Genomic DNA, 281011 nt, shown 5'->3' on the forward strand with positions numbered 1-281011 from the left:
GGTACTTCGGTTTAATAACTAACAAGAACTTTGAGGGCAAGAGCCCTGTCTTGAACTTCCCTTATGCTTCACACCATACCCAGCAGGGTATTAGACATGCAGTAGGTGCTCAGGGAATACTTGCTTAAAAAATATATATACATTATACATATACATATATATACATATATATATATATATATATATACACACATATATATATATATATAAGGAACAATGGCTGTGCTTTAATCCTGAGATCAGGCCTGTCTTTATTGTCACATCTGAAGAAAATGGAGAGTGATACTCTGTAGACAGAAAATGGAAGTGGGGATATTGCAACTTCTCTGATAATGATGACAGCAGCTGACTTCCCTGTATGCCAGAAACTGTATACTTTATACACATTAACTCATTTAGACCTCACCACAATCTCACAGGCTAAGTTTACCATGATTACTACTCTTATTTGACATATGACAAGATATTACCCAAGTCACACAACTAATAAATAACCACATCAGGACTTGAATCCAGAGATTAGTCTCCAAGGTGCATGCTTTTAGGTACATCCCTGCTCCAGAATAGCTAATAATGACATTCATGGTTCCATTTACTAACTGCCCTTCTTTGAGGGATCGCCTCACAACATAATGTTGTGAAGTGGGAGGGAAAGAGGGAAGATGCTAAGAAAACACAGTTCATAACGTACACATTTCAGTTTGCATGGTTTTGATGTTTTTTCCTATATGTTATCTCATTTAATCCTCACAGCATGCTGTCAAGTATGTTACTGTTATCTCTTATATATAAGGAATAGATTTCTGGAGAATGGGTGGGTCTTTTAAAAAAGTAAATGCTAAAATTCAGAAGCTGAGAGGCAACAAATCTTCTAACACTGTGCCTACCCTAGGCCTCTTAGCTCAGTGTTGGTACGCACTTCCTATGTTTCCTTCCTTTCTTACTTATTAACACTCCAGTGAGTCATAAAGCTTATGCTTGTCTCTACATACAAATATGATTAAATGTTGACTTGCCATGCCACTAAGCCATTTCAAAAGCAGAGGTGGGCTTCCCTGGTGGTGCAGTGGTTGGGAGTCCACCTGCTGATGCAGGGGACGCGGGTTCGTGCCCCGGTCCGGGAGGATCCCGCGTGCCACGGAGCGGCTGGGCCCGTGAGCCATGGCTGCTGGGCCTGCGCGTCCGGAGCCTGTGCTCCGCAACGGGAAAGGCCACAACAGTGAGAGGCCCGCGTACCGCAAAAAAAAAAAACCAAAAGCAGAGGCAAGGTAGAGAGGAAACAGTAAAAGTGAGAGTGCATGGAATGCTAAGTGATGTAACAATTAAAAAGAATGAATTAGATTTCAATGTACTGCCATGAAAAGATCTCCACAAGGCACAGTAAGTTAAAAAAAGAAAGAAAGAAAAGCAAGTTGCAGAGTAAAAAGGACAACAATGGTACCATTTATGTTTTGGAAAGATACAAACCAGTATAATACAAACACACACATCTATGCAAACATACATATAAACAGTTGGTTACACCCCAAATTGATAACCGATTTCTCTGGGGAGAGGATTGGGTCCGGGGTGAGGTACATAGCATTGGCAGACTTTATCTTTCTACGAGATAATTTATTCAAATAACGTGTATGTAAGAAAAAAAAAAAAAGAAAGGACAGGAAAGAAACAAGTGATGGTGTTAGAACATAAAAGGTTAGCAATATGCAGTAAAACAAGTGGTACAAATACACAAACTAAAATCCACTGCCACATTCATGTTCATAAGAGACCGAGAGATTAGAAGAGAGTCCTCGTGTTGGCATTATTATTATCAATTGGATGATTTTTAACATGTAATGTCTGACTCTACCAGAAATACAGAGCTGTGAAGTTCATTAGGCTTCGAGCCAGATAACCTGGGTTCAGGGCATGACTCTGCATTTCTCTGTAACCTTGGGCTAATCTCTCAGGGTTCCTTAACTATCAAGATAATAGTTACATACTTCAGAGGGTGCTTTGAGCATTAAACGAAATAATGCTCAGGAAAGAACAGCAAAATCATGCAGACTGAGACTTATGAATTGTGTTTGTGTTTCCTCTCTTCCCATTCTCTCTCCTCCACTTCAGAGAATTATTTATTTACACACCTTTAAGATGTCTGAATGTCCCACAATGAGGCAGAGTTAAATTAACAAGCCGTTAGTCTTCAGTACAATATTTGCTGATAATAGATGGGCCTCCATTATTTGAAGCTTTAGATTATGCACATGCATAGTTTTTAGGCTTCAATAACCTGTATTCATGTATTTATTTTAAGGAATATATCTATTTGATTCTATTTATAAAATATACTCTTTTCTTGTAAAACCTACTTTTGATGCAAGAACTGAAATATACAAATCAGAGGGGCCATTTAAAGTATAAGCCAAAAATGCATTAAATACTTTTGCACCTTAAAATGTGTTTATTTGTGGTCCTACTAAAATTTCAGGCTGTTCTGAAATTTGAGAATCTAATTATAAACCTTACAATAAAAAGGGTTGCAAAAATAATAAGAGAAATACTATCACCAATATAATTAAACACAAAAGAGAAATAGGAACAAATTAAAAAAATATATCAGTTGCCTACACACAGCACCGTGTCCACACTGCATGACGTAACTATTTCCAATTACAGCCTCACCTTTGAAACAGAGCTGGGTTCTCATCTGCTTTTGCTGGATGTGCCTGTGTTAAAAGGCGCAGGGACCTGAAGATTTCTGGTCAACTAAATAAGAATCCAGTTTAAGTTGTTTTGCAGTTTGAGTTCAGAAAGGATTCATTTAAAGGAACCAATTCCAAGCACACAAAGCACACATCCCTCCCAGGCTCCTCCACACCATTAAACTGGGCTGTCATTTTAGAGCTGGGGGCCCATTGTTCACTTTCTTCTATGCTAATTAGACCTGACAGATTGCTCTTTCTAGCTAGACGGGCCCTTGCCAAGAACAGAGAGAAGAGATGAGGCTGATCTTGTCTTTATGCCTTTGGGATTAGTGCCCCATCCCCCATCCTAGTCCACAAACACAGAAAGGTATCCCCAGCAGCTCCAATCTGTTCCCCTTCTCCTCCAGCCTCCTTCTTACTGAACCCCTGGCAGTCTCAGCACCACTGACTTTTCTTACTTTCAATACCGTGAGATTCAAACCCTAGTAGGCTGTGGGAGTGGAATAAGCGTATGGTAAAATTTTTCATAGTAATATTCTGACCTTTTTTTTTTTTCTCTGCAGGCCCCGGGGGGAAAAACAGATCACCTTTTCTAAAGGGAAAGATACTGCAGTTCCACCCAGCAGCAGGAAATATCGATTGCTTCATAAAACAGAGCTCAGGAAGGATTCCGGCCCTGGCACTGCCTGCACGTTTCTGAAGCAGATCCCTCGCCCCGCTGCCCTCAGTTTCCGTCTGTGAAATTCCATCAATAATTCTTGAACCTTTATCATATCAAAAACATGTTATACTGGTATTATGTAAGAACTAGATAATAAAATTATAGAGCTGGAAAAGATCTTAGAGATCACCTAGTCCAGTATCTTTGTTTGGAAGACTGAAAAACACAGGCCAAAAGAAGGAAGTGACATGCAGTGTTATGAAATTAGTTCATAGACTTTAAACACACGATGCTGAACAACAGCTTGCTAATCAGCTTTGTCACTAACGTGCCTTTTCCTAGTTTATCCTATGCTTGATAATAAGCCTTATTGGCCAGGAAAGCAACTTTCTTTCTCCAAGGAAGGAATTCCCCTCACCAAGGACTATGTTTTCAGAAATGTTTCCCTTTACTAAGAATCCAATGGTCTTGTAATAGAACCTGAGTCACCCAATGCCACGTGCTTCTCGTAGGGACACAGGATGAAATTCAACAGGCTGAAGGTCTGGGGTCTGCTCTCAAATGTGAGTGGGCCTGTCTTTGACTTAAGCCTGGCTGTGCGCGCACAGCCTCAAGAGCTGTGAGCAGTAGAGATTGTTAGGAATTTCTTCTTTGAACAGATCTAGTGTTTCCCAGGTTGGAATGTAAACCCATTCATTTGTCATTCATTCACTTACGCACAAGCACTTAATAAAAGCCCATTTTTTGCTAAGCCCCTGAGAGCTGATAAGACTGCTACAAGGAGTAGGACCCAGCATCAAGGAGCCTCAGAAGGAACCAGCAGTGTAAACACTTATGTGCAGTAGAGCACTGTGGGGACTAGGATGGAAGGAGGAGATGGTCAATTTGCCTGGGTTGGGATTTAAGGAATCAGGAAAATGTCATAGAGGAGGTGATACTTGAGCTGAGCTTTGGGAAATGAAGGTTATTTTCCAGGTGGAAGTGAGGCAAGTACATGGCATTCAGACAGAGAGTGAGCCTGGCGTTTGGGGGGAAAAAAAAGAAAATTTTGGTCTGCATCGTATGAGGAAGCATCGTACTAAATTGGAAAGTTAGTATGATGTGAAACATTATATGACAAAGGAAGAAGTTTAGATTTTGTTGTGGCAGCTCATGGGAACCTTTGAAGAGTTTCAAGCAGGGAAGTAACGTGATCCAAACTGCAGTTTTGAAAGACGGCTCCAATGGCAGTGTAGAAGATAGAATGGGGAAGAGGTAGGAAGAAGCAAGACCCAAGGCAAGTAGGCAATACAAAAATTTAGGTGAGACAAGACAGCTGACTCAGTCTCTTCAAAAAATCAGTGGAGGGAATTCCCTGGTGGTCCAGTGGTTAAGACTGCACTTCCACTACAGGGGGTCTGGGTTCAATCCCTGGTCGAGGAACTAAGATCCTGCAAGCTGCACAGTGTGGCCAAATAATTAATTAAATTTTAAAAATTTCAATGGGAAGGATCAAAGAGAGGGAATGGTTTTACTTTCTAAGAGGATTCAACTACATGAAATGTGTGGACCTTGTTTGGATCCTGATTCAAACAGGCCAGCTGTAAAGAGAAAATTTGGAAGAAAAACAGAGTATTAGATAATATTAAGGCATTCTTGCTAATATTGTTAGGTGTGAAAATGCTACTGTGGTAACATAATAAAACAGCATACTGAAGTGTTTATGGGTGAGTTGTCATGATGTTTGGATTTGCTCTAAAACATTGTAGAAATAATAGATGAGGTAGCTATGGCAAAAAGTTAATAGTTATTCAATCCAGATGATGGATATGTAGGAGTTTGTTATACTCTATGTATATTTGAAAATCTTCAAAATAAAAAGCTAACATTTTAGGCAAAGGATAATGAGATCCTAAATTAATGAAGTTATACTGAAAACGGGGACTTCCTGGTGGTCCAGTGGTAAAGAATCCTCCTTCCAATGCAGGGGACTCGGGTTCAATCCCTGTTCAGGGAACTAAGATCCCACATGCAGGTGGGGTAACTATGCCTGCAGAACACAACTGCTGAGCTTGCACGCCTCAACTAGAGAAGCCCGTGTGCTGCAACTAGAGTGAGGCCCGTATGCCACAATGAAGAACCCGCATGCCTTAACGAAGATCCCGCGTGCCGCAACTAAGCCCTGATGCAGCCAATAAACAAACAAATAAGAAGTTATACTGAAAACGGAGAGAAGAGAGCTATGAGAGACAGTAAAAAGGCAGAATTAACAATACTCAGTGACTGATTATAAGTGATTAGTGAAATTGGAGAGTTGAAGTGACTTCTAGGTTTTGCTTGGGTGCCTGGGGAGACGGGAAAGAGTTTACTCTTTCAGGCATGTGGAATTGGACTTTCAGTGAAACATTGACTTAGTGCTGCTTAGTAGGCAGTTGGACACATAAATTTTTAAAGCTCAGGAGAGAGCCTGGGGCTGGTGGTGTGGATTTGTGAGCTGTCAGCTCACCAACACTTGGGTGGAGATTCAAACCGTTAGAGGAGCATGGCAGGTGAGAAGGGAAGATGGCTGAGGAAGAAGCCCAAGGCGCACTTACACTTAAGAAGTGGGGATAGAGGGGGCTTCCCTGGTGGTGCAGTGGTTGAGAATCTGCCTGCCAATGCAGGGTACATGGGTTCGAGCCCTGGTCTGGGAAGATCCCACATGCCGCGGAGCAACTAGGCCCGTGAGCCACAATTACTGAGCCTGCGCCTCTGGATCCTGTGCTCCGCAACAAGAGAGGCCACGATAGTGAGAGGCCTGCGCACCGCGATGAAGAGTGGCCCCCACTTGCCATAACTAGAGAAAGCCCTCGCACAGAAACGAAGACCCAACACAGCCATAAATAAATAAATAAAATTTAAGAAGTGGGGATAGGAAGAACTTGCAAAAGAGATTAAGAAGAATGGCCAGTCGGGTATGAGGAGAAACAGGAAAAAATAATTTCTAGAGAATCTGTCAAGAAACAATAGTCAATAGAATCAAATACCCCAAGTTAAAATATGAAACCCATTGGATTTAGCATCTAAATGACAATTGCCAAAGAACTTTCAGTAGAGTATAACGTAAGAGGGGAGAGTAAGTGAAGCCTGGAAGATGAGGGAGGGCTGGATGGTCCTCACAGAAGGAGCGAGGTGGCTAGAAATGGTTTGCAAATGGGCAAGCTCTGGTCCAATGGGATGATCAATTACCTCTGCTCAAGGGGGCTCAGTAGAAGTGAATTCCTGAGAGAAAAAAAAAAAAGTTTCAGTTAGGGCAAGGAGGAGAAGGGTATACTCTATAGAGATTAAGAATATAAGGGTGGTCTAATGAAGCAAAGATTCCAGAGGGCATTGTGGAGAGAGTTTACAAGAAGGTCAGCAGTGTCTGAGAGTCAGGAGGGTAGAAAGGGACTCTTGTCCTCTGGCTGGAATATTTTAGCAACCTCTTCAATAGTCTTCCAAATACAATTTTCTCCATTCTCTCCCATCTTGCAGGTATCAAATTTGGAAAATATTTATAAAGTACAGCCTTGATCATGTCAAACCCTTGCCCTAAAACTTTCATTAGCTCCTACTACCTACTGAGTTAGGTATAATGTAGATATTGAAAGCCCTTCCATAATCTGATTCCAACCTGCTTTTATCAGCCTGATCTTTCTGGGTTTATGTGTTTGTTTTTGTTTTGTTTTATTTTGTTTTCCTTTTCATGAACCTTCCTTCCAGGATGCCAGGTATTCACTCTTCTCTGAACATATTAATTATATGAAACATCAATATTATAGGAAAAGGGCATATAGTAGTGTCTAGCATATAGTAGCATTCAACAGATGTTAGTTTTTGGATACTGAACTATTTTTAATTCCCCTCCAACCATTTCATGAAGTTCTCTTTACCTTGAAGTCTCTTTCTACCTTTCTTCATGTCACACGGTAAGATTCAGCTCAGGTGTCATCTGTTCCAGGAAGCCTTTCCTGTGTTCTCAGGCTGGACTGTGGGTGCCCTTGTCTGGGCTTCTGCGGCACCCCCATCTCTCCTGACACTCAGCCTATTAGATCTGTTTATATGTCTGTTTCCTCATTAGAGTATAAATTTCCTGAAGGCCATGGCTGAATTTTTTTAACATATTTATAGCATCAGTACCTAGTACAGTACATGGCACTATATATGCCTAAAAAAAAAAAGATATATTGAACAAAACTTCACTTCCTCTCTTCGTTAACTGCATTTTTATAGATGTGTGATATGGTTTCTTATATGATACCCTCACTCTACTCCTGAATGGAAGTGGACATTGTTTTTGTCACCAGTGTCCCTTCCTGTTCTTCTGGCAACATGCCTGATTTTCTCTGTGAATTCTCTGCTCTTGGTCTTTGTGATCTGGATGCGGCTTCCCCCAACACCTTGCCCCAGGGTGGAGGACAAGACACAGGCCTAAATCAGCCAGTTATTGTTCCATTTCCTGTGGCCTCACTGGTTTAGGTGAGCCACGTGCTCTAAGCCTTTCCAGTCATAGTAAATCTCAGGACTGTCTTCAGTTACTGGAAGAGGGATTCTTCTCTCTCTCTCTTTCTTCCGCACATGGTCATTAGGCGCAGGGCTATTTTCATACCACAAGAGACAAATATATTTGAAAATGAAGGCAATAGTTGGAGAGAACACAACCAGGAGAGAGAGAGAGAGAAACAGAGTCCTGGTGATGGAAAAAGAACTGAATTCAGCCATACTTGGAAAGAAAATTATTGCTTGTCAGTTTGTGTTGGATTTTCTGTCATTTGCAACAAAACCATCTTAACTAATATAATATTTATGGGTATCTAGTACATTGCTCGACACATGAGACTATTCAACAAATGTAGTTAATAGATAAATAAGTTGTTGTGAGGAACAGCAGTTATTTACTTCTACAGGGCAATTTGGCAATATATAGCCTTAAAGAAGATCATCCTTCTGGAGATGGGTGATGGTGATATTTGCACAACAATGTGAATATAATTAATGTCACTGAACTGTATACTTAAAGATAGTTAAAATGGTAAACTTTATGTTATATGTTTTACTACACTAAAAAAATGAATAAGAGAAAGGAAATGATCATCATTAGACCAGAAATAAAGGTTTATAGCCCAGTTAACACATGAAAACATAGTGTCAGGAAAGCTTGCTGCACTCGTATTACTATTAATACTAGTAGTAATTCTCTACTTTTAGAAATGCATCTTAGGGAAATAATTAGGTAAGTATACAAATATGTTTATCTGAACATTATTTATAATATCAGTAGGGACTGGCTAATAAAATTATGATATATTCAAATAATGGAATATCATATAGTCATTAAAATAAGGTAGACTTATGTGCCACTTCTTATGAATATATACATCAGAGTGCTATTGGAATTATATTAATATCAAATCATTTCACAAAAATAAGGCAAGACTTTTACACAATTTATGAATTAGAACCAAATGGTTGTAAGGAAGAACATCATTCAGTGGCTGGTAGGAGGTAGAAAAGCTCACTCAGAAAGAACTTACGATATTTCACTGAATTTCAGATACCATTGGTTGTGAGATGCTTCCTGATTTCAGAGATATCAAAATGTGAAAAACGGGCTTCCCTGGTGGCGCAGTGGTTGAGAGGCCGCCTGCCGATGCAGGGGACGCGGGTTCGTGCCTCGGTCCGGGAGGATCCCACATGCCGCGGAGCGGCTGGGCCCATGAGCCATGGCCGCTGGGCCTGCGCGTCCGGAGCCTGTGCTCCGCAACGGGAGAGGCCACGGCAGTGAGAGGCCCGCGTACCGCAAAAAAAAAAAAAATGTGAAAAACTATACAGCAGAAAATTGTGCATAGAGATAAATGGGATGAAGGGAAATAGGACATGAAAATCATCAGACATAGTAAACTCAAAAGGAAAAGTGTTATAAGGTTTATAGAATAAAACTATTTTATACCTAGTGAAAGGAAGCTTTGAGGAGGGATGTAAGATGGCCACAAAAACATGCACTGAAGGTTGATTTTGTAGCTAATCTAAATTAGGAAGCAAGTAACTCCCTGCTAATTTGAACACTGCATATTAGGTAATAGTGAGTGTTAATTCATTTACATTTGTGAGGTTTCTTTCTCTATTTTTTAAGTGGAGGCCAAGCTTGTAATTTTAGCTTCCCCTTCTGCTTTAGAAGGTGTTTGGCAGCTGAAGACAGATAAAAAAGAACGGGAGCAACAAATTGCTAATACTCAAGGAGAAGGTCAAATGTCTACATTTTTCATGTAAACAGAATATAGGGAACTCAAGACTTCCCCTTAAGAGTGTTCAGGGGCTTCCCTGGTGGCGCAGTGGTTGAGAGTCCGCCTGCCTATGCAGGGGGCACGGATTCGTGCCCCGGTCCGGGAAGATCCCACATGCCGCGGAGCGACTGGGCCCGTGAGCCATGGCCGCTGACCCTGCGCGTCCGGAGCCTGCGCTCCACAACGGGAGAGGCCACAACAGTGAGAGGCCCGCGTAAAACAAACGAAAAAAAAGAGTGTTCAGTATCTCTTCCCAGCCTCACCGGTTAGGAATTTGACCAGCTGTCTATCGGGAAATGGGCTTTTAAAATGTCAAGCATTCTCTCTCTCTCTTTCCCCTCCCCCCGCCTCTGCCTCTCTCTCTCTCTCTCTCTCTCTCTCTCTCTCTCTCTCTCTCTCTCTCTCACACACACACACACACACACACACACACACATTCACATTCACAGATTTCAGTGCTTAGCAATACACTATACGTATGCTATTTACTCACATAGCTTGTTCCTTATTTTCAGTTATTTCTGTCCGTGGTAAAGTGGGAAGCATTCGGAAAGGCAAACTGCTCTTAGTTTTACTATGACTCACAATGAGCTCAAGTCAGGTGCCCAGGACCACTGCCACCAGCAACTGCTGCATCCAGAGCATCATCATAAGCACCTTCCATTTGATGTAATTACTGACCACAGACTGAGGGACTTGACCAAAAGCCACAGGTATGGGTCTAGGCAAAATGCTTTGGTAAATAAATTTAACCTCACAGGTAAACAAATTTTCAGATCTAGAAGGAAACCTAAAGAACATGTAAGCCCTGAAATTCTTAACTTTTGTCAAGCAACAAACTTACCTCAGGACTCTTGAAACATCTTGGGATGAGGTCCCAGGGTTGTATATTTTTCAAAAAGCTTCACATGTAATTCTGCTGTACATTAAAGGCTAAGAATCACTGTTCTAATCCCATTCCTCTTATTTTACAGATGGTGACCTGGGGCCCAGAGAGGTGCTGCCTTGCCCAAGATCACACACCTGGTTAAAAGCAGAAACAAGTCTAGAACTCAAAGCTCCTGATTCCTGGCCCAGGGTCTTTATTCTTACACTACCATCCTGCCCCACTGACTGTTTTCCGAATATTTACTATTATTCCTTCCTAATACAATTGAAAATGTATAACCATTGGTTATTTAATGACAAATCATAGAATTGCAAAATCTAGCATTTATGAAAGGAGCCAGTCACAAAAGACCACATATCATATGATTCCGTTTATATGAAATGTCCCGAATAGGCAACTCCATAGAGATAGAAGTAGATTAGTAAATTACCAGGAGCTGGGGCAAAGGGTGGAAATGGGTATGGGTTTCTTTTGGGGGGTGATGAAATGTTCTAAAATTAATTGTGGTAATGGTTGCACAACTCTGTGAATATTTAAAAACCACTGAGGGGACTTCCCTGGTGGTGCAGTGGTTAAGAAGCCACCTGCCAGTGAAGGGGACATGGGTTCGAGCCCTGGTCTGGGAAGATCCCACATTCCGAGGAGCAACTAAGCCCATGTGCCACAATTACTGAGCCTCCATGCCTAGAGCTGGTGCTCTGCAACAAGAAAAGCTGCCGCAATGAGAAGACCGCGCACCACAACGAAGAGTAGCCCCCGTTCGCTGCAACTAAAGAAAGCCCGTGCACACCAATGAGGACCCAACGCAGCCAAAATAAATAAATGAATGTATAAAAAAATAAAAATATATAAAAATAAAAACCATTGAATTGTACACTTTCAAAAGATGAATTGTATGGTATATGAATTATATCCCAATAAGATTGTTTAAAAAAGTCTAGGACTAACTTCTCACTGGACTCTGAAAGATAATTTAAAAGTTTTACTTACTTCATTCTTCAACATATCTCTAAAATAATAGTTTCCAAATGGGTCTTATCCTTAAATGTAGTTTATCCCTACTTAGGCGCATTTCCCAGTGCCCTATACCCCCCAAACAGATTGACCTTCCCAGAGCTTAGTCTGACATTTAGGAGTTTTGTCCTTCATGCCACCAGACTTTGTGCCTTTGCCAAGACTGTTCCCTCCACTGAGGAGGCCAAATTGTGTTTTCAAGGCCTGGCTCATATGTCATCTCTTCAAAGGCCTTTTGTCTCCACCACACTGGAGGTGGTCTGCCTTCCAGGGTATAAGAGGTGACATTTTTTTTTTTTAGAAACAGACTTTATTAAAAATTTTAATTTATTTTTGGCTGTGTTGGGTCTTCGTTGCTGCGCGTGGGCTTTCTCTAGTTGTGGCGAGCGGGGGCTACTCTTTGCTGCAGTGTGTGGGCTTCTCATTGTGGTGGCTTCTCCTGTTGCGGAGCACATGCTCTAGGCATGCGGGCTTCAGCAGTTGCAGCACGCGGGCTCAGTAGTTGCGGCTCGCGGGCTCTAGAGTGCGGACTCAGTAGTTGTGGTGCACGGGCTTAGCTGCTCCACGGCATGTGGAATCTTCCTGGACCAGGGCTCGAACCCGTGTCCCCTGCATTGGCAGGCGGATTCCTAACCACTGCACCACCAGGAAAGTTTCTGTTTTTAATGTATTTATTTTTGACTAATACATAAAAAATAAACAAATAAAATAAATAAATCTATTAAAAGAAAAGAAAAAAAAGTCTGTTTCTAAAAAAAAAATGTCACCTCTTATACCCTGGAAGGCAGACCACCTCCAGCGTGGTGGAGACAAAAGGCCCTTAGATGATATATGAGCCAGGCCTTGAACACACAATTTGGCCTCCTCAGTGGAGGGAACAGTCTTGGCAAAGGCACAATACACATGTGGTATACATTTTTGGTGTATTAGTCATGTTTCTCCCAACTAGACTATAAATTTACTTAGGGTAGGAACCATGATTTATAGTTCCTTAAGATCATAAGTTCTGGAATCAAAATATGCTCAAATCCTGGCTCTCCTACTTGCCAGCTGTATGACATTGGGCAAATGGCTAACTCCTCTGTGCCTTAGTTCCTAATATTTAAGACGGACATAGTAAAAGTACCCATCTCATAGGAGTGGCTATAAGGCTAAATAAGGCAGCTCATGTACAATGTTCAGCAGATGGCTGGCACGTTGTAAGAACTCAATAAACATTAGCTATTCCTATTACCCTCCACATTGCTCAGCATATCAGTGAACACTGAGTAGATGCCTAAAAATTAATTGTTGCTGATCTATTAGGTTACATATAAATTTCTTTTAGATGCCTAAAAGAATCAGAAACTCTTGTATTAAGACAAAAAGGGTGTATTTGTACAGACACTAATTATTTTTAAACATTTATCTGGAAAATTTTACTTCCCCATTTTTGAGGAGCATCTCACCATTGCCCCCATATATGCTCTCACCTGGGTCCTGGAGACCAGGTGAGGAAAGCAAGAGGATTATCTCCCTCACTTCATTAGGGAATGAGCATTAGATGACTGTCCCTTTCCCCCTCTGACTTTCACTTCAGAATCTGAAAAATATTCCCAAACCTAAAATTATTGGTTACAACAATGTTTTCCCCTGGATGTGTCTACGAGGCATTTGCTGAAAGCTTGAATTTAAATTTGTAGTTTCAAAGGAGCAGGAAGGATGATGATACTGAATGCTTGGCCATGTAGAGCTGTCTCAAGGCAGTTTCCCTACACAAGCCGAACAGTAGTTCCACATAAAGCCTATGATTATATTCCTTCTCTATTTCCCTTCAAATGGTTCCTTAGAATTAGGATTGCTCTAAAGTCTCCATAATTATTTTAAATGACTGGGTCTTCCAATACTGTTCTCTAATATAATTTCTGGGTAGGCAGTCAGCATAAAAAAGGACTAGGTCAGCTCTCTCTGTGTCAGTGCTTGGCAGCACAGCTCCTCTGGGATGTGTCTCCTGGCATCCACCCAGCCTAGCTATCAACAATAAAAGCTTCTGTTTGTGCTTCCAGTAAGTCATAAATAAATCTCCTCAATCCCACCTGTTTTCTGAGAAGAGCTTCAACAGTGTCCTTTACCTTGGGTTAAAAAAAAAGAGACATGATTGTTGCTTTAGGAAAATAGGTTTTAAATGTCCACTAAGCAATTGTTGCTTTTCATTGTTCCCTACTCCCAACATTTAGATGTGTAATTTGAGTTGCAGTCCCTCTGGTTGCCAAGTTTCTGAGACTGGACTGCTTTCCCACTTTATGTTAATTGCCTTTTTGAAGCTGCTCAGCCCTAAGCAATCCTCCTGGGTATGAAAAGTGTTAGTTGTGGAAGAAGGGCTCTTCACCTGAGCAGCAGGGAAGGCATACCCTCCAGTAATGCAACCACACAAGGGGCAGAGGCAGTGACCTACCTGGCTACGGCTTCAGGAACCCTAATTATCATCCTCAAAAGGTGAGAGGTCCAGGACTGTTGGCCTCTGGGGGAATACCAGGCACCCAGGCTGGTACTAAAGGAAGAACAAAATAGGGTTCCTGTTTAGCTAAACAAGAAAACAGGCAAACGCAGTTGCAGCCCAAACAGGTTGGATATCTTAAACACTACTCGTCACAAACCTCCTCTGAAACATTAAGCCTCATATTACTGTTCTGAGGTAAACATTAATCTTATTTTCCGGTAAGATGTAGAATGAGGTCAAGCACATTGTTTCCTACTGCAGTCAACATTAGAATTAAAGAAATCTGAATCTCTTCTCAAAACTACATAAATGAGTCATTTCAGGTGATTCACCATTGAGTTCATATGAGCAACATGTTTCCTGAAGCATTAAAAATGGAAGCAGGGATTTTTTTCCCCTCTGTCACATTCCATTGGCCATGAAACAAACCCAGAAGGACCAGAAGTGAATGTTACCGAAGAAAGTCTCCTATCTGTACTTTGGTCCTTATGAAGGGACATAGATTTCTGTGCTTGTGCATACTTCCTTCTTTTGTTATTATCCTTTTTTTTTTTTTTCTTTCCCCCGCGCTGTGTGACATGCGGGATTTTAGTTCCCCAGTTCCCGAACCAGGGATTGAACCTGCGCCCTCAGCAGTGAAAGCACAGAGTCTTAATCGCTGGACTGCCAGGGAAGTCCTCCATACTTCCCTCACTTGTAATGCCAAACTCTGCAAGAGAACTTTGCACATGTTCCCACAATTCAGATATGTCCAAGTTTCCCTTTTTATAAAAACACCAGGGGATTAGGCCCCACCCTAATGACCTCACCTTAACTGATTACCTCCTTAGAGACTCTATCTCTAAATAAGATCACCTTCTGAGGTACTGGAGGTTAGAACTTCAACATATGAATTTTAGGGGGGGATACAGTTCAACCCATTAGACTGTCACAAGTAGGATTCCCAGGGAAGCAGACTCTGAGACGGAATTTAGCACGCACAGTGTTTTTTCTGTTTTTTAATTTTAAATTTATTTTATTGAAGTATAGTTGATTTACAATGTTGTGTTAGTTTCTGCTGTACAGCAAAGTGATTCAGTTATACACACACACACACACACACACACACACACACACACACATTCTTTTTCATATTCTTTTCCATTACGCTTTATTACAGGATATTGAATATAGTTCCCCGTACTATATACAGTAGGACCTTGTTTATCCATTCTATATATAATAGTTTGCAACTGCTAACCCCAAACTCCCAGTCCATCCCTCCTCCACTCTTCCTCCCCTTTGACAACCACAATTCTGTTTTCTATGTCTGTGAGTCTGTTTCTGTTTCATGGATAAGTTCATTTGGGTCGTATTTTAGATTCCACATATAAATGATATCATATCGTATTTGTCTTTCTCTGTCTTACTTCACTTAGTATGATAATCTCTAAGTCCATCCATGTTGCTGCAAACGGCATTATTTCATTCTTTTTTTACGGCTGAGTAGTATTCCATTGTATATACATATACCACATCTTTTTTATCCATTCATCTGTCAACGGACATTTAGGTTGCTTCCATGTCTTGACTATTGTAAATAGTGCATGCACAGTGTTTATTGAGGCTTGTCCTTGGGATCAACATCTGGGGAAGTGGGGGAAAGGAAGCAGGCAGGATTAGACAGAGGGATGTCAAGTTGTCATGCAGGCCCCACAGCTGCCTTAGCCAACCCCACAGAGCTCTCTGGAGCAAGAATGGCCCTTCAGAGTTGTACTAAGTTGGGCTGAGATGGTCAGGGCTTTATACTGCCATATCAGTCAGTCATTGGACCTAGCCACCTCAGGAAGTGGCATGACTTTGGGCGAGGCAGTTCTCTATAGCTGAGGCAGTCTCTGAAGCGGCTGACAGCTGAGGGCATCTGCCAACAGCACACCCAGCAGCTGGGGCAACAAGCCCTCAGTAAAGGGAGATCTGGGCAGTGTATCATAGAGCCCACCACACTGGCTACAAAAATGGAATATGGTGTAGGTCTTCTGCAACTTGCTTTTCAAAAATGTTAATGATTATTTTCAAACAATTCCAAAGTAGAGAGAATAGTATAATTAACTGCTCTATACCCATCATCTAGATACTTCAATTATCAAGATTTTGCAACACTTGCTTCATCTATCCCTTTCTCATTTTTGATTTATTACTTTAAAGTTGACTTCATGTCATTTCACCCCTGCATACTTCAATATCCATCCCTAACAAATATGAACATTTTCTTACATAACCTCAATGCCATTTTCATACCTAATAAATTTATAACAATTCCTTGGTCCATTTTTAGATTTCCCTAATTATCTAAAAAAATTCATTTTTATAATCAGCATGTTTCAACTAGAATCCAAATAAGGGGAACACATTATTTTGGTTATGTCTCATTTCTTTTCATCTAAAGCCATTTCTTTTCCCCTTTATCTCCATGCCATTGTCCTGTTGAATAATTAAAAGAATGTGGGCCATTCTTGTTTATTTGCTTCTTAATGGTTCTTTTAACTTGTCCCTCTATCCTCCATGTTTCCTGTAAATCTTAAGCCAGTGCTAATGCTTGCTTAGATCACAGGTAGTGCTGTGTGCTTCATACCGCACCACATCAGAAAGCACACAATTTCTGGTTACTCAACTGTTAGTGACACTAAGACTCATCAGTAGGTTCAGGCTGTGACTATCTGAGCCCTCCATTGTAAAATTCCCCATCAGTCTTTCTTGTAATTGTATCATCCTTTGGTGATCTTTGCCTGAAGCAATGATGTGACAGTGAGTTGCAAGAGTGATTTTCTAATCCTGGACTTTCCCCTACATTTATCAGCTAAAATTATTTTGTAAAGAAGTGCTATTTGGTTGCCTGAAACATAGTTTATATGGAAAAGATAGGATAAAGCTTAATTCTTTACCTTTATATTGCCAATTTTCAGAATATAGCGATGAATGTTTCTCACTTTCTCTCTGTAAAATCTCTTCATGAAATCGTGATTTTAAAAATATGACCAGTGTGTTTCCATCAATTGCAGTAATTGTTCTTTTGAATGCTTATGGTGTCCGATTTTTTACCAAGAAGAGTCTCTTCGTGTTAGCTCCTGTGTCCTTTTGACACAATCCAACTAATTTTTTGAGGACTTACTTGCTTTCTGGAATAACAAGGTATCTCAGGCTCATACTGTACATTTTATTCCCCAGATAAGGAATTAGCCATTTCTCCAAAAAGCTCTGCTTCTTTTTAGTAGGAAATTGTATTTTTTTAAAATAAACTTTTTTGTTATGGAATAGTTTTAGATTACAGAAAAAATTGTAGAGATAGTATAAAGAAAAATCTCATATACACCATACAGTTTCCCCTATTATTAGCATCTTACATTAGTATGATATATTTGTTACAATTAATGAACCAATATTGCTGCATTATTATTAACTGAAGTCCATACATTACTCAGACTTTCTTAGCTTTTACGTAATGTCTCTTTCTGTTCCAGGATCCCATCCATGATACCACATTACATTTAGTCAACATGTCTCCTCAGACTTTTCTTGGCTATGACAGTTTCTCAGACTTTCTTTGTGATGACCTTGACAGTTTTGAGGAGTTATGGTCGGATATTTATAGACTGTGCAACAATTGGGATTTGTCTGATGTTTTTCTCATGATTACCCTGGGACTGTGGGGCTTGAAGAGGAGACCACAGTGGTAAAATGCAGTTCTCATCACATTGTAACAGAGGTTCATGCTATCAACATGACTTATCACCGATGATGTTAACGTTGATCACTAGGCTGAGGTAATGTTTGTCAGGTTTTTCCACTGTAAAGGTACTCCTCTCCTCCCTCTTCATACTGTACTCTTTGGAAGGAAGTTATTATGCACAACCCACACTTAAGGAGTGGTAAGGTATATTCCATCTCCTTAAGGGAGGAGTATCTACATAAATTCTTTGGAATTCTTCTGCATAGGAATTTTGTCTATTCTCCTTCATTCAATTATCAGATATTGATTTTATATCCTGGGTTTTAATCCAATATTACTTTACTTATTTGTGCTCAGATTGCTCCAGCTTTGGCCATTGGGCTCTTTCGGTCCACTCCTGTGTCCCTTTGACATAACCCCATCATTGTGGGGTTTCTTGAGCACTTTATTACTTTCTGGCGCTACAAGATGCTCCAGGATCATCTTGTATATTTCTTGCCCTAGTCTTTTTTTTTGGCTGTGTTGGGTCTTCGTTGCTGTGCATGGGCTTTCTCTGGTTGCGGCGAGCGGGGGCTACTCTTCCTTGCGGTGCGCAGGCTTCTCATTGCAGAGGCTTCTCTTGTTGCAGCGGAGCATGGGCTCTAGGTGCGTGGGCTTCAGTAGCTGTGGCACACGGCCTTAGCTGCTCTGCGGCATGTGGGATCTTCCTGGACCAGGGCTTGAACCCGTGTCCCCTGCATTGGCAGGCGGATTCTTAACCACTGTACCACCAGGGAAGCCCTACCATCCTAGTCTTAGAATCAGCCATTTCTCCATGGAGCTCTGGTTCCTTTTACAAGAGAATGTTATTAGAAATACAAGATAGGTGTGCTTGTTCATATTGGGGTGTGTCATTGCTTCTAGGCACTCTCAGCTGACAGAGAAAGGAAATATATGTATGTATACTAATCTGTATATATACACACATATTTATTAATATTTCTATATGTAACAATTGTATCTATATCAAGCTAAAAATGGGTTCACACTGATGTTTTGAATTCTAATCCATTATCACATGGATCATTTTACTTTTCTCCTCTTGCTTGTCTGTAACCTCCAACTCCAGCACTAAGGAAGAAATCTGGCTCTCACCATTCCCCATCCATTTACCTGATTGTTCAGTTCCAGTATGGATGTATACTGGTTTCGGAATTGTTAACCTGTACCTTTGTGGGAAACAACTTTATTGACTAGAGTATAGTACTTATGTATGACTCCGTTCACTTTTAGTCATACAGGCTCCACTCATTTCCAAAGTTACTTAGATCAGCACCTTTTCTCCCCATGCTTTTCAGAGAGGTTGGCTCATACATTTGTCATACAGCTAGATCCCTTTATCACATTCTATTCTAGGATTCTCTGACCTCCTAAATGTTCTGAAATAGTTTTTCCAACTTACAATCTTGGTGCTAAGGGAGCTCTTTGCTACTAGCATGTAATTATTTCTAGACCTATTCAGTGAGAACCAGGAAATAATTTTTTTCATGGCTATCATCTTTCTTTTTAAAAAAGCTTTATTTAGATATAATCAACCCATTCAATTATATCTAACCCATAAAATTCACCCACTTAAAGTGCACAATTTAATGGTTTTAAGTATATTCACAGAGTTGTGCAACCACTGTCACATCAATTTTAGATTATTTTCATCACCCTGCAAAGAAATTCTGTATTCATTAGAAGTCACTCTCCATTTCCCCTAACCACTTCCCATACCCCCTCTCCCTACCAGTCCCAGGCAACCATCAATCTGCTTTATGTATGTATGGATTTGTCCATTCTGGACATTTTATACAAATGAAATCACACAATATGTGGCTCTTTATGTCTGGTTTCTTTCACTTAGCATAATGTTTTCAAAGTGCATCTATGTTGTAGCATGTATAAGTACTTCATTCCTTTTTATTGTTGAATAATACTCCATGGTAAGGATATACTGCAATTTATTTGTTCATTCATCAGTTGATTAACATTTGGGTTGTTTCCACTTTTTCACTATTTCAAATAATGCTGCTATGAACATTTGTGAACTAGCTTTTGCGTGGCCATTTGTTTTCTTTTCTCTTGGGTATATAGCTAGGAGTGGAACTGCTGGGTTATATGGTAACTCTGTGTTTAACATTTTGAGGAACTGCAAAACTGTTTTCCAAAGTGGCTGCACCATTTTACAATCCCACCAGCAATGTATGAGGTTCCAATTTCTCCACATCCTCAATAGCACTTGTTATTATCTGCATTTTTTATTATAGCCATCCTAATATGTGTGATATGGTATCAGACATTTGTTTTTAATCATAGAATCTTCTAGCAACTATGCTCTTTTCCCAACACATATTCTATGGTAGGAAAGTTTATCAGGTAAATTTCATTTAACGGTTACAGTTTATTGTTGATAAATAGCTCTGAATTAGTAGAAAGAGAATGAAATCTAAATTTAGATATACTTAAGCTCAAGACCTAAGTTTCTGCCTTCTTATGTATATAAAATGAAGATAATGAGAATATCTATCTCACAAGGTTGTTGAATGGATTAAATAAGATAAATTGTGAAAGCTCTCTGTAAACTATAAGGCACTACACAAATTCATTATTCCTAGCATTGTGGGATGGTAAAAAAGTAAAAGTTTTTCCTTAATGATGCTCCTTTATAAGATGCTGCACTAGATTTTGAGCTCCTAAAGGAGTAAAACCATGTATTAATCTTTGAGTCCCGGACAGTGTCCAGCACATCTTGAGCCTACCACCTTCTCCTTCACTTAAACTCTCAGGGAACACTCAGACCCATAGATAGGAATCATCTGCTTGCTTTTTCCTCAGTATTCACTTTTCTGTTGTCTTCTCAGATCATTAGAATTTCTGCAGGCAGGGGTTCTTCTGGGTTTCCATCTTGTTTGTTTCAGGTCTTGCCTCCCCTCTTGTTTCACCCATTTGGATTTAGCAATTCAGCTTTAGAATGTAGTAACCTAAGCTCTACTTGCCTGGAAACTTGATGGGTCACTGCATCTGGCTATTGCCCCATGACTCCACACCCTATATCTCACCTCCCTGCCCCACCTCGACACTTAGGACATTATGAGTTGGACCATCTGGGGAGGGACACTAGACACTCAAGTCCTATCAGTTACCAAATCCTGAAAAATCTGCTTCTAAATCTCTTACGTTGGATTCTTCCTCTCCATTTTCACTGCCATCAGCCTCATTTAGGTTTCATTACCTCTTAGATCTTTCAGATCATATGTCCATCTTCAAGGGACTTTGCTACTAGACCATAGGGTAACTGGAAAGGAAATAAGAGTACTGGAAATTCTGTTTTAAAATAAGATACCAGGTATTCCCTGGTGGCGCAGTGGTTGAGAGTCCACCTGCCAATGCAGGGGACATGGGTTCGTGCCCTGGTCCGGGAAGATCCCACATGCCGTGGAGCGGCTGGGCACGTGAGCCATGGCCGCTGAGCCTGCGCGTCCGGAGCCTGTGCTCTGCAACAGGAGAGGCCACAACAGTGAGAGGCCCACGTACCACAAAAAATAAAAAAATAAAAAAATAAATAAAATAAGATACCAGTAGTAAACTGAGACATGGCATGAAGCCACATATACAAAAATCTGGTACAGTGAATTTCAAACAGTAGGTTTACTACTCATTAGTAGGTCAAGAAATCAATTTAGTGAATTGTGGCCAGCATTTAAAAGGTGAAATAGAATAGAATTTTAGGTAGAAAATACCAGATGACATTATGCATAGTAAGAGTATTATTCTGTTTCGGATATATAATATGAATGCAAAATGTATTTTTTACAAGGGGTCGATGGTCAAAGGTTGAAAACACTGAACTAGTGGTATTCTATATATTATGTTAAACCTAAATGTTAATCTTGATCTACATTTAACATAAAAAAAATATACCAGAAGGCCTATAAAGGATTAGAACTTGGACTTCTTGGGTTTGAACTCTGGCTCTAATATATACTTGGTATCTTTCAGAAACTTACTTATAAACATTTTGTGCCTCAATTTTGTCATCTGTAAAATGTGCATATTTGGCACATAGTAATAAATTAAGAAATAAATATTCTCACATCATTTAGCAATAGAAAATTCCATTTTTCTAACAGTTACCATTCTAAGTTGGGTCATAGGCTTCTCACACATAGGCCCATCATCTATAGATTAGGCCTATTATCTATAGATTTCAATAAAGACTCTTTGGGCTATCATCTCAGAATCCAAAAGCTACCTACAGATGCTGTTATGAGAAATTATGCTGTCCCTGCAACCTGCTTTTACTTTCACTCTTAGACATTCCCAGATATACCCAACATTCTGACAAGATGTGTATCGTACCATAGCCTGCCCTATGTCAAATATCGAACATAATTTCTACCAAGTCTTATGCTTGAAGGGTATAAGCTGTATGCCCTCATTTAATACTTGTACTAGTACACATCACTGAGCTGAGGACTTCATTTACACAATACAGGAGAAGTTCAGCAACATTATGCCAGTAACACAAGGATTGACTACGTTTCACTGAAGTTAAACAGCTGATGCATTGCTTTTTGAGAACTCCTCTCTTAGCGGTTCTCTAGTAAATGTTTAACAGCTAGCTCTCAGAGAGGGAAAAAAGCCCCGATTTGTAGCACTGGCCAATTTCCATGGTGTAAATTCTTCCCTCATGACCAATTTCAAGCTACCAATGTGATTCTGATCACTAAATACAGAACCGGGAAGAGGTACATACAATCAATTCTCACGAGCCCTTACAAGCAGACCACCGCACACCACCTGCATGTAACTATTTCAAGCTTTTTGTCCAGTGCGTATGGAAGAATGAAAGCTTTTTTAAATAAAATATTTTTTAATCATCAAATATTTCTTTGCTTTGAAATATCAATTCAATGGAGTTGGTTATGCAAAGAGAAAGGCAAGATTTATTCTGGAATGAAGATTTTAAAAAATATTTTCCTTTTATTTTTATTTAAAAAAATTTTGGCCACACCTTGCGGCATGTGGGATCTTAGTTCCCTGACCAGGGATTGAACCCATGCCCCCTGCATTGGGAGCACAGAGTCTTACCCACTAGACTGCCAGGGAGGTCCCTGGAATGAAGAGTTTGAGACAATGTGGCTCCAAGGCACTAAACCACTCTGGATAATGTAAAATGTTACAGCTATCCAGATTGTTCTTTTAAAAGGCTTTCTTTTCTAAGTTAGAATTCAGACTAAACAGCCCCTAAAAATGATCTCCTGTTCTTATTAGATAAGGAAATGAGAAGAAGAGATCAGGTGAGTACAGGAAGGCTCTAGAGGCAAGCCTTCCTCACACTGAAAAAGAACTGCCAGGTTGACTGGACTGGGACTGCAGAGCCCAATCTGAACCATCCATCTAAAGACTCCACTAGGTGTTATTACATATGGAATAACCTAGATTTGGGGAAATGCAAGGATGGGGAATTGCAGGGTTCTGGAGGACTGTCCTGGTAGAGCCACTGTGGCAAAGCCAACCACAGAGAGAGCAGACGTTCTGAGTTTCAACTACCCTACAAGGGGACAGAGGAACATCAGAGCCTATACTCTTCACCTTGACACAATGATGTACTACACAATTTATTCCCACATGAAAAGCATTCTCTATTAAATGGAATACATAGAATAGTAGTTCAGAGTCAAAAGCTGGTGCAGGATAGGTCCAGGTTTAAATTATCATTTTGCCACTTATTAGCTGTGAGAGACCTTGGGAATATTATTTAACTTCTCTGAACCTCAGTTTCCTCAACTGAGGAAAAATGTGAATATAACTGTACCTACCTCCTAGAATTATTTTAAGGATTAAGTTAGATAATACATACAAACTCCTTAGCCTTGATTAGGTGCTCAAAAATTAGTAATAATGACAATAATAAGTAACTCTCAGTCCTACTTTTGGAGGCTAGATACCTGGTTTTAAGTAGATATTATGTCTTAGTTTTATAATAAATCTCACCCCAGATTTATAATTGTTTCCAGGTAAATTCAGGGCTAAAACTGTCTATGACTGGGCAGGTGTTACACAGGAAACAAAATCTAAAGCCTGCATCTGTACAGGATGGCTTAAGTAAGTGGGCTGTATTGATTGTGAGGTTCATCTAAGAGCTGATGTTTAATCTCAAGAGACAATGTCCGTTATTCTGGGGATGATGCTGACATGGATCTTTTTTTTAATTGAAGTATAGTTGACTTACAATGTTTCAGCTGTACAGCAAAGTGATTCAGATCGATATATATATATATTCTTACAAGATACTGAATATGGCTGGCATGGATCTTTATCAGAATCTTCTGGATTCCTATTTGAAATGGTGCTATCATTTGCACCATGGCTTCTGTGGTCACTACAGTGTCATGCTGTCAGCAAACATTAAGGGGGCCACCCTACCTCAGAATAGGAAGTCATCTAAATCTAACGAAATCTTTCTTGTCTGTGCTCCCTGTCTCAGACTCTTTACTGTGTATTTAGTCAAAGCTGGTGACACCAGAATATAAACCTTATTTTATTAAAGCATCCCCCCAGGGTCCTCTTAGTGCTCTGCACTGAGAGCACTGGCGTTCGTGAAGAGGAAGCTGAGGATGAACTCTTTGTGTGAAGTCTCCATTTTACACTGATTTTCACTGAACACAAGATGGACTGTTTGCAGCAGGACCATTGGGGACAACAGGCTCTGGATTTTGCGCAACGATTTCTATCTCTGGTCTTTCTGGCATTGATTAAGGTTTCAGGCAAACAGAGGCCCTGAGGACCTAGCAACAATCGCTAGGGAGCTTCCTGGTTGCCAGCAACAGTAAATACCACAGAGACACAAAGACTCAACCTTTCACATGCACACAATGAAACCTAGAGCCTGGTTTCTTATTTCAGATACAAGAGTCCTCTAGGTAGAGCACAATAGCTTCTTCTTTCCCTTCTTTATTTAGATTTGTTAAATTTTGTACAGAAATACATACCGCCCAGGAGCCTATATAACCACCTTTTTTCTAAATCTGTCCAAGAACATTTATATTATAACCTCCCTCTTAGAACTATCTTTTTTTACTATTTTCAGGGAGAAATGGAAGGAAATAGTGTTGTATATCTGACTTTGGAATTTTAAATAATGTATGACTTGTTTAATGTGTTTGTAATTGGCAGTCTTCTGTAAGAGTTACAATTGATTTCCACCCTTCTGAAAATATTCAGGAATATTATCTGAAAGCTCTTCTCCAAGTTTACTGTCTAATATGCTTTTAGAAAAGATAGAAGCATACAGAATATGAAATAGAGCACTGGCAACTTAAGGTTTTTTCATGACTCATTTAAGGAAATTGCATAATAGCCTTCCTCATCCAACCTCACACACTCTTCTCAAATACCTTGCTGTTTTCCTTATTCTATTCCCTCATCCTGGTCTCTTTTTCCATCCTTTCTATGGGCCATTAACTTTTCTCTCTTTTCTCTAAGGCTGTAAAACTCTCTAGGGTACACTCATGTGGTATGCAAAGTGATGAGGGAAAACTGAACTACCCCCAAGCTTGCTAGTCTGTCTCCTGGCAACTGTATGATACGTTGCTTAGTAACACGAAGGGTGAGAGTGAAGTCTCTCTTACATACCTAAAAATACTGAAATCATTTAAAAATATTAATACTGAGCTTATTTAGTAAAGTACGCTAAATCCAGAGACAATCTTACCATGAGGAGGGACTTATTTCAGGGCATGCTACCTTGAGTAAACCTCTGCATCTCTTATAATCTGTATACTAAATAACACGTTGCTGTTCTTATAAGCAGATGAAGAAAAAAAACCGCAGCCTTTTCTAATCCTTTCTCTTCAATACATGCACAATCAATGTTTAAGGGGAATAGAGAAATGATCTTTAGGCTGAGCAGCCTTTCCTTTCTTCTGCACATGCATAATTGATTTTTAAATCTAAAGGAAAATGGAGAAATGTTTCCCAAAACCTTTTGCAGCTGGACATCACTGGGAGTTGCGTCTTTCAGAATTATGACTGTCTGGAGAGTAATTCTCTGTCAATTTATCTGGGGGTTATCAGAATTTAGAAGTAACTGAATCACACTACTCCAAAGCATTGAAACTCTTTAGTTCCAAGCAGTAAATTATTAATTCTAAGAGAATACTATTTACTGAATTAGACCTACTGCATCAGACTCTTCAATGCCGGAACTGGAATCAGTATTTTTAACTAGCACCCTAGTTACTTCAGCACATTTAGGAAACACTGGTGTAGTGGATGATTCCAATATGTTACAAAGGGTTATCTTCTACTATTTTGGCTCATGGATTTATACATGTAATGCTTAAAGAGGAAACTCAAAGAGCAATTCCTAAATATTCTGCCACATCCTCCCCTTGAGCTAAGTAAGCCCTTTGGCTAATAAAATTGGTCAAGCTTTAGATGATTAGTCATTTGTTCATCCTGCAAATATTTATTACGACAATTTTGAAATATAATTGACAGAATTTAGTGATTAATTGGGATTAACTTAAATCAGTTAATAATATATATAAAGTGCTAAGAATAGCGCCTGACACATAGTAAATATTATATGAAGTTATTATTATTTTACTCTAGCTTGATAGGCTAGAAAGATGGTGACAATGAACTGATATTGAGAATAGAATAATTGAGAGTATAGAATACTCAGGAGGGTAATGGAGAAAAATAACTAATTTCACTTAGATATATTGAATTTGAGATGCCGGCAGGTCATCCAGGGGAATAAAAACCAGTAAGAAATATAAGTCTCAAAGATGGGGGGCATGTTGTATAAGACTTTTAAAAAATAAATTCTTACTTTTTGTGTGGCTAGCTCTACATAAAAATGGACCAGTTATAATTCATCAGTATTTTACTTCTAACAATATCAATGCATCTATAAACAATTTTGGAGGCAGTAAAAATTTTTTCTCACTAGTAAATCAATCTCACCCTGATTTCTCTATAACATGGAATTAATTAAGACAAGGACTTGAGAGAAAAAAAGAGAAACACACATTTGGATGGTTGGGGGAAGGGACTCTGGAGCCTTTTTTTGATTGCTACTAAATCCCTGTAGCCAGTACACCATGGCAACCTTCCCAGTCTGCCACCTAATTTCCATCTGCTTTGAGGTAAAGGAGGGGCAGGACTGAAGCAGTTCAATGTGCATTCTTGTGAGTGTATGTAATTTGGGTTAATGAAATGCAACTAAATTATAAATTGTGTTTCATGGAAAACTGAGATTACCTACTGTCTTTTACACTTCCTTCTCTTTCTTCTCTTCTCAGGATGCCTTTGAGCCTCTTCAAGTTTTGTCCCCTTTTTCCAAATGTCAGATTCCATCAGTAGACTTGGGTAAAGCACCTCCTCAATGTACCAGAGCAAAATTACAAATTAAAATGTGTATCTCAGTACATAAATATTTTGTTAAAAACAGTGTTTCAGTAAATGACTGAACATCAATGAGTGACCTCAAAACATTGCACTACAATACCAGAGACGTATTTTTCATATTACAGAGTACACGTGTTTAATGTGTTATTTTATAAGTCTTACTTCTGGAACAGAAATTCATTAATATTTGTCTCTGCTATACTACATATAAACGTCCTTCCCAAAATAGATGAAACTCAGGTACCAGAATCACCACAGATAATTCTTAACCACCATTATCCAGAAAAAAACTATTATTTAGTAATAGTGCATTTGTTGACCAGAGGTTGAAAAAGTGAATGTTAAGCTTTAAATAAAACTCTGAATTCAGGTGTGGGGTCATATTCTTACCTAGACCTTACCATTGAAATTTTGCCAAGGGGAATGCGGTAGATAGTCTTTAAAGGCCATACTTAGTGAGAGCCAGCCAGTTCACTCAATACCTTGATCAGTGCTGAACCCTAAAATAAAGATAAATGTAGAAAAAAAAAAGAGAAATGTAAATTCAGCATGTCAGCATAATCATATTCATCTCCTTGCTTAAATTTAGAATTTGAGGTGTGTTTTTGTTGTGGAATTCAAGGGAAACTTAGTTGTTTGAATTTATCCATTTACAATCAAACCTACATGAGGAGGGCAGCATGAGGTGGACAGGTATGGTCATTTCAAAAGGATGCAGAGGCAGTGTACACCATAGTGGGATGAAGTGGGGAAATGTGACACAGTTCTTTGTGTCTGAAAGCTCCTGCGCTGACCTCTCTCTCACAGCACTCAACACAGTTTCCATTCTCGGTACCTTGAACTCCTCTGGGCCAGAAAACATGTTTTATGTCTTTTGGCCAAGCCCTTGCTGTATACTTATTTCCTTGTAGCTAAATCCAACGAACACTCTACTGTCCTTATTAACAACCCCTCTACAGTATTTGATGTTACTCAGCACTCTATCCTGACACTGTCCTTCCTTTGTTTCTACAACATCAATGTCTTCTGCTTTTTCTCCTCCTTGGCCAGTGCATCTGTGTGCCCTTTTCTGACACTGCTTTCTCTTGAAGTCCTTTACTGTTATTTATTTATTTATTTATTTATTTAAATTTTTTGGCTGCGTTGGGTCTTCGTTGCTGCGTGCAGGCTGTCTCTAGTTGCGGCGAGCGGGGGCTACTCTTCGTTGCGGTGCGGGGGCTTCTCATTGTGGTGGCTTCTCACGTTGCGGAGCACGGGCTCTAGGCGCTCGGGCTCAGTAGTTGTGGCTTGCGGGCTCAGTAGTTGTGGCGCACAGACTTAGTTACTTAGCTGCTCCACAGCATGTAGGATCTTCCCGGACCAGGGCTCAAACCCGTGTCCCCTGCACTGGCAGGCGGATTCCTAACTACTGCATCACCAGGAAAGTTTCTGTTTTTAATTTACTAAATCTATTCCCAAATCAGGTAAGTCAAACTCCCAAATATCCCCCAAATCCATCACTTTCCTTCCAACCACTCTCTTTCCCTCTATCCCCATGACTTTCATCATAAAGCCTGGATGATTGCAATAGCCTCCTAATTAGTCTCCTTGTCTTCCATCTCAAACGCTTCCAATCCATTCTTTAAATCCATAATGGTCTTTCTAATCTGGTCTAAATTATGACAAAAAGGAGAATTAAGCCCAAGGCTGCCTGCTCTGGAGGCAGCAGCCCCATCCTTCATTCCTTGCTGCTCCTCATTCCTACATATCAGCAGCTCCTCTAGATTCAACCTTCCATATATTTCCCAAATATAGCCACTGTTTTCCATTGCCACTACCACTTCCTTAAATCAGTGTTATCATCAACTAACCAGCCATCTTCTAACCAGTCTCCCTGCTTCGTGTTCCTCCATCCCCAACTTTGTTCTATCTATTCTCTCTCCACAGAGCAGTCAGGATCTTGCTGAAATGCAAAGTTCATTATTCCTCTTTCCTTTAATGGCTCTCACTGAGTTTGGAATAAGGTCCTTTCATAATCAGTTCTTTGCATAATTCTCCAGACTAGTACTCCCCAATCCCTTTCTACTTTATGTAACAAACCATAACAAACCACTTCCAGTTTCTGAAACTCACCCAGTTGTCTGTGTATTTGCATGTGGACTCTCCTCCGCATTTGTACCTACTACTCCTATTCATTTTTCAAGACAGCCCCAAGTATCACCTCTTCCAGGAAGCCTTCCTGCATCCTCTACACCACACCACCCCCCAAAGATCTGGAGATTATAAGTAATACATATCTCTTTGCACAGGATCATGCCAAGCCTCTTCCTTGGGACTTATCAGAATGCATTATGTCCAGTTAAATCTTAGCCAAACAAGCACCTATTAATACCCTAGAGTATGCTTGGCCCAATATGAGCACCTTAGAAGGCAATCAGTATGTTGTCAGGAAGAAAACAAATGAACATATGAAGCCTATACGGTTGTTCATCCATATGAGTTAATCACTTGGGTTAAAAAAAGATTTTAATAATTTAGAAAATGATTAAGTTGGAATATGTATAAGCTAGAAAGAAAGGAGGCTTTCCATATATATATGGTACCTTGATTTATGACAAAGGTGTCACTGCAGTCCAGTGGGAAAAGGATGGTCTCCTACATAAATAGTGCTGGATCAACCGTATAACCATATGGAGAAAAAAATAATCTTAATCCCTACATTGCACCATACACACAAAAATATCAATTTCCCTGTGTATTGTGGAACTATACAAAAGGTTGAACAATAAATCCTTCAGGAGAGTATGTTAATGACCTTGTGGGTAGGCAAAGATTTCTTAATTATAACTCAAAAATTGCTAACAATAAAGAAAAAATGGTAAATTGAACTACATTAAAATTAAGAACGTCTGCTCATCACATGACATCATTAAGAGAGTGAAAAGACAAGGTACAGAGTGGAAAAGATTTTCTTTTTCCATCTGTAAATCCAACAAAGGACTCTTATTCATAATATATGATGTATTCCTACCAATGCTTAAGATTGGTAAAAACAGGCAACCCATGAGAAAACATGAGAAAGACTTGAACAGGCATTTCAGCAAAGAGGATATCCAGATAAACAAATAAATAAACAAATGAAAAGGTGTCAACCTCATTAGTTAAAAATTAAAGTCATGGGACTTCCCTGGTGGTCCAGTGGTTGAGAATACATCTTGCAATGCAGGGGATGCCAGTTCGATCCCTGGTTGGGGAACTAAGATACCACATGCCGTGGAGCAACTAAGCCCACGTGCCACAACTCGAGAGAAGCCCATGCACCGTGACGAAGAGCCCGTGTGCCGCAACTAAGACCCAAAACAGCCAAAAAAATAATAAATAAGTACTAAAAAAAAATTTAAGTCACAATGTGATAGATATACCATAAACTCTCCTAATGGCTACAGTGAAGGAGGATGAGGAATGACCAGAACTCTCGCATACTACTAGTGGGAGTGTACATAACCACAACCACTCTGGAAAAATTAACATTTTTTTCTACTAAACTGAACATATACATGCCTTATTACCCTACAGTTCCACTCCCAGGAATTGAAATTCCTAGCAGCAGAAATGCAAACAGCAGAAATTTGTAAATATATTCACCCAAACACATGTACAAGAATGCTAATAGCAATGCCATTTGTAATAGCAAAAAACAATGCAGATATCCATTAACATTGGGAAATAGATAAATAAATTATAGTATATTCATACCATAGGGTAAATAAAAAATTAAAGTCATGGGACTTCCCTGGTGGTCCAGTGGTTCTAAATAAAGAGAAATAAGAACAATTTACAATTGCATTCAGTGGTATGAGTAAATTTCACAAACATAACATTGAATAAAAGAACTCACATATAAAAGAGTATATTCCACTTATATAAACTTCAAAAACAGGCAAAACAAACCCATTGTGCTAAAAGTCAGTGGGGATTACTGAGAGTAGATAGTGACAGGGTAGGGGAACCAGAGGGAGGCCTCTCAGACAGTTCTGTTACTTGATCTGTATACTGGTTACACTAGTAATCATAAGTTTGCAAAACTGTACATTTATGATTGGTGAAAATTTATGTACGTACGTTATCCTTCAATAAAAAGTTTTCAAAATAAAGAATAAAAAAGAAAGAAAGGCTTTTCACTTGGTGAACATAGCTGTACCTGTGTTGCCCATTCAACAGCATAACTTGAAATTCTGGGTTACACTTGGAGAACTCTATTCTTATACCACACCACTGGCACATAATGTTGTTGTCATTAGGTTCCAAATATACATTGTCACACCTCTGATGCTGACCTCTCTCTGAGCAGTGCCAATCTCAGATTCCCAGTGGCCGCTACGACTTCTCCACCCAATCCACCTATCACCTCAAACAGTATAACATTCAACTTGCAAGATCACATTGACTGATGGGTCCTGCCCTTAACACCCTCCCCAAAACACACACACAAACGCATGTATCCTGCTTAGACGTTATCCCTTCTCAACTTCCCTATTTCTGTAAAAAGCAGCACTACCATTTCATTCTCTTAGTTCTCCAGGCTCAAAACTTTAAGGGTTAATTTTGACTCTTTCCTTTTTACCTCATGTCCAGCCAATCACCAGTGGGATTCTTCCTTTGGATGGTCTCTTCTATTATTACCTTCTACCCATTCCTACTGTAATTACAATGGTTTGACACCTTCTGCTTAGATTATTACCATAACCTCCTTATTGATCCACTTATCCCCAGTCTCTTTCCCTACTCCACTTACCTGTCAGATTAATTTTACAAAAATGCTATTCCTTTCCCTCCACTCTTTTCTATAAGAATATAAAGGCTTCACACTGTCTGTGTGTGTGAACTCAGCCCAAACTCCTTCTTCAGACTGGGGTTCAAAATGCTCCACTCTCCTCATATAACACATCACCCACAATTCTCTTGCATGCGCTAATCAAGTTAATTTCTTTGCCCTCCCTTACAGAGGCACCATATCATCATCATACTATGTCTTTGCTAATATTATTTTCCCTATTTAAAGTACTCACTCTGGGCTTCCCTAGTGGAGCAGTGGTTAAGAATCCACCTGCCAATGCAGGGGACACGGGTTTGAGCCCTGGTCCGGGAAGATCCCACATGCCATGGAGCAACTAAGCCCGTGTGCCACAACTACTGAGCCTGTGCTCTAGAGCCCACGAGCCACAACTGCTGAGCCTGCGTGCCACAACTACTGAAGCCCGCATACCTAGAGCCCGTGCTCCGCAGCAAGAGAAGCCACCGCAATGAGAAGCCCACACACCACAACGAAGAGTAGCTCCCATTCACCGCAACTAGAGAAAGCCCGTGCGCAGCAACGAAGACCCAACGCAGCCAAAAATAAATAAAGTTTTAAAATAAAATAATAAAGTACTCACTCTACTCCCAACCCATTCAGTTAAAAGCCACCATTCCCAATAAAGGTTTTCACGATAAACCATAGATTATAATATAAAGACTTTTTCCTCCCTCTTAAATTTCTATAACTTTTCACTAAGGCAGTACAGAATAAATTGTGAAGTAGATAAAATTTGTCTTCAGCATTCACAATTTCTTTTTTTATATCCTTTAAAATTTTATTAAGAAATTTTCAAACATACTCAGAAATAGAGAAAAAAGTATAATGAACTCCATATACTCATTATTAAAACTCAACAACTATCAAGATTTTTGCCACAATCTGTTATCTACCATCGTTTCCCTTTTTCTTTGCTGAAATATTTTTATTTATTTATTTTTTTGCGGTACGTGGGCCTCTCACTGCTGTGGCCTCTCCCGTTGCGGAGCACAGGCTCCGGACGCGCAGGCTCAGCGGCCATGGCTCACGGGCCCAGCCGCTCCGCGGCATGTGGGATCTTCCCGGACCGGGGCACGAACCCGTGTCCCCTGCATCGGCAGGCGGACTCTCAACCACTGCGCCACCAGGGAAGCCCCAGGATTCACATTTTAATGAAGAGGAGATGTAGACACCCAAATAAATAATTTAAATTCCACAAATATTATGAAAGAAAAAATGTTTTATCCTAATTTTACTGTGGACAAGAAAGAATACATTAGTAGAATATTTATACACGTATACTGATGTAAGTTAAAGAATTTGGCAGTAAATATAAAAAAATGATCTAGTAGGACTTCCCTGGTGGTGCAGTGGTTAAGAATCCGCCTGCCAATACAGGGGACACAGGTTCAATCCCTGGTCCGGGAAGATCCCACAGGCCACAGAGCAACTAAGCCCGTGTGCCACAACTACTGAGCCTGCACTCTAGAGCCCACGAGCCACAACTACTGAAGCTCACCCGCCTATAGCCCATGCTCTGCAACAAGAGAAGCCACTGCAATGAGAATCCTTTGCACCTCAACGAAAAGTAACCCCTCCTTGCTGCAACTAGAGAAAGCCTGCACACAGCAACGAAGACCCAACGCAGCCAAAATTAAATAAAATTTTTAAAAAAATGATCTATTAAAAAAATTTTTTTTTGCTTCCCATAGCTTGTATGCTATTAAGTCAGATAATCAGGAACAAAAAGAATAGATTATTATTTCCCCTCCTCTCCCATTTATATATTTAAGATTAACAGTGCTCACATAGTCTATTTCTGACCTAGATCTTATTGTTACTTATGTCCGAGGGGAGGGAAAAAAATCCCTATTTTCATGAATGCTTCTGAGATAGAATTACAAAGTATCAATTGCATGAGCCCTCCTCTCTTTTATTTAATCCTCTGTAAATTGCAGTAAAGAACTGAGACTATTGGGGAAATGACATATTGCTTTCATATTGTAAAGAAAATAAAATTCAAGACTGTGCCTCTTATTCCAAAAAAGGAGATGTGTACACTTTACCATGGTCCAGTTGTGTGCAATTTATTTCTTTATTAAACTTTTGAAAAAAGTATTTTCAATGAGCTACTTATTAATCCTTATACTTCCCTATGCCATTTAATTCTTACTTTTGTTAAGTGTATTTTCTGGTTCAGTAAAAAGTATTCAAGTCATCCTTAACCCTTCTGTCTCTTTACTGAAATATACTTTTATTTGCTAAAGGTATAGAGACAAGATAATGAAAATTATTTTTCCTGTAAAATATGAAAGAAGTAGATAAAATTATTTGTATGTCGGGTCTCATTTTTTTCTAGGGATGACTACCGCAGCAAATTTGAACAAGTAAAGCAAGAGCTGTGGCTCTCAGGCTAGAAAAATCCATGGTCGCCACTGTCACACCACAACCTGCAGCAGCTGTCTCAAGTCCCTCCCTCCCACGCCCAAGCACTGACTGCCAGCCCAGCAGGAATGAATGGGCTCTGCAGAGCACTATAAATGGTGCTGCAGACGCTGAAAATCTGTTGCTAAAAACCAAAAGGAAAAATTATCCGCCAAAATACAAATTTTCAACTTCGGTGGCAATAACAACCTTCTTTACCTATGAAATTTCATTAGCAACGTCAAATGGTACCCAGTCAGAGTCATATTCCGCATACCACATCCTTGTTGGTAATGGAACCTTTCTAAATAGCAAAAGAATGTTACTGCAATCCATTTCCTAGGGCTGAAAGCAAAGCCTTTTGTCCCAAGAGGCAATTGAGCAACCACCAGAGTCTCTAGTTGAATAGCAACAGTATGAGGCTGGCTACAATTCCCACAGTTAAAAGCCTAATCTTAGAGAAGGAGAATTTACTGAATTCGCATAAGAGCTACATAAAAAAGAAATGCAGTTATTGAGCTGACATCTACACGGTCGTCTGTGGAAGGAGACAATATTACAAAATGGTTTTCCTTTTTACACTATACAGCGCTCCTCCTTTTTAATTTTCTCTTTCCGGAAGAGAGAACAATGAAGAATATAACTGCATGCACAGGTAGTACTAGCTTCTGAACTCAGTTCTTTCTCTTTGTATTTTCTCAATTCTATATTAGGCAATATGATTCATTTTAAGGAACAATACACTACATAAAATATATTACATAGACTTCTGGTAAAGGAATATTTCTAGCAGACTAAGTATGGTATGTTCATTAGATCTTAATTATCTTCATGTTAGAACTACTTGTGTGCTTCCATATTTAGTATGATTATGCTTTCCATCTTCTGTTTTTGTTTAACTATTAGGGAGAGGGTTGCAAAAGAAGATCTGAAAATAAATTACTTGAACCTGAGAAACCATTTTGGATGGTCCTATTATTGAATTTTTGTAAATTAAAAAAAATTACATTTACCCAAGCCATTTTAAGCAACATTCCCATCTTCTCTTCTACTTTATTTTTAAAGCAATTAGAGATGTTGAATCCTCACCGAATGCAGTTTAGTATACTTTGAGGGAGGGGCTGGGAATAATTTTCCATTAAATATCTCATCTCAAATTCTGCGATTACATGTTGGGGAAAAAACCTCTTACATTGGTAATTTTAACTGTAGTTTGAGGTTTAAACAACATAAAACCATCCAACTCTAGTTCTCTTTCTTCCCTCCCCTCACCCCTTCCCAACCCCACCCCATAATGGATGTTCGGCTGACTGTTTTTGCACGGTCTCTTTGTCTGAAGGATGCAAACAGTCTATGGATGCTAGGGAAAAAGGGGTGGGTGAGAGATTACCTCATCCCATGTCGCTTGCACCAATCACCACTCTTCTGTCGTGGCTTCTCTGGGCAGATTGAGGGGTCTGGACCAACAGGAAAAGGCCCCAGCCCATCCCCATGGTGACCGAATTGTATATAGGGAGCCGCATCCGCCCATGTGCCGCAGGTTCTCTTACATCGACCGCCTAAGAGTCGCGCTGTAAGAAGCAACAACCTCTCCTCCTCCTCTCCGCCATCTGCTCGGCAGCCACAAAACAGCAACTATGGTAAGAATGTTTTCTCCGGCTCTTTGTGACCGTTGGGTGGGGTCAGCCTCTCAGGGTCTACTTGGAAAATCTTCTTCCTTTACAACTCGTTTGGATCAGTGTAGCTTTACGCTTTATTTGCGAGGTTGAGATTTGCCCCAAATCCTTGAGCCCGGCCGCCGCCGCAGTGCGGGGTGCAGGAGCCCAGCCAGAACCGCGTCCAGGGCGCAGCGGAACAGTGAGGGAGAACAAAGGCGGCGCGGAGGGAGTTTTTGTTATCCGAGCCCTTCGTTGCAGCAAGCAGCTCACGGGGCAGGGAAGGCGGTATTGGCGTCGCCTGCTCGGCCCCTATGTGTGCGCACGGTATTCGTGCGACTCGAAGAGCCCTTCCTCGCGTTGTTCCCCAGGGACAGGGAGAGGAGGAGTCGACCAAAAAGTCGGGGGTCGGTGGGTGTTGCTGGGAAGAAGAGGGGGAGAGAAGGAAAGGGACAAAGCGGAGCTTCGGCTTAATATAAAAAGATCCCTCGCCAGTTCGTTGACGTTTTAGAAAGATACCCATGTATTAACGGGGAAAATGGTTAGTTTCTGTTGGAACCCGTGGCGGCCGGCGTCAAGGCGGCGCAGGGGCGGAGTTGTTTGTTTCTTGCTTCTCTGGCCTTGGAACCACAGGGCGGGGTTCGCCCTCACTAAGCCTCCTCTGTCAAGAGAAGACTTTTAATAAGCCTTTCATCTTTGCAGAACCGTAGGCGTTAAAAGGTTTTTCATTCACTGTTAAAACTTAGATGAATTTTTTTTTTCTTGAGGAGCAAAATCACAATTCACTTGACAAGCCCTTTAATGTCTGGTGTGGGGCCGCCCAGCCCTGACTGACTCGTGTGTGTCCGTCTTGGCCGCACGTTCAGCGAGAGAGAAAGCCGATTTTGTGAGCCAGGGTGCTGTATTGCGGAGGACCCAGGGAAACGCCCTTCCCTCCGCCCCCCCGCCCCCATTTGTCAGTGAATAGACAACGGATAGACAAAAGAAGCTGTAGCCATAGAAGCCATTGAGAAGACACTCTCTGTTGAATGTAATGAGTATGAATGTTCTGTATTCTGTGACGGTTACAGAATCTCAGAATGAAAATACTATTTTGTTGTTTTAAATAATATTTCATTATCCTTTCACTGGGCTTTTTTTCCTTGTTTGGTAGCTTCTCATGTCCTATTTATTTGTAATTTAGGAACCGTTGTTTTAAAGATACTAATAATTTTTTCAGTTTTTTTGCAGTGGAGAAGATTCTGGGAAAACTTTTTTTTTTTTTTTTAAGAAATGAAAATGCTGCAGACAAAGAAGACATACTCTTGTGCAGCTGTCTTTTGTTCTAGTGCATCTTAATTAATTCATTTCAATGTAGGCATATGGTCCCAGGCTGGGTCAGAGGAGGAAAACTGGCAGAATAGCACAATGAGATCATGTAGGCACAGTTGCTGGAAATAGAGCTTGCTCTGTTAAATAATGTAGCAGACAGTACAGGCTGGCACCAGGCACAGCAAATGCAGCAATGCAGCAATGCAGAAGGCATTCCTTGTTTAGCTTCTAATCCGCTAGTACTGATGGATTCTGCAGAAAGACTGCAAAAGGGTGTGGCTTCCAGCCTCAGCTGCAGTACAGATGTCCATGTTGGAATACCAAGTCCTATTTAGCAGAAATGCTCATCTTTATTTAAAGGGAAAGGAGGCAGTAATATTGATGACAGTTAATTACTGATTGAATTTACTTCATTTTACAAATTCTGTGCTTTGAATATTTTTTAAATATGAGAAATCTTCTATTCAAGCATGGCTTTTGGAACAATGGGCTTGCACCATGTGCTAAACAGTGCAACATTATTATTCAGATCACACGCATCTGCAGCATTTACAGCAGGTGGTTTTCCTTAACTGTTTCTATTGTGTTATGAATATGACCTCAAATAAATTTGAAGAATACTTCTATATTTCTTAGTTTTAGAAATTTACTGAAAACTGAAAATGCTAATATAACTAATTTTACAGTTTTTCTCTGTTCCTTCCCACAGCGTGAGTGCATCTCCATCCACGTTGGCCAGGCTGGTGTCCAGATCGGCAATGCCTGCTGGGAGCTCTACTGCCTGGAACACGGCATCCAGCCTGATGGCCAAATGCCAAGTGACAAGACTATTGGGGGAGGAGATGACTCCTTCAACACCTTCTTCAGTGAGACAGGCGCTGGCAAACATGTGCCCAGGGCAGTGTTTGTAGACCTGGAACCCACGGTCATTGGTGAGTTGACCTCAGTAACCCCAATGAGATCCTGGGGGTCTGGGACAGAAGGTGTGTCCTGGGGGCTCCACTGATGCCCTGGGGTCGAGCAGACTTGTGCAGGTTGTTAATGATGGGTGGCTGCTTCGTTTTCCTTTTCCAGATGAAGTTCGCACTGGCACCTACCGCCAGCTCTTCCACCCTGAGCAGCTCATCACAGGCAAGGAAGATGCTGCCAATAACTATGCCCGAGGTCACTACACCATTGGCAAGGAGATCATTGACCTCGTCTTGGACCGAATTCGGAAACTGGTATGTTTATTCTCAAGAATAAAGTAAATTAATGAACCTAAGGGAGATATTTGGAATATGCTCTTTTTTTCCACACAGAATTGAAATGTAATAGTAAGGTTAATTATTCCTTTAAAGATTTTTTAAAGTTCAATTAAAATATGAACTATTGATGTCATTTTATAAATATTAATGGAGATGTTTTTAATAAAGTAATGCTGAGTAATTTAAGGAAGGTCTACATTTTTTAAAAAGTGTTTCTTGTCAGAATACAACCTAAGTCTTTGGAGTTAATATGAAAAGTGAAAATACTTATTATGTTTACTGTGAGGGTATCACAAAGAGCAATAACTATGTTTTTTCTATTCTTCTTTTGTAACAGGCTGACCAGTGCACAGGTCTTCAGGGCTTCTTGGTTTTCCACAGCTTTGGCGGGGGAACTGGTTCCGGGTTCACCTCCCTGCTGATGGAACGTCTCTCTGTCGATTATGGCAAGAAGTCCAAGCTGGAGTTCTCCATTTACCCAGCCCCTCAGGTTTCCACAGCTGTAGTTGAGCCGTACAACTCCATTCTCACCACCCACACCACCCTGGAGCACTCTGATTGTGCCTTCATGGTAGACAATGAGGCCATCTATGACATCTGTCGTAGAAACCTCGATATTGAGCGCCCAACATATACTAACCTGAATAGGTTGATAGGTCAAATTGTGTCCTCCATCACCGCTTCCCTGCGATTTGATGGAGCCCTGAATGTTGATCTGACAGAATTCCAGACCAACCTGGTGCCCTATCCTCGCATCCACTTCCCTCTGGCCACATATGCCCCTGTCATCTCTGCTGAGAAAGCCTACCATGAACAGCTTTCTGTAGCAGAGATCACCAATGCTTGCTTTGAGCCAGCCAACCAGATGGTGAAATGCGACCCTCGCCATGGTAAATACATGGCTTGCTGCCTGTTGTACCGTGGCGATGTGGTTCCCAAAGATGTCAATGCTGCCATTGCCACCATCAAGACCAAGCGTACCATCCAGTTTGTGGACTGGTGCCCCACTGGCTTCAAAGTTGGCATTAATTACCAGCCTCCCACTGTGGTACCTGGTGGAGACCTGGCCAAAGTACAGCGAGCTGTGTGCATGCTGAGCAACACCACAGCCATCGCTGAGGCCTGGGCTCGCCTGGACCACAAGTTTGACCTGATGTATGCCAAGCGTGCCTTTGTTCACTGGTACGTGGGTGAGGGCATGGAGGAAGGAGAGTTTTCTGAGGCCCGTGAGGACATGGCTGCCCTTGAGAAGGATTATGAGGAGGTTGGTGTGGATTCTGTTGAAGGAGAGGGAGAGGAAGAAGGAGAGGAGTACTAAAGTTAAAATGTCACAAAGGTGCTGCTTTTACAGGGAAGCTTATTCTGTTTTAAACATTGAAAAGTTGTGGTCTGATCAGTTAATTTGTATGTAGCAGTGTATACTCTCATGTACAATTACTGACCTATGCTTTAAAACACGACGCTTTGTTATAGATCCAAGCTATCCATTTCTCTGATGGGTTTGAATAAAGTATTCCCTGTCTTAAATGAGCTCAGTCTTGTGCTTTCTATTTGGGTGTCTGAAAATTTTCATCTCTTCAGTAGATTGAGAAGAAAGAATAACTATTGACTGTGGTTTATACATATTCTATGCAATGATTTATTTTTTAATTTTAGATTGTCTTAGTATATTATAAAACTTATTTATAAAATATAACATGCATATCTAAAGATTACTATTAGATGTAAATCAACCGTACTTCAATTTTAAAAATCGATTAAAAAAAAGGCGGTAGGGCTTCCCTGGTGGCGCAGTGGTTGAGAGTCTGCCTGCCGATGCAGGGGACGCGGGTTCGTGCCCCGGTCCGGGAGGATACCACGTGCCGCAGAGCGGCTGGGCCCGTGGGCCATGGCTGCTGAGCCTGTGCGTCCGAAGCCTGTGCTCCGCAACAGGAGAGGCCACAGCAGTGAGAGGTCCACGTACCACGAAAAAAAAAAAAAAGGCGGTAAAGATTACCATTACATAACATCCATGCTACTCTTAAGTTTTGACTCCATTATAATAGTTACTTAAATTGCTAGTACTTTGAGAATTGATATTTGCTAATGCACAACCAAAATCTGGTTGACTGCTGAGTCTCATACAACTAACATAAAATGGTGAATATTCCAAATGCATCATCAGGTCTTATAAGCTTATTTTCATGCCCCTCATCTCCTTGGCAAGTGTCTAGTGCCATCATGCTTCCTCTGCCTTGGGTTCTCAAAAGTAGTCTGTTCTCTCCAAGCAATTTCCTACTATGCTAGACCTAGTTTTTTACTTTCTTCTCTCCAAAGTTATTTTCAGCTGAATATCACACTGGAAAAGCCTGATACACTTATTCACTCTAATGTGTTAGTTATATGTCTGAACTTTAACTCTCCAAGGATATTCTTATTTTAATATGGGCCAATAACTTCAAAGAACAAAACTCTAACAGTGTAATAGTAGGCATCAACAACCAACACAGTGAATGAAACAGTTTTGGACCAAGGGGTTGTGTCAACAATAGAGTTCAGCTGCCAGTCCAAATGACCAAAAGGCTAAGAACCCAAGGACTGCAAGTTGTTTTGTGCCATCACATTACCTTGTTCTGGGATAATATCCAGTGATGATGAAAAGATTTTTTTGGTATTAACTGCCTATTTAATTTTTTTTTCCTTGGCACTGCCAACTAAGGGGTGTAATAGAATTGTAGTACTGGAATCTGAGTTTAATGTAAATTAATGGAGATAATGAAGAAGAAGAAATAAGCCAAGATCAGCTAATTTGAGGAACTTGCCTGGTGGTGCAGTGGATAAGACTCCATGCTCCTAATGCAGGAACCTGGGTTTGATCCCTGGTCAGGGAACTAAATTCCCACATGCATGCTGCAACTAAGAGTTCACATGCCACAACTAAGGAGCTGGCGAACCGCAACTAAGGAGCCCACCTGCCGCAACTAAGACCAGGTGCAACCAAATAAATAAATATTTTTTAAAGAAAAAGATCAACTAATTTGAAAGCCAATTCAGAATTGCTCAGTAGTTTTAACTAAAGCTAATGCAAACAGATCTGATGCACAAAAGTAAAAGGTCTTGCTCATTCAGATAAAAAACAATGTGGAGGGACTTCCCTGGTGGTCCAGTGGGTAAGACTCCATGCTTGCACTGCAGAGGGCACGGGTTCAATCCCTGGTTGGGGAACTAAGATTCCACATGCTGCACAGTACGGTCCCCCCCAAAATTTGGCAACTAGATAAAATGTCAGTTTTTTAATGTACATTCCCAGCACACAGCAAAATATAAGGGATACGGTAGATGTACAATGGTTATTGGTTGAATGAGTAAAACGTAGGATAAAAGAAATACAAATATAAAAACCAGAAGTTAAATAAAAGTCCTATGATCCTAATCTCAATTGTAAATATCAGTGTGAATTTGTTATATATTCTCTATTATGAAAGAAAAAAAAAACATTTTATAGTTTTGTCCACTGAAAATGCCTAGAACCAATGTAACAGTAGTATCCCCAGCACTCAGATGGTGGTCACTAAATATCATTTCTCACTGAAAGGAAGCAGGACATTTTAGAGAAATGACTAATTCCAAGCCTGGAGCAGGAAATATACAAGTTCAGCCCAAGTATTTTCTCATTCCAGAAAGCAAGGAGGATATAAAAGACTAAAGTCAAATCAAAGGGACACAGGAGTCAGGTTGAAGGGGCTCTCATTGATGGTACAATATAAGTATTGAAAACAATACTGGCTGCAATATATTGAACCATACAAAATTTGTTAAAATCCATGAGATCATAATGGCTTTGTTTAGTTTAAAAAAGAATGTAGGGCTTCCCTGGTGGTGCAGTGGTTGACAGTCCGCCTGCCGATGCAGAGGACACGGGTTCGTGCCCTGGTCTGGGAAGATCCCACATGCCGCGGAGCGGCTGGGCCCGTGAGCCATGGCCGCTGAGCCTGCACATCCGGAGCCTGTGCTCCGCAACGGGAGAGACCACAACAGTGAGAGGCCCGCGTACCGCAAAAAAAAAAGAATGTAAAAATTACTAAAAACATTAAATAGAATGACCATATGATCCAGAAATTCCATTTCTGGGTAAATACCCAAAAGAACTGAAAGTAGGGACTCAGATATTTGTACACCTATGCTCATAGCAGCATTATTCACAATAGCCAAAAGGTGGAAGCAACCCTAATGTCCATCAATTGATGAATGAATAAACAAAATGTAATACATACAATGGAATATTATTCAGCCTTAAAGAAGGAAATTTTGACACATGCTATAACATGGATGAACTTTGAGGACATCATTCATAAGCCAGACACAAAAGGACAAATAGTGTCTCATTCCGCTTATGAGGTAACTAGAATAGTCAAATTCATAGAGACAGAAAATAGAATAGGAGTTCCCAGGGGCTGGGGGGAAGCATGTAATGGGAAGTTATTGTTTACTGGATACAGTGTTTCATCTGTTTGGAATGATGAATAGTGGTGATGGTTGCACAGTGATGTGAATGTACTTAATGCTACTGAATTGAACCTGGGGGCAAGACAGGAATAAAGACGCAGAATGTAGAGAATGGACCTGAGGACACGGGGAGGGCGAAGGATTAGTTGGGATGAAGTGAGAGAGTGGCACTGACATATATACACTACCAAATGTAAAATAGATAGCTAGTGGGAAGCAGCCGCATAGCACAGGGAGATCAGCTCGGTGCTTTGTGACCACCTAGAGGGGTGGGATAGGGAGTGTGGGAGGGAGACACAAGAGGGAGGGGATATGGGGATATATGTATATGTATAGCTGATTCAATTTGTTATACAGCAGAAACTAACACAACAATGTAAAGCAATTATACTCCAATAAAGATGTTAAATAAATAAATAAAATGATGGTAATAAAAAATGGGTTAAAATGGAAGCAACAGGGATATATTTTACAGCACAGGGAAATATAGCCATTATTTTGTAATAACTTTTTTTTAAATTATTTATTTATTTTTATTTTTGGCTGCGTTGGGTCTTCACTGCGGTGCGCAGGCTCATTGTGGTGGCTTCTCCTGTTGCCGAGCACGAGCTCTAGGCACACGGGCTTCAGTAGTTGTGGCTCGCGGGCTCTAGAGCACAGGCTCAGTAGCTGTGGCGCACAGGCCTAGCTGCTCCGCGGCATGTTGCATCTTCCCAGACCAGGGCTCGAACCCGTGTTTCCTGCATTGGCAGGTGGATTCTTAACCACTGTGCCACCGGGGAAGCCCTGTAATAACTTTTTAATTTTTATTTTTTAAGTATAATTAATTTACAATATAGTAATAACTTTAAATGAATTATAATCTATAAAAATATTGAATCACTATGTTGTACACCTGAAACTTGTATAATATTGTAAATTCAACTATACTTCAGTTTTTTAAAAAGGTTAAAATGGTAAATTTTATGTTTGCATATCTTACTACAATTAAACAAATAAACAATGGAAGCATAAATCAAAAAAAACTGTTTTTAATTACCTGTAGGTAGGGACTTCCCTGGTGGCACAGTGGTTGAGAGTCCGCCTGCCGATGCAGGGGACACGGGTTCGTGCCCCGGTCCGTGAAAGATCCCATATGCCGGGGAGCGGTTGGGCCCGTGAGCCATGGCCGCTGAGCCTGCGCGTCCGGAGCCTGTGCTCCGCAACGGGAGAGGTCACAACAGTGAGAGGCCCGCATACAGCAAAAAAAAAAAAAAATTACCTGTAGGGGAAGGGAATATGGTCTAACCAGACTTCTTTGGTATTTGTTGTATCATTTGACTGTAGAAACATGTGACTGTATTATGTATCATACAAAAGAATTAAATCACGGTGGAAAAAATATCTAATAATTAAAAGCAAAATGAAACCAGTGAATCTAACCAAATATGAAGTTGGTGGCTTAATTACAAACTGGAAAATTATTTCAAGTGACTTAAAAACATAGTAATTTGGGAATTCCCTGGAGGTTCAGTGGTTGGGACTCTGTGCTTTCACTGCTGAGGGCCCAGGTTCGATCCCCAGTCGGTGACCCGAAATCCCACAAGCTGTGGGAGGTGGGGGGGGGGCAGCCAAAAAAAAAGAAAGTAATTTGGTTATATATCCATAGTAAGTATATAGCCTAAGGAAGAAAAGAAACTCCAAAAATCCAAGCTGTTTTCAGTAATCATATAGTTATTAATAATACTGATATTGTTATCTTGAAACTATTACATATTAGAATAAATGAAATAATTCATTAATGTTATTAGTAAACAAAAACCTTAAAAGTTATTATAATTATATGATATATGTTCAAGAAAGATAGAGATATGAGGAACAATCCAAATCAAAATTCTAGAGATGAAAAATATATCTGAGGTTTAAAAAAAAAATACTCAATGGGATGAACAGGGGACTTCCTTGGCGGTCCAATGGTTAAGACTCCATGCTTCCACTGCAGGGGGCACAGGTTTGATCCCTGGTCAGGGAGTCGGGGAACTAAGATCCCGCATGCCACACAGTGAGGCAAGAAAAAAAAAAGGGATGAACAGTAGATTAGACCACAGAAGAAAAGATTAATGAATTGAAGACATAACAAAAAAAGTATCCAAAATGAAAAAAATGAAACACAGAACAACAAAAACTGAGGAAAAAATGAACAAATATATGGATACTAAATAGAACGTAAGCAGGAGCACATTGATGATGACACAGCATGTTTTTTTTTTTTTTTTTTTTTTTTTGCGTAGGCGGGCCTCTCACTGCTGTGGCCCCTCCCGTTGCGGAGCACAGGCTCCGGACGCGCAGGCTCAGCGTCCATGGCTCATGGGCCTAGCCGCTCCGCGGCATGTGGGATCCTCCCAGACTGGGGCACGAACCCATGTCCCCTGCATCGGCAGGCGGCCTCTCAACCACTGTGCCACCAGGGAAGCCCGACACAGCATTTTTAAACAGTTTATAAACTTTCAAGAATGAGATTTTAAACTTTTTTTTTTTTTTTTTGCGGTACGCGGGCCTCTCACTGTTGTGGCCTCTCCCGTTGCGGAGCACAGGCTCCGGACGCGCAGGCTCAGCGGCCATGACTCACGGGCCCAGCCGCTCTGCGGCATGTGGGATCCTCCCGGACCGGGGCACAAACCCGCGTCCCCTGCATCGGCAGGTGGACTCTCAATCACTGCGCCACCAGGGAAGCCCAGATTTTAAACTTTTGGCTTTTATATTTTCTCAATTACAAACTACTTTCAACATAAAATACACTGCTACAAATAAATTTAAAATAAATTTTATAAATTTATAAGGAAATATTTTTAGGATTAGAATTTAAATAACTGTAAAACACTTTTTTAATATATCATTTATTTTACTTTATTTTTAAAATTTTAATTTAATTTTATTTTTTGCCACACAGCTTGTAGAATCTTACTTCCCCAACCAGGATTGAACCACCAGGGAATTCCCTGTTTTACTTTATTTTTAATTGTGGTAAAATACGCATAGAATAAAATTTACTATCTTAACCATTATTTAAGTTTACAGTTCAGTAGTGTTAAGTGCATTCACATTGTTGTGCGACCAATCTCCTGAATTCTTTTCACCTTGAAAAACTAAAACTCTATACCCATTGAACAATAATTCCCCACTCCACCCTCCCCTACCCTCTGGCAACCACTGTAATAGAGAACAAACCTGACTCCATATTGGATCTGTTTCTTTTACTTTATCCTTTGTATTATATTATTTTTTCTATAAGTTAAGAATGTTGGGCTTCCCTGGTGGCGCAGTGGTTAAGAATCCGCCTGCTAATGCAGGGGACATGGGTTCGATCCCTGGTCTGGGAAGATCCCACATGCCGTGGAGCAACTAAGCCTGTGTGCCACAACTACTGAGCCTGCACTGTAGAGCCCGCAAGCCACAACTACTGAAGCCCGCGCGCCTAGAGCCTGTGCTCTGCAAAAGAGAAGCCACCCAGTGAGAAGCCTGCGCACCACAATGAAGAGTAGACCCCACTCGCCGCAACTAGAGAAAAGCCCATGTGCAGCAACAAAGACCCAACGCAGCCAAAAAAAAAAAAAATGTTGCGGGACTTCCCTGGCTGTCCAGTGGTTAGGACTCTGCACTTTCACTGCCAAGGGCATGGGTTCGATCCCTAGTCAGAGAACTAAGATCCCACAAACAAACAAACAAAAAAAAAGAATGTTGCCTATAGCCTGAAATATACAGGATAGCCCATTCTCAATGCTCTTACTTTCAAAGGTATAAATCTTTTCTATTCCTATAGAGATAAAAAGTTTCAGAACAAAATATACAAATAGTTCATACAACTCAATAACAAAAATCAAAAACAATCGAATCAAAAAATGGGCAGAAGACCTAAATAGACATTTCTCCAAAGAAGACATACAGACGGTCAATAGGCACATGAAAAGATGCTCAACATCACTAATTATTAGAGAAATGTAAGTCAAAACTACAATGAGGTACCACCTCACACCAGTCAGAATGGCCACCATTAAAAAGTTTACAAATAAAAAAAAAAAAAGTTTACAAATAACAAATGCTGGAGAGGGCGTGAAGAAAAGGGAACCCTCCTATGCTGTTGGTGGGAATGTAAATTGGTACAGTCACTATGGAAAACAGTACGGAGGGTCCTTAAAAAACTAAAAATAGAGGTGCCATACAATCCAGCAATCCCACTCCTGAGCATATATCTGGAGAAAACTCTAATTCAAAAAGACACACACACTGCAATGTTCATAGCCACACTATTTACAATAGCCAAGGCATGGAAGCAAGCTAAATGTCCATTGACAGACGAATGGATAAAGAAGATATGGTGTATATACACACAGTGGAATACTACTCAGCCATAAAAAAAGAATGAAATAGTGTCATTTGCAGCAACATGGATGGACCTAGATATTATCATACTAAGAGATGTTAAGTCAGAAAGAGAAAGACAGGGGAATTCCCTGGCCGTCCATTGGTTAGGACTCTGTGCTTCCACGGCCGAGGGTCCAGGTTTGATCCCTGGTCAGGGAACTAAGATCCCACATGCCACGTGGCATGGCCAAAAATAAAAACAGTTTTAAAAAAAAGCGAAAAAAAAATAAAAAAGAGAAACACAAAAACCATGTGATGTCACTTATATGTGGAATCTAAAATATGATACAAATGAAGTTATGAAACAGAAACAGATTCACAGACATAGAAAGCAAACTGATGGTTACCAAAGGGGAAAGGAGGTGGGGGAGTGATAAATTAGGAGTTTGGGGTTGGCAGATACAAACTATTACATATAAAATAGATAAACAACGAGGTCCTACTCTATATAGCACAGGGAACTATATTCAGTATCCCATAATAAACCATTATGAAAAAGAATATATACATATAACTGAATCACTTGCTGTACACCAGAAACTAACACAACATTGTAAATCACCTATACTTCAATTAAAAAGTTGCATAACAGAGGAATAATATTTGTCTTGTCAGAGGTTTATAGGAAAATTGTGACCAGACCTATGTGGACAGTTGCAACAACAAAGGATTCTGGCACCGAGAAGTTTGCAGCAACCAACCACACCCCCTCCCCTTTTAGTAAAAAAGAAGCTTGAATTCTAACTGGGGGAAAGTGGTTCTTTGGGACACTCGTCCACCATCTTCTCAGTCTGCTGGCTTTCTGAATAAAGTCGCTATTCCTTGCACCAAAGTGTCTCTTGATTTATTGGCCTGTGGTATGGCAAGTAGTATAAGCTTAGACTCAGTAACACCATTTATTCCACTTTCTGTCTCTTAATTTTTCTATTCTAAGTACCTCAAATAATAGAATAAGACAGTATTTGTCTTTTTGTGAATAGCTTATTTCACTTAGCATAACAACCTCAGGGTTCGTCCATGTTATAATATACTCAACATTTCCTTCCTTTTCAAAATTTCCTTCCTTTTTAAGGCTGAATAATATTCCATTATATGTATAAACTACATTTTGTTTATCCATTCATTCATTGATGGACATTAGGGTTGCTTCCACATTTTGGCTATTGTGAATAATGCTGTCATGAAATGGGTATATAATATCTCTTCCAGACCCTGATTTCAATTTTTTGAGTTTTATACCCAGAAGTGGATTTGCTGGATCATAATATATGGTAATTCTATGTTTAATTTTTTTTGAGGAATTGCCACACTATTTTCCATAGAGACTAAACCATTTTACATTCCCACCAACAGTGTATAAAATTTCCATTTTCTATATGTATCCTTGCTAACACTTGTTATTTTCTATTTTGTTTTTGTTTTCTTTTCTTTTTTTTTTTTTTTTGGTTGCACTGCACGGCTTGCAGAATCTCAGTTCCCTGACCAGGGATTGAACCTGGGCCACAGCAGTGAAAGTATGGAATCCTAACCACTAGACCACCAGAGAACTCCCCTTGTTTTTCTTTTTTTTTTTTTACAGTAGCCATTCTAGTGGGTGTTAGGTGGTATCTCACTGTGGTTTTGATTTGCATTTCCCAAATGATTACTGATGTTTAGCATCTCTTAATGTACTTATTGGCCATTTTGGTATCTTCTTTGGAGAAATGTCTATTCAAGTCCTTTGCTCACTCTTAAATTGTGTTGTTAGTATTAAAACACATTTATTGGGACTTCCCTGGTGGCAGAGTGGTTAAGAATCCACCTGCCAATGCAAGGGACACAGGTTCAAGCCCTAGTCTGGGAAGATACCCACATGTCGTGGAGCAACTAAGCCCGTGTGCCACAACTACTGAGCCTGCACTCTAGAGCCCATGAGCCACAACTACTGAGCCCGCATGCCACAGCTACTGAAGCCCACATGCCTAGACCCTGTGCTCCACAGCAAGAGAAGCCACTGCAATGAGAAGCCCGCGCACCACAGCAAAGAGTAGCCCCCACTCACTGCAACTGCAGAAAGCCTTGGTGCGGCAGCAAAGACCCAACACAGTCAAAAATTAATTAATTAATTAATTAATTAATTAAAAAAAAAACCACACATTTATCTTGGGACTTCCCTGATGGTGCAGTGGTTAAGACTCTGAGCTCCCAATGCAAGGGGCTCAGGTTCGATCCCTGGTCAGGGAACTAGATCCCACATGCACGTCTCAACTAAGAGTTCGCATGCCACAACTAAGGAGCCCACAAGCCGCAACTAAGGAGCCCCCATGATGCAGTGCAACCAAATAGATAAATAAATATTTTTTAAAAACCACATTTATCTTGCTATTTAATCTATGAGGTTATAATAAACTTGAGAAAATCAAAATGTAAAAAATTGACAGCAAAAGAATATTTTGAGACCATTATATAAATTTTATAATTATATTGTATGTAACAATTTCTTCATATTAAAAAGTATGGTGCTCATCCTATCCTTTTCTCTATCTTTAATTGGAATGTAACTCTTGGCCTTGAGACAACATATGTTTTGTACTTTTTTTAATCAAATGTATGGAAAGGATATATCTCAATGTAAGAATTTCTGTCTTATTTATATAATGTTAAGAATTTTTATCAGAATGGATATTGAATTTTATTAAATGTGTTTCCAGTAATATTTGGAGGCTGACATGATTTTTCTCCTTCAGCACATTATAATGAATTATTCTAAAAGCTTTTCTAATGCTGAGTCATCACTGCATTTCCAATACAAAAATCTTGGTCATGGTGATTATTCATTCTTCTAATGTGCTACCAGATTCTATCTGATGATGTGAATTTTCACTCCCACCAGCAATGTTTTGGAGTTTTATATTATTTTTAATATAAGTTCACTAGATTCCTGAGAATGGGCTGAAGGTGAAATATTTTCTCCCTGGATTTTTACCAGTCTCACGTGTTTCCAACTATCACCTTGTGCCACCAAACCTTGATTGGTGTTTCTAATTGTCCTCCTTCCAGGGAGGGATTTTGCAGCTTTTTAGCTAAAAGGAAGGTCTGTGTGTGAGTATCTCTCACACTCATACATTGTCCTCTACTATCTTTCTATTTAGGTTGGGAGTGTGGGAGGTTGTGGGCAGGGGGAAGGAGGAATGGGAAGGCTTCACTGTCTTTGAAATGAGAGTTTCCTTTTACTTTCTTCTATTGCCTCTGAGAGCTTTGGGTCTGGAGGCCTGACCACCAGGCCATAAGCTGCCTGAGTCTAAAGCCTGGAGATGGTGGATAATCCCCAAGCCACAGAATTTTTATCTCTGGAGAATTGCCTTCTTCAAAGAGGAGGTAGGGGGAAGTGAATTGGTTATTAGTTTCCGAGTTTTGCCAAATAAAGTAGAATCTAAGAAGAAAAAAAAACCATATGAGTCATATTATGTATTTTTCAATATAGACTGTACATCACACTAGAGTACATTCCAGGAAAAAAAATGTAATTCCACCAGAAGCCTATATCGTGCAGTCCAGGTAAGTAGGCCTTTGATAACCTAGCTTAATTCAGAGTTAGAACTTAGAGTATCTAAAACAGGAGGTCATTCTCAATGACTACAGGTAGTGAGAGCAGATATCCTTGTCTTGTTTCCAATCTTAGAGAATGTTTACTATTAGGCATGAAGTTAGCTGTCAGTTTTTCATATATGCTCTTTATCAGGTTAAAATTTCTTTCTATTCCTAATTTGCTGAGAAGTTTTATTTTTATAAGTAGATATTGGATTTTGTCAAAAATTTTTTCTGAAATGATCACATGGGTTTTTTCCCTTTATCCTACTAATATGGTGAACTGGGTTCATTGCCTTTTGAATATGAAACCAATCTTGCATTTCTGGGATACACTATACTTGGTTTATATATATATATATATATATATATATATATATATATTTTTTTTTTTTTTTTTTTTTTTCCTGTACCTGGGCCTCTCACCGTTATGGCCTCTCCCACTGTGGAGCAGAAGCTCCGGACGCACAGGCTCAGCGGCCATGGCTTACGGGCCCAGCCGCTCCGCGGCATGTGGGATCCTCCCGGACCGGGGCATGAACCCGTGTCCCCTGCATCGGCAGGCGGACTCTCAACCACTGCACCACCAGGGAAGCCCTTGGTTTATATTTTAAAGCTGAGATTCTTAACCTAGGACTCTGGAAAACATAGATATTTTAGGGACTTGCCTGACGGTCCTGTGGCTAAGACTCCGTGCTCCCAATGCAGGGGGCCTGGGTTCAATCCCTGGTCAAGGAACTAGATCCCACATGCCTCAACTAAGAGTTCGCATGCCGCAACTAAAGATTCTGCACGCGGCAATGAAGATCCCGTGTGTCACAACTAAGACCCATTGCAGCCAAATAAATAAATAAATATTTTAGAAACAAAAAAACAAACGAACAGGGGCTTCCCTGGTGGTGCAGTGGTTGAGAGTCTGCCTGCCGATGCGGGGGACGCGGGTTCGTGCCCCGGTCCTGGAGGATCCCACATGCTGCCGAGCGGCTGGGCCTGTGAGCCATCGTCGCTGAGCCTGCGCGTCCGGAGCCTGTGCTCCTCAATGGGAGAGGCCACAACAGTGAGAGGCCCACGTACCACAAAAAAAAAAAAAAAAAAAAAATGAACAAAGAAAACATAGGTACTTCATAAAGGATTCTCATGGGTTGGTGAACTCCCTGATGTTGTATGCAAAATTCTGTGTGAATACACTCATGGTAGACCATCGCCAAAGATAGCCACTAACTGTTTCTCTCATCCCTGTAGGTACATGCTATGTCTCCCATCAAGAGGTGGAGTCTATTCCTCTCTCCTTAAAACTCAGTTGGCCTTATGACTGCTTTGACTAATAGGATGTGACAGAAGAGAAGCTACACCAGATCTAGGTCAAGCCCTTAAGAAGTCTGGCAGCTTGTTTTCATTCAGAGAGGTCATGTGGAAAAAAACCAGGACACCCCATCCAACAGCGAGCACAAAGACCCCAAACATGGGAATGTGACTGTCCTAGGCATTGCAGCACCAGCTGAAATCCCAGCTGAATGCAATTACATGAGTTAACCAGATGACATCATATGGTACAGAACTGTATATAACCCACGTAACCATAAAAAAAAAAATTGTTGTTTTAAGTCAATAAGTTTTGGGGTAGTTTGTTACACAGCAATAGATATCTGATACAGGGCTTACCCACACATCTGGAGAGAAAATATACAGTTTTTTTGTTTGTTTTTATTTTTTTTGGCTGTGTTGGGTCTTCGTTGCTGCACACGGGCTTTCTTTAGTTGCAGCAAGCGGGGCCTACTCTTCGTTGCGGTGCACGGGCTTCTCATTGTCGTGGCTTCTCTTGTTGTGGAGCACGGGCTCTAGGCTCACGGGCTTCAGTAGTTGTGGCATGTGGGCTCAGTAGTTGTGGCTTGTGGGCTCTAGAGCACAGGCTCAGTAGTTGTGGTGCATAGGCTTAGCTGCTCCATGGCATGTGGGATCTTCCCAGACCAGGGCTCAAACCCATGTCCCCTGCAATGGCAGGTGGATTCTTAACCACTGCACCACCAGGGAAGTCCCTACAGTTTTCATTAGATCCTCCAAAACAATTAAAACCACTAGAGGAATGAAATACTGAATATTCCTTAGGAAACAGCTGATAATTATTCTGTTTTTTCAGTGTTTTTGATAGATATTAGCGGCAATGTGCTTAAGATTATAATATTTTGCCCTAAGTAAGTAGACTATAGCTACTGAATTTGGCAATTGAATGAAAGGTCATATGCTTTAGCAATCTAATGCAACTGACAACCTAAGGTGAAAAATGAGAAAACTTACTGGACCATCCCTCCTCTACTCTGAAGCAAGTTTACGTAGTATTTGAAGGTTCTTCAAAACTCTTCACAAAAAAAATATACATATGAACATGTGAAAGTATACACACAAAAATTATATGCAGAGGAATGAACAAAAAAAACCCCCAAAGTTCTACACCATAAAATGTCGTAAAAATATAGTTGCATACATAAACCAGCTGAATGTATTCAACTGTAATCATAAATAGTGCACCCATGGTGGGAAGTGAGTGTGATTTGAACCTGAGCTACAATCTACCTGGGTAAAGTCTGGAAAAAAAATGACTGAGACATAGGGCATGGCTTCCATCTGATAAATGGGGTGGGGTAGAGAAGAGGGTTGGAAGGATAATAATACTGTAGACAACTAGTTCCTATCGAGTAACAGGCATAATGAATCAGAAGGGTCCAAGGTAGTATGGCAAAGAGAAGCTAACCCTGGAAAAAGGAGCTTGAAGAGATCAGGTGAGGTACCCAGATAGTTCAAAGAGAATACATCAGGGACCCAGGCAAGGCCTGCTAGGCAGGTTGGCTCCCATGTTAGGCATTATTTAGGGAAACAACAGCTAAATGTTCCTTTAAGTGTCCAGGATGTTGAAGGCCAAGATATCCAAGGTCTGACCTAGAGAGGAAGGATAAACCCAGGACTCTGGGTGGCATTCATAGAAATCCTTGCTGCAGCGTATCACAGAAGGAATGACCCAGCCCAGTGACAATATACAAGAAAGCAAACTAAATGAGTTACATACTGGAACTCATGGGGAAACCCTTGATGAAGGAAACACAAGAAAACAAGGTGAGAACCAAGGAAGCTGATCAGTTGTAATGCCGTAATGGAAAGATTAGAGCAACAAGCAGTTGAAGAGATGAAGTGAGGGTCAGGAATATGGGTGCAGCCAAGATAGGTTCTACCAGAAGAGATCTCTCATGAGGTTTCAGTCATGTTGTTGGCCAGGGCTGCAGTCTAATCTGAAGACTCAACTGAGGGAGAATTCTATTCCAAGCTCACTCCCATGGTTGTTGGCAGAATTTAGTATCTGGACAGCTGTTCAATCGAGGGCCTCAGTTCCTTGCTGCCTGTTAGCTGGAGACCTCCTGCATGCAGTTCCTTGACACATGGGCCTCTTCAAAGGGCAGCACAACCTGGCAATTGGCTTCCCTCAGAGCAAGGGAGCAAGGGAGAAAAAGAGAGCCCTTAAAACAGAACCCACAGTCTTTCTCCAAACTAACCTCAGAAACAACATCTTATTACTTTTGCTGTAGTCTGTTAGAAGTGACTCACTAGGCCCAACCTACTGTCAAGGGGAGAACACAGGACATGAATACTAGAAGAAGGGGTACAATGGAGGCCCCATCTTAGAGGCTGTGTATCATATTACTCAGATCTAAAAACTCTATCCCTATATTTAATTGTCACAAATATCAAATTTCTGGCAGTGATGATCTGACTGGCCCAGTTGGGGTTAGAATTTCTCCTTTGGGTCTGTTAGCCTTGGCCAGATGGGGCAAGATCATGTAATACATTTTATTATTTTTAGACACTTCTAGAGAATAGGAAATTGTTGTAGGCTTGTTAGTCACATGAAAATTTGTAACAAAGATACACTATCAAGCTATTATTACAACTATATATAAACCTAAAAAGATTACTTGAGATTTAGTATTGGGAAATCAAGCTAAGGAATGTTTTCACTCAGTCTCATTGATGATTGCCTTATTCTCTAGAGCTAAAGGGAGAGAGTGAGCCATCATTTTATCACCTGCAGAGACAATTTAATGGGACAATTTAGACACATCTTGTCTAAGTCAAATTAGAAGACTCTCAGAATTATGAAGGAAGTAGTGGGGGAGAGAATAAAGAAAACAGATATAGCAGAAATAAGACCAATAAAAGGAGAGATTTTTCAAGAAAAATTCACTTGATGTCCTTGAAAGTCAAGGCGTCTCAAAGGTAAATAGAAAATCATCTTTGCTGACACTGACACAATATTTACATAAAGGCAGATAACATAAGGTAGGCTGAGTATCACTGCTTTGCTTCGATTGTCTTATTTTTAAAGTTATTCTGTAGGGAGTTCTGCTCTCAGTAATGGTGGAGTTTCTTGCAGACCAAGACTACAGCAAAAAACAACTGGAAAATATGAACAAAATTTAAAATAAAAAAAATCTATTTGTAGATATCAGAGAGGTACCAAGGCAGCAAGGACTTGAGGGGCTAAAATCTCAGACAGAAAAGGAGTTCTAAGAGATAAGCCTGACATTCAGTGCTTCTTTTCCCCTTAAGGCATCACTGATTCAAAAGTAGTAACGAAAGTTTGAGAAGCTGAGCAAAAAGCAGTAGCTAAATGGCTGAAAAACAAAACTGGTCTTCCTGTAGTCTTACAGAACTTGTGGGGGGGAAAAAACCTGGAGGTTCAGGACCTAAGAAGATAGAGGAAACCTGGCAATCACCCCTTACTTTTAGTTGAAACCCTCAAAGGCCTACACCTAAGGAGAGACCAGCTCCTATAAATACTAAAGCTCACCTTCTCATTACAAAATCCCTGGCTTGATTAAGAGAGTCTAAGCTTACCCTAACTGACTGTCAGAAGCAAAAACAAACCCTTGCAAGAAGAAGACTACACCATTCAGGGCTTCAAATTATCTCTTTAATTTTTCATAAACCATTTTCAGTATTAAACAAAAAATTACTAGTATTCCAGACAAGATCAAATGACAAAAACTGAAGAGATATCAGAGAAGAGAAACAGATCCACAGAAGAACCAGATACTGGAATTATCAGACTTGAACTTTAAAATAACCATAATGAATAGGTTTGAGAAATTAAATGACAAGAGGGAGAAATTCCATAGAGGAAACTGTATGAAATATGAAATGGAAATTCTAGAACTGAAAAAAAAATCACATTTAAGAACTCAACAGTGCTTAACAGCACACTGCACACTGCACACAAATAAAAAGATAATTAGTGAACTAGAAGACAGGTCAGAAAAATCATCTAGACTGAAGCTCACAGAGATAAAAAAGAAAAAGAACGGGAATTCCCTGGTGGCCCAGCAGTTAGGACTCCTTGCTTCCACTGCAGGGCGCCTGGCTTCAATACCTGGTTGGGGAACTAAGATCCTGCAAGCTGCGCAAAGGAACAACAGTAAGGCTAATAGTTGGCTTCTCAACAAAGTGAGGAAAGCCAAAGATAATGGAATGACACATTCAAAGTGTTGCAAGATAATAACTGCCAAGCTAGAATTCTATACTCAATAAAAAATGTCCTTCAAAAATAAAGACAAGAAAAAGAGAAGAAGACAAAAACATTTTCAGACAAACAAAAACTGAGAGAACTTGCCACTGGCAGACCTGAATTAAAGGAATACTAAAGGGAATTCTTCAAATAAAAGGAAACTAATCCTAAGTGGAAGCACAGATAAGCAAGAAGAAATTTAGCAATAAAAAGGGTAAATAAGAAGGTAAATCCTGAAGAATATTGAGCTGACATTTAAGGATATGTGAGAACAGGTAAAAATAAAGAATTTATGGAATGAAAAGCTATGATCTTCCAGGAGAACAATTTGCAGATGAATTAAAGGAGAGAATGTTTACTGTCCAGATCTGAATTGTGGCTGGAAAATTAAGCAGAAGGACTATCTCAAAGCAAAGACCTTAAATACAAACAGAAATCATGATGGAAAATACAAGACTTAGAGGATAGATCCAGGAGACCTAATACGCAAATACTGGCAGTTCCAGAAGAGAAAAGAGAACAACAGATGGCAAAACTTTAAAAAATACTATAGATTGAAAATATTTTGTATACAAAAATATACAAAGGCTCAAAAGAGCGCGCGTCCGTCGGGTGCTCGCGTGGGGCTGGTACGGCACTGCTCAGGGCTGCGAGAACCTGGTAGCGCGGCTGCAGCCTTGGCGAGGCCGGGAGGAACCGAGCGGCGGGACGGGCCGAGGACTGAGCTAACTGGACAATGGCAGTTAAGTAGGTTTTGAAAAATGTCTGAAGTTTAGTGAACTGCATCTACATTCTGCCTTTTCCCCATCCTTTACAAAAGATTAACGGGATGTTTGAGAAGAGAGCTGTATTAAAAGAAGAGTGTTACAAATGGCTTCAGAACCTATGAATGCAAAACAAGCTAGGAATCGCTTCACAAAGGGGAAAAGGCAACAGCACCAGCAAATAAAGAACAGATCTTCACTTGGTGATGGTGATGGAGAAGACTCCTTTATCTCTGATGCCAATGAAACTTGGAAAGATTTTCATGGTTCTCTTCTTCAGTTTTATGAAAATGGAGAACTCTGTGATATCACATTGAAGGTTGAACTGGTGGCTAGAGCTTGCTGTGAATACATGAAGTTACATTTTCATCCCTCCAGTTGTCTGGCAGTAAGAGCCTTTGCAGAAAGTCACAATCGTATAGACTTAATGGACATGGCAGATCAGTATGCCTGTGAGCATTTTCCTGAAGTGGTGGAGTGTGAAGACTTTGTTCGTTTGCCGCTGTTGCCAGTTGATTTTCTTATGGGTGCTGTGACAAAAGAACAGATTGTCAAACAGAACCTAAAATGTAGAGATTTATTGGATGAAGCAAGAAATTACCACCTTCACTTGAGTAGCATGGCAGTACCTGACTTTGAATACTCCTTTCGGACTACCCCAAGGAAACATACTGCTGGTGTGCTATTTTGTGTAGGTGGTCTAGGTGGATCAGGTGACCCCTTTTGCTGTATCGAATGCTATTCTATCAACAAAAACAGCTGGTTCTTTGGACAAGAAACGAACAGTCGAAGGCGACGTGTGGGTGTAATCTCAGTGGAAGGTAAAGTGTATGCAGTGGGTGGACATGATGGAAATGAACATTTAGGTAGTATGGAGATGTTTGATTGTCTCACTATTAAATGGATGATGAAGGCATCAGTGAACACAAAGAGGCGAGGAATTGCCTTGGCCTCCTTGGGAGGCCCAATTTATGCAATTGGAAGGTTAGATGACAACACTTGCGTCAACGATGTTGAGAGATATGACATAGAATCTGATCAGTGGAGTACAGTGGCACCAGTGAATACTTCCCGTGGAGGAGTTGGCTCTGTGGCTCTTGTGAACCGTGTTTATGCAGTAGGTGGCAAGGATGGAGTCGCTTCTCTATCTAGTGTGGAGAGGTGTGATCCACATCTCGATAAATGGATAGAAGTTAAAGAAATGGGTCAGTGAAGAGCAGGCAATGGAGTTAGTGAGCTCCATGGTTGTTTACATGTTGTTGGTGGTTTTGATGATAATTCTCCTGTGAGTTCAGCTGAGCGGTATGATCCTCGAAGCAACAAGTGGGATTATGTAGCAGCCCTTACCACTCCCGGGGGTGGAGTGGGGATCGCAACAGTGATGGGCAAAATCTTTGCAGTTGGTGGTCATAATGGCAATGCATACTTAAATACAGTAGATGCATTTGATCCAGTGCTGAATAGGTGGGAGCTTGTTGGATCTGTGTCTCACCGCAGAGCTGGAGCAGGTGTAGCTGTGTGTGCCTAACTAGGCAAATTCGAGATGTAGGTCGTGGATCCAATAATGTGGTTGACTGTATGTGACTTGAGTTCTAGCCACCAACAATTTAGTCATATCTGATAGGCAAGAAAGACTACCAGGATTTTGTAATGGCCACCTTTGAACAGTTTTAACTACTACTAGAGTCTCATTTAAACGTAAACTGTTGTATTGTGACTACGTGCAACTTTTGAAATTGTAGCTGAAACTACTAGTAATAAAGTTGATACTTCCCACTTTAACAAATAATGAAGTAGGGAAGGAAGACACTCTAACCGCCAAAACCTTGAATTTCCTTTTTTTAAAAAACTATGGATGAATCAAAATGTAAAATGAAGTCATTTGCTGAGCTTTACCTTTTGCCTAAAGGTGTTAACCTTAGGCAGTAGACTTTTCCTAGGGGGATATTGTGAACCTATTCATCAACACAAGGATATCAGGACACATAACAGACCTGCTCCATTTGAAGATCTTTTCTACTTGGTGCTGATGAATTTTTGCCTTGTTTTTTTCTAGGTGTTGATTTTTCAATCCCTTGAATATTTACAGAAATAGGAAAAATGTTTCATCTTTCTGAGTGCCCTTTGGCTGTGTTTTCAGAAGCTTATAGGAATGCTGTAGGAAGCCCTTAATTTCAGTTTGAATTGTTAGGACACAAAAAGATCTAACTGAACTAATTCCACCTGAACGAATCTGCACTTTTATTTTTTCATCTCATGCCGAAAGGATTTGTTTCATAATCAAAAATTGAACCAGAGGGGATATTAGAGGAGAAGGCTTTAAAGTCAACATTATTCTAGTGCCCACTCGAGAGCCTTGAGAGGGAACGGTGTCTGTTACATGACTCCCCAAAGAGGGGACTCCAAAAATATGTTTAACTCTCTTCTTTGATTTAATCATTTCATTTTGAACCCAAGATTTATAATCTTTCTATTTTTCTATTTGCCACCATCATAGTTTTTCTAAACTGTACAGAATCTGGATTTATTTATTATCAGAAAATGAATGCATTTTTAAAAAAACCCTTTATAGACTGTAGTTGAACTGTTGATTACCTCAAGTCCATCATTACCAATAAAAGATATTGTAAAAACAAACCAAAAAAAATACAAAAATCAACTACATTTTTATATACCAAAAATGATTAGAAATTTTAACTTTACAAAGGATATTGTTCATAACAGTATCAAAAGACATATAAAGTGCCTAGGGATAAAATTACCCAAAATATGCAAGACATATTTTAATAAAACTTTATTGAAAAACACTAAAACACACTTAAATACATGGAATTATATACTTAGTCTGTGAGTTGGAAGAGTCACCTAATAAAATGTGAGTTCTTCTCAAATCAATCTATAGATTCAATGCAATTCCAATCAAAATCACAAAAGGTTCCATGTGTGCGTTTGCACATGTCATCTAAGCATGCACTTGACAAAGAGCATATATCATAGATGGCACCATACCAGATTTTTTTTAATACAGAATGAATAAAAGTTCCTGTGGACCATTTCATACAACACAGGGAATAGTGGCATCATGAGACAAAGTGCTTTCAGGGGGTCTGCTCTTCTAGAGCAGACTTCCTCATCCTTCTAAGGCTTGGGTAAATATCAGTTATGCAGGCACTATGTTTATTTAGACACTATGCTATAAATTGCCTTCTCTGTAAGAAAATTGAAGGATAAGACTATTTACTACTCAGAAAGCTAAATACAGATCCTTCTTATGTGGCTATTCAGGCTAAGGTGAAGGACTTAGGTAAGATTAAATTTGACTATGTTCTGTTGTCTGTGTTCAGACTTTCTCTGTTATAACAATTTTCTTGACAGATCATGTAAAGAGACAAGGATTTTGTGTGTGTGTGTATGTCAAACCGTTATGCTACAGAGTCTATCTTTACCATTCTGGAATGTAGCCCCTTCACTCCAAGACTTGGGCTAACAGCAAAATTTTACAATATGATTTAGAGAGTTAAAGAGAGTCACAAATATGTCTATAACAGATTTTTGTTAGTTTATAAATTGTACCAGCATTAATCAAATAAGCTATTAAGATGATCTTACTAGCTTTATATTAATTAACCAATAACCATATATGCTGTATAGATTCCCTAGTTAGAAAAATCACAGATCTTGGATCTAGTTTTCTCTTGGCAAGCTTGCAAATTATAAATAAAGAAAAGAAATGCCTCTAACAGATTCATAACCAAATACAATTCCAAGTCTTCTTTTTCCACAATATATAGTATGTATAAATCCATTTATATAAAATTATGTACATATATGTACATACATAGAGAGATACCTAAAGGATCTTTATCAAATCTTACAGTATTTTTACGAATGACAAGATTTCACGTAAATTTTACTTTCATCATAACTTTCTAAGTTGTCTGAATTTTCTAGAATGAGTATACAGAACAAAGGAAAAAGGAAATGTTTAAAAAGAAAGGAATTTTTCTGATATGAACTTAAAAAAATGTTTATATTGGCTATATAGGCTGGGTGTCAAAAAAAAATCCAGGGTATTCTCAATGATGCACTCTCTTAGTTTTACAAGTCTATTTATAGCTGATGGCTAGCATGCTCTAGATGCCACTCCCAGTTAAAAACCTCTCCAAATCATTATCTTATAAATCACTTTGTGGCAATGAATTAGGAAGTAATTTTCTTAAAAGAACACATTAGAGGTGCTAATCATGGGACTTCCCTGGTGGTCCAGTGGTTAAGAATCTGCCTTCCAATGCAGGGGACGCTGGTTCAAACCCTGGTCAGGGAACTGCCACAGGGCAGCTAAGCCCGCATGCCACAACTACAGAGCCCATATGCTCTGGAGCCCACACGCCACAACTAAGACCCAATGCAGCCAAAAAAGCAATAAATAAATGAAATAAATAAATATCTTAAAAATATATTTTTTAAAAAGATGTTAAGCAAATGTCTCACCTGCAACCTTGAGCCTGAGCAATTCTCATTCTTTCAGTTTTTTTGGTAAAGAGCAAAAAATCTTAATTTTATCAAAAGAGTATAGGGTTTAAGCAATGTAGTCATAAATAATAGCACCAACTTTAGGAATACTCTGATGTAAATGAAGTTTTCTTCTGAAGAGTCTCACATCCTTATTCAGCACCTCACTTTCTGGTACTGGCCACACTCAACCCTTACCCATACTCTAATACCCCATTCTGTTTCTCTTACCCAAAGCTTTAATTTCTATCAACAGCCTACTAGTATCTATAAAAATAGTAACTGATTAATTAAAATACCATCTTTTACTAAAGTACTGGCATTTAAACAGGGAATTTTTAGGAACTAAAGGTTTGACTTTTAAAAAATCACCAGGAGAAGAATTTTAAGCACTGTCTTAGGCAAAGCAGATGACATTTTGGGTAGCTATTTCAAGTATCCTGAGACATTAAAATCAGAGTACACAGTGGTAGACTAGCATCCATTCTCCCTACCCCAAGGTTAATGCCTGCCCCTCACACTTTATCCCTTGTAGGTTTTTTTCCCTAATATAACAATTTTATTTAAATATAATTCACGTCATACAATTTAAAGTGTACAATTCAATGATTTTCAGTATATTCAGTGTTGTGCGACCATCACCACAATCAATATTAGAGCATTTTCATCATCCCACCCCCCCACGCAAAGAAACTCTGTAACCTAGGCAACCCCCACCCCTAAAGAACCACTAATCCACTTCCTGTCTCTTTACAGCTTCCTATTCTGGAAATTTCATATAATGGAGTCCTGAAAGCCCACAGGCACACCTTCCCATCACGGGCTCCCCATGCCCTTCTGGCCAGCTTTCGATTTTCACCTGCCCCAGTCTTCCATTTTCCTGCTGCACATTTCTGTAAACATTAGTAAACTCATAAAGAAGACCCAAGCTCCAAACACAGCCCCCAGTGCTGTGCCTGACCTGACAGGACAGCCAACGGTTCCTTATGGACATGAACCCTCCTCCTCTCTCCACCCTTCTGGGCGTCTGGGGCTGCAGAGAACAACCCACAGGTCCTCTCCCCTGCCATGTTCCTCTCCAAGGCAACAATCTTTGCTACCACCCACCAGTGTAGCACGGGTGGGCGTCTCCCTTGCCCCATTCTCCCTTCCCTCACCTCCCTTTCCCCACCACGTGCACAGAATAAAGTCCTGGGGGAAAATAAATAAAGAAATAAGTAAATAAGTGAAATAAATAGAGTACACAATATGTAGGTGTAACTGGCTTCTTCCTTTTTAAAAAAAAAAGTCAAGTAGACATTTTTCTTTTAAATATTTATTTATTTATTTATTTTGGCTGTGCTGGGCCTTAATTGCAGCATGTGGGATCTTCGTTGCTGCACTCAGGATCTTTAGTTGTGGTACGCAGGCTCTAAGTTGCGGCACGCATGTGGGATCTAGTTCCCTGACCAGGGATCGAACCTGAGCCCTCTGCATTGGGAGCATGCAGTCTTACCCACCAGACCACCAGGGAAGTCCCAAGTAGACATATTTTTGAAATATTTCTTTTAAAGTACTCCAGACTGTTATAGGGTTAGGAAACACCAGTAGGGCAAGAAAATTTTAAAATATAGCAATTTCTCTGTCTTGTTAATCAATATATACTTCACATACCATAAAATTCACTAATTAGTGTACAATTTTAGTGTACAATTTGTTTTTAGTATATTCACCAGGTTGTGTAAACATTACCACCGTTTAATTCCAGAACAATTTCATATTCTACAAATAAACCCCTAAACTCTGTACCTCTTAGCAGTCACTCCCCATTCAAACCTCCCCCTAGCCTATGGCAAACACTAATCTATTTCCTGTACCTATGGATTTGCTTATTCTGGACATTTCCTGTAAACAGAATCATATAATATGTGGCTTCTTTTACTTAGCATGATGTTTTCAAGGCTCATCTATGTTGTAGTGTGTACTTCATTTCTTTTTATTGTCAAATAATATTCCATTATATAAAGATACAACATTTCCTTTATCCTTTCATCAGTTGATGGGTGTTTGGAGTGTTTCCAATTTTTGGCTATTACGATAATTCTGTGAAAGATAGCAGAATTTGCCAACCCAAAACATGCCACTTTGTCATAAAGATTATTTTGAACTGAAGGCAACTAAGAAGAAGCAGATACAAAAAAGCTCTCTGCTTTCCCCCATTTGCCTAAAAGCAGGCAAGACATAAATTTGCACAGAAGTTAATCACTGATAACTCCAGACCTTTATCAGCCCAGAGACAGCACCAGAGGTTCTCTACAGCAAACTTTACTGAGAGCCCTTATCTTCCATTAGTTCTTCACATATTTACCTTCCCAAAATTTGCCACCCCTAGAGACTCAAGATCCTTTCTTTGTCACTTTTCTAAAAATTTGCTCCTTTGCTAAGATGCTATATAAGTCCAAGTTTTAAACAAACCTTTAAATTACTATTCCTGAGTTTCTCCCATGTATATATGAGATATACGTGTTAATAAACTTCTATTTGTTTTTCTCTTACTAATCTTTTGTTACAGAACTCCAGCCAAGAACTTAGAAGAGTAAAAGGAAAATATTTTTTTCCTCCCCTACAGCTGCTGTGAACATTTGTGTATGAGTTTCTGTGTGGCCATATGTTTTCATTTCTCTTTGATATAATCCTATAAGTGGAATTTCTGGTTTATAGGTAACTCTATGCTTAATATTTTGTGGAACTGCCCAACTATTTTCCAAAGTGGTTGCACCATTTACATTCCTACCAGTAGTGTAGGAGAGTTCCAATTTTTCTATACCCTCACTAAGACTCATTATCTTTCTTTTTGATTGTAGCCATCCTAGTGGGTGTGAAGTGGTATCTCACTGGGATTTTGATTTACACTTCCCTGATGGTTAATGATGTTGAGCACCTTTTCATGTACTCATTGGCCATTTGTATATCTTCTTTGGAGAAATGTATATTCAGATTCTTTACCCATTTTTTAATTGGATTATTTGTCTTTTATATTGAGTTGTAAGAATTCTTTACATGTTCTAGTTATGAATATCTTATAATTTGCAAATATTTTCTCCCATTATGTGAGAATGAATAAAATGGATAATATTATATACATAATTTTTTTTTTTTTTGGCCACACAGCATGTAGGATCTTAGTTCCCCAACCAGGGATAGAACCTGCGACCCCTGCAGTGGGAGCACAGAGTCTTCATCACTGGCCCACCGGGGAAGTCCCCATACTATTTCCTGATACAGTCCTTTGAAACACAGAAGTTTTTAATTGCCTATGTTTGCGGTGTCATATCAAAGAAGGCTTTGATCCAGGGTCATTAAGATTTACATCTATATTTTCTTCTAAGAGCTTTATTGTTTGATCTATTACATACACTAGGTATATGAGCCATTTGAGTTAATGCGTGTATACATGTTTGTGTATGTGTGAGGAAGGGATCTAACTTTATTCCCTTACATATAGGTATCTAGTTAGCCCAGCAATATATGTTGAAAAGACTATTTTTTCCTCATTGAATTATCTTGAAACCTTTTCAAAAATTAATTGACTGTAAGTGTGCAAGTTTATTCCTGGACTCTTAATTCTATTCCATATATCTATACTTATGCCAGCACCACACAGTCTTTTATTATTAATTTACTTATTTTTGGCTGCATTGGGTCTTCGTTGCTGCATGCGGGCTTTCTCTAGTTGCTGCAAGTGGGACTACTCTTCATTGTGGTGCATGGGCTTCTCATTGAGGTGGCTTCTTTTGTTGCAGAGCATGGGCTCTAGGCACTTGGGCTTCAGTAGTTGTGGTACTCGGGCTTCAGTATTTGCGGCTCGTGGGTTCTAAAGCACAGGCTCAGTAGCTGTGGCACACGGGCTTAGTTGCTGCGAGGCATGCGGGATCTTCCCGGACCAGGGCTTGAACCTTTGTCCCCTGCATTGGCAGGCAGATTCTTAACCACTGTGCTACCAGAGAAGTCCCACACAGTCTTGATTATTGTAGCTTTGTAGAAAGTTTTGAAATCAGGGAATATGAGTCCACTAACTTTGTTTTCCTTCAAGTTTTTTTTTGCTATTCTTGGTCCCTTGAATTTTCATATACATTTTAGGATCAGTTTGTTAATTTCTGCAAAGAAGCCAGCTGGGAGTTTTGATAGGGATTGTATTGTATCTGTATATCAATTTGGGGAATGTTGCCATCTTAACAATAGTAAGTCTTCCGATACTTAAACATTTTTCCATTTATTCAGATCATCTTTAATTTCTTTCAACAATGTTTTATAGTTATTTGATGATGTTAAATGCAATATTATCCAATGTTAGACAGAAGTATTAGCTACAATTAATGTTCCCTGAAGGAACACTATTGTGCTGCACAACATAGTCTCTATACTCATCAGGGATCCAATATGATCATTCCACTGGGATGGCTTTTTACATCTGTGATAAGATGCAGGGATTTTTCCCTACTTGGGTTTATTAAGTAGAATATTTTATTCTACAGCTACAGTAGAGAACAGCATTAAGACACCTTTTGGAAAAAAAAAAAAAAGACACCTTCTGTAGGGACTTCCCTAGTGGCGCAGTGGTTAAGAATCCGCCTGCCAATGCAGGGGACACAGATTTGAGCCCTGGTCCGGGAAGATCCCACCTGCTGCGGGGCAACTAAGCCTGTGTGCCACAACCACTGAGCCTGTGCTCTAGAGCCCGCGAGCGGCACTGCTGAAACCCGTGCCTTCTAGGGCCTATGTGCGGCAACTACTGAGACCACGTGCTGCAACTCCTGAAGACCACGTGCCTAGAGCCCATGCTCTGCAACATGAGAAGCCACCACAATGAGAAGCCCGCGCACCACAAGGAAGAGTAGCACCCACTCGCTGCAACTGGAGAAAGCCTGCGCACAGCAACGAAGACCCAGTGCAGCCAAAAAAAAAAATTAAAAAAAAAGAAAAAGAAAAGGAGCTGTCACCACAGAAGTCATACACATTAAAAAGATAAACTAGGGGCTTCCCTGGTGGTGCAGTGGTTGAGAGTCCGCCTGCCGATGCAGGGGAAACGGGTTCGTGCCCCGGTCCAGGAAGATCCCACATGCCGCGGAGCGGCTGGGCCCGTGAGCCATGGCCGCTGAGCCTGCGCGTCCGGAGCCTGTGCTCCGCAACGGGAGAGGCCACAACAGTGAGAGGCCCGCAAACCGCAAAAAAAAAAAAAAAAAAAAAAAGATAAACTAGGATATTATGAAGATTTAATCCAATAGATTTGTATTTAAAGATGAACTGAGAAAAAAACTTCAAGAAGAAATTAAAAATCTGAATAATCACATAACCACTAAAGAAACTGATTAGAAGTTTAAAAAAAATCTTCCCATAACAATACCACCAGCACCATCCAGGTTCAGACTGCTCCACTAGAAAGCTGCACCAAGTTTTAAGGGAAAAATATTCCAATATTATACCAACTCTTCCAAAGAATAGAGACGGCACATTCCTTTATGAATCTATCAAACTCTTACACCAAAATTTGAAAGATAAAAATATATAAGGAAAATTACACCCAATTTCACACATAAACATTGATGTAAATATCCATGCAAATATTAGCAAACTGAATCTAGTAATATGTTCTGAAATATGACACATTGTGACCTAGTCTGACTCATCACAGCAATTCTAGGTCATTTTAACTTTAGGAAACAAATAGGTATAACTTGCCACAGTAACAGAGTAAAAGAGAAAAATCAGAGGATCTCAATAGATGCAGAAAAAGCATTCGCTAAACTTCAACATTCATTCATGATAAAACTTTCACCAAATTAAGGAAACCTTAATCTGATAAAAGACATCTATAAGAAAAACTACAGCAAACATCATCCTTAAAGATGAAACATTAAAACCATTCCCTCTGAGTGCAGGAACATGGGAAGAATGCTCATTATCACCACTTCTTTGATCATTCTAATGAAGGTCCCAGTGAGTAAATCAAGAAAAGCAAATAAGAGGAATAAGGAATGCAAAAGAATAAATGTAAATGCAAATTAAATGGTTGTGGTATAATAAAAAATAATATTTGGTTTTTGTCTCTCATTTCCTGGCACAGAGCTCCTAAAGTCCTTGGAATATCCTGAGTAAGAAGAATGTCTTTTGTATGCTAATAAGATAATGGGCAGGGGGGTGGTAATAGATAGCTTTAGGATGGGGGTTGGTCCATTGAAAGACCAAACCAAGTTTAGAGGCCGAAACTTTCAGTCACACCTCACCTCCAGGGAGAGGAGAAGGACTGGCTATTGAGGTCAGTCACCAATGGACAATGATTTAATCAATCATGCCTCTGTAATAAAATCTCCATAAAAACTAAATGATAGGGTTTGGAGAACTTCTGGGCTGGTGAATACATCAAAGTACTGGGAGAGTGGTGTACCAGGAAAGGGCATGCCTCCCCCCACACCCTGCCCTAGGTATCTCTTCCTCTGGCTCTTCCCAAGTTATCCTTTATAATAAACTGGCAAATATAAGTAAAGTGTTTTCCTGAATTCCATGAATCCTTCTATCAAATTATTGAACCTGAGAGAAAGGGTCATGGAAACCCCTGAATTCATAGCCTGTGGGTCAGAAGTACAGATGGCAAACTGGGACTTGTGACCGACACCTGAAGTAATGACAGTCTGTGTGATTGAGTCCTTAACCAATGGAGTCTGCAAGAACTCCATATAGCTGGTGTCAGAATTGAAATGACTTGTTGAACTTCCAGTTGGTGTCAAAGAATTAGAGAACTGATGTGGATATATACACTACTATATATAAAATAGATAACTAATAAGGACCTACTGTATCGCACAGGGAACTCTGCTCAATACTCTGTAATAGACTGTATGGGAAAAGAATCTAAAAAAGAGTGAAAGAAAGAAAAAAAGAGAGAATTGATGTGGAAAACACCATGTATTTAGTGTCAGAAAAAACCTTACAGAATGCTTATGTAATGTAAAAATTCCCCCCAAAATGTTCACGTTGTAAGGCCAACTGGCCCGAGGCAGGGGAACACAATCAGATTCACAGGTTGCATCAGACCGAAATTCTCCGGACCACCCAGTTCCAGAAACTGCCCTGGAGACATTCCGGACCACCCAGTTCCAGGAACTGACCTGGGGACTTTGAACCCAGCCCAGCCTTCCCGCCTTTCGAGGGGCGGACTAACAGTCCCCCAGGATACCCGAAAAGACCACCAAATAAGGGATACCCTGCGCCCTCCCAGATTCACCACACCCCTTTCCCTTCTTCCCCTATAAAATCTTGCCCAACCCTCGCCCGGGTACGACTTCTCTGGCCCCCTTGCTCTCGGACCAGTGAACCTCGCCCGGGAGTGCTCCCTAATAAAGCTCACTTGAAGCTTTCCTCTGTTTTGTGGTGCCGTTTGTTAAGATCCGACCTTACACACGTAAGCTATTAGAATTTAAGAATTTAGCAAGGTTGTTGCTAGGTACAAAATCAATAAATAAAAATCAATTGTACTGGGCTTCCCTGGTGGTTCAGTGGTTAAGAATCCACGTGCTAATGCAGGGGACGTGGGTTCGAGCCCTGGTCTGGGAAGATCCCACATGCCACAGAGCAACTAAGCCCGTTAGCCACAACTACTGAGCCCACGTGCTACAACTACTGAAGCTCACACACCTAGGCCCGTGCTCCGCAACAAGAGAAGCCACCACAATGAGAAGCCTGCACACCGCAACAAAGAGTAGCCCCCGCTCACCGGAACTAGAGAAAGCCCGTGCGCAGCAACAAAGACCCAACGCAGCCAAAAATAAATAAACTTATAAAAAAAATTTTAAAAAGTAATGCATTTGGATTAAAGAAATTTTGCTAAATATAGACAAGCAGAAGGAAGTTTTTTTCAATCACCACAAATCTTACCAGTCAATATTGAGATTTCGTTTTCTTTTCACAGTGTAAACATCAGCCTATTAGGTATTTCCTTTGTGGTAATTCCCTGGCAGTCCAGTGGTTAGGGCTCCGTGCTTCCACTGCAGGGAGTATGGATTCGATCCCTGGTTAGGAACTAAGATCCCACATGCCATACTGCACAGCCAAAAAAAAAAAAAAAAAAAAGTATTTCCTTTGTAAATACTGTAGTAATTTGCTTTCTCAATTTTTAAATTATTTTCTGAATCTGTACTCCTTTCTTATAGACTATAGTTCATATACATAAATTCAGATCATGGTTAATCTCTACTTATTCTCCTTAATCCTCTTTAATTGTTATTGGTATTTTATTTTCATTACTTTCAAAATGCCTTGTCACCAGTTCTCATTTAATCTGAGGAAGTTGAGCTTTCCTTTCTTCTCTGTATAGAAACTTTAAATACTCAAGTCTCTAGATGTTCACTGTGTAATATGGTAGCCACTACACGTGACTATTTAAATTTAAATTAATTAGAATATACAATGGAGAAAGACAGTCTCTTCAATAAGTGGTTCTGGGAAAACTGGACAGCTACATGTAAAAGAATGAAATTAGAACATTCTCTAACACCACACACAAAAGTAAACTCAAAATGGATTAAAGACCTAAATGTAAGAGTGGATACTATAAAACTCTTAGAGGAAAACATAGGCAGAACACTCTTTGACACTAATCGCAGCAATATCTTTTTAGATCTACCTCCTAGAGTAATGAAAATAAAAAAAAATAAACAAGTAGGACCTAATTAAACTTAAAAGCTTTTGCACAGCAAAGGAAACCATAAACAAAACAAAAAGACAACCCACAGAATGGGAGAAAATATTTGCAAACAATGTGACCAACAAGGGATTAATCTCCAAAATATACAACAGCTCGTGCAGCTCAATATCAAAAAAAAAGGGGGACTTCCCTGGTGGGTGAGTGGGTAAGAATCCACGCTCCCAATGCAGGGGGCCTGGGTTCAATCCCTGGTCAGGGAACTAGATCCCATATGCATGCAGCAACTAGGAGTCTGCATGCCGCAGCTAAGAAGTCTGCATGCTGTGACTAAGAAGTCTGCATGCCGCAACTAAGAAAAAGCCCATATGCCACAACTAAACACGCTGCAACAAAGATCCCGCATGCTGCAACTAAGACCCAGCATAGTCTAAATAAATAAATAAATATTTTTAAAAAAACAACAAAAAATGGGCAGAAGATCTAAATAGACATTTCTCCAAAGAAGACATACAGATAGCCAAAAAGCACATGAAAAGATGCTCAACATTGCTAATTATTAGAGAAATTCAAATCAAAACTACAATGAGGGGCTTCCCTGGTGGCGCAGTGGTTGAGAGTCCACCTGCCAATGCAGGGGACAGGGGTTCGTGCCCCGGTCCAGGAAGATCCCACATGCCACAGAGCAGCTAGGCCCATGAGCCATGGCCACTGAGCCTGCGCGTCTGGAGCCTGTGCTCCGCAACGGGAGAGGCCACCACAGTGAGAGGCCCGCGTACCCCAAAAAAAAAACCAATAAAAACAAAACTACAATGAGGTATCACCTCACGCCTGTCAGAACGGCCATCATCAAAAAGTCTACAAACAATAATAAATGCTGGAAAGGGTGTGGAGAAAAGGGAAACTTCCTACACTGTTGGTGGGAATGTAAATTGGTACAGCCACTATGGAGAACAGTACGGAGGTTCCTTAAAAAACTAAAAATAGAGCTGTCATATGATCTAGCAATCCCACCCCTGGGCATATATCCAGGGAAAACCATAATTCGGAAAGATACATGCACGCCAATGTTCATTGCAGCACTATTTACAATAGCCAAGACGTGGAAGCAACTTAAATGTCCATCAACAGATGGATGGATAAAGAAGATATGGTACATATATACAATGGAATATTACTCAGCCATAAGAAAGAATGAAATAATGCCATTTGCAGCAACATGGATGGACCTAGAGATTATCATACTAAGTGAAGTAAGTCAGACAGAGAAAGACAAATATCATGATATCACTTACACGTGGAATCTAAAAAAATGACACAAATGAACTTACTTACAAAACAGAAACAGACTCACAGATGTAGAAAACAAACTTATGGTTACCAAAGGGGAAAGGTAGGAGGGAGGGATAAATTAAGAGGCTGGGATTAATGTATACACACTACTATATATAAAATAGATAATCAACAAGGACCCACTGTATAGCACAGGGAACTCTACTCAATACTCTGTAATAACCTATATGGGAAGAGAATCTGAAAAAGAATACATATGTATATGTATAACTGAATCACTTTGCTGTACACCTGAAACTAACACAACACTGTAGATCAACTACATTCCAATATAAAACAAAAATTGAAAGAACACTGAAAAAAATTAAATAAATTAAAATTTACAAAAATAAAATATTCAGTTCCTCAGTCAGACTAGTCACATTTCAGGTGTTCAATAGCCACATGTAGTCAGAGGTTACCACATTGAACAGCACTGCTCCAGATTTTAGTAGTATTTTCAAAAGCTGTATTATCAAAAGCATCTTTATCTCTCCTGATAGCTTAACTCTTTAGTATTATTAATTTTAAATATCTGTCAAAGAATATATGTACATGGTTTAAAAATGAAACATTCTTGATCTGGTCGCTAATTTACACAGGTTTGTTCACTTTAGGTTAATTTATCAAGCTGTACTTTTATGAGTTGTACCCTTTTCTGTATGTAGGTTGTTACATATATATTTCAATAAAAAATTTATGAAAACCATAAATCTAGTACTGTTATTTTAAAACAATGGTCTTCCTGTATCATTCCTCCTCTACTCTAGACCTGTTCACCAGAGGCAATTACCCGCAATTCATCTAACCATTTCCCTTGGAATTAACCTACTTATTTCTAAATAATGTGTCTATGCAGCTATGTCTTGATTTATCAATTTTAGACATTACCTATTTACTTTTCACCATATTATTTGAGAATTTAGTTCTTTTATACTCCTCATATTTCGCCTCCTGGCTATCTCACCAAAAAGTTTCGATTTAAATAAGCCAGTGCAGGCTTCCCTGGTGGCGCAGTGGTTGAGAGTCCGCCTGCCAATGCAGGGGACATGGGTTCGATCCCTGGTCCAGGAAGATCCCACATGCCACAGAACAACAAAGCCCGTGTGCCACAACGAAGAATAGCCCCTGCTCACTGCAACTAGAGAAAGCCCGCGTGCAGCAGCGAAGATCCAACTCAGCCAAAAATAAATAAATTAAATAAATAAATTTTTAAAAAAAGAAATAATACTAAGTCTTCTTTACATTATATCTGTATAGGTATACGTTTCATATGACATTCCTGAGAATCTGATATGTCCTGGTATAACATTATCATTTGTAATTTCAGCTATTATCTTTAAATGTTGTATGTCACAGAAATAACCAAATTCTCTTGTCAACTGCATTATAATGAACTCTTAGATCTTTAACTTTTGCTATTTTTAAGTCTTTTGTCATTTATAGATAGTAATTGTTTTACTCTGATGCTTTGCAAAAATGTTCCCACAACCTGAAGGAATTTCATCTTCAAGGAGATTCATGGGAAAGAACTTGACAAGTACTCTAGAATGCAGGGTTTCTTGTTTTGTTGTTTTGTTTTTGGCCGTGCATAGCTCCCCCATCTAGGGATCAAACCCGTGCCCCCTGAAGTGGAAGTGCTGAGTCTTAACCACTGGACCGCCAGGGAAGTCCCTGGAATGCAGGTTTCTGATAACTTTAAGATCATAACACTGAACTGGATAAAAATTTCTAAGACTTTAATGGCAAACTGATTGATTCATAAAGTTGCTAACCCAAGATCAAGATCAACAAGAATTAATTACAGGAGACTAAATGAACCTATGAGGATGATTATAAATTTTGACTTCTTATGCTGTTTCTCTAATGTTTTATTTTTCCAGATTTAAGGAAACTTTTTCTCTTAAGCATCTATGACTTACAGCAATTTGGTAAAAGATATCTTTGTAAGCAAAGATCAAATATATATCTTTTTTTCCCTTCCTGATCCCTCCAGAATTCAGAGACTCATATTATTCTTATTGTTAATCACAATATATGTATTTGCATAAGTTCAGTAAGAATCTACTCTCCTTGTAACAGAAAACAATTGGAAATATTGGCTATTTTACCAAGGCTTTGACTAGCTTATCATACTCAAGAGAGATACACATAGATGCAGAAATAATCAGACAGTTTTAAGGAACTACTTGTAAAAATTGGCCTAGTACCTTGCTTTCAAGCTTCCAACAAGATAAGCTTAAAAAGAGCTTATATGATCAATCACTATTCTCGCTGTGTTTATGTAAATAATCAGGCCAAATTTAATAGAACCAAATTAGTTTTACTATGCTTACCTTGACAAAAAGGAGGATGATTATGAAGAGAGAAATTGTTTGCACCTTTGTAGGTACTAGATTCTTGTCCTCCTAATTATCTTTAAGGTTATACACCTGAGCTGGACCGGATCCTAAACTCTTCTAGTTTCATCACATATCTGACTACAAATCTCCAAATGAACGTTTCCAATTTCTCTCACCCTTCTGATTTCAAATCAATAAAAACAACAATTGCCCTTAAATCTCCTTGGAAGGGACTATAATAGGTCCTCTTCACTACACAGATGAACGGCCGAACTTGAGACCCAAGCTTTGGGTACACATTTCACAGCTAAAGAAGGCTCCAACTGACATCCAGTCCTGTACAAGCACTGGAGACCTCTGAATCAAACCGACCAGGAACTGAAGCAAATGACAGCTGAAGGGGACAGCTTTCCCAAGATGACCAGACCAGGCCTGTATACCATTACCCACTGTTACTTCCTACCTTATCCTTTCCCTCTTTTTCTTGGGAAGAAATGGTCTTATCTGTATTTCTCAGTCTATTACAAAAGGGGAAAACTTATCTAATTGTTGGGTTTGCCACCAGAAACCTTGATCTGTTCACAATAGTGAACCTTTAGTCCATACTGTAATGAATTTTTTTTCACTTTTCCCAAGTGCTACTGCTAATTTCACCTGGTGTTCCTTGATGACAGCTATAAAGATTTTTGAAGCTTCCCATTGTTCCACCCCATTAAGCCTCCATGGTCACCTTAAACAAGAACTTCAAGGAAGCATACATGACTTCAAGTATGCCTCCATAGGGAGAACCTTTCTCCTTTGGGTCAGAATAAGTGCCAATGAAATGCATGATCAGAGATCTCTCCCGAACATCAGGAGTGCTAGCTGATTCCGCAGCCAAAGAAATAGCAACCCAACAATGACCACTTGACTCGTTGACTAAAGTAACTCTGGATAACTGCATGGCCTTTGATTATCAACTTGCTGAGCAAGGAGGCACTTGTACTACAGCAAATAGTACCTGTTGCGCATAGATAAGTGCCTCTGGAAAAACAGAAACTCAGTTACACAAAATCAGGGAACAAGCCCATTGGTTACAACTTCCACCTGACAGCCCTTGCCTGGTCTTTTGACCTATTTAGCTGATTACCTTCAGGTGTGGGCTCCTGGCTTCGCACCATCATACAAACTGAACTTATATTAATTTAAATTATGCTTCACATAATCATTTTTAAGCCTTGTGCCTGTTACCTGTTAAATCTTTATAGAAATAACTTACCCAACTTAGCTCAACACTTCAAGATGATCTCCAATGCTTAAGACCTTGGTAAGATATAGAGTTTTTTTGTTTTGTTTTGTTTTTTTGCGGTACGCGGGCCTCTCACTGTTGTGGCCTCTCCCGTTGCGGAGCACAGGCTCCGGACGCGCAGGCTCAGCGGCCATGGCTCACGGACCCAGCCGTTCCGCGGCATGTGGGATCTTCCCGGACCGGGGCACGAACCCGTGTCCCCTGCATCGGCAGGTGGGCTCTCAACCACTGCGCCACCAGGGAAGCCCTAGAGTTGGTTTTCTTTTAATTTATTTATTTTTAATTTTTATTTTATTTATTTTTGGCTGCGTTGGGTCTTCCTTGCTGTGCGCGGGTTTTCTCTAGTTGCGGCGAGCAGGGGCTGCTCTTCATTGTGGTGCACGGGTTTTTCTTTGCGGTGGCTTTTCTTGTTGCGGAGCACGGGCTCTAGGCGCGCAGGCTTCAGTAGTTGTGGATCGCAGTCTCCAGAGCGCAGGCTCAGTAGTTGTGGCACACGGGCTTAGTCGCTCCGCGGCATGTGGGATCTTCCTGGACCAGGGCTTGAACCTATGTCCCCTGCATTGGCAGGCGGATTCTTAACCACTGCGCCACCAGGGAAGCCCCGTTTAAGGAAAGGTCTTGATCAAAAGGGGTAAATGTGAACATAAATAAAGGAAACTTCATTTTAAATGGAGTCAGGAAGCCCTAAAGGGGGGACTCTCAATACAGGTAGCACCAGTTGCAGTCTGCATAATCAGCAGGAAGATAAGAATGTTACTTTTCTTCTGGTACAAGGGAGGACATTTTCACATAGGAATTTCACTTCCTGCTTTTAAAAGAAGGAAGATCCCTCCCAACTCCAGCAACAACACTCTAACCACCACTTGCAGCCAGAGAGAAACTGCCACAATCTTGAACTCTCATTCTTCTCCAGAGAACTGTTCTTCAAATGGTCCCCCCGCAATTTCCTCCTAAAATCTAATAAAAGCAAGTCACTCTCCTTTGTTCTCTGGATTTGCCTATGATTCCCCGTTGCTTGCTTGTCCCGAATTGTGATTCTCTGCTATTCCTGAATAAACCCACCTTGCTGGTAAAATTACTGGTTGCTTTATTTTTGAGGGTAATAATGTATATAAATATAAAATCACTATGTTGTACACTTGAAAGTAATGTAACATTGTCAATTATGCTTCAATTTAAAAACGTTTTACAAAACTCTAAATAGCACAAGGAATCCCTACTTCCTAAATATCCTTCAGGATCAAACAGTTTCCTCCCTCCCCAAGTTTCTGTCCTTACTCCTTCAATTCAGCTACCAAATTTGAAATGCGTCTTTAAATCTCTCTTTCTAAAAGACCCTAGAGCTGTTTCATAAAGTTGGTTGGTTTAGGTCTAAAAATGGGGCCTACCCTACCCTTTTAACAGCTTAGATGTTCAGTGCTTAGGTGCTTACCCTTTGAATGACTGAAATACTGTTTGGTAGCTTTAGTTTAAATAACAAGTAAACCAAATAGAACTATTTTTTCTAAACCTTGCTCCTCCACATTATCAGGTAAATGCTTTCTGTACTGCCTTTAAAGGAACTGGGAAGAGAAAAAATTCTTTGACAAATGGTGACAACGTGAAAATAACCAGCTGAGCTATCTGGACCAGAAGTTTCTCCATTTCATGGTGCTTCATCTTTAAAACTGTGTGGACTTCTTCAATCTTAGGATTCGTCCAAATTAAAGCAATCGAGCCCCCATTCCCATCTTGGTTTCTTCCGAACCTGCGCCCCATCCCCCATCCCCACCCCCACCCCCGCCCCCGCCCCGGCCCTGGCGGTCATGCGCCAAAGACTGCAGCACCGGAGCTCACGGCCCGCAGGCGCGGCGGACCCCGCCCCGCACGCCCGGCGCGGGGAAGGGCTCGGGGCCAGGAGCCCGCCTCTGCGGCGGCCGAGCCGGGAGCCGAGTGGGTATGCCGGACCAGGGGAGGGGCCTGCGGCCATGGCACCGCCTGTGCCCGCCAGCCCCTCCCCGGACCGTTACTTAAGTGGCTCCCGCACCGCCCCCACTTCAGTGCGTTACTTACCTCGACTCTTAGCTTGTCGAGGACGGTAACCGGGACCCGGTGTCTACTCCTGTTGCCTGCGCCTGCTGACCCGTAGCCACCATGGTGAGTGGACCGCCGGCCTCGCTCGGGAAAACGGGGAAAAGCGAGCCCGGGGGAGCGCGGAGGGCCTCTAGCTAGAGAGGGCTGGCGCCACCGCTGTTCATTTGGAGGGCGAAGAGCAAGGCGAGGGCCGAGGATTAGAGTAGATAGATCCCGTTTGTGGAGAACGGGTGGGGCCCGGGAAGAGGGAACGGAGGGAGCTCACCGCCTTTTTTTATGGGACTCTGGAAGGGGATGGTGGGACACTAGCTCTCCTTCACCGTGGTTGGGGCTCTCATTTACCCCTTAACTCCTGGGCGTGGTGCCCTGAAGACTGCATTCTTTTCCCGCGCGTTCCCATCCCCCTCTTCCCCCCAGCCTTTGGCGAGCGCGCGCGCGGCTCTCCCCGCCCTCACTTCCTCCTCAGCACGAAAAGCGGAGGCGGGAAGGAGCTGGACACAAAAGCGCACGCGCGACCGTTACCTTCCCGCCAGGGAGTGGACGGGAGCCCGCCACTGCAGTGCGCACGCGCGCTGCAGGTCTATGGCTGGAGGGCGTGTCTCCTGTTACCCAGAGTTCTTTCTTTTAAAAAATAAAATCAGTAAGATGAATGTGGAGAAGGACTCCTTATCGGTGTACTGCGCTACGCCAGTGTATTAGGGCAGCTAGCTCCCAACAGCCTGTAGAGGCCATCTGTCCCTCCCTGCCCTCTGCTGTGTTAGGAATGCGTGTGGGAGCAGGTGGTAGCGGTGAGGGGTTTTGAGGGAACGGAAATCGGATCTTGGTCCAGATCTGGGCCGCCGATAATCCCCTGCTGCGTCCTGACACATGTGGAGGTGCTGGACGGAACTCAATGCCTACGGGAAGCGGAGGATGGTTGGGCATGGCCGCGCCTCTGCAGACGTGGCTGTTGAAAGGCTCTGCAGCTGCGCGGCTCCAGGAACCGCGGCGGGGAGGGGGGGAGGGCGCGGGCGCGCGCACCCGGAATTGCTCATTCATCCTTTGCCGCAGAGCCCCACCCCTCGTCTCTGCAGCCAGACATTTCCTCTGCACTCTTCTGGCCACGTGCTTCCCGTTTTGGGAGCTGCCCAGAAATCTGGCCACCTACTCTAAAATGGGATTCTGGGGCCTGAGCGCTAGATGGATGACCTCCTCCGTATCTTGATCCTCCAAAGGAGGAAGCAATGACTAAGGTCTGTTCTTGGTCTGGAAAGAGGCCTTCCCCATTTAGAGGGGAAGAGGAAATTAATTAAAACTAATGGAGATAAAAAGTATAGTCCTTCTCCCCTAGATTAAGAAAAAAAGCATTACACTGTAATTCGTTTTGAAAGGAAATTTGTAAGATTGTTTCCATAAACATTTTGTTCTGCTTCACAGTCACCACTAATTGGGTTTTGTTTTGTTTTGTGCGGTACGCTGATCTCACTGTTGTGGCCTCTCCCGTTGCGGAGCACAGGCTCCGGACACGCAGGGTCAGTGGCCATGGCTCACGGGCCCAGCCGCTCCGCGGCATGTGGGATCTTCCCGGACCAGGATACGAACCCGTGTACCCTGCATCGCAGGCGGACTCTCAACCACTGCGCCACCAGGGAAGCCCCACAAATTGGTTTTTAATGTTTCTTTTTTCTCCCTCTCACAGCGTGAGTGCATCTCCATCCACGTTGGCCAGGCTGGTGTCCAGATCGGCAATGCCTGCTGGGAGCTCTACTGCCTGGAACACGGCATCCAGCCTGATGGCCAAATGCCAAGTGACAAGACTATTGGGGGAGGAGATGACTCCTTCAACACCTTCTTCAGTGAGACAGGCGCTGGCAAACATGTGCCCAGGGCAGTGTTTGTAGACCTGGAACCCACGGTCATTGGTGAGTTGACCTCAGTAACCCCAATGAGATCTTGGGGGTCTGGGACAGAAGGTGTGTCCTGGGGGCTCCTTTGATGCCCTGGGGTCGAGCAGACTTGTGCAGGTTGTTAGTGATGGGTGGCTGCTTCATTTTCCTTTTCCAGATGAAGTTCGCACTGGCACCTACCGCCAGCTCTTCCACCCTGAGCAGCTCATCACAGGCAAGGAAGATGCTGCCAATAACTATGCCCGAGGTCACTACACCATTGGCAAGGAGATCATTGACCTCGTCTTGGACCGAATTCGGAAATTGGTATGTTTATTCTCAAGAATAAAGTAAATTAATGAATCTAAGGGAGATATTTGAAGTGTGCTCTTTTTTTCAAATACAGCATTGAAATGTAAGAAAGAGTGAGGTTAATCCTTTAAAGTTTTTTTTTAAGTTCAATTAAAATATGAACTTTTTTTTTTTTTTTTTTTTTGTGGTACGCGGGCCTCTCACTGCTGTGTGGCCTCTCCCATTGCGGAGCACAGGCTCCGGACGCGCAGGCTCAGCGGCCATGGCTCACGGGCCCAGCCGCTCCGCGGCATGTGGGATCTTCCCGGACCGGGGCACGAACCCATGTCCCCTGCCTCGGCAGGCGGACTCTCAACCACTGCGCCACCAGGGAAGCCCAAAATATGAACTATTGATGTCATTTTATAAACATTAATGGAGATATTTTAATAAAGAAATGCTGAGTAATTTAAGGAAGGTCTACATTTTTAAAAAAGTGTTTCTTGTCAGAATACAACCTGTCTTTGGAGTTAATATGAAAAGTCAAAATACTTACTATGATTACTGTGAGGGTATCACAAAGAGCAATAACTGTTTTTTCTATTCTTCTTTTGTAACAGGCTGACCAGTGCACAGGTCTTCAGGGCTTCTTGGTTTTCCACAGCTTTGGCGGGGGAACTGGTTCCGGGTTCACCTCCCTGCTGATGGAACGTCTCTCTGTCGATTATGGCAAGAAGTCCAAGCTGGAGTTCTCCATTTACCCAGCCCCTCAGGTTTCCACAGCTGTAGTTGAGCCCTACAACTCCATCCTCACCACCCACACCACCCTGGAGCACTCTGATTGTGCCTTCATGGTAGACAATGAGGCCATCTATGACATCTGTCGTAGAAACCTCGATATTGAGCGCCCAACCTACACAAATCTTAACCGCCTTATTAGCCAGATTGTGTCCTCCATCACCGCTTCCCTGCGATTTGATGGAGCCCTGAATGTTGATCTGACAGAATTCCAGACCAACTTGGTGCCCTATCCCCGCATCCACTTCCCTCTGGCCACATATGCCCCTGTCATCTCTGCTGAGAAAGCCTACCATGAACAGCTTTCTGTAGCAGAGATCACCAATGCTTGCTTTGAGCCAGCCAACCAGATGGTGAAATGCGACCCTCGCCATGGTAAATACATGGCTTGCTGCCTGTTGTACCGTGGCGATGTGGTTCCCAAAGATGTCAATGCTGCCATTGCCACCATCAAGACCAAGCGCAGCATCCAGTTTGTGGACTGGTGCCCCACTGGCTTCAAGGTTGGCATTAATTACCAGCCTCCCACTGTGGTACCTGGTGGAGACCTGGCCAAAGTACAGCGAGCTGTGTGCATGCTGAGCAACACCACAGCCATCGCTGAGGCCTGGGCTCGCCTGGACCATAAGTTTGACCTGATGTATGCCAAACGTGCCTTTGTTCACTGGTACGTGGGTGAGGGCATGGAGGAAGGAGAGTTTTCTGAGGCCCGTGAGGACATGGCTGCCCTTGAGAAGGATTATGAGGAGGTTGGTGTGGATTCTGTTGAAGGAGAGGGAGAGGAAGAAGGAGAGGAATACTAATTACCGTTGCTTTCAGCCCTGCAGCATGTCATATGCAGAACTTCAGCTTCAGCATTAGCTGACGGGAGTAAAAGCTTTCTGACTAGATTGTCTTAACTTTCAGCTGTGATCATGTATTGCTTTTCCATGTGTACCTGTAAGATTTTTCTGTCATGTGTGAAAAGTAAAGGCTTTAAGAAAGAAAGTTCTGTTCTTCTAAATTGGTTTCTCCAATTCAAGATGTGCTACCACTGCTACACCTGAAAGTCTCTGCAACAGGGTGGTTAATATCAAGGATTTCACTCTAGAAATCTCTATGGGGGGAAGGAGCACATTGGTCTGGAAAAACAGAAGAGCTGGATTCTGAAACTGGTCTGTTAACTTCATCTTAACCACCTTAACCAAGATTCTTTGTTTTCAGATGTACACCTAATTTTTAAAAAAATTTTTATTGGAGTATAGTTTATTTACAATGTTGTGTTTCAGGTGTATAGCACAGTGAATCACTTACACATACATCCACTCTTGGATCAACCAGTGTTGAAATCCAGGTCAGGGGACTTGGGAAGATGTAAATTCAGATGAGAGTGGTTTTGCTAATCTAGATCTTGAAGTTACTGGGTAATTACAAGTTAGGTATGGGAAGTAATTTTTAATATGCTGCAAATACTGCTGTTTAAAGAGGCCTGCTAACCTATCAGTGGAACAAAAAAATCTTAGTGACCCTTGAACAGGTAAACATCAGGCTGGAGAATATTTGAGCAGGAAGATGTAAAAGCTGTTTCCCGCCTGTAGGGAGGATGGGAGAAGAAAAGTTGCAGGATCAGAATGCTGGTGATCAAAAATCCTAGTGTAGAAAAAAGGGAGTAAGCTATGTGCACATGTGGGAAAGCGGCTGAGTGGGGGCTTTACAAGGGATGAAATGGCAACATTTGCAAAGGTTAGGATAAAAGTTTACAAATTATAGCACTTGGCATAGTTTACATTCTTTCCAGTATATAGTTTGGCTACATCTAACGTTGACTATAGAGATAGGTTAAATCCTCTGCATCTCATTTGCCTCCAAGAAGATGTACATTTCAAATTCAGGAAGCACAGGGATTATTAAGGTCTGAAGACATTGATGTTTTGGTTTAAGAGTAGAGAAGACCAAAATTTTATCAGTTTTTTCCCTAGTCCATAAATCCTATAGACTTAAAAATAGCTGTCCTCAACTGAAAAAATCAGTCTATGGACATTTCAGAGAGAAAGCTCAGTTGGGTGGCACAGCAACACCCATATAGCCAGATACGGCAGATCCCAGGGCTTTAAAGCACTGAGGGAAATCCTAACGGAATTAGTGACCAAATGCGGTTAGGATTTTGAGTTGTTAAACTCTCAGACCATCTTGAGAGATGACTAGAGAACCTTTGGGAAGTCGTTCTGTTCTTTTCTGCAATACAAGAAGGAAAGATAACTAGGCTGGAGCCTGGGAAATGAAATTACAGAGAAGAGCTTTTCAGGAAAAGCACACACTAGGTATCCAGTGTGCCATGGTGCTTTTTTTTTTTTAGGAGTTCTGAGGCGCAAGGCAGGGGCAGGATAGAGAAGAAGCCAGGGTTTCAACTATATCTAATGTTTTATTTTTATTTCTTTGTTTTTGTTTGGGGGGAGGGGTGTTTGTATTTTTAAGAAAAGATCTGTAGTAAATAAAGCGTTATGACTGCTTGGGTGGTAGGTACATAGGTGTTTTCAATGCCGTTATCTATTGCCCCAAAACCTTGTGGCTTAATGTATGTTTAAAAAAGAAAAAACTATATATAAAACCTCATGCAGTTGCTGAGGGTCAGGAATTCAGGAGCAGCTTAGCTGGATGGTCGTGACTCAGGATTTCTCGTAAGGTTTCAGTAAAGATGTTGACTGAGGGTACAGTTATCTGAATGCTTGATTGGAGCTGGAGGTTTGGTTCACATGCCGGGCAAGTTGGTGCTGGTTGTTGGCAGGTCACCTTAGTTCACCACATGGACCTCTCCATAGGACTGCTTGAGTGTCCTCATGACATGGGAGCAGTGTTCCCCCAGAGTGAGCTAAGAGAAGGTAAGTTGAATACCACAAAGTCTTATGACCTGACCTCGAAAGTCACACTCATTTCTACGATATCCTATTTGTAACACATGTCAGTCCTGTTCAGTGTGGGAGGAAACTACACAATGATAGGAGGCAAGGATCAATGGGAGTTATATACAAAACCCTAAGGGTTAATGTTTCTATCAAATAGAATACCAATTATATTATCCTTTTTTCCTGTATGCTTGAAATATTTCATTTTTTTAAAAGAGAGGAAACCTATAGAGGGAAGGGATTTTCCATTTTCTACAATTCAAACTCCAATTTCAGTGTCTTTGCTTGTTTTTTAGAACAGACACCTACCTACACTCTGAAACTATCCAGTCCCCTTTATACCCTAGTTATTTGGTTGTTGATTTGACTTGCTCAAATTCAGTATTTCCCTCTGTCCCCTCTGTTGCCAATCTTATAGGTCAAGATGATAACTAGCAGGTACTAGTAGTCAAAGCCTTTGGTAATATGAGATACCAAGTGTGGGACATGGGGGTGGGAAATGGTTATATTGAAATGCTGAGGCAACCAGGAAATGCCATCAAGCATTCCTTTGGTGGGGGGATTGGGAGTCGCCCCAGCAGCAATCGCAGTGCCTGGTAAGGTTTAGGGCTCACAGAGTAATGGAAGTAAAAATAAATAATGATTATTTATTTCACTCAAGCCAGATTCTTTATTGCTCTCTTTAATATCAACAGCAAACTGGGGTTTTGTAAAACACATTCACTTTCTTTCCAGGCCCAAGTCTTTTAGCACCCTCTGAGAAATTGAGCCTCAGGGTAGAGAGGCCTTGGAAACAGATTGACTGAGACACTTGATTCCTTGTTCTGTCACTAGTCAGGCTCTCTGAACCTTCTGGGCCTATTTCCCCTTTTGCACTATAGAGTTCCATCCTGTCTTTCTCCAGGTGTGTGGGGAGTTGAGGGGTGGCAAATAGGGCAATCAAGTCTGGAAGGACTTGTAAGCTTAGAGTTGTGTGTCCAAGCTTGGGAAGTGAGGGGCAGGGGTACCTCGGGACCTGACAGCTCTGCTCAGCAGGACACCAGAGCTACTGCCAAGGAAGAATGAACCATTTATTTAGAAAAGAAATAGAAATAAAGCCCAAGAAGGATTTACTTAGAGGTGGTGAGGGTGATGATACTGATAATAAAGATTATTAACCTTAACAACATCAACACCTTCAATTTACACCCACCCACATTTAAAAAGTTTTTTTAATTAACTTATAATTATTTATTTTTGGTTGCATTGGGTCTTCATAGCTACGTGTGGGCTTTCCCTAGTTGTGTCGAGCAGGGGCTGCTCTTCGTTGTGGTACGCGGGCTTCTTATTGCGGTGGCTTCTCGTTGCGGAGCACAGGCTCTAGGCGCGTGGGCTTCAGTAGTTGTGGCATGCAGGCTCAGTAGTTGTGGCTCGCAGGCTCTAGAGCACAGGCTCAGTAGGTGTGGTGCACAGGCTTAGTTGCTCTACGGCATGTGGGATCTTCCCAGACCAAGGCTCGAACCCATGTCGCCTGCACTGGCAGGCAGATTCTTAACCACCGTGCCACCAGGGAAGTCCACATTTTACAAAATTTTAACACCATAATATAATGCTTAAGTGCCTTCACAACCCACCATTCTCAACCTCACTGAGGTGACCTTAAAATGGGAGGAGCCCACTTCGTTTTTTACAGAGGACAGATTCAGTTGGCGGGGAAGAAGGGAAGTGATACCACAGCCCTGGTCCTACCTTGTAGGACCAGGTTCCTTAAATATTGCCTGCCAAAAAGTCACAAGAAATAGGGGTCTTTTAGCCCTGTGGAGGACCAGGGCTATGATTTAGGGACATGCTCAGATTAAGAGTTTGAGGGAGGGAGGAGAGAGATGCCATTTTCCCCTCCCAGTCCCATCAAATTCCTGGCAAATTCCTTAATGCCCTGCAGATGGCACCACCGACAAGGAGTTCTCTGCCCAGAAAAGTCAAGCTCAGATTTGTGAACTCTGCTCTCCCTGTCACTTTGGAGCTGAGCCTAAAAGATACACCACAAACAGGAAGTGACTGACCTGGCATTCCTGGCATTCAAGGCCTTGTCACTTTTTTGTTCTGTCCATTCCTGGAGGCAGCTGAGCCTCCTGCTAGGTCACTGTGAATCAGTCAGCCACAGGAATCCCCACACTGCTGGAGCTCTTGACTTCAGCTCCTGCCTCTAGGGTGCTTCCCAGGGTGGAATGAGTTTAAAAATATGGCCTTGGGGTCAACATGTAATAATGGAGGAGCATGTTGCCAGATCAAACTGAACTCAATACTGATACAAAATTAATAACCACCTGATGATGTGGACATCATCATGTAGATACTGATATCACTGTGTTTCAGGGGCCAGCTTCTTCCTCTCTGCCAAAATAAATACCCTACCCCACCCATCCATCCCTCAACTGACCAACCCATCTCCCAACTGACAGCCTGCTGTATGTTACTGTGTCCAGCAGTGATGGAATTAAGCCCATCACCTCATTCCTGGGGCCTTCGAACACTCTTCTCTTCTCTCTGCCTATAATACCTTTTACAACCGTAACTGATCCCACCACTTTTGCCCAGTTAACTCATACTCTCTTCCTTTGATGATGAAAACCCAAGTGTCTCCTATTCAAGGCCTTGAAGGCTAGGTAAGACTAGGTCAGATTCTCGATTATATATTTTCATAGTCTAAGAATTAATTTTGAGCAAAAGCAGATTCATACTTTTAACTCTGAAAGCTAGAGGTGACTGTCCCTATGCTACCTTCCTTTTTTCCCCAGACCCAAAGATTTAAGATGCCTCAGGAAGACACTATAGGGTGGACAGTGATATCAAATGGAGGTAGAAGGGAAAGCTGCTGTTCTGTTCTAAAGATTCTTCATAAATAATATCCTTCAGGGACTTCCCTGGTGGTCCAGTGGCTAAGACAGCATGCTCCCAATGCAGGGGGCCCGGGTTTGATCCCTGGTCAGAGAAGTAGATCCCACATGCCACAAATAAGAGTTTGTGTGCCGCAACTAAAAGACCCCACATGCTTCAACAAAGATCCCACAAGACGCAACCTAGACCCAGGGCAGCCAAATAAATATTTTTTAAAAAAAGTTCTTCAGCCTGTCTCTGGCCCAACTTTAAGGTCTCAGCTCTAATGTCTCATGGTACTAGCATGCAGGAACTGCTACTGGCTCACATTGATCAAATGCATGTATACCATGAGTGAAGGTGTGACCCAGCTGCCAGAACAGGCTGATGTCACCTTAGACATTCCTTCTATACAACACTGTGTAAAGCTAGGCAAGTGAGCGTTCCCACTATCCTCTTCACTGGTCACCCTACTATGCAAATTGTTACCCGGTTCTGGGCACCTCAAGAAGGATATGGACAGACAAGCGAGTTTCCTCCAAGGGGTAAGTAGAATGGCAAGGGGTACTGGGTAAAGCAACTCAGAGAAATGAGGATGTTTAGATTACAAGAGAAACCCATGAAGAGCTGTTGTCCAGAAATGGCAGCAGACTCATTCCTTAAAACCCAGAAAGCACAGTAAAGGATGAGGAAGAACGTTGCAGCTCACTTTGTAACAATTAGCTAGGCCCAACAATGGACCACAGCGCCATCCACGTCATGAAGGACAAACAGGCAGAACTGAAGACTTCTAGTATCCTTCTAAGATTCCCAGAGTCTTAAGATTTCACAAATTTTCCTGGTGTCTCAAGCCAATCTTTAATTATGACTATTTTCTCAAGTATTTTTGGAGAAGTCAGAGATAGGTAGGAACAAAGGAACAGAATCTCTCAAAACATGTTTCTTAAACCCTTTCCCTCACCCCTGCCAACAACAAAAACAACAAAAGTTCTCAGACCCAGAGAGGCCTTGCCTAATGGGAACCTCTGGTTTTCTGGCTTCCCTGGCAACCTAGACAAGAGGGCAATTCCAAAGTTGCTGGTCTATTTCTAGGAATTAGTCCAATTTCCATCAGAGATAAGGAAGAAGGTTTATAGCCTGTCTTAGTTTGGACTGCTATAACAAAACACCATAGATCAGATAGTGTAAACAACAAACATTTATTTCTCAAAGATTTGGAGACTGGTAAATCCAAGATCAAGGTGCTAGCAGATTCAGTGTCAAGTGAGAGCCCTCTTCCTGGCTTGCAGATGGCTGGCGGTCTTCTTGCTGCGTCCTCATGTGGAGAAGAGAAAAAAACTTTACTCCCTTCCTCTTCTTATAAAGATGATAATCCCAGGACTTCCCTCATGATCCAGTGGTTAAGACTCCACACTCCCAATGCAGCGGGCATGGGTTCAAGCCCTGGTGGGAGATCTTGCAGCAGTGGCTGCCCCCCCCCCCCAAAAAAGATAATCCCATCATGAGGGCTGTACCTCTTGACCTCATCTAAACCTGATTACCTCCCAAAGGCCTCACCTCCTAATACATCACATTGAGGGTTACAGTTTTAACATATAAATTTGGGGGGGACATATTCAGTCCATGGTATTCTTAGAGTGAGCAGGAATTTTTCTGTATTTATTGTGTTTTCTGTGGGAAAATTAGGACATGTAGGTAAGCAAAGAGAAAATGAAAATAACCTATAATCTGAATGAAAAGTTTTTGAAGTTTTCATTTAAAGAAAAGAGCAACTTTTCCTAATGCCCCTTTCTGTCCCTCTCCCATCCCAGTCACCTGTGCGATGGGTGGCCCTGGACCTTCTGTCTGCTCCTCTCAAAGTGCTGTTCAGCAATAAGTCTTCATCATTTGGAAGCTCAAAGGTAGCCCCACAGGAAGAAGCAGAACAGTGAGCCCTCTAGATACAAATGGAAGGTACCAGGGTTATTGAGGATACTGAAGTTCAAGTTTTAGCCTTCTATTACACTAAGTATCTAAGCAGTAGAGTAATGAAGGGAATACAGAACTAGGGGGGTATATCTACTAAGAGGCAACTGCAGAATACTGGGAAAAAAGGAGGCTTTAGAGTCAGAGAGACCAAGTTCAAATCCCAGTTACACCACTTACTATTGTAGGTCCTTGTACAAGATACTTAATCTCTTTGAACTGTTTCCTCATCTATTAAAAAAAAAATAAAGTCTATTTTGTAGGATCCTTGTGACACCAAATAAACTAATCTTTGTAAAGTATCTGTTAATGCTTAGCACTTAGAGGAGGCTCAGTCTGGATTAGTTCCCTTCCCTGGGTTGCTTGAGGACATTGAAATTTACTCTCTACAGTCAAGATGGCCCCTTTCCTACTAAGAATAGGTAATTTATCTCCTGGACAGATCAAATCCACAAACATTCTTTCAAGTGTTCACTGGGAGAACTGCACTGGGTTAAGAACTGGTGTTGGAATGAAAGGGGTGAATTAGATGCCAAATACAGGTTTCCAACTCTCTAAGGGGAGAGGAAAGGAGAAAACACATAAATGGAGGTAAAGTTAAACAACACAAAAGATTTAAATAACACCTCAAGGTAATGAATGGTCCGAGACAGTGCATATATGTCTAACTGGTCACTGAACTATACAACTGGATGTTGCTTTGGGAGTTTAGATAAGGAGGAAATCCCTTCAAGAAAAGTTGGAAGAAAAGGTATTTGGGTTGAGGCTTGGAAGTAGATAGGATTTGGACAAAGGGAGATTTGGTAAGTTTATTATTATTATTATTTACTTATTCAGATTGATTTCAATCTATTTTGTTAACCAGATTGTCTTTTTTTGAAATTTAATTTTATTTATTTTTTATACAGCAGGTTATTAGTTACCTATTTTATACATATTAGTGTATACATGTCAATCCCAATCTCCCAATTCATCCCACTACCACCACCACCACCACCATCCCCCTTAGCGTCCATACGTTTGTTCTCTACATCTGTATCTCTATTTCTGCCTTGCAAACCGGTTCATCTGTACTGTTTTTCTAGATTCCACATATATGCGTTAATATGCAATATTTGTTTTTCTATTTCTGACTTACTGCACTCTGTATGACAGTCTCTAGGTCCATCCACATCTCTACAAATGACCCAATTTTGTTCCTTTTTATGGCTGAGTAATATTTCATTGTATATATATGTACTACATCTTCTTTATCCATTCATCTGTTGATGGGCATTTAGGTTGCTTCCATAACCTGGCTATTGAAAATAGTGCTGCAGTGAACATTGGGGTGCATGTGTCTTTTTGAATTATGGTTTTCTCTGGATATATGCCCAGTAGTGGGATTGCTGGATTATATGGTAATTCTATTTTTAGTTTTTTAAGGAACCTCCATACTCTTCTCCATAGTGGCTGTATCAATTTACATTCCCACCAACAGTGCAAGAGGGTTCCCTTTTCTCCACACCCTCTCCAGCATTTTGTTTGTAGATTTTCTGAAGATGCCCATTCTAACTGGTGTGAGGTGATACCTCATTGTAGTTTTGATTTGCATTTCTCTAATAATTAGTGATGTTGAGCAGCTTTTCATGTGCCTCTTGGCCATCTGTATGTCTTCTTTGGAGAAATGTCTATTTAGGTCTTCTGCCCATTTTTGGATTGGGTTGTTTGTTTTTTTAATATTGAGCTGCATGAGCTGTTTATATATTTTGGAGATTAATCCTTTGTCCGTTGATTCATTTGCAAATATTTTCTCCCATTCTTCGGGTTGTCTTTTCATCTTGTTTATACTTTCCTTTGCTGTGCAAAAGCTTTGAAGTTTCATTAGGTCCCATTTGTTTATTTTTGTTTTTATTTCCATTACTCTAGGAGGTGGGTCAAAAAAGATCTTGCTGTGATTTATGTCAAAGAGTGTTCTTCCTATGTTTTCGTCTAAGAGTTTTATAGTGTCCAGTCTTACACTTAGGTCTTTAATCCATTTTGAGTTTATTTTTGTGTATGGTGTTAGGGAGTGTTCTAATTTCATTCTTTCGCATGTAGCTGTCCAGTTTTCCCAGCACCACTTATTGAAGAGACTGTCTTTTCTCCATCATATATCCTTGCCTCCTTTGTCATAGATTAGTTGACCATAGGTGTGTGGGTTTATCTCTGGGCTTTCTATCCTGTTCCATTGATCTATATTTCTGTTTTTGTGCCAGTACCATATTGTCTTGATTACTGTAGCTTTGTAGTATAGTCTGAAGTCAGGGAGTCTGATTCCTCCAGCTCCATTTTTTTCCCTCAAGATTGCTTTTGCTATTTGGGGTCTTTTGTGTCTCCATACAAATTTTAAGATTTTTTTGTTCTAGTTCTGTAAAAAATGCCATTTGATAGGGATTGCATTGAATTTGTAGATTGCTTTGGGTAGTATAGTCATTTTCACAATATCTATTCTTCCAATGCAAGAACATGGTATATCTCTCCATCTGTTTGTGTCATCTTTGATTTCTTTCATCAGGGTCTTATAGTTTTCTGAGTACAGGTCTTTTACCTCCTTAGGTAGGTTTTTTCCTAGGTATTTTATTCTTTTTGTTGCAGTGGTGAATGGGATTGTTTCCTTAATTTCTCTTTCTGATCTTTCATTGTTAGTGTATAGGAATGCAAGAGATTTCTGTGCATTAATTTTGTATCCTGCAACTTTACGAGATTTGGTAAGTTTAAAAAGAGAATGTGTAGTGTCTTTTTGCATAGTGTTCTGAGTGGTAATTTAGTAAACAAAAGCTTTCACCAATTCTAAACATAGGCAATAGAAAAAAGTTATTGTGCTTCCCATGGATTTGTAAACAAGGACTCAAGGACCTGTGGGCAAATAAATCAGATTGCTGCTGGGCTCAAAACTACTTTCTCAAGGGAAGTCTTCTAGATTCTTTCTCTCAGTTCTGAGCTCAAGTTTGTCTTATACTATGAGGTCTCCAGTTTATTTGTTTATTGATATTTTGCCTCTTAAAGTTCACTTCAGTTGTACATTCTGGATGATGATAAGTCTCTAAGCAGAGTTTATGTTAGCCAGCTGTTGAAAGAATCAGCTGTAATAGTCTGTGACTTGGGTGATGTCACAGCACCTTGTAAACTGTAAAGGACTGTGAGCATTAGATTCATAGATTTGGAAGTAATCTTAAGGGTCTTCCAGTTTTGCAAATGAGATCAAGCATAGCCCAGGATGACAGTGCTAGAACCAGAACCCAGCTCTTCTGATAATTAGCAATGCCTGCCATCTTTCTCACTACATTTACCAATATTTGAGCACCTACATGAATTAGGCATGGTGCTAAGAGCTAAGGAAATAACCACATTCAAAACAAATATGATTATTTCCCTTTAGGAGTCTATACGGGGGAAACAAACAAATGCAAACAAATTAAATTATGGCAACTTGTGATAAATGAAATTACAAAAATAGGTTGCTTTAGATAAGGCAGTGGGGTAACATTTAAGCTCAAACCTGAAGGAGACCAGAGCCAACCAAAAGTGTATTGGGAAGAAGCAGGGGGAAGGGGAGCGCTCTTCCAGGCAGAGGAAACAGCAAGTGCAGAGCCCTGGGGAAGAAAAGAGCTTCACAGGGTCCACCAGGAACTGACCAAAGGTCAGGGTGAAGATGATGCCAAGTTGAAGCAGTAGAGAGGTGCTAGCTCACAGGTCACAAACTCAAATGCACAGCTGGGCTGACAAGGGCATGTTTGTTCAAATTTATTAAAGATTCTGTGAGCCAAACAAAACACAGCATGTCTAATGCAGCCCAGAGGCCACCATTTGGTAACCCCTGAGGGCCTTTTTTTTTTTTTTTTTTGGCAGCGCCTCGAGGCTTGTGGAATCTTAGTTTCCAGACCAGGGATTGAATCTGGGCCCTCGGCAGTGAAAGTTCTAACCACTTGGACCGCCAGGGAATTCCCAGGGCTTGGTATTCTTACTATAAGGCAGGTGAATTTCTAAGTGCAAATGGATTGCTTTTGAGGGATTTTGAGCAGGGGCAGATCTTATTTGTGTTTTAACAAGATCGTTAAAGTACTTTGGCTTGAGATAAAGATAAGAGTTAAGCACCAAGGTCACGCAATAGGCCCAAGCCACCTCCCTGTGCTCTCCTTTCCTTCCCTGCAACAGAGCCAAGGACCCAGCCAGCTATCTTCTCTTTCTATCTCTGCCCACTCTCCTCATTGCATTCTCTTCACTCCAAGCTTGGTTGCTAAAAGGGAAATCAGCTATTCACGTCCTCTCATTATCTTGCTACTACCAAAGACATATATATATACATACATACATACATACATACATACACATATGGAGTATATTATATATAACATACACACAAATATGTATGTATATACAAGTATATGCTTTTTATTTCTCAAGGTTCTACTTCAAATCACTGGGGAAACAGAATAGAGATGAAGGTACATGCCCTGTTTCAAGAGTACAGAATTCATTTGTTCATTCTGGCCCCTGACTCTTGCTCAGATAGTAACGGGACACAGTCTAGTCCTTTAGAATTGCGCTCTTATTCTTCAGTGGGGGGTTTTGCAAAACTCATCCCTTCTTTTAAGTTTCCCTGTACTACTCCCTCCATTTTAGAGGAAGGGTTTAACTCCATGAAGGTGGGACTTCCCAAACAGTACATGTATCAAGGTCATAGGAAGGTAACTTGCATCCCTTGTGACAATATCTCACCATTTTCTAATCTCTAAAATGCTAATCATACCTTCCCCTGGGTAAAATGAGATAAAATCTATAAAGTGAGTGGCACATAGTAGGTGGTCAGCTAATGTTTGACTCAGCCCATGATCCCCTGTGGGCATTTCCTCACAAAGTTTCAGATGGATATTTCTGTAGTTTCTTATCCACTTTTCTTTGGTATTTGTTCTAGCACACACTAGGGCTCCCACAAAAGTGACTGAGTGAAAACTTGGCGGCAGTGGGTTCCTCACCCCACAATAAACACTTTCAGAAAATGCTACTACGCAATGGAATATTACTCAGCCATAAAAAGGAACGAAATTGGGTCATTTGTAGAGACGTGGATGGATCTAGAGACTGTCATACAGAGTGAAGTAAGTCAGAAAGAGAAAAACAAATATCCTGTATTAACGCATATATGTGGAACCTAGAAAAATGGTACAGATGAACCTGTTTTCAGGGCAAAAATAAAGACACAGATGTAGAGAACAAACGTATGGACACCAAGGGGGGAAAGCGGGAGGGGATGGTGGTGGTGCTGGTGGTATGAATTGGGAGATTGGGATTGACATATATACACTAATATGTATAAAATAGATAACTAATAAGAACCTGCTGTATAAAAAAATAAATTAAAAAAAAAAGAAAATGCTACTGCGGGCCTTTTGTTACTGAGCAGCCGTACCTTTCAGAACCCTATGGTGCTCTCACATTCCACCTGGATGGCCTGATCCAAATGGCTTATTTAAGCAAGGTCACACTCGTTGCTCATCAACTACGGGAGGTGAAAAAGACAGTTGCTTGGTTTTAGAACGAGCACCGGTAAGCCCCAAAGATCCCGCCTTCCACGGGGCGAGCCTATCAGCGTTCCTCTAGCGAAGAGCGGCAGCTCAGTAGGAACCAATGAGTTCCGCTCCCTGGAATGATCCCGCCCATCCGTTTTGTGTTCGCTCTGCCTCTTGTAAAATAGAACCGGGACTTGCGCTTCCTCTTAGCGTGCCTATCGGCTGGTGTCTGCGTTGAAACTCTACGGAAGACTGACCTTAAAGGGGAGGGAGCAGCGGGGGGCTGGGGCCCTTTAAAACGAGGCCCGCGGGTGCCTGCCCCTTTAAGGGAAGGGCGTCCAGACGACAGAACCTGAGCCCCAGATTACCCCGAGTCTTCGTCACAGGCTGCAAGAAACGGCTCCTTCGCTGGGTCCGGGTGCTTGGCGGCGGCGGTTTCATCCCCGCTGGTCCTCCCCGGGCCCGGAGACACCCCCGCCCCAGTCATGCTGAGCAGAGTATGGAAGCAGCTGACTACGAAGTGCTATCCGTGCGAGAGCAGCTATTCCACGAGAAGGTCCGCGAGTGCATTGTGAGTGCGGGACCCGGGCAGGAAGGGTAGGACCAAGTGGGGAACGGGAGTCGCGGGAGAGGGAGAGTCCGGGTCGGAGTGAGACCACCTGGGCTCAGAGTGCCGGCAGACAATGCTTGGTCCAGGGGCTAACGACGAAGGGCCCTGGTCCGACCAGTGCTCGGGCTGGCGAATCCCTAGGTCGGGTCAGCTGGGTAGCTGCGCGATAAACAAAGCCGATCGGTTTCCGTTCCTCCCACTCGACACGCCCCTCCCCCCTCCTGTCCCCCAACCCCGCCCATGTTCGGAGTGCAGGTCTTCGTGTGTCTGGGAGCCTGGTGAGCCTGCCGGTTTTAGTCAGATGGTTGGAGAGGGATGGGTTTGGCTGGGGGGAGGCTTATTTGCACTTACCCCTCAAACCCAAATAATGTTTGACGAAGGGGAGACGAACAGTGGACTTTGGTGGGTTTCCCTCTTTAGAAGAAAGTACTCTTGCTGAGGTGGATTCTACTGTCTAGAGATGGGGAACAACTAAAGTTTCCCCTTCTTTTCCTCCCCCTTATTGGTGTTTGTTAGAAATCCTGCAAGCCGAGTTTCCTAGCTTCCCAGCCATTCAGGGATTTCCTGTGAGTGGTTTCCCCCGGTGCTACAGAGGGCACCTGGCTGCTTTCCTTACTGCCTCACTGCCACCTAGAGTAACAGCTGAAACTGCCACACAGCAAGGGACTCCTCACTTCTGGGCCAGGGACACCCAGTGGAGTTTAGGGGATCGCATCTTTCTCAGGCCGGCTCTGAACTCTCATCTCTCTCCTTTCTTCTCTGTCTCCTCCCTTGGAGCTCCCCTGGGTAGCCCTCACCCACAAATACTAAAGGGAAAGGGAAGGGTTTAGAAGAATAGAAGTTAGTGAGTGGAGAACCCACTGATGGGGTCATCCTTCATTTTTCTCAGACTTGGCCCTAGTCTGCCCTGGGCAGCCTCAGATTGGAGGAGGGCTAAAGTGAGCCATGGCATAACTAGGTCTGCCCTTATCTGTGAGGACTGAGAAGTAGGGAGTAGATCTGTCCATGTGTAGAGCTCCAGATCTGCTTTCAGGAAGCTTTCCTTGTGTGTTTCTTAGTGGATAGTTCCACATGACAGGGTTGGGCATATCGTGGAGGCACACCCAGGCCTTGAGACAGTGTAGAGCCAGAGACCCACATTCCTAGAGAACAGGGAGGGATGAGACCTTGGACAGAGAAGCAGCCTCCTGGATGTCTCCCCCATCCTTTAGTCCCATTAGCTGAGGACATCAGTGCTGGCCAAGGGCAGCCTGAAGGCTTCTAGTACCTCCCCCACCTGGCTCCAATCCCCTGCTCTAGAAAATGACCTAGCCTCTGCTGGAACTGCATGGAACTGCGTGGAACTCCAGTCTGACCTTTTGAGCCCTCCCACCTTCCTGCTTATTAAGCAAGCCCAGGGCAGAGCACTAGGCAGTAAAAATCTTGCAGTTACAATCTGAGTGGCTCATTCTACCCTACTTCCCTGATATTAAAAGCTACAGTTTTGTCCTGGACCCTTGGTTCTCCTGGGGTCTATGACTTCTCTCTTTGCATAGAGAGCTGTATGCAGATTCCCTGTAGGGTCAGCTCCTCTTGGGGACTGGAGCACCTATGAGACTGATTCTGCCTTCTTTTTTTAAATTTATTTATTTTTGGCTCCGTTGGGTCTTCGTTGCTGCGTGCGGGCTTTCTCTAGTTGCGGCGAGTGGGGGGCTACTCTTTGTTGCAGTGCATGGGCTTCTCATTGCAGCAGCTTCTCTTGTTTCGGAGCATGGGCTCTAGATGTGCGGGCTTCAGTAGCTATGGCAGGTGGGCTCAGTAGTTGTGGCTCTCAGACTCTAGAGCGCAGGCTCAGTAGTTGTGGTGCACGGGCTTAGGTGCTCCGTGGCACGTGGGCTCTTCCTGGAGCAGGGCTCAAACTCGTGTCTCCTGCATTGGCAGGCGGATTCTTAACCACTGCGCCACCAGGGAAGTCCCTGATCCTGCCTACTTCAAACGCAATAACATCTCAAGATTCTCTGGCCCTGGTTGTGGAGCCAAGCTGTCTAGTGGCTCCTTCCCTGGGCAATAGCAGCTTACTTGCGGTAGAGTAGGGATGCATGCATGTGTAGAATAACCTGGCCAAGTCCTGCCATAACTGTCCATTGGAGGAGTAGTCCCCCAGGGGCATGGGACAGACCCTTTGAGGCCTACCCTGCAGTTGCAAATCACCTTAGGTAGGGACCAGGGATTGATAGCTTTTAAAGGGACTGATGCCAGCTCTAGAAACTTTATAGATGTGGGGCCCCAATTAAAGCCTACTATTAAGGACAGGGCCTCAAAGAGGCTCTAGTTTGGCCCAGAGCAGACCTGATCTTTCAGGGCCCCTGAATAAACAGAGTGGAAGCTCTGAGTTGGTCTAGGAACATGATTCCTACTTATTTTCTCCTAGAGCTTGGATCAAGGTGGGAGTGGAGGAAGAGGGGGGTGCAGCACCAGGACAATGCAGACATCCCCTTCTTCCCCTCAAACCTGCTTCCTTTTCCAATAATGTGCTAGGAGTAAATTCCCTCTGGTTCTGTGGCCTGTTTCAGGTGTGCGGGTATGTGCATCTCTAGGCGTCTTCTCTGACAATTTACCAACCAGGGTTCAGTTGGAACTATTTTTTTCCTGGGAAAAAACCCTTGTAGAGCTGGGCATGGTACTGTTTTCCCAAGTGCATGGGACAGCCCCTGTCTGATGCTTCTTGTAGGCCCCTGAGGCCTTGACTAGAAGGAAGTACTGGGGAGAAAGATGGAACCCCTGGAAGTATGGAGCCTAGTTTTGGGAAAGTGTCCCTGTGGAATTAAGAGAGGCCATTGGGGCTGTGAAATGTGTGGGGCTTAGAGCTTCTCATCTCGCTCACTCTCTGCCACAGATCTCAACACTTCTGTTTGCGACACTCTACATCCTCTGCCACATCGCCCTGACCCGCTTCAAGAAGCCTGCTGAGTTCACCACAGGTACCTGTGACTTCCCTCCCTTCTGCCTGCCCTCTGCCAGTGTTCCCGTTGCCATGGCACCAGCCTCAGGGGAAGCAGCCTATGGTGCCTGCTGGGAAAGGAGGGGTGGCCGTTCTGGAGCCTCTGCCTCTTCTGCCTCCCTCCCTCCACAGGCAGAGACAAGGTGGTAGAGTGGAAAGTCTAGATGGAAGTCCCTCAACTAACAGAGCCACAGGGCAAGTAATGCAACTCTTGTGACCCTCAGTTGCATCCTCTACAAAATGAGCCTAACAGTCTCTACCCAGTCCACTGTCATTGTGTAGAGCAGATATGATGGCTAATGTGAAAGCTCTCTGTGAACCTAAAGCAGGCAGCTGCAGGGTGAATGTTATCATGGGCACAAGCTCTGTCATCTCCTCTCCTAGTGCTCCTAGTGCTCAGAGACCTCCCTGACCACTGGGACCCCAGGACCCGGTGATGGTGACCTTTCTCTTGGTAGAGAGTTCAGATTAAAGCTTTCTGTAGGCATTGTGTGGTTAAGGGGAGGGACACACTTACCACAGTTCCTAGCTCCAGCCTGTCCAGATCTTCCTGTCCTGGCCTGAAGCTTTCCTCCCCTCCAGACGGCTTTATGCACCCTCAGACAAGAAGGCAGCTAGTCCTCAGTGTGATTTCCCTGGGGACTTTCTCCATGATTCTCCCTCCCCGCCCTGCGCCCCCGCCATTTCCCTTTGCTATACCTAGCCACTGATGTAACCAACCTCACAGACCAGTCATTCATTGTATTTGCAGCTTACAAAGAGGAACCTATGATGGAGGAGAGCTGGGGAAGGAGGGAAGTGGGGGAATTTCTGGTCCATACTCTCTCCACCTGGGACCACTGATTTTTTTTTTTTTTTTTTTTGCGGTACGCGGGCCTCTCACTGTTGTGGCCTCTCCCGTTGCGGAGCACAGGCTCCAGATGTGCAGGCTCAGTGGCCATGGCTCACGGGCCCAGCTGCTCCACGGCATGTGGGATCTTCCCGGACCAGGGCATGAACCTGTGTCCCCTGCATCGGCAGGCAGACTCTCAACCACTGCGCCACCAGGGAAGCCCCTGGGACCACTGATTTTTTAGCTGCCACCCTGGCCAGAGAATAGGTTGTGGGGTTCATAGTGTGAGCTCTCCCAGGGCCTCCTGCCCAGCTCTGCCTCAGTGGGCCCAGGCCCTTCTTTCAGGAGACAGGAGGGAGCAGGAGAGCACACTGCAACACAGATGGCTCCCAGAGCTGCACACTGATGGCCTGCCTCTTCCCCATGCCTCTATCTTTTGTAGCGGATGATGAAGATGCTACAGTCAACAAGATTGCGTAAGTGTCATTGCCTCAGTACCTGGCACTAGTAGCCTTTAGAAGCTGGGATCTGAGGCCCCTGGAGCTGGGGGAGAGTAAGGTGTCAGAAGAGAGAGTTTCTGCTTCTGCCCCATTTCTGGCTTCTTCTGGCTTTACGCTATCCTAGGGATGCTTGGAAAAGCTGCTGTTCCTGTCTCCCAGGTTGGGCCGGGAGCTTCAAGCAGCCTCTTGGCCAGGAACTCTGAAGCCTCTTCTGCGGGCCTAAGTCACCAGAAGTGGCTCCAGCTTGGCGTCACCTCCCAGCAGCCACTGGAGAGGGTGTGGGGTGGGGATACAGACTGATGGAAACGGCAGGGGATGGGGAAGGTGGAACCCCCAAAGGCGGGGCATGCTTATTTCTGAGAGGATGGCCCTTACTCTAGGCAGTTATTATTCACTAGCACCTAAAGAGAAAAATATAGAGATGACCCCTCTGATTCAACAGGCAACAGATTAAAAGGCAACCCCCCTCTCTCACCTCCCATGGACCAACTAGATAATTGTCCCTTCTTTTCAGCTGATGCAGCCCAGGGCACAGGCCTTGGCTATGAAGCTGGGTTTCAACTCCCCTTGTCCCTGCTTTGCCTTAGTACCTTCCCATAGGGCATAGCCATATGGAGTGACCCTGCTCTGTCCAGGCTGAAGAAGGCAAGCTCAGAAATCCACTTCCCTGAGCTGAGCAGAGAAGTCAGGCACTTTAGCTTGGCATCATGCCCGGCACACCCTATAGGCAAGTGCGGGAGGACCTCATTCCTGGGGACAGTCTGGGCAAGTGATATGGCAGGCAACCAGTTTCCCATAAATGCCTGAGCTGTTCCCATCCCACATGCCAAGGCTTTCCTGGAGGTAAGGGCTACGGTGGGGAGGCAATGGGTAGAGCCCCAGCTAGACAGCTCTTCCCCTAGGTCTGTCACTGCTACAGCTGGTTCTAGAAGTCACAAGTGCCTGTGGGGACGAATGGGGCTTCTTGGGCCCAGGGAAGTGAGTGTCTGAGCTAATCAGAGGCACTTCCCCTTCTCTGCCCAGGCTCGAGCTGTGCACCTTCACCCTGGCAGTCGCCCTGGGTGCTGTCCTGCTCCTGCCCTTCTCCATCATCAGCAACGAGGTGCTGCTCTCACTGCCTCGGAACTACTACATCCAGTGGCTCAACGGCTCCCTCATCCATGGTACATCGATCCTGGTTGCAGCTGAGGGTGGGGATGGAGAGCAGATAGGGTAGGGCAGACACAGACAGCCTGGGCTAATCAGTCATAGAGCACCCCATCCCTCCCGCCTTCCCTGCCACATGGTCAGTCCCCAGTGGGTTGGGGGTCCCCCCTTAATGACCATCTCTGCTTCTCCTTTTTTGCTCTAGGCCTCTGGAACCTCGTTTTCCTCTTCTCCAACTTGTCCCTCATCTTCCTCATGCCCTTTGCATATTTCTTCACTGAGTCTGAGGGCTTCGCTGGCTCCAGAAAGGTGAGTGGGGGAATGTATCAATCAATCTGTGCAGACAGGAGACAGGATTCCACTGAGATGGTTCAACTGAAGAGATTTTAATGAAGAAACTATTTGCAGAGGTTTAATCAGCACTAAGGAGCTTGAGGCGCTAGTGACAACAGGAGGTCATGACCACCCCTAAGCCTGTGGGAGCCAAAGGAAGAAATAATTTCTGGAAGCCACTGATAGTGGAAACTGGGGAGGTGTGGCCACCCAGGAGAGGAGCTAGTGTCCAAGGTGCCCAAGGTGGGAGGAAACACAAAAAATTACCCTGGACTCTTTCTCTTCCTACCTTCCACTCTCCTGCCAGCCCTTCCCATTGGGCAAGGTGAACAGGAAACCAGAGGGCAAAGAGCTTATGTGACACAGACCTCGGGGTCAGCCTCCCAGGGCAAGACAGGGATGGAGAAGGGATCTGGGGAGGGGGATTGCAAATGAAGGATATCCAGTAGAGGGAATGATCCCGGACTGTGGGGCAGGAGGACAGAGTGACTTAGCAGAGTAAGCGGGAAACGCCCTCCGCTGCCTCCTGAATCCGGTCCTCTCGGGTCCCCAGCCAAGCTGCCATCTCTGCCGTCTCCTTCCTTCCCCACACTGCCCGCACCCCACCTACTGCCTCCTCCTGTAGGGTGTCCTGGCCCGGGTCTACGAGACGGTGGTGATGCTGATGTTCCTCACTCTGCTGGTGCTGGGAATGGTGTGGGTGGCGTCAGCCATTGTGGACAACAGTAAGGCCAGCACGGAGTCCCTGTATGGTGAGAAGGCCAGCTTCCTCCCCACCCTCCAGGCCGGCTGACTCTTCAGCTGGCCGATGTTCCCTTGCCCGGACCAACTGTATCCCTCTAAAGTGGAGCAGTTGGGAACCTTCCCCCTTAGACTGAAGTTTCAGACAGATGGATTTCAGGCCAAATCCAACCTGTAGAAGTGTTCCATTGGGCCCATACAATGATTTAAAAAAATGTGAGTCCGTTGAAACGGGGAGATTTCACATTAATATCCAGGTTTCTGGCTTTGCTTGACAAGGTTGAGGATCTGGCCACACTAGGCCCCAGTGACTTGGGCCAAATAGTGGTTGTGCCCTTTAGATAGGATCTCCAGTTTGCTATATAGTCTCTGTCGCTCCTTCTTCTGGCCAGCTTTCCTCATTTACATTACTTTCCTAACCCCTATAGGCTTTTGTCTTGTGCCTTTGCCTAGACTCTGAGGCCTGTCATCCCCCAGTAAGCAGGAGGAGAGAGATGGGCTGACGTACTTTTTTTTACCCTTAGACTTCTGGGAGTACTACCTCCCCTACCTCTACTCCTGCATCTCCTTCCTCGGGGTCCTGCTGCTCCTGGGTGAGTGTTCAGGACCTGAGAGGGAATGGGTAAGGTCCTCAGGCCAGCGCAACCAGGGTGGAGGACGGAATGGAAGGGTGGGTAGGGGAAGCGGTAGAGAGAAGGGTCTGGTAGGTGACTGGCTCCTGTCCCCACAGTGTGTACTCCGCTAGGTCTCGCCCGCATGTTCTCGGTCACTGGGAAGCTGCTGGTCAAGCCCCGGGTATGTAGTGCCCCTTGTCCTTTGATCCTGCAGGGCGGGCTTCCTGCAAAGGTGGAGCCAAACAATGAAGCAACCCTACAGTTGTGCAGTGCACACCTTGCAGAGGGCCACAGCCTTTGCTGGCTCCTGTATCCTTGACCCTCATCACCTGGAGCTGGTCACCAGGCATACAAAGCAGAAGACATGGCAGCTGGGAGGGACTGCATAAAGTGCCTGGCCGCAGGGCGGTGAATGAGGGAGGGGGAAGGAATAGGACAAAGGAGGCCTGAGATGAGCAGGCTTCTCCTGGGGCCTTTGGGATCAGGGAGCCTCTGACAGCCCATCCCTCCCTTTCCCCCGCCCACAGCTGCTGGAGGACCTGGAGGAGCAGCTGCACTGCTCAGCCTTTGAGGAGGCAGCTTTGACCCGCAGGATTTGCAGTGAGACGCAGCTCTTCCCAGTTGGGATGGTGAGCGTGGCTTGGGCAGGGCCTGTGCAGGACTCGGGGACAGCACCATCTTCTCTGCCCTCAGATCCCACTTCCTGCTGGCTGCCCTTGGACATGGAACTGCTGCACAGACGGGTCCTGGCTCTGCAGACACAGAGGGTCCTGCTGGGTATGTGGGTTGGTAGGCACTGGGATGCCTGCTTTCCCCAAGGAGAAGAGAGCCTCATTCTAGGCCCTTGCTAACTGCTTCCCATCCCTGCACAGAGAAGCGGCGGAAGGCTTCAGCCTGGCAGCGGAACCTGGGCTACCCACTGGCCATGCTGTGCTTGCTGGTACTGACGGTACGGATACCAGCCTTGGTGGGGGTGGGAGGTAGTAGGCCCATGAGTACCTTAGACCTTCTCAGGGAGCAGGGAGGAGATGCAAGGACCTGGTTATCATCAATAATAGTAGTTGCCTCTCAGCGAGTATCTACTTTGTGTCCCGCCTTGTGCTGAGCACATCAGTCCCCATTTTGTAGATGACGAAACTGAGAAGTTAAGGAGTTTGCCCAAGGCCACGCAGGGCCTAAGCAGTTATGCAGGTTTGCTCTGGGGTGAAAATAAGGGTCGAAATCCAGTCCATCCCCCCATTTGCTACATCCTGGACTTGGGAATAAGTCTTATTTGTCTGGAGGAAGAGGTATATTTTTCTATTTGGCCTTTTTGCAATCCTTCCCATCTGGAGAGGGTGCATCTTATAATACCCTCAAAGGTGCTCTCTTGCTAGCATCAGCCTTCAGGAGGTCCCACACAGCTAACTGGAAACTGAAAATGTTGGACCAGAGTGTCTGCTCTTAACATTCAACTCTGGATACAACTGTGGGCTGGGACAGGGATGGGAGTCCATGACCTTGCCTCACACAGGGTCTGTCTGTGCTCATTGTGGCCATCCACATCCTGGAGCTGCTCATCGATGAGGCTGCCATGCCCCGGGGCATGCAGGTACTGGGCTGCCCTCCCACCGTATCTTTTGGGGAGGGCCTAAGAAAGGCTGGGTGAGGGGGCAGAAGCTGAGGCCAGAGGGTAGGCTGGGTGCGGGTGGCATTGATGATGGTGGGGCGTGCTGCACAGTGACACTGCTCCATCTCTCAGGGTGCCTCCCTGGGCCAGGTCTCCTTCTCCAAGCTGGGCTCCTTTGGTGCCGTCGTTCAGGTCGTACTCATCTTGTATCTTTCTGGAAACCCACCATTGCCTCTCTTCACCAAACCTGTCTCCTCTGGGTTGCTGGGCAGAGCTACAGTGGGAGTGATAGGGAAGGGGGCAAGACTTGGCCAACCCAGGGTTCAGAAAGAAGGAAAAGACTTGATTTGAAAGGAGCGCTGGGGGAGAGAGGTCTGTTCCCTTTGAGATGAGGCATTAATCCTTGGGAGCAGACCAGTTCTTCCCTAACCCAGTGACAGTTACCTGATGGTTTCCTCGGTCGTGGGATTCTACAGCTCTCCACTCTTCTGGGGACTGCGGCCCAGGTGGCATGACACAGCCATGACGCAGGTAGCTGGCCTGGGGGGCGTGCCTGGGCACTAGGTGCTGGCAGCTCTGCTACCCTGACCTGCCCTTTCCTTAATCCCACCCAGATAATTGGGAACTGTGTCTGTCTCCTGGTCCTAAGCTCAGCACTTCCTGTCTTCTCTCGAACCCTGGGTAAGTAGCAAAAGGAGGTAAGAGAATTGGCTTTTTTTGAGTACCTACTGGTACTAAGCAGACACATTATATTCATGCTCTCTCTAATTCCCACAACAAACCTATGAGGAGGGATTATCTCCATTTTACAGATGGAGAAACAGAGGCTCTATAAAATGCTATGCTGAGCTTCAGAGTAGTGTTGCTTCAAAGCTCATACTTTTTCCATTTGCTACATCCATCCCACAGCCTCCCCTACTTACTTCCATTTTTTTTTTTTGGTGGAGAAGCACCACTTTCCCCCAAATCTTCTTTTGTGGTGGATCATCTGATAAACAGTTCTTTCTTTTTCTGCGGCATGAGGGATCAACCCTTGCCCCCTGCAGTGGAAGCACGGAGTCTTAACCACTGGACCACCAGGGAAGGCCCAACATTCTCATTTAAAAGACGAAAAACAGGGACTTTACCGGTGGTCCAGCGGTTAAGACTCCGTACTTACACTCCAGGGTGCGCGGGTTCCATCCCTGGTTGGGGAAATAAGATCCTGGCTTGCCGCGCTGCGTGGCCAAAAAAAAAAAAAAAAAAAAAAGAGAAACAGAAAAGCTAACTGATTTACCCAGAGTTATACAGCTTGTTTGAAGCAAGGCCAAGCCAGGCTAGAACCTCTGTCTCCTGAACCCCAGTCCAGTGTCAGTGCTTTTTCTACACGCTGGGCATGAAATAGCATGCTCAGTTCTTCTCCCATCTTTAGCTATGATCTAGCATTACCTGGTAAAAATGTTCAAAACTGTAACTGCTTCACCCAAGGTAGTAGGGGAGTTGCATAGGTTCCCCACCTCCCCACCATCGTCATCTATATACTGTACATGATTTAGTATTTACGTCAGTTCTATTTGATTCTTAAGTTCATATTCTCTCTACTCTACCATTTGTACTTATGCCATGGCGATTTAGGAAACTTGGCCTGTGGGTCCACCAGTTAGTTCCTTTAAGGTTGGATGCTGGTAGGAATATTTTTTAAGTGGGGGGGGGGGGCCGGGGCTCCAGAATTTTTTTTTTTTTTTTTGCGGTACGCGGGCCTCTCACTTTTGTGGCCTCTCCCGCCGTGGAGCAACAGGCTCCGGACGTGCAGGCTCAGCAGCCGTGGCTCACGGGCGCAGCCGCTCTGCGGCATGTGGGATCTTCCCGGACCGGGGCACGAACCCATGTCCCCTGCATCGGCAGGCGGACTCTCAACCACTGCGCCACCAGAGAAGCCCTCCAGAATTTTAATTTATGATGATTATATTATTATTGTTAGGGGCTTGGTAAGTGTTGGAATAGTGCCTGGCACATATAGTGCTTTATGTGTGTTGTCTCATTTAATTCTCACAGTCCCATTATTTTCTCTATAGTTGAAGAAACGGAGGCACAGATATTTAATGAATTTGCCCCAGATCACACAGTTAGATAGGGCGGGGTTCGGATATGAACCAAAGCAGCCATGACCAGAGTCAGAGCTCTTAGCCTCCACACTGCTCTGTCTACTAAAAAGAACATTTGGCTTGTAGGCTCCTGGCCCAGGAACAAGTAGCAGGCCCAGGATGCTCCTCAGGACTCCTGGAGCCAGAGGGCACCCCCCATGGGAGGAGAAGATGCCAGACTCTGGAAGGGAAGTTAAAGCAAGCCTAGCTGCTGACACTTTCTTCAATAGCCCTGAACTGTCCCTGAGACAGAGCTTGGGAGATAGGAATAACGAATGAATAGAAGCCAACCTATTAGTTGCAGTGTTGAGATGTGGCCACCAGGAGGCAGCAGAAAGCTGGGCTCTGAGCCAGGGAAGGGTTGGGGAGCCTACCTCCCATCCTGGCCTTTGTACTTCAGGGCTCACTCGTTTGGACCTTCTGGGTGACTTCGGACGCTTCAACTGGCTGGGCAATTTCTACATCGTGTTCCTCTACAATGCAGCCTTCGCGGGCCTCACCACTCTCTGTTTGGTGAAAACCTTCACCGCAGCTGTGCGGGCAGAGCTGATCCGGGCCTTTGGTGAGAGGGAGTGGCGGTGAGGCTGGTGGGGTTGTGGGATGGAGCCCTCTGGAACAGTGGTCATCCCAAGCAGGGGAGATGGCATGCTGTCTGCTTTGCAGCGTATCTCATCCACCCATTCTGTGGCTTGGTTGTCTTATCCCTGAGGACTGAACCTATATCCTGCTTTTGACTGCCCACCCTGCCTCTTCCACAGGGCTGGACAGACTGCCATTGCCGGTTTCCGGTTTCCCCCGGGCATCTAGGAAGACCCAGCACCAGTGACCTCCAGCTGGGGGTGGGAGGGAGAAAACTGGACACTGCCATCTGCTGCCCAGGCCTGGAGGGGTGCCCAGGGGTGGGTGGACCTCAGGACCTGGAATCTGAGAGGGTGGGTGGCAGAGGGGAGCTGAGCTGTCTGCACTGTTGCATCATCTGAGCCAGAGTTTGGGACCGGGCCCCCCAGCTTTTCCAGATTTAACTGTGGGCCCTAGCGTGAGGTGGGGCTGGGTGACTGGGTCTGGCTCCCCGTCCCAAATTCGTTTACACATCAATCTGCCTCACTGCTGTTCCGGGCCATGCCCATAGCCATGTTTACATGATTTGATGTGCAATAGGGTGGGATGGGCGCAGGGGAGGGACTGAGCTGGGGGCAGACTTGGAAGGCAGATTGTCTCCCTTGCCTCTGGCCCAGCAGAGCCTAAGCCCTGTGCTATCCTGGAGGAGCTATGGACCACTGGAGAGACGGGGTCATAGGGAGGAGAGGCCACAACCATCAGCAATAAAGTTGATCCCAGGGTCTGCTTTGGTTTTTTTAAAGGGCCTGTCTCTGTGTCTATTTGAACAGCTTTGCTCCCACCAGTCCTGAGTCTGCAGAGAGAAACAGAGGGGTCCTTCCCACCATCCTTTCCCTTCCCCTCCATCCGCATCCTCAGTGACCTTTGGGGACTTGGGTCTGGTGTTAGACCATACAATTAGGCAGTGGGAAGCTCCTCTTCCCTTAGCCTTCCTTAAAGCTGGCTGGTCACCTGACTTTTCCCTATGCCCAGACCTTATTTCTGTGCCTTGGTTATTGGGGGTAGGTGGGCATCAGTGTAGGAATGGGATAACATCCCCCTATATAATATCCCCTTCCCCCCTACACAAGCCCTTTCCTCCTTGACCTGCCTATTGGATGTAGAGTAAAAGAAGTGGCTGCCTGACAAGGGTTTATGATTCTCAGAGAAGAACCTAACTCCATCTTTCCCGAGGCTATCAGTGTCTTGAATACTCTACAAGCCCCCCTGCTGTGTTGGGGGTAGAGGCAAAGTTTCCGCTCATGGTTATGTAGCTTGTACATTGCACAACTGCTAGAGGCACCATTCACCTCACAGTCACTGTATGTATAGTTACTATGACTTTTCTTGCAAATGGCAATCAGGTGGCTTGAGGAAGGGCTGCTTTTTTCTAATGTACACAGTTACTGTGAATGTTAGCCATAGAGCTGAGTGAGGAGTGAGTATGGAATACCAAAAAAAAAAAAAAAGTGTAGTGCCACAAATACTTGCTGAGCACCCTACTATAGGCCAGGTGCTCAGCTGAGATTGTGTTTAAGTTTGTGCTTAAGAACTGCTGTGTGTAGTAAGGGTGACATTTTAATACCATACCACAGTGGATGGCAGTTAATCACTGGTTCTCAAGGAAACATAGAGGTCCGGTGTCAGAACATCAGGGAAGGCTTCTTAGAGAAAGATTTTTTTTTTTTTTTGCAGTACGCGGGCCTCTCACTGTTGTGGCCTCTCCCATTGCGGAGCGCAGGCTCAGTGGCCATGGCTCGTGGGCCCAGCCGCTCCACGGCATGTGGGATCTTCCCGGACCGGGGCACGAACCCGCGTCCCCTGCATCGGCAGGTGGACTCCCAACCACTGCGCCACCAGGGAAGCCCAAGAGAAAGATTTCTAAATGATAGTAGATTAATGGGTGAAGTGTTGCAGGCTCAGAGCCTCTGAGATGAGACCCGAATGGCTCCAGCGGGGGCAGAGAAGGAGAAAGATAAAGAGGTGACTAGATGGAGGGTAAAGGGAAGAGATCATCAGACTGTTAGAGACTACGACTTTAAGTACCCACTGCCCTCCAGCAGTTTCCAATCCACAAGTTGGGTGTTTGGCAAGGACAAGAGGGGACAAAAGTTTGAAGTCCTCAACCTGACTATAGGTATGAAGCTCTGTTCCTGATTCTGGGGAAGCTCCCAGCAGAAGGCTGAAAAGCTACCTGGGAAAATGGTCCCCTGGTATCCAGCCCTTCCAGTCTTGGTTACTGCTAAGGAGGAGAGATGGAAGTGGGGGAGGACCACAGAAGGGAGGCTCTGGTTGTGTGCCCAAAGGGCTTGGCTGGCCTTGGGCAGAAATTGGATCCCATAGCTCCTAGATGATAGCGGGGGGACATGGTCTGCCATGTAGGCTTGGGGAGAGCAAAGATCCAATTCGAGTATCAGGGTGGTTTGGTGCCACACATGGGCTTAGAGGTAGAGGGATGCTTATCCAGGCAGCCAAGGACTGTACAGCTGTTAGAATTTCCTAGGCAGGTGCCTGCCTGGTTTCCAGGGTGGAAACGAAGTGGACCAGCGGTGGCCGACTAGAGCCCCCGCCCCGGTGGTAGGGGGCGGGACGGTCCTGGGAGAAGGGCGGGGGGCGGGGCCAGGGGCCACTTAAGGCGGAGCCCCGGCGTTCTGGCAGAGCCGGAGCCTGACGGCAGAGCCCGGCAGGATTGGCACTTACCCACGACCCCCCTTCCCTGCTATGATGGCCGGTCAGTAGCAGGTTCCAGACCCCCCGGGGGTATGTAGGCAGAGCTAGCGGCAGCCAGGTGTGCTGAGCCACAAGAGCTCTAGGGCACTCTGGGGGCAGCTCTGCCTGCTGCGCTCTCTGGTGCAGGGGGAGATGCCCAACTGACGAGCGAGCTGGTGAGGACAAGAACGTTCCCTTTTGGCCCGAGTCCGCTGCATCCATGGCGCTGCCGGCCAGTCTGGTGCCCCTGTGCTGCTTGGCACTTCTGGCGCTGCCGGCCCAGAGCTGCGGGCCGGGCCGGGGGCCGGTTGGCCGGCGCCGCTACGTGCGCAAGCAGCTCGTGCCGCTGCTCTACAAGCAATTTGTGCCCAGCGTGCCCGAGCGGACCCTGGGCGCCAGTGGGCCGGCCGAGGGGAGGGTGACAAGAGGCTCTGAGCGCTTCCGGGACCTGGTGCCTAACTACAACCCCGACATCATCTTCAAGGATGAGGAGAACAGTGGTGCAGACCGCTTGATGACCGAGGTAAGGAGGGCCTCTCCCCACCTGCTCGAGGGCACCGCCAATTTCTCTGCTCTCCTCTGGCAGCTGGCGGAGGGGACGGGGGATGGTGTGAGCTGGAGTTCATCTATAGGGACCTTGATCTCAAGGATCTACCTACACTCCTCACCCCTCACCCGCCCCCCACCCCAAAACACACACACACACACACACACACCTCTCTGCTGGCTGTACTGAGTGATCAGGAGGGATCCAGGGAGAGGCTGCATGGGGAGGGGGAGAAGGGACTAGTGAGAGTGAAGCTGGGAGAGACAGGGAGGGCGGGGAAAGGAGGATGGCGGCAGGCGAGACGGGAAATGGCTGAGGCGTGGACCGGGGGTCAGCTACCGAGCCAGGCAGGAAGGGCTGGGGTGAGCTGGGGGCCAGGAGCTGGCTAGGCAGCAGACAGAAAGCTCTACCCTTAGCCTGGCTCCTGACCTGATTGTGTTAAAGCTCTGTGGGCTAAAGAGACTGAAGGGGCTGGGAAAGGGGTGACCAAGGGTCAGGTCATCAGGCCATCTACCTGAGGAGGGGCTGGGCAAGAATTGTCTTTGGCATGGGGGAGGCATCTCAGAACCAAGGTAAAGCTATTCTAGAGTCTAAACGACTGTCCTGGAGTGAAAAGTGATCTTTGATGGGAAGAACAGATGGGCCCACCTGAGAATCAAAGGGTTCCTGTGTCCCTCAAACTCAGTGTAGCTCAGGGACTTTCCTTGGAATTAAAGGGTTAAAATGAATTCAACTACCATGTATCAAGCATCTGCTGCAGACCAGAACCTAACCAACCTATGGTGAGGTGTGAAGGCCCACCTCTGCCCTGTGATCTCAAATGTCAGAGCTGGAAGGAAACTTGGAGGTCACATTCTTCCACCCCCCCACCCCACCCCCACCCCCGCCTCCCATTTTTACATGAGAGCTGGGCCCCAGGAGGAAAAGTGATTTAATCAAAATCTTGAAACTAATTAGTGGCATGCCTGGGACTAGAATTCAGGACTCCTGATTCTAAGTCCTATACACTTTCCATTACACCACCTAATTGTGTATGGAGTGGGGAGGTGGGGGGAGAGGGAGGGGTACGGATTTCCTCTGATTAACTGCCATAGTTTTCCAGGTTACTTTGTTAGGAAAACCTGTCCAGGGGAGAAAGAATTCCTTCTTGCTCTTGCCCTGAAGCATTCCTCCTCCCCAGAGATTGGGAAGGGGATACTCCTTCCCTCCTGGCCAGGGATGGAATATCCTGGCCCTTTCCTCTGGTTTCCACCTGCAGCAGAGGGGGCAGAACAAGGGATAGGCCCAGGAGAGGCTCTGACAGGCCTGGGAACCCCCCTCGGTCCTGCTTATCTCCCACACCCTGGCTGCAAAAGGCCTCCATTGAGTTGGCTCTGCACTGGGCTGCTGCCCCCGCAGGTCAAGGCCTCAGGGCCTCCTTAGGGGACAAAACGACAAAAAGTTGGAAGGAGTTACCACTTTTCCTGTCTTCCCCCTCCCCTCCTTTCCAACCCTGCGGAGGTGTAGAAGACTCGGAAGAAGGGCAGGGGGGAAACGTCCCTCTGGCAGTTAGGAGAAAACCAAGTCCGAGGAGAGGTCAGAGCGGGGAGAAGAAAAGGAAGCTGTCCTCTCTGTGCCTCCTCCCGCGAGGTCCGTGCTGTGGTGCGCGCCAAGGTCTCCGGCTCCCAGACTGGAGCGGCCGAGATAACCGTGGTCTCACTCCCCCGGCGCAGGCTTCCAGCCGCTGCTGCTTTTCCTCCTCTCCACTCCCACCCTGCAGGGGGCCCCCCAGATCCGCGCAAGGGCTGCTCGCGTTATTCTCAGGTGTTACTCCCACGCCTTTCTGCGCTGCCTCCGGAGCAGAGACGGAGAGATTGGGGGCTCTCAGGGCTGGTGGAGCCCGAGCTGGAACTGGGAGGGCTGGCCGCGCTGGGGGAGGGGACCCGGCGGGCCGGAGCAGGGATGGGGGGCGCGGCTTTCTGCCCTTTCCTCTCTCTGAGCCGGGGCGGCTGAAAAGCGCCTTTGTGGATGGAGCTGCTGAGTCCGCTTCTCCCGGCGCGTCCCCGGCCTCGGCCCGGGATTCTCGCTCGGTTAAGTCATCCGGGAGAATGGCCATTGTACTTCGCGCAGCCCCCGCCGCCCCAACCCTTTTTCCAGCAGCCTAGATCCCGTACGGCTCCGCTTGGGCACCTCTGTGGGGGGGCACTCGCACCACGAAAGGGTTAATGCTAGGGGCTGAAAGGAGGAGGAGGAAGGAAGGAAGGAAGCGATGCCCGGTGCCAGGGAAGGCAACGAAACAAAAGATGAATCAGGCGGAGGGAGGGCAGCCGGGGCTTGGGGCGGGGGCCAGGCCAAAACAGGGGCTCCTCTCGCGGAGCCGGTCTGCTCAACCCCTCCCTGACAAAGCTTACACCCGCTCTCTCCACTCTTGCCCTCTCCCAGGTTGAACTGAGGTCCCAGAACAACTAGGGATGAGGGGCGGAAATGAAAAGTGGGGGAAAGAACTAGGTTTGGGCGCTCCCTCTCAATATCAGGGGTGACCCCACAGTTCGCCAACGATGTTCTGGAGAGCATAGATTAGCGACTACACCCACTCAGATTCTCACTTCCTCAGGACACTCAAAATCTGGGAGGGACTGGAGGGGTGTCGGGAAAACAAAGAAGAATTAACCCGCCCGCCCAGGTCGCTTTAGCCCCCATGCTGGTGGTAGTGGTACTGAGGAGACTGACTCCTTTATTCCCCGCCAGCGTTGTAAAGAGCGGGTGAACGCGCTGGCTATTGCGGTGATGAACATGTGGCCCGGAGTGCGCCTACGGGTGACCGAGGGCTGGGACGAGGACGGCCACCACGCTCAGGACTCACTTCACTACGAAGGACGTGCCCTGGATATCACCACGTCCGACCGCGACCGCAATAAGTATGGGTTGCTGGCGCGCCTGGCAGTGGAAGCCGGCTTCGACTGGGTCTATTACGAGTCCCGCAACCACGTCCACGTGTCTGTCAAAGCCGGTACAGTACGGGGTGGGTGGTGAGGTCCCTCCGGGAAACTGAGGGTACGCAGCCCTGTTGGGACTCTAGGGGACCCCAGGCGGGCGTTAGTGTTGTAAACCCCCTTCCATTTCTGCCCAGGTTAGGACCAGATCCGTGGGAACTTGCATGTTGTTCCGGGACTGGTGAGGTCTGCGCTGGGCTTGACCCACGTCTTTGACAATATGTACTAACATTCTGGAACTGGTCTCCATGCAATCCTCTCTCTGCTTGTCCCCTCCAGATAACTCACTGGCGGTCAGGGCAGGCGGCTGCTTTCCGGGAAATGCCACCGTGCGCCTGCGGAGCGGCGAGCGGAAGGGGCTGCGGGAACTGCACCGCGGTGACTGGGTGCTGGCGGCAGACGCGGCAGGCCGGGTGGTGCCCACACCCGTGCTGCTCTTCCTGGACCGGGACTTGCAGCGCCGGGCCTCATTCGTGGCTGTGGAGACCGAGCGGCCCCCGCGCAAGCTGTTGCTCACTCCCTGGCACCTGGTGTTCGCCGCTCGAGGGCCTGCGCCCGAGCCAGGCGACTTTGCACCGGTGTTCGCGCGCCGGCTGCGCGCGGGGGACTCGGTGCTGGCGCCAGGCGGGGACGCCCTTCGGCCTGCGCGCGTGGCCCGAGTGGCGCGGGAGGAAGCCGTTGGCGTGTTCGCACCGCTCACAGCGCACGGGACGCTGCTGGTCAACGATGTCCTGGCCTCGTGCTACGCGGTTCTGGAGAGTCACCAGTGGGCGCACCGCGCCTTTGCTCCTCTGCGCCTGCTGCACGCGCTGGGGGCGCTGCTTCCGGGCGGGGCCGTCCAGCCAACTGGCATGCATTGGTACTCTCGGTTCCTCTATCGCTTGGCAGAGGAGCTGCTGGACTGAGCGCTCCAGGCATAGAAACCTCGTGGCATCCGCCTAAACGGGAGTGTGCGGGCTGAGATCTGGAGATGTGGGCAGCAGACGATGCTGATTGGGAGGGAGGGAGGGATAGGGAGAAAATGGACGCGATGGTTTAGGGGCAACCTCTACCTGAGAGGTTGGGTCCTAAGTAGATGGGGTTGATGATGGGTACTCGTCGACGAGGACTATTTCTCCTCTTCTTCCCCAGTGCCTCAGCCCCACCCGATTATTTTATTTTATTTTCTATTTATAAATTGTAATATAATAATCTGCTTGCCCCGCCTGGCAAGATGAGGGGCTGGGGCACAGCGTTAACAGTTATCTGACATGGGAGCCAATCTGACATCTGACATTTTCCTACAAGTGGGCTAATAAAGGGAAGGCTTCCAGGAGCTTATTGGGAAATATCTCTATTCAGATGGTGATTTACCTCCAGATTGGGGGAGGGGGTACGGAGAAAGGGAACCATACTTTACTTCCCATTCCCCTCTCCTTCCCCAGCAGATCGTCCCACCCTGCTTCCTCCTCTCAGAGGAGGCATCCCAATCGACCAGCAACAGAGACCAGAAGAGTCTGCCCTTTTCTAGGCTGCTAGTTCTTTTTCCCACCCAGAGAGGACTAGCATTCTGCCCACATGTTTGCATACCGACTGTTGGAGGGACCAGGGTTACCCAAGGAACAAGAAAACCCAAAAACGTCCTTTTTCTGTTCATAGGGGCTCCAGAGGTGGCTCAGGCCACTGTGGGTACTGATACTTAAAGAATTCTGGCCCCCAATTGTTAGCCTGCAGTCCTGGTCCCTCCCTCAAGAATCACCGTAATCCCCATCCTACTCTGGTGTAAGGGGTCTACATGGGGCTGATGTTTTTTGGGGGGATGTAACTGGACCAACTGATGACTCATGGGAATCCCTAGCTAATTCATAACTAATAGTCCCCACACACTCTTGATCAAGAGAAAGAACCTGGACAGAGGGCTAGAACCTATCCCTCCTGATGGGCTGAGCCCAGATGTATGGGGGTAGAGGGGGCATAGGCTCTCCAAGCAAGGGCACATAGGAATTAAAACCTGAGCCCCCTTCCTGATCACCTGTCCTGGTTGTTGTTTCTACTGGCTTCCTCCACCTTTCCCCTCTCCCCTCTCCCATTATTTCTAGCTCTGCTTTCCTGGCCTGGGTGTTTCTGGAACCTCTGGGTCCAACGCAGCAGACACCTGGAATCCAGGCAGGCAAGTGCCCCGAGTTAGGAATGGAAGCTCCGAGGAAGTTGGACTGCACTGGAAGGAGAGTGTCAGGGCCCGGAGAATGGTAGGGGTTGGCGGTACCACCAGGAGCCCACCTTTCCCTGTAGCGGCTGTGCTCTTCCTGCACAGGGTCCCTGCTATATACTGCCCTCTAGTGGCCTTCAGGATCGGTTCCCTTCCCGGCCAAAGGAAAAATGCTGCGCAGAGGGTGGACTGGATTTGTGCAGAGGAGCCTTCCCCCAGGATGCAAGAGATGGTGGATGGTACTTGTTAAGCTGCCAGGGCTTAGCCACCGGTATCAGGGGCTGGCGAGGAACCCACCTGCCTCTCATTTGGAAAGTGGCACTTTTGTATCCCTTGCACCTGGTTTAGCTCTGTGGCTCCTGGAAGCTGGAGGTATGGTTGTAGCCTGTAGTATTCCAGATTTCCATGTGTGTCCAAGTTGCCCACTCACCTCCCTCACCCTGTGACACTTTGAGTTCAGTGTCTGGAGGTGAAAGCATACTTAGGGTTCCAGGTAGTGCTTGATAAAGCCGACATTTGGAAGCAGGCCAAGTTTACCTTTAGTATCTTTCCACCTCCCATTTCCCTCAGTCCACACCAGGTGCCCATTACCACCACCCTCCCCCTTTCAGAGGGATTTCAGAAACACAGTCCAAGCTGTGGACCTTTCCTTCCTACTTTCTAAACCTGCTCTTGTCTCATTCTATCAGATCCTGATGCCCTACTGTCATGTCACTCCAGGTGATGACTAATCTGATAAACTAATTAGTATTTCTACGTTGGTAGGGCTGTTTTCACAGGCCTATTACATGATCAAAAGATCATGTAATGCATATATCTTAAAGGCCTGCTGAAAATAAGGCCTTAAACCATGAGACCATAATGGTGCTGATTCCTAGCACCTTAATATGTTGGGCAGGAGATACCTGGGGACAAGGAGAACTAATTGGTTTCCCTTAAACTACATCCTGTAGATTACTCCCCAGGCCTGAGGCTCACCTCTCACCCTCAACTTCCATCCCTCCTTATTCTTGTCCCCTTGACGCCCTCCCAGCTTCCTAAAATAAAGTCCATTCCCTTCCCTCAAGCAGCAAAGAGTACCGTCTCTATGAAGATGGCCAGGAAGGCATATTTACTTGGCCACACAACATCTCCAAATGCAGCACCCCTTCTCATTAACAGAATTGGCAAGGAGGATTAGGGAAAGAAAGGGCATGGCTAGGAAGTCAGGCAGATCTGGAGATAATGATCCTTCCCTGACAGGATTGTTGACAATATCAATGTATGTGCCCAATGTGGAATAGATACCATTGAGTTTTATATGCTCTGCACCCGTTTCTCACTCCCTTTGCTGCTGTCTGCTGTCTGTCTGCTTCTGTCCTTACCACTCTACCAGAGGCAGCATTATCAATGGTTCCCAGACCTTTGGGGATTGTGTTGTCCCTATAATTGTTTGATTTCATAACACTCCGTTCTTCAGAAGGTGCTGTGTGACAGATTTAGTTTTGCTTTAGAACTAAAGTATAATTAAAAGTAATCTTGTTTTGAGAATTGCAGAGAATTTTGTGATCATCCTGGCAAGACCTCTCCACATACTGGGAAACCGGAGTTGAGAAGCACTGCTTTAAGGTTCAGGTGACCTTTTTATTGCCCAGAATCCAGATTTTTCTCCCCTTCCTTTCTTCAAGCAGGAGTTACTGAACATCTACAGTGTAGCACCGTATTAGGCACTGAAAAACACACCAAAATTAAGAAATAGCTTCTTAAAGGTATAAGATTGTTAGCTGCCAAAGCAACATTGTTACTTAATCAAGATGAGTTGAACGGGTGCTAAATGTCATATTTGTACATAGGAGGCCTTGTGGAGAAAGTAGGGCCTGAATAGGATGTTGTAGCCTGTGTAAGTGGAGGAGACTAGAAAGGCCATTCCAGACAGAAGTACCAACATGAGCGAGGACTTGGAATCTGGGATGAAGATGTGCAGGCTGGTTAGAGTAGGAAATTGGGAAATGTAACTCTATGTAGCTAAAATTTCCTGAGAACTTACTGCAGGCCAGGCCCTGTTTTAGCACTTTACATACTTTCTCATTGGTCCTCACAATAACCCTATGAGATTGTATTACAGATAAGGAAAATTGGGGCAGGCACAACGAAATAAGAATGCCTCGATGGGGGCTTCCCTGGTGGCGCAGTGGTTGAGAGTCCGCCTGCCGATGCAGGGGACACGGGTTCGTGCCCCGTCCGGGAGGATCCCACATGCCGCGGAGTGGCTGGGCCCGGGAGCCATGGCTGCTGAGCCTGCGCGTCCAGAGCCTGTGCTCCGCAACGGGAGAGGCCACAACAGTGAGAGGCCCGCGTATTGCAAAAAAAAAAAAAAGAATGCCTTGATGGATGGGGCCACATCCTATGGGACCTTAAGCTGGTTTTGACTCTCTTCCTCATTCCCTCCATTGGGTCACTAGTAAGTCTAGCTTTCTGACAGTTATTTCTCTCTCATTTTCATTGGCTCTTCTTCCTCCTGCCTGGATGACTGGCTTCCTTAACTAAAGCAACCTAGCTACCAGTTAAGGAAATACAGATGTGGCTGCAACTCTCTGGCAGTCATCCATGGCAGGTTGGTACACCAAGCCAGAAAGCATGAGAAGACTCTCAGCTCTTTTTGAATTAGAGGAGGGGAATGTTGCACTTTGTTATGGACTGAATGCATGTGTCTCCCCCCAGATTCATATGTTGAAGCCCTCATGCCCATGTGGCTGTATCTGGAGATGGGGTCTCTAAAGAAGTAATTAAGGTTAAATGAGGTCATAGGAGTGGGCCTTGATCTGACAGAATTAGTGTCCTTACAAGAAGACATAGGAGAGAGCTTGCTTTCTCTCTCTTCACATGTGCAACGAAAGGCCATGTGAGGCCATAGTGAGAAGGCAGCCGTCTGCAGGCCAGGAAGAGAGCTCTCACCAGAAACCAAATTGGCTGGAACCTTGATCTTGGATTTTTCTAGCTTCTAAAACTATGAGAAAATAAATGTTTGATGTCTAAGCCGCCCAGTCTGTGATATTTTGTTATGACAGCTCTAGCAGAATAATATAAGCTTCCAGAAATGTTTGAAATAAGAAGAGGCCAGTGCTAAGATGGGGTCCTTAGTGAAGAGAAACAACTCTGCTTGAAAAATTAGCATTTCTGACCTAGAGCCTTGAGATGTGTATCCCTGACTGTGCTTTTGTGGTCCCTGCTATATTGGAGGAAGCGTTCTTCCCTGTCTGGGTAACTGAGGCAGCTGTCTATGGGAAGCAGCTTATGGCTGGTTAGGGTAGTTTCCTGTGGGGGATTTTGTGGCCAATTATCATATTCAAACCTTCCTCTCCCTGTTATTGTCTCTATATGTGACTTGGTTAATGATGAACATCTCCCATGAGAAAGCGGTATCTTTAATAAGGGTTTACTGAGTGCCTACTCTGTGTCAAATATTGTGTTGTGCCTTGGGCATAGGACAATAAAGTCAGGCATCGCTCCTACGGGTCATCTGGTGAGACAGGCATAAGTGGTTAGAAGGTTGTTGAGTGTGGTAAAGAGATGAGAAGTGGCATTTAAGCTGAGACCTGTACGGTAGGTAAGAGTTGTTCAAGCCGAGGGAACAGCATGTGCAAAGGCCTGGAGTTGGGGAGCAACAGTAAGATGAATCTGAGGAGCATCGACAAGTTCAGTATAGTGAGCGGGAGATGGGGTCGACTTTAAGGGTTTTCAATCCTGTCTGGAAGTTGAAAGCAATTGCAGGATTTGAAGCAGGTGAGGGGAAAAGTCAAACTTGCATTTTAAAATAAGGAAATTGGGGCTTCCCTGGTGGCGCAGTGGTTGGGAGTCCGCCTGCCGATGCAGGGAACACGGGTTCGTGCCCCGGTCCGGGAAGATCCCACATGCCGCGGACCGGCTGGGCCCGTGAGCCGTGGCCGCTGAGCCTGCGCGTCCGGAGCCTGTGCTCCGCAACGGGAGAGGCCACAATAGTGAGAGGCCCGCGTACCGCAAAAAAAAAAAAAAAAAAGGAAATTGCCGGGACTTCCCTGGTGGCCCAGCGGTTAGGACTCCGCACTTCCATGGCAGAGGGCAAGGGTTCCATCCATGGTCGGGGAACTAAGATCCCACATGCCATAAATAAATAAAAAAGGAAATTGCCAATTGGATGGGCTTTTTGGGTCATCTTTATCCCTAAGTAGGTTGGTTCTCATCTGAGCATATGAGTATCGCTAATTCTGACCACAAGTAGGAAATGCCCCCGTCCCTACAGAGAGCGTGTTATGGGAACAGATGGAGGTGGGGGCAGCGTAGGGAAACTGGAGCAGGACAGGATAAGATAGAAACAGAACTGAAGGTGGTACCTCAAGCCCTGGCTTTGCTTCTCTCTGAAACCTGAACCCCAACTGTCTCTCAACTTCCCTCCTTGAGACCACATAACCTAAGAACACAGTGGTCTGCTTTCAAACCACATGGTGTCAAAAAAGGATTTATTGGAACTAGGGACTCTTTTTCTGCTATTCTCTTTTGCTTTCCAGCGATTCTTTCCACGGAGGCTTGACTTTGCTTGGAGCTGATGGCCCTAAGCTGAGACAGAGCTGCCACCCTGAGAGCCAGGTCTGGGCTGAACATTGCAGCTGCCTAGGGAACAGCTGGTTAAGCCCTCAGCAGCTGCAGCAGCTGGGATTCCACCCAACATGTGAGCTGGGATTAATCCCATTTCCTCCACACACATCCTTTCCTTGTTCTAGTCCCTGGCTAGTCTATAGTAGCTCGTAGAATCTTTGAGGCTAGATATCATGAATCTCTCCCTGAACTAAGCTGGAGTCAAAGTCACCCACCTTCCTCTTCTCTTGGAGGCAGCTGGCCCAAAGCACCTGAGCACCACCACATGAGGGAGGATGTGGGTCTCTCTCTCACACACAACCTCCTTTCCCTCCTTATCTCTATCCTTTGATAAACTGGCTAGGTTGGATTCTTCTCTGAAAAGTCTCATTTTCAATAACTTGTAGAATTGTCTAAAGATGAAGGGGCTTCTTTGGTGGGGTAAGAAGGTGGATTTCCTTTATCTTCGAAAGACTCTGTACAGAGGCCTGGAGACTTGGTGGGAGTGTTGCAGGAGGATCAAGCATCCTACTGGTGGTTGTCACTTTTCAACTGTGATTGCTTCTCACATAACAGTGGCTCCACAGTGAAAAATAATAGGGCTGTATATTCTATTTGGTGCCTATGCACCAGCTGTGTGACCTTGAGGAAAATCTCTTTGTAAGAGATGCCAGAGGCTACTACAATGAGGTGTTTCCAAGAGGGTGGAAACAAGGAGGTACTCTGAGATTTAAGCAAGTCAAATTAACACACAAAGGGACAAGGCAGTTCCTCTCAGGTCCAGAGACTTGACTCCCTCCCTTCAACAAATATTTATTAAAGCCCCTGCAAATACTATTAGGCATTGTACTATGCTGGGGATTTTTGACAGTTTTCTAGAGAAACAGGCAGTCGTTTTAATGGATTAAATTAATTAGGTTTTAGCTTAGAGGAGTGGCCTGATCAAATTTGGGTTTTAAAAAGATCACTCTAGCTCCTAAGTGGAGAATGGAGTTAGAAGGGAGTGGGCCCAGGGAGGAGAGCAAGCAAAATGATAATGAGATAATGAGAGATGATGTTGGTTGAGATAAAGAGGTGGCAATGGAGATGGAAAGGACAGTTTCAGGACATATTTGTAGTTGTGGGATTGATAGGACTTGGTGGTTGATTGGACAAAGAGGAAGTGAAGAGTAAGGTAGAAGAAGAAAAATATTTCTTTCAACTTTATCGGCTTGATATTAATGTATCTAAAATGAAAGAAAAAGTCATTGATCAACCAATATCAATCTATTGATCCAAAATGGAATGTGGCAAATGGGCAACTCAGTCAATCAGAATTGTTACCACGTGCCCAGAATTATCTTGGGGAGAGAAGTGCCGAAATGTGGTCACTGGTGGGGCAGGGATGGTTCTTTGGGCCTCCACGTGTCCTGGCCAAAATACCTTCACAGAGTTAGTCCTCTTCTTTTATCCTAATGTTCTGCTCATCAGGCACCACATTGGTACCTCGCTGAAAAGGGAGTGCCCTAGATAGAGGATGTGCAGACTTCCTCGGTAGTGGAAAGGGAAAGCAACAGATACATACATTGGCAAATTGGTTCCCTGATTTGGGAACCCAAATCACGCGTTCATGAATTATTGTGAGGCTTCCCTAGCACATGAGCATTTGGAGGTCCTGAGCAAGTCCAGTTCCCAAGTTGGCTAGACTGAGTGCTCTTCCCAGCGGCATCTTTCCCAGTGATGTCCAGGGAGGGATCCAGACCATCTGCCTCAGGGCATACCTCTCTGGCCAAACTGCGAATTCATTTTCAAACTAATAACGATAATTACTATGATGGCTTCAATGTAATGAGTACCAAGTATTTTTTAACAGAGTGATAGGAATATCACATACATTATCTCATTTACCTCTCACAACAGTTGTGCAAAATAAGTATTTGATTCCAGAAAGATTTAAGCAGGTCACAGGAGGGCTGGGGGTCTGGGTTCCAAGGTTGTACAGCCAGAAACAATGCCTCAAATCATAGAACCAAGCCAACAGGGGCACTGTGGCAACTGCCACTAAACACTAGACAGTGCAATTTGCAGACCAATGCCCTGACTGGGTGCTGGAAGGCACTGCTGACACCACGGCCACTATCCACCCTGGAACTCGATCTTTCTGTGGCAGCCAGAAAGAATGACAAACATCTACTATCTTGTTGTTCTAACCATTTCATAGAAGAGAAACTGAGGCTCAGCAGTTAAGTACCTGCCTGAGATCACATAGTGAGTCAGCCAGGATTTGAAACCAGGTCTGATTGACTGCAAAGTCCATGTTCTTTCCAATATGTTTTGCTGCTATGATGCACTTTACCTCTCCAGGCTGCAGTTTCTCAGCCTGTAGTCTGGAGAAGTTGTGTTACATCAGTGGTTCTCAAAGTGTAGTCCCCAGACCAGCAACCTCAGTATCACCTGGAAACTTGCTCAAAATGCAAATTCTTGGGCCCTACCCAGACCTACTGAATCAAAAACTCTGGTGTAGGTCCCAGCAATCTGTGCATTAACAAACCCTCCAGGTGACTCTTATGTGTCCTCACCCTTCAGAATAACTGTACCAGATGATCACTAAGGTCCTCCAGCTCTAATATGTTCTAATTCACTTATTTTGGAAGTTGCTGGTTGTGATCCGTGGATCGAGCAAGGTCCCCTGAGAGGACCTAAGTACTTCTCATTTTCCTGAAATGGGTTGGTGTTTATCAAACTCCATGATAACAGAATTCAAGAATAGGTGTAAGAGTGAGGAAAGAACCAGACATATGGAACATGTAGGGAACATGCCTGCACATGTATCCTGGCTATTTTTCTGGGCAGTGCCTAGAGACACATATCCTTAAGTGGCCCATGGACATGTGAACATCTGGGAGGTGCCCCAAAATCCACATGTCAAAAATAAGTGCATTGGGCTTCCCTGGTGGTGCAGTGGTTGGGAGTCAGCCTGCCGATGCAGGGGACGTGGGTTCGTGCCCCGGTCTGGGAAGATCCCACATGCCGCGGAGCGGCTGGGCCCGTGAGCCATGGCCGCTGAGCCTGTGCGTCTGGAGCCTGTGCTCCGCGGTAGGAGAGGCCACAACAGTGAGAGGCCCGCGTACCGCAAAAAAAAAAAAAAAAAAAAAAAAAGTGCATTAATTCAATACTCTCCCCATGCCCCCACTAAGCAATTCCCGTTCTTCCCCTGTCCTCTAAATCTATAAATGGAATTTTGTCTCTATTAATCAGGTCATAAACTTTTTAACTTGAATCTGGAGTGCACTTTGTGTGAGTCCTCACCATCCTCTCTGTTGCTACTGTGGTCCAGGCCCTCATCTTTCTCCTCCTGGGTATCAGCTTCCTAACAGTGCTCCTGCCTCCAGCACCAGTCTCTCTCGGTACATCCTCCTCCACAGGGTCGCCAGCATGATCCTTACAAAGCACAGCTGTCTTCACGGTACTGCCCTCCCCATAACACTCCCACCAAGGCAACATCAAAGGTCCCTTTGCTCATTGCAGTGCTTCCCAAACCTTGTACTATTTTCATGACTATGTCCATAGACCCATTCCACCCATATAATTGTTTAATATTTTTCTCTAATTTCACGGGCTTCTCTTTCTACCAATTTCAACCTCTTCTAAGCAACAATATTTGTGAAGTCAGAGTTTTGGCATTATAGCTCTTGTTTTTCCTACCACACATTAAAAATTACATAGCAAAAAAAATTTCTTTTGTGTATTACCTAAGTCATCTTACATGGCACTAGTTGTATATTTTGAAAACCCTGGGGTACAGAATAAAAACCAAATTCTTTTTTCTTAATTTTAAATTATTTATTTATTTATTTTTGGCTTTGTCGGGTCTTCATTGCTGCGCGCAGGCTTTCTCTAGTCGAGGTGAGTGCGGGCTACTCTTCGTTGCAGTGCGTGGGCTTCTCATTGTGGTGGCTTCTCTTGTTGTGGAGCACGGGCTCTAGGCACGCGGGCTTCAGTAGTTGTGGCATGCGGGCTCAGTAGTTGTGGTTCGTGGGCTCCAGAGCACACAGGCTCAGTAGTTGCGGCACACGGGCTTAGCCGCTCCTCGGCATGTGGGATCTTCCTGGACCAGGGCTCGAACCTGTGTTCCCTGCACTGGCAGGCAGATTCTTAACCACTTCGCCACCAGGGAAGTCCCAAGACCAAATTCTTAAAGCTGGCATTCATAGCCCTCCCTGATCTGATCCCAGTCAAATTTCCAGCCTGAATTTCCACACGTAGCTCCCCCTCACAGAATGCTCCAGGTACAGGGTTCACTCTGTATTTCCAGACACACTGTGCTTTCACTCTTCTCTGAGCATTTTGCCTTAAAAATTTTTTTTTTATTGAAGTATAGTTGATTCACAATGTTGTGTTAGTTTCAGGAAATCACAGGAAAGTGATTCAGTTGTGTGTGTATATACATACATATATATATACATATATATATATATATATATATATATATATATATATATATACTGATTCACTTTTTCAGATTCTTTTCCATTATAGGTTACTACAAGATATTGAGTATCGGGACTTCCCTGGTGGCACAGTGGTTAAGAATCTCCCTGCCAACGCAGGGGACACGGGCTCGAGCCCTGGTCTGGGAAGATCCCACATGCTGCAGAGCAACTAAGCCTGTGCGCCACAACTACTGAGCCCGCGCTCTAGAGCCCATGAGCGAAAACTACTGAGCCCACGCACCACAACTACTGAAACCCACGCGCCTAGAGCCCGTGCTCCGCCACAAGAGAAGCCACCGCAATGAGAAGCCCTCGCACCACAAGGAAGAGTAGCCCCCGCTCGCCACAAATAGAGAAAGCCCGCAGGCAGCAGTGAAGACCCAACACAGCCAAAAAATAAATAAATAAATTTATAAAAAGAAATACACAAGTTATTGAGTATAGTTCCCTGTGCTATACTGTAGGTCCTTGTTGGTTATCTATTTCATATATAGTAGTGTGTATATTTTAATCCCAAACTCCTAATTTATTCCTCACCATCCCAGCATTTTGCCTTTTTGCTTAGAGCCTTCTTGAGCATTAAGGCTCAGCTCAGTTATCATGTGGAATCTCTGATCCTTCCAGACAGAATCAATCAACTTTTCTCTCTTCCTTCCTTCCTTTCTTCCTTCCTCCCTGTCTCTTCATTTTTGAAGAAAAATTTCTTCCATGCTTCTAGCTACTTATACTGTAATGTGAGATGATATAATTTTGCCTTCTAATCTTTTTTTTTTTTTTTTTGCGCGTTACGCGAGCCTCTCACTGCCGTGGCCTCTCCCCTTGCGGAGCACAGGCTCCGGACGCGCAGGCTCAGCGGCCATGGCTCACGGGCCCAGCCGCTCCGCGGCATGTGGGATATTCCCGGACCGGGACCCGCGTCCCCTGCATCGGCAGGCGGACTCCCAACCACCGCGCCACCAGGAAGCCCTGCCTTCTAATCTTTTGCCTGATAATTTTCCCTACTATAACATTCAGAGGTGTATCATTCAGAATCCTTGGAGGAAACAGATTGCATACTCAAATGGGAAACTGAAGATAATATAATGAAAGGGATATTCACAAAGGTGTGGACAGAGTAATGAAGTATCTACAAGTGTGGTGAAGCATTCAGTCTGGCATCAGTGGGGAGTCATCAGAGGTGCTACCTCCTAGGCCTGAAGGGGCAAGGGAAGGAAGGATTACAAGAATTCAAGGGAGCTGCAACTGTGTCTAGTTGAAAGAGAGGGCTACCCAACAGGGTCTGTGGCCTCTGGTAGCCCCATGAGTGAGTCCAGGAGAGAAGACAGAAGAACTGCCAATTTAATCCACAAAATCATGAGAAATAATAAATACATTGTTATTGTTTTAAACCACCAAGTTTTGATATAGTTTGTTATGCAACAGTCGATAACATACGTCAGCAGGGAGGTGAAGCCTTTCTCTACCAAAACTGTGGAAAACCAAGAATCTCTGAAGACCTGTAAAATGGAACCCATCATTTCAATGGAAAATGTTTTCACTTTTCATAGAGATAATTAAAACAGTTTTCTGGGAGCATTTCATCTTTATTTTATCTCAGTTGTTTGAGACAGAGCAATGTATGATGCTGTCATTAGAAATTTTATTCTAAGCTTATTTACCTAACATTAGGATAGTTTGCTTCCTTTATTTTATCCTATATTGGTGATCTTTGCATATCTGTGATTTTTAAAAATTAATTTATTATTTATTTATTTATTTCTGGCTGCGTTGGGTCTTCGTTGCTGCATGCAGGTTTTCTCTAGTTGTGGCTAACGGGGGCTACTCTTCGTTGCGGTGCGCGGGCTTCTCATTGCGGTGGCTTCTCTTGCTGTGGAGCATGGCCTCTAGGCTCACAGGCTTCATTAGTTGTGGCACACGGGCTCAGTAGTTGTGGCTCACGGGCTTAGTTGCTCTGTGGCATGTGGGATCTTCCCAGGCCAGGGCTCCAACCTGTGTCCCTTGCATTGACAGGGGGATTCTTAACCACTGTGCCATCAGGGAAGTCCCTACCTCTGATCTTTACAAAGTAACCGTTTATGCCCTACCTTTTACGGTGACATATTTAACAAACAAATATCTTGGTCCCAAGGTATGCAGGTCTTGTAGAGTGGCTCTGTAAAAATTTGTTCCTATTCTCTTTTACCTTTCTATACTATAGAGGGTGGAAAAGAAAATGCTAAAATTTCCAGGCTCTTTTGCAGGTAGAGATGGCCACATGATACAGTTCTGTTCAAGAAGACATAGGTGAAAATCTTCTGTGAGATCTTCTTATCCAGAAAAAACTACAAGAGAAAGCCCTTTGCCTTAGTCCTTTTGCCTTCTTCTTGATTGCAAACAAGAGAGTTAGAGGATGATTTAATAAAGAGATTATTTACAAAGGTGTGGGCAAGGTGTAGGGAAGCAAAAGGGATAGAACAACACCTCCCGGTGAGTATCAGAGAGGCTGTTATTACTGTAGGCCTGAAGGGGAAGGGAAGGGAATTACTGGAAACAGAACACTGAGAGCTGTCTGGGTTAGGGTTGGGGGAGTGCTTGGAGAGGTGCTGTGACCTTCAGTGTGGGAACAGACCTTCTCTTCCTTCCATTTGATCTTCTGTGAGTACTCCTCTTTGGCTGAACCCCCCTGGAATCCAAGGAGCAAGGTCTACCTCCTGGACACGGATCTGGGTGGAAAAGAGTAGAGGGTTAATGTGCAAAGACAAACAGCATAAAAGGCATCTATCAATATTATTTATCTTTATATCCTTAGTGTGCAAAACATGGTAAGACTGACTGGTACAAAGTAGGAGATGAATGAACTTTTATTGAATTGAATCCAGTTCTTTGTTTTATCCTACAGTGCTTACAACCTAACCTGGAACTACCGCCAACCTCATTCAAGCCCAATAATCCAGCATAAAATTGCTGGTCTGCAAGGAACTTCCTTTACCCAGTAGAAAAGGTATTTGGGTTCCTTTCTGAGGCCAGATTAAGAAGTGGCTCTTTGGGGCTTCCCTGGTGGCGCAGTGGTTGAGAATCTGCCTGCTAATGCAGGGGACACGGGTTCGAGCCCTGGTCTGGGAGGATCCCACATGCCGCGGAGCAACTAGGCCTGTGAGCCACAACTACTGAGGCTGCGCGTCTGGAGCCTGTGCTCCGCAACGAGAGGCCGCGATAGTGAGACGCCCGTGCACCACGAAGAGTGGCCCCTGCTTGCCACAACTAGAGAAAGCCCTCGCACAGAAACAAAGACCCAACACAGCAAAAATAAATAAACAAATTAATAAACTCCTACCCCCAACATCTAAAAAAAAAAAGAAGTGGCTCTTTGGGGACTTCACTGGTGGCACAGTGATTAAGAATCTACCTGCCAATGCAGGGGACATGGGTTCGAGCCCTGGTCTGGGAAGATCCCCCGTGCCGCGGAGCAAATAAGTGTGTGAGCCACAACTACTGAGCCTGCGCTCTAGAGCCCGCGTTCCACAACTACTGAGCCTGTGAGCCACAACTACTGAAGCCCGTGTGCCTAGAGCCTGGCTCTGCAGCAAGAGAAGCCTCCGCAATTAGAAGCCCACGCACCAAGGAAGAGTAGCCCCAGCTTGCCGCAACTAGAGAAAGCCTGCGTGCAGCAAGGAAGACCCAATGCAGCCAAAAATAAATAAATAAATAAAATTTTTTTAAAAAGGTGGCTCTTTGAAACAACTTTTGTAGATCTGGACATTTTTAAATAATTAATTTTATTTTGGCTGTGTTGGGTCTTCGTTGCTGTGCGTGGGCTTTCCCTAGCTGCGACGAGCAGGGGCTACTCTTTGTTGTCGTGTGCAGGCTTCTCACTATGGTGGCTTCTCTTGTTGTGGAGCATGGGCTCTAAGCGCGCGGGCTTCAGTAGTTGTGGCACGTGGGCTCAGTAGTTGTGGCTCATGGGCTGTAGAGCGCAGGCTCAGTAGTTGTGGCGCCCGGGCTTAGGTGCTCTACAGCATGTGGGATCTTCCCAGACCAGGGCTCCAACCTGTGTCCCCTGCAATGGCAGGCAGATTCTCAACCACTGCGCCACCAGGGAAGCCCCAATCTGGACATTTTAAAGCATGAGATGGTTCTATAGTTTTATAAAGCCTGCCCTCTAATCCAGTCTAACTCCTACACACCCACCTCATCAGGGCCTTGCAAAAGAAACAACTTCTGTGTGCTACCTGTATGACTCTCAGTTTCTACAACTGAGAGAACAGTGATAATAGCTACCCATTACTCAAGTCTCAGGCACAAATGTTACCTCCTCAGCTTCCTAGGATATCATATAAAAAAAGAGGAGTAACACCCCAGGTTACTCTCAGTGGGTTAGCCCACTCATGTCTTGTTTATTTTTTCTCATTGCAGTAATTACTTTTTTCTTTCTTTCTCTCTCTCTTTCGTTACTTTGGGTCTTAGTTGCAGCATGCAGGATCTTCATTGCGGCACATGGGGTCTTTTTTAGTTGCGGCATGAGGGATCTAGTTCCCTGACCAGGGATCAAACTGGGGCCCCCTGCATTGGGAGCATGGAGTCTTAACCACTGGACCACCACGGAGGTCCCTGCAGTTATTACTTTTTAACTGTAACTCATTTATTGTTTGCTTGTAGATGGTTGGTCTTCTCCCCCAAAATACTTGCTCCTTGTAAGCAAAGACCTTGTCCCTGTTGTTCATGGCTCTATTTTAAGCACCTGGAAGGGTGCCTGGGACATGGTGGTTGTGCGATAAATATTTGTTCATGGGGCTTCCCTGGTGGCGCAGTGGTTGAGAGTCCGCTTGCCGATGCAGGGGACACGGGTTCGTGCCCCGGTCCGGGAAGATCCCACATGCCCGCGGAGCGGCTGGGCCCCTGAGCCATGGCCGCTGAGCCATGGCCGCTGAGCCTGCACGTCCGGAGCCTGTGCTCCGCAATGGGAGAGGCCACAACAGTGAGAGGCCCGCGTACCGCAAAAAAAAAAAAAAAAAAAAAATTTGTTCATGAATGAATGAATAATGCAAATTAACAACCTCAGGCTGTGGAGAATATTAAATGAGATGACAATGAAATACACCTGGCACAAAGTAGCACTCTAAATCTAGGTTTCTTTCCTCTTTATCCTCCCTCACCTCCTGTATCCAATCCTTCAGCAAGCAAGCCAGCTTAACCTCAGCCTCCAAACATACACTGAATTCTCAGCTTCATTCATCTCTACTACTCTAGTCAAGCCACCCTCACCTCTCACCTGGACTACAAGTAACAGTCTCCTAGCTGATCTTCCTGCTTGCTCCACTTGCTCCTGTTTCTCTCAAACCCCAATCCATTCTCTACAGCCAGGGAGATCTTTTAGAAACACAATTCAGATCATGTCATGACCCAACTTACTTAGTAACATAATCAATAGCTTTCTAGGTACTTAGAATTAGTCCAAACTACTCTACATAGCCTGGCCCCTGCCATCCTCTTAGATTTCATCTGCTTTAGGCTAACTGGCTTTCTCTCTCTCTCTTTTCTGGATTTTAACAAATTTATTTCCACCCTAGCGCCATAGCACTGATGGATTCTTCTGTCTGAATCTTTTGCTAGCTGGCTCCTTACTGTCATTCAGACTTCAGCTTAAATGGGGCTTCTTTTGAAAGGAAGTGTCACTGATCTAAACTGGTTATTTCTTCTCACACTGCTCTATATAGCACTTAATACTATCTAATGCTTACTTGTTTAAGTTTGTTTCTTCCCAACTAGGTTTTAAGCTTTGTGAGTTCCAAGACCTCACCTGTCATGTTTTTCGCTCTATCTTCAAAGCTAGAGAAATGCCTAAAACATATAGTATACGCTTAATAAATATTTGTTGAATAAATAAAACACTGTGATAATGGTGACAGCTAAACCTCAGAGGACTTGGCCACAAATTCTAACAATTTTCCCAGGAATAAGATTTGCAGTTCCGAAGTTAAATCCTGGAAGACTGTGGAAACCCGACAATAAAATATCTGGGGCTGAAGTCTGGGGGAATCGGAGGGAATATATTGCAACTTTGGCCTTTTTTAACCTACCCAAGGACGCCGGAGACCTTGCAAAAGGGAGGCCTAGAATCTTTTGACCAGAAAATCCAGCCCAGCCACAACGGATATTATCCATCCATGATTCTTTGCAGCCGCTTTTACTAGGTTGCAAAGGCGCAAACACCTCTAGGACCCCGGGTTCCTTTCTGTTTCTTTATGAATGAACCGGGTCTAGTCTGCGCACGCGCAGCTCCTGGTTCTCCCGCTCCACGTGAGGCCCGCCCTTTGCTTCTGCCAACGGCTCCGCCCCTATCCTTTCTAGTGGACCAATGGCGAGCGGCCTGGGGGGCGGAGCCCTGAGCGGCGCGGCAGTGTAGTTCCCCGGTCGCCCGGCTCCCTCGCCTTAGTCTTGCTGTGTTGTGATCACGTGGCCAGCTCCGGGCGCGGCGCTTGTTTTGGTTTCCCTCTATCTTGCCCCTGGCAGCTTCAGGGTGAGCGGCTTTCCTGTGCCGGTTGCTACACCTGCCTGCACTCGACTTTCTCTTCTTGGGGCTCTCTCAGCCCCAAGTTCTGCAAGCCCCTCGGGGCCGGTTCCTGCCATGCCGTTAGTTCGCTACAGGAAGGTGGTCATCCTCGGATACCGCTCCGTAGGTGAGTCTCGGTCTTGGGCAGAGCACGGATGCACCGCGGCTTTTTGGCCAGAGGAGGCGCACTGCCGCGGGTACGCGACCCAGGGAGAAATGGTGGCATCCTTAGAACCAGCTTGTAGAGCGAGGATTGAAAGGTTGGAGTTGAAAAGGCTGGGGTGGTGGTAGTGTAGAAGGCTGCAGGAAGCTGGAGCATGTAAGAGTTAACGTGGGCTTTACTGCTGGATCACCGCGGTGGTCCTCAGCGTTACTCTGGGGGGTGGAGGTGGGGTTAGGATTTGATGGCGGGGGCGCGGTCTGGGTGGGGCAAGTCTCAGGTGCCCGGTGCAGGACTGACTGGGTCCTAAGGAATACCGGATCTTCCCAGGGGTGGGGTGGGGTGGGGAAAGGCGGCGGGAAAGGCTTCCTGCGGCGCTACTGTATGCATCCGGTGGCCAAGGTGCAGCGACCCAGGGCGAAAAGAGGGTGAAGGTAGCCTAAGGGGAAGCATTGCATGGGGCATTCCCAGGCTAGGATGCTAATTTGGGGTCCCCTTTAGTCCAGGGCCACACAGCCCGAAAGGACAGAGGATGTGAATATGGATGGGTGATTTGGATAAAATTACCTCTGCTTCCCACAGGGAAGACATCTTTAGCACATCAATTTGTGGAGGGCGAGTTCCTGGAAGGCTATGATCCTACTGTGGAGAATAGTGAGTAGACTTCTCCCCTAGGGATTGGGTGGGGAAGGCTTGGGTGCCCCATCCAAGTCCATAGTTTGGGATTTTCCTGGTGCCAGAGGGATGATTTAATTAGACATTAAATCTAATCTCCTCTAGCAATCCTGTTCTGAGTGGAGCTAGAGTGTGGATTTTCCAAGATACTGAGTCCAGGATGGTGTATATGTAGACAATAAGAAGCCTAACATTGTCTCTCCAGGTTCCTGGAGAGCTCTCTAGACCTGGCCCATCTATGTCAATATATAGGGGCACAGATTGCTAGTCCTACAAGGCACCTCACAGTCAAGTTTTCTTTTCTTTTCAGCTTACAGCAAGATAGTGACTCTTGGCAAAGATGAGTTTCACCTACACCTGGTGGACACAGCAGGGCAGGTACCAGTTTGGGGTAGGGTATCTAAATGTGGCAGTTCAGTCCTGGGAGATGAAGTCTGGTAGCCTCTGAGGCTCATCTGTAAAGTAGGATTAAAAGAAAAGCATTTTAGCAGCATTTCAGTGTGCAGCGCTGATTGGAGCTACTCTGTTAATACTTGTTGAACAGAAGTGACTGGAGTAGGGAGTGCCACAGGGAGGGTCCCCAGGATACAGCCCACCAACCTTGGCTATCTGAGTGCTGTGGATCTAGGTATTGATGTTTCTATTTCTTGTCAGGATGAGTACAGCATTCTGCCCTATTCATTCATCATTGGGGTCCATGGTTATGTGCTTGTGTATTCTGTCACCTCTCTGCATAGGTAAGTGACCAAGGTTGTGAGTGGGAGACTTGGGAGGATCTGAGGGCTGTCCCAGAATAAAGTTATAGATTCATTTCTTGTGTTTAAAGTTTCCAAGTCATTGAGAGTCTGTACCAAAAGCTACATGAAGGCCACGGGAAAACCCGGTATGTGGCTCTGGGGGATAAAGACATAGTGTGGACCCGAGGGGAGAGGGAGGACAGGGGCGTATTGATCCAAATTAAGGAGAAAGTCAGGACATAGATCCTGTCTGGTTTGATGGGGAGTTGTCCAGCTCTGATTTGAAGGAGGTTGGGGTCCATGGGGAACAGAGGGGCTCCTGTAGTAACTGCTGTTTCCTCCCAGGCTGCCAGTGGTGCTGGTGGGGAACAAGGCAGATCTCTCTCCAGACAGGTATGGAAATCTCTGTAGCTTAAGGCGAAGGAAAGTGAGCCGGACTAGGAATGAGCCAGGGTCTTGTCGTGGCTCTGCCACTGATTCGAACCAGTCATTTTACCTCTTCATTTCTAACTTGAAGGGTAAGACAAAACAACCCTTCTATTTCAAAAACTATCATTTCATATTTCAAGTCTCAGTCCTAGGCTCCTGTAAAGATTTTGCAGAGAACCTGGGGCCATTGCTGTCCTTCATTTTCATGTCCCAAATTTGCTTCTAGGGAGGTCCAGGCTGTTGAGGGGAAGAAGCTGGCAGAGTCCTGGGGTGCGACATTTATGGAGTCATCTGCTCGAGATAAGCAGGTGCTGGGCCTGAAGATTAGGAAGGTGGTGGCGGTAGCAGTGTTATGGCACTGCTTGGTGGTGGGGATGGTGGGGGAATGGGGTGTTCACCTCAGAGTTGGGTGGTATTGGCAGTGAACTAAACGATTTTTTTTTGCCCTGAATCCTTATCCCTTGCAGCTGACTCAAGGCATCTTCACCAAAGTCATCCAGGAGATTGCTCGGGTAGAGAATTCATATGGGCAAGAGCGCCGCTGCCATCTCATGTGAGCCCTTGAGCGTGGGGTAGCTGCCTTGATTCTGCCCCTGGCACTTGCCAGGCTCCAGTGGGGGCTTGGGGGGGGCAGGCCCTCAGGACTTCACGGGTTTGTTCGGTTGCCAGCTGTGTCCCTTGCCCTCTGGGCACACAGTGTGGTACCCTCATGTTTGCACACTTACCTGGGCTCCAGTGGCCTGGTTGTCGATGTTTACAAAGAGGCAAGGATGTCTCATGGGCACTGTCCTCTAGCTCTGTTTTTGCTAAATAAATGAATTGTTATAACCTATGGAGTTGGGATATGAGTCCTGGGCATTGTCTATTCAGGACCCAGTCTCCTATGTAGGTTTTGGGTGTCGGCTGGGTGAGGGGAGCTGGGGACTCCTGAAGTGGAGCTGGCTCCCTGGAGTGACAATGTATATATGCAAATAAACTGATTAATCTTTTTGTAGTTGACTTCTCTGTATCTGGGGAGAGCTCAGGGCCAATGTCTCCTTTTCTAAGGAGTGATGACTATGGCCTTTGGTAGAGAATCTTTCCTCCTACCTTGTTCCTATTCCTTACCCCTCACTCATTCAGAACCATTACCCTAAGACTTACTACTTATCTTTCCCACCTTTCTTTTCGACTCTTCTCCTATACAGGTAACCTATTGACTGCCACTCCCATCCAAATTTGTAGGCTCTCACAATCCCCTTAACTACAGAAACACCACCCTCTAGTGGCCGGCTGCCACATGCTGACATAGCTTCCCTTGCGGGGCCTTGGCATTCGCTGGAACTCAGAGAGGATAGGGTTTGGGTGGAGGAAGAAAGACCCTTGTTCCTAATGATGTAAGAATTGTGAAGTAGTGTGAAGGCAGGGACTAAAGTGTTATGATGATTTCAGCTTTTTAAGAGTTGAATAAAGTAAGAAATAATGCCCCTGCTCAATCCCCACTCCCTGCTCTCCATCTCCTCAAGTGCCTTTCATTAAAATGGATGTTCTTTGCTCCTTTCATACCTTTCACACCTTTGGAGTTGTGCTGCCTTTTTTGGTTTCAAAGGCTATTGCTTCTGCTCTTTCTTATTGACCGGCCAGCTCGGTAGGAGGATGGGTTTGGCTAGGAAAATTTGGTCCTACCTGCCTCTACCCGCGACCCCTCCCCAGTAGCCCTAGGGCCTAACTGGCCTAATACCTCCTCCAAGGACTTATAAGGGTTACCTGAATGGTATCCTTCACAGGAAGGGCATAGAGTTCTCCTGCCAGCTGGGGATGCACTCCTGCCAACTCTGTCAATGCACTTAGTTGGGGAAAATGGACAAAATTTAGGTGTGATTTTTAGCTGTGACCTTATTATTGCCTGGCTCCAGGCTAGTTGGGCTTACAGTTGGGGATGATGGTTTGTCATGCTGGTTTTCAAAAGTCCTGCCAGCTGCTTTTGCATCTCTGATCTAGAATCTAAAAAGAATTAAGGGCTGCAGGAAGGAGCATATTCCAAAGAGCAATCTCTCGGGGGCTTAGGAGTCTCTTTAGGGTTGTAAACACCCTCTCTCCCTACACTAAAATTAGGTCCTTTTATGCATCTGACTTGGAATTCTCAATAAGGGTACCTACACTCCTGCTGTTATTTCCATGAGGTCTGAGATAGAATAACAAATGTCTGAGGTTTTCTAGAAGTGTATCAAACAATCTCAAGGCCTGATAGTAGTAAAGAATAGTGGTTAATGGCTGGGTTAAAAGAGTAAAAGAGTTACTCTTCCACTTAGCTGTGTGACCTTGGGCAGACACTTAACCTCTCTGAACCTCTCTCAGTTTCTCATTTATGAAGTGTAGTTAAACCTTCCTCATAGGACTGATGTGAGAATTAAACTGAAGTGATTTATGAAATACTTAGCATAGGTCCTCATACATAATAAACCCTTAAGAAATAGTGGCTATTGTGTTATTTGAGGTCTTTCTGGTGAGGGTCTGCCTCTGGGTGCAGAGTAGGGAGAGGCCTTCTATTTTCCAACTTCTGACTCTTGGTGAACTTATTCCACTATAGCTGGGACAGGTGTGGGGTCAGTGCTGGACTTTTTTGCTGAAATAGACCTGAATGGTCAGTGAAGAGCATATGTCAGTGTGTGGCTAGCACAGGACATATCTGATCCCTCCTATGACTCTGGCCAGTAGGGATTTAGGTCTCCTGCACTGTCCAATATGAAAGCCGCAAGTCACATATTACTATTTAATTTAGTTTTAAAATCAACTAAAATTAAAAGTTCCTCAGTTGCACCACCTACATTTCAAAGTGCTCAATAGCTACATGTGGCTAAACCATATTAGATAGTGTGTAGTGCATTTCCATCATTGCAGAAAGTTCTATTGGGCAGCACTGTAAAAACCCTTTCCCACAAAACCAGCCCTGCACCTGATTTGCCTGCCTCTTTCTCCACATCTTAAAAAAAAAAATAATAAATATATATGAATACACACACATATCCCAGGAAAAACATGGCCATTGTTTTGCATCCTGCATGGCTCAACTTCTCACTTCATGTGGTTTGTTGAGCAATTTTACCTATTTCAGTCTCAATCTCTTCATCTGTAACATGGACATAATTACATGTAATTCATAACGAGGGTGAGTAATAACTAAGAATATATAAAGTATCTAGCACATTTGTTAATTTGTCTCCTCCTGTCCATCCCGTGGATAGAGTTAATGCAGAGAAGTCATTTCCAATCCCTTCTCATCCAGACTAATGGGGGGGGGGGTGTCTGTATACTGGGATCTTGTCCAGAATAACAGTACTCCGGCCAGGTAGCAGCAAGGCTACAAGTTACATGCTCTCTAAAAAGGGGTTACATGTTTACTAAGAAGGGGGACACAGGCCCTGAAGATTAGGAAAGAAGGACTGGGTCTGGGGGTGGGAGCACCCGGCAAAGGAGGGGAAACTCTACATTTATGTTTTGATGGGGGAGGTGATTGTGGGGGCACTAACAGTCCTCTTTCCTCTCGAGGGGATTTGAGAGTCAGAAGGAACGACTAGGGACTCGTTCCGTTTTTCTTCAGGCCCCCGAACGTGGCAGGAACCCACCCTTTGCAGCGCCAGGCGCCGTGCCTCACTTTCTCCATTTGCGGACTCCAGTTCCCAGGATGCAGAGCAGCGGCCAACCTCCTGGCTCTTCTTCCATCCCCCTCCCGGGAAAGATTGCTCCTGGTCAAGGCAAGGGGCAGCTGGAGTTTCAGGGGCCGATAACTCCAGGGAAACGGAATTAGAAAGTGCACGGAGTCCTAGTTCTACTAGCCGGGCGGTAAAGGAGGCAGTTCTAGGGCCGGGGCGAAGAGGAAGGGGGCTTCTTTCCCACGTGTCTGCACAGCGGCTGGCCCGGCGCAGTCGGGGTTAACCCGTGGCGGAGGGATCCCTTAGCGTGTGCGTAGAACTGCAGAGTCACAGCCTTTCCTCCGAGAGGGCCGGATCCCTCCGCCGCTCCGCTCCAACACAAAATAGGGCCGCGTCTTCTCCTTTCTCCCCCTTCTGGAGTGGGGTTCACCAGGCAAAAGGGCCACCCGGATCTCGCGCCGGAGGCTTCCTGAATCTCCACGACCATTGCCGAGATCTCGGGCCAGGAAATAGCCCCTTCGCAGGAACCACCCTACCGGCCGAACAGGAGGCGGAGGGGGGGGAGGCGGAGCGGCGCCGCGCTGCACTACTTTCCTCTCCGGTTGCAAATGGCTGCCTCGTTCCCCACTTTCCGCTCAGTTTCCTGACCCCCCGGCGCCGGGAGCCGGGGTTGGGCCATGCACCTCTAGGCCCCCCGCGATCGCAGCCAGCCGGGGGTCGAGGGGGTGCCGCCGATCAGAGCCGGCCAGGCCGGGGGCGGGGCAGCTCCCGAGGCCAGAGGGGAAGGGAGGCGAGCGCAGGGCCCGGAGCGGCCGGAGGGGAGCGGGCAGAGGGCTCGCACCGCCCGCCCCTTCCTCTTCCTCGCCCACCTACCCTCCTCCCTTCCCCGGGGGGAGCAGAAGGTGGGGGGCTCGAAGCCGCCGAGGGCGAGCGCTCGGGGTCGAGGAGCCCGGCGCTGGGGTGTGTGTCAGGTTCAGCTCCGCGGCCCCGCCGGCTCCGTGTCGCCGTAGCTCGCGCGGCCCCGGGGCGCCGGCCCGAGCGGGGAGAGGGGCTCGGCGCTCCTGCGAGGGTCTCACGTTCCATCCGGGCCCGGCGCGGGGCGGCGCGGCATTCCTTCCGGGCTGCTGGGGAGGCGCCTCGACGTTCCATCTGGAGAGCCTCGACGTTCCGCCCGAGCCCGGTGCGGGCGGCCGGGGCGCTGGCCCAGCCCTAGGACTGAGAGGCCGCCCGGCGACGCGGATGCGGATCCTGCTCGCCCAAGATCAAAGCCACCGGTGCTCTCTTTGTGTCCGCTCGGGATTCGCCGCCCAGGGGCTGTCCATGGAAACCTAAACTGCTGGAACCCGAGGCAGAGAACCCTTCTTTGGCTTCTTGCTTTTTTGGGGCGGGGGAGGGTGGCCACTCCGACCTGGATTTACCGTTCTTGGCCCCCCTAAGCCCCCCCGTGCGGGGGGCGGCTGTGATCGCTCTGGCGGTTGGAGGTCGGGGAGCGGCCCGGGCTCTGGCCATGTTCTCGGATGAGGATTTCTGGATCGCCCTGTGAAGAGGTGAGTGAAGTCCGCCCGGCCAGGGCCCAGAAAGGGTTGGACTGGGGGCATAGCCAGATGGACTATCTTGGCCGGAGCTGGCCTGTAGGTTGGAGAAAGGGGTGCCAGAGCTGAAGAGGGTTCCTTTGGCAGGGTCTGTCAAGGGAACCCGAGCCAGTCGCCAGAGCACAACCGAGGCCTGGTGTCCTGGGGTGTGCCTCTTTAAAGACTGGGGGGTTCAGGGAACCACGGGAGTTTGGGAACCTGGCCAGAAAGCCTCTCTGCCTGTTTATTTTTGTGTTGGGGGGAGCTCTACCAAACTAGGACCCAAGCCCTGATGCCAGCACCAATCCAAGTCAGCTGCTTCTCCTTCAGGGTTCCTTGTGGGCCTTGGGAATAGAACAACTTGGGAGCGGGGGTAGGGTGGCACTGCCAGGTCCGATTTACTGCCAGGTTGGACTTTAAGGTTGCTCTTGCCCATCCGGGCACTCAGAGCAGTCTTTGGGAGACTCAGGGAGCCCTAGGTCCTTCACTGGGCCTTATTTCACTGTGCAACGAGGAGAGTGTGTGGAAACTGACCATTGTGATGAAGGGGTGGCTGGGGCAAGAAGGAGGCGGGGCTGGGGGCAGCTGTGGCCTTGCTGTTCAACTTTCAACTACCCCTGCCTGGCAGAGTGACCCTAGCGAGGCCTAGTGCTGTCTTAGCCTGCTTTGCCTCCCCTCCTCTCCGGATGGACATAATCTCTAGGGGATTATAGAGGAGGCCGTTGAGATTTGCTCCCTGCGAATGTGGGCTGCAAAAAAATGGCTTTTGTCTCCCGCTTTCTCTGGGCCTGGTGTGGAGAGCTGGTTGCCCATAAGTCCCTGGCCGGTCTTGCAGGCCCCTCCCAGACCTCTCCAACCTTTTTAAATCAGGGAATGTTAACTGGTCCTCTGATCCTGTCCCAACTCTGCAGAATAGGGGGGCCTATATCTCTTTGGAGGAGAAGTGACCTGAGCAGAGCTGTGTCTGCTGAAGCCAATGTTTTCAGCCCTGGCAGGAGGTGTTGGGGAGAAGTGGTGTGTATGTGACTGCACGAAGGGTGCAGCGTGAGCCTCATGCCTCTGACCCTGGGCTGGGACAGCCCCTCTCACAGCTGTCATGCTGCCCAGCAGGGATTTGGCTGGTGTATTTTGCTCCCTCACTCTACTCCCTCCACCATATGAGGGCTAGACCTCTTTGAGCCTGGTCTTGGAAAGGAGAAAATAGGGATTTGCCCTTGAAAGATTTCTGGGTGGTAATCCTGAGGTGAGAGGTGGCACAGGGGTGCGGGAATGAGGCTAGCTGTCGCCCATGCTGTCTGCCCTTGCCTCCTGTGGAGGGCCTCTCCTGTTGTCTGTCCCTGAAGAACTTCCTTAGGAGATACCTCTCCTTATTAGCTGTGGCTGACCCTAGGATGACCCAGGGGGCAGTCCGGAGGGTCTACAGGGCCACTGTTGCCATTTGGATTCTTCCCTGGAGGGCCAACCCAAAATGGGGGTGGGGAGAGGTGTGGTTTGAGTCTCAGGCTGGGAACCAGGAAGTCCTGAGTCCTAGAGAAGAGCTGTTCACTCAAGGGCCTGCTTCAGCCTTTCACCTCTCCAAGCCTCCATTTCCCCTTTGGCTGGGAAAATGGAGTTAAAGCTCTTGGTCTGGGATGGAGGCAGGGAGGAAAGTGGGTTGAGATGAATCCCTGCTTTTTTCCTTGCTGTTCTGGGCCTCTTTGGCCTAGGATTAAGGGGACCCACCATGGTTTTACTCCCTAGATCTGTATTTCTCTGGGATCCCTAGTTCCCCTGAGGAAGCCTGGCCAGGCATTACCCCAGTGTAGATCCAGGGAAAAAACCCTTGGTGTGGATGTGTGGTTTCTGGCTGTGAATGATGGGACAGGGGAACCTATGGTCTTTATTTGTTTAGATCTGTTTAAGGAGGGGCCTGACAACTGCTACTCAGCATTGGGGTGCAGGCGCTAGACTGCAGGGTAGTGAAATAGGGCTTCTTGGAAGTGCCTCTAGATTCTTTTTCCTCAGCTTGGAGGACACTCAACCCTTTGCTTGTCTCTCATCTTCCATGGTGCCATGAATGAGGCTGCCGCTTTGGAGGATGTTGGTACTGATTCCCAAGGCTAGACGAAGGTGGTTTCTGTAGCTCCCCGAGCAGCGCCAGCATTACCAGCTTGAGAGGGCTGCGCTTGGGGGAGGGCGGAGGAATTTGTCCCTCTGGCCTTGTGTGAGGCAGTCCTCCTCCCACCCACTGCACTATCACTGTTGCTTTTCATTTCTTGATGTTTGTGACTCCTTTAGCCTTAACTTTGAGAGCACAACAGTTGGAAGATCTTGGCGGCATTTAGTGGTAAGGTACAGCAAAAGTTGCACACATTTAGGAAACTTTGAAGCCTTCCGGGTGTGGTCAGGCCTTGGATAACTGAATAGGAAGAGGAGCCTGGCTGGTGCCCTGACCTCCAACCCCTAATTCACATAGGAGGCTTCTAGGCGGCCCCTTGAAGTTCCAGAGCAGCTTTTCTGTGGGCTGGCTAGATGACCACCCTGCTTTCCTTTCAGGTGTGATTGTGTGGGTGGCAGCTTTTCTGTGGGCTGGCTAGATGACCACCCTGCTTTCCTTTCAGGTGTGATTGTGTGGGTGTGATTGTGTGGGTGATTGTGTGGGATGCTATTGTCCTGGGAACTCTTAGACAGGAGGTGGGAAGTGGGAAAGGGCACTGGATCCTCTCTTTACCTCTTTGGTAAAGAGGTGATCTGGGAATAGAGGTAACAGGTATCAGGTGATATTTCACTTTCCCAATCTAGTAGAATCTAATAGTGTGAGGGGAAAAAAGTAAAGTAAAATTTCCCTTCCTGTGACATGCTACACGAGGCCCACTGCCAGTGTCTGGAAATGGAGTGTTAGCTCAGGGAAAGAGGACTGATAATGTGGTTCTTAGGTAATTGATTTATGGATCCTGGGCACCTTCGAGGGTTCCCCACTGTCTCATCTGCCCCAGTCACTCAACCCCCAGTGGCTGACTGGGGTATTTGGTTTGGGAAGAGAGGCTTGTCCTTACTAAGGTTGGTGTGGTTCTTCTGGTTAAACAAGAGGAGTGGAGAAGGTGAGAGATACAGTTCTCAAACTTTTATTTAGAGTTTTGTTTTAGGGATTCCCCTCTACCTTCTGTAGGAAAACTATACTCTGTTTCTCTGTTTAAGCCCCTACCCTTCCCACTAAGAGCTGTTTATACCTGTCCTTTTCTCCCTTCTTCTATAGGACCTCTTTCCTCTTCCTCAGCTCTGTAATTCTTATTCTTTACTTCTCTCTTTTTGGTACTGTGTTTAGTTTTATCTGAGGTTTAGGAAAATATACCCAAAGGTGTGGGTCTTGACCTTCTTAGGTATAACTTTAACGTGTTTCATTTGGCTCTGGGATAGGCAGGCATATCTTAGAAGAGGGGACCGTTACCCGCCACCCCCATAGTGTGTGTCGAAACCCTGCTTGACGGAAGAGGAAGGAAGCTACTTTGCTCTGTCCTGCCCCGCTTAGAACAGCTCCAAGTGGTGGTGTGCTTCCTGAGACTACAACTCCCAGCATGCCTAGCCTCAGGCCTGGCTACACATGCTCAGTAACTCTTAAGGCCCACTTCTGTTAACTACTAGGGACATCTGAGGAGGAAGGGCTGTTGGTGTTGCTAAGGGCAACGACCTCAGGCCTTCAGGCTGGATGAGATCCTGAGCTCAGTCATGGCAAGGGCCAGGGGGGTGGGCCTGGGTTGGATTTAGATGGGCAGTGGTGGAAATTGGGGAGTTTCTTCTGTTGTGATTGGGATGTTCTGGTTGAAACCAGTGGAGATGGGGGAGATCCATTCAGAGATAGGCTTTAGTTCCAGTAATGTGTTCTACGTCCTGCGAGACCCCAGGGAGAGGGACTTCGGCTGGACTCAGACTTCTTGTTATGACTGCCCCTGGGTTGGCACTGAAAGGCCTCTAGGATGGTAGCTGACTTAAGACCTGAGGAAAAAGTCCAAGGGATAGGGCCCACCAGAAGCCAAGAACTCAGTCATGAGGCAAAGAGTGATACTGGATGTAGATTGTATGTGCTTCTAGTTGGATGCTGCTGTCCTGGGAACTCTTAGACAGGAGGTGGGAAGTGGGAAAGGGGACTGGATCCTCTCAGAATTCAGAGTAGGAGAAGATGGTATGTGTTTATCTGGGGAGGAGGTAGGCAGTGGGACAACGGTTGGGGAGAGGGACTTTCCTTGTCATTAGTGCAGGAATTTGTAGGTATGGCTTTGCTCTGATTTCTGTAGGGTCTAGATAACATTAGATGCCTTCTCCCTAGGATTTGGGGGAAAGTGTTTAGTGGGAAGACTTACTAGACAAATAGATATCTCTTGGGTCTGACAGGTCTCCCCGAGAGGGCCCTGCCCAGTCGGAGAGAGGGATGGACAGCCCGAAGCCGCCTGGTGAGGATAAAGATTCAGAACCAGCAGGTGAGTAGAGCGCATTCTGGGTTTGCCTGGCAGCTTTCTGTTCTACCCAGACAATCTTAGATTTCTGGTCCTAGCACAAGGACAGGAGCTAAGTCCATCTAATAGACAGGTAATTGAAGGACTTTGTTCTTTGGGACAAAAGTTGAAATGCCATCACTGTTATCCACCGAGGGTTTTGGATAATCTCATGGGTCTGATGAGTGGACTCGTGCTAAATAGAGGATAATGGCTGATGCACACTTCTCTGTCTGTTCATTCAGCTGATGGACCTGCAGCCTCCGAGGAGTCAGGTGCCACTGAGCCAGACCTTCCCAAACCACATGTGGGGGAGGGCTCTGTGCCCAGTTCTGGGGGTCCCAGGCTTCAGGAGCCTCCCCAGGACTGCAGGTAACTAGTTTGGGGAAATGAGGATGTAAGGACATACGAGGATTTGATTTGAGAGTCTGGGGCTTTCAAGGTGGAAAATTTAGGAAAATGAGCGGGAAGCATAGGTGTGCAAGTCATGGGGTTGTTTAGGGGTACCTGTGGGCAGGGGCCAGCGTGGTGCTGATGCTTGTGTGTTCACAGTGGGGGTCCAATGCGGCGTTGTGCTCTCTGTAACTGCGGGGAGCCCAGTCTACATGGGCAGCGGGAGCTACGGCGCTTTGAGTTGCCATTTGACTGGCCCCGGTGTTCAGTGGTGTCCCCTGGGGGGAACCCAGGGCCCAGTGAGGCAGCGCTGCTCAGTGAGGACCTATCACAGATTGGTTTCCCTGAGGGCCTGACACCTGCCCACCTAGGAGAACCTGGAGGTAAGTGGAGGGAAGTGGGGTAGCTGACTTGGGCAGGAAACAGGGAAGGGGCTGAGTGGCCCTGAAGCAGTGATGACGTTCTTGTTAACTCTTTCCCCCTTTCCCCCTATGAAGGGTCCTGCTGGGCTCACCACTGGTGTGCTGCGTGGTCGGCAGGCGTGTGGGGGCAGGAGGGCCCAGAACTATGTGGTGTGGACAAGGCCATCTTCTCAGGGATCTCACAGGTGGGGCCGGGCCAGGGGATTGCGTAGGCCCAGGGCAGGGTGGGCAGGGCTGGTGGGCTTCCGAGAGTCAGGGTGGAATGAGAAGGGCAGGGGGCATACTGGGACAGAGGCAGTGCCTGACATGTTGCTCTGGAGAGAGCTGGCTAGCACTAAGGCTTTGTCTCCACCCTGGCAGCGCTGTTCCCACTGCACCAGACTCGGTGCCTCCATCCCTTGCCGCTCGCCTGGATGTCCACGCCTTTACCACTTCCCCTGTGCAACTGCCAGCGGTTCCTTCTTATCCATGAAAACACTGCAGCTGCTATGCCCGGAGCACAGTGAGGGGGCCACACATCTGGGTGAGAAGTCCTGCCCTTTGGACGGAGGGCAGATGAGGGTCCGAGGGTGCTGGGGGCTCCGTACCCTGCAGAGCACTCAGAAGTCTACAGTTACATACTGTCCGTCTGCCCCACTAAAATACGTGTGGCCTTTGTGAGTGCAGGGGCTTTGCCTGTCTCGTTTAGCATGGTGTCTGCAGTGCCTAGAGCAGTGCCTGGCATGTGTTAGGCAGACACTTAGTAACTTTTTGTTATTCGTTCATTCTGTGTCTGTGGAATGCCTGTTATGTAGACAGCACCGTGCCGAGTCCCGTAAGGAATCCATAGGTGACCCGTGTCCTCTGTCCCTTCCCACTGCAGAGGAGGCTCGCTGTGCCGTATGTGAGGGGCCAGGGGAATTGTGTGACTTGTTCTTCTGTACCAGCTGTGGGCATCACTATCACGGGGCCTGCCTGGACACTGCTCTGACTGCCCGCAAGCGTGCTGGCTGGCAGTGCCCTGAATGCAAAGTGTGCCAAGCTTGCAGGTAAGAGTGGGAGGGCAGGAGAGAACCTTAGGCGGGGCACAGGTTAAGGTTGAGAATGAGGGCAAGGAGGACCCTGTTATGTGCCCTGTGCCCCTGCAGGAAGCCTGGGAATGACTCTAAGATGTTGGTCTGTGAGACGTGTGACAAAGGATTCCATACCTTCTGCCTGGAACCGCCTATGGAGGAGCTGCCCGCTCACTCCTGGAAGTGCAAGGCGAGTGCCCCCTGATCCTCCTGCCTTACTCTCCCTAAGTCTGCCTCCTACAGCACCCCGAGTTTCTCTGTTGTGACGAGTCCCGTGTTCTCCTCCAGTCTCTGGCTGTCTGACAAGTGCCCGTTTTGCCCGTTCCCTTCCCCTAGGCATGCCGGGTATGCCGGGCCTGTGGGACAGGCTCAGCAGAGCTGAACCCCAACTCTGAGTGGTTTGAGAACTACTCACTCTGTCACCGCTGTCACAAAACCCAGGGAGGACAGCCTGTCAGTTCTGTTGCTGAGCAGCACCCCCCGGTCTGTAGCAGGTAAGTGGTGTGGACTGGAAGAGATCAGGCTGGGGGATCGGAAGGGCTGAGATTGGCAGGGCTCGTGTTAAAGCAAGCTGACGTTGAGAGGAGGGCCCTCAGGTGGGCAGTGCAATCCATAGCATTCGTGCCTCGCCCCAGTGTGCTCTCGTGAGGAGCCAATAGCTGATGAGAGCCATGGGGCCTGCTCCCCTGTACCCTCTGCAGATTCTCACCCCCAGAGCCTGGCGATACCCCCACTGATGAGCCCGATGCTCTGTACGGTGCATGCCAAGGGCAGCCAAAGGGTGGGCACGTGACCTCTATGCAACCCAAGGAACCGGGGCCCCTGCAATGTGAAGCCAAACCACTAGGTGAGTAGGGTTTGAGGGTCCCTGAAAGTAATCCCCTTCTATCGTGTGGCGAGGGACAGTTTCTGCTTTGCCCCAGACCTTGTACTTTCTGTGGAGTGCAGCTGAACTAGGTAGGAACATAGTGTGTTATGTCTGCAGGTAGAGAAGGGGCCCAACTTGAGCCCCAGTTGGAGGCCTCCCTAAATGAGGAGATGCCACTGCTGCCCCCACCTGAGGAGTCGCCCCTGTCCCCACCACCTGAGGAATCACCCACATCCCCGCCGCCTGAGGCATCGCGCCTGTCCCCACCGCCTGAGGACTCACCCCTCTCTCCACCGCCTGAGGAGTCTCCTCTGTCTCCCCCACCTGAGGCATCACCTTTTTCTCCACTGGAGGAGTCACCCTTCTCTCCCCCAGAGGAGTCCCCCCCGTCTCCCCTGCTTGAGACACCCTTATCCCCACCGCCTGAAGCATCACCTCTGTCACCACCATTTGAGGAGTCTCCCCTGTCCCCCCCTCCGGAGGAACTGCCTACCTCCCCACCACCCGAAGCGTCGCGCCTGTTCCCACCACCTGAGGAGTCACCCATGTCCCCTCCACCTGAAGAGTCACCCATGTCTCCACCACCTGAGGCATCTTGTCTGTTCCCACCATTTGAAGAATCGCCCCTGTCCCCTCCACCAGAGGAGTCTCCTCTCTCCCCACCACCTGAGGCATCACGCCTGTCGCCACCACCTGAGGACTCACCCATGTCCCCGCCACCTGAAGACTCGCCTATGTCCCCCCCGCCTGAGGTATCACGCCTGTCTCCCCTGCCTGAGGTGTCACGCCTGTCCCCACCACCCGAGGAATCTCCTCTGTCCCCACCACCTGAGGAGTCTCCCACATCCCCGCCACCTGAGGCTTCACGCCTGTCCCCACCGCCTGAGGACTCACCTGCTTCCCCGCCACCGGAGGACTTGCTTATGTCCCTACCCCTGGAGGAGTCACCCCTATCACCACTGCCTGAGGAACTGCGACTCTGCCCCCGGCCCGGGGAGCCGCGCCCGTCCCCTGCGCCCGAGGAGTCGCATCTGTCCCCTGCGCCCCAGGAGCCGCGCCCGTCCCCTGCGCCCCAGGAGCCGCGCCCGTCCCCTGCGTCCGAGGAGCCGCGCCCGTCCCCCGCGCCCCAGGAGCCGCGCCCGTCCCCTGCGTCCGAGGAGCCGCGTCTGTCCCCTGCACCTGAGGAGCTGCGTCTGTCCTCCCAGCCTGAGGAGCCGCGCCTGTCCCCTCGCCCTGAGGAGCTGTGCCTGTCCCCCGCACCCGAGGAGCCGCAGTTGTCCCCAGTGCCCGAGGAGCCGCGCCTGTCCCCTCGACCTGAAGAGCCCCCTGAGGAGCCAGGCCTATGCCCTGCACCTGAGGAATTGCCCTCGTTCCTCCCACCTGGGGAGCCACCCTTACCCCCTTTGCTTGGAGAGCCGGCCCTGTCTGAGCCTGGGGAGCCACCTCTGTCCCCTCTGCCTGAGGAGCTGCCGTTGTCCCCATCTGGGGAGCCATCTTTGTCACCTCAGCTGATGCCACCAGGTACGGGGATGTTAACCCTCTGACTCTGGGACAGTCTTAACTCTTCATGGCGCATCTAATCTAAGAGCCTCTCTTTTCTTCTTTCTCTCCAGATCCTCTTCCTCCTCCGCTCTCACCCATTATCACAGCTGTGGCCCCGCCGGCCCTGTCTCCTTTGGGAGAGTTAGAGTACCCCTTTGGTGCCAAAGGGGACAGTGACCCTGAGTCGCCATTGGCTGCCCCCATCCTAGAGACACCTATCAGCCCTCCACCAGAAGCTAACTGCACTGACCCTGAGCCTGTACCCCCTATGATCCTTCCCCCATCTCCAGGCTCCCCGGTAGGACCGGCCTCTCCCATGCTGATGGAGCCCCTTGCCCCTCGTTGTTCCCCACTCCTCCAGCATTCCCTGCCTCCCCCAAACTCCCCTCCTTCCCAGTGCTCTCCCCCTGCTCTGCCACTGTCTGTTCCTTCCCCACTGAGTCCCATGCAGAAGGCAGTGCAGGTCTCAGATGAGGCTGAGCCACATGAGATGGAGACTGAGAAAGCCCCAGAACCTGAGTGCCCAGCCTTGGAACCCAGCCCTACTAGTCCTCTCCCCTCTCCCATGGGGAACCTTTCCTGCCCTGCACCCAGCCCTGCCCCAGCCCTGGATGACTTCTCTGGCCTGGGGGAAGATACAGCCCCTCTGGATGGGACTGACACTCCTGGATCACATCCAGAGGCCGGACAGACCCCCGGCAGTTTGGCTAGTGAACTTAAGGGTTCCCCTGTGCTCCTGGACCCCGAGGAGCTGGCCCCTGTGACCCCTATGGAGGTCTATGGCCCAGAATGCAAGCAGGCAGGGCAGGGCTCGCCCTGCGAAGAGCAAGAGGAGCCACGTGCACCAGTGGCCCCCACCCCACCTACTCTCATCAAATCTGACATCGTTAATGAGATCTCCAATCTGAGCCAGGGCGATGCCAGTGCCAGTTTTCCTGGCTCAGAGCCCCTGCTGGGCTCTCCCGACCCCGAGGGGGGTGGCTCCTTGTCCATGGAGCTGGGGGCATCTACAGACGTTAGTCCAGCCCGAGATGAGGGCTCCCTGCGACTTTGTACGGATTCGCTGCCAGAGACTGATGACTCGCTGTTGTGTGATGCTGGGACAGCTATCGGAGGAGGCAAAGCGGAGGGGGACAAGGGGAGGCGGCGCAGCTCCCCCGCTCGTTCCCGCATCAAGCAGGTAAGGGGCTGTCCAGCCACTGGATGTGCTTGGTGTCATGCCACTGTCAGAGGTGTAGTCCTGTGTCACTGATACCTTCCTGCCTGGCTTATTGAATCCTGGACTGTCAGAGATCCTTGAGCGCACCTTCTTATTTTATCAAGGAGAATGCTGATACACAGGGGACGCGACTTGCCCAGGTTCATGGTAACTCAGCCATAGAATCGGGACTAGAAACTCGGGTCTCTCAGGCCAGTATTGTTTCTTGTGGTACCACGTTGACCACTCTTCTTGGACGATGTGGAGTGGTTTGGACCAGAGTTACCTACCTGTTGCTATCTGAGAGCTTGGCTTTTTCCCTGGCCCTGACTGGGACTTTTGGGCCTTGTTACCTGCCATACTCTGTCCCTTCATCTCTCCTCTTCCCTCCAAGCCTGTGGATGCAGCATATTAGCCCTCGACTTTTCCTGTAATCATCCCCTTTCCTCACTCAGGGTCGCAGCAGTAGTTTCCCAGGAAGACGCCGGCCACGTGGAGGAGCACATGGAGGACGCGGGAGAGGACGGGCCCGGCTAAAATCAACTACTTCTTCCATTGAGACTCTGGTAGTAAGGAGAGGCCTCCCATCCCCCAAACATGCTTCAGCTGGCCCCTTCAAGATTAAACACCCTTTAAATCTTGCCAGTCCCCTGCACGCTCACCTGCCTGCCTGCTAGCCTAGGGCCCGTCCAGCTATGTCTGTGCTCCTTCTGTGCTCTTGGCCCCCAGGCTTCTCTGAAATCTGATGTTGGGCTGAGGCCCAGTGTGGGAGCTGGGGTGTTCTTCTGCTTCTTAGTCCTGGCTCCTGGCTTTCATCTGAGCCAGGGGTTTATGCCGCCTTGCCCCAACACCAAAGAGGAAGCAGCTTAGTTGGGGCGGATTTAGCTGCCTCACTTTCCACAACTCTCTGCCTATAAGGTTGCTGATATCGATAGCTCTCCCAGCAAGGAGGAAGAAGATGATGATGATGACACCATGCAAAATACTGTGGTTCTCTTCTCCAACACAGACAAGTTTGTCCTAATGCAGGTACCATACTTGACTTTTGTAGTCCCATCTTCAGCAGTGAGACCTGGCAGCCTGAACAGTTGGATATGTGTGTTTCGGTGGGAGGGTAAATGGGGAGAACCAGGGACCTACTCCTGGCATTCCAGAGAATGAGCTTGACACTGAGCTAGCAGCTGGGAATGTAGCAGTGAAAAAGGCAGAAATGGTTTCTGCCCTGTTGAAGCTTAGAGTCTAGGGAACACGAGTAATCTCGAAGCTGTAGAATTTTGTCGCATGTATTACTGTCTCGTCCTGACCAGTCTTTACCCATCTTATCTTTCACTTTTCCTTAGCGTTACCCATGTCAGGCTGTATCATTTCAAATTACCTGATCAGATGGGCAAGGCATGCCAGGAAGGGACGGGGTCTCGTGATGGCTCACCGTGTCCTAGTGCTGGGGATAGGCTTCTGGTTCTTTGACTCCCTCTTCTCAGATTAGTGGTGTAGTCAGTTACTGGGACTGAGTGGTATTGAGGATGTGAGGTTGGACATTTGGGTTTCTGTGTGTTTCCCCAGGACATGTGTGTGGTATGTGGCAGCTTTGGCCGGGGGGCAGAGGGCCACCTTCTTGCCTGTTCCCAGTGCTCTCAGTGCTATCACCCTTACTGTGTCAACAGCAAGGTGAGTTCAGGGCCCAAGAGGTCTGGCCTGAGGGATGGGGTCGTTACTGCTTATCCTAGTTCCCTGTCCTGGCCACTCTACTTAAAGTGGCCATTGGTCATGGAAGTTGTTCATCAGTTTCCAGTGGTTGTCAAATTCATCTTGGGAAAAAATACTTTGGAAACCGTAGTGGTCTTTACGAGTTTCTTTGTGGTAGACCATGACTTGCTGGTATAATTCAGTCCATCATATAAACTGTGAGAACTTTACTAGTAGAAAACATGATATGGTCTGGATATAAAATGTAAAATCAGAATCAAACACATGTCCACAAAGAGAAAGCAGTGTTTTTGACTCAAGTATGATCAGTCATTTTGGGGTTTTCACTAATGTTAATTTAGAATTTGTCCACTGCTAACACTCACTAACTTGCAGCAGTAGCAGGTTCTACATGTTCAAGAAAAACCGGGGGAAATACAACCTAATTCTATCCACAGTCTTTTTGGAGACTTCGCTAGTGAAAGATCCTAATGAGGCAGTGGCCGGGTGAGGCTGTTCTCTGATCAGCAGAGACCCCTGGAAGCCTAAGTTTAAGATCCACTATTTTTGGGGTGAGGGTGCTCTGTGTAGCTTCCCTGTGCTCAAATGGAGGTCTGGCCTGGGTACTGGGGTCCTCCAGCCTCACCTGTGTAAGTCCCCCCCTCCCCTGAGAGGTCTGCCCTGCCCTCCGCATCACCTCCTGAGGAATTGCCATCTTCTGCACCAGATCACCAAGGTGATGCTGCTGAAGGGCTGGCGTTGCGTGGAGTGCATCGTGTGTGAGGTATGCGGCCAGGCCTCAGACCCCTCCCGCCTGCTGCTCTGTGATGACTGTGACATTAGCTACCACACGTACTGCCTGGACCCGCCACTGCTCACCGTGCCCAAGGGTGGCTGGAAGTGCAAGTGGTAAGGAGACTGGGAGCTTCAGAGGGGCCTGAAGTGTTTGAGTGGGTGTGGTGTTGACTACATGGCAGAGGCGGGGTTTAGAAGGCCGGGCGGCTTTGGGTGCTTGGGTAGGTTAGGTGCTGAGGGTCTGTCTTTCTGCCCCCACCAGGTGTGTGTCCTGTATGCAGTGTGGGGCCGCCTCCCCTGGCTTCCACTGTGAATGGCAGAATAGTTACACGCACTGCGGGCCCTGCGCCAGCCTGGTGACCTGCCCGATCTGTCATGCCCCGTATGTGGAAGAGGACCTCCTGATCCAGTGCCGTCACTGTGAACGGTGAGGGTGCCCCTTTCTCCTCATATAAGCCCCCTCTTCCCTGTTCTCAGCCTGGCGTTGTCTCAGTTTATCCCCTCCTGTCTCCCTTCTCCCAGGTGGATGCATGCTGGTTGCGAGAGCCTCTTCACAGAGGATGACGTGGAGCAGGCGGCCGATGAGGGCTTTGACTGTGTCTCTTGCCAGCCTTACGTGGTAAAGCCTGCTGGTGAGTACCAGGGGCGGGGGAGGGGGGAGGAGGGGTCGGGCAGGGGTGCCTTGCTTTGGGACAGGGCCTCTAGCTGCCTTGCTTTGTCCTCTCCACAGTGCCTGTTGCGCCTCCAGAGCTGGTGCCTATGAAGGTGAAAGAGCCGGGTGAGTCACAGAAATTCTGAATGCCAAAGCCAGAGGAGACCTTAGGCACTTAGTCCAGCTCCAGCCCCCCAACTTTATCTCGTTATTTTTCGGAGAAGGAAACTAAGACCCAGGGGGGTTGAGTGGCCTGCCCAAGGTCACTCCATAGGTCAGTGGTGAAGTTATGACGAGAACCAAGGCATCCAGTTTCCCAGACAGAGTTCCTTCCACCAGGCAACGCGGCCTTTGTACGGCTAGAATCTCACCTCCAGAGAGCACGGAACACAGCTTTCTCCTTAAGGAAGGAGCTGGGGCTCTCCCACCTCCATCGTGATGTGGGCACTGCTCCTGGCATCTGGGGCACTGTGAGCTGGCATTCGGCAAGGAGGGGCCCTCCTGGCCTCAGACAACTGGAGAATATATTGGGTGAACTGAGGGTGAATCTTGAGCAAAGTCCGGCTTCAGCAGGAGCGGTCTCTCTGATCCCCCTGGTTACCTGAGGGAGCGCCCGGGCCTCAGCTGGCGCCCGCTGGTGGTCTCTCCTCTCCAGCCCTCAGACCCCAGTCTGGACTTCAGTCTGTCTCTCTCTCGCTGCTTTTGTCCCAGCTAGGGACTTAGGCCGAAACTTGGAGTTCTGCGCTCCTTGGGGCCTCCATCAGGGGTCACACGCTCTTCCCCCTTGTGCAGAGCCCCAGTACTTCCGCTTCGAGGGTGTGTGGCTGACAGAAACTGGCATGGCTGTGCTGCGTAACCTGACCATGTCGCCCCTGCACAAGCGGCGCCAGCGGCGAGGACGGCTTGGCCTCCCAGGCGAGGCAGGGCTGGAGGGTCCTGAGCCTTCTGATGCCCTTGGCCCTGATGACAAGAAGGATGGAGACCTGGACACTGATGAGCTGCTCAAGGGTGAAGGTCAGGCTGGGGAGTCTCAGGGAGTGCCAAAGTAATGGGAGCATGCCTGTGAGAGTTGAATGTTGGGTAGGAGCTGCATTATCACTCCCAGTCACCCTCAAGGCACTGTTGGTCTTGCCCGGATGGCTCTGTGGCAGGGCACTCAGCTCTGTTCTTAGGTGGCAGGATGACAGGGTTAAAAGGGTCCATGCCTCTGACCTGCTTCCATCTCATCTGTCCCCGTACACAGGTGGTGTGGAACACATGGAATGCGAAATTAAACTAGAGGGCCCCGTCAGCCCTGATGGAGAGCCTGGCAAAGAGGAGACCGAGGAAAGCAAAAAACGCAAACGCAAACCCTATCGGCCTGGTGAGGCCCTGCGATGCAGAGGTGGGGGTGGTGAGGGGCAGCTCACCAGGTCCCCAGCGGCTTCTCAGCCTCAGCTCTGTCTCCTTATAGGCATCGGTGGTTTCATGGTGCGACAGCGGAAATCCCACACACGTGTGAAAAAGGGGCCTGCTGCACAGGCGGAGGTGTTGAGTGGGGATGGGCAGCCCGACGAGGGTGAGACGGGTGAGGGCTCCAGTGGGGCCTGGGAGAAGGTGGGGATCACAGGACCTGTGGGACACTGCCAGGGAGGCCTGGGGCAGGGGAGTTCACTCAGAGGGCCAGGGGAGTAGTGGGCCCACTACTGGCGCTGGGGAGAGAGTAGGCAGAAGGCGTCCCCAGGCCAAGTTGGGAGCAGCATGCTCGCTGTCCCCAGAGAGGCAGACACCTCCCATTCGGTCCCCAGTGTTGCCTGCCGACCTGCCTGCAGAGGGCTCTGTGGACCAGAGCTTAGCTGATGGGGATGAGAAGAAGAAGCAGCAGCGGCGAGGGCGCAAGAAGAGCAAACTAGAGGACATGTTCCCTGCTTATCTGCAGGTGGGTCTTAGGCTCCGAGGGGCAAGGGCAGTGTCGGTCCTGCAGGGCATGAAGAAGCCTGTTTCTCCCTGATTCCTCCCACAGGAAGCCTTCTTTGGGAAGGAGCTGCTGGACCTGAGCCGGAAGGCCCTTTTTGCAGTTGGGGTGGGCCGGCCAAGCTTTGGACTAGGAACCCCAAAAGCCAAGGGGGATGGAGGCTCAGATAGGAAGGAGCTCCCGACCTCACAGAAAGGTCAGTCGTGTGGGGGTAAGGTGGTCTGAAGGGGTCCAATTTCGCTCTGTGCTTAGAAGCTGGTAAGAGATTTTAGTGGGAAATGGGCTGGTCTCCAGGAGTTGAGGGTGGGCCAAGGGCCCTGGCCTTGGAGCTGGGGTCCTATTCGGGGCATCACATGTAGGGCATCTCTGATTGGAATGGTGACTGTTGCTCATAGGAGATGATGGTCCCGATGTTGCAGATGAAGAATCCCGTGGTCCTGAGGGCAAGGCTGACACATCAGGTGAGGGCTGCTGGGAGGACTGTGCGCCATCTTGGTTTTGCTTATGTCAGTCTGTTCTGCCGCTGAGCACTGTCAGGGATGGAGGCTGGAAAGTGTTCCATGCCTTCTGCGGTTCAGGGTGGCCAGTGTGGTACCTCCATACTGGCCTTGGCTGATGGGTTTCTCCTGGCAATTGCAGGACCTGAGGATGGCGGCGTAAAGGCATCCCCAGTGCCTAGTGACCCTGAGAAGCCAGGCACCCCGGGGGAAGGGATGCTTAGCTCTGACTTAGACAGGATTCCCACAGAAGGTGAGGCTGTGACCCACACTCCTTGCCTATAAGGGTCCTCTGTGGGAGAAGGAGAGCATCCTACCTGTGAGACTCTCATCTCTACAGCTTTTCTAGTGGGGAGTCGTGGGCACCTTCCCTGGCCGTGACCATTTGTAGCCCTGTGGTGTCCCTTCAACTCCCCAGTCTTCCTCAGCAGCATCCTTCATCGATCCCTCACAGAACTGCCCAAGATGGAATCCAAGGACCTGCAGCAGCTTTTCAAGGATGTTCTGGGTTCTGAGCGAGAGCAACATCTGGGTTGTGGAACCCCTGGCCTCGACGGCAGCCGTACACCGCTACAGAGGCCCTTTCTTCAAGGTGATCTGGATAGGAGTGGTTTGAAAACTGGGTGGGCAGGTGTGGCCAAGCCTGCCTCCAGGATGGGCCACTTACTCCTTTCGCTGATCCTGTGCCTCTTGTAGGTGGACTCCCTTTGGGCAATCTCCCCTCCAGCAGCCCAATGGACTCCTACCCGGGCCTTTGCCAGTCCCCATTCCTGGATTCTAGGTTGGTATTTATGCTTAACCCCCGTGGGCAGTCTCTTCCTTCCAACTGGGGCCATGCCAAGGGAGGGAACCTTGGACTCTTGGGTGCTGCTGTAGCAACACCTCCCTCTGCTCCTTTGTTAGTGACTGTCCTCTGTTGGGGCAGGGCAGTGGCCTGGGGACTCTGGGCAGTTTGTCTGGGGTGGGACTTGGCGTCCCTGCCCTCTGTGACTCTCCGCCCCTGCGCCCCAGGGAGCGCGGGGGCTTCTTTAGCCCGGAGCCCGGTGAGCCAGACAGCCCCTGGACAGGCTCGGGGGGCACCACGCCCTCCACCCCGACCACGCCCACCACAGAGGGTGAGGGCGACGGGCTCTCCTACAACCAGCGGAGTCTTCAGCGCTGGGAGAAGGACGAGGAGTTGGGCCAGCTCTCTACCATCTCACCTGTGCTCTATGCCAACATTAACTTTCCCAATCTCAAGCAAGATTACCCAGGTACCCGTGGGATGAGGGCAAGGGAGACAACCTGTAACATGGCACGTGCAGGGGGTCACCTGCCAGGTCTCCTCTAACACATTCTGTCTGCCCTCCAGACTGGTCTAGCCGCTGCAAACAAATCATGAAGCTCTGGAGAAAAGTTCCAGCTGCTGATAAAGCCCCCTACCTGGTGAGACAGAGGGAGCCTGGGTCAGCGTGGGAACTGAGGGTGTGGGGTGACTTTGGGAAGGTCGCCTCAGTTCTTTCCATTCCCCACTCCCAAAGCAGCTGGGCCAGTAGGGATCAGCTTCTGGGTAGGCAGTGTGAGTGACATTGCGAGGGCTGGGGGCTCAGCGTGAGATTGCGTCCTAGCCTAAGGTTGTGTCCTCTATTCCTCAGCAAAAGGCCAAAGATAACCGGGCAGCTCACCGCATCAACAAGGTGCAAAAGGTGAGTGGGGGCCAGGCTGGGCCGTGCCGTCCAAGGCCTGTAGTGGGGCGGGCTCTCTAAGGGTGGGGGGGACGTAGGGCCTGCCTCCAGCAGCCTGACTGACTGCTCTGTGCCTGGTCTCCCCCTGTAGCAGGCTGAGAGCCAGATCAACAAGCAGACCAAGGTGGGCGACATGGCCCGTAAGACTGAACGACCGGCCCTACATCTCCGCATTCCCCCCCAGCCAGGGGCACTGGGCAGCCCGCCTCCTGCTGCTGCCCCCACCATTTTCATTGGCAGCCCCACTCCCCCCGCCGGCTTGTCTACCTCTGCGGATGGGTTTCTGAAGCCGCCGGCGGGCACGGTGCCCGGCCCCGACTCGCCCGGTGAGCTCTTCCTCAAGCTCCCACCCCAGGTGCCCGCCCAAGTGCCTTCGCAGGACCCCTTTGGACTGGCCCCCGCCTACGCTCTGGAGCCCCGCTTCCCCACGGCACCACCCACCTATCCTCCCTATCCTAGTCCGACCGGGGCCCCCGCGCAGCCCGCGACGCTGGGTGCCTCATCTCGTCCTGGGACCGGCCAGCCAGGGGAGTTCCACACCACCCCACCTGGCACCCCCCGACACCAGCCCTCCACACCTGACCCCTTCCTCAAACCCCGCTGCCCCTCACTGGACAACCTGGCTGTGCCTGAGAGCCCAGGGGTAGGGGGAGGCAAGGCTTCTGAGCCTCTGCTGTCGCCCCTGCCTTTCGTGGAGTCTCGGAAGGCCCTAGAGGTGAAGAAGGAAGAGCTTGGGGCATCGTCTCCCAGCTATGGGCCCCCAAACCTGGGCTTTGTTGACTCACCCTCCTCAGGCCCCCATCTGGGTGGCCTGGAGTTAAAGGCACCCGATGTCTTCAAAGCCCCCCTGACCCCTCGGGCATCTCAGGTAGAGCCCCAGAGCCCAGGCTTGGGCCTAAGGCCCCAGGAGCCGCCCCCTGCCCAGGCTTTGGCCCCTTCTCCTCCCAGCCACTCGGACATCTTTCGCCCTGGCCCCTACCCTGACCCCTATGCCCAACCCCCGTTGACCCCTCGGCCCCCACCCCCACCCCCTGAGAGCTGCTGTGCCCTGCCTCCTCGCTCACTGCCCTCTGACCCTTTCTCCCGAGTGCCCGCCAGTCCCCAGTCCCAGTCCAGCTCCCAGTCCCCGTTGACACCCCGTCCTCTGTCTGCTGAGGCTTTCTGCCCATCCCCTGTTACCCCTCGCTTCCAGTCCCCTGACCCTTATTCCCGCCCACCCTCACGCCCTCAGTCCCGGGACCCGTTTGCCCCACTGCATAAGCCGCCCCGCCCCCAGCCCCCTGAAGTTGCCTTCAAGGCTGGGCCTCTAGCCCACACTCCGTTGGGGGCTGGGGGTTTCCCAGCAGCCCTGCCCTCAGGGCCGGCAGGTGAGCTCCATGCCAAGGTCCCAAGTGTGCAGCCCCCCAATTTTGCCCGGTCCCCTGGGACTGGTGCATTTGTAGGCACCCCTTCTCCCATGCGTTTCACTTTCCCTCAGGCAGTAGGGGAGCCTTCGCTAAAGCCCCCTGTCCCTCAGCCTGGTCTCCCTCCACCCCATGGGATCAACAGCCATTTTGGGCCCGGCCCTACCTTGGGCAAGCCTCAAAGCACAAACTACACAGTAGCCACAGGGAACTTCCACCCATCGGGCAGCCCTCTGGGACCCAGCAGTGGGTCCACAGGAGAGGGCTATGGGCTGTCCCCACTACGCCCCCCATCAGTCCTTCCACCACCTGCACCCGATGGATCCCTCCCCTACCTGTCCCATGGAGCCTCACAGCGGGCAGGCATCACCTCTCCAGTTGAGAAGCGAGAAGACCCAGGGGCTGGGATGGGCAGCTCTTTGGCGGCACCTGAACTTCCAGGTACCCAGGACCCAGGCATGTCCAGCCTCAGTCAGACCGAGCTGGAGAAGCAGCGACAGGTGAGTCGACATCCTGGACCTGAGCACCCTCCACGTCTCCTCTGTTTCTGTGCCAGCCCTTTGGTTTGAGTAGAATGGACTCACCCCTCTTCTCTGTTCCCTGCGCAGCGCCAACGACTACGGGAGCTGCTGATTCGGCAGCAGATCCAGCGCAACACCCTTCGGCAGGAGAAGGAAACCGCGGCAGCTGCCGGAGCAGTGGGGCCCCCGGGCAGCTGGGGTGCTGAGCCTAGTAGCCCTGCCTTTGAGCAGCTGGGTCGAGGCCAGACCCCCTTTGCCGGCACCCAGGTAGGTAGAGTGGCAAGGGGTAGTGGATCCAAGATGCTGAAGGTGGCCCCCACCTTCATCTACCCTCATCTCTCCTAGGACAAGAGCAGCCTTGTGGGGCTGCCCCCAAGCAAGCTGGGTGGCCCCATCCTGGGGCCAGGGGCTTTCCCCAGTGATGACCGACTCTCCCGGCCACCTCCACCAGCCACCCCTTCCTCTATGGATGTGAACAGCCGGTGAGGCTCCAGGGGGTGCCCTGGGGGAAAATCAAGGGAACATATTGTACCTCCATTGTGTGCTGCCTCTGATTTTCCCGTCTCTCTAATCCTTCTTCAGCATCACTTAACTTCGCTTCCCCATTCCTTCCCCCTCACTGCATTAACTCCATCCTTCCTTCCTTAGGGCAGCCCGTGTTCTAGCTCTTTTTCATCCTGCTTCTGTCTCACTGGCTACTGCATATTCTTCCAGGCAATTGGTGGGAGGCTCCCAAGCCTTCTATCAGCGAGCACCGTATCCTGGGTCCCTGCCCTTGCAGCAGCAGCAGCAGCAGCAGCAGCAACTGTGGCAGCAGCAGCAACAACAGGCAACAGCAGCAACTTCCATGCGACTTGCCATGTCGACACGCTTTCCGTCAACTCCTGGGCCTGAACTTGGCCGCCAAGCCATAGGTTCCCCCTTGGCGGGAATTCCCACCCGCCTGCCTGGCCCTGGTGAGCCAGTGCCTGGTCCGGCTGGTCCTGCCCAGTTCATTGAGTTGCGGCACAATGTACAGAAAGGACTCGGACCGGGGGTGCCTCCGTTTCCTGGTCAGGGCCCCCCTCAGAGACCCCGTTTTTTCCCTGTAACTGAGGATTCTCACCGACTGGCCCCTGAAGGGCTTCGTGGCCTAGCAGTGTCAGGCCTTCCTCCTCAGAAACCCTCAGCCCCGCCGGCCCCTGAACTGAACAACGGCCTCCATCCAACGCCCCATACCAAGGGTCCCAACGCGCCTGCTGGCTTGGAGCTAGTCAACCGGCCCCCCTCAGGCGCTGAGCTTGGCCGCCCTCCTCTGGCCCTGGAAGCGGGGAAGTTACCCTGTGAGGATCCTGAGTTGGATGACGACTTTGATGCCCACAAGGCCCTGGAGGATGATGAGGAGCTTGCTCACCTGGGCCTGGGTGTGGACGTGGCCAAGGGAGATGATGAGCTGGGCACCCTGGAAAACCTGGAGACCAATGATCCCCACCTGGACGACCTGCTCAACGGGGATGAGTTTGACCTGTTGGCCTACACTGACCCTGAGCTGGACACCGGGGACAAGAAGGACATCTTCAATGAGCATCTGAGGCTGGTGGAGTCGGCCAATGAAAAGGCTGAGCGGGAGGCTCTGTTGCGGGGGGTGGAGCCAGGACCCTTGGGCCCTGAGGAGCGCCCTCCCCCCGCTGCTGATGCCTCTGAGCCCCGTCTGGCGTCAGTGCTCCCCGAGGTGAAGCCCAAGTTGGAGGAGGGTGGGCGCCACCCTTCCCCTTGCCAGTTTACCATTACCACCCCCAAGGTAGAGCCATCTCCAGCCACCACTTCCCTAGGCCTGGGGCTGAAGCCAGGACAGAGTGTGGTGGGCAGCCGGGACACTCGAATGGGCACAGGACCTTTTTCCAGTAGTGGACACCCAGCTGAGAAGGTCCCCTTTGGGACCACAGGAGGACCACCAGCTCACCTGCTGACCCCCAGCCCACTGAGTGGCCCAGGAGGGTCCTCCCTGCTGGAGAAGTTTGAGCTAGAGAGTGGGGCCCTGACCTTGCCCGGTGGACATGCATCTGGGGATGAGCTGGACAAGATGGAGAGCTCACTGGTAGCCAGTGAGTTGCCCCTGCTCATCGAGGACCTGTTGGAACATGAGAAGAAGGAGCTGCAGAAGAAGCAGCAGCTCTCAGCACAGCTGCAGCCTGCCCAGCAGCAGCAGCAACAGCAGCATTCCCTACTGTCCACCCCGGGCCCTGCCCAGGCTGTGTCTTTGCCACATGAGGGCTCTTCTCCCAGTTTGGCTGGCGCCCAGCAGCAGCTTGCCCTGGGACTTGGAGGTTCCCGACAGCCGGGCTTGGCCCAGCCACTGATGCCCACCCAGCCACCAGCTCACGCCCTCCAGCAGCGCCTGGCCCCATCCATGACCATGGTGTCCAACCAAGGGCATATGCTAAGTGGGCAGCATGGGGGACAGGCAGGCTTGGTGCCCCAGCAGAGCCCACAGCCAGTGCTGGCACAGAAGCCCATGGGTAGTATGCCACCTTCCATGTGCATGAAACCGCAGCAGCTGGCGATGCAGCAGCAGCTGGCTAACAGCTTCTTCCCGGATACAGGTAACCTCATCTGGGGGCGCTGGCTTATCGCCGTTACCACTAAATGCTCACTGAGGCTGCAGACCCAAGATCCTCCCTAGTTAAAGGGGATGGGACACAAAGAGCTTTGGCCAAATCCCATACGAGTGGTGTAAGCAGAAGCACTGTAGCTTTTACGGGAGAATAGTGCCCGGCGCACAGCAGGCATTCAGATGTGGAATGAATGAATGGAACAGACACATGACGTCTGATTAGCAAAGGCTTTGTAGCTGGGGTGAGACCCAAAGATTAGGACTTGGAGAGGAGTGGTGCAAGAAAAAGCAACCGGGTTGGTGAAAAGACTTAGTGAGACTTAGCAGCAGGAAAGCCGATGGGGTATATTTGGAGACAACGAGTGGAGACAATGGTTAGCCTGGAGCCGGCTTTGTGGAGGGAAGTGAGGGGGCGCTACCGTAGCTATGGAGAGGTAAGAAGAGGGCCCAGATTGAAGAAGACCTCAAATTATAATAGCATCTATTGAATAATGGTGGTTTGCCATGCCAAACACTGTGCTGAGCGCTTTACATTCATTGTGTAATTTAATCATCACAACAAACACGTTAAGTAGGTACTATTATTACCTTGGAGTGTAGAAAAGGAAACTGAGGCAGAGAGGTTAAGTTAACTTGCCCAAGGTCACACAACTAACAGAACTGGAATTTGAACCCTGGCCCTCATATCCTCTTAACTGTTTTACTGCCTCAAAATAACCAGGAGAGGGGGTTGGGTTAGTCCTCTTAAAAGTAGGGGGTCAGGGGACTTCCCTGGCAGTCCAGTGGTTAAGACTGTGCTTCCAATACAGGGCGCGAGGGTTCGATCCCTGATTGGGGAACTAAGACCCCACATGCCGCACGGCGGGGCCAAAAAAAGAAAAAAAAAGTAGGGAGTCAGTTAAGCTCTCTGAGCAGTGGAGAAATATATAATGTACAGGATTTCAGGAAGATTTAAGTTTTTGGTGGCTGCTGGTTTCTCTTTTCCTGCCCAGCATCCTGGACAGGCAGAAGAGTGGTCTGTAGGTGATGCGTGTTGTGCCCAAAACAGCTCTGGCGTTGGGCTTTGGCACAGTGCCCACATCTTGGGTTCTTGGGCTGCGCTTAGTTGCCCTAAGAACACTACTTTTGAAGAATGCTTTCTAGGTCATAAAGTGTACTCGTATTCTGGTCACATTTGATCCTCTCAGTAGCTCTATGAGGTGAGCAGAATAAGGAATCATGATCTCTACAAAATAGAAGAGTAAACTGAGGCCCAAAGAGGTGAAATGACATTGATATATTGGCTCAACAGATATTTACTGAGTACTTTTTCCTAGCACTGTGCGCGTAAAAACGGAGCCACATGTTCTGTGAATAATAGAACTGAGTCACCTATGCTGCCGGGCTCCTAGTCCGGTGGTCTTTCCACCATGCCGTGCCGTTGTTCTGGTTGGCTTAGTGAGGTCAAGGTGTTGGAACAGCAGACATGGAATGGGGCATTGACCTCAGTGCCCAGCTCACTTGGCTCCTCCCTCTCCAGACCTGGACAAATTTGCTGCAGAAGATATCATTGATCCTATTGCAAAGGCCAAGATGGTTGCTTTGAAAGGCATCAAGAAGGTGATGGCTCAGGGCAGCATTGGAGTGGCACCTGGTATGAACAGGTAAGGCTTGCAGGGTGGGAGTGTTGGCCCTTCCTTTTTCCAGTCCTTCCCCTGTTCTTCCTGATCCTGCTTCCTTCTTGTCCCACCTCTTTGCCCTTCAACTTTCCCCATCACCGACACATCCTCTTTGCTTTGGCGGACTCCAGGCAGCAAGTGTCCCTGCTAGCCCAGAGACTCTCAGGGGGGCCCGGCAGTGACCTGCAGAACCACGTGGCAGCTGGGAGTGGCCAGGTAAATAAATGGTCAGGTGGGAGTGGGAGCTTGGGTCCTGTGCCATCAGGCCACCCTTCTTAGGGCCTGGTACAGAACAGTGACCCTTTAGCTGTCTCTCTCGTCACAGGAGCGGAGTGCCGGTGACCCCTCCCAGCCTCGTCCCAATCCACCCACTTTTGCCCAGGGAGTGATCAGTGAGTATGGGGCTGGGGAGGAGAGTGCAAGGAAGGGGCTTGGGGTATGTGGGGAAAGAGGGACTTGGATCACCTGACACCCGCCTGCTTCCTTTCCCAGATGAGGCTGACCAGCGGCAGTATGAGGAGTGGCTGTTCCATACCCAGCAGCTCCTACAGATGCAACTGAAGGTGCTAGAGGAGCAGATTGGGGTGCACCGCAAGTCCCGGAAAGCTCTGTGCGCCAAGCAGCGCACTGCCAAAAAGGCCGGCCGTGAGTTCCCAGAGGCTGATGCTGAGAAGCTCAAGCTGGTTACAGAACAACAGAGCAAGATCCAGAAACAGCTGGATCAGGTGGGGAAGGCAGACTTCGGCCTAGCAACCGGGAGCCTGGGAAGAGGGGTGGCATGGGTGGGCAGGCTCCAGGCTGACCTTCCTGACCCTCCCGTGTTAGGTCCGGAAGCAGCAGAAGGAGCACACTAACCTCATGGCAGAATATCGGAATAAGCAGCAGCAGCAGCAGCAGCAGCAGCAGCAGCAGCAGCAGCAGCAGCAGCAGCAGCAGCAGCACTCGGCTGTATTGGCCCTTAGCCCTTCCCAGAGTCCCCGGCTGCTCACCAAGCTTCCTGGTCAGCTGCTCCCTGGCCATGGGCTGCAGCCACCGCAGGGGCCCCCCGGCGGGCAAGCTGCAGGTCTTCGCCTGCCCCCCGGGGGCATGGCACTACCTGGACAGCCTGGTGGCCCCTTCCTCAACACCACCCTGGCCCAGCAGCAGCAACAGCAACATTCTGGTGGGGCTGGGGCCCTTGCCGGCCCCTCAGGGGGCTTTTTCCCTGGCAACCTTGCTCTTCGAGGCCTAGGACCTGACTCGAGGCTTTTACAGGAGAGGCAGCTGCAGCTACAGCAGCAACGCCTGCAGCTTGCCCAGAAACTGCAACAGCAGCAGCAGCACCTCTTAGGACAGGTGGCAATCCAGCAGCAACAGCAGCAGGGCCCAGGGGTACCGGCAAACCAGGGTCTGGGTCCCAAGCCCCAAGGGCTTCTGCCTCCCAGCAGCCATCAGGGCCTCCTGGTCCAGCAGCTGTCCCCGCAGCCACCCCAGGGGCCCCAGGGCATGCTGGGCCCTGCGCAGGTGGCAGTGTTGCAGCAGCAGCAGCAGCAGCAACAGCACCCTGGAGCTCTGGGCCCCCAGGGCCCTCACAGACAGGTGATCCTGACCCAGCCCCGGGTGCTAAGTTCCCCCCAGCTGGCACAGCAGGGTCAGGGCCTTATGGGACACCGGCTGGTCACATCCCAGCAGCAGCAGCAGCAGCAGCAGCAGCAGCAGCACCAACAGCAGGGATCCATGGCGGGGCTTTCCCATCTTCAGCAGGGTCTGATGCCACACAGTGGGCAGCCCAAACTGAGTGCTCAGCCCATGGCCTCCTTGCAACAGCAACAGCTGCAGCAGCAGCAGCTACAGCAGCAGCAGCAGCAGCTACAGCAGCAGCAGCAGCAGCAGCAGCAGCAGCTACAACAGCAGCAGCAGCAGCAGCAGCAGCAGCTACAACAGCAGCAGCAGCAGATGGGCCTCTTGAGCCAGAGTCGAACTTTACTGTCCCCTCAACAGCAGCAGCAGCAGCAGCAGCAGCAACAGCAGCAGCAGCAGCAGCAGCAGCAGCAGCAAGTGACACTCGGCCCTGGCCTGCCAGCCAAGCCTCTGCAACACTTTTCTAGCCCCGGAGCCCTGGGCCCAACCCTCATCCTAACGGGCAAGGAACAAAACATTGTAGAGGCGGCTCTTCCTCCGGAGGCCACTGAGGGGCCCTCCACGCATCAGGGAGGGCCGTTAGCAGTAGGGACTGTACCAGAGTCAGTGGCCACTGAACCAGGGGAGGTAAAGCCCTCACTCTCCGGGGACTCACAACTCCTCCTTGTCCAGCCCCAGGCCCAGCCTCAGCCCACCTCTGTGCAGCTGCAGCCACCTCTGAGGCTCCCAGGACAACAGCAGCAGCAAGTTAACTTGCTCCACACAGCGGGTGTGGGAAGCCACGGGCAACCAGGCAGTGGATCATCTTCTGAGGCCTCATCTATGCCCCACGTGCTGGCCCAATCCTCTGTTTCCTTAGGGGAACAGCCTGGACCCATGACCCAGAACCTTCTGAGCTCCCAGCAGCCCCTTGGACTAGAGCGGCCCATGCAAAATAATGCAGGGCCACAGCCTGCCAAACCAGGATCTGTCCCCCAGCCTGGGCAGAGCCTGCCTGGGGCTGGGGTCATGCCTACAGTGGGTCAGCTTCGAGCACAGCTTCAAGGAGTCCTGGCCAAAAACCCGCAGCTGCGGCACTTGAGTCCTCAGCAGCAGCAGCAGCTACAGGCACTCCTCATGCAGCGGCAGCTACAGCAGAGTCAGGCAGTACGCCAGGCCCTGCCCTACCAGGAGCCTGGGACCCAGCCTTCTCCCCTCCAGGGCCTCCTGGGCCGCCAACCCCAACTTGGGGGCTTCCCTGGATCCCAGACAGGCCCTCTTCAGGAGCTGGGGGCAGGGCTTCGACCTCAGGGCCCACCCCGGCTCCCCGCCCCACAAGGAGCCTTATCCACAGGACCAGTCCTTGGCCCTGTCCTTCCCACGCCTCCACCGTCCAGCCCCCAAGAGCCAAAGAGACCTTCCTCACAGTTACCTTCCCCCAGCTCCCAGCTTCCCTCTGAGGCCCAGCTCCCTACCACCCAACCAGGAACCCCAAAACCCCAGGGGCCACCCTTGGAGCTGCCTCCTGGGAGAGTCTCACCTGCTGCTGCCCAGCTTGCAGATACCTTCTTTGGCAAGGGGCTGGGACCTTGGGACCCCCCAGACAACCTAGCGGAAGCCCAGAAGCCGGACCAAAGCAGCCTGGTACCTGGGCATCTGGAGCAGGTGAATGGGCAGGTGGTACCCGAGCCACCCCATCTCAGCATCAAGCAGGAGCCTCGGGAAGAGCCATGTGCCCTGGGAGCCCAGGCAGTGAAGAGGGAGGCCAACGGAGAGCCAATAGGGGCACCAGGTACCAGCAACCACCTCCTGCTGGCAGGCCCTCGCTCAGAGGCCGGGCATCTGCTCTTGCAGAAGCTTCTACGAGCAAAGAATGTGCAACTCAGCACTGGGCGGGGGCCCGAGGGGCTGCGAGCTGAGATCAACGGGCACATTGACAGCAAGCTGGCTGGGCTGGAGCAGAAACTACAGGGTACCCCCAGCAACAAGGAGGTGAGTACTCTAGCTGGAGTGGAGCAGACGGTGCGGGGCCTGGAGCCCGGGGGCAGAGTGAACAGGTCTGGGTGGAATGAGGTGAGGGCTCCCAGGGGGACGGCGGCCTTCACCGTGGGTTTATCTGGCTTAGGATACAGCAGCAAGGAAGCCTTTGACACCGAAGCCCAAGAGGGTACAGAAGGCAAGCGACAGGTTGGTGAGCTCCCGAAAGAAGCTGCGGAAGGAGGACGGGGTCAGGGCCAGCGAGGCCCTGCTGAAACAGCTGAAACAGGTGACCCCCAGGAGCCAGTCCCCTGGTCCCGTCCCAGGATAGGGGGCAGCCTGGCCCCCACCTGTGCAGTAGCAGAGATGTACACGCTGCAGGTTTCCAGCCTTGTCGTCTCGCCCCTCCTAGGAGCTGTCCCTGCTGCCCCTCGCCGAGCCCGCCATCACCGCCAATTTTAGCCTCTTTGCTCCCTTCGGCAGCGGCTGCCCAGTCAACGGGCAGTGCCAGCTGAGGGGGGCCTTTGGAAGTGGGACGCTGCCCACAGGCCCTGACTACTATTCCCAGCTGCTTACCAAGGTCAGAAAAATGGCAATACCTTTTGGGGACGGTGAGGTTCCTGGGGAGGTGGAGATGGGGATGGCAGACTTGTGGAAATTGCTGGTATAGTGTAGGGCCAGGAGATCATGTCAGTCTCCCTTTGCCATCTTGCACACAACACCCCACCCCCACCCCCAGAATAACCTGAGTAACCCGCCGACACCACCCTCGTCGCTGCCCCCCACCCCACCCCCATCGGTGCAGCAGAAGATGGTGAATGGCGTCACTCCATCTGAAGAGCTGGGGGAGCACCCCAAGGATGCCACCTCTGCCCGGGATACTGAAGGGACGCTGAGGGGTAAGTCAGGAACGGAGCGAGCTTCTCCTTCTCTGCTAGGTCTGGGTGGCTGGGGTCATGTGGTACAGTTGAAGATAGGAGTGGGCTGTGTGTTGCTCTGTGTGCATACACTCCAGGGTCCTTGAGATAAGAAGGGCCTCTTCAGGACTGATTTGTTGGAGGCGGTGGCTGGTTTCTGGAGTCTAGAGCAGAGGCAACAGGACAGGGAGCGTATTTATGAGGCTTTCACTTACAGGGAATAGCCCAGCTTCCTTACCCAGTGGGTACGAACTACAGTCAGATCTGGATTTGAATCCTGGCTCCTGCATCGATTTAGCTGTAGCCAAATTGATTGACTTGTGTGAGGCTCAGTTTTCTCACTACGGAATAAAAATAGTGCTCGCCTAATGGAGTCGCTAAAAGACTACAAACAAAGAAGGTACTTACAGAGTACCTCTTTAGAAAGGCTCAGTAAATATAGGTTGTCTGCCCTAAACTGGTAGGTGGGTGGATGGGTAGACAGTGGTCATGATAGCTAAGCTAGGTCTTATACTAGTTAGGCCTGAACCGTGTGGGAGAAAGCACCATGGGCTCTGGCCACCCTCAGCCTGACTTTTCTTCTCCCACCTACCCCTCAGATGCTTCAGAGGTGAAGAGTCTAGACCTGCTGGCCGCCTTGCCTACGCCCCCTCACAATCAGACCGAGGATGTCAGGTGCGGGCGGGACCAGAAATGGGGATGAGGAATTGGGGTGCGGGCAGGTCGCCTTATTTTTCCCTTGGACGGTGGCAGATTTCAAGCAGGGCTGTGACATCTACTAATCTCTAGATTTGGGAGGTGGCATCTGTAGGGCCTTAGCAATGGATGTCTGCTTTTGGCCCACAGGATGGAGAGTGACGAGGACAGCGATTCTCCTGACAGCATTGTGCCAGCTTCGTCCCCCGAGAGCATCCTGGGGGAGGAAGCCCCTCGTTTCCCTCAGCTGGGCTCAGGCCGGTGGGAGCAGGACGACCGGGCTCTCTCCCCCGTCATCCCCATCATTCCTCGGGCCAGCATCCCAGGTAGAGGTTGCTCTGGGCATGGACCGGTCCTGGCCAGGCCGGGCTGCATTGTCAGAGGTTGGGGAGAGAGGCAGCAGGAGCTTACACAGGTCCCTCTTTCTCCTTCAGTCTTCCCAGACAGCAAACCTTATGGGGCCCTGGACCTGGAGGCCCCTGGGAAGCTGCCTGCCACAACTTGGGAGAAGGGCAAAGGAAGCGAGGTGTCAGTCATGCTGACAGTTTCTGCCGCTGCTGCCAAGGTATGTTCCTGGGGGTGCCTCGGAGGCCAAGGGGATGCTGGTCAGTGGGCAGTCCCGGGAGCTTCTCTGGATAAATACAATCATTTAAAACTATGTATTGAGGACCTACTGTGTATGAAAGCCTGAGCTGGACTGTGGGATTAGGAAAAATGTAGCACAGGGGGTCCCTGCCCTCAAGGGGCTCACAGTTCAGTGGTAAAGACACAAGTCAACAAATAGGAGAGTGTGTATAATGCGACGAGTGCTACAAAACGGCGTGTCCCCAGTCACACTGGGTGGAATTCTGGTTTTTTGAAAATGTTATCAGGGTTTTGTGGTCAAAGGAAACTGGAAATCCCAGTTAAAATAGCAAAACAGGTTTCTTTATTACAAGACTCTTCAGATCCTTTACTTTGCTAATGTGTATTGTGAATTTCCAGGTAGTGGATGTAGTGTGTGTCATTTCCCAAACCCAGCAGACACAGGTCTCTTTCTGCGGAGCTCCCGTTAGTACCCACAGCGGTTAGGGAGAGGCTGCCCATAAAGGAAACGTATGAGAAGAGCTGGATGGCACAGGGGCAAGACTGATGGCACATGGCCACCTGGGGAGTTGCCTTCTGAGTGTCCTTGTCCCTACCAAGCTGGTGGTAGTTCTCACTCCACGCACTCTGCTGACACGGCTGTCCCATCCCCTTTCCTGCCCTGGCAGAACCTGAATGGTGTGATGGTGGCAGTGGCAGAGCTACTAAGCATGAAGATCCCCAACTCCTATGAGGTGCTGTTCCCAGAGAGCCCTGCCCGGGCAGGCATTGAGCCTAAGAAGGGGGAAGCTGAGGGCCCTGGTGAGTTTGGCAGGAAAACTCCTTGGGACCTGCAGGGAATGATTCTGGTGGGAGGCTCTGACCCCTTCCTTCCTGCAGGTGGGAAAGAAAAGGGTCTGGGAGGCAAGAGCCCAGAAGCTGGCCCTGATTGGCTGAAGCAGTTTGATGCTGTGTTGCCCGGCTATACCCTCAAGAGCCAGTTAGACATCTTGAGCCTCCTCAAACAGGTGGGTCTGTTGACGGGAAAGGGGTGGGTGTCTGGCTAGGACCGAGAAGGCACAGGGCTTTTGGGCGAGTGGAATCTGGGTGGGAGGAGAGAGGTGACTGGTTCAGCGAGGAGCTGGCACTAATGGTACAGGGTGTCTTCCCATATAGGAGAGCCCTGCCCCAGAGCCACCCACCCAGCACAGCTACACCTACAACGTCTCCAACCTGGACGTGCGGCAGCTCTCGGCCCCGCCTCCTGAAGCACCCTCCCCACCCCCGTCCCCTTTGGCGCCCTCGCCTGCCAGCCCCCCTGCTGAACCCTTGGCTGAACTTCCAGCTGAGCCCTCAGCTGAGCCGCCGGTCCCCTCGCCTCTGCCACTTGCCTCATCCCCTGAATCAGCCCGGCCCAAGCCCCGAGCCCGGCCTTCTGAGGAAGGCGAAGATTCCCGGCCCCCTCGCCTCAAGAAGTGGAAGGGGGTGCGCTGGAAGCGTCTCCGGCTGCTGCTGACCATCCAGAAGGGTGGTGTGCGGCAGGAGGACGAGCGGGAAGTGGCGGAGTTCATGGAGCAGCTTGGCACAGCCCTGCGACCTGACAAGGTGCCTCGAGACATGCGGCGCTGCTGCTTCTGTCATGAGGAGGGGGATGGGGCCACGGATGGGCCCGCTCGCCTGCTGAACCTGGACCTGGACTTGTGGGTGCACCTCAACTGTGCCCTGTGGTCCACAGAGGTATATGAGACCCAGGGTGGGGCACTGATGAACGTGGAGGTTGCCCTGCACCGAGGACTGCTCACCAAGTGCTCCCTGTGCCAGCGCACTGGTGCCACCAGCAGCTGCAATCGCATGCGTTGCCCCAACGTCTACCATTTTGCCTGCGCCATCCGCGCCAAGTGCATGTTCTTCAAGGACAAGACCATGCTGTGTCCGATGCATAAGATCAAGGGGCCCTGCGAGCAGGAGCTGAGCTCTTTTGCTGTCTTCCGGCGGGTCTACATTGAGCGAGATGAGGTGAAGCAAATCGCCAGCATCATCCAGCGGGGGGAGCGGCTGCACATGTTCCGTGTAGGGGGCCTTGTGTTCCACGCCATCGGACAGCTGCTGCCCCACCAGATGGCCGACTTCCACAGTGCCACCGCCCTCTATCCCGTGGGCTACGAGGCCACACGCATCTACTGGAGCCTCCGTACTAACAACCGCCGCTGCTGCTACCGCTGCTCCATCGGCGAGAACAACGGGCGGCCGGAGTTTGTGATCAAAGTCATGGAGCAGGGCCTGGAGGACCTGGTCTTCACTGACGCCTCTCCCCAGGGTGAGCACGGGGCCCTTGAAGTGGTAATACGGAATTGGGCAAGTGTCTCCCAGCGTCCCCTTTACGGTGTTGAGAAGACACCTGCAGGCTCCTCATGAGTGATCTTTCTCCCCCACTTAGGGCAGGCAGAGGTCTCTTGAAGGTCTCCAGAGAAAGTGTTTTGACCGCTCAGTCACCTTGAATTCCCTTGTGATAGAGGGTATTTTGCTTGTCTGACTACACGTATGTCAGCTCCTTCTCCTAACTCAGTGGATCTAAAGGATACAGTTCTGAGACTCCGCCTTCCAGCTCACCCAATCTGATTCTAGCCTTGAGTTCCTTATGGTTGCTCTTCGCTGGATAAGATCTTGATCTTAGTTTCAGTGTTACTGATAAAAGTAACAGTAAGAGTTACATTGTAGTGAGCATGTGCTGTGTGCCATAAACTAAGCTGAGTGATTTATACAGGTTATTTTGTTCACACAAAACCCTGCAAGCCGAGTACTCTTATTATGCCAAGTTTTACACATAGAGAAACTGAGTAGCGGAGAGATTTAAGTATTTGCCTTAAGGTCCCACAGCCAGTATTAGAACTTGAACCCAAGTCTTCTCAACTCCAAAACATGCCTGTGCTGGGTATCCTGGGCCCTGGGTTCATGTTTCTGTGTCACAAGGCTCTCGGATGCCCCTCCAGGGTGGGAAGCCTCCTGGCTTGTTGAGGGAGACTGAGATTGGGAGGCCAAGAGGGGCTCCTGAAGAACCACACACCCTCCTGACAGCAAGGTGGGCAGGCTACAGAAAACAAACGTAGCTTCAGGTGGAGGTTAGGGCTGAGGTCAGTGAGCAGAAGTTGCCTCTGAGGGCTGCTCTCTTTCCTTGCCTCTCAGCTGTGTGGAATCGCATCATTGAGCCTGTGGCTGCCATGAGGAAAGAGGCTGACATGCTGCGGCTCTTCCCCGAGTACCTGAAAGGCGAGGAGCTCTTTGGGCTGACAGTGCACGCCGTGCTGCGCATAGCTGAATCAGTAAGGAAGGGGCCAGGGGTGGGGGCAGGTGGGCGTGGGGAAGGTTGGTTCTGCCCCAGAAGTGCTCGGGCTAAAGTGAGCATGACCTGTGCCCACAGCTGCCTGGAGTGGAAAGCTGTCAAAATTATTTATTCCGCTATGGACGCCACCCCCTGATGGAGCTGCCACTCATGATCAACCCCACTGGTTGTGCTCGATCAGAGCCTAAAATCCTCACACACTACAAACGGTGAGCTTGTGGGGGGTTGGTAGGGACCCTCTGGCCAATTACAAGTGTTTGGGGTTACAGATCAGAGTTCCCTTGGAGAGACTGGGGGTTCACTCTAGGCCTCCTGATTAGAGGGTGCGCAGGTATCACTAGGGTATCCATTTCCTCCCCGAGCCTGCTCAGGTATTCTGGGTTGACCTGCAGTCTAGACATAGACTTATCTTGGGCACCCTGGGAATGGCCGTTGGGGAGGTTCTGGGTAGACAGTGGTGAAATCATATGAAATGTATAAACGACTCAGTCACCACCTTCCTTTCCTGTTTTGCTTCCAGGGGGCCTGTGATTCTCCCAAACCTCAGACAGACGCCCCCTGAGTGCTAGGTTCGCCTTCCCTTCCCCAGACTGAGTTGGTGTCAAAAATAAATAATTAGGAATATAATAGGAAAAATAATAAAACCTTACATTTGTATAGCACTTTATACTTTTTTTTTCAAAGCGTTTTCACATCCATTATCTCATTTGATCCTCACAACAACCTTATGAGGTAGGTAGGGCAGGTGGTATGATCCCCATTTTACAGCTGAGAAAACTGAGACCCAGAAAGATTAAGTGACTAGACAAAGGTCACAGCTGGGACCAGAGCCTTATCTCTTGACTTGTGGTCCACTGTTCTTGCTGTGTACCGCAGTAGGCTGACCTTGGTCCCTGGGTAGAGGGAGGCAAAATCCACGCGAGGAGGGCTTTCTTGAAGGCCTTCGGTTGCTCCTCAGGCTGTCGTAGAGCGTCAAACTCTACCCCAGCCAGCCCTGGTCCTTGATGCTCTACAACAGTGGTTTTCAAACTGTGTGTGTTCCAGAAAGCCCTGGAACACATAAACTGAGTAGGCAGAACTTGGCCCTCTCCATGCATAACTCCCCCTTCCCCAAATTGGATTCAACCAGAAGAGTTCCTTTTCCATCTAGTTTATGTATGGGAGTTCCGGTAATGTTTTGTTAAAGAAAAAAACAAAAAGATTTCTTCTGTATAAAAAAAGAACCAGTTTGAAAACCACTGCTCTGGGATGGGCAAGAATTTGGCTGGTGCCCTAGGGTGGTGAAAAGGCATCCTCCTAGGCAGCAGTCATTCCCCTGCACTGAGCCATCTGCACAGAGCCCAATGTTACATCAGAGAAGAGGACAGTCTAAAGAAAGGAAAGGATACTACCTTTTGGCTATGAATTCAGAGCCAATTTTAATTAAAATCCAGCCCAATGTGGTAGACATGGCCCCCATTTTCAGAGCTTCCAGTATGAGCAGGAAGTAGGACTCAGATATTTGAACAAATGATGAGCTTAAATTCCAGGCCTGGGCTGCTTGGGGAAGACCTCCCAGAGGTCTTGAGCATGGCCTTGAGTCTGGTTTGGCAGGAGGGTGGTAGAAGGTGGGGAGATGGGAGAGCGGGCTCAGTGTAGGGGAATCAGTGCCCCTTCCCTTCCTCCATGCCCCACCCCACCCCCCATCCTGGGCTTTCTTTGCCACCCAGGCTGTTGGAAGGGTCCCCATAGCTAGTTGCTGCCTCACCAAAGCCAAGACTCAGATGCCTCTACTCCATTCCCGAGGCAGCACATGCCCCTAACCGGAGCGTTGCACATCCCAGGGAGGAAGCGGGTGGCGTGTGCCTGGTCTGGGGGAGAGCTGTCTTGTCATGGACTATATCACCTCCCAGGCCCCACACTCTGAACAGCACCAGCATGTCCAAGGCATATCAGAGCACCTTCACAGGCGAGACCAACACCCCGTACAGCAAACAGTTTGTGCACTCGAAGTCATCTCAGTACCGGCGGCTCCGCACTGAGTGGAAGAACAATGTATATCTGGCTCGCTCCCGTATCCAGGGCCTGGGGCTCTATGCGGCCAAGGACCTAGAAAAGCACACAATGGTCATTGAGTACATTGGCACCATCATTCGCAATGAGGTGGCCAACCGGCGGGAGAAAATCTATGAGGAGCAGGTATGGGCTGGCAGAGGGGCCATCATGGTGCGTGGTCCACACTTAGCCAAGGGGCAAGGGGCAGGATTGGGGCCAGAGGAGCAGGTGGAAAGCTGTGGGAAGAGGAGGGGAGAGGCAGGAGAATGGAAGAATAGGAAATGAAGATAAGCCCACTGCCCAAGTCCACTCCTTGATCTCGCCACCGCCGCTGCCAGTCTCTGATATTCTTGCCCCTTCCTCTGCAACCTCTGCCTTTCTAGAATCGAGGCATCTACATGTTTCGAATAAACAACGAACATGTCATTGATGCTACGTTGACCGGAGGCCCTGCCAGGTGAGAGAGGGATGAGTAAGAAGGTATTTAAGAGTCCCCTGGGGTGGCATTCTGGGGGTGGGCCAACAGGGAACCAGAACCATCCAACCCAGTTGCTCGGCGTTTCTGACTTTGTCCCACTGCCTAGGTACATTAACCATTCCTGTGCCCCTAACTGTGTGGCAGAAGTTGTGACATTTGACAAGGAGGACAAAATCATCATCATCTCCAGCCGGCGAATCCCCAAAGGAGAGGAGGTAAGAGGAAGCATCCCTCAGTGAGTGACAAAGCAGCTCCCTCTTCTCTGCCATTTGCCGCAAGTCAAAATCCAAGGCCACTGCCCTCCCCCACTTCCTCTGGGGGACTGGCATTGATTCTGCCCTCTTCTCTTTCCAGCTGACATATGACTATCAGTTTGATTTTGAGGACGATCAGCACAAGATCCCCTGCCACTGTGGAGCCTGGAATTGTCGGAAATGGATGAACTAAGAAGCTTTGAGGCTACCAGGCAGGGGAGTCCCCCACCCCAACCTCTTCCCTGAAAGGGATGAGGGGGAAGAGAGGTAGCAGCCAGAGCCAGGACCCAGGGCTGGGGCTGCCGGCTGACCGGAGCCCCTGGAGCAGGAGGCTGGGGCAGAGGGCCCTAGGCCACGCCCACCCTGGGCACCAGGGATGACCCTCTTCCCCGCCACTGGCCCCCAGGCTGGCATCTCTGCCCCCAGCTCCAGGAGGGGTCAGACAGAAGCAGCCATTGGGCATCTCAGGTTTGAGGGGGATATGGGCTGGGAACTACCCAGAAGCATCTGGGAGGCAGCAGGGAGGGGGGAGGAGGATGTGTGGCCGGGCCTCACAGCCCTGCTGCTCCCACCGACCTCTCTGGCCCAACTCGAGGCTGCAAAGAGACTTGACTAAGCTTGACAATCCCAAAGGCCGGGTCCCACACCTGGCCCTGCCTGCCGGGTCCTGCCCCCACCCTCACCCCCATCCCCTTCCCTCTCAATCTGTCTCTGTCTCCCTCTTCTCCTCTGTGTTTCTGTCTCTCTATGGGTTGTGTTTCCTTGTTTTCCACTCTGACAAATGCAACATGAACGGGAAAGAGGCGCCCCGCTGCCCAGGAGGGCAAGCCGGGCAAGCCGGGCAAGGAGACCCCGCACCCACACCTACCTCATTTAAGTGTTGGATTTTTTGCTGTTTTGAAATGTGAGACCCTCTCCAAGCCCCCTACTGCCCCAACCCTCTCCCCCACCTCACTGCCCTCTTCTGAGTGGGTGGAAGGGGGGTAGGAGGAAGAAGAAAAAACAACAACAAAAAATCCATCTTTGTTTTTAATTACGGGCATGGGATGGTGGTTGAGACTAATGATGATGAAGATTGGGGATGACTGGCCCCTAGTTGCTCTAGGACTTCCTTCTCCATCTGGACATGGGGGCAGGAGGGGTGTGCTAAACTTAGGACCAGGATATCTCCCTCCGGTTTTCCCAACCCCATCATGAGCCCATTTGCCCTCCAGCCCCTGGATAGGGTGGGTGGGTGGTAGGGTGAGGGCTATCCCTGAGTGGCATGCCCATACCCAGTGAGGCAGGGTGTGGCCCGGAGCTCCCACTTTCCCTCCGTCACCAAACTGCTGCTGGTCTGGTGGGAAGGGGTGGTGATGTGGGGCTGGGGGAGCTTAGTGTCAGCGCGGGGAGGGTGGGGGGTATTTATCTATTTATACATGGGATTGTACATAGTCTTGTGGGGCATGGGGGAGCCGGCTGGAGGTGAGAACCCTCCCCTCTCCCCCCACCCCCGGGGAGAGCAAATGTAAAACTACTAATTTTTGTGCTTTATATATTCTATATAAATATATCTATTTTCTTTTTACAAAACCAGTTTATAAATGGTAGGGGGGCGTGGGGCGGACACATGGAGCTCCCCTTGTGGGGGAGCCCCCTCCATTACCCAACCTACCGCCCTTTTCCTCACCCCCTCCTCCCCACCCCCTGGCTGTGACTGCTGTAAGGGGGGGGTATAGAGGCTGGGCGATTCCCACCCCCTTTTGTATAGTTGGACTATGTTATAACGCACAAAAGTGAGCTGGCCCCAGGGGGAGCCAGAGGGTAATGGGTTCCCCTGCCTCCTCCCTTGTCCTTCCCCTTTCTGCCCAAGCTTGTGCTGCAGTTGAACCTCTTCCTGGGGGTAGGGTTAGGTCAGGGGGTGGGTGAGGCCCCAGACCCCTCTCTGGTAGGGAGCCATGGGGATGAAGATGAAGCTTATATGCAGTTCTCTCCTAGGGGCTGTGGGCAAAGGGCATTTTGTAATTAATATTTTCAAGAATCAAATGTCTGGAGTGTAGGGGTGGGCTTGGTGGTGGTGTATGGGCGGGCCTGCTGGAGGGGGAGCACGGTTGCTGTTGTGATTTTAGGTTTGTTTTTGTTTGTTTTCGAATTTGGGGGGTTGCGGATTGATGGGGGTAGGGAGATTTTTTTTTTTTTAAGCTGCTTCCTCAACTGTTTCAAGCTGCAAATGTTTAAGAGAATAACATCCCCTCACCCCCACGGAAACCACTGTAGTTAAATCAGACAGTGGGGAGACTGGGCTGCTGCCCCCAAAGCCATTGGATGTTCCTTTTCCAAGAGCAAAGAAGGTCTAGGCTACAGGGAGGGGGAGATTGGCTCCTGCGAGTCAGGCTCTGGTTGGGGCTTGGGCCCTGGGATTGGGAAAAGGGGATGGGGCAGACTTTGTAAGCATATGCTAGGTATCTGATAGTCCTGTAGAATTTAGTGAAGAAACCTTATACAGTTTTTAATTTTTATATAAACTAACTCAGACCCAAGCTACAAGGTTGGAATTTTGGTTGTTGGTTTTTTTTTTTTTTTTTTTTTTTAAAGTACCCCGCCTGTATAATTGCATCAGAATTCCCTCTCCCCCGCCCCGCCCTTCCCTGTGCCCCATGTTTGTATTTTGGGTTGGTTTACACTTGCACATATTCAATTTTCAGTTTTTCCCCTTTACGGTCTTCTCCCCTCACCTCCAGGACCCTCCCTCCCCCTTTTTAAAAAATAAACCTCTGACAAGTGTGAATCCCGTGAAGACTTTATTTTGTGTTGTGTGTATCCTGTACAGCAAGGTTGGTCCTTCGTAACAACGGATGAAATGATTCCCTTTTTTAAAGCGCCCTCTCTCCCTCCACCCCCAGCGCCCCTGTCCTTGGCATGTTTTGTATCAGCGATCATTCTGAACTGTACATAATTTATGTTGCAAGAGGCAAAGGGCAAGTTTTGGATTTTGCTTCTTCCAAGTTTGTTTTTAAACGACAAATAAAAAAAGAACATTTTAAATACAAGCGGCTCCGTCCCGTCACCCTCGCCGTCGGTGGGATCTGTGAGGTGCGGGAGGACTGGGGGGAGGGCGGTTTCGGAGTCCAGGCCACGCCGGAAGGGTCAGCTCCTGGCCTTCCGCCCTTGGCTTGCGTCAGTCCTGACGTAGGCGGAAGTGGCGTCGCGGTACCGGACGTGGGGCGGGACCTTCCCCGCCTCCCTCCCCGGGCAAGCTTCCTAAAGCGAACGAACCCAGCCGGCGTCTGTCGCGATGGAAGCGGTGAGGAGCGCGGGAGGGCTGCGGGAGGGCGCCGTGGAGCTTGAGACCCCCCCGTCAGGGGACGGGGAGGCCGGGGCCGGCTCTGGTGCCCAGTAACCGAGAAGCAGGGTGTCAGTCCTATCCCGTGACCCTGCTCCTCCGCTCCTTCGCTGAGTGCATCTCCTAGGACTGGGCCGCGCCCGTGCCTGCCTTCGGTCCGTGGTACTTTTAGCCCGAGCGGGCAGTGACTCCTAGCTCCCTCCTTGGAACCTACGCACGCCTTGGCGATATCGGGCCTCCTTTCCTTTTAGCGCCTCGGGCCCTTCGGAGGTTTGCCTGAGAGAGAAGGGTTGTGAGCCAGCTTTCCTGGGTGAAGCAGGGGGTTCCGAGGGACCCCCGCTTGCAGGTAGCACCTGGTCCCCAGTTGTGTGAGTGTGATTCATGCAGTCCTTGGCAGGAGGGACGTCTGAAAGACTTTTATACTGCATTGAGGTGTCCAGCGAGGTAACATACCCTTAATGAGACTGAAAAGTGGGGTTTCCCCGAAGGAGGGACCCTTTCAGTGTTAGAGGCCACTGTGTCCCTGATCTAGTTTAGGTCACGCCCTGCTCTGCGATTCTGAGCAGGTGTGTTGGCGTAGCTCCTTCTTGGCAGGCACGCACTGATGGATTGTGGCAGGTCCCTGTCATCCTCCCAGAGTTGCTGCAGGTTGCCTACTACCTGTTTGGACCCATCCTCACTCTCAGGAGCCTTTGTCTAGTACTCTGGAACCCTGCCCATTCACTTCCCTCCATGTATCCTTTGTCAGGCAGAGTAACTCTAACTACCTTGGTTTTTATCATCTGCTACTGTAGTTGTGTGAGGGCTGCAGGTTCACCTTTCTTTGGATCAGTTACACGCCCAGGGTCATTCCCTTACTGTACCCTTTGTTTGCCTGCGGAGAGGTCATGTCCCTAAGGTTATAAAGAAGAAACCAGACCAAAGTGGTAAAATGATTTGCAGCTGGTCACCCAGGCAAGGGAGTAAGTTCTTACAGATTAAGAGAATTTTGAACAAGAATGAAAGTTCTGATTCCATTAAATTCAAAATAACATTATTTTTTACTTACTTATAAATATATTATGGTTTACAAAGCATTTTAATATAGGTTTTCTGATTTAGCCCTCATACTTTATGTACTGGATTAGGTTTTTGGAATAGAAATAGTTTTGAAAAGAAAAAAAAAAAGGGAGTTCCCTGGCAGTCCAGTGGTTAGGACTCAGCCTTTTCACTGCCAGGTCTGGGTTTGATCCCTGGTGGGGGGACTAAGATACCGCAGGCCACGTGTCTTGGCCAATAAATAAATAAATTAATTGAATAAAATAAAGAAAAAGGAAAACTCCTGCTTTGAAAATGCTTAGCCTAACTGGAGTGGGGGTGAGGGCAAGTCAGTGACAGCTGTTATTTAAGGTAGACTGTAATAAATGCTAGCATCAAGATGCAGAAAAAGGACCGTGGCAGCATAGAGGAGGGAGAAATTGCTGTCAGCCCACGAGAGGGCATTGCAGGTTGAGAGAACAGTGTGAGCAAGGGCATAGAAACTGGGGCATGTAGAGATTAATTGGGGTGAGCCAGTGGCTTGATGTTGCCGGAGCTTTGGATTTTGGTCACAGTTGGAGAAATGACTGGAAAATGGAAAAGTAGGCTGGGGTCAGGTTGAAGATATTGCATGCCACATTAAGTTTGAACTTTGTTTTGTAATAAGAGGACCCATGGAAGATTCATGAGCAAGGTAGTGAGTGTACTTTAGGAATATTCCTAACGGCTTTCTGTAAATGGATGAAGCTGCTTCAGAAAGTAGTGAGTTCTTGGTTGCTGGAGTTGAAAGTCCCTTCCAAACCTGAGATGCTTGGTGAGAGAACTTGGTGACAGCATGAAAGACAAATTGAAGAGGAAATAGACTTCCTCTTCTCTAAACTGGCAGGGAGACCAGCTCAGAGAATGCTATAGAAGTGGGATGTAAAAGGCTAAGTTAAAGCTGTGAAAGTGGAAAGGAGAGAGATGGCTTTGAGGCATTTCTAACATAGCAGCTTAGCTGATAGATGTTAAGGATGAGTTTAGGTCATGCCCTGCTCTGTCATTCTAAGCAGACATGTTGGCATAGCTTGTTCTTGGAGGAATCAAGACCACAGTTCTAGGCATCAGGGAAGACAGCAGTGCAAAAACAAAGGTGGGACCCACAGTAAGAATAATAGGATTGGAGGGACAGATGCTGTTCTGTTTTGTATTGAAGCATTTGAGGAGTCTCTGTGACATCTGTGGTGGTGCAGCAAACAACTGAAAATGTGGATCAGGAGTTTGGAAGAAATTGTGAGTCTGTGTGTCAGATCTAGGGTGTGTCTCTGAAAAAGTATTTTGCACAAGTCCCCTATGTTATTAAATGTAGAGAGAGTGGACATAATTATCCCACTCTTGTGTGGAGAAACAGGCAGAAAGATAAAGTCATATTCAATTGTGTCTGACTCTCTTATGTAGGTATCTGTGTCTCTGTTTAGCTGTATGTCTCTCTTCTCTCTCTGTAACTTAATCTTAGGTCTCTCTGTTCATATCAGTGTGTATCATTATCAATTTGAGAGTTAAAAAACAAAACAGTTGCGAGTTATATGCAAACCCCCATGCTACGTGGTATGAGGGAGTGATACAAAGAACTATATGATAGTTCCAGGCTTCCAGGAATTTACAGTCTGTTTGGATAGATAACGAACAAAATAACTGTAGCACAGTGCAGTAAATAGCTATCATACGCTGGGTACAATAATTTCTACAGAAGTAGCTGTTTCTGTGTCTCTGTATAGATCTTTGTAAGACTGCTTTACTGCTAAACAGACCTCTTTCCCACTTAGAAGTGATGAGGCTGTTGTTCCGACAGTTTTGCCAAAATGCCGGGCCATGCTGATAGCCTTATGCTGCCCGGACAGAAGAGAGGGAGATTATCCCCTGCCCACACCCTGGCCCATTAGAGGAGGGAAGTTTAGGGCTGTCCTGCCAACTCGACCCTGTTTACCAGCCAACCTCCCAGCTTCAAGCCAAGGCCTTTAACTTCATGTCACTACAGCAGCTGTGGAGGTAAAGTATGACTTTAAGTTAGTTTGGGGATATTACCCAGACAGAGCAAAATAGAGGCAAAACTGTTGATTCCAGCCGACAAAAATTATCATGATCTCTCCTGGGTTCCTAGATAACAATGAAATTTCCAAATGTTCCCACTTGAGGGAGCACAGAGATGGTTCTGAAGGTTTCTCTATATTCAAAGCACTTTCTAATCTCAGACTGTCATGAACAAGGAAACTTGGAAAACCAGCACCCTCTGGGCTATAGCAGCCTTTGACTCACAAGGGTGCTGAGAGGACTCAGTTCCCTAGTTTCAGAACATTTATCCTTCTTATCTACCCCTCAGTCATTCAAACTTTGACTCTCTCTGGTAGTCAGCTGCTGGGATCCTCCCCAGATGTGGCCCCCTCTCATGGTAAGGGGTACGTCAGTGACTCAGGTGCCCACAACTATGCTTAGTGACTGTTTGGGGGAAAGCAGTATTGTCTCTCTGGCTTCCCTATTTTTATAAAATAGGTCTGTGAGAGTGTTGTGGGGCCAACCTTAAGCTCATATTTTCTAGTCTCAGCTTTTAAGACCTAATGTTTCATTAGGCAAGGTAGTATATAAGGGCATGAGCTTTGGAACAGCACAGATCTGTATTCAAATCCCCATTCCACCCTTTGCCAGCCATGCGACCTTGGGCAGGTTGCTTAATATTTCTTGAACCTAAGTTTCCTAATCTGTGAAAATAAGGCTAATAATAGTATTCACCTCAGGGTTATTATAAAGATTAAATGAGATAATATTTCTGAAAGACAAGGAAGTCATTAGTTAACCAGCCCTTTCCCTAATGTTGCTAGGCTCAAATGGATGGAGCCTAAGATAGGCTGAATCTTTGTTCCTCTGTCTCTCCAGGTCACTTCTTCAGATAACTACTCAGCTCTGGAAAATGAGCATCCTCAAGGTAAGTTTACTGAAGAAAGGAAACTGGTATGAGAACCAGTTTCATACCAGTAGCCCAATCCTAATTTGTCTTCAGCAGTGCTTTTGAATTTCTCCCGGAGTCTTCCCTGGGAAGATCAAAGCTGGGCCAGATAATGTGCCAAACCACATAAATCAGGAACAGTGATTTGGCAAGATCACCTAGGAATAAATCTTGGGCAGGGTGAGGATGATTAATATCCTCAGTTGGCATACCACCTGAGAGAAACTTTTGAGGTACAGGGAAAACTTCCATAGGCAACTCTGGGCTGGCTAACCATGGTTTAGAAGTCCCTGGTAGGGACTTCCCTGGTGCTCCAGTGAGTAAGACTCTGTGCTTCCAATGCAGGGGGTGCAGGTTCCATCCCTGGTTGGGGGACTAAGGTCCCACGTGCCGTGCGGCCAAAAAAGAAAGAAAGAAAGAAAGAATAGTGAATGAATAAATGACTTGATACTGCAAAAAAAATAAATAAATAAAAAGTCCCTGGTATGTTCTGAGTAGCCCAGAAACAAAGCCACTAGGATTTCATCATACAGTGATCTCACTAAAACCACTGAGTATACACAAGAAATTATAGAAGGGACTTGAAACCCTTAGAACTAATCTAGAAATAGAGGCACTAAACCCTAAAATTCAGGGCACAGGAGAAGGCAATTCCAGCACCTGCCCAAATACTTGGTTAGAATGGAATGGTTCAACCCTAGGTCATCTAGAAAGAAGCAAAATTTATAGGCATCTCTGGTAAAGAATTTTGCCCAGGAACACTCCTAGTCTTCCTAGGACATGTTTATTGGCATTAGGAGTACACACTTTCTCAGAGGATTGAAATATGGGATGAGATCCTAGGACATATTATTAAAGGTCCGTGAGTTCTCCACAAGAATTTTTTAAATGTTCTGTTTTCATGTTGTTGGTATCCAAAAAAGTTAATATAGTCATATTTTGAATTACCTAGATGATTCTTCATAATTGAGTACTGCCCCATGATATCAGTGCTCATTTTGTGTTTCTGAGTGCATTCACATTAGCACCAACTGAGGCAGGGGTAAGACACTCAAATTGCCTCCATGGATCAAGCAGTGACGTGAGCTGCGTATGACTACAATAACCTGTAGATCTCGTTGCATCTAAAAGGAGGCAGCAACTATCCAGGTCTGGTCAATTGCTACTATTTGAGAATTCACAACCTACTTTTGTAAGATCTTCTGATTATGAAAAGAAATTGAGAGTTTGGATTTTTATGTAAATCTCCAGATTTGTTTAAATTGGGCAACTGATTTAAATTATTTTAAAAATCCTGGGAAAACCAAGTCAAATATGTTTGTAGGCCTGTAGCCTGGAATGGTGGTATTTAACTGTCAGTGTAGCATGTCTTAAACTGGTGTCAAAAGACATGGGAGTCTTCTTGGGAGTCTGTGAGTTTTCAAATTTGAGGAACAATGGTGGCCTTCCAGTTAAAGATGGTGGATTGAATACATGCATCTACTTTCGCTCCTTCACAAAAAGCCACTAAAACCATGAAGGAATTTTTTTTAAAAGGTACAAAACCATCAGAATAGGGAGAACAAGAGAGGAGATAATAGCAATGAATTTTTGGAAGCTGGAAAGCAGACAGAAGTGTGGTAAGTGACTTAGCAGACCTGAGAAAACTGAATTATAAACTAGCAGTGAGGAAGGCCCCAAAGCATTGAAGGTCTAAGAAGCAGTCAGATCCCAAGACTCCCTCCCCCACTGAGTGCAGCTGGGAAACTCCCATCCCAACTTTGGCAAAGACTGGAGGTATGGAAAGGGGCGCCGGCCCAGTTGAAGGCAGAGGTACTGCGCTGAAAACAGGAGCATGAAGTGAACCATACTGGATGCTGAGACCCCAGCCCTTTTCCCCCATTCGGTTTTCAGAGTGCTAATAGAAAAGACTTCATCGTCCAAGCACAAAATTGCATGAATAATCCTTCTCTTCAGAATCCCATTGAGGGGAAAGCCCTATAAATGTAAGTACTGAGTGTTCCCCATCTAAATGGTTCACCGTCAACAAGGTTCATTTACAGACATAGAGCTTGTAATCAGCTCTAAAGACTCCACTCTTGGGCTTCCCTGGTGGCGCAGTGGTTGAGAGTCCGCCTGCTGATGCAGGGGACACGGGTGCGTGCCCCGGTCCGGGAAGATCCCACATGCCGCGGAGTGGCTGGGCCCATGAGCCATGGCCGCTGAACCTGCGCATCTGGAGCCTGTGCTCCGCAACGGGAGAGGCCACAACAGTGAGAGGCCCGCGTACCGCAAAAAAAAAAAAAAAAAAAGACTCCACTCTTAAAATATGGTTTGAATCCTCCTTTAAACCAAGGATTACCAGACATCTAAAGAAACCCTGTAACTTGAAAAAAGTGATCCAAACTGCCCCCCACAAATGGAAAAAAACAAACAGGAAAAAAAGCAACAGAAGGGAAAAGTCAATGCATAGAGAAGAGAACTTTAAAAATTAATGTTAATGGACTTCCCTGGTGGCACAGTGATTAAGAATCTGCGTGCCAGTGCAGGGGACACGGGTTCGATCCCTGGTCCGGGAAGATCCCACATGCTGCAGAGCAGATAAGCCCGTGCGCCACAACTATTGAGCCTGCGCTCTAGAGCCTGTGAGCCACAACTACTGAGCTGGCGTGCCACAACTACTGAAGTCCGCGTGTCTAGAGTCCATGCTTCGCAACAAGAGAAGCCACTACAATGAGAAGCCTGCGCACCGTAATGAAGAGTAGCCCTTGCTCACCACGACTAGAGAAAGCCCGCATGCAGCAACAAAGACCCAGTGCAGCCAAAAGTAAATAAATAAATTTATTAAAAATAAATAAAAAAAATTAACATTAATGCATACTCAGATGAAGAATATTTCCACCATGAAACAAGTATAGGAAGTAATTTTTTTAAGAAAAGCAGTTTTCAGAAAACAAAAAAGGAGCTCTTGGAAATTAAAAATACAATAGCAAAAATTTTAGACTAAGTAGGAGGTGTGGAAAATCAAGTTGAAGAAATCTCTCATAAAGCAGAATTAGAAATCAAAGAAGTGGACTCACAGACATAGAAAACAAACTTATGGTTACCAAAGGAGAAAGGAGGGGGATAAATTAGGAGTATGGGATTAACAGATATAAACTACTATATATAAAATAAACAACAGAGTTCTACTGTATAGCACAAGGAACTGTATTCAATATCTTGTAATAAACTATAAAGGAAAAGAAAAAATCAAAGAAGAGGAAAGTAGGAGAGAAAAGATACAGTAGTTAGTACTTCCTTATCCTCGGGGTATACATTGCAGGACTCCCAGTGGATACCTGAAACAGCAGATACTATGAAACCCTGTATATATTATGTTTTTGTCCTATACATACATACATACCTATGAAAGTTTAATTTACAAATTAGGCACAGTAAGAGATTAACAACAGTAACTAATAATAAAATAGAACAGTTATAACATATATTAAGAGTTATGTGAATGGGGTTGGTCGGTCTGTCTGCCTCTGAATATCTTATTGTACAAATTTAATGCCTTTTCCATCTTGACTAAGCCCTTATCACACACTGACCCCACAACTTTTGCAGTTGGAGGTGCGACAGCAAAACTAGCATGAATTCCTTTTTCATTCTTCACAGTTTCACAGATAGAAGATTCATCCTTTTTTTTTATCAGTGAATTGTGTTTATGCTGATTCTTTTTTTTTTTTTAACATTTTATCTTTATTTATTTATTTTTGGCTGCGTTGGGTCTTCGTTGCTGCACGCAGGCTTTCTCTAGTTGCGGCGAGCGGGGGCTACTCTTCGTTGCAGTATGCGGGCTTCTCATTGCGGTGGCTTGTCTTGGTGCTGAGCACAGGCTCTAGGCGTGCGGGCTTCAGTAGTTGTGGTACATGGGCTTGGCAGTTGTGGCTCACAGGCTGTAGAGCGCAGGCTCAGTAGTTGTGGCACACCGACTTAGTTGCTCTGTGGCATGCGGGATCTTCCCAGACCAGGGATTGAACCCATGTCCCTGCCTTGGCAGGCGGATTCTTAACCACTGCGCCACCAGGGAAGTCCAGAAGGTTCATTTTTATCATAGATCTCAGCATATGATTTTTTTTCTTTCCCTTATTAAGTCAAGAACTTTCATCTTTTCACTTATAGGAAGCACTTTGGGGCTTCAGTTTTATATATCCGAATTGCCAGCATCACTATTCTTGTGCTCTGTGGCCATTATTAAGTAAAATAAAGGTTACTTGAACACAAACACTGTGATACAGCGACAATCTGATAACTGAGATGGCTACTAAGTGACTAACGGGCGGGATATGCTGGACAAAGGGACGATTGACGCCCAGGGCTGGAACTGAGCTTAATGGCAAGAGATTTCATCATGTTGCTCAGAATGCCGTGCAATTTAAAACTTATGAATTGTTTATTTCTGGAATTTCCCATTTAATATTCAGACTAGGGTTGACCACGGGTAACTGAGACTGTGGAAAGTGAAACCTTGGATAAGGGGGGGACTACTGTATTTTAAAAACAATAACAACAACAACAAAAACAAACCTTAAAGGATCAGTTTTTGGAAGTCCAATATCTAAATAATAGGAGTTACAGAAAGAGAAAAATGACAACACAGAGGGAAGGAAACAATCAAGGAAGCAATTCAAGAACATTTCCTGGAACTGAAGAACATTAGTTTTCATGTTGAAAGGACTCATTGAATATTCAGCACAATGGGTGAAACTGTCCCACCCAAAGCACAATCATCATGAGATTTCAGAACACTGGGAACAAAGAGAAGATCCTGAGTTTCCAAAGAGAAAAAAACAAGTCACACACAAGGAATCAGAATTGCCTGGGACTCCAGACTCTCAACAGCACCAGAAGCTGGAAGGCAATGAAGCAGTGCCTTCAATATTCTGCAGGAAAATAAATTCCAACCTAGAATTCTATATCCAGCCAAATTATAATTCAAAGATGAGGGTAAAATAAAGATATCTGCAGGCTACAAGGTCTCAAAAAATTTACTTCCCATGCACCCTTTCTCAGGAAGCTACTGGAAGATGTGCTCCACCAAAACAAGGGAGTAATCAAAAAAGATGAAAACATGGGATACAGGACACAGGAGTGCCAGTACAGGAGAGACGTGAAAGGGCTGGCTCCCCTGGATGGTGATGAAGGAAGATCTAAGGATGACAGCAGTGCACACCAGGCACACCAGCCCAGATCTGAGCAGGTCAGAAGGCTCCAGAGAGACTTCTTTGGGTAGTTTAAATTGTTAGACTATCTCATGCTTCTGAACTTCTTGAAAGGAGATTTAAACAATTGGTAAAGAGTTTGGGGATTGAATTAGTTATAAGTATTATGCATAGAGAACTAAGCAAACAAAAAGACAAGACAGTTATTAACTCCAAGGAAAACAAAAAGTTGTGAAAGAAAAAAAAAATCAGACTTTACTACTTGACTTAGCTCTGAATAATGAATATTTAGTCAAAATTATTTAAATACTGATGTAACCAACCGTACAGTTTAACTTCTGGGAGAACGGAGTGATGGGAGGTGCATGTTTATAATGGGGTCCTGGTAGTAAAGAGAATTGAAAATTCTCATCTTCCTTGCATGATAATAGATAATGCCTCTCATCTTCCTTGCATGATAATAGTTAATGCCTAAAAGTGAACAAAAAAGGTAGCAATATAAGCATGTTATTTATAGATATAGAAATAAGTACCAAAATACTCAGCTAAAAGAGGTCTCATCTCTGGGGAGGGGTCGTACAGGGAGGTGGGTGCTAGGGACTGCAGTTTTTCTTAACAAAATTTGTAGAAGTATTTGACTCTTCAAACTGTGTACCTGTATAACTTTGGTAAAAAATTAAAAACAAACAACTGGCATAGGATTTAAGAGCGTGAACTTTGGAATCAGGTAGATCCGTGTTTGAGTCTTTCTTGTTACTAATGGTATGACCTTGAGCAGTTTTTTTTTTTTTTTGCTGCTTTCCACCTGTTTTCTCAGCTGAAAAATGAGGGCAATATTTATTTGCCTTGCAGATTAGATGGTGTAATATTTTTAAGTACACATAGCATACTATGTAGCACATTTGGACTATTATTTTGAGGCTTGCTTCTCCAGTTGAGAGCAAGCAGTTAAAATCAGGGGAATGGAAAGGTAAACCCAGCCAGGGTCTCTCATTTGTCTAGAGTAGGTGGGATGATTTCTGATTCACACGGTCATCCCAAGATGGACTCTCAGGTTGTTTTGGGCCAGGTTGATTGAGCACTGGGCTTTAACTTAGTGTTGTTCTGAAATGGCCCAACTTGGACCATGACTTTCTCATCTGTGGGTCTTAGAAGAATTTTAAGAAGTTTACTTGGATTTTAAGAAGCTTAATTACATCTTAATTGAGAAAAGAGAACAAGTGAAAATGTGCTAAATATATGAAAAGGAAAATGAGTTAAGGATGAGAAAAAAAGCTTTTAGCCTAGAATAGGTTAGTGAAAGTATTACAGACTTTCTGTTTTAGTCAGCCATCTTTTGGCTAAGGAGCCAATAGATTATATAGTTCTACCTGGGGGTGGGGTTGGATGAAATGGTTTTGAAGGGGTTTATCCAGGTTTTGTGGGAACAATAGGAACAAAACAGAATAGGGGGCCTTATAAAATCATGCTGTAAATATTTGAGCAACTACAATACTTTTATTTTCTGCCTCTTTTGATTGTGAGTTGTTGCATGGAAGGAAGCTACTAACTTTCCCACCCTATGCAGAGACTCCAGAATCCAACAATAGCGTGTATACTTCCTTCATGAAGTCTCATCGCTGCTATGACCTGATTCCCACAAGCTCAAAATTGGTTGTATTTGATACTTCCCTTCAGGTAGGTGAAATCCTCTTTTCCCTTCCCCCTTCCTTGGAGCCTCTGGTTCAATACCTCTCATCCTACCTCATCCCAAGGCTAATACCCTTGTCCTTCTATGGGGTTGGGCTCATGTTTTCCCCAGCATACCCAATTCCTATTCTGTTAAAATCCTGCCCCCTGGGAATTTTCCTTTGTGACTGTTGCTCTTTCACTACAGGTGAAGAAAGCTTTCTTTGCTTTGGTGACTAATGGTGTCCGAGCTGCGCCTTTGTGGGATAGTAAGAAGCAAAGTTTTGTGGGTAAGCAGAAGTTGTTGGAACACAGTTTTACTGGCATCTTGTGCTGGGCAGGGAGAGAAGCTTTGAGCAGTGCTGAGGGCTCTTATCTTGGCCTCTAGGCATGCTGACCATCACTGATTTCATCAATATTCTGCACCGCTACTATAAATCAGCCCTGGTAAGGAGCCTTCGCTCAATGACCAAAACCACTTTCCCTGCCCAGAGTCCCTCATTCTCATTTCCTTTCTTCCAAACAAACTACAAGGGGTTAGTGAAGCAGGGAGATCAAGTCTCAAGTTCTGTTGCTTCTGCTTTCAGGTTCAGATCTATGAGCTAGAAGAACACAAGATAGAAACTTGGAGAGGTATGTAGAGAACTGGGGGTTGTAAAAGGATAAAGGGATGGAAAGTTTCCTGGGAAACAGTTTTTCATGGTGGTATTTTGTGAACCTCCCTTTTCCCTTCAGAGGTATACCTACAGGACTCCTTTAAACCACTTGTCTGCATTTCTCCTAATGCCAGGTGAGTTCCAGCTAACCATTTGTCCAGAGGGGAAAGAACCTTGCCATCATCATAGCTAAGGCCGTAGATACCCAAAGATCCAAGGGCAGAAGAGAGGCAAGACACTACACTACACTACACACACACACACACACACACACACACACACACACACACACACACACACACACACACACACACACACACACACACACACACATTTATTTAGGTCTAGTCTGAACACTGCTCCTCTCCCCCAACCACCTGTTTATAAACAAACTCTAAGGAGCTATTTAACCACCCTCAGGCCCAGCACTGTGGAACTTATCATTATCCCCTACCTTCCCACAGCTTGTTTGATGCTGTCTCTTCATTAATTCGAAACAAGATCCACAGGCTGCCAGTTATTGACCCGGAATCAGGCAACACCTTGTACATCCTTACCCACAAGCGCATCCTCAAATTCCTCAAGTTGTTTGTAAGTGCTCCTCGGCCAAGTTTTTACTTCTTACATACTTGTCGGAGGGGTATCCAAAGGTGGTTTGAGGGGCCTTGAAAAAAATCAAGATGATGGTTATTTCCTCAGATCACTGAGTTCCCCAAGCCAGAGTTCATGTCTAAGTCTCTGGAAGAGCTACAGATTGGCACCTATGCTAACATTGCTATGGTCCGCACTACTACCCCCGTCTACGTGGCTCTGGGCATCTTTGTACAGCACCGAGTCTCAGCCCTGCCAGTGGTGGATGAGAAAGGTGAGAGATTGGGCAAAAGGAGAGGGAGGGCTCCAGGGAAGCCAGGGAGGCTGTGGGAAAATCTGCTGTCCCCTCAGCTCAGCCCGGAGGGTGATTCTATAGGCAGGGGGAGCCTTGGATGCCAGAACCTCCTTGCTGAGCTGCCTCTGTCCCCCTAGGGCGTGTGGTGGACATCTACTCCAAGTTTGATGTTATCGTGAGTGATTGTGGAGGTGCTGGGAGGCAGGGAAAGGGGTGGGGTGTTGGATGTGGAGAGGGAGAAGAAGAGAGTCTCTTCTGGGACCTGAGGGTTTTAGAAGCTTCCAAGCTTTCAAATCCTGTTTGAAAAGGAATTGAATGAGCTGGGTATGGCTTGTGGGCATGGCTGACAGCTACCCTAAATCACTCTGGTGAGGTTGGGTGGGCTCGGAGTTTGCGGGCCGGCTCCCTTGCTTCCCTGCATGAATGTTTCTCTCTCTCCCCAGAATCTGGCAGCAGAGAAGACCTACAACAACCTAGATGTGTCAGTGACCAAAGCCCTGCAACATCGATCGCATCACTTTGAGGGTGTCCTCAAGTGCTACCTGCATGAGACTCTGGAAACCATCATCAACAGGCTGGTAGAAGCAGAGGTAGGGGAGCCAGCAACCCAAAAGGTGCTGGGGGTAGCAGCTTCGGTTTGGCATGGAGGGTAGGGGCTGAAGGGCTCACCTTAACTGAGGCTGGCACTAAACATCCCTTTCTCCCTTCCTTATTGCTCTGTGCAGGTTCACCGACTTGTAGTGGTGGATGAGAATGATGTGGTCAAGGGAATTGTATCACTGTCTGACATCTTGCAGGCCCTGGTGCTCACAGGCGGAGAGAAGCCCTGAGCCGGGGGAAGGGGTCATGCAGCACCAGGGGTTATGCCCCACTCACTGCCTGCCCAAAGCTCTGGGAACCAGAGACGAGAACTTTAGAGAATTGGGACTCTGTTCCCTGCCCGGGAGCTCCCTACCCTTCTACATGGGAGTGAGGGAAGGTGTGGGGGAGGAAGGAGAATGGATTTTTAGCTGTCCTTATCCTCACCCTTGAGGAAATCTTTCAGCCTGGTCCCTGCCCACTTAGACATAGCCCCCTTTCTGTGCTTCTCAGGCAAATTCTGATCTCTGAGAGATCCCCAGACCTCACCCAGCCTTTGCCTCTATCTCTGTCCCTGACTCCACCCTAAGATAATGGACACAACAAAACTCTTCATAAAGATATTTTTATTCATCCTGTTTCATGCTGTATGGAGGAGGCTGAGTCCATTTAATGGCATTTCTTCCCATAATGGGAGTGGGGAGGATCATGGGGAGGAGGGCCTTTGGGTTCCTGTGCTGTATGCATATGAAGGGAGATGAGACTCAGGTGGAGGGGGAGGGCAGAGCGGTTAGCTGAGGTTATTGCTTTTTGTGGCAAACCTAATTAAAATGACAGGAGCCTCTTCATGGTATTTCAGTGTTTGATTTTTGTAGTTGATAGACACTACTACTCCAGCCTTCCTACTTCATATGGCTTCTCCAGCTCATCATTAATAACAACAATAATAGCACACACACATATATATAAAGCTGTGTGCCAGGCACCATTCTCAGTGCTTTACATATATTACTTCAACTAATCCTCAGAACAATAGTAGATACTATTTCAGTTTTACAGATTTTTTTTTTCTTTTAACTGAGGCACAGAGAGGCTAAGTAACTAGCCTAGGGCCACACCATTAATAAAATGTAGAGCTAGGATTTGAGCCAAAATAGTCTTGCTTTAGAGCTCATGCACTTCACCACTACACTAGATTTACTGCCTTTCTAATTCACTCTTCATAACTGTTCCCTGCAGTCTCCTTACCACCTCACTTTCTCCTCTGCCTGGACCATAGCTGGCACCCAAGGAAAATCCCATCACAGACTGAGGATCTCCTTTAGGTAGGCAGAGAGACCTGCCACTCTCAACTTTTCTTAGAGAAGGTGGGACTCTTTGGATTTTGCTGAGCTGGCACTGTCTTTGAACTCACAAATCCCTTTCTTCCAAGGTAGATATGAGCTGGAGAGTGGGGGGTGGGGAGCAGCAGGATTATGGTCACCCCATCAGACCCTTTCCCTGTGCTGAAACCATGTGGACCAAAACAGTAGTCAGCACCGAGCACTGTAAGGACTGCTAGATTGTTGGCTATGAACCAAATTCTGGGTACCATCTCACCACTGCCTTACAGGTATGATAACCATTTCCTATCCAAGATTTGAAAGAACTTCAGAGTAACTCCTGTGTGTATCCCTACCCACACTGTGCCTAAGAACTCGGATGAACCCAGCCATACCATACTTGTTCCTCCAAACCAGGCTTCTTGATGGAACACAGAGAAGCATCAGGGCACTGGTCAGAGGTCAGCTTTCAGTGCTGCATCATGGCTTTGGAGAAGCCCCTGCTTCTGCATTCATCCCTTCACAGCTCTCATAGCACATTCCCAGCCTTGAGGGAGGGAGGCTTCCAAGTTATTAGAATTAGGGTATGTTTGTGTGGGGGTGGGTGAATGGTGGAAAGGACAGATGTCTCCTTATGTCACATTCCATTGTGTCTAGGGAGGAGGCAAGGACTTTTAAAGCCTTAGGGCTCTGTTGGGACCTGGGTGGAAGGAAGCACCTTCAAGCAAAGAGACATCGGTGCACCTGGTAGGTGTAAAGTGGGGTCGACTGGATGGGATAGGGGATGTTTGGGTTCACTCTAAAGGTCCATGTTAGGGAGCAGGAGGCCTGGGTTTTGTTTCTCTGGTTCTCAGTAAGTCAGTCTTTGTCCTAAAACAACCCTCCTGGCTCATCACCTTAAAAGGAAGGGTCTGTGCCTAAGGGCTGCATATACTTTGGTGGAAAACAAATGGGGATCTGCGTCTCCCGTTGCCCCCTAAAAACCTAACCAGTCAGTCTCAGAGTCTGAGGATGGAGAAGAAAGAAAGACAAGGGACAAAATTTGGGAGCCTCAAAGCCTTCTATTCTTACCTGTTCCTCTCAGGAGAGGCGAATTATCCCTTCTTCAGGAACCATTGCCATACACACTCTTCTCCCACCTCCCCGCACCCCTCCTCTCCACTGGAACTGCTGCCATGGTTGCCAGGCATGGTTGCTAAGTCTCTGCATGGAAGGGTTGGCGTGGGCTGTGCTGCCACTAACATTACCATGGTGAATCAGGGGACACCTGGTATAGGCTTGGGGGGAGGGATCATGTAGATGTAAGCAACGACCCCCTCCCCGGGACAGAATGAGCCTAAAAGGTGATGGTCTTGAGCACCACTTCAGGTGGGGGTTGAGTCAGCAGGCATTGTGGTAGTGGTGATGGAGAGATCTACGCTGGGAAATAGGGCCCACTTTTATCATTTCAGTTGCTAGGGGATTAGTTTTGCCAAGGGAGCACGCCATTCCTCCTCTATACCCTCTGAGAGGGTGCAAGTGGGTACGCACCCTAGTCTGTCCTCCATAAAGCTGAGCAGAGCTCAGGCTGAGAACATTATGACCCCCCAAATCCTCGCTTCTGGACTAGGGGAGAGAGCCTGCCTCAGGGAGAGGGCTCCACGGGTGCCCAAGGACAAACATCTTAGAATGAGAGTGTGGGCAGCTTCGATGGCTAAGACAGACTCCTGTCCTGCTGCACCAGCAGCCCTGAGCACAGCACTGAGAGGGTAAGGAGTTAAGGGTGTGTGGGGGGGGTGACCCTTTTTGAGCTTGGAGGCAGCTCTCCCCCAGAGTCGCACAAAGGCTGCGTGAAAGCCACCGCCTCCTCCCTCCACCGCGTGGAAGCTGGTTACTCATCTCCTCTCTGCGCCCGAACGCCACTGCCGCTAAAAATAACCCCCCCCAGCCTGGGCCAGCCCCTCCTGCACCCCAACCCCATGGAAACCAGCAGAGAGTGGCAGGCGGAGACCTTGAGTTCCATTCCCATCACCTCCCTGTCGGAGAAAACGAAGTCCGAGGCAGGAAGTCAGGGGCAGAACGCTGCTGGTCAGGCACCCTGACAAGCAGGAGAATGAAGGGTTAAAACGGCGGGAAGGTTGAAGAAATGGGGGCGGGGGTGCAGGCGCTGTCAGCTTGGCAAGAATAAGAAATCCCCTGCCCACTCGTGCAGGTCCCATCAGGCTTGGGGGACAAGAGCAGTGGGAAGGGGCGCCCAATCCCGGGCCCCAGGAGGCGGTCGTGCACGTGGGGGAGGTAGCAGCGCGGAGCCGTCCGCGCCGTGTCACATGCGCGCGCACACACACAGACAGGCACACACGTGTGCCTGGGTATATATAGTCCCCAGTCGCTGGGCCCGCCGCTCTGCAGTGGGCGCCGGCTCCCCGGGCTGGGAGGGGGCTTTCGGGGCGGGTGGGAGGGTGGGGGGCCGGGGTGGGGTGGGGCAGGATGCTGGATGGCCAGCTCTTCTCCGAGGGGCCCGATAGCCCCCGGGAGCTCCAGGATGAGGAGTCTGGCAGCTGCCTCTGGGTGCAGAAATCAAAGCTGCTGGTGATCGAAGTGAAGACTATTTCCTGTCATTATAGTCGCCGCGCCCCTCCTCGACAGCTCATGGACTTCCAGGCCAGCCACTGGGCCCGCGGGCCCCAGAGCCGCACGTGAGTGAAGGAGGGGTAAGGGGAAGAGAGTGGTGGGGCAGGGATTGGGGTCCGGACCTTACCGTGGGCACCAGCCAGGGCTGCTGTTCCCCCTTCTCTTTCCCACGCCTCCCCCCACCCCATCCCGAGGGCTGGGGCTTGACTCATCCCGTTTGTTTGGGGGGACAGGAGTGGGCGTGAGAAAGGGCAGGTGAGATGGGGCAGACGCTATTAAAGTGTGTATGGAGAGATGGTGAGGAGTCCCGCTTCGACTTCAACCCTAACATATACGCACGTGCACACGCGCACACACTCACACACTCCCCTCCACAAGGCGGCCCCAAGTGGGCTGCAACGCTCCCAGCTCCCCGGACCTCGGCTCCCTTCCCCCACAAACTGCTCACCTGGGTTCCTGCTCATTGTCCCAGGTGTGGGCCGCGCCTGGGATCCCCTGAGCCGCCGCCCCGCCGGCCCTGGGCCTCCAGGGTGCTGCAGGAGGCGACCAACTGGCGGGCGGGGCCCCCGGCCGAGGCCCGAGCCCGGGAGCAAGAGAAAAGGAAAGCGGCATCGCAGGAGCGGGAGGCCAAGGAGACTGAGCGAAAAAGGCGCAAGGCTGGTGGGGCCCGAAGGAGTCCCCCTGGTCGGCCCCGCCCGGAGCCTCGGAACGCCCCTCGGGTGGCCCAGCCTGCAGGGCTCCCAGCTCCCTCACGGCCGGAGCGCCTGGGGTCCGTGGGGCGACCGCCCCGTCCATCCGCGCAGCCGCAGAGCAATCCAGGGGCGGCGTGGGCGGGGCCCTGGGGAGGTCGGCGGCCAGGGCCTCCCAGCTACGAAGCTCACCTGCTGCTGAGAGGTGCTGCCGGAATGGCCCCGCGACGCCGCTGGGACCGGCCGCCACCCTACGTGGCTCCACCCTCTTACGAAGGCCCCCACAGGACCCTGGGGACTAAGCGAGGACCCGAGCCCTCGCAGGCGCCCGCCTCTTCAACCTCTGCTCCGACCAGGACAGAGGGAGGGTGCACAAAGAAGAGGCTAGATCCTCGGATCTACCGGGACGTCCTAGGGGCCTGGGGTCTCCGTCAGGGCCGGGGTCTCCTGGGGGGATCCCCAGGCTGTGGAACAGCCAGGCCAAGGCTGGAGTCCGGTAAGGTGGCCGCGGAGAGAAGCCTGAGGCTGGCTGCTGCTGGCCTGAAGAGTGGTAGCGACGGACATCCCCAAGCCAAAGCTGCTGGGAACCCAGGCACGGAGACAGTTCCTGCGGGGTCTGCACCTGCCACTCCCAGCCCCCCGCGTCCTGCTCCCAGGTCCAGGCCCCATCCCAAGGGCTCCGGGGAAGGGAGAGAACAGAGCTGGCTCCCCAAGTGCTGGATGCCCTCCGTTAAAAAGCAGCCTCCCCGACATAGCCAGACCCTCCCCAGACCCTGGGCTCCGGGAGGCACGGGATGGAGGGAGTCCCTGGGTCATAGAGAGGAGGCCGGACCCGAGACCTTGGAGGGTTGGAAGGCGACCCGCCGCCCCCACACCCTGCCACGAAGCTCCCGTGGCCCGGCTCGTGGGGAAGGTGTCTTTGTCATTGACGCCACTTGCGTGGTGATACGGTCCCAGTATGTTCCGACCCCTCGAAACCAGCATGTGCAGCTTTTGCCCGCTGGGGTGCCGCGCCTTGTGGGGAATGCCCCCACCCAACTGAAGCCCAACAAGGAGGAGGGAGAGGGGGCCGCGGTCCTTCCCTCCCCTTGCCGAAAGCTGCTGTTGAGCAGTCGCCCTTCACAGCAGCCCGGTGGGGGACGTGGGCTCGAAGCTGAGGGCGGGACGTCCGCGGACTCCTCACTGGAGGAGCGCGCCTCCCGCATCTTGGGGCTCCCGGTCGGCGAAGTAAACCTGCAGGATGCCCCCACGCAGCCAGGTAGCCCAGAGCACTCAGCCTTAGGCCCAGCGGCTTCGGGAGGCGCGCGCCGTGCCGAGGGCTCGGAGGAAGTGGCTGCGGTCCTGCGGCGCGCAGGCCGGGGCTGGGCGCGGACCCCGGGGCCCTATGCCGGGGCCCTGCGGGAAGCCGTGTCTCGCATCCGCCGCCACACCGCCCCGGACTCCGACTCGGACGAAGCTGCGGAGCTCAGCGTCCATAGCAGCTCTTCTGATGGAAGCGACACAGAAGCCTCGGGCGCCTCCTGGCGGAACAAGCGGACCGGGCCCCCGGAAGGCGGGAAGGCAGCCGAGCTGAGCGACAATATCGGAGAGATTCTAGATGTCATCAGCCGAACCGAGGAGGTCCTCTTCGGGGGCGAGGGACACTAAGGGGACCCCACAGGGAAATAGGGAGCGACAGTGAGAGGCCCTTTATTGTATTTGTGTCCCCTTTCTTCCTCACAGACTTCCCTGTACCTCTTACCTATACCCGTTCCCATACTCAAAATAGAAGGCGCACAGATGAAAGGAAAGGGAGCATATGTCAATTCATGATTTTTTTTTTTTTCAGGAGAGGTGAGGGTGCGCAGTAGACTTTAACGTTTGGTAGGGTCTTCAGGGCACTCGGGTAAGGTCTCAGCAGGGGCCGACGCACTAGGCATGGAACTGAGCAGAGAGGCCTAGGCAGGATAAGGCAGGAGGACAGGGATGGGATAGTCATAGGGCAACTTCAGGGCAGGGCCTCTGGGCAGGAGGGGGAAGGTGATGGAGAGGCTTCGGACTGAGGTGACCAGGTGACGGAGAGGCCCTTGGCAGAAGAGGAGGGGCTCTTGGCAGAAGCCGCCAGCAAAGCAGGAAGAGGACTCACTTTGGTGTCACAGGTTTTGGCTTCCAATCCCAACTCTGACACTGGTTGGCTGGGTGACCTTCGGCAAGTCGCCTCCCCTCTCCAGGCCCTGTAATATGTAAAACAAGGGAGTTCTAACGTCCATCCCTGATGTTTTGGAGTCCTTGGGGAGGCATTTATCTACTCCTCCCCTGCCCAAGCCAATACAGTTAGGAATAAGTGAACAGAGTCTGAGCGTCCCTGGGTGGCTTCTTTGACACCTGCATTCACTCTCAATTCAAGAGACTGTGCAGTGTTTGCAGAAGAGCCGAGTAAGTGGGCAAGGGCTCCTATTCCAGTCTCAGGTTTAGGCGTAGGATCCCCAAGGCAGTGCAGGGTGGTGGCCTTGTCACTGTCCCTGGTTTGTGGTGGTCTGAGCTGAGCAGCTTCGGACTTTTTTAGGCCTTCCCCTTTTCCTCCTCCCCAGTGTTCCTTAGTGATGCTCTGAATAGTTACCACGATTTCCCACTCAGGTGGTATCACCCATCTGAAAGAACCCTGAGAATGTCTTGCATGCCTGCCTCTTCCAGAAACCAGCCAGGGAAGGAAGAGGGAGGCTGGTCCCCAAAAGCCTGTAGGTGTGGGGTGTGATACTCGCTGTAGCCACTACGGGGCGCGCGCAGGTCGCGGATTTCCCTGGTAGCTAGTCCGCGAGTCCCTCCAACCCCGGCACTGCCAGTTAATCAATTGCTCCCTAGTTACTGCGCGCGGGTCCCCCGCCTTGCTGTCTCCAGTCTTGCGAGATCGGGAGCAGGCCTCTGGCCTTGCAGACCTCTGGAGCGCGCGGAGCCCCTCTTTGTACTACTATCCACACCAAACGGCTTGGGACCCAGACACTGAAGTATTTTTTTTTCTTCGATCTCGGGCACCTCTTCTGTCTCTATTTACTAGCCATGTGAACTTGGCCAAATCACTTCACCTCCCTGAGCCTCAGTTTCCTCATCCGTCAAATGGGGGTTTATAAACACCTACCTCGCAGGGTTGTTGTGAGGACTTAATGCGATAATGTATGTAAAGCGCCTTGCACAGTGCCTGGTACACAGCAGGCGCTCAATAAATCTAAGCTTCCCTTTGTCCAGCCTTGGCATCTTCTTCCTTTCACCGACCCACTCCCCATAGTGTCCCTTCCCCAGGGCTCCGGCGCTCCTTCCCGCCTGGTGGGCGGTGGAGGAGACTCCTTTACTGGATGGAAACTCCCTGCCCACCCCTGTCTCCCCCAGGCCGGACTCTCTGTTCCTTGCCCCCCACCCCACCCCCGCTGGCTCTTCCCATTGCCCCGATGCCCTCCCCCCACCCCCCATTCCGGGCAAGGGCTGAGTCAGCCTGGGTAAATTTAGCCGCCGGCTCGGCAGGCGCGGGGGCTTCGCTCAGACTCAGTCTCCGAGTCCTGGCCCGGCCCTCGGCCCCGCCTCTGCCCCCCACCCCCACGGAGTCCTGCCAACTCCAACTCAGGCTCAGCGTTCAGATCCCCAGGCCCGCTCTCAAACCGCGTATAGTTTTGGTCTCCAATTATCTCAGTGTCACTCCCCACCCGCACCAGGAGAGGCTGGGCAGGACGGGGAGGGAGCAGGGTAGGGAGGCCGCTGGACTGGACCCTAAGCCGGGCCTTGGTTCAGTGGAATGGGGCACGGGGTGGGGGGTGTCCTCTTTGGGCTTTGAACCTAAATGGAGAACCTTGGTCAGTCACCCGGGAAGGTCCTTCCATCCCAGAAGCTGCCTGGAACCCACACTGCCAGGTTTCAAGTTAGCTCTTACTGGAGGAAGTAAAGTAATTGGGGTTCACCTTGGGCAGAGATCAAAGGTTCCTGAGTTCTGTCTCCCTTCCACCTACAATTCTAACTTCTACCGATTATAACTACTGAGCATTTACTGAGCACCTGAGGGGAACCAGGCACTAAGCTGGGCTCCAGGAAAGAGATGAGTAAGACCTGCCTGACAATGGGGTGAAGAGGAAAACACACAAATAATGATAGATTGAGCAGCGGGTGTTAAGTACTCTAAGGAATCAAACAAGGCAGAATGTATGGATTTTATGAGACCAGGAAAGCCTGCATGGAGGAGGTGGCATCTGAGATAGAATTCGGGGAAAGGGGTTGCAGGTAGAGGGGAGAGCAAAAATAGAGGCATGGATATAGGGAAACAGGGTATGTTTACGAAATTATCAAATGGTCTGGTTTGCCCGGAGTTGAGGATATGTTCAGAGGAGTTGTGGAAGATAAAGGCAGGAGTGAAAACTGAGGCCAGGCTGGGGTGAGCCTGCTCCAGCTGAGGGGTGTGTGCCTCCGACCTCTGGGCCTGAGAAGAGGAGGGACTTCAGGCTAGGAGGAAGACTGAGGAAGACCAGGGCAGTGGTGAGAGCATCTGCCTGGATTTTGCTGTAGCCCAGGGGCTCCAGGGTTCTGGGGCTGGCAGGAGAGGTGAGCTGCATGGGAAAGTGGAGGGGCTGGCCTTGTGGAGGTGGGCTCCACTATGCTGCCTGGGCCTCTTTGAGGGTGAGCACACAGGAGGCCAGTTTCTAAGAGCTTACCCACACTGCTATCATTGTTAGAGAACTATGGTAGTGTTGTGTTCAGAACACGGACTCTGGGACCTGGCAGCCTGCATTTAAATCTTGTACCTACCTCATACTAGCTGTGTGACCTTGGGCAATTACTCAACCTCTCTGTGCCTTGGTATCCTGAGTTATAAAATGAGGTTATTAATAGTGCTTTTTCATAGGCTTGTTGGGAGGATGAAATGATTCAATATGTAAAGCACTTAGAACAATGCCTGGTACACAGTAAGTGACACATAAGTGTTAAGCTCTGATTATTATTCCTCTCTAGGGCTATGTCATTAGTGTTGGGGTATCGGGCTAGGAGATGGGAAGAGAGAAGTAGAGGTAAGGGAAGAGGAGGAACAGGCAGCAGAGGCGGAGAGAAGAGGGGATCCCTGGGGTGGAGACAAACAGCCCCTTGAACGGGTGAATGGTGTACTGGGATCATTTGGGTGGTTAAGATGCCAGTGCATTAGCCGCCCCCCCCCCCACCAAGACTCCATTTATCTTTGCCTAAGGGTGGAATCAGCACCAGCTGCTAAAGATCTGGGGAGAAAGGCAGAGAGAGGAGAAGAGGAGGAGCTAGTGCAGGTCTCAGGGCCAGCCCTTGGTGAGCCATATCTCAGACTGGCCCTGCAGGGCCCTGTGGGTGGAAGGCTGGAGACTCCCTGCTGTGAAAATGACTTCTAAATCTGGCTGTGTCTGCCAGCCAGCCAGCCTCAAGACAGAGGCCACAACTACCTCTCTCCTCCCACCCCCACCTTGGGACAGCCTCACAGGTCAGGAGTAGGGAAAGGCAAAGCTGGAGGGTGTGGTCAGGTAGGGGCAGAAGCCCTCAGGTTAGCACAGGATGCTCCTACCCTCCCAATAGCCAGGTTCTTCTCAGGGAAGCCCTTTTCTGAACGGGTCCCAGTTAATATGACCTTATAGGAGCTAAGAGCCCCCTCCCCCTTCAGACTTTCAGGAGAGCCCTGAGACTTCCCTAGATCAGCCACAAATGGGTAATGACACAAAGAACCAGGCCATAACTCTGGCGTGTGTGGAAGTGTGTGAGGAGGAGAGGACAAGCAAAGATGGCTGAACATGAATAGTAGTGGTAGTGTGCAAAATGTGTCTGTGGGGAAGAGAGTCGGCATTCACTCAGTTATTCATTTGTTCACACACCCATTAAACCTGTATGCCAGGCCCTAGGGACACACAAGAGACTCAGACATGTTACCTATCTTCAGGGAGCTCACAAATCTAGGGTGTGTGTGAGACAGGGTACGGGATGTGGAAGAGGAAACTACAGAGTCATCACCGTGCAGGCGGTACAATATAATATATGCTGATGAAGACATTCTAGAGGGTCTACGTGAGCATGACGGAAGGAACAGCTCCCAAACTATAACTACTGGGGAGTCAGAATATACCCAGGCCTCTGGGAGACCAGTCACTGAGGGTGCACCTGTTAGTGAAGGAAGTCTCGGCCTGGACACTCTTCTCTCCTCTGTGTGTCCTGGCATGGGGTAGCCTCCCTCCCTTGAAGCCCCTGGTACTACATAGCCTTTTGTGAATCTTTTTTAGAGAAGACTTGCTTCCTCCATCCATCTATCTATGCATGCATGCATCCATCCTTTTGTTCATTCATTCATGTATCCGTGAATGCACGCGTCCATCTATACATCCCACGCATCCATTTATCCATTCATCCACCAAACTCATCTGTCATCCTTCCATCCATTTATCCATCTATCCATTCATTCATCTATCCATCCATCCATCTATCTTAATGAGGGCATATGATGTGCCTAGCTCAGTGTTGCAAGAGATGCCAAGATGAACAAAACACAGAGTCCATGTCCTCAGAAATCTAGAAGCCAATAGGAACATGAATAACATACACAGATCACCACCCATGGAACAGCCAGTATGTGCTGTTAATGAAAGCCCTGCCAAGGAGGTGCTTCAGGAGGCGGGGCCACTTTGCCAAGGGAAATTAGAAGAGCTCCAAGAGGAAGGAAGCTTTGAGGTGGATTTCAGCAGCGGGAGATGGGGAAGAGGTTCATTCCAGGGTGTGGGTGAAGGTAGAGAGGTGGGAACGCACACAGATTTCACTGGGAGCAAAGGCACTGGGGAAGGCAGAGCTGCAGAGGGATGGGATCCTGGAATGATGTGTGGGAGACAGATCATGAAGTGTCCCTGGGAAGCAAGGATAAAACGTTTGAGCTTTAGTGAGAGGAATTGACGGAGAGGTGAGGGGCAGAGAGTTTTTGTAGAATTCCCCACTGGAACATGAGTTACTCAAGAGTAGCGCCTTTGATTTAGCTCCATATCACCTACAAGCTTGGCCTGGAGCAGGTTCTCAGCAAATGCTGGCAGAAGGAAGGAACAAATGATAAAACTGTGTCACAGGAACACTGGCACAGCAATTCAGGGTCAACATATAGGGGGAGGGGTGGCTGCTGCCTGATGTGACCACCCCCTGCCCCCATCCCCCTGCTGGGAGGGATGACCCGGTTTCCTTTGCTGGGGTCTCGCAGGAGCTCTCCCAAGAGGCACCACAAGGTGGCGCTGTTCCAACTGTAGCACCGAGTTCTGCCAAGGTCCTTGACACAGGCAGCTGGTGAAGTGCCCATTCAAGAACTGTCCGGGGATGGTCAGAACTTCTTTTCAGCAAGTCCTGAGGCAGAATGAAGAGTCTGCGTGCAGCTATGGAAGAGAAGATCCTTTGCTATCTTTCTCTATCTCTCTCTTTTACACACACACAGACACACACACACACCTGTTCCCCACGGCCAATCCCCTTGACCTGGGAGGCCATCTCCATGTGAAATCTACTCTTTGACACTGTTCACCCCTTCAAATCCAAGTTTCTCCCCAAGGTTAGTGCATGGCCACATTAGCGTGAGCCCTGGATGCTCCTTCCTGGGATGGCTCCTCTTCCTCTTCCCCTGAGCTCCCGCTCGAGCCCTTTCCTATTCTTTCTCCCCGCCTCCCCCATCATACCCACACTACTCTGCCAGCCCTGGGACCCTCCTAAAGTACACCTGGCATGGGATGGGGCCTCCTAATACCCTAGAGCTCTGGAGGCTACAGGGACATGAAGGTGGATCCACAGAAGGGCCCTGGGAGACCCTGGCACCAGAAACCCAGAGATGGGGCGTTGGAGAGTCCGGAAAACCAAAGACCTCAAGACATGCCCCTCTGTGGCTTGAGGGCTCTGCCAGCCAAACCTGTCCCCAGACAGGCTGCCCTATTTTCTCGCCTGCTTTGGAGGCACCAGGCCTCTCCCTGGCTGCAACTCCATACTGGTGGGGAGGTGAAGCATTATGGGGCATTGTCCACTTTCCCATCATGCTCCAGGGCTCCACTCAGCCCTTGGCGGGTTTGGGAGAGGAGAGGAGGGAGGGTTGGTGCTGAGAGTGGGAGCCAGGCCCATCGAGGTCCCGGGAGTGAATGCCGCATTGTTGGCCAGGCCAGAGTCACAGATAATTACCTCAATTAGTGACAATGGGAGAGTAATAAATACAGGCTTAGTGTCTCCTACCCCACCAGGGCTCCAAAGATTAATCCAGGCTGACGGGCGGGCCCTGAAAGGCGTGATGGACAATTCATTAAACTCCCCAAATGCCGCACAACCTGGGCGTGAAGGCTGAGTTAGCCCCCTGGGGGCTGCGCCTTTGTCCCGATTGTGTGTCTCCGCCACAGCAGAGCCGGGCAGCCCCCAGAGAGCGGGGAGGTGAGTGGGGCTCCCCGAGCCGGGCCAGGCGGCGGGGGGATTAGGCCTCGGTCCGGCCTTGGTTGCCCTGGCACACCAGTCCGGCCGGGCTGGAATGTCCGTGGGGGGGAGCCGGCCGAGCGGAGGGGCGGGGCCGACAAGGTGGGGTAAGGGGGGCGCACAAAACCGGGGGCAGGAGGAGTTAATTAGACGCCAGCCGAGGAGGGCGAGGGGCCACAATAGGGCTGAGGGTCCGCCAGGGCCGGCCCCTTCACTTCCGAGGATTAATAGGGAGGATAGAAAAGGGAGGGGTTTGGCTCTGGTGGGGGGAGAGCTGGGAGCTCTCCAGGATGGCACTGCCCCCTCTTGCCCAGCCTGCTACCTACTTGGCGAGTGGCTGGGAAGCAGGAGGCTCTGGCAGCCCGGGCAGGTGCCCCCCAGCATCCTACAGAGTGGCTCTTTCTTCCTTGTGTGGCACCTACATTGGTAGGATGATTGGACAGGGAGGAGAGAAAGGACCCTCTCATTTATCAGGGAGGTAGTAGAAGCAGGAATGTTTAGGGGCCCTCTTCTCAATGTCCCCCCTTCCCCCTGCCTAACCTGCTCCGAGCCAGGACCAGGAGCCTGAAGCTTTACCCTTCCTGATGAGGCTGCCAGGTTAAAGCCAAGAAGTCTGTAGGAGGGGCTGGAGCTGGTGTGAGTGCGTGGGAGCAGGGGCTGCTGTGTGCGTGTACATACACGGGCATATGCTTGTATGTGAGACATGCTTGTGCACAGGGCATTCAGCAGGCCCTCTGTTAATATCTGTCGAGTGAATGAATGAATTTTGGTATTGGGTGTGAGGAGGAGCAGTGGCGCTGGGCTCCACCGTGACACACAGTGAATGGACTTGGGCCCTTTCGTTCAGAGCTTCCAGCCATGGCCCAAGGAGGCTGGGGACCCCACCTCTGAGCAGATGAGCAAATGTCCAGGAAAAATGAAGTGGCAGTGTCTCCTTTCCTTTGAAAAGGGCAAAAAAAAAAAAAAAAAAAAAAGCAGTAGCCTCTTGGAAGCCCCACTTCCTCCTGGGCCCCAGGGAACAGGGCAGCCCTGGCTCCTCCCTAGGAGCTACCCCACCCTATACCCTCCCAGGGGATGACAAGGGAGCGAGTTGGCGGCAGTTCCCTGGGCATATTTATAACCTGCTGCTCGCTCACCAGCGTCTGCTTTTAGCCCAGACGGGGGAGGGGGCAGGGGGGTGGTCTGTCTCATGCTGGGCGCCCTGGCTGGGTGTGGAAAGAGTGAGTAAGGGTGAGTGGTGGGCAGCTCTGCATGGATATTCCTGCTCACACCACAGCCAAACAGCTTATTTTCTCCTCATTTTGTTATTTTTCTCCCTCTGGCCTGGAGAGGAGGACTGAGCCAGCCTGAGGTTGGGGGGTGGGCGCTAGACCCTGGGGTATTTGCAGCCCCACTGACAGGATTTTTCCAGGGTGCGTGTGGCAGGGTGTGTGTGGTACCAGCTTGCTGACCCTCCGGGGACTGTGCAGGCTCAGTCCTCTCAGCTTTTCCGCCCTCCCCCCGCCCAGGATATTTCAGGACAAGTGCCTCCCTCACTCATTGAGGACGACCCTGTGTCCGGGGTCCCTGCCAGTCTCAGATACCACCGGAAGATCAGAGGTGGGCAGGAGGATAGCCTGGGTAGGTAGGGCTAGCTGGGGCATCAGGCCCATTCCTGATAGCACCGGCCTATGGTGACCGCCCCCCCGAGCCCGCTCTGGGCCCTAAGACCTTTGTGAGGCCTCTCTCTAGGCACAGCTGTTTCCTCCCCAGGATTTACCTGCCCGGTGTGAGGACGGCACAGATGATCATAATAAATAATTAGCTCCTATGTAGTGCTTTGCAGACCCTACAGCCCTTTTACTTGCTTTTTTCCTTTTTATCGTTGCGCGCCCCCTTGAGGGCCAGCCCCATTCTGTACTTCCCTACCCCCTCCCTTGAAGTCCCAGTGCCTGGAAGCAAAGGGCCTCCACGCTGAGGACTTGAGTACGGGAGTCTGTCCTTAAATTTCACGCATGTGCAGAGGGCTTTACACTTCACTGAGCCCTCACTGCGCTGCCCCCATTATCGTGACAACATCTTTTGACGTGCTTGATTCCCTGGCCAGACTGTAAACTTCTCCAGGCAGACTCTTTGGCTCATATATCACTGTATCCCCAGCATTTGGCATATACGCCTGGCACAGAACAGGTGTCAGCAAGTGTTCAAATGACACGAGGTTTCACGTACATGATCTCATCTCAACTTTATCACCTTCCTGAAGAAGACTAAGTACCATTAACCATCCCCGTTGAATAGACAAAGCCACTGAGGCTGAGAAAGGAACGGAATATTTGAAAGTCTAGTTGGGACCAGAACAGGATTCACTTTTTCCCTTGCTCTTCTTCCAGCTCCTATGTGTCAGCTCAGCTCAGAGCCTCCCAGCTTCCAGGCCTGAAAGCAGATACTGATTCTAGTTTTTAGAGTTAGAAATTAGGCAAGAGTGGCTGGGTACAGCCGTGAACCCTTCGCCTCCCCACCCTGCTGCTCCTCCCCGAATCTGGGTATCGTCTAGCAGGGTCCCAAGCCCCCCTCCTGCCTCTGGCAGCCCATTAACTTCGTGCTTTGGGATCTGGGGGATCTAATAACTCGTTGGATTATAAACTGGACATTCTTTGCAGGGGGTTCTTTACTGGAAACCAAGGCCTGTCAGGTGCCTTCTACCCAGGATCAATAAGATTTCTATTCCTCCCCCTCAACTGCCCATCAGAGCTGAGCTGATGCTAGCTTGCTGGATGGAGAGAAAGGAAAAGGGATGTCATTGCAGGGTTGAGCAGCTCCTGGCTCCACTTCCCTACCCCCACACATATCCCAAAGACCAACAGGGGTCAGAGTTCACACACCCAGGGAGAGGTGGGAGGCAGCAACAACAGCAAGAGTCCCGGGGAGAGGGGGAAATTCTCTAGTAGGCTGGGATCAGTTGTTGCCCTTGGGGGTGCGGTGCTTCATAGCTCCCCCCTGCTCTTTGGGTCCTCCCCTAGGGGGACGTGTTAGGATGAGGGACAGGCATTAGAGCTTAGGAAGCAGTTGGTGTTTGTCTGAAGTAAGGTTAAGCCTAAGGGTGGGCCTAGACCAAGGGAAAGGGAGTGGATTCGAGTTAGAGGTAGGTTTCGGGCTGTGGGCAGGATTAGTACTCCCCTCCAATCTGGTGAAATGCACACAGAAGTATCATATTGGTGTAGTTAGTAACAATCCTCATTTGGGCTCTTTATGGAAATGGCTAGCTTCATGGTTAGGTTATGGACCACACCTGGGTTTCCTTTCAGTTACACTGGTTTACGACTAGCCTCTATTTGAGTTCTAACCCTCCTGCTCCTTTCTTCTCCCCCATCATCATCTCTGAGCTTTTGGGTCCAGGAATAGAGCCTATCACCTGTTACCTGGATCCTACGTAGCCCAAGGTTTGGAAGCTGGCATCCTAATGTGGCATTTCCTTGTCTTGGGAAGGGGAGTGGCTTCCCCATTGCCCAACACCCTGACCACAGCTGGCCCAGATAGGCTTTGGGGACCGAAAGCTCTACACCAGGAGCAGCAGCACCCCTTCTGTTTGGGGTTTCTCTTTCTTCTTTGGTTTCTTTTCAGAACACCATCATAGCCATCACTCAGTTAGAGCGATTTTCACAACAGCTCATCTACATAGGAAAGGCAGGCTCCAAGTTTGTTTGTTTCATCCCCTCTCCGCAAGGGAAGAAACTGAGGGAGTTATGGACTTGCCTAATATCACAGAGCCAGTTGGTGTTCAAAGAGGAAGAAGGACCCTTCAGCATCTTTTGACTCCTGACCGGGTTCTTCTGGAGATCTGGATCCCCAGTGACCTCATCAGGGCCATCCAAGGGACAGGATCTCAGAGTCCTCTTTCAGGGTCAGGAAACCAGTTCTCCATCAATGTATCTTATTTGTTTAAAGGAGGTAAGCAATAGTGTGTTCTGGATTCAAGGAAAAGCCACCAAGTCATTGATAAAAATAGAGATTTTATTCTGCAGAGGAAGATACTACATGGGTGGGGGCGAGGAGCCACTAATAGCTACAGTGGAAGGAAATACTGATTCCGGTATGCAAAGGCATCTTTGAGAAATTGGGGAGAGGAAAAGAGGGGTCACAAAAGGCTGGAGGGCAAAAGGAGAGAAGAATGGAGAGGATTGGGTTGGGTGGAGGTGGTCTCTGCAAACCAGGCTGGAACCCAGCACAATAAATAGTTTTATTTACAACAACCAAACTTGTGGCTTTTTATCCACGTTTCAGTGCAAATTATTTACACACTGATGAGGAGGCAGGACAGGAAGGGGGTAGGAGGTGGCTGAGGGAGGCATGGCTGGCAGCTGTTCAATGGCTCCACGACAGAGGCTGGAAGAACGGGGATATTTCCGCGGGGTCCCCCAGCCTCATGTTCCACATCACCACAGCTGCCCTTTCACCCTGGAACCTCCCGCTTCAGCTGTAGGTGGGGAGGACAAAGGCCCTGATGCTCAGGTGTGTGTTCAGGGTCTGCACCCTTGGCAGGAGAATGGGAAGGGCATGTGGGGACCTGGAAAAAACGGAGGATAAAGGAGAGGGAGAGAGGCAGGCAGGTTGCTGGCGCGGTGGAGGAGACAGAGCTACACGTCAGGAGCTGACGCTGATGGAGGAGGGGACGAATCCTTCTCCCACCTCCTGGCCAAGCAGGGGGCAGTGCAACAAGGGGTCTCCCGCGGAGGTGGAGGGAGGTAGGTCCGGGGCAGGTCAGTCAGGATGGCAAGAGGGTTCATGCCGCCCCAGGCAAGTGGTTTCAGGAGTCCCCAGGTAGGAGCAGGTGGGAGAAATGATCGGATACGTAGGAGTCGCGGAGTGTGGCTGAAGGGGCTGGGTGGGCGAGGATCGGGGTCTTAGGTGCCAGCGAATCTGTTTGGGGGTGGGCTTGACGAGAACGCTCCTAGGGATGAGTCCGCGCAGCGCCTCACAGGCACTCGTGCAGTACGCGAGTGTGCGTGCAGTTGCGGCAGCTGACGTGGCAGCACCAGTGGAAGGTGCAGTTGCAGCGCTCGGTGACGCGCTGCGTGCGCGTGCGGTGGCCCCGGCCACAGCAGAGCAGCTCGCAGCCGTCCAGCGCGGGCGACGAGCTGTTGCAGGCGCGCCCTGCCGTGCCCGCTGTACCCAGGCGTCCGCTGTATGTGCAGAAGTTGGGCGATTTCTCGAAGTAGACGAGATCGTGGGGGGAGGGAGGCTTGTGAGCGGGGTCCTCGGGCTCGAGGCGCAGCAGTTCCGCCCGCGAGGCGCGGTTGTTGCCGCGATTGCCGTACAGGACGCGCGAGGCGCCGTCGAAGCGGTCCCGCAGCACGTCGCCCACGGCGCGCAGCGTGGGCAGCCGCATCCAGCACGTGCGCACCGTGCACGAGCCGGACATCCCGTGGCACTTGCACTCCTGGCGCATCTCGGAGAACACGGTCTGGGGGAAACGGAGAAGAAAGGGTGTTCCAGGGCACTGTCAGAGTCAGGGCCACCTTCCCAGATACCGCCCCCTCCCGGACGTCGCCGGAACCTCAGCAAAGGCCCAGGCCTAGCCGCGCACAGAGGAAGGGAGGCGCGAAATGTCCCGCAGAGATTTGGACACTAAGCCCAACTCTGCTCCACCCGGCGAATCTGTCTCTGCCTCTCAACCTGGTTTTTTGAACCTGTACAGTGGAGGGGCTGTAGGCAATACAGTCTATGGGTTACATGACTTCTAACCTCTCAGTTGTCAGCCACTGTCTCTTTCATTCTCTGGCTTCCTTCCAAGCCTCCGCGCTCTCCGGACGCCCTCGCCTGGCTCCTTACCCTACCCCATGACCTTATCACCGACCGTTACTTCCCAAGTTCGAGGTTAGCCTCTGCGAGGGACTCCGAGAACCCTGCCATTCCGTTTCGGGTGCGGTGACCCTCAAGCCCGCTCACCGTGCGGCCCGCCTCGTTGTTGTGAAGGTTCATGAGGAAGCGCAGGTCCCGCCCCTTCTCCCCGGAGTCCACAAACTCCCGGCCAAAGAGGCGGCCGAAGTCGATGTTGTCGCTGCAGCCTCCCCAGTGCCAATCGGGGCCCCCAGGACCGCGCCGCCGGTAGTCGCACGTGCAGGACTCGATGGAGCCCTCCGAGCAGGAGCGCGCCACCGAATGGGTGACCCCGGCCGAGGTGATGGCGAAGATAAATGCTGTTTCCCGACAGCCTGTTGGGGAAGGGAGCGGGGATCAGCTAGGGGGCACGCGGGGGTGCAGCAGGCACCTTCAGTGGAGGGCTTGGGACCCTTGAGTCCCACGCCCCAAATCCTTCCTTAGATTCCTGAAAGCCCGGCGACGGGCTGTGTTGGGAAGCTGGTCTCACGGAGAAAGCAAGTGCGTGGGCACGCAACCACGCCACGCTTGTAATCACACGTTACTGAGACTCAGGGAGCATTCTGGCTTCTCGGTGGAAGTGGGGCAGCCCCAGAGAGAAAAGCCGGAAAGAGGGGAGTGGAGGAATTCTGCACCGCCAAGACCTCTCCGCAGCCCAAACTTTCGGCCCGGCCCTCGTCAGCGATGCAAGACTTGCTGGGCTGGAGGTAAGAGACGCCCGCAGAGACCAGCTTTGAGAGGGGCTGAGGGACAGCAGTGGCCAGCCAGCGTCCACGACTCGGAACTCCCTTTCTCTGGGGCAGTGGCTCAGAAAAGTTAGCTTCGTGCCCGAGGTGCACGGCTTGAAAGCCCCTGGTAGAACGAGTCTGGCCCAGAGCTAGTGCTGGCATGAAGCTCTTGGCGGGTGGATCGTGTGACCCTGCAGGTGCCCCGGACATCTTCCCTGCACTTGCCCGCCCCTGCCCTGGGGGTGACCGTGCGTTCCCCTGGTCCAGGAAGCGTCACCTTCCTGGGTACCCACCTCGGTTGACGATCTTGCCGAAGAGGTGGGGCCCCGAAGCTGTGGGACAGTTCCAGCGGCGGTTCCGGAACTGCCACTTGCACTCTCGCACAGCGCTCTGCAGCCCCCCGCTCACACTGTGCAGGATCCCCGGGTTCTGGCGGATCAGCCGCCGCTGTTTGCGGCTCAGCAGCTGCAGACTGGGCTCGAGTACCAGTTGCAGGCTCTTGGAGTCGGTCAGCAGGTTCGTGGAGGAGGCTACGTTCACGATGCCCCTGGTGAGACGCATGATAGGAGCTCAAGCTCTGGAAGGGGACCTGCACCCTAACCAGAAAGGTCATGCCCACCCTGTCCTCTTCCTGGAGCTATTTGCTGGCGAGAGCGGCGGGATCAATAGCAAGGTAACAGTTCCGCGCTCCCAGGCTCACTAGTTTGAAAGGACTTGGCGTCCAGAGTTTTGTGTTCCCAGGGATCTTAGGACTGCTCGGGGGCCCTGCGCCCGGAGCTGGACAGCAGAGGCACGGAGAACCGGAGACTAGATATTCACCTTGGTTCTCAGAGCCTGCTTCCGGGCAGCCTGGTGAGCAAACCCTGGCCTGCCATCCATGCCCACCCAAGGCGTGAAATGCTTGGGAGTTCCACCCTCTACTTGGCTTCTTTCTGAGTGCACGCCTGCCCTTTCTCTCCCGAGGCTGGGAAACCTGTGGTGTGACTACCGCCGTGAGGCTCGGTTTGGGGCTCTTGGAAGAAGGGCGGTGCTAGATGGGAGTGGGCTCCCTGGCTGGAGTATCGTGGGCCACCGGGCGGACCATTCACCCCACTTAAGCAGAGCTGGATCCTCTGGAGCAGCTCCGCCCCAGAGCGCCCCTCGGTGTCTCAAAGGGAAGTCAGAGCGCTGGAGAGAGCCTGTCTGCGGACGGATCCCAGAGCGTGGGAGCTGGATGGGGCTGGCCCCTGGCTCTGTGCCCCGAGACAAGTGGCGACCCCGCACCAGCTCACTTACCACCATCGGCCACTGCTGTTGGCGGCCAGGGCTGCAGGCAGAGCGGCCAGCGCCAGCAACAGCGTAGCGGAAACCCAGCCAGGCAGCAGTGCCCAGTGCCCCATGGCCTGCCCGGCCTTGCCCGCTCTGTGCTGCAGTTGGGGCGGCTTTGGCTGCTGCCCGCGGCGGTGGGACTGGACGCGGCAGTGGCGGCTGTGGCGAGAGTCCGCAGTCTGGCTCTAACAGCCCCGGGGGCGGGCGACGGGCTGCATGGCTCGCGGTCCCAGCTGGTGGGCTGAGGCAGCCACGGCGGGCGGCACCGCCTCTTATAGTTGTGGCGCTGGCTGAAGTGACGATAGGAGGCTGCCCCGCCGGGCCGCACTGTGGCACCAGGGCACACCGGTCAGGGGCGCAGACAATGGGCAGCGAGCGGGGCCGTGGCTCCCGCCCGTCTGAGCCGAGAGCTGACGGGCTGGCCGTCGGGGCTCACCCCCGCCCCCTACCCGGTGGCTCCCGCCTCCGGACCTGCACTGGCCGCCGACCCCTCCCCTTGGGACGCCCTCCCACGCGCGCCCGCCTCACTCCTCTCCGCGTCCGGAGCCCGTCGGGGACCAGCGTCCGCCAGGGGGCGCGGCGACCAGTGTGCTGCGGGCACAAACTGCCGGGAGCTCAACCGCTTCGCTGCCTGCTGTGGGGCTGTCCCCTCGACGTCACCCCGGTCCCCGCCGGCGTCTCCTCTCTCCCCCATCCTGAGTGGAAGAAGGAAAGCTGTGGTTCTGGGCAGCGACTCTGGGGAGATACCTCCCCTCCCAGGACCCCCCGACGGCTGGACAGGGAAGGAAAAGGGGGGAGACTGGGGTGGGGCTGGGGCTGTGGTCAGGGAAGTCCCAGGGGTGGGTTGGGGGATGCGCTGACCACACAGAGCCCCACCATGGAGAGGGACCTGAGGCAGCGGCAGTCTGTGCTTGTGAGGTGGGCTGGAAGGAGTGCACAAGTGGCTGCGTGTGTGCGCGCTAAAGTGGGACAGTGCAAATGAGACTCCGGGTGAGAATATGTGTGAGTGTGTTCTGAGAGCGCACACTCACGGGTGTCCTTGTGCACAGAAAATCCATGTTCAGAAGAGGGATGTGAGGAGCCTTTCCCAGGAATCTTGGAACTTAGCTCAGGTCAGAAAGGGTCATCTAGTCGTCTTGTCACCACCTGGGGCAGTGCATCATCTCCTAGGTGTCGGGAAGGAGGTGGCAGCTACGTCAGGAGAGACCCAGAAGGTTGGCCGAGGAACAAAGAGTGTCTGGAACTGTGTGCGGAGGTGGGCGGTTGAGTGGGCGATTAAATATGCATAGGTGTGTCACTCTCACCCGGCGTACCTCATGCCATCCTATAGTGTGTCACCCTGTGGCATGTGTCAGCCTGTGCATGTCACTGGGGGAGGGGGACTACGCCTGTAACCAAGGTGGTATCAAGATGGATGAGTGGCAGTGTCTCTAAGGACTAGGCTCAGAAAGGAAGGGCAGTGGAGCAGATGTCAGGGGTGTACATGGAGGGGCTGGGAAGAGAAGGGCTGCTGGCTAAACTGAACCCAGAAGAGGGAACTTGTGTCTCCAAGTTTCTGCTTCTTTCTGAATTTTTCTGCCAGGTTTCTGTCTTCTCCCCCCCAAACTCTGGCTCTCTTCACTCTCACCGTGCCAGGTTACCTAGAGCACCTGCGACCATCTCTACGAGTCCTGGGAGTCCCTCCTCCTAGGACTCCATCTCAGCCTCAAGGCCACCTCTGCCTCCTATCGAAGAAGTGGCAGCTGTTCCCTATATGGGGCATAGGGGGCACTGCCAGCCTGGTTCTCATGCCCCACCACCACACACAGGTGGCCCCTGGAAGACGGAGGATCTCCTCCTTTAGGTCTCTCCTGTCTCTCCATTTTACCGAGGAAAAACTACATTGGGCAGTTATCCAAGGGCCACATAGCTAACGAGGGAATAAACGGTAGAGCCAGGTTAAAACCCAGACTGTTTTGACTCAAAGCCCATGCTCTTTCCACCTTACTGGCTGCTTGTGACTGTGCAGCAATAGCAGGCTGGGAGCTCTTCCTGAAATTGGCAGATAAAGAAAAATGGTCTTTAGGATCTTCCTGCCTCTCCTTTTTTTTAAAAAAAAAAATTATTTATTTGTTTGGCTGTACCAGGTCTTAGTTGCAGCATGTGGGATCTAGTTCCCTGACTAGGGATCGAACCTGGGCCCCTACATGTGGAGCGTGGAGTCTTAACCACTGGACCACCAGGGAAGTCGCTCCCTTTTTTTTTTTTTTAACATCTTTATTGGATTATAATTGCTTTACAGTGTTGTGTTAGTTTCTGCTTTATAACAAAGTGAATCAGCTATACATATACCTATATACCCTTATCTCCTCCCTCTTGCGTCTCCCTCCCACCCTCCCTACCCCACAACTCTAGGTGGTCACAAAGCACCGAGCTGATTGCCTCCCTTTTTGATCCTCTCTTTTCCCTCTCCTCTGCCTTTCGGATGCTTTTTGACTGAGCAATATACCCAGGCCTGATCCTAAAGTGTTCCAAGTCCCAGAAATGATCAGGCTTCCCCTCCAATGCAGGGAAATCACTCTAAGAAATAAATGCTTGATAAGTTTAATTAATCTTCCTGGGGCACTTGCATTTTAAAAGAGATGCATATTAACACAAATGAAGCCTGATGGAGGTTATTTTTGAGGGGAATGTATTTTCCAGGCCCTTTGCCCAGTCCAGCATGCTTGTCCCCTCCAAGGATTTGACCCTGAGGGACAAGGTATACTGGCCCAGCATCTTCCACAGGTCTAAAAGCCAGTGGCCTCTGCAGAGGCCACCCAGCACAGATGGCTCAAGTAAATAGACAGTGTACCATGGGCAGCCTGTCCTTTGTCCCTTAGGATTTTCTTCCCGCTGGGGCCTGGGTCACATCTTTTGGCTTGGTGGGTTGATAAAACATCATGGAGGAGGGAGCTGGGCTCGAAGACAGGGCAGTCCTGTCTGTGGCCACTGGTGACAAGCAGAGGTGGGAAGAGAGGAAAGAAGGATTCAGTATCCTTTGTTCCACCATTCCACCCACCAGGAATAGTGGGGAAGAGTGGGAGGGCTCTAGGTCTGGTCACACTCTGTATGACCTGGCCCAAATTCCTATTTAGATCAAATCGTCGCTCTATCAATCGTCCTCTCCTTCTTTCCTGCGTCATCGGTTTACCTAGCTACTGGATCATACCCATCAGCATACAAATATGCTGTAATGTCTCCCATCTAAAAAACCCCAGAACTTTGTTTGACTTCACATTACCACCCAACGTTGCCCCATTTCTCTGCTGTCTTTATATATATATATATATATATATATATATATATATATATATATATATAAATTTATTTTTGGCTGCATTGGGTCTTCATTGCCGTGCAAGGGCTTTCTCTAGTTGTGGAGAGCGGGCGTTACTCCTCATTGTGGCGTGCGGGCTTCTCATTGCAGTGGCTTCTCTTGCTGCAGAGCACGGGCTTCAGTAGTTGTGGCACGTGGGCTCAGTAGCTGTGGCGCACGGGCTTCGTTGCTCCGCGACATGTGGGATCTTCCCGGACCAGGGCTGGAACCTGTGTCCCCTGCATTGGCAGGCAGATTCTTAACCACTGCGCCACCAGGGAATCCCCTCTCTGCTGTCTTTTACTGCAGAACTCAAAAGCGTTGCTTTAATCACCAATGCCGGTTTCTTTTCTTTATTCTGTCTTTCCACCACCCTAATCACACCTTCTAACCCACTACATTTCCTTATAAAAATCATCCATGACCTCCGTTTTGCTCTACAGTCAAATCTCAGTTCTCATCCTAACAAACTTTTTAGGAATAGCAGACAAAGTTGAACACTTCCTCCTTGAAATATTCTCTCTCGATTTCTGGAGCACCGTTCCTACCTCCCTGGCTGCTCATTCTCTTTATCTGGTTCCACCTTTGTACCCAATTTCTACATAACTCATTGAACTGCACCCCAGTTCAGTCTGGAGCTTCTTCTCAGTCTACACTCACTCCTTTGGTGAACTATCCAGTCTCATGCTCCCTACTTTTATCTCTGGCCCTGAACTCTGGACTTGCATATCTAACACTTGAATAAACACCTCAAAATGTACAATGTCCAAAACTGAACTCCCAGTTCTTCCCTTGCACCTGCTCTTTTTTCAGTCATCCCCATCCCAGTAAATCGCAACTCCATCCTTTCAGTCGCTCAGGACAAGAATCTTAGAGCCATCCTTGACTCATCTGTTTTCTTATAATCTGTGTCAAATCAGTAAAAAAAAGAAAAGAAAACAGTCTTGCCCTTCTGTCTTCAAAATATATGTAGAATCGGATCCATTCTTACCATTCCACTTCTACAACACTGGTCAGAGCCACCATCATATCTCTCTCCTGTACTATTGCAATAACCTCCTAACAGCTCTCCCTGCCCCAGTCCTTGGGCCCCATAGTCTATTTTCCACAGAGCCATTCTTTCTAAAACAAAGTAAGATCGTTTCATTCTCTGCTCAGAATTTTCCAGTGATTCCCTATCTCACTCAAGGAAAAGGCAAAATCTTTATTTTTGCCTACAAGGCTCTATATAATCTGACCTTGCTCCTTCCTTGTCCTCTAACTTCATTGCCTACCACTCTCTCCCCTGTGGATTCCTCCCTCCAGCCACACCGGCCTCCTTGCTAATTCCTTGAACGTACGAAGTAAGTGTCTGTCCCAAGATCTTTGCACCTGCTTTTCTGTCTTCTGGAGTGCCCTTCCTCAGCTATCTCCATGAATTTGTTGCTTCCCTTTTCCTCCCCCTGTATAAAATGTTAATTCCACTACCTATCTCCTTTACCCTGCTTTATTTTTCTTTGTATCACTTTTGACCATGGATAACTTTAAAGGCTTAAAGTAGAAAATTAGTAGCAAGCCACCGCCCCCCTTGAAATAGAAATGAGAGAGATATGTCAGAGGGGAGAGAGGCTTTACCTAGATGGGGTCTGGGGAGGAAGCAGGGGGCCAGGGCTGAGGGTTATTGGCAGAGGAGCCTACCTTCCTTTGAAGCACCAGCAGGTGGCACTGTCTCCTTGGGCTGGGAAGGCATCAGTCTCTGGTAGAGAAGGGGGCAAAGTTCTGTCGAGGATAATCTCACAGATAGGTTGGGTGTGTGCGTGGGGGGGGGTTCTCGGGAGTCCAGCGTAGTCGGGCTGCGGAACCTCTGGTGCCTCCGGGTGGTGGCCTACGGTGCTGCAGCAGAAGGCGTGAGAGGCGGAGGGTGGGCAGCGCAGCTGAGCTCACCGCCGCCGCGGGCGCATCCATCCCTCCAGGGCCTATAATTTGGGTTCCCCGGGCCTGGCCGCCCCTATCAGCGGCTCAGCAATAGATGAGTCACCCGGGACCCTGGGCCAAGGCAAACACGGGGTGGGGGGAGGAGGGGGAGGAAGAGGAGGAGGCTTTCGAGACTGTACTCAGCTTTAGCCGACGCCTCAGTTGCTCGATCCCCCAATCTCCCTTTTCTTTGACCCCCGCCCTATAGGGCCCCAGTGTCCTTCTCAGATTGCTCTCGGTGCGTCCATCCCCATGATGGGAAGGCAGCCCCCTACCCTTCCCATTGAGGGGAAGGGGGATCAGTTTGCTCCCATTTCCCTCCCTGAAGCGATGACAGTCCCTCACTTTCCCCCTGCTGTCATGGCCCCAACCCTTGTCAAGGTCCCTCTGGTTCCCGCCCCTCTCCTTTCCTGGAGCTGGCCGCGTGCTTGGGGTATTAGGCAATGGGTGTGTACCCGCAGCCCTCTCCAGGCCCCGCCTGCCACACCACCCTCCAGCCGCCTGCGGGTCAGTGCTCAGGCCAGCCGGTCGGGCCAAGGGCACTGGGGGCCAGCTCAGGCCACCCAGTCTGCCTGCCTGTGGCCTCATGTCCCAGAGCTGGGCTTCTGCAGGGAGAGGGAACAGGAGTATGGGTCCTTGGACTTGGGATAGGCCAGCTTGGGGAGCCCTGGGGTCACTAAGAAGTTGGAATCTGTGGCAGTAGTTCTGACCCTGGCCCTTCCTTGGCACCTGGCTATACGGCAGCCCAACAAGGGTAGAATAAGAAGGAACAGTCTGAAACTGGAGACACATGGAGAAATACGAGCGTCCAAGAGGTCCCCCTGTGGGAGAAGAGGGGCATAGGAGACCTCGTCCCCCCTTCCAGGGCCCTAGGTAAACTTCCAGGCTGACATCCAGGGAGAAGGACAAGGACACTGGTGAGGATCAGCGAATCCAGGTGTAAGGACAAAAGCTACGGAGTCAGGGTGCAGATTCTGGTGGCCTCAAAAGCCATGCACGGTTTGGTTCTTGGCCCCTAAACAGGAAGGAGGGGCAAGAGCTCTAGGGCTCCTTCTCCTATACTCCCCTCTCCCCCCAAGGTAGGACAGCAGAGGGGAGCAAGCAGCCCTCCGTGGTCACAGCTGTCCAGTGTCAGGACCATGGCGCTTTCACCTCCCTAGCCTGCTTGAGGCCTGGCACAGGAAGGTGATTAATACATTTCCTACCAGATGAAAGTCATTAATCTCCCTCAGACAGCTCCGCCCCCCTAGACAGCAATGCCCCCTGCAGCACGGGGCAGGACCTGCAGCCACACAGACTGGAGGCTGGCTGCCCAGCAGAGCTACATGGTCAGTACCAAGGAAGCGATGACTGGGGCTGTGGGTTTCAGCCCCGTGGCCCTGCTTCCCCGGGGGGCCTGTCTCTGAGTCAACGTGCCAGCCTTGGGCGCGCGGGGCCAGCGGTGCCTTGGGCTGCGGTCTGGCAGGGGCGGGGGGCGGCTGGAAAGCCTGGGGCCCCTCTCTGGCAAAAATAGCCCACAGTGGTTAGAGCTGGGAGGGTGAGTCAGGCAGGAGCGCAGCAGCGCCTAACCCCTTCGCTGCCACTGGGGTTCCCTAAGGTGGTTTGCCTCCGTATCTGCAACCCAGGATCAGGCTCTTTCCCTGGCTGTCCTTGGGCCGGGCTCAGCTCGGGATACCGAGGCCCTCCTCCTTCCACGTGAAGCAAGTCTGAGAGTCTGGAGCAGGAATATGGGCCACGCGGAGTGCAGACCCGGGATCCTAGGAAGGGCAGGAGACCTCTGCTGGCAAGGATGCCTGTAAGCTAAGGGGAAGCATTGGGGCAGGCTGAAGATCTCTGGAGTTACCCGAGCCGCTGCTAAAGCCAAACTCTGAGGCCAGAGCTGACCCCTCCCAAGGGGCAGGCGTAGGGCTCGGAGGTGGGCGGAAGCCAAGCCACCCAGAAGGGAGCTGCTCCTGCCGGCTCCGATTGCCCTGCACTGTGCTCTCTCTGAGGGCTCTACCCAAGACTGTCCAGCGACAGAAGCTCGATCTCAGCTCCATCTTCATCTTCTCAAGGGCACCTTGCAGCCATCCAACTATCAGTGGGAAACTGAGGCAAAGAGAAATGACCACTTGGGACCAGGGTCCTGGCTCCCTAGACTGGGTCACTGCACCCTTCTTGCAGCCTGGGCGGTCCCAGAGCAGGTGAGCGGAACTCTGGCCCACCTCCCCCTTCAGCGGGGCCAAGCCTGAACCCAGGCGTCGGGGGAGAGGGTGTGTGTGTGCGCTGGGAGGAGGGGGAGCGGCTGGGCTCCCCGGGTCATGGCGGGGGGTGCGACGAGTGGGGTGGGGATGCCCCGGGCTCAGGGAGGGGCCGCAGCTCTGTCAGCCGCGGCAGAGCCGCCGGTGAGCTCGGCGCGAGTAGAGCCAGAGCCCCCAGTTCTTTGCTCGCCCGCCTGCTAGCTTTCTCGATCACTCCCTCCCTTCCTCCCTCCCTTCCTCCCGGCGGCCGCGGCGGCGCTGGGGAAGCGGCGAAGAGGAGTGGCCCTGCCCTGGAAGAATGCGGCTCTGCCGAGGGGGCAGAACCCGACGCAGTCTCCCCACGGTTTGAACAGCCCGAGCCCAGGCTACCCAACCGCGCCAGTGGCAGACTCTGCACGAGAGCAGCTGGAGGTAATCGGGACCGGGAGAGCAGGGAGGGCAGGGACTCGCACACGGGGACGAGACGGGCACAGTGGCAGTCAGACAGACAGACACGCATCCGCCCACGGGGGCACAGAGATGCGGAGAGAGCCAGGGATATCGCCAGAAATAAAGACACCGCAAATAAAGGAGTGGCCCCAGATTTGGAGGGCAATGAACGAGAGCAAAGGGGTGGGGACTGAGACTGGGGACCTGGTGGGGACCAGAGGGGCGATGCTAGGAGGAGGGGAACATGTAGTTAGGAAAGGTGGCAGATGAGGAAGAGGTCTCAGCTTGCGCCACGGTCCCTTTCAGGAGGGAACCAAAGTCCCCTCCCTGACTTTGCCGCACCTGGAGCCTCCCCTCGCTCCCTACTGGGGCCGAAGCGGGCAGAGTGGGATGGGGAGCCCATTTCTCCACCCTTTTCAGAGAAGTTGCTGGCCTTAGACGGCACCCGGAGGCGACAGCCCCCCACTCCCGCCCTGCCATCTGGGGGTGGTGGGGAACCCTCTCTCAGTCCTGCCCAGCAGCCCAGTGAGAGGGTGAAGCTGTGTTGGGCAGGGGAAGCCAGTCTTGGGGCCCTTGAAAAGGGAGCGGTGGGCAAGGTAGTGGAGAGCTGTTTGTGAGTCTATACCTCTGTTTGCACGTGAGTGTGTCTGTGTGCCAGGCATTGTGTCTGGCTAGATTGGCTCCAGAGCACTAGCGTAAGTCCCAGCTTCTAGGCGGGGACTCTTCCTCCAGGGCCCAGGTACTCTGGGAATCAAGGCGTGATCTTTATTGTTTTGTTTGAGGGGGGTGAGAACGGTCGGTGGGGTGGCACTGGTGAGTTAGGAGCCCGAAGCTGAGCATCCTTTGGTTGCCTAGGCGAGCCACCCTATTCCGGAGCCATCCTTAAGTCTCCCTGTCCCGCAGGCCCTGATCGATCTGCCCACCGGGGCCTTCGGGCCCGGGATTCGACATGCGGGAGGAGCCGCGGCCGCGGCCTCCGCCCTCGGGCCTCGCGGGTCTCCTGTTCCTGGCTTTGTGCAGTCGGTGAGCAGTTCCCCTGTCACCCAGCCCACGAGAGAAAGCCCTGGGCTAGAGGCGGGGCGGGAGGAGTCAGAGGGGGCGCGAGGCCTGGACCACTGACCCTCAAATGCCTTCTCGGTTCCCAGGGCCCTAAGCAATGAGATTCTGGGTCTGAAGCTGCCCGGCGAGCCGCCGCTGACCGCCAACACCGTATGCTTGACGCTGTCGGGCCTGAGCAAACGGCAGTTAGGCCTGTGCCTGCGCAGCCCCGACGTGACGGCGTCCGCGCTTCAGGGCCTGCACATCGCGGTCCACGAGTGTCAGCACCAGCTGCGTGACCAGCGCTGGAACTGCTCGGCGCTCGAGGGCGGCGGTCGCCTGCCGCACCACAGCGCCATCCTCAAGCGCGGTGAGCCTGGCGGGGCGGGTCTGTGCCGCCGCCGGGGCTGGGGGGCGGGGGGCAGGCCGAGGCGAGCGGAGGCGGGAAGGGACGAGTTCACGACTCCGGGAGGGGCCTCTCCGGGAATTCCCCGCGGAGCCGCGCGCGGAGTAGGGTCTGGCCACCCGTCTGGGGCCCCGTGCTTCTGACTTCCACCTGCGCACTGCCGGCAAGGTAGCTGGGTCCCTGCTCCCCTACCCTAGGCGCCCCCGCCCCTTTCCTGCCTCCGCCCAGCTGATCTGGGCTGCCCCTGTGAGCAAGAGATGCCCCCAGCCCTGGAAACTTCAAATGCCCCCCTTCTTCCCCTCCCCCAGTTTTCTGTCCCTCCCTCTCCATGGGACAAGCCCAGGCTGGTGTCCCCAGAGCCTCAGCGGGGGTGGGGTGACGCCCCCAACCGTTTAAGGGTTAAACCTACTCCCCTAATTACTGGGGTTCCCAGGAGCAGAAGGTGGGAACAAAGACCCTGATGGCTTTGAAGTCGGGGAGCATCCCCCTCCTCTGTGCTGTGAGGGCCCCAGGTGGCTCTCACCTGAGCAGGTGAGGAGCGGCTAGAGGGGCGGAGAACAGGTCACTGCGGGGCCTGGTCTGGGGGCCCTGGTCTGAGCGGCAGCCCTGTCTCTTGCCAGGCCATGCCGGAGTTTACTCCCTAGAGGAGTAAACATCCATCTCAGGCTCAGCCCAAGGGTGGGGGCAATACTTTGGGGACCACAGGGTTAATAGGCAGCTACCATCTTCAGGGGAATTCCCAAGACTTGTGCAGACAGCTTCCCCCCTGGAGGGCTGGGGCTGGAGGATCGGGAGGCTGGGCCAGGAGCCCTGCATCCCGGGGTGGGAGAGGCCTGGCCCCTAGAGAGGGGCTGTCTCTCATCCACTCAGGGCTCCAGAGAGCCCCTGCCTAGAAGGAAGTGAGGGACCCCCTCCGTTTCCACAGGGCCTGGTGTAGGCGAAGGCTTTGATGCCTAAATGAGAAGCATGCCTATCTAAGCCTGGGAAAGGCTTGTCATCCTGAGCCTCTGTGACCCCCAAAACATAACAAAGAAGCCAACATTTTAAGAGGGCCTTAGGGAGAATCACCCACGCCTCTCTCCCTCTCCCAGTGTTTTATAGAGTAATAGCAGGTTAGGATAAACATAAAGGCTAGTCTTAATGGGCAAATATAAAACTAGAAGCTGGAAAGAGGAAGGACAGCTCCACAGCTCCCGTACTTTGGGGATGTTGGAGTGGTGGAGGGTAGGTTGGTTAAAAGACTGATTAAAATAACCTTGAATTACACACACACACACACACACGCACACACACACACACACACACACACACACACACACACACACACAACCAAAGGACTCTGCTTCCACCCCACCTGCAGGGCTGGGGAATTTCTAAGGCTTTCAGATGTAGAACTGAGTGAACGCATCTTCAAAGACCTCAGGGACTCTCTCTTAGTCATCTCTCAACCCCAGGGGTCTTTCCCTTTAGGCTAGCTCTTTCATCCATACCTGAAAATCCCAGACTTACAGAGCAAGAATGGGCCTCAGGGATGATCTCAAACCATCCTCTCCCTTTAAAGATGAGGAAACTGAGGCTCTGTGCTCTCGGTTCCCTTACTTCCCGTGTGACTTGCTCCCAAATTACTCAGCTGGTAAAAGGCAGGACCAGGAGTCAGGAGTTTCTGGAATTGGAGTGTGGCTGTGTATTTCCTTTGGCCCCCTTACTCTCAGCTGCCTGTCAGACTTACCCCTACCATCATAACCTTTTCATCCCCAGGTTTCCGAGAGAGCGCTTTTTCCTTCTCCATGCTGGCTGCTGGGGTCATGCATGCGGTAGCCACGGCCTGCAGCCTGGGCAAGCTGGTGAGCTGCAGCTGCGGCTGGAAGGGCGGTGGCGAGCAGGATCGGCTGAGGGCCAAACTGCTGCAGCTGCAGGCACTGTCCCGGGGCAAGAGTTTTCCTCACTCCCTGCCCAGCCCGGGCCCTGGCTCAGGCCCCAGCCCTGGCCCCCAGGACACATGGGAATGGGGTGGCTGTAACCATGACATGGACTTTGGAGAGAAGTTCTCTCGGGATTTCTTGGATTCCAGGGAAGCTCCCCGGGACATCCAGGCACGAATGCGAATCCACAACAACAGGGTGGGGCGTCAGGTATGTGTGTGCAACTTGCCCTCCGTCTCCCGAGCTTTCGAGGCCTGGCTAGATCTTGGGAGGCACAGCATAGTAAGAGGATGTGGTGGGTGATTGTCACTCACCAGCTGGGTGGCCTCAGTTTTGCATCTGTAAAAAGAGTCTCATGATACCTACCTTACAGTGTCATTAAGACTGAGCTAGTACATAGAGCACCCAGAATAGTGCCTAGTCCTCGACAGGTGCTCATTACATGGTAGCTATTATTATAGCTGTCTTCCCTACAGAATTTAGGGGTGCGAGACTCCCTGGTTTAGCAGTGCTCACTCTGGAAAGAGCACTGGACTGGGAGTCAGGACAACTGGAGCTGAGTCCTGTTGCCAGCTAGTTATTGAAGATGGGCAAATTACACTCTGCTCCGGCTTCAGTTCTGCAACCATAACATGAGGGAGATGGGCTATTAGCCAGCCTCGAAGTGCCCTTTCTCTTCTGATATTTCCTTGTCATTCTTGCCTCTATTTGTCCGTCTGTGCCCTCTGTTCCCTCCCCTCTCCTGTGCCTTTGTGCTCTGTCCATTTGCTGCCCTCCCCTTTCACCTCTTCCCTGCTGATGCTCTAGGTGGTAACTGAAAACCTGAAGCGGAAATGCAAGTGTCATGGCACATCAGGCAGCTGCCAGTTCAAGACGTGCTGGAGGTCAGCCCCAGAGTTCCGGGTGGTAGGGGCGGCCTTGAGGGAGCGGCTGGGCCGGGCCATCTTCATTGATACTCACAACCGCAACTCTGGAGCCTTCCAACCCCGCCTTCGTCCCCGTCGCCTCTCAGGAGAACTGGTCTACTTTGAGAAGTCTCCTGACTTCTGCGAGCGAGACCCCACCATGGGCTCCCCAGGCACGCGGGGCCGGGCCTGCAACAAGACCAGCCGCCTGCTGGATGGCTGTGGCAGCCTGTGCTGTGGCCGCGGCCACAACGTGCTCCGGCAGACACGAGTTGAGCGCTGTCATTGCCGCTTCCACTGGTGCTGCTACGTGCTATGCGATGAGTGCAAGGTCACAGAATGGGTCAACGTGTGTAAGTGAGGGTCAGCCTCACTGAGGGGCTGGGGAAGGGGAAGGGCACCCTTGCAGCCTTTTGCTCTGATTTCTGTCCAGGGTCAATCTTGGCCCCTGGAAGCTCAAAGTATCTACCTAGAAACAGCTTTGGGGGTGGTAGGGGTCAGGTGGAGTCTGTGATGTGTGGCCTTCTCCCCCACAGTAGGAGGGCCTTGAGGGGGAGCTGTCACCCTCTTCTGCTCCTCGAACATCCGAATGGACTAAGATGAGATGAACTGTATTGCCCCCCTCTACCCAACCTGGGGTCCCTTTAACTCTCATTCACACTCCTTTTGGCTGGGGAGTCCCTATAGTTTGACCACTCTTTTCTCTTGAGGGATAGCCCTAGGCATTGTGTGGGGCCATAAGACCTGTATCCAGGAGACCACTCACTCCTATTTGCTTGTTCCCAAACTCCTTTACTGCAGCCTGGGCCCCCTCTTAGCGAGTAATGGGAGATGGTTGTAGAGAGGTTTTTCTTAGGGAAGGGACAGAGCACAGGGCACTCAAAAACCCTGAAAGTTGTCTGTCTAGGCCCTTAGGGAAGCTGTCTCCCCAATTCAGATGTTAAAGGGAACCCTCCAAAGGAAGACTTTTACCTAAGATTCTCTGAGCCTCTTCTTCTTTCTTCAGCAGTGGGGGTGGGAATGGATAATTTATTGTACCGAGACTTGTTCTTGGTTCTTGTTTGTAACAAAAATAAATTAAGTTACTGGACCAGTGAATACAGATGGTGATATTTCTACCCACACTTGGGATCCCAGTCCTGGATTCTTTGCCGGGTGATTTCTCCTACCCTCCCACACTCAGTGACTTTTTGTATATCATGCCTGGTTCCACAAAGGATTTCAGATGGTCTGCAGGTGACCTGGCGACTTTTAGTGTGGAAAAACCTGGGCGGGGCGGGGGGACTTCTAGGTGTGAGGGACTAGAGATGTAAATATAGGCCCTATTTACGTTCTCTGTGCCTCAACTCCAAATTTTGCCTTGGTCACTGCCCTAAAACAGGGGTTGGCTTTTTTTTTTTTTCCCCCTGTAAAGGGCTTGATGGTAGATACATTAGGCTTTCGGACTTCGTCGAAACTACTCAACTCTGTCATAATTACTCAAAAGCAGCCATAGACCATACATAAGCAAATGGGCATGGCTATGTCCAATAAAACTTAATTCACAGAAATGGACTGCGGGACCAGATTTGGTCCTCTGGCTGTGGTTTTTGACCCCTACCCTACACACCATGAGGTCACCTCCTTTCTGGGGTTTTCAAGTCCTGAAGATGTCCCGACATTGAACCTGGACCCAAAAGGGCAGGTTCTTTTCTCTCTGGCTCCAAATCAAAGAACTTGGAGATAGATGCAAGACTAATGGGAAACATATATAAAGGATTCCTACGCTCAAAATTGGAGTTTTTTACTTTGGAAACCAGAAAAACCAGCATGCTCTCCCACTGAATTATTTGCCTATGTAGTCTGTCTTTCCTTATTCAGAGCTCTTCTGCATTTAATCTCAATAAAACAATGCCTTTATCTTTTAGGAGATAACCATAACTAGAGAAAACAGAATTTCTTTTATTTCAATCCTGATTTCTTTCTATTCCTAGCCCAGTATCATTGAAAATAAACAATTAGGGCTTACCTGGTGGCGCAGTGGTTGAGAATCCGCCTGCCAATGCAGGGGACACGGGTTCGATCCCTGGTCCGGGAAGATCCCACGTGCCGCGGAGCAACTAAGCCCGTGTGCCACAGCTACTGAGCCTGCGCTATAGAGCCCGCGAGCCACAACTACTGAGGCTGTGTGCCACAACTACTGAAGCCTGTGCGCCTAGAGCCTGTGCTCCGCTCCGCAACAAGAGAAGCCACCACGGTGAGAAGCCCGCACACCACAACGAAGACCCAACGCTCCCCGCCGCAACTAGAGAAAGCCCGTGCACAGCAACGAAGACCCAACGTAGCCCAAAATTTAAAAAATATATATATATACGATAAATAATTTATTAAAAAAAGAAAAGAAACAATTATTTTCAATTTAGAAAAGGAATCTGCATCACAAATTTAGAACTTTACAAATAACTGAATATTTATGGAGTTGCAAGATGCTGACTCTATCAGGTCATCTCCTTGGCTAGGGGATATAGAAATAGTCCTTTTCGCTCCTCTAGGCAATAGCTCTATCTGCTACCCAAATTACCCTCAAAATCAGGTGAAATGACGGTAGCATCAGGGTAGCAAGAACCGCAAGGGGTGTTGGTTTAGGGCAGTAGTTTATGGCGAAACTTTATGTCCTGAATTTCTGCTTGTGCACTGAGAATTCTTGATTTGGAAATTTGATGGAGGTAGGCTTTAGGCACTGACTGAGCCTAACGTATATATGGGATAGTTGGGGAGAGAGGGATGCAGCTAGAATACACACAGGATTTGAGAGAGAATAATGATAAGGAATATCCAGAATGGGAATTTCTCACACTCAGGAAGAGGGAGGAGAAGGTCCAATGAAATCACAGCAGGAGTATTTCAGTTTTCCCCCTATTTCCTTCCTCTGTGCTCTCTTTGGCTCCCTTTCTCTTTCTAGCATTCTCTCTTCTTTCGTCAGACACACTCTGTGGCAAACTTAAGCCCCAAACCACAACCTTGAGAAATTCCAAATAGATTTTGTCAGCAAGGCCAACACCCCCCTCCCCACCCCTGCTCCCGGCACACGCTCTGGGCTCAGGCCCAGGCCTGGGGTCAGTGACGGGAGGGGGAGTGTGCAACCCACAGAGCGGGTGGCTGAAATTTCAGCTTTAGTTAGCGCCAATGGCAGCCAGAGGGAGGGAGAAAGACTGATGAACTGTAAGTCAGGCCTCTTGGCCTCCTTCAGCTCTGGACAGAGCTCTTCTTCCCTTAGCTTTTCAAGTGGCTGGGGAGCTGGGGAGTGGCACTGGCTGGCTTATTGCCAGCTGAGCAGCACCCCTCCTGTCTGTGCTCCTCTTTGCTCCATGGGAAGTGCCCAGTAATGCTGCAACAGACACTTTCCTCTCCAGACTCCAGACGGTGAAGGATAGAAGGGCTGGGAGATTCTCCAGTTCAACAGTTCTGACTCAAATATCATGGTACTTGCTGCTAACCATACTAGACTGTCACCATTTCCATCCTTCTGTCACACCTGGGCCCAACCTTGAGAGGATCTGAAGACTTCGGCAGGAACGTTGACAGGTGTCACCTCCTGTCAGAGTCCCACAAGGCATGTTGGTATGGTTGAGGCACCAGCAAGGGCAGTTGCAAAGCATAATTTTGGTGATCAGTGTGTGGGCATAACCTGGTGGGGTGTGCCTAGAAAATTCTAGGGAAAGAGAAGAGTAATCATGTGGAGGTATCACAGGGCCCACTCTAGGAGTCTGTAATAACACTAGAGGAGTCTTCTGCCATTTAAAACAGAGAGCTTAGGAGGGCAAAGGCCCTTAATGGCAACAGCCCAGGATGGATACAACTCTCTTTGTTATAAACATGATCCTTGTTATCCATCTCACCCTTCACCACCTTTTCTTTTCTTTTATTGGAGTACAGTTGATTTACACTGTTGTGTTAGTTTCAAGTGTACAGCAAAGTGATTCAGTTATATGTATACATATATTCATTCTTTTTCAGATTCTTTTCTCATATAGGTTATCACAGAATATTGAGTAGAGTTCCCTGTGCTGTACATTAAGTCCTTATTGGTTACCTATCTTACATATAGTAGTGTGGGGACTTCCCTGGTGGTGCAGTTGTTAAGAATCCGCCTGCCAAGGCGGGGGACACAGGTTCGATCCCTGGTCCAGAAAGATCCCACGTGCCGCGGAGCAGCTAAGCCCATGCGCCACAACTACTGAGCCTGCGCTCTAGATCCTGCGAGCCACAACTACCGAGCCCGTGTGCCACAACTACTGAAGCCCGCGCGCCTAGAGCTTGTGCTCTGCAACAAGAGAAGCCACCACAATGAGAAGCACGTGCACCGCAATGAAGAGTAGTCCCCGCTCGCCACAACTAGAGACAGCCCGCTTGCAGCAACGAAGACCCAACACAGCCAAAAATAAATAAATTTATTAAAAAAAATATAGTATTGTCTGTATGTTAATCCCAAGCTCCTCATTTAACCCTCCTTCCCCTCTCCCCCGCCCCAGACATTTCCCCTCTGGTAACCATAAGTTTGTTTTCAATCATCCTTCGCCATCCTTTTTCTGTTTTTAAACAATATCTTAATTTTATTGGAGTATAGTTGATTTACAATGTTGTATTAGTTTCAGGTGTACAGCAAAGTGATTCAGTTATACATATACATATATGCATTCTTTTTTGGATTCTTTTCTCATGTAGGTTATCACTCATCCTTCACCATCTTAAATTAAGGGCCTCTTGACTTCACATTCCAGAGTTGTGTTATTCTTCAGGTTAAAATAAGAGAGAAAACAAACTGGGGGTACTTCCCTGGCGGTCCAGTGGTTAAGACTTTGTCTTCCAATGCAGGGGGTGTGGGTTCCATCCCTGGTTGGGGAGCTAGGATCCCACATGCCTCCAGCCAAAAAACCAAAACAAAAAACAATGTTGTAACAAAGCAATATTGTAACAGAGTCAATACAAGACAATATTGTAACAAAGTCAATAAAGCAATATTGTAACCAAGTCAATAAAGACTTTAAAACAAAAAAACCCCAAACTGAAATAAGAGGAAGGGACTGGTGAATTCATACACCAAGGACTGATAGGGATACAGGGTAGACAGAATGTAGCTATCTACCAGTCTAGTTCTTCTTGGAAGGAGACAAGAAACAAGGTAAAAACAAAAACAAAAACAAATTTAAAAAGCAACAATTTTGGCTCAAGCTTTAGGGAAGAGCCATGTGTTCCCTTGTACAGATGGTCCCAACTTACAATGGTTTGACTTACGATTTTTTTACTTTATGATGGTGCAAAAGTGATCTGCCTCGAGTAGAAACTATAAATTAATTTTGAACTTTGATCTTTTCCCAGGCTATTTGGTATGATGTCCTGTTGTGATGCTAGGCAGTGGCAGCTAGTTGCAGCTCCCAGTCAGCCACGCCATCACAAGGGTAAACAACTGATACACTTACAACCATTCTGTGCCCATACAAGCATTCTGTTTTCCACTTTAAGTACAGTATAGTATTCAATAGATTACATAAGATATTCAACACTTTATTATAAAATAGGCTTTGTGTTAGATTATTTTGCCCAACTGTAGGCTAATGTAAGTGTTCTGAACATGTTTAAGGCAGGCTAGGCTAAGCTATTATGTTCGGTAGGTTAGGTGCAAACGCATTTTTGACTTAAGATGTTTTAACTTACGATGGGTTTATTGGGATGTAACCCATTGTAAGCTGAGGAGGATCTGTACTGCTGTAAATGAGGAGAAAGGGCACTTCAAGAACCTTTTTCCATTCTTAGCATTACTAGCGCCCTTCTTGTATCACAGCTGTGACTGTTCCAAGGCAGATTTGCATGTCTAGACCAGCTGCAGAAATGAGTGTGAGGAAAGTGGGGGTTGGCAGGAATAGAGAAACACGGGTGCAAAATCCCTCACTTTCCTTGTAATCCTAAAATTCATACTCATCTAGGTATACATCCTCAAGCCATACCTCTGAATACTGGTCTTCAACCGTTTGTCTTTCAAGTTCCAACTTCCTAACTGACCCAGTGTCCAGCTGTTTCCTTCAGTCTCTTAAATTCATCACTCTCCCTCTTCCCTATGGAAAGGATCTCTTGATTCTCACCCCCAAGCAACCTAGTCTTAGTAGTGAGTAGAAACGCTGGTGCAGTGAGGGCTCTCAGGGGGGTGCACGTAGCCCTGATTAAGAAATGAAGCTGAGGACTTCCCTGGTGGTGCAATGGTTAAGAATCCGCCTGCCAATGCAGGGGACACGGGTTCAAGCCCTGGCGCGGGAAGATCCCACATGCTGCGGAACAACTAAGCCCGTGCGCCACAACTACTGAGCCTGCGCTCTAGAGCCCGCGAGCCACAACTACTGAAGCCCGCGCGCCTAGAGCCCGTGCTCCGCAACAAGAGAAGCCACCGCAATGAGAAGACTGTGCACCGCAACGACTAACAGTAGCTCCCGTTTGCCGCAACTAGAGAAAGCCCGCGCACAGCAACGAAGACCCAACGCAGCCAAAAATAAATAAATAAATGTATATATAAAAAAAGTTTAAAAAAAAATGAAGATGAGAGCTAAGGTCCAAAGCAAGGGCTGTTCACTCATTTTCTGCTCCTTCCTGACTTTGCCCAAGGAGTCCCAGTCTCCAGTGTGCCCATTATGCGGCCCAGTCCTTAAATAACAGACATGGCTCTGAGGCTTGCGATTCTCACCTCTGTCCCCACTGTCTCACCCCCATTTCCTAGCTCCCGCCTCCGCCGCCCGCAGTTTCCAGCCCCCACATCGGCCTCCGCCAGCTCTTCCACTCAGACGCCCGCTGCCTCTGCTGCAGCAGCTGCCATGGTGATGGATCTCGCGAGAACTGCCGCTCGCCGCCGCGCAGTTCTCGCGCGATCGGGGAGGTGGGAAGTATCCTGGTCTGGGGGTGAGGGTGCGCCGTACAGCTCCTGTAGCCTTCGCGGTTTCCGGTGCTAGGTGGAGGGAAGGAAGGAGGGAGCTGGGAGCGGGGCCAGGGGAGCAGCCGCGCTGAAATCGGCGGAGGGAGCCGGAGAGAGTGGAGCGAGAGCCGAGCGGAACCTGCGGGGGCGGAGGCGGCGGCCGCAGCGGCGGAGCTGGGAGCAGGAACAGGTGAGGGGCTGGGGAGGAGGGAAGGCGGGTCCCGGTAGAGGAGAGACTCGGGGTGGGAGCTGAGAAGGTAGACCCCCACCCCCACCCCCGCTTGCTCGCTCGCCCGCCCGGCACTGCTTGGCATGGGCCGGTGTGGTCCTTCCCACCAGAGAGCTTGGAGAGGGGGCGCCGGGCCAGCCACACGCCTGCCCCCGCATTTGAAGGACACGGAGCTGGGGTGGGGGTGGAGGGCGCACATGAATTTGTCCTCCGCCTCGCACAAGGGGGCGACCTGGGCTGCAGTTAGGTTCCCCTCGCCTGCAGGAGGTGGGCTTTTGAAGGGTTGGGGTTGAGGGAGAGGAAAGCAGTCTAAGGTGAGGTGACGCGGGGGCGGTGATGGCTGTTTTGTATCTTTTTCCTATTAAAGGGCTAGGGAATGTCGCTTTTTCCTACCCCTTCTCCCTCTCCACCCTAGTAATAGACCAGAGAGAAGCCTTGCTATGGTGACACCCCCTCCCCGCATCGTGGCGCAGGGGTGTTTAGGGGGTTTAGGGATTAACCGGGAACACAGGCTAGTGGGGCACTCCAGGGGCACTATTTGGTGGAGGCTGAGCTTTCGGGTCTTGGGGACCGCAAGTCGGGAAGAGGGCAGCAGGTGGGGAGCAAGAGGAGAGGAGGCAGGAGGAGGGGGAGGGGGATCTGATCTTGCTTGGAGAAGAGAGGTGGTGCCTTCCTCCCCCAGGCGAAGCGGGGGCGGTCTCACAGGAGGAGGGAGCATCTTGTCACTGGCTCAGAGTTTCTGTCTTCCAATCCGCTTTCTTTCTTTAGGAAGTACCAGGATTCCCGGAACAGAAAATGGAGCCATTGCTTATACCAATGTCTGCGGGAAGGGGGCGGGGGTGTGTGGAATTCCCTGTTGAAAACGGGCCTCTTGATTAGCAAAGTGGTAGCTCCTCTTTTGGGGGAGTTGCCTTCTTTCTGGGTTGTATTACTGCTGGTCTCTCTCTGGCCAGGCCAGGAGGAGTGTGGTATGTGGTCAGGAGTGAGAAGAAATAGTGAGGTCATCGGGTGAGGGAGAAATGTAACTTAAAACCTGTCTCTGCCGCGGTTGGATTGGGTCACCCCTGGTCTATGGCATGAAAGTTTTATTTGGTAGGAGATCTGCTGCAAGGAGTCTGATTGCTTGGGTCAGTGCAACAGGGCAGAATCTAGTCTCTGCATACTTCCTTCCGTGTCCCTAATCAGGTGTTGACAGTCTTTGCTGCCATTTTGTCTTGAGCTTGTTGTTGGGGGGTCTCCACTTGCTATGACTGGAATGGGTCAGTGAATTGGTCATTGTACCTTAGAGCCGAGTTTGAATAACACGTCTAGAAAAGCTCATTCTAAGAAAGAAGCTGACTCACCTTTTCACAGAATGGATCATTGACCGTGGAATTCAGCTGGGAAGGGTCCTCCTGTATCCCATATACACATGCCTCCTGCCTCCCAGCATAGTTATTACCTTGCGTAGTCAAAATTTTTATGTGTATGTCTTGCTTTTCCAAAGAAAAGAAGCTTTTTGAGTTCAGGAATTGGATCCCATCTTGTATCTCCCACACTATCTGGGCACACAGTAGGCACTCATGATGAATACAGGATGTGAATGAACAGAACTCAGGTTTTCTGACCACAGTTTAAGGAAAGAGGAGGAGAGGGCTTGGCTGTCAAGGAGAGTGCCTGAAGATAGCTGAGTGAGAGTGTAAAGATCCTTAGCCTTTGTAATTAAGAAGTCTTGGTCTCTCCACCTTCCTAAGAGGCAAAAAACAATCATGGCTAATGAAAATAGGACCCCAAAAGAAAAATATTAGAACACAGAGTCATTATTTATCAGAAATCCCAGATCTCCTGCTTCCCCATTGTGGGCAAAGGGGTCTCTCCATTAGACCTAAGTCCTTCAGGGTGTTGTCTGCAGATTGGGATCCTGGTAATTACGGAGAAGGGAGCCAGTGTATGTATGTGGTGCCTGGCATAGAATTGGTGCCCGTGAATGGTAGCTGCTATTATTAAACTGAATGCAAGTGTAAAGGAGAGCAGACAGCAGGCTAAAAGAGTGGAAGTGAAGTCTTAAGTGCACAAAGGGTCATAAAGTGTGTTTACCTCTGCTAGTCTCTTCCACTGGAGTCATAATAGAGAAAATGGACTCAGAGGACAGTGGGTGGGATTTGTTGGTCAGAAGGAGGAAGTTCTTTAAAACCAGGTTTGTTAAAGTTGAATCAATAACTGAGGGAAATTGTGGAATCTGCTTACAGATGGAATCTGCTTTCTGTGGAATACCTTTAGAAGTGGATGTCAAGAGGCTTGAGACTCAAAACATGTCACTGTATTTGGCTCTCCTCACCATTTTTTTTTTTAAATTGAGGTATGGTTGATTTACAGTATTGTTTTAGTTTCAGGTGTACGCATAGTTCCCTTTACCTTTTTTTTTTTTTTTTTTTTTTTTTGTGGTACGCGGGCCTCTCACTGTTATGGCCTCTCCCATTGCGGAGGACAGGCTCCAGATGCTCAGGCTCAGTGGCCATGGCTCACGGGCCCAGCCACTCCGCGGCATGTGGGATCTTCCCGGACCGGGGCACGAACCCGTGTCCCCTGCATCGGCAGCCGGACTCTCAACCACTGCACCACCAGGGAAGCCCCCCTTCACCATTTTTGTTGCAGGTGAATTTGGAGGCAAAATGGTATGGTAATTAAGAGTGTGGACCTTGGAATCAGACAAAATTGAGTTCAAATCCTGCCTCTGCTAATTACTAGTTGTGTGATTTTGGTGAAATTATTTGTCCTCTTTTAGCTTCATTTTCCTCATCTGTAAAGAGTATGATAATGATAATACCTATGCATACTGTTGGCATGAGAATTAAATGAGATAATACATGTAAAGCACTTAGTATTAAACAAAGTACACATAGTAAGCCTCAAGTAAATGTTAGCTGCTATTAATAATCACCATCATCATAGAAATAATAACATGAGCACTCAGGGCTGCCTTAAAGAGGAGGTTTACAAAAGAACAACTTGCCGCCTGAAGCGCCTGTGTAGAGGGATGATTGTTACCATGACTTCTTGTGCTGGTCATAGGCTTACGAGCAATGAAATCTTTTTTTCAGCATCAGCCTCACAGAGGCAGCTCCTGTTGCCTGAGTGGGAGGTGAAGCTGGAGCAAGGCAGGGGCCCTGAACTATCAACTTGGATGTAGGGTGAGGATATGGGGGCTCAAAAATAGTGTTCAGTGTGACTCTGAGGTAATGGTTGACTCTTCCATAAAAGAGCACCCTGATTGTCCTAGGTTGGGCATTTAGTTTCCTGGCTCCCATCATTTTAGATTTCAGATAGTATTTTAGCATCCTCCATTTCCTGGGCCACTCTTTTCACTTAGTCATATCTCCTTTAAATGTCTGCCTTTGTTTCAGAATGTACTGTATTAGGATCCAGAGTTGCGATATCTGTAATTCTGTGTATTGTACCTTTTCCAAAATCTATTGCAAATATAGGTAGAATGCGAATAAAGCTTTTTGATAATGAAAGGACATGGGGAGCCTTTGGAGAAAGTTCTACAAATGTTTGAAGGCTTTGTATTGTAGTCTAGGAAAGAACTGACTGAGGTAGGGAGTCTATGAAGGTGTTAGAGATTTGTCATGGACTTCTGCAAAGGATCTGCTGCACCATATGGACCAGAAGGGAAATGGCTCAAGATTTCAGGGATCCACCATTAGCACCATATTCCTGAAGAAAGGTGAAATGCCTGGGTGTAGCAGATCTTAGTTCCCTGACAACCAGGGATTGAACCCAGGCCCTCGGCAGTGAAAGCGCAGAGTCCAAACCACTGGACCTCCAGGGAATTCCCGTAACCTGTCCTTTATGAGCTTAAACACAAGAGTGTCAAGCATAAATGTTTAAATTTCAACATGATTTAGGATGCAGAATAACATTTGCTCTCTATTGGAGTGGTTTTGTCCCCTATCCTCCACTTTTTTTTAAAAAAGCAATTGAACTTTACCTTATATAAAATCTTATTTGAAGTCTGATACGTAAAATGCGTAACAGTGCTGCTGCTGTGGTAGTGGTGGAGAGTGGCGAACATAATTAGAGCCTCTCATATAGTTCTCCCTTTTCCCCAGGCAGGCTCTGAATCCCATCCCGGGAACCCTAGGGCTCTGAGAACGTGGAAGCCACTTCTCCAGTTTGTCAGATACAGGAAAAGGATTGGAGATCACCTAAAGAGTACTGTCTTCCTCAACCTCGCAGACGTTTGGCATCATCAGTAGAACCGTGTTCAGCAACAAGCATATCAGTCACTAGCTACAGATCAGTCATGGAGCTGGGTGCTGGGAACATGAGTAAGGCATGGTCCCTGCTGGCAAGGGACTGAGAGTCTAGTGAAATACTTCCCAAACTTTTTCCCACCATGGCATACAGAGAAAATGGTAATAGTGAAATAGGCATCGCTGCTTGCCACCTGAGATGACTGGCCCATGGGCTCTAGCCACCCTAAGCCCTGCCTAGCTGTCCAGTATTGACAGGACCAGTATCTCCAGCTGACCTGTATTGCATTAAAGGCACATTATTTGGGAAGTTCCAGCTCTGGGAAGCAAAACCCACAAAGGTGAATAAGAGTAGAAGTGTGTTTGAGGTGCTAGGGGATCACAGATGGCTCTTATCGCTCAAGGCAGGTGATTCCCTGTCTTCTGTATCCTTAGGCTGCTCTATGATGGGTGGCTTTGTCCAAATCATTGCCTCCTGTTTTCATCTGTGCACTGGCAATTCCATCCTTTTTAAAAAAATGTTTTAATTTAATTTAATTTATTTTTTTATACAGCAGGTTCTTATTAGTCATCCATTTTATACCCATCAGTGTATACATGTCAATCCCAATCTCCCAATTCATCACACCACCACCACCCCTGCCCCCGCTGCCGCTTTCCCCCCTTGGTGTCCATACATTTGTTCTCTACATCTGTGTCTCAGTTTCTGCCCTGCACACCGATTCATCTGTACCATTTTTCTAGGTTCCACATATATGCGTTAATATACGATATTTGTTTTTCTCTTTCTGACTTACTTCACTCTGTATGACAGTCTCTAGATCCATCCACGTCTCAACAAATGACCCAATTTCAGTCCTTTTTATGGCTGAGTAATATTCCATTGTATATATGTACCACATCTTCTTTATCCATTCGTCTGTCGATGGGCATCTGGGTTGCTTCCATGACCTGGCTATTGTAAATAGTGCTGCAGTGAACATTGGGGTGCATGTGTCTTTTTGAATTATGGTTTTCTCTGGGTATATGCCCAGTAGTGGGATTGCTGGGTCGTATGGTAATTCCAGTTTTAGTTTTTTAAGGAACCTCCATACTGTTCTCCATAGTGGCTGTATCAATTTACATTCCCACCAACAGTGCAAGAGGGTTCCTTTTTCTCCACACCCTCTCCAGCATTTGTTGTTTGTAGATTTTCTGATGATGCCCATTCTAACTGGTGTGAGGTGATACCTCATTGTAGTTTTGATTTGCATTTGTCTAATAATTAGTGATGTTGAGCAGCGTTTCACGTGCTTCTTGGCCATCTGTATGTCTTCTTTGGAGAAATGTCTATTTAGGTCTTCTGCCCATTTTTGGATTGGGTTATTTGTTGTTTTAATATTGAGCTGCATGAGCTGTTTATATATTTGGGAGATTAATCCTTTGTCCGTTGATTCATTTGCAAATATTTTCTCCCATTCTGAGGGTTGTGTTTTCATCTTGTTTATGGTTTCCTTTGCTGTGCAGAAGCTTTGAAGTTTCATTAGGTCCCACTTGTTTATTTTTGTTTTTATTTCCATTACTCTAGGAGGTGGATCAAAAAAGATCTTGCTGTGGTTTATGTCAAAGAATGTTCTTCCTATGTTTTTCTCTAAGAGTTTTATAGTGTCTGGTCTTACATTTAGGTCTCTAATCCATTTTGAGTTTATTTTTGTGTATGGTGTTAGGGAGTGTTCTAATTTCATTCTTTTACATGTAGCTGTCCAGTTTTCCCAGCAGCACTTATTGAAGAGACTGTGTTTTCTCCATTGTATATCCTTGCCTCCTTTGTCATAGATTAGCTGACCATAGGTGCGTGGGTTTATCTCTGGGCTTTCTATCTTGTTCTATTGATCTATATTTCTGTTTTTGTGCCAGTACCATATTGTCTTGATTACTGTAGCTTTGTAGCATAGTCTGAAGTCAGGGAGTCTGATTCCTCCAGCTCCGTTTTTTTCCCCTCAAGACTGCTTTGGCTATTCGAGGTCTTTTGTGTCTCCATACACATTTTAAGATTGGCAGTTCCATCTTGACCTGCATAGTGGGACCAGATTGGGGCAAAGATTTACTAGGGCTTTAGGCTGATTACTCATGGAATTTAAGTGATTTTATAATTAGGAAAGTACAGTGTTCTGGATATCCAAGGCTATCAATGTGGGCATTGGAGCAGCCATCAAATATCAGGAGATGGTGCAGTTGTAAACTGGTCAGGTTCTAAGAATAGGGCAAGCTGAAAGCTTTGGTGAGAGGGTAGTGCCACAGAATGTTCCAAGGAAACAAATGAGTCTAGTTTTTATCCGGCCACTGTTTTATCTAGCGAAGTCATGTATTCTGAAACAGACTTAATGCTCTGCTCTGACTCATTTGCTGAGGGTTGTCCGTAGGAAAAGCCATACCCTTTCTCGGTGTTTGGGTCTTTATCAGGGCAATTTAGAATCCTTCTTCACTTGGTGTTGTGGCCTCCTTCAGGTCATCCTGTACTGGAGTCTTCCTCTCAGACTAGAAGGGAAACTGGCGTAGGATTCTGGCTTGAGCCTAAATGCTGCTAGTTGAGTTAAATGGAGGCTAATTTTAGTTAGATATGTTCTAATTTATAACAAGGTCATCACTGATTGCCTAGTAGTTAAGTTCAGTAGGTATTTTTCAGGCCTTATCTTAATTTGACCTTTCTACAGCCTTTGACCCTCCTTTTTTTTTAAATGTTCTTTCCTCATTGGTGTCTCTGATGTCTCACTCTCTCGATTTCCTTTCTACCCTTTTGGTTGCTTCCTACTCTCTTTCCTGGCCTTCTTTTTTGCCCACTGCTTTAAATGTTGATGTGCCCTAGGTTTCTGACTTTGGCCTTTTCTCCTGTCTCACTGTACACACTCTTCCTAGAGATATCAATTAAGATGTATCAGTTGCAAAAGATAGAAAACACACCTGTGGCTCAAACAATCAAAGGATTTATTAAACATGTAGCAACAAGTCTAGGTGACATAAGCCAGACACAAAAGGACAAATATTGTTTGATTCCACATTTATGAGATAGCTAGAATAGTCAAATTCAGAAACAGAAAGTAGAGTGGTTGTTTCCAGGGGCTGGAGAGGGGGGTTATTGTCTAATAGGTACAGAGTTTCAGTTTGGGAAGATGAAAAAGTTCTGGAGATGCATGGTGGTGATGGTTGTGCAATAGTGTGAGTGTACTTAATGCCACTGAACTGTACACTTAAAAATGGTTAAAATGGTAAATTTTATGTTATGTATATTCTACCACACACAGAAGTAGTCCAGGGGTAGAACACTTATTTTTTTTTTAACCTTTTATTTTATATCGGAGTATAGCCGATTAACAATGTTAATCGTTGCAGGTTAATCGTTAATTTCAGTGTTAATCCTTGCTGTGTTTCAGGTGCACAGCAAAGTGACTCAGCCATGCATATACATGTATCCATTCTCCAAACTCCCCTCCCTTCCAGGCTGCCACATAACTTTTTATTTATTTTTTTAATCCAGCAACTTGACAGTGTTATTAAGGACCCAAGTTTTCTCAGTTTTTCTGCTCTGATATCCTAGTGTTCTTATGTCTGTCCCTTCATGTACCCAAGATACTCCAGCATCTCACCCTTCTACATTAACATCCAAAGGCTGGACGAGAGAGCATTGACATATGTTCGTTTTTAAGATTGAGGAAAACTTTCCCAGATACTCCCAGCAGACTTTCCTTACATCTTTATTGCCCTAGGTAGTGCCTAAACATTCGTGACTCGGTCATTGGCAAGAGAAATGGAATGCCCACATCCCTTCAGCTGATCAGTTTTCATACCCTAGGGCTGGCGAGGGGTAGTTCATACCCACTCCCTGCCAACATCTGAACAAAGTAGGGGTTCTGTTAGAAGAAAGAAGGGGAAGGTGGCTGTTGGTAGGCAGCCCGTAACTGCTGCCATACTGGATCATCTTGGTTCCTCTTGGGGCTTCAGTTACTATCTATGCAGATGATTCCATATACCCAGACCAGACTTTTCTCCTGAGCTTCATACCTTAGCACCTCAAAATTCGCGTTAATCTAAAAACAAACATCTTCGCTCTCAGATCTGTTCCTCTTATGTTTTCTGCCTAAAGAATTGCCACTGAATCACACAGGCCAGAAACCTGGGAATCATCTTTGACTCTTCTCTTCCTTCCTACATTTAATTAGTCATTAAATCCTGTGGATTTTACTATTTTGTTGTTTCAAATCTGTTCTGTCCTCTCTATTGCCACCTCTGTTTCAGAACTTTTCTTATCTGTATTACTGTACCTCCCAAGTGGTCTCTATGCTTCCAGTCTTTCCCCCTTTTAACTTATTCCCTAAACTGCTGTCAGAATGGTCTTTTATTTATTTATTTATTTATTTATGGCTGAGTTGGGTCTTAGTAGCTGCGTGCGGGCTTTCTCTAGTTGCGGCGAGCTGGGGCTACTCTTCGTTGCAGTGTGCCGGCTTCTCATTACAGTGGCTTCTCTTGTTGCGGAGCACGGGCTCTAGCCGTGCGGGCTTCAGTAATTTTGGCTCGCGGGCTCAGTAGTTGTGGCTCGCAGGCTCTATAACTCAGGCTCAGTAGTTGTGGCGCACGGGCTTAGTTGCTCCGTGGCATGTGGGATCTTCCCGGACCAGGGCTCGTGTCCCCTGCATTGGCAGGCAGATTCTTAACCACTGCGCCACCAGGGAAGCCCCAGAATGATCTTTATTTATTTTTTATTTTAAAATTTTGGCTGCGTTGGGTCTTCGTTGCTGTGCGCAGGCTTTCTCTGGTTGTGGTGAGTGGGGGCTACTCTTCATTGTGGTGCGTGGGCTTCTCGTTGCAGTGGCTTCTCTTGTTGCGGAGCACGGGCTCTAGGTGCGCGGGCTTCAGTAGTTGTGGCTCGCGGGCTCTAGAGCGCAGGCTCAGTAGTCATGGCGCACGGGCTTAGTTGCTCCGCGGCATGTGGGATATTCCCAGGCCAGGGCTTGAACCCGTGCCCGCCGCATTGGCAGGCGGATTCTTAACCACTGCGCCACCAGGGAAGCCCAGGATGGTCTCTAAAGCACGTATCTGATCATGTTACCCAGTATGACCTTTAAGGCCCTTCATGATTTAGCTCCTGCTTCTCTCTCCAGCCTCATCCTTCCTTTTACTCACCATGCTGCATCCACATAAATGACCTCCCAGTCGCACCTGTATTTGGCTAATAAATGCCCTCTCTAACTCAGGTCTTTGTGCCTGTGCACACTCTGTTCCCTCTCCCACCTTCCCTATTCCTTAGTGTCTGATTATTTCCTATTCTTCCTTTAAGAGTCAGCTCAGGTGTGACCTGAGAATCATGTCTGGGAATCGTCCTTTATCCTCCAGTCTTGAGTAACTGCTCCAGCTTTCTGTCCCCGTAAAACTATGTGCTTATCCCACTCTTATCTTCCCACAGTAATCCTCTGTTTCCTAGTCTTTCTCTCCCATTGACTGAGTTTCATGAAGGCAGAAACTGTCTTCCTCTGTATCGCTGGTTCATTATACTCAATAAATGTTTAATGAATGGATGGAAGCTGGCATCAGAAGCTGTTTCTTGGCTTTGGGAAATCTTTGAGCCTAATAGAATTCATTGAGATACTAATCTGGGAGTTCTTGTGTGCTGATTACAGTGCTCTTGAGGCAAAAATTTGGAAAGTTTACAGAGGTCACAGGCCAGCTGCACTAAGGAAACTAAATACAGGCAGACCCTGCTTTGGTTTTCTTAAATTTTTTTGGTCTGCTCCATTGGCTGTGCTAAAAATAGCATCTAATAGAGATTCTATTCGTGATTATCTCAATTTGAAGGTTGTTTGGGAATAAAGCTGCACCTGCAGTTTAGTGCACCCTGCCTGGGCAGCACAGGATTTGGGAAGCTCTGGTCGTCCTTTCCCTGGGCCCATGCAGCCTGAAGAGGAGGTGCTGGATCAGGAGTCCCCTCGGGGTGTCTCAGGACACATTCCTGCATCAGGAGTGGGCAGTGTGTGTGGCAGACTGAGCTGTGACTCTCAGAATCCCCTAGAGGGTGGAGCAGGCATGCCTCAAGTCCAGATAACTGAACAGTGACAGCAATGGCCTGCCTGCCCCTCCTGGAGGGTGGGAGAGAGGGATTGGGGGCAGTAAGTGATTGTCGGTGAGGACATCCTCAGGTGAGGCTTAAATCAGCCAGTGTGCTTGGTTGAACTCCTGCAGTGTCGCGCACAGGGAGGAGATAACAAAGTTTGTAACTGTAGAATAGAATGTTGAGACATACTCTTTGTTCATAGAGATATTACTATATTCCATTTTTCATCTCGAGCCACTCACCTTTAGTTTTAACTGCTTCCTGTTTCTGCCAGCCCATAGAACCCTGGTATTTTGCCCTCTTGACACAGGAGTGCCATCTGTGGCAAAAGAGAATGACTATAGGCAGTACAGTACATAGGGATACAATCCAGGTTTTGTTTGTTTGCCATCTGCTTCCCAGAGCTTTCTCTAGGAATGCATTATGGTGAAAGTGAGAATTGGCTAGATAGCCATAGATTTGTATTCATGGCACAAAGCTGAAAGTGGCCGCCATCCTGATGGTAGGGGCAGTATGCTATCTGGAAACAGGCACAGGGGAAGCCAAGACAAGAAAGCCAGCACCCCCTTTGGAATGTTCATCTGAGTCAAGCTCCTGATTATATTAAAGAAGAGTTGTAATGTCCATTAATTTCAAGGCTTTGGGCTGTCATGGGGGACACATGGTAACTACTTGAATATTTTGTTAGTTATCTATCAGCCCCACTGAGTATTAAATGACAAGAGAAAATTTTACCAATTTTAGTCTTCTGATCCTTTCATGGCTTTCCCAAACCAGTCTTGCGGTCAGTATATGTGGAAAATGGCCAAGAATTGACAGGAAAGCTAAGCAACCATCTGTGCATTACCCGGAGATAACCGCTGGGACAGAAGAAATGATAGAAGGACCTCCTCAGATGAGGCTAAAATTAGCCAGTGTGCTTGACTGAACTCCTACGGGGGGCTTGGCACTGGGAGCAAGGAAAGATCCCAAATAAACAAAAGGCATAGTCCTTGCCCGTGGTGAGTACACAGTTAACTTGGGGAGACGGTAAACATACAGACTTATAAAAGAAGAAAAAACTCCATAACGTAGTGCCACTTGAGTGGTTCAGATAATTCAGGGTGCTTTATGTAGCATGCCAGAAAATAGAAATAAGTGTAACACTGGGATCAGATTTTGAACCAAGACTTTAGCATGAGAGCTTCGCAAAGGAGCAAACCAAAGGACAGTGTATGCATGTTCTGCGGCAAGGGATATCTTTCAGCCACTGCTCGACTCACAGTTGGTAATCATTCAGCCAGCAACAGTTCCAGTCATGAAGGAAAGCAAGGTAAATGTATGGTATAAATTCAGTTCAGAATCTGGGCCAAAGCCTGTTACTTAAGCTTTAAAGCAGAGTATCATCTGGAGCTGAAGGAAATGACACCTGAACTGGAGACAAGATAAAAACTAGGAAGACTTGGGGAAGGTCTAAATTTCTGGAAGTGATGGCAGCAGAACCAGAAGTCTGTCTACCACAGATTACCAAGGTTGGCGGGATCTGATCTTATTAGCTGGGCAGGTGTCCCCTCCTGCCTCAGGAATCCTCGGGAATCTGTCTGCCTGGGTGGTTGAGGCAGGATGAGCAGGGAGGATGGCTAGTGGGCGACTTGACTGAAGTTGGGGCCAAAGTTGAGCCAGGCCCTCCCCCCGGATGTGAGCGCTCTGGGTCAGGGGCAGGGCTCATCTGCAGAACCTACCCAGAGCACCACGCCTGGCTCATTAGTGGATGTCTGGGGAGGTCTTTGAAGATGAAACACTCCATAAGCACTCATTGTTTCTGTTTTTTGGACAAACTAGTACTTTGGTCTCCAGGAGCTGTTGATCTGGCTCCTTTGTACTGGTCTGGAATTCGCTGCAAACTGAGGAGAGTAGGAAACAAACAAAAAAACCTGAAATCGTTTTTGAAAAAACAACTAAACTCCCACCAAACCCCGCCATGCTTTAGCTTGTAAATAGGGTTCCTCCCCATCCACCTTTCACATTCTTGGGTTTGGGTGCACTCTGTCTTAACCTGTTCTTTCGCCTACTGGGTTTGGGGTGTGCGTGTGTTTATCTCTGGTTCCTAGACTTTGTAGAGAATGCCAGCTGCTGGCATATGGCGATTGCCGAATAAGCTGCCCGCTGATGCATGTCTCCCGCGGGCCCAGAGAACTGGCTGGCACGGGTGACTCTGAACCCCCGTTTCATTGTTGTTTCAAAGATTCATTTCTGTGGCTGTCCTGAGCCATAGAGAAGGGAGGGAAGAAGAGAGGGAATGAATGACTCTGATTCTGTCTGTCGGGGGCGGTGGATGGGGTGGGCAGAGAGGCATTTTGTATTTTTGTAGTGTTCCAACTGCTCCCTTCATCTTTCCCGATTATGTAGCAGGCAGAAATGTCTAACCTGAGTGAACTGCTAGTCAGGTCAGTAGAGACCTGGGAGTTAGTTCAGTTATTCAGCTACTGTGTGCCAGGTACTAGTCAAGGTAGGGAACACAGCAGGGAACAAAATAGATAAGGAGCTGACATTACAGTAGGAGGAGAAAAACAGTACAGCAGGAAACAAATACGTAACGTGTCAGATGGTGATAAATGCTATGAAGAAAAATAAAGTGGGATAAATGGTGTAGAGTGGTGTGTGTGTGTTATAGGTGGTTATGGAAGGCCTCTTTGATAAAGTGACGGTCGAACAGATGCCCGAAGGATGTGAGGGAGTGCTCCCTGAAGGTTGTCTGGGAGAGGAGCGTTCCAGGCAGAGTGAACAGCAAGGACAGAAGCTTTGAGGCAGGAAGGTATTGGGGAACTGAAGTGGAGTATACACAGGGGAGAGTAGGAGATCTGATGAGAGAAACGGGAATGCAGATTGTGCCGGACTTTATAGGCCGTGGTATGGCTTTGGGTTTTACTGAAAAGGAGCTATGAAGCCCAGAGAGGGTTTTGAATACAGGATCAACATGACCTGGTTTTGGCTTTAAAATCAGTCTGGCTGCTCTGTGGAGAATAGACCGAAGGGGCTTAGAGCAGAGGCAGAGGATGAGCTGACTGCCTCATTGCAGGTGGCCATGTGGAGCAGCTGTCCTGGGACGGGCCACGGCAAGCCTAGGACCTATGTGGCTGAGGAATGAGGGGCAGCCTCTCGCTACCCCATCTCCCAGCTCTCAGTGCACTGTTGTATGAACAGGGCATGATGTTAGCAGCTGGCATTTCACAGAGTGGAAAAGATCAGCCTCTCTTAGGAGTGCTGCTTTCTTATTTCTTCCTCATTAATTTTGGTGTGTAGAAGGAAGGTGTAGAGATATAGGAAGGGAAGAAGCAGAGTGTCTTGATTAGAGCTGAGAGCATAAACCTTGGGAACCTGGCAAGCTTGAACCTCGTTAGGAGTCACAAAGAGCCACTCCTCATTCCACTCCCTCCTCTCCCACCCTTTCCAGAAGTCTCAGGGTAAGGTTGGGGGAGGCAGAGGCATTAATGGTCTCCCAATGCCTTGGGGTATAGAGTAGAATTTCATGACTGAAGGGACTTTAGAAATCATCTAGTTCAACCCCCTCCATTTACAGGTGCAGATAAGGACAGGTGAAATAACTCATCCAAAGTCACATGGGTAGATTACTGGCAGAAACAGGGGTCCTGGATGTTCACTGCTTTATCTCTGCTCCCAAAGGCTCAGGATGTGTCTGAGTGGGCCTTGATCTTCTTAGTACCCTCAGGCTCTCAGTTTGTCATGAAAGAACTCCAGCCATGACTTTAGCCGGTGCCATTAATGTGAAATCCTGACAAGCAGATGGTGGTAATAAGTTTGCATTTCTTTGCCTAGGATCAAGTCCTCCATACCAGGGACCAAGCCAAAACAAGGCTGCCGCTGCCCTCACTGCGCCCCGCTGTCCTCAGAAAGCGGCTGCTGTGATCATGGGTAATATCTTTGGAAACCTTCTCAAGAGCCTGATTGGGAAGAAGGAGATGCGCATCCTGATGGTGGGCCTGGATGCCGCAGGAAAGACCACCATCCTGTACAAGCTAAAACTGGGCGAGATCGTCACCACCATTCCCACCATTGGTAAGGGCACAGCTTGGATGTAGGCTTTCATGCCAGCCGCTGAGCCAGACAGGGGCCCCATTCCTAGATCCCCCATCTGGCCACCAGGCAAGTCCTTGCAGTTTGTGGGGTTCAGGGAAGAATGGTTATTTAGCTTACTAGCAGGTGCTGGGGCTGCTGTTTGCCTGTCTACCCTCACCCTCTCTAATGCGGGAACTTCAGCCTGGCACCTGACAGTGGCCCTCAGGCACTGAGCTGGTTTGTTCTCTGTTGTTTGAAAAGCAGGTGAAGGGCTTTGATGTTCCTGCCAGAGGCCTGGAATTGCTTCAGTTTAGATCCTTGGTGGCCCTGATCCCGGCTAAGTCCTGTCTGCAGGAGAGAGAACATGTGCCTTGTAAAGGCGGCTCCAGATCAGCAGCAGCAGCTGGTTCTGTATTTGGGGCTCCAGGACTATAGCTCACTTCTTGTTCTTCACTCTGCCTCACAGGCCTTACTTCTTAGCTGAGGCAGACTCTCGTGGCCAAGGTACAGGAGTGGGGCTGAGTCATTTCTTTTGCAGGAGGGAGAGTCAAAAACTGAGAGAATGAACGGGGAAGGTTGTCTCACCGAGGTGACTGTGAACTTCCTGACTGGCCCTCTTCGTCCTCTTCCACTTCTCGTAGGCTTTCTTTTTGGCCTTTCCACGACTAAGTCAAGGAACACCAGGTCTGAGGAAGCCCTAGCTTTCTTTCCCTTGCTAGGACATGGCCACGGCTGGGGGAAACAAACAGCCCACTGGGGCATCGTTTGCAGGCCTGGTGTTCCAGGCCAAGTGACCATTGTCTGTTTTTGCCAAAGGGTTCAACGTGGAGACAGTGGAGTACAAGAACATCAGCTTCACAGTCTGGGATGTGGGTGGCCAGGACAAGATTCGGCCTCTCTGGAGACACTACTTCCAGAACACCCAAGGTAGGGCATGTGAATTGCCCATGGACTGGCATGGGTTGGTTGGGTGTGAGCAGAGAGTATGGCTATTGTTCTTGGTTATCGGTAACCAACTTTTGCCCTGCTGCGGTTCCTAGGGGTGAGAGACAAGGAGAAAAGGGAGCAGATATTTGGAGGGTATAAGGAGGGTGTTATCTTTTGGTGGTGGGGGAGGGGAGTTGATCTGTCGTCTCTGTGCAGCCCATGTTCTGCCTCCCTAGGGTTGATATTTGTGGTCGACAGCAATGATCGGGAGCGAGTAAATGAGGCCCGGGAGGAGCTGATGAGGATGCTGGCAGAGGATGAGCTCCGGGATGCTGTGCTCCTTGTCTTTGCAAACAAGCAGGTGTGACATCTCCCTACCCCTGGGTTTGAGAGAGGGCAGCCTGGCCGTGGAAATCATGGGGTCTTGGGGCCCACTGTGTGGGAAGCCCCATGACTATGCTCTCAATTTTGAAAGTGTGGGAAATATGATTAGTTGGCTTCTTTATGCTCTTCTTCTTGTCCCCACCCCATCCCATCCCAGGTTTAATTAGCAACATTTCTGTCCAGAGGGACTGGTGTGGTAGATCCTTCACCTCCTGTCCCTCTTTTTTCTTACCTATTGTCTACTTTGGTGGAACTGCCCTCACTCTTATGGTCAGACAGACCTGATTGTACGTCCAGTCTGAATCACATCTCCACTTCCCTGCCAACCCATATTTGGTTTCCACCTCCTCAGTGGAATGATCTTTAGTGCCTTGGATCCGGAGTTCTAGGATGATTAAATCCAAAGTAGTTCTTTAGGATCTTGCTCTGGGTTCCTACACTGAAGGAGGAGGAGAGGGTGCTAGTCTACAAGTCTGTGGTAGATGGTCGCTCTAGAAGCCTTCGAAAGATCCTGAAGCTCCTTTTCGTGTGTCTCCCTTGTGCTCCAGGATTTGCCTAATGCTATGAACGCTGCTGAGATCACAGACAAGTTGGGCCTGCATTCCCTGCGTCACCGCAACTGGTACATTCAGGCCACCTGTGCCACCAGCGGGGACGGGCTGTACGAAGGCCTGGACTGGCTGGCCAATCAGCTCAAAAACAAGAAGTGAGAGCCAGACACCAGCCCTGTCCGACCGCCCCACCCGCCCCTGCTGTCTCCCTGCCCCAGCCCTGCCCTTCCTTCCTGTTGCCAGTGTGGCCAGGGCCCTGGGTATCATGTCCGTATGCCCAACAGGAGTCCTGCCTCCCCTTCCCTCCCCTCCCCCCTCCATGACCAGTCCCCAGTTGCTGTCGTAATGATGAATCATTCCAATTTACCGGATTTAAAACAAAAACAAGGTTGTTATGGTTTCATGGGGTGCCCCCCTCCCCAAGCTCTGGGGTTGGGAGGTGGGATGGGGTTTTCTCTCCAGCTGGTTTCGTTTGGCTCCGGTTGGTGTGCTCTTGGCATCTGAGTCCCTCCTCTCTCCCCATAGGCCCCTCTCCTGCTCCCCGTCTTCCTTTCCTTTGCCGCTCTCCCCCTGTTCTACATGGAAACTGCACGGGCCTCTCTGTGTGCGTGCATGTGTGCGCGTGTATATACCTGTATAGAGAGATATATAATGGGGGCCAAGGAGCGGGTGGAGGGTGGAGTGCAGCTCAGGGCTTGGAGCCAGGACATTGCCCACTCTCGCCTATCATCTTCCCCTCCCATGTTGTTGAGATAAAGGGAAGGAGGGGGAGGGAAGGCTGCCCCAGTCCTGCACTGGTTCCTCTCCTCTGCAGGTAGGTGTTTTCCTGGATGATAGGACAGATGATGGACTTTCTGCCACCATCTTCCTTTATCCCTCTCCACCCCGCTTAGGGCAGGGGGGTGGCATTTATCTCTAGATGACGGTTCCCAAGGAGATGCCATTCTGCCCTGCCTTTTAGTGGGAAGGAGAGAGGAACCCACTCACTCTTACCAGCTCAGAGTGTTCAGCTGATCCTCCCCCTCATCCTTAAATCTGTTCCTCAGGAGCTTTAGGTGGGAGGTGGGGATAGGTAGCAAGACCATGGGGTGTATTTGGGACCCAGGGCACTGGGGAGAGGGGCTCAGGTTTTCCATCTTCATCCTCTTTTGTTATTAGGAGAAGGTGATACACAGATCAGTCCTATTCCTGCCTTCCTATCCCCCCATCTTCTGATCTTGGGGCTGGGTGGTTCATCTGTCCTTTGTCAGAAGCTTCCTCACCCTGGTAGTTGTGCTGGTCTGACCAGAGCTGGCTGGCTGGTTTAATGAGGAGCGGGGAGTGGAGGTGACATAGCAGACCTCAGTATCAATCCCCCTGTTCTCCAGTTCTCTCTAGTCCAGGATGTGCTGAAGGGTGAAAACTTTGTTTCCAGACCCTCAGACCATCCTGCTGTCCTCCCTCTCCATCCCAACAGCTTTTTCCTGCCCTCTTCACCCACCTCCCATAAATGGGTCTGGGCGTTGGAATGGAGGGAATAGGACTCTGAAGTGGTTGTTGGTGCTGGTGGGATGCGGCGGTCTTCAGAGTCCTCCCTTCATCATTATGTAGTTGTTCAGAAGCTGCTGCTACTATGTCTCTGTCTACAGGAGGCGCTTGTCCCTGAGATCCTGGCCTGGGTCCTGACTTCTGAGGTTTCTGTGAAGCCGTGGCTTTTCTGTGGGCTCCTGTGTGTGCTGGCTGCGCCCTGAGCTCCAAGACAGCCGCCCGTAACCTTTCTGCTAACGTCAGGGCCCAGGGCCTCCACAGCGTGGCTGGGGGACCCCTTCCCAGAAGGGCTGTCCCAAGCCCCACCCCATGGGACTAGGCTTCCTGTCACCTTTGTCTACAGCAGGAGGATCAATACCCCCCACCCCACCCCAGACTGAACTGTGAAAGAGAGGTTGCAGGGGTGTCTCCCTCAGTGCCAGCTCCTTAGTGATGTGTTACTTACCCGAGGTGCAGCGGGTGTATGCAGGTCTCTTGCTCTCTAGGCCTTGTATGTGTGTATGCGTGTGTGTGTGTGTGTGTGTGTGTGTGTTTGGTGGGGGGAGGGGGGTGCTGGAGCTTCTGTCTCATTTTAACATGCGCTCATTCCCCTGACCCCACAGATGCTTCCCTCCACACTTTTTCTTTGCCTCTGTCTCTATTTTGTCCGATTTTTTTTGCTCCTGCCCCTGTTGCCTCTCCCTCCCTGAACGCTTTCCTTTGCCTTCTCAACTTAGTCACTGCTGTTGCCTATTTGTCTCCCCTTTCCTTGGTTCTTTCCTACTTAGGATTCTTCACTCTGTACCTTTGTGGTTGGTGAGGACTTTGCCTCTTCTCCTTCCTCACGCCCTCTCTGACCCTGCCTAGGTAGATGCCAGTCCTAAATGGGTTCTTCTCATTTTAGACCCGCCTCCACCTTGGTTTGGGGGGCTTCAGGGACTAGTGGGGCTGAGGGTGTTAGGAAGCAGCCTTAGAGGTTATGTAAGTGCTGCTTGGGGATCTGTCCAGCAGGGGGCAGTAAGTGATCTTGGTAGTATCCCAGGCTGCTAGGCTGGCCCTTTCTACATTCCCATTCACCTAAAAGCTCTTTTGGGATTGGGTGTTTCATTCCATTTCTGCCCACTCCCTCCCCCACTCTCCTCCGGTAGGTTTAATTTTTTGCTTTCCTTTGTTCCAGCCTTTCTTCTCCCTGGGGATTTCCCCTAAATTTCCCCCCTAAAAGTTTGTGGTGTTACAGTGGTAACTGCAGTTCTGAACTGGTTTTTCTCTTCTTTTTTCCTCCTCTGGAATGTAGACTGTATATGTTTAATAACTCACCTTCTCTCTCCTTGCTCAAAATGTGGGATACGCGATGACTGTGACCCTGGTTGGAAATTAAACTTGTTTTATGCAGCTCTGGAGCAGACCTTCATCCTTGATGTGCAGCAGCCCTGGGACAGTGTTGAATGGTGAGGGTACTTCTGCTTCTGGTCCCGCTCACCAGACTGCTCTTTCCCTCAGCAGCGGGGTAAAGCGTACCCCTGACTGGGGAGAGTGAGGTTATAGAGGAGCTTAGGTTCATCTCCACACTGCTTACTATTTCCCGTCATACCCCAAAAGGGAGCTTAAATGAATTGGGCCCCAGAGTGTGAGGGCTTCGTGACTTTGCCTTTCTAATTGTAAAGGGTTTAACCCTGAACTTAGCCATATTTATCACCTTTTAGTAGACATTAGGGACTTCACTAGCTAGAGGGCCCTGAATTTGGAGTGCCCCACACTGCGTCCACTCTCAGATCTCCCCAGGCCTGCACATCAGGTGCTTCCAGTTGGAACAGGGTCCCCTCATCCATAGATTGGAGTCTGTTCACCCATCTAGTTCTGGATTTTGGTAGTGAGTAAGCGTGAAGGGTAGAGGTCTGGGTAGTATAATGAACTTGATCCTCCTTACAGCCGATGGCCCTGCGTCACCTCTGCTTTAGGTGTGTGGTTCCCCATTGTCAGGAAGCCAAGCCTCATCCAGAGATAATGTTTCGAGGCAAAAGACAAGCCTCTATCCTCCCATCCCACTCCCACCACTCCTGTGTTCCTCTCCTGCTGTTACTCAGGCAAAGAAAGGGGTGGTGCTACCCTTTCTTGGGGTGGGGGTGGGGTGAGGTCTGGATGAGCCCGGCAGGTCTTCCCGACTCTTACCACTTTCTTAAGCTTTGAGGACAGAGGTCTTCCCAACCTGTTGATATGGGAAAGGGACAGGATTTAGGCATATAATAGGTCTGAGAGCCCCAAGTACCAGTGTGAAGTATATCATTTGTATTCAGTTACCTCCCTGCTGCCTCCCCTGGTAATTCTCCTTTTCAGCCCCTCTCTTGCTATTAAAATAAGTCATCACCCTCAAGGACCAGTGCTTCTGCCTTTATGAAACCCTTAAACTGCTCCAACCAGACATCACTTTATTAACCTCTTCAGCTTTGAACACTACCCACTTACCGCTCAAAATCAGATGATGCTTTTCTGCTTCTAGGCTCCTCAGAAGTCCTGCTTGGTGACTGAGGTTACCGATAAGTTAGGAGCACTTTCCCAAGCACGTTATTTGTATACTAATAAATAGATAACTTCTAGAGCTACAACCTCGCATAAGATCATGATAATGGAGAGGACTTTAGCTGGATGGCAGGCCAGTGGGGGTCTTTTGACCCCTGACAACTTGGGGAAGAGGATGACCTAGTCCCTCTGTCCCTCAGTAGGCGGTCTAGGATGCCAGGAAGGAGGTGGAGGGAGCTCTCTTGTGGCTTTTGCTTAAACTTTCCATCTTTTGGGGCTGGGGGGGACATGTGGAGATGAAAGGGAGACTTAACCTGGAAGGTAAATGTTTAGCATCCAGCTCTTAGGACAGACAGCGACCTTGTCTTCCCAGAAACACGAATAGCTCTTCATTCATGGCTTGGGAGAGGATCTGGGCCTAGGATCCACTTCAGGATAATCTGGGCAAGGGAGCTTCTAAAATGAGCCTGGAGAAAGCCATTGGAAGTACTTGGATTGGTCCAGGTGGGATGGAGGCAGTGACAGGGAGAATGAGTGTGAGTATGTATGACTTTTTCAGACTAGAGGTATAAGGTCTGAAGGCTTCGGGGAGTCACTGCATCATTTCCAGTTTCAAGTACCTAGACTGGTCAAAGCAGAAAACTGACAGGTATTTATTTTGTACCTCCTGTGTTTCCAGACATGTGCTAAGAATGGAGTCAAACCACGGTACTGAGGGAGAGACCAGGGAATCTATTTCTGAGATACTCTGGAATCCTTGGGATAAGCGTAGAGTACCACGTGGGGTAGTGAGAGTTGGGGAGTAAGTGTGTAGGGGGGATATCCCCTTGCTGCTTGCAGCAGAGAGTGGCATCTTTGCAGGCAGTTATACTACCGAGAATGGTCTCTTTCCCAGTTCAGAAGGGTGTGGGGGTAGAAGGGTCAAAGTCCAGTTTTCTACTTTCTAGCCTGGTAACTGGAGGTTAGAGTATCAGGCTGGTCACTGGGGAGTCACAGGATCCAGGTGCCTTTTTTCCTCTGCAGGTTTTTCATTCAAATTAGGTTTCCTGGCCCTGATTACTGGGATGGGTAAGGATGATCCTGAGTTCCTGAGCAAAGGGAAGAAAGGGTTAGGCCTGAGGAAAGCTGAGCCTTGAGTGTGGTAAAGGGCACAATGCTGCTGAAGGCAGTGGTTGGAGTCTGGAAGTGAGGAACCTGGGCCAGGACTGTTCACCATCAAGCCTTGAAGGTAAGCGTCTCCTTGTTTGTGTCACTATGGCCATGAGCTGCAGGAGAGAGTATCTGGGCTCTCTCGAGCTTAGGAGCAAAGCTGGCTTCTGAGCTGAATGTGGTGGAGTAGAGAGGGTGCCTTGCAAGCCAGAACTCTGGCTCTCTGTTCCCAGAGCTGACCAGTTCTGCCCAGGCACCCTTCCTGCCCGACCCTTCCTCCAAACCGGGTGCATTGAGAGCTGTCTCTGAGGAGGTCTGGACAGTGAGTCTGGGCCAGGCAGGAGGTTTGAGAATGAACTTGGCCACCTGGCACTTCCTCCCACAAGCGTTGAGAGCTGTCCTAAGACAGAGTGCAAGGCCTTGTAAGGGTTGGAGGGCTTAGCGTGGGGCGATGCATCACAGGGATTTGGATGCTAGCTTTTTTCTGGGTTCTGAATATAGGAATACTGCCTTTAGGTAATAAATAGGAGATGGAGAATCTGTTCTTGCCTATGCCAGATGTTGCATTGATGGGATGAGACATCCCTGGCTAGAACAGCCAAAGGGCAGGGTGCGCGAGGGAGGTCATGCTTCATTCCTGGTTACGAGCGCATAACCATACCTGAAAAGAAAACATCTAGTCAGCCAGGGCATAGGCATGCTCCTGAAAACATGCCATTCGATTTCGAACCCAGATTTGTATATGCTGACTTTATTAACAATCCGTCAAACATATTAAAACCATTTAGAAAGCAGTGCCTTGCTTACTATCTGGCGCATGATAGTCACTCAACCTTGATGAATGAACAGACGTCATTGCCCTTGACCAAACCGGACATGATGGGTGCCCCATGAGTCTTGGAAGCCAGGGGTCTGTGGTAGTTTCTCGTACTTGCTGACAGACACCTTTGAAGGTGGAAACCTCTCCAGAAGTGGCCCTCTGATTAACTTGTGCCTTGAGTCAGGATTGGGCCTGCTCCCCTGCCTTTCCCAGGACCATGCTACTTTTCTCTGTCCTTCAGGTTCCTCCTAACTTGATCCAAGGAGAAAACTCCTTCCTCCATGGTCCCTTCCGGGTCCAAGAGGGCTTTGCTGCCCTCTGTGGGTGACGTTGTCTTAGTTTTGCCCTTTTCTGCTACCATCCTCTCTCACCCCTTCCCATTCAGATTACCTACCAAACAAAGCCTCAGAGCTGGACAAGACAGTAGCCGTCCACCTCAGTGGCACCATTCCAGTCAGCTGATGCCTCAGTGCAGTGTGCATGGTCACCCTTTGCTCAGAAGCTTTCAGTGGGTTCCCACTGCCATTCAAGGCTCTCCACAACCAGCTCTCCCTTCTCTCTCCAATTACCTCTGTCTGGTCTTCTGGCTAAATCCCTTACTTTAGCCAAACTGGTCAGTTCATTTTCCCCAAATATCTGGCCCTCTGCCTTTATACCCTTTCTCCCTTGTTTAGAAACACTGCTTTCCTTTAAGGTATGCAAAGCTGCCATGGCCTCTAGTCACAAGGACGTTTTTCTCCTGGCCTGGCTCCTTTAGCTCCGCTAGCACAACTCCCTCAACACCTCCCACACATCGCCTTGGATTGCTGTGTCTCATGTTCATTCATGCAGTATTTTAATTTCAGAATTTATCTTTGTAACCAAAATAATTTTTATTGCAAAAGATCCAGACAATACCGAAGTGTTCAGAGCAGCATGTAGGTCTTGTTCCCCTCTGCTCACTCTGTCCGCAAAGGTTACCACCCTCGGCTATTTGGTGTGCATCCTCTAGTTCCTTTTCTAAATATATGTGTCTATACACACATTTGGGGAGGGGTTAAAATATAAAGGGACTCATCACATCTATTATTCTACCTTTTTTGTTTTAAACTTTAAGGTATATATGTTTGTCTTAGAGGTTTTCTATATTAGTATAGTTAGGTTTTCCTTTTTAATGGTTTCTCAGTACTGCGTAGTATATAGTATTTACTCAGAATAAAACATATTTGTCTGGAATCTGTTATATGGAGGGTATTGTGCAGCTAGCATCTAAGGGACTCCAGATATCTTGTCCTCGCCATCAGTGAGCTCGCTCTTTAGAGGAGAGGGGGACGGAGGAGCGGGAATTCACAAATAACCACAACCCAAGGGAAAATACATTAAAGTCCCCAAGTGTGCCTGAAGTTCCGAAATAAGAGAAGTCACTTCTAGCTAAGGGGATCAGGACTTAACAGCGGAGGTGATCTTCAAGCTTGGCCTGGAAGGAGCTTGACAGGTGAAGGAAGAGCATGAACTGCACACAGAGATGAAAGCACACAACGCAGGTTCATCTGATGCCATGAGCGTGAAGGGGATTTGATTCAATTTATAAACATTTATCAAGCATCAAATGTGTCAGACATCATACTAGGCAATGAGAATATAGAAATGAGAAATACGAGGTTCCTGTCTTTAAAAGGCTTTCATTTTAATGGAATCAAAGCCAGGTTTGGAAAGGCAGGTTAAGACCAGATGATGAAAGCTTTCAACTGGCATAGCAGGTAGTCCGCATTTAATTCACTGGACAGTGTGGAGCCATGCAGGCTTTTTAGTGGGTGGGTAGGTAACGTGACTGACGCTGAACAGATGGCAACAGTGAACAGAATGGGCTAGAGCAGGGAGAGGCTGAGGCCGAGGGGCTTATTTTGTTGTTTTTTGTTTTAACAAGATAGAAGTTTATTTCTTTTTAATTTTTGGCCACACCGCGTGGCCTGTGGGATCTTAGTTCCCCAGCCAGGGGTCGAACCCATGCCCCCTGCAGTGGAAGCACAGAGTCTTAACCACTAGACTGCCAGGGAAGTCCCTAGAAGTTCATTTCTGCCTCAGTTAAAAGGTGTCTGGTGGTAGGCAATCAGGACTGGTATGGTGGCTCTACGGTTACCAGTCTCCGATGACTTCTTTTTGTTCGCTATCCTACTTACAGCCTCATGGTCGCCTCATGGTCTAATACGGCTGCTAGAGTGTAATTCATCTCATCTGTATTCCAGGCAGCAGAAAGAAGGAAGGGAAGGAGACTGGGGGGGAGGAGGTGGGGCACTGCGACACACTGCTTAGTTAAATTAACTTCCTTTAAGCAGCCTCCCTGGAAGTCCAGGACAATATTTCAAACACTTTGGTTTATGTCTTATAGGCCAGAACTTAGTCACGTGGCCTTATACAACTTTAAGGGAGACGTGGAAATATAGTTCTGTTTGTGTTTGATTTTTTTTTCCTTTTTAAAGAATTTGAGGAATAATTTGCATAAAGTGCAATGCACAGATCTTACACAGTTTGATAAGTTTTGACAGGCATACACCCATGTAACCCACATCCCTATCAAGATATGGAGCATTCCATCACCCCCAGAAATTTCCTCTTGCTGAGGGGGCTTTTTAAAAAAAAGAAAAGAAAAAATCCAAAAGAGAAATAATGAAGGTTTAATTAGGGTGGTAGCTGTGGGAATGGAAAGAAAGAGCTGGAGAGGCTGTGGAGGGAAAATCCAAAGCAGACTGGTTGGATGTGGGGGTGAGAGGAGAATCAAAGAGAGTGCTGATAGCAGAACCAGGAACAGAAACAGGAGGTTGGGAGTGAAGCTAGATTGTTGCAGGTGGGATGGAAGGAGAAAGAGGAATGAGTACGGTATTGTGTGTGTGGATTTGCGGTGCTGGTCAGACATCCAGGTGGAGATCCCCAGTACACAGTGGCGCCTAGAGCTTAGGAGGGCAGTCAGAGCTCAATGGCATCATGGACCAGAGAGATGCTTAAGAGGACAAGACCTAAGAAGTGATCCAAAATATGGTGACTGTGAGCTCACTGGACCTTTGAGGGAGCAGAATCCAGATACCCAAGGCCTGAGTGGGCAGTGAGGGCTTAAATCATGCACAAGGGGATTGGTAGGGTCACCCGAAATAACTTAAAAAGTCTTTTAAAAACTGAAGTCCTGGGACTTCCCTGGTGGCGCAGTGGTTAAGAATCCACCTGTCAGGGCGCTTCCCTATTGGCACAGTGGTTGAGAGTCCGCCGATGCAGGGGACGCGGGTTCGTGCCCCGGTCCGGGAGGATCCCACATGCCGCGGAGCGGCTGGGCCCGTGGGCCGTAGCCGCTGGGCCTGCGCGTCCGGAGCCTGTGTTCCGCAACGGGAAAGGCCACAGCAGTGAGAGGCCCGCGTACCGCAAAAAAAAAAAAAAAAAAAAAAAACACCTGTCAATGCAGGGGACACGGGTTTGAGCCCTGGTCCGAGAAGATCCCGCATGCTGCGGAGCAACTAAGCCCATGCGCTACAACTACTGAGCCTGTGCTCTACAGCCTGCAAGCCACAAGTACTGAGCCCGTGTGCCACAACTACTGAAGCCTACAAGAGAAGCCACCTCAACGAAGAGCAGCCCCTGCTGGCTGCAACTAGAGAAAGTCCGCGCGCAGCAACGAAGACCCAATGCAGCCAAAATAAATAAAAAGAATTTCTAAAAACAAACAAAAAACCCGAAGTCCTTGCACAAACATAAAATGGGTGTATGTAGCTGGTCTTTTGACAATTTTGTTGATGAAAGGAGAAAGGAAATGGTAATGTCAGAGGAAAAGAGGGATTCATCCCACCCTTACAGTGAAATAACCTGTGCTCTTTTCAGTTAACTTAAGGACAGGGTGATGGGACAACACCCTCCCTCCTTTTGGGTATATGACCTCCAGAAAATCAAGCTGAAGGGCTGGATATGGGAGAGGGATACGACCTTCGGCAGCTGCTGGGTTGCGGTGGGCCAGCCAGACACTGCCAGGATAGGTGTGAGGACACACATATCTTTAAGAGGAAAGACCAGAGCGCAAACTGGCTGGACTCAGGTAGTCCTGGGTTTGAATCCTGTCTCTGTCACCACCTAGCTAGATGACCTTGAGCAACTTACTTAACCTGAACACCCAGTTCGTCATCTGTAAAATGGAAACAACCATGCCTACCTTTCAAGGTGGTTTTGAGGATTACAGACAAGTTTCTGGAACACAATACGTAGTCGTAAATGGGTGCCATTATGTGGCCCAGCCCCTCGCGATGGGACCGAACGGCTAACGGACAGGTCAGAATCTCAGGGCAGGGAGAGCTCCCGCGGCCTCCTCCCTCCAGGAGGTGGGGACAAGGTGGAGGAAGGGCTGCGGGAGGAGGAGCTGGCGCGCGTCGCGACCCGCCCCGTCCCGTCCAGTCTGGCCTGGGCGCTGAAGGAACTGCGGTCCTAGCCGCTGCCACCCAACAGCCGGTCCTGGGTGTCCCGTGACCTGCGCCCATCCAGTCATGACCCTGCGCCCCTCACTTCTCCCGCTCCGTGTGCTGCTGCTGCTGCCGCTGCTGCTCAGTGGGGCGGTGTGCCGGGCTGACGCTGGGTTCGAAACCGAAAGTCCCGTCCGGACCCTCCAAGTAGAGACCCTGGTGAGGAGGAGATAGTCCCGGGCGGGCTCTTTGGAGGTCGGGCCTCGTGAGGAGAATGCCGGGGTCTCAAGGAACCTGGGAGCGGGGAGGAGAGGCAGTGCGGGCACTGAATTGGGGGTGCTGAGTCTAAGGGCAAGAACGGGATCTTTGGAGGAGCCTCCGTGACTCCTGTAGTGCGATCATAGGTGGAGCCCCCGGAACCGTGTGCTGAGCCTGCTGCCTTTGGAGACACGCTTCACATACACTACTCGGTGAGGGGCCTGGGGGGCCGGGGCGGGGCCTGGGGGGGCGGCGCCCTGCAGCAACACGTCAGCTTTAGCTTGGACACGTGGCAAGCGGTTCGCGAGTCACTCCGGCTCTGGGGGTCCTCCAGCACGTGGCCGGGGGAGGGGCGCTCCTCTTCCCTACCCTTTTTACCTCCCTGCTTTTCCGCCAGTTCCTCCCGGGCCCTGAGAAGTGAAGGGTGGAGGGATCTCCGAGAAGCGCCAGCCCTTTCTGCCCCGAGGGGAATGCTAGGCAGCAGTCACTAGCGGGTTGCCGACCGAGGCCCAGGTGTGTGCGCGCCCTGCTGGGAGGGAGAGGTACTAGGTGTGTGCTCTAGAAGCTCTTCCCCCCCTACCCCCCACCCAGGGCAGCTTGGTAGATGGACGCATCTTTGACACTTCTCTGACCAGAGATCCTCTGGTTATAGAACTTGGCCAAAAGCAGGTGATACCAGGTATGTGAGCCGTACCTCCCATTCCACTTCTTCCCAACCTAAGCCCTTGCTTAGCTTCTTCAACTCCTAAGCTACAGTGGAAATGTCCCCTGGAATAAGATCCCCGGGCTCTACCAGCCACCTCCTGAGGTTCAAACCCCGCTTCTAGTACTCCTCTTGCCCCACACCACATTGGAAGCCAGAGATTCCAGCAGTGGGGAGCTCAACTGAGGGTCCATGGGGAGCCTTTGAGCCTCCTCTCCTGGGATTTGGGGAATGTAGGTAGTTTCCTATTCAGTTGTGTCTTCTTCCTCAAGGTCTGGAGCAGAGCCTTCTAGACATGTGTGTGGGGTGAGTATCTGGGCAGGTGGGCTTGGGTACCCCCTCTGCATGGCTCTGCTATCCCTGCTCCTAGAGGAGGCAGGAGAATGGGCTTTGGCGTCACACTGGGCAGGTCAAGGTCACTGGGCACTGAGGCTTTGGATGAAGCCTCAGGCTTCCTGGCTGTGGATTTTGTTGGTGGAGTTGAGACGTGTGGGGGGATGGACGCCTTGGCTGGTCAACCTGTTTGGTGCTCAGGTGGGAAAGTTCACGTTTTGAGTGTGAATATCCAGAGGGTTTTGTTGGTGGGGCTTCAGATGGACTGAGGTGGCTGGCCCACCTGTTCCCACCTCTGGCTATGACTCACATTCCTTCCCTCAGAGAGAAGCGAAGGGTAATCGTTCCTTCTCACTTGGCCTATGGAAAACGGGGATTTCCGCCATCTATCCCAGGTAATCTGACTAGGCCTCTCTCTGTGGCTATCAAAATACCCAGTCCCAGGGACTTCCCTGGCAGTCCAGTGGTTAAGACCCTATGCTTCCAATGCACGGGGCGCAGGTTGGATCCATGATTTGGGAACTAAGATCCCACATGCTGCACTGTGCAGCAAAAACAAACAAAAACACCCAGTCTTTAAGAGCCACGTACAAGGAGCCACGTACACTTCGTCTGGAGCTTGAGAAGGTCTAAACCCAGCTTCCTGAAAGGTACAGGAGTGGCTGAGGCTTCCTTCTGCAGGGCCACCTTCTTCCTCCTCAGATCACCAGCAGGGACTAGGAATATATAACCTGTTAAAGCCACTGGCTTGTCCTCTGGCAGACAGCAACTTTTTAGGGAGGAGACACCTGCTTGAGCCACACGAGTCTGCTGCCTGTGCCACCTCTCCGAGAACTCTGGACTTCTTTCCTGCCCTTTTCCTACAACTCCAAACTGTTGGTTGTGCAGTTGGCATGGCTTCTCACCACATCTCCACCGTTCCTTTCAGCCTCCACCAGGATGATCACAGTCAAGTAATTCAAAACAAAATAAAACAAAAAACAACTTTTAAAATCCAAGCCTGGGACTTCCCTGGTGGTGCAGTGGTTAAGAATCTTCCCTCCAATGCAGGGGACTCGGGTTTGATCCCTGGTCAGGGAACTAGATCCCACATACATGCTGCAACTAAGACCTGGTGCAACCAAGATAAATTAAATAAATAAAAATTAAAAATAAGTTTAAAAAAAAAAAAAAGCCAAGCCTACCCCCTAACTTTAAAAGCCCTCACAGGTCACTGCTGATACCGATTTTTGAAGGCCTGAGACTGGACAGATTTCCCAAGATGCATATCTCTTGCTTTTGGTTATAAGAAATGTTCTACTAGCGAAAATGACTTGTACTTCAGAGTACTGGGATAAAAGTTCTCATCCGAGTTCCAGCTTAGACAGAGACCCATAGAGAGGGTCAGGGGACTAAAGAGAAATTCTTTTACCCAAAGTTCTGTTACCTCCTCATTTCCAGTGCTGCCTGTTTGCATTTCTCCCCCAACTCATTCCTGTCCATTCCTCCACTCCTTTTTTTTTTTTTTGCGGTACGCGGGCCTCTCACTGGCTCCGGACGCGCAGGCTCAGCGGCCATGGCTCACGGGCCTAGCCGCTCCGCTAGGCATGTGGGATCTTCCCGGACCGGGGCACGAACCCGTGTCCCCTGCATCGGCAGGTGGACTCTCAACCACTGCGCCACCAGGAAAGCCCCAGTCCTTACATCTTAAACCACATCCTTCTTCCTCTCTAGCCTTTATGGTGAAACACCTATTTTTTTTTTAACAATCACATTGAGGTGTGCTCATTGGTTGGCGAAATTTTAAAAAGTCTAGTTTAAATCCAATTAATTTCAGCCCCGCAAAGATTCTCTCCATGTGGCTGTTTAGAAATGGAATACAGTTAGTACAGCGGTCTCTAACTTACAGATGGACTTTACAAGTACTTTTCACAGAAAGTTTTTCTGTCCTGGCAAAGACCTGTCAGTGAATACAAGCCACACTTGTATATTTGAGGTAAACGTGACTATAACTAGATAGCTCATAACCCTCCTCTGCTTCTGCCTTTGTAAGAGAACTCAGCCCCACATTTAAATCTCGCCAGCTTTACAGTTGGTGCTGTGGTTGTGGTCTGCCCTCCCCGCTTTCATTCAGATTTGAGTCCTGGGTAACATGCACAGGGATTCTAACCTTCACCTCCTCTCTGCCTCCAGCGGATGCAGAGCTGCATTTTGACGTGGAGCTCATTGCACTGATCCGAGCCAACTACTGGCAAAAGCTGGTGAAGGGCATTTTGCCTCTGGTAGGCATGGCCATGGTGCCAACCCTCCTGGGCCTCATTGGGTATCACCTATACAAAAAGGCCAGCAGACCTAAAGTCTCCAAAAAGAAGCTCAAGGAAGAGAAAAGAAACAAGAGCAAAAAGAAATAAAAAATAATTTTTTAAAATCTTTGCACTTTTCACCGGATACTTTCTGCTGCTACCTTTGTAAGTGGGAATAAGGTAAAGGGCTGGGGAGAAAGGGCATTCTTCGTTGGGTCTTGCCTGGCATGGGGGTGGTTGGAGGCTTTGGATCTCTTCTCCTGGCCCTCTTCCTGTCCTGACTTACCCCAAGGACCATGGGATCTCTGGGTCCCGAAGGTGTGTGTTTTGGCTCCCATGGCGTCCTGACTGAGGAGCAATCCATCACTGAGAAGTAAGCCTCTGGGTAGTTGCCTAGCTACTCTCTTTACCCCCTAGGGCCGCTGTATTCCTAGTGTCCTCCAAGTAGACTGTTCTATCCAACATGGCAAAGATACAAGGAGCTCATAAACTCCATGGAGATTTTTAATAGCAAAGTCCTCAGGTCTCTCAAAACATTCTCTGGGGGTTGAAAAGAGATTTTCTCCTTGTATCACAGGATGTGGGCGATCACATGGGCTGCTTCAATGATGTTGTAAGTGGCTGGAGGTTTTTGGCCACCTGGCTGGGCTGTAGGCATGGACGGGGGCTGGGGTAAGTTCCTGCTTTGATTGACGATGAAGCGTGGGCTGAGCTGGCTCAGCACTTCATCACTCACTGAGATGCCATCCAAGTACTGCTTGAGCATCTCCCGCAGCTTCTCATTGATTTCCAACAACTGGGCACGTCTGTGTTGAAGGCTCAGTTGCTCCAGTTTCACTTTGTTGTACCTTTTCCAGAAATTCTCCATCCCTATGTAGTCCATTATCACCTGGGAATTGAATTAAAGGGAGAAGGGGTGTGGTAGCACCCATTAGCAAGTGTAGCCCCAGCCTTGGGCGGTGGCCTCCGGGCCGTAGGAAGCTTACCTTTCCAAGCTCCTCAGTAAACTCCTCTGGGTCAATCTTTATGTCCTGCTCCTCGGGAGTCAATACCGACGAATAAAAAGGCAGCACTTTTTCTTCCTCTGTTTCAAATTTCCTACATATTTCAGCAAGTTTAAGGACCTTTTCACCCTATTGGAAGCAAGAAGAGACCTTTCATTAGGAAAGGGGGTGGGGAGGGGAAATAGTGGATTTGGTTCCCCTGCTTCAAACCAGGGGAGCTACTTATCCAAATGGGAAACAAAAATAATAAATACATCCAACAGAGAGAGCTATGTGCCAAGCACTATTCCAAGTATTTTATACTCTTCTAAAATTCATTCATCATGAAGTAATTTCACTTAAAATGTGAGAGGAGAGGGAACATGGAATAGAATAGGCATTCCAAGTGTGCACTCAGGCAGGAAGCAGGGGGAAGCCCTCTATGTCTCCCCAGCCCCTTCCGCTTCGCAGGGAGCCGTCTTCCTTGGTTCTGTTCTGGCTGCCTTCTCCCCTTTGTTACCTTGTCGACAATCTTCCTCAGGGCCTTGAGGGTGGCATTACTTTCCAGGGTGAGTTTGACTAAGTTCTCCTGTGATATTCCCCGGGCCTGAGTCCTTTGGGCCTTAAGTTTTCGCAGTTGTACAAGGACCAACTCCTTGTCCTCACGAATGTCCTGGTTCTGTTCTTCACTCTCGCGGCCGTGCACCATGATCTTGCCTTTTAAAATAATTATGGAATCCTAGAGGAACAGGGTAGGTTAGAGGAAACAGTTGACTAGGTGAGGGTCTTCAGGGAGCAGGTAAAAGGACTGTCTGGGGACTGATACCAGAGCATACCATCTTTCCCCAACCAGTGATGAGGCCCAGTAGAAACTGGGGAAAGGAGAACAGGGGATAATGGAACAGTTAAAGCAGTGAGTCTTTCGGGTGGGCTGCACTAACCTGTAGTCTCTGTATTTTTTTCATCTGTGCTTCAATCTCTTTGCAGCTCTTCTCGTCCTTTGCCTTTAGAGTCTCGAAGGCGATCTTTCGATCCTCTGTGGCATCAGTGTAATTCTTGAGTGCATCCTGGAACCTTCTCCACAGATCTTCTACTGTATGCTCCAGTTGCAGTCTTAGAAAGTGCTTCTCTTCTAAATTCTGGGAAGTGGCCCCAAAATAGCCAGTGCTTGGAATTACCCTATTAGCACCCTTTCACTTCCACCAGCAACCTCCCCCTCTTGAACTGTTTGTAGCACAGCGTGGTGCAGAGGTTGCCAGTGAAAATGCCTACAAACCAGGCAGATGATATAAATAAGCGCTGTGGGCTAGCTGGGGCCTGTGGCGAACCAGAGAGGAAATGCTCCATTGGTCTGTGTTTGGGGGGGTGGGAGCACAGCTGCTCAGCTTCACATGAATGTCTCCATTTGGAATGTGGCCCAGTGTTACCAGATCTTTACATTTTTCAAGGGAAGCTGAAAATTTGGATTTTTATGTGAAATCTTCCAATTTTTAAATGTAGAGAGCTTATAAAAATTTTTAATGAAACGTTATGAGGCAAAATAAAAACAAAGCGGGGGCTTCCCTGGTGGCACAGTGGTTAAGACTCCACCTGCCAATGCAGGGGACACGGGTTCGAGCCCTGGTCCGGGAGGATCCCGCATGCCGCGGAGCAACTACGCCCGTGCGCCACAACTACTGAGCCTGTGCTCTAGAGCCCGCGAGCCACAACTACTGAGCCTGCGTGCCACAACTACTGAAGCCCCCATGCCTAGAGCCCATGCTCTGCAACAAGAGAAGGCAACGTGATGAGAAGCCCAGCACCACAACGAAGAGTAGTCCCCACTCACCGCAACTAGAGAAAGCCTGCGCACAGCAACGAAGACCCAACGCAGCCAAAAAGAAGCAAAGGGCCCCACCCCCCAAATCCAGGTCTGCAGGCTCCAGGGTGGTGGAAGCTCTTGGGGCCAAGGGACAGGAGAACTGGACTCTCCCCCTGGCTCTACCACAGACCAGCAGCATGACTTTGGCAGGTCATTTCACTTCTTTGGGCCTTAATTTCTTCATCTACAAATCACAGAGGAGAAGCCAGACGATCTCCTTGGTGTGCGTTAGCTCTAAAATGCACTTCCTTGACATTTCAGAATGGTTCCCCCTCCCCACCAATTTTCACAAAATTACAAAAAGCAGTAGGGGTACCTACAGCGGCAACAGGCATTTTATTGGCCATGTTGGTTAAAGGGATCTCTTCTAGCTCTACTAGCCTTGAGCGATTTTCTCTCACTTTCTCCCAGTTCCTGCCCTTCTGCTCTCCCTCTGTACCTTGTTTTTGAGATCTTCCCACATGCTCTGGAACTCCAGCTTGCTTTCGTACTCAGAATCTAGGCAGTTCTGCTCCATGGCCACGAAGACATCTTGTAGGTAGTGAATCTCTTTTTCATGTTGGTCAATAATTGTCTTCCTGTAGGTGATAAGATACCGTCTCTGCTCTGAGGCATAAAGCATAGGGATCAATAATGACAATGCAAAGCAGTATGTAATAAAACTATATGAACGGTACAAACTCTTAGGTACTGAAGAAGGACAGAGGGAAGGCGGGTTCTATTCTTTTCAGGGCCAGAAAGAATGAATAAGATTATTTTGATTTTTGAATAGGTAATACATTCATATGATACAAAAATCAAAAAGTACAAAAGGTTGCAGTGAAAAGTCTCCTTCCCATCCCTGTCCCCCAGAGAGGTAGATGCGTAGGATTTTGATAGTTGAAAGTGGGTGGGTGCTTACAGCCAGCATCTTGACATAGGCTCTAGCTAGTCCCCTGGGCTCAACCCCCCCATATCTCCTCTTAGGTCCCCATACCTTTCTGTCTCAAACTCCTTGGTTAGGGCCTCCAGCTCCACGTTGTAACTTTCCTCTAGGAGGCTGAGCCGGCGTCTCTGCAGGGCCAAGAGCTGGTCAATGTTGTGCAAGTGGCTGCGCAGCGCGTGGGCGTACTGCTCCTCAGCTTCTGACAGGTCCTTCACTAACGACTGGGTAGGAAACACAGAGTTACCATTTTGGCTGAATGGCATCTCTGTGAGAAAATAAAAATGCATTCGGCTAGCTAGTTCCTATTTTCCCTAGTCTCTAAAGCCAATTCTTTGGCTCTGAGAGCTCTGGCTCTGCCACTTGTGAATGTGAGAAGCCAGTGCTGGTGAAGGGGCCATGTGGAAGCATTCATTCCAGTCAACGGCCCAGCTGAGCTCCCAGCGGATAGTCAGAATCAACTGTCAGTCATCTTACACATCCAGCTCAGTCAAGCCTTCAGATGACTGCAGCCCCACATGACATCTGACTGAAAACCGTACGAGAGGTGTCAGGCAGGAACCTCCCTGGTAAGCTAAGTCAACCTGCAGAACCACAAGACAGAGTGAAGTAAATTGTTGTCGTAAGTTGCTAATTTAGGGTGGTTTGTGATGTAGCAATAAAAAATGAGAACATGTCCACTAGAAAAAAAAGGGACCGTGTGAGCATCAATATGGATAAGAACTGCAATGGATCAAAACATATCAAATATGTTTGATTATGAGTTTATCAGGATACTTTTAAAAAAAATCAGTTACCATTAGAGGATGCCAGACAACCGATTCTTTTTTTTTTTTAAACTGGTTTGTAAAGGGAAGAGAAAGAGCATTTCTTATATAACCTATAGTGTATATAAGCATTTCTTATATAAAGTATACCTCTGGGTAACTGAATGGTAAATGATAGTATCTCTTTATAGAAGTATTCAAACTAATAAATGAAAAAAGAATACTATTAGAAAATCAGCACTTTGCAACCCCCAATGAATTAATGGATAATCAACAGCTGCTAACATCACAAATGTGCCTCCTAATAGAAAAACACAACACCTGCAAGCTTCTAGATCGAATTACCAAGACACAGGAAATACCGAGGACAAAGTAACATGTTAAACTACAATACAGTATACTATGCAGTTGTTAAAAAAAAAAATGAGAAGCTCTTTATGGGCTAATGTTGAATAATCCCCAGGATATATTATTAAGTGAAAAAGGCAAGGGGCAGAACACTATGTAATACTACCATTTGTGTAAAAAAAAAAGGTTTACTCATGAAACTAAAATTATTGGGAGGGGCACTGGGTGGCTGAAATGCACCAGTGGGAGGGAACTTTTCTCTATATAACTTTTTTATCTTTTGAATTTTGTGAGTGAACTACCTATTCAAAAAAGTAAAACAAATTAAAGTGAATAAAGCAAAAAAGCATTTACCAAATGCCCACATGATCCACTCACTGTAAACTACCACATTGCTAGCTTTTACCTTACATGTTTAGTATGAAAGAGATCTGAAATAGGTGCTGATAATGGAAGGCTATTCACTCACTCAAGAAACGTTTACTAAACCTGCTATGTACCAGCACCCTGCTGGATGCTGAGGATTCAGAGATCAAAAGACATTCTCAGTGCCCCCAAAGGAGCTTGAAGTCTTGCAGTAGGAAAAGTTATATAAGTAGAAAATTACAATAAATTCTGAAAAAAAACCCCAAAAAAACCCCAGGTATAAAGTTCAGATTAAATTCTGATTTTGTAAATTCTGAAAAGAAATTACAGCATGAAAAATGCTATGAGGTTGATGATTTCCCAGTGACAATGGGATATAAAGGACTTAGTGCCTACATCTGACTAGGAGCACTGAGGAGGGCTTCATAGAAGAGATGTCAGTTGTATCACTCTTGAAGCAGGAGTGAGAGCTTGCCAGGAAAACTGGGGAGATAGGGAATGGCATGTGCAAAGGCACAGGAAAGAAGGCTGGCTATGTGAAAGGTACAGGTAGAGGCCAGATCATGAAGGGCTTTGATGTTTGATGTTCCTTCCAAGGAGTTTCGATTTTTTCTGTAGAAGAGGGGAGCCACTAAGGAGATTTACGCAGTGGAGTAACAGGATCAGATATTTGCTTTAGAAAGATAATCCTGGTGAGGATTTCCCTGGTGGCGCAGCGGTTAGGAATACACCTGCCAGTGCATGGGACACGGGTTTGAGCCCTGGTCTGGGAAGATCCCACATGCCGCGGAGCAACTAAGCCTGTGCGCCACACCTACTGAGCCTGCGCTCTAGAGCCTGTGAGCCACAACTACTGAGCCCGTGTGCTACAACTACCAAAGCCCTCGCGCTACAACTACTGAAGCCCTCGCGCCCAGAGTCCGTGCTCCGCAACAAGAGAAGCCACCGCGGTGAGAAGCCCGCGCACCGCAACAAAGAGTAGCCCCCGCTCGCCACAACTAGAGAAAGCCTGCACACAGCAATGAAGACCCAATACAGCCCAAAATAAATAAATTAAATTAAATTAAAAAATAAAAAAAGAGACTATTGCAATAGATAATGCCCGTCTCAACTACAGCAGGACAGTGAGGAAGAAGAGCAGGGTGTGACTTTGAAAAATATTTAAGCAGAAGATTTATACAAGACTTAGTAACAGAAGTTAGGAATGGAAGCAAAAGCTGGGATGATTCCCAGATTCCTGGGTTGGGTGATCTGGTGAATGGTCCTACCCAAATAGAGAGTATGAGGAAGATCAGATGGTGGAGGATGGGAAATGGGGCTGGCTAGAGAAGGAGGAGCTCATGAGCTCAGTTTTGAGGACAGTGACACAGCCAGGAACAGATATCGAGGGATCCTGAATAAGGGGTTTGGAACTCAAGAGAAGAAATCCCTTAGAAGAAAAGATGGTATATACTCAACTCAAGAACCTCCCCAAAACATAAGGTTGGCTGATTGAATTGCTTAGAGATACAGAACTGCTCTTACCGATGGAGATCTTCTCAACCTCATCCAGGGCCACTGAAGTTGAATCAAAGAGGCCAAACAGAATTTGGTTGAATAAAGCACTGGAGTGGGGGTCAAGAAATCCGTGTGTAGTCACAGCTCTCTCATTGACTAGCTGTGTGACCTTGAGCAAACTGGTTCCTGCCTCTGGAACTGAGTCTTCTCACATTGAAACGAAGGTATAGAACTAAGTTCAAGTCATCAGGTGATGTCTACTGTGACTTATAACTCTAATATGGTACTGGTTTGAGGCAGTAGATGACCAAGGAGAATGGCTCCTCTAACAGAGGGAGAAGGATGACGGCTCAATATTCTAGTTTTCATTTCATGTGTCTTGGGAGGGCTTTAAGATCAATTACTTCACTAGGCCCATTCTATTAAGAGATCAAGACAGTCATAGTCAAGTGTTTCTTTGGGAAGAGAGCTTGCCTTGATGACACCGTCCTTGCAGTCCACCACTCGTTCAAACGTTCGGCTGAGGATCTCAATGTCCTTATGAAGCTCTCTGGTCTTGACTTCCCGAAGGACCGTCCTCCACTGTGTGTTAATCTTACTAAGGTTCAGGGCACAGTTGTGCTCCTCCTTGGCCAGCTTGTCCTGTGTGAAGGAATAAATAACCACCCCCTCCCAGAGGTCAGGGTTAAAAGCCCTGATACAGTACAACAAACAAGATCACCCTTCTTCTTTTCTGAGGGACCAAAGCTCCTCATGGCTAACACTCAGGAGTTCCTGTTCTTGTTTTGGGAGGGTCTGAAGTAAGAAAGGAGCAGCCCAATGGCATTTTAGGGAGAGCTAGCATGAATTTCCTTCTGGGTGGAAGCATCAGAGCAGGATATTGTTTGTAATGACCCATCTCGAGGGAGAATATCACGATTTCAGACAGCTCAGACAGCTGATAGCACCTACTGTCCCAGTTCTGGGGCTCAGGAGTGATTGTCAAGCTTTACACCACCTTCCTCCCTCCATGCTTCACAGAGAACTGCCCCTTCCCCCAGACAATATTGCCTGAAATCTAAGTATATCTGGGTCTTAAGATTTCCAGAGGAGCGGAGGCTAGCATGAAAATGAGGCTCCCACAATGACAGGGGCAAGGCAACAGGACCAGTGCAGGGGGCGTGTGGGATTGGGCAGAGAGTTAATGCAAAAATCCATCACCTTTAAGAACTGGTTCAGGAGCCTCTCTTTCTTCTTGGCCATCTCCTCCTCTGCCAGCAACTTCTGCTGAAACAGAAGCAGCTGCTCTTCGTCGGACAGGGGCATCTTGGCCTTTTTCCCTTTCTTGGACATAGCTGGATCTGGGCGAGGATCCTCCGCCTGCCAGGGCCAGCGCTAGAGGGGGTAGGAGGAAAATGCCCCCAGAAAGCTGACTTCTGGAACTGCCCCTGGAGGGTAGTTGGACCTTAGATCTCAGACCTCAGGCAGGAGATAGCCTGGGATAGCGGTGAGGCAAGGCTCCCAAACCAAAAGACGCATCTCCGTCTCCTAGCAACGGGGATCTCGCTAAGATGGCGCTGTAACGGCTAGGAGAAGAGGTCTTGGCTCGGTGCGCCCTCTGCCGGCTGGAGGACCGCAGTCAGTTTTTGAGAGAGGGTCTTTTACTTCTCAAAATCCCTAGCTTCCCCAATGACCGTTTAAAAATCTTTTTTGGATTATTTTTCACATAATGGCCATATTTTAAAATACAAGTAATAACAAGTTTTGGAGATATATGGAGAAACAGGAACCCTCATACACTGGTGGTGGGAATGCAAAATGGTACAGCCACTTTGGAAGACACTTTGGCAGTGTCTTAAAATGTTAAACATAAATTCACAGTGTGAACCAGCAATTTCACTTTCAGACATCAATCTGAAAGAAATGAGAGTGTATCCACATAAACTCTTGCACAGGAATGTTCTTAGCAGCATTACTCATAATAGCCCAATTGGAAACAGCCGAAATGTCCCAAAACAAGTGAATGGGAGACAAAATATGCTCTTTCCACACAGTGGAATACTATTCAACAATAAAAAAGGAACAGACTATGCATGCATGCTGCAGTGTGGATAAACCGCAGAAGCCAAGAGGCCACATATTGTAAGTTTCCATTTATATGAACTACCCAGAAAAGGCAAAGCTATAAAGATGCAAAGTAAACTACAAATTGCTTGGCGGCAGGGGGGGAGATTAACATTAAATGCACATGAGAGATCATATTGGGTTGATGAAAATGTTCTGAAACTGATTTATTTTGGACAACTTGATGAATTTGGGTTAAAAAATCATTGCATTATATACTTGAAAAGGGCAAATTATGATATGCAAAATATGCCTCAATAAAGTTGTTTTAAATGTGAGATATAATGCCTGTATCAGAGTCCTCCAGAGAAACAGAACCAATATTTTAAATATATAATATTTAAAATATAAATATTTACAACATAAAATATATATTTCCATCCATCTGATGTTTCAGTCTGAGTCCAAAGGCCAGAAAAGACCAAAGTCCCAACTCAAGCAGTCAGGCAGGAGGAGTTCCATCTTACTCAGCCCTTTTATTCTGTTCAGGCCTTCAGCTGATTGGATAAGACCCACCCACATAAGGGAGAGCAATCTGCTTTACTCAGTCTACTGATTAAAATGCTAATCGCATCAAGAAATACCCTCACAGGGGCTTCCCTGGTGGCGCAGTGGTTGAGAGTCCGCCTGCCGATGCAGGGGACACGGGTTCGTGCCCCGGTCCGGGAAGATCCCACATGCCATGGAGTGGCTGGACCTGTGAGCCATGGCCGCTGAGCCTGTGCATCCGGAGCCTGTGCTCCGCAATGGGAGAGGCCACAACAGTGAGAGGCCCGCGTACTGCAAAAAAAAAAAAAAAAAAAAGAAATACCCTCACAGACATACCCAGAATAATGTTTGACCAAATATCTGGACACGCTGTGGCTCAGTCAAGCTGGCACATAAAATTTACCATCACAAGTCCACTGCTCGTCAATACACACGTTCTTAAACCATACCTAATCTCCAAATAAAGACTATAACCAGGTCATAGTACTGAAATATTATAAAATAAAGTCGATATATTTTATGTTACATGATAAGGAATAAGAGAGGGGAAAAACAAAGATATTTTATTTTTATACACACACAAACATATTCATAACAAGACAAGAAGGAAATATAACTCTTACAGTCCTGTAATTACAGAAATTACGTTTCTGTAATTGGTCATCTTGCTGTACTGGAAATTTATAACTATCTTCTTCTACTATTCATTCTGCATTCTTTTTGCCTTCAGCAAGCACCTCAGCTGGTCATGGTTCTTTACCTGGTGGGGTGACCCAAACTCTCATTCCTGAAAGGTCTGGGCCATTAGTAGTCCTGCCTGGATTGCCACTATTGCTGGTACTGTAACCAAGTCTTCAAAAGGCCATTCCACCATTCTCTCAAACCAGCTGCTTTAAGATGGCAGAAAACATGGTAAGACCAGTGAATTCCATGAGCATGGGCCCGTTGCCACACTTCATTTGCTGAGAACTAATTTCCATGATCAGAAGCCATGCTCTGTGGAATACCACAATGGTGGATAAGGCATTCGTAAATCCACAGATGGTAATTTGGGCAGAAGACTTGCATGCAGAGAAGGCAGGTATGTATCCAGAGTAAATATCTATTCCATTAAGAAAAAAACACTGCCCTTTCCAGGATGGAAGTGGTCCGGTATAATCAACTTGTTCACCCAGGGGGATGATACAATGCAGGGGGCCCAGTGTCGGTCTCTGCTGCTGCCAGATTGGGCCCTCAGTGATTGCCTTAGCCAGGTTGGCCTTGTTGAGTGAACGCTCGTGTTGCTGAGTCCACGCATAACCTCTGTCCTGGCCAAAATGGCTGCTTTGTTCATGGGCCCATTGTGCAATGACAGGGGTGGCTGGGAAAAAAGATGGACGGTATTCCCATAACAGGTCATCCTATCCATTGATTATTAAGATCCTCCTCTGCTGAGGTCACTCTTTGTGAGCTTTTTCTTGGAACACAAATATCTTCATGTTTTTTGCCCATTCAGAGAGTTTTATCACATAGCTCTTCCCCAAATTTCCGTGTCACAAATTTTCCGATCATGTTCCTTCCAAGTCCCTGACAATTCAGCCAAGCCATTGGCCACAGCTCAGGAGCTAATATAACAATATAATCACATGTCTGGTCATTTCTTCTTTCAAACGAAGTGAACAACCAGGTGTACGGCTCTATGTTCTGCCTCCTGGGACCATTCCCCTTCACAATGTCCTTCAGGATGTCCCCAGAAGGGTCAGTAGTATTACAGCTCTTCTCTTGTGGGTGGTGCCTGTGTATTGTGCAGAGCCAACTGCACACCAGGCCTGAGTCTTCTCTTCTTCCATTAGCTGATCATAGGGAACTTCCCCTGAGGCCATGGGTGCAGGCTGGAAGGGATGTGTGTGGGAGGCCATGAGAATTTGAACCATTTCTTCATGTAACTTACTTGTGCCTGCAGGGCCTAGTCAGGCCTGATCTCTTACATACCACTTTAATTTGATGACGGAGTGCAGCTTTGCACACCCAACTTTATGGCTTGATGGACAGCTCAGGTCACACAGTCATTTGGTGGTCCATTCGGAGCATTCAGTCTCTTCTAAGACCCAGTAGCAGGCCAAGAGCTCTTTCTCAAAAGAGGAGTAGTTATCTGTGGAGGACTGCAGGACTTTGCTCCAAAGTCCTCAGGGCCTGTGCAGCGATGCACCTATAGGCGCTCCCAAAGGCTCCAAACAGCATGGCTGTATGCCACTGCCACTTCAGGCGCCATTGGACCTACTGGATTGTGTGGCCCCCGCGGGAGAGCAGCTTGCACAGCAGCTTGGCCTGTTGCAGAGCCTTCTTTTGCTCTGGCCCGGCTCAAAGCTGGCAGCTTTTCAGGTCACTTGGTGAATCGGCCAGAATAACACACCCAAATGAGGAATATGCTGCCTCCAAAATCCAGAGGCCCGATAAGGTGTCGTGCCTCTCTTTGGTTGTAGAAGGGGCCAGATGCCACAACTGATCCTTCGCTTTATTTTATTTTTATTTTTTTTTACATCTTTATTGGAGTATAATTGCTTTACGATGGTGTGTTAGTTTCTGCTGTATAACAAAGTGAATCAGCTATACATATACATAGGTTCCCATATCTCTTCCCTCTTGCGTCTCTCTCCCTCCCTGATCCTTCACTTTAGAAGGGATATCTTGATGTGCCCCACACCCCTGGACCCTTGAAATTTCCCTGAGCTGGAAAGGCCTTGAACTTTAGCCAGATTTATTTCCCATCCTCTGACACGCATATGTTTCACCAATAGAAACTAATGTCTGCCGTAGTTGCTAATTCTTCTGTTTATTTATTTATTCTTGGTGCCTGGATAGGGACATGAACCCTGGGCCCTCAGATTAAAAGTCTGATGCTCTCCCAGCTGAGCTACTCAGGCAGTAGTTGCTACTTCTTGTTCACTAGATCCAATCTACATAATGTCATCAATGTAATGGGCAAGTTTGATATCTTGTGGATCAGAAAGGTGTCAAGCAGAACATCATATATTGATGACCAGTGTCAGGGGAGGACTCCCACTACATGGAGGAAGAGCTGAGGTCATCACAGTGCTGTTTGGCCACCGGGAATAGAAGTCTAAACATTTTTGCCCACTGCATCTGGGTAACAGAGTTGCCAAGGAAAACAATGTAGTCAGGCACTGGATGGAACAGTGCTTTACTCACATAGAGAAGAGACAGAGCAGGATCAACTTCAATAGTGGGTGCTGGTCCCTGAAGGCCAGTGGGTCCCTCCTGGAAGCAGATGCTGGGCAATTGGCCTACATGCACCCCCTCTGGTGCCAAGTAAAAGGATCCCTCCCCCTCCCCCATAGAATATGAAATAGCTGGGGGCATGCCTGAGGACCACTGATGCATTTGCTTAAGTAGAACAAACAAGTACACATTGAGCATGAAAGAGAGAGAGAGATTCCCACACAATGTGCACAGGCTGTGCGGGCACTTTACCTCTTGGTAAGAAAGTGTTCCAACCCCAAGGTCCATTCTTACGTTGCTGAGTGGGGGATGAAATATTGTGAGCACGAGACTGGCTTTTTCAACAAAAGGTGATCGAGATCCCTGTGAACTAAATGATGACATAGGGCTGCAGAGGTGATATACCCCTGAGGTAGAACCGTGAAGGTGTATTGCTGGCCTTGCCAGCTAAAAGCAAACTGCTTCCGGTGGTCCTTATTGGCAAGGATGGAGAAAAAGGCACTTGCCACATCAATCGCTGCATATCAGGTACCAAGGGGTGTGTTAATTTGGTCAAGCAATGAAACCACATCTGGCAATTGGAGTCACCACCTGGTTTAAGCTTACAATAATCCACTCTTATCCTCCAAGATCCATCTGTCTTCTGCACAGGCCAAATAGGTGAGTTGAATGGTGATGTGGTGGAAATCACCACTGCTGCATCTTACAAGAACTTAAGGATGGTAGTAATCTGTGTAATCCCTTCAGGAATGTGGCATTGCTTTTGCTTTACTATCTTCCTAGGTAGAGGCAGTTCTAGTGGCTTCCACTTGGCCTTTCCCACCATAATAGACCTCAGTCCACAAGTCAGGGAACTAATGTCAGTATTCTGGCAGCTGCTTAGTATATTTCAATAATGCATTGCAGAACTGGGAAAATACCCCTAGGATGGGTTCAGGGACTCACTAGCCCACTGTGAGATAGACCTGATTGATCATCTTATGATCTCCGGAAGCCCCTACTCTGATTGGTGGACCACAGTGACATTTTGGGTCTCCTGGAATTAGTGTCAGTTCAGAGACAGTGTTTCTGAAAAGTCTGATTATTTCCTTTTCCCCAATGCACAGTAACCCTGGTAAAAGGCCTTTTGGGGAAGGCTACGATAAAGATTAACAGTGTCCTGGCAGTGTACTGGGGTTCTTCCTCAAGAAGACCCAATCTCTTCTTCATTTAAAGGGCTCTGGGTATGTAAAGTGACTCAAGTCTGGGAAGTGACTGAGGGGTTAAGACTCTGTTTTTATGATTCTGGTTAGAATTTCGTTCCCTTGACCTTTTCTGCTTATACGGATCAAGTAAGAATTTAGTAGGCTTCCTGTTTAGGTCACTTCTAGGAACACCATGACCAACGTCAATCACTGTCTTTGTGAGTCAGATGTTCTGATTTCTTATTTTATTTTGTTTTATTTTATTTATTCATTTATTTATTTATGGCTGCATTGGGTCTTCGTTGCTATGCACGGGCTTTCTCTACTTGAGGCAAGCGGGGGCAACTCTTCATTGTGGTGTGCAGGCTTCTCATTGTGGTGGCTTCTCTTGTTGTGGAGCGTGGGCTCTAGGTGCACGGGCTTCAGTAGTTGTGGCTTGTGGGCTCAGTAGTTGTGGCGCACAGGCTTAGTTGCTCCGTGGCATATGGGATCTTCCCAGACCAGGGCTCGAACCTATGTCCCCTGCATTGGCAGGCGGATTCCTAACCACTGTGCCACCAGAGAAGTCCTGATATTCTGATTTCTGCTTTGAATCTGCTCTCCATTGAGGTAGCCACTCTCACCTGACCTTCGATGGTTGAGTGCTGCTACTTGGCCCTTGCAACCCTGGGATCTTATTACTCCCTTGCATTTATACTTTCCAGTTCAGTGGTTTACCTTTCCACTTTCTTTACTTTTTAAAAAAATTTAATTTATATACCGTAATATTCTTCCTTTTCCTTTTCATCTCTTTAATGTTTTGCTTGTTTTTAACCAACACAATATTTAAAAAATTTAACATAGTCAGGGGCTTCCCTGGTGGTGCAGTGGTTAAGAATCCGCCTGCCAATGCAGGGGACACTGGTTCGAGCCCTGGTCGGGGAGGATCCTACATGCCGTGGAGCAACTAAGCCCGCACGCCACAACTACTGAGCCCACGAGCCACAACTACTGAAGCCCTCACGCCTAGAGCCCGTGCTCTGCAACAAGAGAAGCCACCGCAGTAAGAAGCCCGTGCATCGCGACGAAGAGTAGCCCCTGCTCGCTGCAACTAGAGAAAGCCCGCGTGCAGCAGCAAAGACCCAACACAGCCAAAAATAAAGAAATTAAAATAAATAAATTAAGAAAAAAATTTTAGAACACTTTCAACACTCCAAAAAGAAACCCCAAACCATTAGCTGTCCCTCCCTTTTTGTGGCAATGTTTTTAATTATAGATTCAATTAAGAGTTTTATGCTTCCTTCATGGTCAAACCCAAGGCCCACACTTCAGGACTAGCTTTTCCCAGAGACTCCTGCTCCAGGATCAGTGTCAGCAAACAGTGAGGCACTGACCATCTGTGTCACTGTGCTGGGATGCAGAAAGGATATGAGTGAACAGGGCAACGAACCCAGGCTCTATAGAACCCTGAGTTTTAGCACCAGGTTAGAGCTGAGCTTTTGAACAAGCTCAAATTCTGAATCTGCATCTTTGCCTACCAAGTGGGGAGAGTAATCTCCTATTTTTCAGGATTGGGGTGGGACAAATGAGAGAAATGTGTGCAAAAGCACTTTAAAAATTGTGAAGTATTCAAGTATTATTGAAGGGCTGGCAATTTAGCTAAGGAGACACAAATAATAACTATAGGGGGACTTCCCTGATGGCGCAGTGGATAAGACTCCACGCTCCCAATGAAAGGGGCCCGGGTTCGATCCCTGGTCAGGGAACTAGATCCCACATGCATGCCGCAACTAAGAGTTCACGTGCCACAACCAAGGAGCCCACCTGCCATAACTAAGGAGCCCACGGACCGCAACTAAGACCCGGTGCAACCAAATAATAAATAAATAAGTAAATATTTTTAAAAATATAGAATAGGGAGGGTGGAAGGGACATGCAAGAGGGAGGCGATATGGGGATATATGTATATGTATAGCTGATTCACTTTGTTATAAAGCAGAAACTAACACACCATTGTCGAGCAGTTATACTCCAATAAAGATGTTAAAAAATATATAAATATATAGAAACATAAGCATGTGCAACAATACATTTTTGAGCACTCACTGTGTGCTAAGCACTATATTAAGTGCTGTGTATGCATTACCTCATTGGATTCTTACAATAACCCTGTGAAGTAAGCGCTGCTATTATTTTTATTTTACAGATGAGAAAAGTGATGCTTAGAGGGATTAAGGAACTCACTCAAGATTATACAGCTACGAAGGACAGCCCGTGGAGGGATTGGTTAGTTTGAGCTGACCAGTAGCCCATGAGAGGACTGCCTTTGTGGTCTGTCAAGGAAGCTGCTTCTCTTCACAGGGTACAAGTTATTCCAGTAACCCTTATAAAGCAATCCCTCCACCACCCTGATGTCTCTCTCCCTCTCCCCACAATTTCTGTGAACGTTTTCTCTTTGCCCTTCCTATGCACCCCACCCTGAAATTCAGATTCTTCTCTTAGCTTCACAAATCAGTTCTGGGATGGATGCAGAGGCTCCTGTTTCCATGGTGATGTGGGGAGGCTGGTACACCACACGCCAAGTGTAGGCGATGCAGAGAATTGGCTCCGGATCCCAAGGTGTCGGCAGTAGCCAGGCTCCAGGAAAAGAGATCGATGAGAAAGCCAAGTCTCAGTGACTGGACCTCCCTTTGAGCTCCAGAAGGACTTCCACCCCCATGGCAGCCCCTGCCCTCCCCAAGCTCCTAATTTGGGAGTAGACTGTAGGAGCCCTGAGAGGGGAAGCGGTGGGCGTTTCAAAGCAGAAGCTACCGCCCCTGACTTGTTTGAAGACAGAGCCTAATCTTGATGGGAGAGACTGCCCGGTTGGGGGGCCGCCCCCTCCCCTGGCCCCTCTGCCTCACCTCGCTCCCCTCTTCCCTGCTCTGACCTCATTCTTTGGAGGCGCGGCCGGGCGGCTGAAGGGGAGCAGGGCAGCCAGCAGGGGGCAGAGTCTCCCTCCGTCAAACCTTCTGTAGGACTCTGCTCCTGCCACCCCTGTTCTCACCAGGATTATTTTCAGCTGACAGGCTGCAAAGGCGCAGTAGGTGGATTTCAGGACAGGAGATGAGTTCTGGCAGGGGCTGTGAGCCTCTGAAGGTTTAGTCTTAGGCTGTGCGCCCGGGGAAGGGAGAGGGGGTATTTAGGGCCACCGAGTCAGGGGCTGAGGCAAGGGCACTTTAACCTTTACTCGCAAAGGTTTCTCTTGATCCGTTGAAAACATTAAAAGCACCCTAACCCTGAAGAGGAGGCTTAAACATCCATTCAATAACTGTTTATTGAGTATCAACGATTATAGTCACAGATGAATGCATCCAATCAAAAACAAGCCTTTACGGAATGCCTACACAGTGGTTCTTAACCTTTTGCGGGGTGAGGGGATGGCGTTATCTAGCCTTTGAGGTTATGATAAAAAATACAGACTCTCTCCCAGAAAGAATCCACTACAAATCTACAAAAACTGTTATATGATTTTGGGAGCCTCATGAACTCCTGGGAGCTCATCCATGGGCCCCAGGACTTAAACTCCTGGCTTATTATGAGCCCTGCTTTGGGCACTAAGGGTACGATACAAATTAGGTAAACAAGATCCCCACCCTGCCTGAACTTGACAGGCTAGTGGGAGACACAGATGACAAAAGAAATTTTCACATGTTGAGGTACGGGGAAGTCATTCTGGCTTATACATGAGTTAACTTGAATCTGATGCTAACAAGAACAGTGTGTTTATGGCCTATCAAACATACATTGTACATCTGCTTTAATTATTAAGGAAAAGGGCACATTGACCAGAAGTAAAGAACGTCCATATTAAAAATAAAGATGAGGGAGGGTGGGAGGGAGGGAGACGCAAGGGGGAAGAGATATGGGAACATATGTATATGTATAACTGATTCACTTTGTTATAAAGCAGAAACTAACACACCATTGTAAAGCAATTATACCCCAATAAAGATGTTAAAAAAAAACTAAATGGGAAATCAAAAAAATACAATAAAATAAAAAATAAAGATGAAATACCTCCCTTCCCAGAAAGCCAGTGCTGGTACTCTATCGATGATAAAGACTCCCTTCCCACGTGCCAAGGCCATACTGACTCACTGTGTATGTGCTGGTCTGGGTTTTTGTTTTGAAACCTTCAAGGAATGTATCCCTGACTTGTTTGAAGTTCTTTGTTCTGTGCTGAAAACTATGCTTTTCTAGAACAGTTCCTCAGAGTTACCTGAGAGGCTGTCTTCCTGGCTCTAGTCCTCACTTTGGCTCAAGTAAAACTTTATTCCTATTATAGATTGTTTATTGATTATTTTCGTCGACACAGATAAGTAAGGAAATGCTTAAAATACAATGGGGAAATGCAGGGCCTGGGAGACCCACCAGGACCTAGACCAGGGCCCTGATGGAAAGCTTCCTGGAGAAAGTGACAGGTAAGCTGAGACCTGAAGAAGCAACAGGGGCTGGTCAAGCAAAGGCCTGAGGAAGAACACGTTAGGCAGGGAGAAAAGCACACGGAAAGGCCCTGAGGAGAGAGAACAGCAAACCTGAGAAGCCGACAGCAGGCCTGTGTGGCTGGCTCAGAGATGCCAGGAGGAGAACTCATGAGAAATGGGGCTAGAGGATAAGTGCTATATGTAGCCCCTGGGATGCAACAAAAACAGAAAACAGGGAGACAGCTGCCGCCCTCAAGGACACCGGCAGGAAAGCCGGTGGTTATGCTGTAGAAGTGTAAGTTCAACCCTGAGAGTGAGCCTAGGGCAGTGTGGGAGCACTTGGGAGTAGTTTTATGCTCAGTCTTGGGGATCAGGCCTAGGGCCCAGGACATGAGGCGCAGGGATACATTCGGTGTATCCAGAAAGCCCTCAGCCTCTGAAAACAGCTGGAGGATGAATGCTGAGGGAGCGATCACGAGTGCACCTGGGTTTGACTGCAGCTTACGGTTAGGAACATCTTTTATTCTGGGGGTTAGGACGGCTGGGCTGGAGTGAGCTGAGCTCTGCCTAGTTTTTTAAGTACCGGAGTTGTGGCCAGAAGCAGCCCTGGCTAGAAAAGCAGGTGAGGAGAGCAGTAGACTTGGCCCCCGGATCCCTGCTGTAGACTTAGGGGTGCAAGTGGAAGAGCACGGGATGAGACAGGGAAGCAGATGTTGCAATGATTTATTGCCAGTGATTTATTTTATTTAACAAACAGTCATCTGGTACTTACTACAGGCCAGGCACTGTTCTAAACGCTTAGCAAATTTTAATTCCTAACACTCCTAGGAAATAGGCATGATCATCAGTGTCATTTTACACGTGGGGAAAATGAGGGACAGAGCAGTTAAGTGCCTTGGCAAGATCAAGCAAGTGACAGAGCCACCATCAGAACCCAGGCTGCCTGCAGTCTGTGCTCTTCACCACTGAGCTATGCTACCTTCTTGAAAGGAAGGCAGTGGCAAGAGCTAAGAATTGAACCTGGGCCTCCCACATAAGGCAGGTGAGAATTCTACCATTCCACCCCCTAGGACACTGATAAAGTGCTAGGAGGCCTGCTCTGTGGGGGTCCCAGGGCAGTGGGAGGAGCCACGGGAAATGGTGGGCACTTGCAGCTTTGGGGAGCTGCTAGACTAAGGCCAAGGCTCCAGGACCGGGGAAGGGCAACTAGGTAAGCGAGAAGGTCAGGGGACCAGGTAAGGTGTGCCAGCCCCTTCCTCCCTTACCAATGTCATCTCTTGCCCTTGTCTCCTCACTCACAATGTTTTTAGTCACACTGTTCTTTCCTGCCCCAGGCCACTTGCTGTGGCCTCTGCCGGGAACGACCCCACCCCCTGCACTCAGATACACATCCCCTCCCCTTTTCCCAGGCTGACCCCCACTCATCCTTCAGATCTCAGCCTCACTGTGGGTTCTTCAGAGAGGCCCTCTTGGATCCCACCTCTGAATTAGATCCCTTCTGTTATTCTCTCATAGTAGTAACCGATTATTTCCCCTTATAACCTATATTATAGGTTATAGATCCAGTTGTGCTTAATGCTTGACTCTCCGATTAGACCGCCAGCTCCCTGAGGGCAAGGGTCCCACTGCATTCTCACTCTAAATCTTGCTCCCAGCATAGTGCTAGGCACATATAGACACTTCATAACATTTTGCTAAACGAGTATACGAATTTAGAGGCCTTTCAGAGATCTGCTCGTCCAACGCTTCCTTCCCTCTACCGTGTACCGAGCAGGCAGTCATCTACTTTCTCCTTGAATATTCCTAGTGTCAGAGAACACACCACTTCACCAAGACGCCCATTCCATTTCTGAAGAGATTTAATCGTTAGAAAGTTCTTCCTTTAAAAAACAAAATCTGACTCCCTGTTACAACTTGGTCCTAGTTTGGCCCTCTAGAGCTAGATGCAATCAGGACAGTCCTTTAAGCAGTTGTAGAAGCCATCCTGCTCGCCCCTCCACCCTCAAGCCTTCTCTGTGCCACTCAACCAGTTCTTTCAGCTTTGCAAGCCTTGGTTTCTTAACCCTCTCCACCCTGGGCCGTTTTCTCAAGAAACACCCACTTCGGTCAGCACTCAGAATGTAGCCTGATTTATAAATTGTCACCCGCCAGCCTCAGCCACGACATCAGCTGGGATACAGGTACAGCAGGATGATGGAGAGGGTGGACAAAGTGAGAACAGAAAGCTGTTTCTTTCTCTCCAGTGAACTGGGGATGTGTTTCTCCAGGAAACAATAATATTTAACTATGGTTGGGGCCCCGGGCTAGTCCTGAACCAGATGTACTTGTCAGCTGCATTCTAGGTCAAGTGGCCTTTCTGGACCCATTTAATACCTTTTCTCTGGGAAAAAATATGTTTGGGTACCAAACAACCAAGTTATATATAGACCCTTTAGATAACCAGCTTACAAATTGGGAATTGCTTCTGGAGAAGTATTTAGGTAACACCGAGTGGGAGAGCGAAGGGACGAGAACAGAGTGGGCTTGTTCAGAAAAGTTTCCAAGAGGTTTTTGAAGCAAAGGGGGGGCAAGTGGGAAGGCACACGGGCTTTAGAACAGTCAAACCTGGGTTCAAGTCCCAGCTTTGCCGCTTCCTGACTGCTGTGAGGCCTGCTTTATTTAACTTCCCCTCAGGTTCCTTTCTCTAGGAAAGGAAAACTGTCATTGCAGAGTTGCCTGACACGTAAGTGCCGATTAATGGTAGGTGTTGTACTGTTTTCAAACTGGGGATCTTTTCCCTCCACGTGTGGTAACAAGATCCAAGACCCACTGAAGACCCTGACCCCAATATGCTGCTGCCCCACGTGCGGGAGGCTGGGCTGATTACAGAGGGCTGTCCACTGCCTTCCCTATGGAGACGCTCCAAAGGCCGGGGGTGAAGAAAGGGCTCCAGAGGGGAGCTGGGGAGACAAAGGCATTGGGGGTCTGAGTGTCCCCAAAGGCAGGTGCTTCAGTGCACACTGTTCCTGTAGAGGTGTGTGTCTGCGCGGGTCCCGTGTGGCTCTAGTGACTGTGTATGTCCAGGTGACAGTATACGCCAACGTTCTGCCTGTCAGTGGGACTCGGGAACTTCCCCTCTGTCTCTCAGGCTCCCTTACTCAGCTGTTCGCAGTCCCCAGCCTTATCGCTTAGCTGTCTGCCCTCTGGCCTCTTCCCTTTGTTTACCAACTTGGCTGGCCTTCTCCTCTGGGAACAAAGGAGGTGTTCAGTTCTGGGCAGTGCCTGGCTCCAGCTGGCTGCCCCCATTCCCTTCCTCTCTCCGGGAGCCATGCCCCCACCCCCCACTTCCTCCATCTCAGGCAGACCCCTCGGTTCGGAGAGGCCCCCTCCCACAGTTCCACGGAGAGAGGAGGCTGAACTCCTTGGCTGGTACCCCCTTTTTCTCACCCTCTGGCCCCCATTCCTTTCCCCGACAAGGTCCCTGAAGCTTCACTTGTCTAGGCTGGAGGCAGCTCCTCTCCCCATTGTCTGACCAGGATTTGGAAGCTCTGGTTTCCATAGCAACCCCTGGGCATTTAATTAAGGGAGGAGGCCTTCATCTCTTCTAGTCTG

General features: G+C 48.2%; 13 protein-coding genes and 1 pseudogene across 21 annotated transcripts; 12 read left to right on the forward strand and 2 right to left on the reverse strand.

Annotated features, from left to right (window-relative positions):
- The first annotated feature begins 35881 nt into the window (after positions 1–35881).
- LOC307194274 (tubulin alpha-1A chain) lies at positions 35882–39974 on the forward strand. The gene is made up of 4 exons (XM_079937293.1): positions 35882–36041; positions 38077–38299; positions 38442–38590; positions 38952–39974. The coding sequence occupies exons 1-4, from the start codon at positions 36039–36041 to the stop codon at positions 39930–39932; spliced, it is 1356 nt and encodes a 451-aa protein (XP_079793419.1). The 5' UTR covers positions 35882–36038; the 3' UTR covers positions 39933–39974.
- Positions 39975–57301: 17327 nt separating this feature from the next.
- On the forward strand, positions 57302–58966 carry LOC307194277 (annotated as a pseudogene). The gene is made up of 2 exons: positions 57302–57701; positions 57873–58966. The product of its transcript is annotated as an uncharacterized misc_RNA (transcript).
- Positions 58967–77468: 18502 nt separating this feature from the next.
- Positions 77469–81547, forward strand: LOC307194275 (tubulin alpha-1B chain). Its single transcript, XM_079937294.1, has 4 exons — positions 77469–77669; positions 79285–79507; positions 79650–79798; positions 80383–81547. The coding sequence occupies exons 1-4, from the start codon at positions 77667–77669 to the stop codon at positions 81361–81363; spliced, it is 1356 nt and encodes a 451-aa protein (XP_079793420.1). The 5' UTR covers positions 77469–77666; the 3' UTR covers positions 81364–81547.
- A 12431-nt stretch (positions 81548–93978) lies between these two features.
- Positions 93979–107890, forward strand: LMBR1L (limb development membrane protein 1 like). Of its 4 annotated transcripts, none has more exons than XM_079937279.1 (17): positions 93979–94365; positions 97249–97364; positions 98659–98692; positions 99740–99879; positions 100068–100171; positions 100821–100947; positions 101461–101529; positions 101667–101731; positions 102078–102150; positions 102244–102327; positions 102423–102499; positions 103064–103141; positions 103292–103365; positions 103600–103690; positions 103774–103840; positions 105683–105844; positions 106041–107890. In XM_079937279.1, the coding sequence occupies exons 1-17, from the start codon at positions 94280–94282 to the stop codon at positions 106106–106108; spliced, it is 1515 nt and encodes a 504-aa protein (XP_079793405.1). In that variant the 5' UTR covers positions 93979–94279; the 3' UTR covers positions 106109–107890. The 4 variants fall into 4 exon arrangements, with proteins under 4 accessions (XP_079793405.1, XP_079793403.1, XP_079793402.1 ...); XM_079937277.1 differs by having other exon boundaries at positions 97280–97364; XM_079937276.1 differs by having other exon boundaries at positions 97280–97364; positions 102078–102327.
- Positions 107891–108527: 637 nt separating this feature from the next.
- Positions 108528–113095, forward strand: DHH (desert hedgehog signaling molecule). Its single transcript, XM_079937300.1, has 3 exons — positions 108528–109111; positions 111863–112124; positions 112387–113095. Exons 1-3 carry the CDS (start codon positions 108809–108811, stop codon positions 113010–113012), a joined length of 1191 nt encoding a protein of 396 aa, XP_079793426.1. The 5' UTR covers positions 108528–108808; the 3' UTR covers positions 113013–113095.
- A 16649-nt stretch (positions 113096–129744) lies between these two features.
- RHEBL1 (RHEB like 1) lies at positions 129745–132737 on the forward strand. Of its 3 annotated transcripts, none has more exons than XM_079937316.1 (8): positions 129745–130013; positions 130629–130700; positions 131032–131099; positions 131376–131458; positions 131548–131604; positions 131804–131976; positions 132114–132195; positions 132355–132737. In XM_079937316.1, exons 1-8 carry the CDS (start codon positions 129962–129964, stop codon positions 132356–132358), a joined length of 591 nt encoding a protein of 196 aa, XP_079793442.1. In that variant the 5' UTR covers positions 129745–129961; the 3' UTR covers positions 132359–132737. The 3 variants fall into 3 exon arrangements, with proteins under 3 accessions (XP_079793442.1, XP_079793444.1, XP_079793443.1); XM_079937318.1 differs by having other exon boundaries at positions 131804–131851; XM_079937317.1 differs by having other exon boundaries at positions 131804–131851; positions 132114–132412.
- A 3161-nt stretch (positions 132738–135898) lies between these two features.
- Positions 135899–173657, forward strand: KMT2D (lysine methyltransferase 2D). Its single transcript, XM_079937510.1, has 56 exons — positions 135899–137066; positions 141459–141544; positions 141805–141931; positions 142112–142335; positions 142450–142559; positions 142735–142897; positions 143237–143402; positions 143502–143616; positions 143763–143920; positions 144128–144273; positions 144412–145815; positions 145908–147016; positions 147490–147603; positions 147953–148063; positions 148598–148702; positions 149448–149629; positions 149778–149942; positions 150038–150147; positions 150246–150293; positions 150960–151181; positions 151411–151530; positions 151621–151725; positions 151955–152085; positions 152170–152317; positions 152517–152582; positions 152761–152871; positions 153073–153210; positions 153315–153399; positions 153630–153871; positions 153970–154043; positions 154253–154303; positions 154434–156245; positions 156354–156533; positions 156612–156748; positions 156981–158848; positions 160379–160502; positions 160649–160733; positions 160843–160909; positions 161010–161242; positions 161343–164108; positions 164242–164382; positions 164506–164673; positions 164833–164992; positions 165610–165685; positions 165857–166032; positions 166141–166271; positions 166960–167092; positions 167171–167298; positions 167447–168587; positions 169454–169590; positions 169689–169819; positions 170295–170342; positions 171503–171788; positions 172028–172101; positions 172229–172337; positions 172477–173657. Exons 2-56 carry the CDS (start codon positions 141496–141498, stop codon positions 172567–172569), a joined length of 16503 nt encoding a protein of 5500 aa, XP_079793636.1. The 5' UTR covers positions 135899–137066; positions 141459–141495; the 3' UTR covers positions 172570–173657.
- A 1904-nt stretch (positions 173658–175561) lies between these two features.
- PRKAG1 (protein kinase AMP-activated non-catalytic subunit gamma 1) lies at positions 175562–189519 on the forward strand. Of its 2 annotated transcripts, XM_079937306.1 has the most exons (13): positions 175562–175659; positions 179626–179674; positions 184736–184922; positions 186452–186561; positions 186761–186842; positions 186941–186999; positions 187140–187185; positions 187288–187342; positions 187673–187799; positions 187908–188073; positions 188232–188269; positions 188538–188684; positions 188820–189519. In XM_079937306.1, exons 4-13 carry the CDS (start codon positions 186490–186492, stop codon positions 188922–188924), a joined length of 897 nt encoding a protein of 298 aa, XP_079793432.1. In that variant the 5' UTR covers positions 175562–175659; positions 179626–179674; positions 184736–184922; positions 186452–186489; the 3' UTR covers positions 188925–189519. The 2 variants fall into 2 exon arrangements, with proteins under 2 accessions (XP_079793432.1, XP_079793431.1); XM_079937305.1 differs by lacking the exon at positions 184736–184922 and having other exon boundaries at positions 175563–175659.
- Positions 189520–192461: 2942 nt separating this feature from the next.
- DDN (dendrin) lies at positions 192462–195790 on the forward strand (the record flags this gene model as incomplete). Its single annotated transcript, XM_079937261.1, has 2 exons — positions 192462–192670; positions 193078–195790. The coding sequence occupies 2 exons, from the start codon at positions 192462–192464 to the stop codon at positions 194939–194941; spliced, it is 2073 nt and encodes a 690-aa protein (XP_079793387.1). The 3' UTR covers positions 194942–195790.
- A 10894-nt stretch (positions 195791–206684) lies between these two features.
- On the reverse strand, positions 206685–209803 carry WNT1 (Wnt family member 1; the record flags this gene model as incomplete). Its single annotated transcript, XM_079937303.1, has 4 exons — positions 209593–209803; positions 208611–208864; positions 207659–207924; positions 206685–207173 (listed from the first exon to the last, which is right to left on the reverse strand). Exons 1-4 carry the CDS (start codon positions 209694–209696, stop codon positions 206685–206687), a joined length of 1113 nt encoding a protein of 370 aa, XP_079793429.1. The 5' UTR covers positions 209697–209803.
- Positions 209804–218518: 8715 nt separating this feature from the next.
- On the forward strand, positions 218519–222216 carry WNT10B (Wnt family member 10B; the record flags this gene model as incomplete). Its single annotated transcript, XM_079937297.1, has 4 exons — positions 218519–218607; positions 218730–218992; positions 220787–221160; positions 221758–222216. Exons 1-4 carry the CDS (start codon positions 218534–218536, stop codon positions 222214–222216), a joined length of 1170 nt encoding a protein of 389 aa, XP_079793423.1. The 5' UTR covers positions 218519–218533.
- Positions 222217–228780: 6564 nt separating this feature from the next.
- Positions 228781–252277, forward strand: ARF3 (ARF GTPase 3). Its single transcript, XM_079937319.1, has 5 exons — positions 228781–228982; positions 243155–243394; positions 244211–244321; positions 244558–244682; positions 245254–252277. Exons 2-5 carry the CDS (start codon positions 243247–243249, stop codon positions 245413–245415), a joined length of 546 nt encoding a protein of 181 aa, XP_079793445.1. The 5' UTR covers positions 228781–228982; positions 243155–243246; the 3' UTR covers positions 245416–252277.
- A 3369-nt stretch (positions 252278–255646) lies between these two features.
- FKBP11 (FKBP prolyl isomerase 11) lies at positions 255647–259559 on the forward strand. Its single transcript, XM_079937315.1, has 6 exons — positions 255647–255879; positions 256065–256130; positions 256510–256597; positions 256894–256927; positions 257279–257349; positions 259127–259559. Exons 1-6 carry the CDS (start codon positions 255745–255747, stop codon positions 259342–259344), a joined length of 612 nt encoding a protein of 203 aa, XP_079793441.1. The 5' UTR covers positions 255647–255744; the 3' UTR covers positions 259345–259559.
- Positions 259560–259724: 165 nt separating this feature from the next.
- On the reverse strand, positions 259725–267459 carry DRC2 (dynein regulatory complex subunit 2). Of its 2 annotated transcripts, XM_079937281.1 has the most exons (8): positions 267181–267459; positions 266455–266622; positions 263057–263226; positions 262520–262658; positions 261161–261358; positions 260740–260958; positions 260223–260369; positions 259725–260125 (listed from the first exon to the last, which is right to left on the reverse strand). In XM_079937281.1, exons 1-8 carry the CDS (start codon positions 267310–267312, stop codon positions 259808–259810), a joined length of 1491 nt encoding a protein of 496 aa, XP_079793407.1. In that variant the 5' UTR covers positions 267313–267459; the 3' UTR covers positions 259725–259807. The 2 variants fall into 2 exon arrangements, with proteins under 2 accessions (XP_079793407.1, XP_079793408.1); XM_079937282.1 differs by lacking the exons at positions 260740–260958; positions 261161–261358.
- Between the last annotated feature and the right edge of the window lie 13552 nt (positions 267460–281011).

This window comes from Stenella coeruleoalba (assembly GCF_951394435.1).
Source record: "Stenella coeruleoalba genome assembly, chromosome: 11".
NCBI classification, from domain to species: domain Eukaryota; kingdom Metazoa; phylum Chordata; class Mammalia; order Artiodactyla; family Delphinidae; genus Stenella; species Stenella coeruleoalba.

Excerpts from the sequence above, each read along its gene's own strand:
- LOC307194274 (XM_079937293.1), top strand. Across the intron at positions 38,300-38,441 it reads CCTGGAACCCACGGTCATTG|ATGAAGTTCGCACTGGCACC; the intron begins GTGAGTTGACCT and ends TTCCTTTTCCAG. Across the intron at positions 38,591-38,951 it reads TGGACCGAATTCGGAAACTG|GCTGACCAGTGCACAGGTCT; the intron begins GTATGTTTATTC and ends CTTTTGTAACAG.
- LOC307194275 (XM_079937294.1), top strand. Across the intron at positions 79,508-79,649 it reads CCTGGAACCCACGGTCATTG|ATGAAGTTCGCACTGGCACC; the intron begins GTGAGTTGACCT and ends TTCCTTTTCCAG. Across the intron at positions 79,799-80,382 it reads TGGACCGAATTCGGAAATTG|GCTGACCAGTGCACAGGTCT; the intron begins GTATGTTTATTC and ends CTTTTGTAACAG.
- LMBR1L (XM_079937276.1), top strand. The coding sequence starts at position 94,294 with ATGGAAGCAGCTGACTACGAAGTGCTATCCGTGCGAGAGCAGCTATTC. Across the intron at positions 97,365-98,658 it reads GCCTGCTGAGTTCACCACAG|CGGATGATGAAGATGCTACA; the intron begins GTACCTGTGACT and ends TATCTTTTGTAG. Across the intron at positions 103,366-103,599 it reads GTTCAGGTCGTACTCATCTT|TTACCTGATGGTTTCCTCGG; the intron begins GTATCTTTCTGG and ends ACCCAGTGACAG.
- DHH (XM_079937300.1), top strand. The coding sequence starts at position 108,809 with ATGGCGCTGCCGGCCAGTCTGGTGCCCCTGTGCTGCTTGGCACTTCTG. Across the intron at positions 109,112-111,862 it reads CAGACCGCTTGATGACCGAG|CGTTGTAAAGAGCGGGTGAA; the intron begins GTAAGGAGGGCC and ends ATTCCCCGCCAG. Across the intron at positions 112,125-112,386 it reads CCACGTGTCTGTCAAAGCCG|ATAACTCACTGGCGGTCAGG; the intron begins GTACAGTACGGG and ends TGTCCCCTCCAG.
- RHEBL1 (XM_079937316.1), top strand. The coding sequence starts at position 129,962 with ATGCCGTTAGTTCGCTACAGGAAGGTGGTCATCCTCGGATACCGCTCC. Across the intron at positions 131,100-131,375 it reads TGGTGGACACAGCAGGGCAG|GATGAGTACAGCATTCTGCC; the intron begins GTACCAGTTTGG and ends ATTTCTTGTCAG. Across the intron at positions 131,605-131,803 it reads GAAGGCCACGGGAAAACCCG|GCTGCCAGTGGTGCTGGTGG; the intron begins GTATGTGGCTCT and ends GTTTCCTCCCAG.
- KMT2D (XM_079937510.1), top strand. The coding sequence starts at position 141,496 with ATGGACAGCCCGAAGCCGCCTGGTGAGGATAAAGATTCAGAACCAGCA. Across the intron at positions 164,109-164,241 it reads GTACCCCCAGCAACAAGGAG|GATACAGCAGCAAGGAAGCC; the intron begins GTGAGTACTCTA and ends TATCTGGCTTAG. Across the intron at positions 164,993-165,609 it reads TACTGAAGGGACGCTGAGGG|ATGCTTCAGAGGTGAAGAGT; the intron begins GTAAGTCAGGAA and ends CCTACCCCTCAG.
- PRKAG1 (XM_079937305.1), top strand. Across the intron at positions 179,675-186,451 it reads GGAAAATGAGCATCCTCAAG|AGACTCCAGAATCCAACAAT; the intron begins GTAAGTTTACTG and ends CACCCTATGCAG. Across the intron at positions 188,685-188,819 it reads ACAGGCTGGTAGAAGCAGAG|GTTCACCGACTTGTAGTGGT; the intron begins GTAGGGGAGCCA and ends TGCTCTGTGCAG.
- ARF3 (XM_079937319.1), top strand. The coding sequence starts at position 243,247 with ATGGGTAATATCTTTGGAAACCTTCTCAAGAGCCTGATTGGGAAGAAG. Across the intron at positions 244,322-244,557 it reads CTACTTCCAGAACACCCAAG|GGTTGATATTTGTGGTCGAC; the intron begins GTAGGGCATGTG and ends CTGCCTCCCTAG. Across the intron at positions 244,683-245,253 it reads TTGTCTTTGCAAACAAGCAG|GATTTGCCTAATGCTATGAA; the intron begins GTGTGACATCTC and ends CTTGTGCTCCAG.
- FKBP11 (XM_079937315.1), top strand. The coding sequence starts at position 255,745 with ATGACCCTGCGCCCCTCACTTCTCCCGCTCCGTGTGCTGCTGCTGCTG. Across the intron at positions 256,131-256,509 it reads CGCTTCACATACACTACTCG|GGCAGCTTGGTAGATGGACG; the intron begins GTGAGGGGCCTG and ends CCCCCCACCCAG. Across the intron at positions 256,928-257,278 it reads CTTCTAGACATGTGTGTGGG|AGAGAAGCGAAGGGTAATCG; the intron begins GTGAGTATCTGG and ends TCCTTCCCTCAG.
- DRC2 (XM_079937281.1), bottom strand. The coding sequence starts at position 267,312 with ATGTCCAAGAAAGGGAAAAAGGCCAAGATGCCCCTGTCCGACGAAGAG. Across the intron at positions 261,359-262,519 it reads GGGAAGATCTCAAAAACAAG|AATTTAGAAGAGAAGCACTT; the intron begins GTACAGAGGGAG and ends GCCACTTCCCAG. Across the intron at positions 260,370-260,739 it reads TGAGGAAGATTGTCGACAAG|GGTGAAAAGGTCCTTAAACT; the intron begins GTAACAAAGGGG and ends TGCTTCCAATAG.